General features: G+C 41.6%; 6 protein-coding genes and 1 long non-coding RNA gene across 12 annotated transcripts; 3 read left to right on the top strand and 4 right to left on the bottom strand.

The window, feature by feature from the left end:
• Positions 1-38,385: 38,385 nt before the first annotated feature.
• LOC117526849 (stromal interaction molecule 2-like) lies at positions 38,386-80,446 on the bottom strand. Its single transcript, XM_034188927.1, is given in 13 exon segments — positions 38,386-40,173; positions 40,176-40,843; positions 40,977-41,163; positions 41,584-41,828; positions 41,919-42,019; positions 44,486-44,647; positions 44,721-44,898; positions 44,974-45,151; positions 47,928-48,043; positions 49,763-49,874; positions 49,962-50,073; positions 61,891-62,021; positions 80,032-80,446. Coding segments are annotated over 13 exon segments (3,159 nt in total). The 5' UTR covers positions 80,156-80,446; the 3' UTR covers positions 38,386-39,328.
• A 1,799-nt stretch (positions 80,447-82,245) lies between these two features.
• LOC117525609 (recombining binding protein suppressor of hairless-like) lies at positions 82,246-111,996 on the bottom strand. 3 transcript variants are annotated; one of them, XR_004565100.1, is made up of 11 exons: positions 107,200-107,261; positions 106,966-107,061; positions 106,703-106,868; positions 99,494-99,668; positions 99,201-99,338; positions 95,832-95,944; positions 95,597-95,737; positions 93,721-93,876; positions 92,132-92,235; positions 91,511-92,042; positions 82,246-82,256 (listed from the first exon to the last, which is right to left on the bottom strand). XR_004565100.1 is itself a non-coding variant. In XM_034187508.1 (11 exons), exons 1-11 carry the CDS (start codon positions 111,860-111,862, stop codon positions 91,706-91,708), a joined length of 1,485 nt encoding a protein of 494 aa, XP_034043399.1. In that variant the 5' UTR covers positions 111,863-111,996. The 3 variants fall into 3 exon arrangements, 2 of the variants coding, with proteins under 2 accessions (XP_034043398.1, XP_034043399.1); XM_034187508.1 differs by lacking the exon at positions 82,246-82,256 and adding an exon at positions 111,843-111,996 and having other exon boundaries at positions 91,706-92,042; positions 107,200-107,238; XM_034187507.1 differs by lacking the exon at positions 82,246-82,256 and having other exon boundaries at positions 88,903-92,042.
• Positions 111,997-112,612: 616 nt separating this feature from the next.
• Positions 112,613-129,572, bottom strand: hgsnat (heparan-alpha-glucosaminide N-acetyltransferase). 2 transcript variants are annotated; one of them, XM_034187505.1, is made up of 18 exons: positions 129,169-129,572; positions 125,269-125,384; positions 125,041-125,177; positions 124,686-124,804; positions 124,461-124,530; positions 124,206-124,278; positions 121,097-121,200; positions 120,909-120,985; positions 120,697-120,727; positions 120,016-120,176; positions 119,064-119,169; positions 118,771-118,902; positions 118,526-118,652; positions 118,130-118,216; positions 117,901-117,978; positions 117,689-117,759; positions 116,690-116,802; positions 112,613-114,653 (listed from the first exon to the last, which is right to left on the bottom strand). In XM_034187505.1, the coding sequence occupies exons 1-18, from the start codon at positions 129,341-129,343 to the stop codon at positions 114,472-114,474; spliced, it is 1,959 nt and encodes a 652-aa protein (XP_034043396.1). In that variant the 5' UTR covers positions 129,344-129,572; the 3' UTR covers positions 112,613-114,471. The 2 variants fall into 2 exon arrangements, with proteins under 2 accessions (XP_034043396.1, XP_034043397.1); XM_034187506.1 differs by having other exon boundaries at positions 118,771-118,892; positions 119,063-119,169; positions 129,169-129,569.
• Positions 128,885-137,903, top strand: LOC117525610. 2 transcript variants are annotated; one of them, XR_004565101.1, is made up of 3 exons: positions 128,885-128,941; positions 134,805-135,056; positions 135,781-137,903. It is a non-coding gene; the product is annotated as an uncharacterized LOC117525610 (long non-coding RNA). The 2 variants fall into 2 exon arrangements; XR_004565102.1 differs by lacking the exon at positions 128,885-128,941 and adding an exon at positions 128,948-129,152.
• Positions 137,904-139,249: 1,346 nt separating this feature from the next.
• Positions 139,250-141,550, top strand: dctn6 (dynactin subunit 6). Its single transcript, XM_034187862.1, has 7 exons — positions 139,250-139,360; positions 139,534-139,598; positions 139,678-139,783; positions 139,909-139,997; positions 140,576-140,623; positions 140,869-141,011; positions 141,287-141,550. The coding sequence occupies exons 1-7, from the start codon at positions 139,332-139,334 to the stop codon at positions 141,392-141,394; spliced, it is 588 nt and encodes a 195-aa protein (XP_034043753.1). The 5' UTR covers positions 139,250-139,331; the 3' UTR covers positions 141,395-141,550.
• Positions 141,551-144,616: 3,066 nt separating this feature from the next.
• Positions 144,617-169,518, bottom strand: gtf2e2 (general transcription factor IIE, polypeptide 2, beta). Of its 2 annotated transcripts, none has more exons than XM_034187860.1 (8): positions 169,266-169,518; positions 163,399-163,556; positions 154,419-154,501; positions 153,557-153,664; positions 152,270-152,452; positions 149,544-149,637; positions 144,926-145,041; positions 144,617-144,798 (listed from the first exon to the last, which is right to left on the bottom strand). In XM_034187860.1, the coding sequence occupies exons 2-8, from the start codon at positions 163,553-163,555 to the stop codon at positions 144,679-144,681; spliced, it is 861 nt and encodes a 286-aa protein (XP_034043751.1). In that variant the 5' UTR covers position 163,556; positions 169,266-169,518; the 3' UTR covers positions 144,617-144,678. The 2 variants fall into 2 exon arrangements, with proteins under 2 accessions (XP_034043751.1, XP_034043750.1); XM_034187859.1 differs by having other exon boundaries at positions 169,277-169,516.
• Positions 156,099-162,535, top strand: smim18 (small integral membrane protein 18). Its single transcript, XM_034187863.1, has 2 exons — positions 156,099-156,211; positions 161,932-162,535. Exon 2 carries the CDS (start codon positions 161,941-161,943, stop codon positions 162,262-162,264), a length of 324 nt encoding a protein of 107 aa, XP_034043754.1. The 5' UTR covers positions 156,099-156,211; positions 161,932-161,940; the 3' UTR covers positions 162,265-162,535.
• Positions 169,519-279,855: the final 110,337 nt, after the last annotated feature.

Raw genomic sequence — 279,855 nt, 5'->3', positions numbered from 1 at the left:
AATAATTGTACAAAAAAAAAACACCTGAAGCATTTCCTGCATTTATGTAAATAGTTGTATTTAGCTCTGTTTTTTTTGCTACATTTGTACATATGCTTTTGAAATTTACAATTTATATTTACATTTTAAGTTATGAAAAATGGTTCGTTAATGTCATGATGGGCAGCTGCCCGCCAACCGTAGCGGCTGGACCCGCAATGCAAACTCCCAGACAAGGCTTAGGTGTAAGAGAAAACATGGTCTTTATTCTAGGCTCAGGTTCAGTACACAAGTGGTCAATCAGTGGAGCAGAGGTACAAGCAGGATCAGGCAAAAACGCAGTCATGGTTGAGCAGGGGTCAGAGGCACGAGCAAACACAGACATCCGGGATGAGGCAAGAGGCATGGTCGAGGAGAACAGAGCAAAAATGTGGTACACGGCAAAGCGGAAATCAGGACTGTAAACGAGAGCTGGAATGTGTGCAAAGACAATAAATTGGCGGAAGTGAGGAGATTAAATAAGCAGGAGTTAACAAGGTGCACTTAAGGTGAATGATCTATAAAGGGGGCATGGCTAGTGAACAAAGAATGCATGGTGCAAGAAGGTGAGGAAGGACAACACAAGGTGGAGTGAGGTAAGACACAAAGATGAAAGAACAGGTGCCAAGAGTGTGAGTAAACAGAAACACTAAATAGGCTGAATCAAAGTGAGGGACAAAGACATAATGGCTGAAGAATACAATAAAGATAACCAGAAGACAAAATCAACAAGCAAAGAGTAAATAATAAACCAAAAGCAAAAGCAATATCCGATATCAAAGTTGGATGGGAAGCGTCGGTGCACAGCCACTTTCAAATCTCTCCAGAGATTCAATTGGATTCAGGTCTGGACTCTGGCTGGGCCATTCAAGGACATTCAGAGTTGACCTGAAGCCACTCCTTTGATATTTTGTCTGTGTGGTTAGGGTCATTGTCCTGCTGAAGGATGAACCTTCCCCCAGTCTGAGTTCAAGAGCACTCTGGAGCAGGTTTTCATCCAGGATGTGTCTGTACATTCCTGCATTCATCTTTCCCTCAATCCTGACGAGTCTCCCAGTTCCAGTTCATCCCCACAACATAATACTGCCACCATCATGCATCACTGTAGGGATGGTGCCTGGTGTCCTCCAAACAACACGGCTGGCATTCAGACAAGAAGTTTAACTTTGTCTCATCAGACCAGAGAATTTTGCTTCTCATGGTCTGACAGTCCTTTAGGTGCCTTTTGACCATGTGACTTTTAGTCAGGAGTGCACTCTTGATGACTTTACAGTCTTGTACAGCACTGGTGTATCAGATCTGTGAAATGTGTCGGTCTCAGACACAGAGAACACTGCAGTGTGCATTTATGTTTCTGTGTATCCAGTGCCCAAGAACACACAGTTCAGCTTACAAATACACAGTGGCTGTTATCGTACAGCTCCAGTCAGTCTGTGGTGTAAGTGGAACATTTCAGCTGAGGTTTGGGGACAAGTTATGTTCCATATGTTTATCTCTAAAATTTTAGCTCAAAATCATCACTTACAAGGGGAGGGGGAAAAAAACCCACAGACAAAAATTTGTCACTAGACAGGAAAATTGCAACTTGCATTTCCTTTAATAGAAAGGTCTGCACAGGATATGTCATCTAGCCAACGTGTGTGTTGCTGTTTCTTCATTTCTGCATCACCACGTCATCATCACACATGGATGGACTGCACATTCTCATCTCTCTCTTGGGTAAAAGATTTGATGATATAAGTAATATTGCTGTTCAGTGGTGTATTACCTTAATGTACATTTGTTTTATTTATGTTAATACTTTGTTGAGAATTTCACCTGCTTGGATTCCAGGAGCTGCTTCCTGCAGTCAGAAATGGTTCTCTGGATCCGTGTTTGAGCTGACAGTGAATCCAGGAGACAACTTCACTCTTTACTGTGACTGCAAATCATCAATTGGAGTATACATAGTGTGGTACATCAACTCTTCTCATAAGAACCAGCCTACTCTTGTTCTAAGGACTCAGAAAAACTTTTATGATGACTTTCTAAAGCTTTTCCAAAATTTTCATTTTACAAAGTAACTTATTTGGATCCTACGACCTTCTCATCAAGAATGCCACTACGTCTGACGAGGGTCTCTACTACTGTGGAACTCAAGAGACGAAGGTGGAATTACTGAGAAATTATTTTACACATATGGCAATGCAACAAGAGTCCTCTTGAGTAAGTACTTTGTTCTGAGTTCTCTTTGTATTTAAATTTTATGCAGTAAATGTAAACCACACTGCAGAAAGAGATGACACAAGTGACCCAACAAGACTTCAAGTCCATCACCCAAAGCAATATATGAGAAAATAATCACATGGACATGAATTTGAATCCTGAAATCAGCAAAGTTTACCATGACATCATTACTTGTACAAAGCGCTAAGTTTTAGTTGCAACAGTTTGTGAAGTATGAGAGTTTGTTTTTTTTTAACTCGTCTTTTATAAGGAAACTATTCCTATACACTTAAAAATATTCAGGCCTAAAAGACAGGGTTGGCGTTAATGCATTCAGGCTACAAAAAAAATGCACTAAATATATATATGAGGTCTGTGAGAAAAGTATCGACCTTTTTATTTTTTTCAAAAACCATATGGATTTGAATCATGTGTGACTGTATCAGCCAAGCTTGAACCTTCGTGCGCATGCGTGAGTTTTCTCACGCCTGTCGGTTGCGTCATTCGCCTGTGGGCAGGCTTTGTGTGAGCACTGGTCCACCCCTCTCGTCGTTTTTTCATTGTCAGAAGAATGTCTGAAGGACTGCCATTTTGTAAATTTTTTTCAGAAACTGCCAGACAACCAGCTGGAAACCATTTCGAAGATTCGGTTGGCTTTCGGTGAAAATTTTATGGGCTTCAGAGAGATTAAGGATTGTTACTGCCGCTTTAAGGATGGCCCGCAACGCGCCCTGAGCGGCCATCGACAGGCTGAAAGGAGCTGATCACTTCCAAATTTAAGGCTCTGTTGATGCAAGATGTCGTGTAACTAGCAGAGAAGTTTCATAAGAGGTCGGGATCAGCACTTTATCGGCACATTCCACTATTAAAGGAGATTTTGTAATGAAAGACGTGCGGACGGATTCGCACATCAGGACGCAGCCGCTCATGGCGCAGCGGGACAAAAACCACCTCTGTGTTGGAAACCATTCGTAAGATTCAGGCGGCTTTCGATCGCTTTTCAGTCGAGTGAGTATCAGAGAAATTGTTTAACAGCTGGGCATGTTCCAACTTGTCCTGTAAGGCTTCCAACACGGACTAGCGTGCTTCAAACACTCGTGAGCTGCAGAGTTCAGTGGCTGTAGCTTAGCATGGCGGACGAAGAGCTAATTCAGCCAGCACCGTCTTTGCTGAAGGCAAACGTTTGGGCGCATTTTGGATTTTATTATTTGCTACGTAAGAAGGAGCTCGACATGACTTATGTAGTGTGCAGAATCTGCAAAATGAAAGTCAAGTACTTCGGAAACACTTTAAATCCGCAAGCCCACATGCTACGCTATCACCCAGAGCTAAAAGAAGGGGAGCAGCGGTATCTGCCGACTACTGACCAGGGCCTCGCTAAACTGCCAGCCAACTCCGAACGAGCAAAGCAGATAAGTAGATTTACATCTAGAATCACTTGATTAACCTTGTAAAGCTGCATTTTCTTAAACATAAACATTTTTTAAGTAATACAACTATTTCTCAGAGCTCTTTGAATCGAAAATCGATTCTGAATCGAATCGTCACTCCAAGAATCGGAATCGAATTGAATCATAAGTTGTTGTACGATTCACGTCCCTACATATTACAGTACCATATGTAACTACACAGAAAAACTCTGTACAATTCAATGAAAAGCATGTTTTCTGTCACAAAGATGGATCATGGAGCTAATAAACATGACTGTGTTCAATCCAGAATCCAGTGAGCCTCATCATCACGATGGCTGTCAGCCAACTCCGTTCTTTCTGTACGCAGCCATAGCTGTGCTTTCTTCAGTCCTTTCTTCTGTATTGGTTTTTCACTGTCGTCAGAAAACAGGTAAGTACAGTCGTTTTTAAATGCTAATTCATTTGTCAGTTCTTTATGTTGCTTTGCTGATGTAATAGGATCTCCGATGGCTTTGTGGAGCTGTTGCTGTCTTTAAAATGGAAATATTGCTACAGTATGTAGGATTTAGGGGGTTTTATTAGCAGAAATAGAAAATAATCACACCCTAATCTCATGGCCCCTTCACACATGATATGATTGAGGCAGAATGGCGCACGAAGGAGGAGTCAGATAGCACTCGTGGAAAATCGGAGTTGCACTCGAACACCTCGTCCAGCACCTCATACAGCAGCCCGCACCACAAATTGTCATGACTGGGTGTGGTAGGACACATCATGAAGACTCGCAGGCTGAGGCATGGAGGTAAAAATGGGCTTTATCAACAAACAGGCAATGGTCCGGTACACAAAAAGGCAGTCAGCGGGGTGGCAGTACAGACAACAAGCAGATTCGTAGTTCAGTACACAAGCTGTGGTCAGGTTCACAGCATGGCAGAGATCGAGTCAAACAAGCAAGGTCAAAAAACGAGGCAAACAGACTATGACAAAGAAGGCGAGGATGTGACACACGATCGACAAACTAGCAGGGAAGTGAAGAACTCAGAGCTTAAATACCAGGGGAGTAATCAGGGAGTGATGTAAAACAGGTGTGGGGAAGGTTCTGGAAGGGGAGTGGCCAGACAAGACAGGTGGGTGTGAAAAACAAAACAACTAAGTGCCAGTGACACAACCACAACCAACAGAAATAAAAAGAACTGAAAACCACAAACTGATGTGCTCGTGTGTCAGGACCCAGAAAATAAAAAGCAGAGACTTAACGAAGACAGAACTTACCATGTGGCTAAGGTATAAAGGAAAAAACAACTAATGACTATAGGCAGAGTGCAAGTGAAGAAGAAACTAAAAAGCAAAGTCTAGACTAGAACAGAACTGATACAGGATAAAGTATGAAAGTAAATGCCATGACTGATTATCAGCTGACTAAGAAAAATAAAAGGCACAAGACTAAACCAGTGACAAAAGAATACAAATGAAGAACACAGCATTACTGATAATCAGAGAAAGCAATAAATAACTAAAGGAACATAACCAGAAGAAAACACTTAAGATAAATACAAATCAAAATCAGTGACAAAAGCAAAAAGCTGTAGATATGATAAACAAGAACTAAACTGAGCCTGAAGTAACTAAAGGAACCACGAGTAAAAGAATACAAATTCATAACAATGAGCAATAAAGAAAAACAAACTACAGATTGGACAGGAACAAAGACAAAACTAAATACATGGCAACCAGGTGAAACAAAGAAAATAAATGAAACAAAACTAATCAAACAGAGCATAACAAGATGAGAAAACACACAGGAAACAGAAACCACAGAGAGAATAATCAAAACCAGAAGCAAGAAAAAAGATAAAACCAAATGGGCCAAATCCTGACACAAATGACATGCGAGTGTGCGGTGTGTCCCCCAACACAAATGGCGTGTGAGTGTCGTCGTCTCCCCCCACACTACAAGCTTATCGAGGTGCGGTTGAGGTTGCGGACGGTGGCTGCAGTGCAATGTGATTGGATGGCTGTCATGTCCATAATGGCTGGGGAACACATACTGTGCTATGCAAAATATCACCTAATGAGACACCGCCACGAGGTGCGTGCATCGGTGAGCTCTCCTCACATTGTAATAAATAAAACCACATATCGCCTTTGCAATGCGGTCAGCAGCACTTCAGTGTGTGCTGGACAGAGGAACACGCAGTGCTGGCTCATGTGATCATGATGTGAGCGCATCAGGTCATGCATGTAAAAAATAAAAGGTAGAAAAAGTCATCCATGTCAGTTCATTACTTCCTTGTGTATTTTATTCCCACAAATGGTTTTTTTTTTTTTTGCTCTTTTTCAGTCTGTTTCTCACTCCTTTCACCCAATTTCATGTAATGTGTGAAGGAGGCCCTTAGAATTAGAATGAGAATACAATGAGAATTAATTTGCATTTTATTGCATGAAGTAAGTATTTGATACAATAGGCAAACAGATAATATTATTAATTAATATTTAGTACAGAAACCCTGGTTTGCAATTACAGAGGTCAGACATTCCTGTAGTTCTTGACCAAGTTGCAGCAGGGATTTTGGTCCACTCCTCCATACAGATCTTCTCCAGATCTTTCAGATTTTGGGGCTGCCGCTGGGCAACACTGAGTTTCAGCTCCCTCCAAAAATTTTCTATTGAGGTCAGGTCTGGAGACTGGATAGGCCACTCCAGGACCTTGAAATGCTTCTTATGGAGCCACTCCTTAGTTGTCCTGGCTGTGTGTTTTGGGTCATTGTCATGCTGAAAGACCCAGCCATGACCCATCTTCAATGCTCGTACTGACGGAAGGAGGTTGTTTGCCAAAATCTCATGATACATGACCCCATCCATATGGTGCAGTCATCCTGTCCCCTTCGCAGAAAAGCACCCCATAGTATGATGTTTCCACCCCCATGCTTCATGGATGGGACAGTGTTGTTGGGGTTGTTCTCATCTTCCAAACACGGTGAGTGGAGTTGATACCAAAAAGCTCTATTTTGGTCTCATCTGACCACATGACCTTCTCCCATGCCTCCTCTGGATCATCCAGATGGTCACTGGTGAACTTCAAATGGGCCTGGACATGTGCTGGCGTGACAGGGGGACCATGACGGTGTAGTGTGTTAATAATTGACCAGGACCTTCCGTGTCGTTCTGGACTGATTCCTGACCTTTCTCAGAATAATCCTTACCCCACAAGGTGAGATCTTGCATGGAGCCACAGACTGAGGAAGACTGACAGTCATCTGAAAGACAGCTGACACGAACAGACTCAACAAGCTCATCAGGGAAGTTGGCTCTATTCTTGGGGTTGAGCTGGAGTCGGTGGTCAAGGTGTCAGAGAGGAGAATGTTGAGGAAACTCTGCAGCATCAGGAACAACACCCCCACCCCTGCATGCCACACTGATGTCCTGTCAGAGCATCTTTAGCCATATACTGAGACCACCGAGGTGCACCACAGGCACCACAGAATGCCACAGGAGGTCTTTCCTACCTGTGGCAATCAGACTCTATAATTCCTACCTCTTCTGCGGGATGAATACATAACGAACAGAGTTATTCAGAGTTTTTCAGTTATTCAGTTATGTGCAATATTCTCGAACATCTTGTGAAAATGTCTTCAGTCATTTCACATAAATTTGTTGTTCATATTGTATAAAAAAATAATGTTCACTGTTTACTCTTTGGTAATAATTTCCTTCGGGATAATGAAGTTCATCTTATTCTTATCTTGTGTTTCTTCCATTTTCTTATAATCTCGCCAGCAGTTGTTACCTTCTCACCAAGCTGCTGGCCTATTATCGTGTAGCCCATCCCAGCCTTGCACAGGTCTACAATTTTGTCCCTGGTGTCCTTAAGACAGGTCTTTGATCTTGGCCATGGTGGATAGGTTGGAGTGTGATTGATTGTGTGGACAGGTGTCTTTTATACAGGTAACAAGTTCAAACAGGTGCAATTAATACAGGTAAAGAGTGCAGAATAGGTGGGCTTCTTAAAGAAAAACTAACAGGTCTGTGAGAGCCAGAATTCTTGCTGGTTGGTAGGTAATCAAATACTTATTTCATGCAATACAAGGCAAATTAATTATTTAAAAAAAAAAATCATAGAATGTGATTTAATTTTTTTATTATTATTTTGTCTCCCATAGTTGAAGTGTACCTACAATAAAAATTACAGACCTCTCCATTCTTTGTAGGTGGGAAAACCTGGAGAATACTTATTTTCCCCAGTGTTTAGGTGCTACTCCAGATCAGTCCCTATTAGGCGATGCTGTTGCATCTGGTGTGCTGTCTAAAACATCTAAAGTGCTGGTTCCACCGAATAATGAAGGATGAATAATGAGGCACGTAGCATGTTTTTTTGGTACAAATTCAATTATTCAACAATCGTGGGAGAATAGTGGCTCTGGGAGGCTCTGAGAGGCAGAATATTCAGCTAAATAGGCTCATCTCTGAACGTGATGCTAATTTCAAGAAGTTACAAATTTAGCAACCACAGCGTGGGGCAATTTGTGTATGAGATACTACGAGGACAAACGAGAATTTGAGAGGCAGGTTTGTAGTGAGGACGAGGCTGTTTAAAAGCCCAGTATCTGAGCACCTGGCAGCAACGAGGACAGGACAGGCTATTTTGGACAGGTAATTATGGCTCAGCCTTCTTGCACACTACAATCCCACCTGCTTTGTGCGCCGGATGTTGGATATAAAAAAATTATTTTGTCGCGGATTAATCATTTTCTGTCACAGTTTGGATGTTGAAAACACCTCTAATCGCTTCTGCAGCTTTTTTCCTGTCTTTGTTTCATGTGCTGAGGTTGAGAACATATTTGGAACAGCCTAAAAGGTAATTATTTGTAATGTTTATATTGTAATAACTTGGTAAAACAGTTGCATGTTCATTCCTTGTTTATAAGCAGCTGTAAAAGTATGTTTATGATAGATGTAGCATCTTGTTATAATGGATCAGTGAGGTGTGCTCTGTGCACGCTGACACAATGACTCGCACTCAGGAAGGGCATTTATGCAGAACGTGAGGTTGCAAAAGAGTGATTTTGCAGACAATAGCGGACAAACACAAAGTTAAAAGTTGGATCAAGCTTGGTAAAACAGTTGCATGTTTATTCCTTCTTTATAAGCAGCTGTAAAAGTATGTTTATGATAGATTTAACATCTTGTTATAATGGATGAGATGAGGCGCACTCTCATTTTTGATGATTTTTTTTTTTTTTTTTTACAGTGATTTAAATCATGATTATACCAGCCCCGGGCATGTATATTTATTATTAGTTTTTACGATATTTAAACTATGTGTGCTTATGGTCAAATAGCATTGCAAAATGTAATTTGTTTTTAGTCCATTTTAATCTAAATATTACTATTTATATTGCTGTTTGTGTAGATGTTTGCTTTTATTTTTCTTAACTGTGCCATTTTTAATCTTGTATTTGATACTGTAGAGGACCACATTGGAAATAAGTGTATTTATGCTTTAATGTGTTATCCTGTTTTATTTGTACAGGTATGAATTTTACCAAAATAAATTCACCTATCCATGTTGCACCACCATGTTGATACAGTAGCCCAAAAGGGACATATTTACCTCACAGTTTGCATTTTGCTGCTTGCTCGTGCCACCTAACAAGTTTGAGAACTCTCTTGTTTGAAAATTGAGGTTCACTCATATTGCTTATCACAAGTCGTCATCAAAGAAGGGAAACAATGCAATGGCATACCTCAATCTGCAACCACACCTCTAGATGGCACTAAGTCCTACATAATGTTGTTTCAAGTACTTTAGCTACACAATTTTATTTCTGCAGCTAAAGTATCACGTGTTGAGCAAAATTATGACAGAAGTGAAAGAAGAGGAAATCAGGTAACTGACAAAAGTGTCTTTACTAAAAGTGTCAGAATACAAGCTTTTGAATCAGCATTAAATCAATGTCATTCTAAATAAGAAATGTGAACTTCTAGGGTGAAGATGTGCATTATCGTGCCGTGGAAATTGACGACATATCACAGAGTACAAAGAAGAAATGCCAGAATTCTGACTTGAGCACAACATCTCCTTACTTGACCATCGTTTCCTACATGTATTCAAACCAGTAAAACATGCAGCATGTAAAGGGTTGAAATATTGTTTTTCATCATCATCTTCCCACATCTACACGGGGTTGTCCATATATCTCCAGTCCTGCAGCTCCTCTTGTACTTCTGATTCTATCATTTGATATTCTGTCCCACACTGTAACAACCTCTTCCTCTACACTCCCGTCACTGCCCATGTTCCAACCTCAACCCCTACGGCACTGCACAAACATGTTCAGTTTCTGATTAAATTTGATTTTAGGTTTTTTGCTGTTGTTTAATGTATACATTTTCTTCATTCGTATACCGGGAGAAATTGTTGTTTAGAAGTCATTATTGTAAATAATTTGATGTTCAAAAGCTTTTCTTTAATTTTCCATTAGCTTTTCTTTGTGAAGAATTTTATAAAGCTTTGTTGCATTCCTGGTTTGTTGGCAGCTTAGACCCAAGGCAGCGCAGTCATGTGGCGGAGGCAGCAGTGTCCTGCATCAGCACTTGCTCAAAGAACTGTGTCTATACAGTGGACAAACCCTCACTGACATCACCCATAGGTCTCCTGAATTGCTGGCTTAAAGCTCAAATGGGGCCTTTCCAAATGTCGCCATCTTGGCAATGCTCAACTTCACCCAACCTCCAGCCAACCCATAAATGGGCAAAGAGGTGGTGCATGGGGCAAGACCAACATGATCTAGGAATGAGGAATGAATCCTGACCACGCAACCTTCTTGGACTTCCCAAATAAGCTGAAGCAACCTAATCCTGGCTCAAGTGTTTTATTAACTGGGCAGTGGTTCTCATAACAGGTGGCTTGTTTGTGGGTATTAAAATTTATGCCATCGTATTGTCTCTGTGTTATTTGTAAAGCGAGTAGTGGATGATTTGTTGGCAGTTTGGTGGAAATGTTGACCAGCATAGCAGTCGGAGTGTGTGCAGTTCAAAGACTCACCATTCTCTGACCTCTTAATATATGTGTGCATCCATAATCCCATGAAAAGCATGCTGCACTCTTTAACAGAACACAGTTTTTAGATGTTAACAGATGCACAATATCTTCTTTATGTTGGTGGCATATTGGCGCCAAGACTGCACACAGTGCCTTTGTGAGTACGAGGTGCTGCGTTCAATGCCACTTGGAATCAGCAGTGATTTGTTGTATAATCATGTATGACACACAACTTTAGACTGCTGTTGTAGACAACTGGGCCTGATTACCTCATATTTAGAATGCAGACGTCCAATGGGGCAAAAACATCTGCAATACAAGACCAGCTTTAAAGAGTCTGTTAGTACAAGGAACTGCAGACAGAGCAAGCCATGCTGTCTAAGAATGGTCTCGAATATTTGCAGTATATTGCTCAAAAAGGACCAATACAATCTAGTCTACATCAGATAGCAGCTGCTCATAGCTGCTAACAAGTCCCAACCTGCCGGTGTACTAGCTGCCATTCAAAGTTATTCATTAATTATTCATTACTAATTATTCATAATTTCATTGCTTAAAATAGCTTAAATGACACAATTATTAAAACTATAGAGACACTATACAACAATCTTACTGCCAGAATTAAAATAAATTTATCAAAGAGCTTTACACTAGAAAGAGGCTCCAAACAGGGCTGTGCATGGTTATCTCTACTTTTTGCATTATATTTGGGACCGTTGGCTCAGCACATTAGACAAAACAACGATATTAAGGGAATCTTTAGGGACAATACAAATTGGCCTACTATGCAGACAATATTCTAGTGTACTTAGGGCAACCAGCATATACCTAAATTTTTACCTAAACTGATGAAATCAACAAATTTTTATTTTTGTTTTGTTCCTGGGTACATAGTGTGTTTTCCTAACCTGTTATGCCTTAAATAAATAGAAAATAGCTGTTATTCCACAGAAACTTTGCTTCTGTGATCAGGAAAATGATATTTTGAAATTTGTCTGTTTTCAAGAATATTCTCGATTCGCCTTCACTACTACTGAGTAGTCTTCTAGAATATTCTTTAACTGCTAGAACTGTCCAGAATTTTCTAGAAGTTTCCAGAATTATCTAGAAATTTCAAAATACTTTTAGAACTTTCTAGAACGTTAAAAAAATAAAATCAAAGTTTGTGCTGAATGTAGTCATTTTTCCATAGACTTTAGACATAAGCAGTTGAAATATAACACTTAGAAGCCAGGAACAAAAACTGTGTTACATAGTGTTATTGGGATACAAGGTTAAGATATAGGCAAGATTCAATTACTAGCATATAATTATAACCCACCAGATGAAATTAAGAATAAATACCCATTAATATGGAAAACAAAACCCATCAATTTAGGCATAAACATCCTGCAAGATTTATCAAAATTATTTGAATACAATTACGTTCCTGTATACAAAACAATTAAGGAAGATATAACCAGACTGAACCTAACTTTTTTCCTTATTTTTTCTTCAAGAATTGAATCTATTAAAATGAATATTTTACCTAGATTATTATATATATTTCAGACCCTACCAATAGAGACCATTCAGTGCCATTTTAATGAATGGGGAAAAAAATGTTATCAAGATATACAACCCCTGGCAAAAATTATGGAATCACCAGCCTCGGAGGATGTTCATTCAGTTGTTTAATTTTGTAGAAAAAAAGCAGATCACAGACATGACACAAAACTAAAGTCATTTCAAATGGCAACTTTCTGGTTTTAAGAAACACTATAAGAAATCAGGAAAAAAAATTGTGGCAGTCAGTAACGGTTACTTTTTTAGACCAAGCAGAGGGAAAAAAATATGGAATCACTCAATTCTGAGGAAAAAATTATGGCATCATGAAAAACAAAAGAACGCTCCAACACATCACTAGTATTTTGTTGCACCACCTCTGGCTTTAATGGACTCACTCAATTCTGAGGAATAAATTATGGAATCACCCTGTAAATTTTCATCCCCAAAACTAACACCTGCATCAAATCAGAGCTGCTCGTTAGTCTGCATCTAAAAAGGAGTGATCACACCTTGGACAGCTGTTGCACTAAGTGGACTGACATGAATCATGGCTCCAACACAAGAGATGTCAATTGAAAAAAGGAGAGGATTATCAAACACTTAAAAGAGGGTAAATCATCACGCAATGTTGCAAAACATGTTGGTTGTTCACAGTCAGCTGTGTCTAAACTCTGGACCAAATACAAACAACATGGGAAGGTTGTTAAAGGCAAACATACTGGTAGACCAAGGAAGACATCAAAGCGTTAAGACAGAAAACTTAAAGCAATATGTCTCAAAAATCGAAAATGCACAACAAAACAAATGAACGAATGGGAGGAAACTGGAGTCAACGTATGTGACTGAACTGTAAGAAACTGCCTAAAGGAAATGGGATTTACACACAGAAAAGCTAAACGAAAGCCATCATTAACACCTAAACAGAAAAAAACAAGGTTATGATGGGCTAAGGAAAAGCAATCGTGGACTGTGGATGACTGGATGAAAGTCATATTCAGTGATGAATCTCGAATCTGCATTGGGCAAGGTGATGATGCTGGAACTTTTGTTTGGTGCTGTTCCAATGAGATTTATAAAGATGACTGCCTGAAGAGAACATGTAAATTTCCACAGTCATTGATGATATGGGGCTGCATGTCAGGTAAAGGCACTGGGGAGATGGCTGTCATTACATCATCAATAAATGCACAAGTTCACGTTGATATTTTGGACACTTTTCTTATCCCATCAATTGAAAGGATGTTTGGGGATGATGAAATCATTTTTCAAGATGATAATGCGTCTTGCCATAAAGCAAAAACTGTGAAAACATTCCTTGCAAAAAGACACATAGGGTCAATGTCATGACCTGCAAATAGTCCGGATCTTAATCCAATTGAAAATCTTTGGTGGAAGTTGAAGAAAATGGTCCATGACAAGGCTCCAACCTGCAAAGCTGATCTGGCAACAGCAATCAGAGAAAGTTGGAGCCAGATTGATGAAGAGTACTGTTTGTCACTCATTAAGTCCATGCCTCAGAGACTGCAAGCTGTTATTAAAGCCAGAGGTGGTGCAACAAAATACTAGTGATGTGTTGGAGCGTTCTTTTGTTTTTCATGATGCCATAATTTTTTCCTCAGAATTGAGTGATTCCATATTTTTTTTCCCTCTGCTTGGTCTAAAAAAGTAACCGTTACTGACTGCCACAATTTTTTTTCCTGATTTCTTATAGTGTTTCTTAAAGCCAGAAAGTTGCCATTTGAAATGACTTTAGTTTTGTGTCATGTCTGTGATCTGCTTTTTTTCTACAAAATTAAACAACTGAATGAACATCCTCCGAGGCCGGTGATTCCATAATTTTTCCCAGGGGTTGTATATGATGAGGCCAGAGACCTTGGGTTTGTCTCAAAACTTGATAGCTGACCAAGGAAAAGGGGAATGGGGTCTACCTTCTCTCAGACATTAGTTTCTTGCAAAACAGATAATTATATGCTGGAGCAATCCTACATAAAATTCTCAATGGAAAAATATAAGAGAGAAAACAGGTTCCACTCCCATACAGGCAATAATAGCTGACAATCGACAAAAGTACATTAAAATGTAGAAAACTATCAAAACTATAGTAGAGAAGCTTGAATCTTCGACTGGACTGGGTTGCTTGACGCGAGGACGTTTCACTTCAAATCGCAGAAGCTTCCTCAGCTAAAATTCTTGCTCTGGTGGTCTGACTTCTGTCTTGACTCTTGTAGAGAAGAATAATCAAGAAGTCACAAAAGCTGGAGTTTTAAACCTAACCAGACCCCTTCTACCGAGAGGCAGACTGCTATAGGCTGGTGACTAAACAATAGCTCTAATTAGCACCTATTGTGCTCTAGTTAACACCCTCCTAATGACAGGGCAGCTGTCCCTCTCTTGATGGCTCCCTTGACGACTCTCCTGATGACTCATTACCATGAACAAAAGACTGAAACTGCTTTGACCTGAGTACCCCATTGTAAACGGGATAAAGCGTGTCTCAGACCCCCTCCCCAGTTAAGGCTAGGTTTCAAACGTTTCACAAAGAATGCCTCCTTGACCCCTCTCTCAAACCATTTCTTCTCTCTGGCTAATATTTTAACTTCCTTGTCCTCAAACGTGTGGTTAGTGTCTTTAAGGTGGAGATGAACTGCAGACTGAGGTCCACTGGCGCCCTCTGTGCGGTGCTGGTATAGCCTTTTGTGTAAAGGTTGCTTAGTCTCACCTATGTAGTGTTCGTTACAGTTTTCCTGACATCTGATAGAATACACTACATTGCTCTGTTTGTAACTAGGGATCCTGTCCTTAGGGTGAACTAATTTCTGTCTCAAGGTGTTAACCGGTTTAAAGTAAACTGGGATTTTGTGCTGTCTGAAGATCCTCTGTAGTTTTTCCCCTACTCCTGCTAAATAAGGGAGACACTCCTCTTCTTCTTGTCTCCGTCTCCTGTCTATCTGGTCTCTTTGTTCTCTGGGACTTCTGCACTTTGTCCAGGGACCATCGTGGGTATCCACATACTGTGAGGGCTTTCTGGACAAGTTGTTGTTCTTTGTGACTTCTTGATTATTCTTCTCTACAAGAGTCAAGACAGAAGTCAGACCACCAGAGCAAGAATTTTAGCTGAGGAAGCTTCTGCGATTTGAAGCGAAACGTCCTCGCGTCAAGCAACCCAGTCCAGTCGAAGATCCAAGCTTCTCTACTATGGAAACCACCTGGACAACTGAGAGCCTACACAGAAATATCACAACTATATAAATTAGAAGGGGTATTATAGTACTTAAATGGTGTGCATATAACTCTGATTTCATGCCTAATAGATTGGATACTAGATTTAAGGACGGGACATTTAAAGGTTTCAGAGCTTTATGCAAACTACTGAAAGGGGGAACAATGCCTAGTTCTCATGCAATTAAAGAAAAATACCTTTTAGAAAAACAAGGTTTTTACCGCTATCTGCAGATACAACACTTTATTAATACGAAAGTGAACTGTGTCAGAAGCAAAGGTGAATTTTATAGAAATGTTTAGGAAAGTATATAAATCTGATATTGATGGTAGAATTATATCATGTGCATACAAAGGTTTGTCCAACCTTAAAACACAGTCAACTACATACATTAAAGAAAAATGGGAGTAAGAAGGAGGAGTAAGTATATCTGAGGAGGAATGGACAACAATGTGGAGATATCACTGGAAATATACTAGTTCGCAGATCTGGAAGGAATTCAGATGGAAAAATCTTATAAGACATTTTATTATAACCTCTCAGAAATCCCACTATGATGTGATGGAGTTCATCCATCATCATTTTCTGGGACTGTCCAGCTATCAAGGACTTCTGCAGAGAGAGACACATGACTTTACAAAACATTTTCAAGGATGTAATGCCTCTAGAGATGAAGATTATATACTTTGGAAATTGACTCAATGTTTAAAAACAAATATTTACTGAACATTTTGTTGGTTGCAGCTAAAAAGGCATTAACCAGGAAATGGTTATGGCAGGAAAGGTGGACTTTAAATGAATGGATGGACATTACAATGGACATTTACAATTTGAAAAGATAACAGCATGTGTCAACAACAAATTGGAACAATCTACCTCATACAAGATAAAGTGAATCCACTATGTAATGCCCCATCGGCCTGGTATTGTTTTCTCAGATTACTAGTTAAGTTGTAAAGAAAGTTGACTCCCTAATTGTTTGTTTTGGTTCTGTTTGTGTTATTTTCTGATTCATGACATTTTGTGTCAGGGAAAGTGTGCTTTTGAAAGGGCTGTAAATTGATGTTGATAGTATGAGGACGATGAACACACAGTGGCTACAGGATATGTTGTGTATATATTTGACACCAAATGCTAAAAAAAAAATAAATTACAAAAAAAAAAAAAAAATTGCTTAAACAGGCAAGTTATATAAAAATTCAGCCCCCTGTACAACTGTCTTCAATGAGGAAATTTGATGTGGAAGCTAAAACAGTTTGTGTGTGTGTGTGTGTGTGTGTGTGTGTGTGTGTGTGTGTGTGTGTGTGTGTGTGTGTGTGTGTGTGTGTGTGTGTGTGTGTGTTTGTTTGTTTTTTTGGTTGTGTGTTGGTTTTTGTGCCACACTGTAAACACCCTTATTTCTACTGTAAAGTTGGTGTTGTGTGGGCCACTGAAGAGGAGGTACTGCCTCATAGAGGCGAGACCGCTTCAAGCGTGCTGCTGTCGATAAGACAGGGGTGTCGGAGCGCAGCGAAGTATGCAGTCGACTTCCGCATCGCGGCAGCGCGAGCCGGCTGGAATGCTGTTGCGCTCCGTGCCGCCTTTGTAAACGGACTGTCTCTGGTCCTTAAGGAGCACCTGGTGGCGAAGGACGAGCCGCGGGATTTAGACGGGCTTATCGACCTGGTTATACGGTTAGACAACCGATTAACAGAACACCGACGGGAGCGAGACGAAGGGCGTGGTCAGGCACAAGCCGTCCCTCTTCCTCCAGGGTCCGAAAGGGAGCCATCTTCCCCACGCTCCACAGCCAGGGCACTCCACGTGACGACAGCTCCCCCTGCTGACGTTGCTATGGAAACGAGCAGGGCCAAAAGGCGATCAGATCAGAGACAAAGGAGGCTGATCCGTGGGGAGTGTTTTCTCTGCAGCTCAACCAAGCACACACAGAGAGAATGCCCCAAACGGTCAAAACAGCAGCACTCGTCCTTAGAGACTGGGCTAAGGGTAGGTTACAATACCCACGCGGGGAGACCCAGAAAATCTGCACGTATCCCAGTCACGATCCTGAGTGGGGATCTAACCCTTCACGCCCCAGCACTGGTGGACACGGGGTCGGAGGGGAATCTGCTGGATAGCAGATGGGCAAAGGAGGTTGGGCTCCCTCTAGTGGTCTTACCGTCACCATTGTCGGTGTGGGCACTAGATGGCACCCTTCTTCCACTAATCACACACCAGACACAGCCAGTGACATTGGTTGCATCTGGAAATCACAGGGAGGAGATTGTGGTTTATGTAACACCTTCTACCTCCCGAGTGATTTTGGGTTTCCCATGGGTGTTAAAACACAATCCCTGGATTGATTGGCCGTCTGGGGTTGTGGTTCAGTGGAGCAAAACCTGCCACCGGGAGTGTTTAGGATCCTCGGTTCCACCCGGTGTGACAGCTAAGGAGGAGGTTATAGTTCCCCCAATCTGGCGGCGGTGCCAGCCGAGTACCATGACCTTGCTGATGTCTTCAGCAAAGATCTGGCACTCACACTGCCCCCGCACCGTCCATACGATTGTGCCATTGATTTGATACCGGGCGCTGAGTACCCGTCCAGCAGGCTGTACAACCTGTCACGTCCGGAACGCGAATCAATGGAGACCTACATCCGGGAGTCGTTAGCTGCCGGGTTGATCCGGAACTCCACCTCCCCGATGGGTGCTGGTTTCTTTTTTGTGGGCAAGAAGGACGGCGGACTCCGTCCATGCATTGATTACAGAGGGCTGAACGAGATCACGGTTCGCAACCGATACCCATTACCTCTGTTGGATTCAGTGTTCACGCCCTTGCATGGAGCCCAAATTTTCACAAAATTGGATCTTAGGAATGCTTATCACCTGGTTCGGATCCGGGAGGGAGACGAGTGGAAGACGGCATTTAACACCCGTTAGGTCACGTTGAGTACCTGGTCATGCCGTTCGGCCTCACCAATGCGCCCGCGACGTTCCAAGCGTTGGTTAATGACGTCTTGCAGGACTTCCTGCATTGGTTTGTCTTCGTATATCTAGATGATATACTCATCTTTTCTCCGGATCCTGAGACCCATGTCAAGCATGTACGTCAGGTCCTACAGCGGTTGTTGGAGAACCGGCTCCACCGCACTTCTTTGTCCTTCCTGGGGTTCAGAATCTCCTCCAACTCCGTCGCCCCTGATCCGGCCAAGGTTGCGGCGGTGAGAGATTGGCCCCAACCAACAAGCCGTAGGAAACTGCAACAGTTCCTCGGTTTTGCAAATTTCTACCGGAGGTTCATCAAGGGCTACAGTCAGGTAGTTAGCCCCCTGACAGCCCTGACCTCCACTAAAGTCCCCTTCACCTGGTCGGATCGGTGCGAAGCCGCGTTTAGGGAGTTGAAACGCCGGTTCTCGACTGCACCAGTTCTGGTGCAGCCCGATCCAATCGCCAGTTTGTAGTTGAAGTGGACGCCTCTGACTCGGGGATAGGAGCCGTGCTATCCCAGAGCGGGGAGTCCGACAAGGTTCTCCATCCATGTGCCTACTTTTCCCACAGGTTGACCCCGGCTGAAAGGAACTATGACGTCGGCAATCGGGAACTTCTTGCGGTGAAGGAGGCTCTTGAGGAGTGGAGACACCTGTTGGAGGGAGCATCGGTACCATTTACGGTTTTCACGGACCATCGGAACCTGGAGTACATTCGGACCGCCAGGCGTCTGAACCCCAGGCAAGCCCGCTGGTCACTGTTCTTCGGGCGTTTTGACTTTCGGATCACCTACCGCCCCGGGATGAAGAACCAACGATCTGACGCCCTGTCAAGACCGAGCTGTCAGACCCAATGGAAACCATCATCCCCAAGTCCACTGTCGTGGCCACCCTCACTTGGGATGTGGAGAAGACCGTCTGGGAGGCCCTGACACGGAGCCCGGACCCGGGGACAGGTCTGAAGGACAAATTGTACGTCCCACCAGAGGCCAGGGCTGCTGTCCTAAACTTCTGTCACGGTTCCAAGCTCTCCTGTCATCCAGGGGTGCGAAGGACCGTGGCAGTGGTCCGGCAGCGCTTCTGGTGGGCGTCTATGGAAGCCGACGTCCGGGAGTATGTCCAGGCCTGCACCACCTGTGCCAGGGGCAAAGCCGACCACCACAAGGCCCAAGGCCTCCTCCAGCCTCTGACCGTGCCTCATCGCCCCTGGTCTCACATCGGCCTGGACTTTGTCACGGGCCTCCCGCTGTCCCAGGGCATGACTACCATCCTCACGATAGTGGACCGGTTCTCCAAGGCGGCCCACTTCGTGGCCCTCCCGAAGCTCCCGACGGCCCAGGAGACTGCAGACCTCCTGGTCCACCATGTCGTGCGTCTGCATGGGATTCCATCCGATATTGTCTCAGACTGTGGTCCTCAATTCTCCTCTCAGGTCTGGAGGAGTTTCTGCAGGGAACTGGGAGCCACTGTGAGTCTCTCGTCCGGGTACCATCCTCAGACGAATGGACAGGCAGAGCGGGCGAACCAGGAATTGGAGCAGGCCCTCCGCTGCGTGACCTCCGCGCACCCGACAGCCTGGAGCAACCATCTGGCCTGGATCGAGTACGCTCATAATAGCCAAGTATCGTCTGCTACCGGCCTCTCCCCGTTTGAGGTGTGTTTGGGGTACCAGCCCCCATTGTTCCCGCTAGTGGAGGGAGAGGTCGGGGTGCCCTCGGTCAAGGCCCATCTGAGAAGGTGCCGTCGGGTGTGGCGTACCGCCCGTTCTGCCCTGCTCAAAGCCCGGACGAGGGCCAAGAACCATGCAGACCGCCGGCGTGCCCCGGCCCCTACGTATCAGCCTGGGCAGGAGGTTTGGCTTTCCACAAAAGACATTCCCCTGCAAGTGGAATCCCAGAAATTAAAGGACAGATACATTGGACCATTCACCATACTCAAGATCCTCAGTCCAGCCGCAGTGAAGCTGAAGCTGCCAGCTTTGCTGCGGATCCACCCGGTTTTCCATGTGTCATGCATCAAACCTCACCACATTTCACCCCTCTGTACCCCCGGACCGGCGCCGCCTCCTGCCCGGATCATCGACGGGGAGCCGGCCTGGACCGTGTGCCGGCTCCTGGACGTCCGTCGGAAGGGCCGGGGGTTCCAGTATTTGATGGAGTGGGAGGGGTATGGACCCGAAGAACGCTCCTGGGTGAAGAGGAGCTTCATCCTGGACCCGGCCCTCGTGGCCGACTTCTACTGGCGGCACCCGGACAAGCCTGGTCGGGCGCCAGGAGGCGCCCGTTGAGGGGGGGTCCTGTTGTGTGGGCCGCTGAAGAGGAGGTACTGCTGGCCCACCACCACCAGATGGCGCCCTGCTTGGAGTGCGGGCTTCAAGCACGAAAGGGCGCCGGAGCCACTGGGAGTGACAGCTGTCACTCATCATCAGCACCAGCTGTCACTCATTCAACTCATCACCATCACCATAAAGGCCGGACTGCAACTCCACCTCCTCGCCGAGAAATCAGCTACCTTGGAGGTAATTTTCTCTGCTAAACCGAAAACACTGACTAATAGTCTGAACTTCTTTGCAGCCGTTTTCCTGTGGGTGTTGCCTTATCTGTGGGATTGGCGTTTGGTGTGATCAGCGACGGCTTCGCTTCACACCCCAACCAGATAAGTGGTTAGACAGGAGCTGCACGAGTGTGTGACTGGAGGTGGAGGTGCTCCCTCCCAAAAGAACACAAACTGTGGGATTACTGAGTGTGCATACTCACACTCACCTGTACTGTTTCTGTTCTCTGCCAGCAGTACCAGGTCTGACAGCTGGAGACGGTGACCACCTGGGGACCCAGGACTTGGCGGCTCCAGTGTTCTTCAGGTCCGTTGGCGGTGAGGGCCGTGTGGGATCCGGCTCGGTTCTGGACGGGCATCTCCTATCCTCAAGCCTGCCCACACGTCACCCAACATAATTGACTGTAGTTCCAAACTGGTATGTATTCCGTTGTGCACAATTTACAACATTAAATTGTTACTGTTTGGCTTATCCATTGCCGGTTCTTTTACGCCCCCTGTTGTGGGTCCGTGTTCCTACACTTTCACAACAGTTGGAGACGTTTTAATTCTATGGGGATTGACTCACTTTTGGAGACAGCTTCAAGTGGCCATCAAGGAAATGCCAACTTCCACGGTGGAAGGTTCCAGGAGGTTGGAGCTTGATCTACAACATAAATATGTTTAGAAACAAAATATTAATTAACCAATTTGGATCAAAGGATTTATTACAAGCTTAGTGAACAACAAAGCAAAATGTTTTCACATTGCAAAATTAAAAAAAAAAGACATAAAATGTACCCAGACAATTATTGTCACACTTTGATGAATTTACAATAAATTATAGCCAGTTTTCTTTCAACAGCTCACTGGATGGAAACATCAACTTCTGAGAATACAGGACAACTTTTTTCTTTTTTTTAATATAAAAAAACAGAACAAACCAACACTGGAGTCTCCCATACAACACAATGAAGAGACTCCTTCTCTGCTCTACACCTCCATGAGGTGGTCTAACTGATGACATAAAACACAAAAGTTGCACTATGCAAAGTTTCTTCAATAACATCCACAGAAGCCTATACCTCATTCAGAGCTGTCTCAGGTGTTTTGTGGCTTCCCTCAGTAGTCTCATTCTTGCACGGTCATTTAGTATCATCCAAGTAGTTTGTATGTCTTAATGACTGGTGTACATAATGTCCAAAGCATATTATCTCATTCAGAAATAATGTGGCCATCTCTTTAAAGAATGCTTTGTTGTTCAAAACTTTGAATATTTGATTAAATATTCTGATAAGACTAAATCGCTCAACACTCATCTTCAACCGCTTATCCAGGATCGGGTTGCAGGGACAACAGCTCCAGGAGAGGACCCCAAACTTCCCTTTCCCAGGCCACAATAACCACTTCTAACTGGGGGATCCCGAGGCCTTCCCAGGCCAGAGTGGAGATATAATCTCTTCACCTAGTCAGAGGTCTTCCTTGGGGTCTCCTCCCAGCTGGATGTGCCTGGAACACCTCACTAGGAAGGCGACCAGGAGGCATCCTTACCAGATGCCTGAACCACCTCAGCTGGCTCCTCTTAACGCAAAGGAGCAGCAGCTCTACTCCGAGCTCCCCACGGATGACCAAGCTTCTTACCTTCTCTCTAAGGGAGACACCAGCCACCCTTCTGAGGAAACCTATTTTGGCCGCTGGTACCCACGATCTTGTTCTTTCGGTCATGACCATAGGTGAGAGTAGGAACGAAGATTGGCCAGTAGATCTAGAGCTTCGCATTTTGGCTTAGCTCCCTTTTAGTCACAACAGTATGGCAGAGGGAATGCAACACCGTCCCTGCTGCGCCAGTTCTCCGGCCAATCTCACACTACATTGTCACCTCACTCGTGAACAAGACCCCGAGGTACTTGAACTCCTTCACTTAGGGCAAGACCTCATTCTCTACCCAGAGTAGGCAATCCAACTGTTTCCTGCTGAGAACCGTGGCCTCAGATTTAGAAATGCTGATCCAGACTTGGCTGCGAACTGATCCAGTGAATATTGGAGGTCACAGGCTGATGAAGCCAACAGGACCAATTAGTGTCCTCAGTTCCTAAATGCTTATTGAGTGTTGTTTGAAGGAAAGGTAACACAGTGGTAAACATACCACTGTTCCAGCTTTTTGAAATGTGTTGCAGGCATCCATTTCAAAATGAGCAAATATTTGCACAAAACAATAAAACTGATCAGTTTGAACATTAAATATCTTGTCTATGTGGTGTATTCAAATGAATATAGGTTGAAGAGGATTTCCAAATCATTATGTTCTTTTATTTACATTTTACACAACATCCCAACTTCATTGGAATTGGGGTTGTAAACAGCTGGTCGGTTGTTCCACGACCAAGACAGAACCCCCATTGTTCCTCTTCAATCTAAAGCTCGATTATTGGCCGAACCCTCCTTTCCAGCACCCTGCAGTAGACTTTACCAGGGAGGCTAAGTAGTGTGATGCCCCTGAAGTTGGCACACACTCTCTGGTCCCCTTTTTTATGGGAACCACCACTCCAGTTTGCTTCACCTTCATCACTGTCCTTCAGCACTCCACACATTGTTGAAAAGACATCTCATGCATGACCATGACAGAACCTCCACACCCAGAGCCTTCAGCATCTCTGGAGGGATCTCATTAACCTCTGGGACTTTGGCACAGCAGAGGTGTTTGACAACTTCAGTGACTTCAAGCAGGGAAATTGATGATGATCCCCCATCAGCTTCCAGCTCTGCCTCTACTACAGAAGTAGCTCCAGTCTGATGCAGGAGTTCCTCTTGAGGCACATCGGACCTTCAATCCACAGCCCCCTGCTTTGAACAGACCTGTTCAAAACTTCCATTGCTTTGGAGCAATACTGTATTGGCTCATTTTAATTTATTTTTGAGCATACTGTGTATTCTGTGCTTGATATTTCAGGGTGTCAATAATGTTAACCAGGACTGTGTGTTCCAGCAAGAAGGCAGTGACTTCAGCCCTGTCTGTTTGTTTGCTCGTCTGATCTTAACTGGCTGTGTGCTTGGTTGTCGTGAGACACAACAGCTTTTTTCAGGCAATATCCTGTTTTTATCTCAGTAGGCATCATCGCCTTCCCTTACATGCTTCAAAGTATCAAGTATATTTGAGCTACTTCTGAAACAGAGAATTTAAGTCCAAGTAATACATGTTTTACTCAAAATTATCCAAGCATGATTAAAAAGATCCCCCCCACGCTGCCCCTTCTTGGCCTGTTTTTAAAAATGTATTTACATTTTCAATGTCTGCACTCCCTAAAGTATTTTCCAGTCTTACAGCACAGCACATATTTAGCAAAGATGCGAGCATCGACCACATCATGTAGCTCGTCATTAGAGTTTACAGGAAACCACATGGTGCAAAGACTCTGCAGATGCACATTCAGTCTACTGAAGGCGCTGGTGCATGCCCCGCCCCCTCCATATTTACTGCTTATAAGTACATGCTTATCTATTCTGCTGACAACACAGCTCCCATCATATACACACCAAACCATGCTGTCAGAATGATTGATTTGAGTTTACTGTAAAACCTGCAAAACAAATTAGTATCATGATTGTTTACAGACTCCGTGATGAACGTGATCAACTGCTAAGCTGGGCAATGTGAAGCAGGAAGGAAAAACTACTTTGAATTGATCTGTTTTTTTAACGAGCACATTTTGCAAAGAGATGCAGAGTGTAAATGTTTCCACATTCCAATGTCACTGAGGTCGTACAGATATGCTGTTTATCTGCATCCTTGTAGTTCATCACAGACTGGATGATTCAGTGAAGAGAAAATGCAAGTTTTTATACTTCCGTAGGTCAATGACCTCCTTAACTTTGGATCAGTATCTGAGTGTGGATGAACTTGAAGAGCTTTTCTCAAACAAACAGCAGTATTTTGGAAATGTGGTGATACAAGTTCAACGCCAGCTCCAGGTAAAGCTCTCCTGACCTCTGGTGGATACATATGGTACTGAACAACAAAGGCCTCCAGACAGTGTATGTATATATACGTGGTCTATTAAATAATAAACCGACCCTTTTATTTATTTTTTTTTTAACTATATGGATTTGAATGACGTGCGATTACACCATTCATGCTTGAACCCTCGTGCGCATGCGTAAGTTTTTTCACGCGTGTCGGTGACGTCATTTCCCTGTGGGCAGGCCTTGAGTGAGATGTGGTCCCGCCCTCTGGGCTGAATTCCTTTGTTTCACACGCTGCTTGAGACGGCGCGTGTTGCTTTATCAAAGTTTTTTCTGGACCTGTGAGGAATATCCGAGTGGACACTATTCGAGAAATTAAGCTGGTTTTCGGTGAAAATTTTAACGGCTGATGAGAGATTATGGGGTGTTTCTGTCGGTGTAAGGACTTCCCACAGAGCAGGACGTCGTGCAGCGCTTCCAGGCGCCGTCGTCGGTCTGTTTCGACCTGAAAACATCCTAATTTAAGGCTTAATTCACCCAGGACGTCGTGGGAGAACAGAGAAAATTCAGAAGGCTCACTGGAGCCAAATTCGGGATATTTTGGTGATTAAAAAAAAACAGTTCTCTATTTTAAACAAATAGTTAGGTGATTAATGGAGTTCAGACATTAATAAGTGCCGACTGCAGACACGGAGTTACCCAAGAATTTAAGCATTTCATCCACATGCCGTCTGGCCATTGTTTGCTCATTTACTGCTCTCAGCAGCTGTGTTTTAGCGTTAAATAACACGTTTAGCATTTGCTTACGTCGGCTTTGTTCAACAAAGTGAACGTGCGAACAAATGACATCACCTGTTCACACCGTTTTACAACAAAATGGCATCTCGTGAGAAATAATGAGATGATTGATTCGATTTCCGTTTTGTTTTTCCGTGTTCGTCATTTTCTGGTTTTCTGTGTTGTAATACCCAAAGAATTTATCTATGTTGTGAAAAGTATTCCTAGTGGACTGAAAGAACTGATGAAAGCACATGAGAAAAAGGAAATTCAGTATACCATAGGCTCAATAATGATTGAAGGGATTCCATTCAATAGCCAAAAATGCAGCAAAAAACACATTAGAAATACAATTCAAATTTTTATAGGAATATACCAACCTGTAAATCTTATTGGAGAGCTCAATACAGCGATCTAAATTGGAAACACATGGCTACACCCTTTCCAATACTGTATTTATAATAAAATTAGAGAACTACACTGGAAAATTTTACATTTACACACTAGTAAACGAGCAAAATCTTGGTTCCAAACCAACAAAATTAATGCCTCGCAGATGTGAAGAAAAAAATGAAAAAATGTGGTTATACAACTAAATACTAGTTTAGTGATTCATAGGATTGCTAAAAAAGCAGTTTGAACATAATAGTTTTGAGTTTGTAGCGTCAACAGCAGATGCTACTATTATTGTGAACACCCCCTTTTCTACTTTTTTTTTTTACTAATAGCCCAATTTCATAGCCTTAAGAGTGTGCATATCATGAATGCTTGGTCTTGTTGGATTTGTGAGAATCTCCTGAATCTACTGGTACCTTGTTTCCCATGTAACAATAAGAAATATACTCAAAACCTGGATTAATCTTTTTAGTCACATAGCACTACTATTATTCTGAACACTACTGTATATGTGTGTGTGTGTGTGTGTGTGTGTAAATCTGGAATCCATAATTTCTTCTGAAAGAGAGCGGTCATAGGCCGAATGAAATAAATCTGGCATTGTCGTCCATGTCTGCATAACCTAATACACAGTGATCCCTTATTATTATGAGCAGGATATGTATTTGGTTGCCCTCTTCTGGGCATCCTCGAAAACTTGTAGATTACCCTTTGCTGTAACACTCCTGAGTGGGCTTCCATCCCTCCATTTCTGGTTGATCTACCCGTCTCTGTCTTTGGACAAGACACTTCATCCGCATTGTGTCAGTCCATCAAGCAGTAAATGGGTTCCGGCCTTGGCTGGGGAAGTAACCTGCATTGGACTGCCATTCCATCCAGGGAAAGTCGTCGACTGATCGGAATAATCACATGCACTGATTAACCTCTGAGTCTTTGTTTCTTTTCTTCAATGTGTAAACCATCTTGAGGCCCTCTAGTTGTTAAGGGCATCCTATATAATTACAACAGTCCTGGTTTTAAAGGCTAAACCTGCAAAACAGCACTGACCATTTTCTAAAGCTGGTTCATCCTGAAACCAACAAACAACCTCAAATTTTCATTTCACATATTCACACCATGATTAATATTTCATATATTATCTAATTAATGTTTCAGTAGCACTGTGTTGACTTGGCCCAAATCTCCTTTTTCTGTATTTTTAATACGACCCAGCATTTCATTTTCAATGCCCACTTTTCTTATTCCTTGTTAAGATGGAATCTATCCCAGCATGAATTAGGCAAGGCGTCACGGTACACATTGCACAGGTCACCATATCACATGCACACATGCTGATAGAAAGCTATTTATTTTGATATTTGCATGTACAGGCAGTTTGTAGTTTCCATTTCAGCTGATCTGCATGTCTTCAGAATGTTGGGGGAAGTCAATGCAGAGGCATTTGCATTTTAGTTGTAGCTTCCATCCATTTATTATTTCTAAATAATTGGTACTACATATGAATAGCTACTGGCTTACATGTACCACAGTCACAACAGTGCAGCAGGAACATAATATTAATTATAAGTCAAAAAGGATAATATCTATCATGGTGAAAATTCTCATATTCACAACCTTCTGAGTTATTTTACTTTATAATAAATTTGGTGCTATATTTTTGTCAGTATTCCATACTTTTATTTAATGTTTCCACTATTAATATTTACCTGTAATAGAAGTCAGTTATAATATTTGTACTTGTTAAACTAGAAAGGCACTCAAAGATTCAATACATACCTCTCTCTACCTCATTAGTGGACGTCATGTCATTCATACCTCCATCAACTAACAGAGGAGGGTCAGCTAAATTCTGTTTTCCCCACCAGCTTTGTGATGTCATAAGGAATGGTCAAGAAAAAAAAACATATAACTAACAACATTAAGATCAGAAATTTAAAATAGGCTTAAAGTTTTGTATTGTAATGCCAAATATTCCAATATTAAAACCAAATAGTTATTATTAGTGTCAGCTTTAATTCCAACGTCATCTTGAATATTCCATGTCTTCTTGGTACAGTGGATTGACTCTGCTTCAGAAATTGCTATGTTCCACAAAACAAAGTAATTTGGTACATGGTCTCCCCAATTTGCCAAGGTCAGCATACTGCCTGTTGAGACCAGGGTTGGGCAGTTAAAATATCTTTTACAATGTGGTCCTAGAAGTAGCACCCGAATGTCTTTAAAATATAACTTTTATTGAATGAGGATATTTATAAAAGTGGATCAAGAAATATGACTTTTGTTTTTCCCAGGGTCCAGTCTTTTGTTAATTACACTCACACCAAGGCATTGTTAAATTGATAACCTGGGACAAATTGGTGTTTCAAAAATTTCATCAAGCAGTTTTCATTTAATATATATATTATGAATTTTGTTGGGGGTTTTTTTCCCAACAAGTCTAATCCATATTTTATATATTTTTTTTAACACTTTTCTACATCAGACTGACAAAGAGGGTTGATAACATAGCCTCTACAACATATTTTGGTTGGAAAAGCTAACATTTATAATACAAATGCTTTACTGTGATTTGTAACTATTTGTCAGTGGATTTGCCACATAACACATTTGTTGGATTTTTTTATTTGTATTTATTTATTTGTAGAATATTAAAAATCGATCATCATCAAAGACCTTCAGACTCTGTGTAACATATATTTCACTTTATTTAATTAACAAACTAAATTCTGACTGCAAGTTTGATCTTCCTGTCCATATAGTACAATGAAACACTTTAATGTACAACAATCTTGCATATATCCTGCCTGATTATACACACAGTTTTAACAGATCCTAATCAAAACTGCATGGTGTGTGAAGTTGGAGACAGAAGAAAATCAAGTATGTTACTCTTTACAAAGTAATTGCTTTTGGATTTGGCATATAACCAGTAAAAAACACACACTAGGTGAGTTATATGACCTCATGATTTATACACTCTAAAAAGGAACTGCTGTCTCAATGAGAAAAACTGATGTAACTTTTCAACTTAGTTATTTCAACTGTCAACTGTTAATGCCACAAGACTTCCCTAGTTAAGTCAAAAATAACTTTCATTAAACTGAAATAACAAAGAAATCTATGCAAATTGTTACATCACTTTTTCTCATTGAGACAGTTCATTTTTTAGAGTGAAGGTTCTCATTCTTATTATTTAGTTATTTCTCCTTTTTTTTTTTTAACTCAACACAAATAAATAAAAAAATTGACACTCTGACCATGACACACATTTTTAACTCCGAAAATGCATAACAGCTGATTTTTTTCAGGACTTTTTTTAAAATATGTTTTGTAACAACAATATTGTTATATAATGTCCAATTCCCTTTTGGCAAATCCTCACAATAATATGATAAAATCCCTTCTCAAAGTTTCACTGAACTGCCATTAGTATAGTTATACAAATAAAACAATAAGCCACTTTTCTTTTTCCATTTATTTATTTATGTTGTGTGGGCCGCTGAAGAGGAGGTACTGCTGGCCCACCACCACCAGAGGGCACCCTGCCTGGAGTGCGGGCTCCAGGCACCAGAGGGCGCTGCCGCCTCACAGGAGCAGCCGGGGTGACAGCTGTCACTTATCACCTATGACAGCTGTCACCAATCATCTGATCTGCATCGGTATATCAGCAAGACGTCTCCACCTCTTTGCCGAGATATCGCTCTACCGAGGAGGTAACGTACTCAGCCAATTGTGTTGTCTTCTTGACAATAATACTTTGTTGCTTATGTGTTGGATAGCAGATAGTGAGTAGTACAGCTGGAGACTGTAATGGACTTTTTGGATAAGTACTCACACTCCTGCACTTACCAGTATTTTCCTGACGAGAGGTGGAGGTGGTTTTTCCACCATACGTGTTGCTGGGTGCAAACGCACCCATATCTAACTGTTTTTGTTCCTCGCCAGCAGTACCAGATCCGACAAGCGGAGGCAGTGGCCACCTGGGAGTTCGGGACTTGGCGGCTCCAGTATTCCCGGGGTTCGGTGGCGGAGGAAATCGTGTGGTTCCGGTTCTGCTTTGGACAGACGTCTTCTATCTTCGAGCCTGCCCACATGACACCTTTTGTGATTTGACTTCATTATCTACTATTGTAATTTGTCATGTTTGTTGTGCTTATTTCACAACAGTAAAAGTGCTATTTGACTTCCTCCATTGTCCGTTCATTTGCGCCCCCTGTTGTGGGTCCGTGTACCTACACTTTCACAACAGGATATCTCGGCCAACGTCATGGACCTCGAGGGGCATCCGCAGGAGGAATGATCGGTGAGTTGCAGCGAATCCTCACCGCCTTCACGGCTCGGTTGGATCTAATGACCGAGCAGAACGTCCTCCTTAACCGCAGGGTGGAGGCTCTCGCCGCGCAGGTGGAAGCGCGCCCTCAGGGCGCTGCTGTGGCTCTCCCTCCTGTCGACCCTGTGCGTAACAGTGACGTTCCACAGGTCGTTCAACGACCCCTCCCACCTTCCCCGGAAGCATACATAAGCCCTCCAGAGCCGTACGGGGGTTGTGTGGAGACGTGCGCGGACTTTCTTATGCAGTGTTCGCTCGTCTTCGCACAACGTCCCGTCATGTACGCGACTGATGCTAGCAAAATAGCTTATGTGATAAATCTGCTTCGCGGTGAGGCACGCGCTTGGGCTACAGTGCTCTGGGAGCAAAATTCACGGCTCCTTCAGACATATGATGGGTTTGTGAGGGAGTTCAGAACAGTGTTCGATCACCCAAATTGAAGAGAGACCGCTTCAGCCGTGCTGCTGTCAATGAGACAGGGGCGCCGGAGCGCAGCTGCTTATGCAGTCGACTTCCGCATCGCGGCTGCGATGTCCGGCTGGAATAGCACTGCCCTCCGCGCCGCCTTCGTAAATGGACTGTCGTTGGTCCTGAAGGAGCACCTGGTGGCTAAGGATGAACCGCGGGATTTAGACGGGCTTATTGATCTCGTTATATGATTAGACAATCGGTTAGAAGAACGCCGTCGGGAACGAGACGAAGGGCGTGGCCGGGCACGCGCCGTCCCTCTCCCTTCCAGCTCCGACCGAGCTCCGCCCTCCCCACGCTCCACGGCCTCTACGCTCCGTGTGGTTACAGCTCCCCCTGCTGATGAAGCTATGGACACGAGCAGGGCCACATTTAGACCACCGGATAGACAGAGGAGGCTGGTCCGCGGAGCATGCTTTGTTTGTGGCTCGATAGAGCATCAAGTGAGGGACTGCCCCGAGCGGTTAAAGACCAACGCCCGCCCCTAGAAACTGGGCTAGGGGTGGGCCAAGACATTCACGTGGGACACACCCATATTGCCACACGACTCCCAGTTACAATCCTTTATGAGGATTTAACCCTTCAGGCCCCAGCACTGGTGGACACGGGCTCTGAAGGGAATTTGCTAGACAGCAAATGGGCCAGGGAGGCAGGGCTCCCTCTGGTGGCACTTACTTCACCTGTGCAAGTACGGGCACTAGATGGCTCCCTACTCCCTTTAATCACACATATGACACCTCCAGTAACTCTGGTGGTGTCAGGGAACCACCGGGAGGAGTTCGAGTTTTTTGTGACTCCTGCCACCTCCCGTGTGATTCTCGGGTTCCCCTGGATGTTAAAACACAATCCCCGGATCGATTGGCCATCCGGGGTAGTGGTTCAGTGGCGCGAGACCTGCCATCGGGTATGTTTAGGTTCCTCGGTTCCTCCCGGTTCCCAGGCTAAGGAGGAGGTCAGAGTCCCGCCCAATCTCGGGACGGTGCCGGTGGAGTACCATGACCTTGTGGATGTGTTCAGTAAGGATCTGGTGCTCACCCTGCCCCCGCACCGCCCGTACGATTGTGCCATTGATTTGGTTCCAGGCGTTGAGTTCCCGTCCAGCAGGCTGTACAACCTCTCACGACCGGAGCGCGAATCAATGGAGACCTACATCCGGGACTCTTTAGCTGCCGGGTTGATCCGGAATTCCACCTCCCCGATGGGTGCAGGTTTCTTTTTTGTGTGGAAAAAGGATGGCGGACTACGTCCATGCATTGATTACAGGGGGCTGAACGAAATCACGGTTCGTAACCGATACTCATTGCCCTTGTTGGATTCAGTGTTCACGCCCCTGCATGGAGCCCAAATGTTCACTAAGCTAGATCTTAGAAATGCGTATCACCTGGTTCGGATCCGGAAGGGAGACGAGTGGAAGACGGCATTTAACACCCCCTTAGGTCACTTTGAGTACCTGGTCATGCCGTTCGGTCTTACAAACGCCCCCGCGACGTTCCAAGCACTGGTTAATGATGTCTTGCGGGATTTCCTGCACCGATTCATCTTCGTATATCGGGACGATATACTCATCTTTTCTCCGGATCCTGAGACCCATGTCCGGCATGTACGTCAGGTCCTGCAGCGGTTGTTAGAGAACCGGCTGTTTGTGAAGGGCGAGAAGTGCGAGTTCCACCGCACTTCTTTGTCCTTCCTGGGGTTTATCATCTCCCCTAACTCCGTCGCTCCTGATCCGGCCAAGGTCGCAGCGGTGAGAGACTGGCCCCAACCGACCAGCCGTAGGAAACTGCAACAGTTCCTCGGCTTTGCAAATTTCTACAGGAGGTTCATTAAGGGCTACAGTCAGGTAGTTAGCCCCCTGACAGCCCTGACCTCTCCAAAAGTCCCCTTCACCTGGTCGGATCGTTGCGATGCCGCGTTCAAGGAGTTGAAACGGCGCTTTTCGTCTGCACCCGTTCTGGTGCAGCCCGATCCTAGTCGCCAGTTTGTGGTTGAAGTGGACGCCTCGGACTCAGGGATAGGAGCTGTGCTTTCCCAGAGCGGAGAGACCGATAGGGTCCTTCACCCGTGTGCCTATTTTTCCCGCAGGTTGACCCCGGCCGAACGGAACTATGACGTCGGCAATCGAGAACTCCTTGCGTGAAAGAGGCTCTTGAAGAGTGGAGACATCTGTTGGAGGGAACGTCCGTGCCATTCACGGTTTTCACTGACCACCGGAACCTGGAGTATATCAGGACCGCCAAGCGGCTGAACCCCAGGCAAGCCCGCTGGTCACTGTTCTTCGGCCGTTTTGACTTCCGGATCACCTACCGTCCCGGGACCAAAAACCAGAGATCGGATGCCTTGTCCCGGGTACATGAAGATGAAGTCAAAACGGAGTTGTCGGATCCACCGGAACCCATCATCCCGGAGTCCGCTATCGTGGCCACCCTCACCTGGGACGTAGAGAGAACCGTCCGGGAGGCCCTGGCACGAAGCCTGGACCCCGGAACTGGGCCGAAGAACAGACTTTACATCCCACCAGAGGCCAGGGCTGCAGTCCTGGACTTCTGTCACGGCTCCAAGTTCTCCTGTCATCCAGGGGTGCGAAGAACCGTGGCAGTTGTCTGGCAGCGCTTCTGGTGGGCGTCCCTAGAGGCCGACGTCCGGGATTATATCCAGGCCTGCACCACCTGCGCCAGAGGCAAGGCTGACCACCGCAGGGCATCGGGATTGCTCCAGCCGCTGCCCGTGCCTCATCGCCCCTGGTCCCACATCGGCCTGGATTTTGTCACGGGCCTCCCGCCGTCCCAGGGCAACACCACCATCCTCACGATAGTGGACCGATTCTCCAAGGCGGCCCACTTCGTGGCCCTCCTGAAGCTCCCGACTGCCCAGGAGACAGCGGACCTCCTGGTCCACCACGTCGTCCGGCTGCATGGGATTCCAACAGACATTGTCTCCGATCGCGGTCCCCAGTTCTCCTCGCAAGTCTGGAGGAGCTTCTGCCGGGAACTGGGGGCCACGGTGAGTCTCTCATACGGGTATCATCCCCAGACCAACGGGCAAGCAGAACGGGCTAATCAGGAGGTGGAACAGGCCCTGCGTTGCGTGACGGCCTCGCACCCGGCGGCCTGGAGCACCCATTTGGCCTGGATCGAGTATGCCCATAACAGCCAGGTGTCGTCAGCCACCGGCCTCTCCCCTTTTGAGGTGTGTCTGGGGTACCAGCCCCCTTTGTTTCCGGTGGTTAAGGGAGAGGTCGGTGTGCCCTCGGTCCAGGCCCACCTGCGGAAGTGCCGTCGGGTGTGGCGTGCCGCCCGTTCTGCTTTGCTAAGGGCCCGGATGAGGACGAAAGCCCATGCAGACCGACGGCGGACCCCGGCCCCTGCGTATCGGCCAGGGCAGGAAGTGTGGTTGTCAACAAAGGACATTCCCCTCAAAGTGGACTCACCCAAACTGCAGGATCGGTACATCGGTCCATTCAAGATCCTCAAGGTCATCAGTCCAGCCGCAGTGAGGCTTCAGCTTCCGGCCTCACTGCGGATCCATCCCGTTTTCCATGTGTCCCGGATAAAGCCGCATCACACCTCACCCTCTGTACTCCGGGTCCGGCACCACCTCCTGCCCGGATCATCGATGGCGAGCCGGCTTGGACTGTGCGCCGGCTCTTGGATGTCCATAGGATGGGCCGGGGCTTCCAGTATTTGGTGGACTGCGAGGGGTACGGACCCGAAGAACGCTCCTGGGTGAAGAGGAGCTTCATCCTGGACCCGGCCCTCCTGGACGATTTCTACCGCCGCCACCCGGACAAGCCTGGTCGGGCGCCAGGAGGCGCCCGTTGAGGGGGGGGGTCCTGTTGTGTGGGCCGCTGAAGAGGAGGTACTGCTGGCCCACCACCACCAGAGGGCACCCTGCCTGGAGTGCGGGCTCCAGGCACCAGAGGGCGCTGCCGCCTCACAGGAGCAGCCGGGGTGACAGCTGTCACTTATCACCTGTGACAGCTGTCACCAATCATCTGATCTGCATCGGTATATCAGCAAGACGTCATCTCCACCTCTTTGCCGAGATATCGCTCTACCGAGGAGGTAACGTACTCAGCCAATTGTGTTGTCTTCTTGACAATAATACTTTGTTGCTTATGTGTTGGATAGCAGATAGTGAGTAGTACAGCTGGAGACTGTAATGGACTTTTTGGATAAGTACTCACACTCCTGCACTTACCAGTATTTTCCTGACGAGAGGTGGAGGTGGTTTTTCCACCATACGTGTTGCTGGGTGCAAACGCACCCATATCTAACTGTTTTTGTTCCTCGCCAGCAGTACCAGATCCGACAAGCGGAGGCAGTGGCCACCTGGGAGTTCGGGACTTGGCGGCTCCAGTATTCCCGGGGTTCGGTGGCGGAGGAAATCGTGTGGTTCCGGTTCTGCTTTGGACAGACGTCTTCTATCTTCGAGCCTGCCCACATGACACCTTTTATGATTTGACTTCATTATCTACTATTGTAATTTGTCGTGTTTGTTGTGCTTATTTCACAACAGTAAAAGTGCTATTTGACTTCCTCCATTGTCCGTTCATTTGCGCCCCCTGTTGTGGGTCCGTGTACCTACACTTTCACAACAATTTATTTATTTTCATTTTTGAAGTGGAAATTCAGTTTTAGAAATAATGTTTACAGCCTGCTACCTAATTATTGGAACAGCATCAAATTTTTTGTAATTTCGCCCACAGAAGAGTCGAAATAAAAAAATTAAGATGTGCTTGTTGTGTAGACTTGCAGCTTTAATTCAAGGGTTTTAACAAAATTTGCAATAGCATTTCAGAATTACAACCATTTTCAGAGGCTATAAATAGCTGCACTATCTAAATATAAGAATTGTTACTATAAATTATAATTTTTACAGTCAGTTTTCTTTAGACAACTCAGGATGGATTCATGAACATTTACAAGTCACTGAATATCTTAAGACTTCAATTATATTAATCATTAAGAAATCCAAAGAGCATGGTACGACATGGTAAATCTGTCTACTAGTGAGGGAACCCACCAAGTCACTCATAACATTCATAACATAACAACTCATAACAACTCACTGCACTATGCCCACTCTCTCCAATCAAAGCCACAGAATCTAATAATTTAATAACTCCTTCAAAGTTGTTATGGGTGAGTTGGTGGCTTCCTTCACCATCTTCACGTTTTTGTACAACAGTAATCATTTTTTTGCTTTCTTGGCAAATTTGTCTGTTATGTCACCGGTTACACAGCTTCATACTGAAGTGGGATCAGATACAGATTCCCTTAAAAATAAGACAGGACATATCAACTGGGTTGCCAAAATGCACACAGGAGACTTGAGCCAAAACTTACATACAGTACATTCTCTCCACCCACAGGCAAAGAAGCCATTCCTTTAGAGTTGTGATGGATATCTTGGTTGCTTCCCTCAGTAGTTTCCTTACTGTCCTTACATTTTTGAAGGACTGATGTAAATAAAGCCTGAGACATATTTACTGACTTGGAAATGCGCATGTATCAATCTCCTGATTTGCCTAAAGAAAGCTAGCTGGAAAAGTGATGACTCGTATGAACAATGTTATAGGTATTTTACGTTATTCATTTGTTTATTTTGCCCAGTTACATATGGACTATCTGTAAAAATGGCTGTAATTCCTAAATGATTAATGTGATATTTTTGGTGAACCCACTGAATTAATGTTGAAAGGCTACACTACAAAGACATCTTGATTGTTTCATTTCAACTAGATTGAGGTGGCATCCAGAGGAAAAGGTACAAAAAGGTGTCACTGCCCCAATGATTATGGAGCCAACTATAAATGAAGAAAATAATATTAACAACCATTTATATACTGGCAATATTTTGATTGCAAACAAATTATCCTGAAATTTTACCACTAATCTTAACTCTATTTCTTACAGTGCTAGCAGTAATTTTGTTTTCATATGAGGTATTACAACCCCAATTCCAATGAAGTTGGGACGTTGTGTAAAATGTAAATAAAAACAGAATACAATGATTTGCAAATCCTCTTCAACCTATATTCAATTGAATACAGCACAAAGACAAGATATTTAATGTTCAAACTGATAACTTATTGTTTTTGTGCAAATATTTGCTCATTTTTAAATGGATGCCTGCAACATGTTTCAAAAAAAGCTGGGACAGTGGTATGTTTACCACTGTGTTACTTCACCTTTCCTTCTAACAACACCAATAAGCATTTGGGAACTGAGGACACAAATTGCTGAAGCTTGTAGGTGGAATTCTTTCCCATTCTTGGTGATGTACGACTTCAGTTGTTCAACAGTCCGGGGTCTCTGTTGTCATAGTTTGCGCTTCATAGTGCACCACACATTTTCAATGGGCGACAGGTCTGGACTGCAGGCAGGCCAGTCTCGTACCCACACTCTTTTTCTACGAAGCCACGCTGTCGTAACATATGCAGAATGTGGCTTGGCATTGTCTTGCTGAAATATGCAGGGACGTTGCTCGGATGGCAGCATGTGTTGCTCCAAAACCTGGATGTACCTTTCAGCATTGATGGTGCCATCACAGATGTGTAAGTTGCCCATGCCATGGGCACTAACATACCAGCCATACCATCACAGATGCTGGCTTTTGAACGTCACGTGGTAATAATCTGGATGGTCTTTTTCCTCTTTGTCCGGAGACACGACGTCCATGATTTCCATAAACAATTTGAAATGTGGACTCATCAGACCACAGCATACTTTTCCACTTTGCATCTGTCCATTTCAAATGAGCTTTGGCCCAGAGAAGGCAGCTACGTTTCTGGATGTTGTTGATGTATGGATTTCGCTTTGCATAGTAGAGTTTTAACTTGCACTTGTAAATGCAGCGACGAACTGTGTTAACTGACAATGGTTTTCTGAAGTGTTCCTGAGCCCACGCGGTAAGATTCTTTACACAATGATGTCAGTTTTTAATGCAGTGCCGCCTGAGGGATTGAAGGTCACGGGCATTCAATGTTGGTTTTCGGCCTTGCCGCTTACGTGTAGAAAGTTCTCCAGATTCTCTGAATCTTCTGATTATATTATGGACTGTAGATGATTGAATCCCTAAATTCCTTGCAACTGAATGTTGAGAAACATTATTCTTAAACTGTTGGACTATTTTTTCACACAGTTGTTCACAAAGTGGTGATCCTCACCCCATCTTTGCTTGTGAATGGCTGAGCCTTTTGGGGATGCTCCTTTTACACCCAATCATGACACTCACCTGTTTCCAAACAGGTGTTCTTTGAGCATTCATCAACTTTCCCAGTCTTTTGTTGCCCCGTCCCAACTTTTTTGAAATGTGTTGCAGGCATCCATTTCAAAATTAGCACATATTTGCACAAAAACAATAAAGGTTTATCAGTTTCGAACATTAAATATCTTGTCTTTGTGGTGTATTCAATTGAATATAGGTTTGAAGAGGATTTGCAAATCAATGTATTGTGTTTTTATTTACATTTACACAACGTCCCAACTTCATTGGAATGGGTTGTATATTTAAATGACTGAACTTTTTTAAGACACTTTAGAATTTCATAAGACATGCTGCCTGAGTGTATTTCAATCAGGATTTTAAACACGTATGACTTGATTTTTGACATTACACAATTATTTGTAAACAAAATGATACAGTGAAACAGTTCATCTATTTAAACTATGCATTTATATGCTTTCATTTTGACATACATCCAGTAATATAACAAGATAATTTACTGGATGTGTCACATTTAATCAGAACTCATTTGTCAAGCAAACAATTAAATATCCTTTGGTAAATCAAAAAGATTTCACAAAATGTATGGTATTTTCCTGCTTTAAGTGTCTTAAACAGACATTTCAACTAAGTTGAAGCATTACCTCTGTTTTACAAAAGGCACGCCTCTCATCCCTAAACTTTAGCAAGCACAGAATTCTACACTAAAACATATTAATATACCCTTATGTCATGTAGGTGTTAACAGGGAAAAAAAAAATGCATATTAAGTAAGTGATATTAATGCAGATTATTAAACACCTTTTCAGGTTTGCATTGATTTCCTTGCCCACCAAGTTACCAAAAACAGTCCTGATTTCATCACTGCCTTTAACACCAATTCACTGAGGAAAGCAACAATAGCTTTTCTTTACTTTAATTTTATGTTTAATATTCCAGACATTGCTAGCTATAAAACGTCCAAATGTCATGCTTTATACCCACAAAGCTACACTAAAAGAAAAGAAAAATCTCTTGGATTTACATGCTTGAAATATGTGCATCGGTTACACATGATTACGAGTCCAAATGGCATAATTTTCACCTGTATCTAATCAAGATACAGTTATGTTACACATTTAAATCATGTAAACTCACACTTTTATTTTCCCAGTGTATGCAATAAGGGAACTTCTGACATTTTTAATTCCCTTATTTAAAAAAAAAAAAAAATCATTCTATCTGCTCGTCAGAGTTTCTGAAGCCCACTTTGAAGCTTCTCTGAATCTGACTCATTTTTCTTTTTAAAAAGATTTTTGAGCTTTAAAGACTTTTTTCCTCTTTCTTTTTCCTTATTCCTTTCATGTCCCATCTCGAAAGCTGGTGCAGGAGATGGAAAGGCAACTCTTGGTTGTGGCAATGGTGGATCCATCTCTCCCAATGCTTTGCTCTGGAGTAAGTTGGGTGTTGAAGCAGAGGGATCTGTTGGTAATGCAGGAACAGAACTGCAGGACTTTTCCAGGATTCCATCATATACAAGCTGGCTCAATGGACCAAAGACCTCTGGTGATGACTTCCATGGCATCTGTGATGTTACTGTAAGATCAGGTTGGCCACTGACACCCGGTGATGAGCTTAACTCAGAAACAGCTACCCCCTCCCTCAGAACTCTTTGTTTGGGTATTTCCATAGGCACATCAACACAGTCCCAAGACATTTTATGTAGGGACATGTCTGCAAGACTCTCAATGTTCTCTCTTGGTATTCTCTTTCTGAGAGAACTGACTGGCATCTCAAATTCATCTCTCATCATTCTCCTACATGTTGATGACTCCAAACCACATTCTGGCATTTCAGTAGATACCTTATGAGGAGGAGTATCCATACCTGATTCAATTTTTTCTCTTGAAAGTGTCTTGAAGGAAGTAATGTCTAAAGCACGAACCTCCAGCTCATCTAGAGATATGATTCTTGGTAGAGTTCCAGAGACCTCAGCCATTTTACCTCTTGACATTGCTCTCGCAGTAGATTCAAGCTGGTATTCTTCTTCGTCCAAAGCAAGCTTTCTAGAACCTGTGTCCAAGGACATTCCATTGAATCTCTTTTAATCTTCCTTCCTATTGTGTCAAATGGAGCATCACCACCATCTTGTATCAGCTTTTTTGAGGCACTGTCAACTGAAGTACCCATTATATCGCTCGATATCTTTCTAAATGGCATTTCACTCGATGCTTCAAATTCATTCCAAAGAATCTTTCTAACTGATGTATCAAGTGGTAAATCACTTTTATCTCTGTAAATATTCCTTCCAGCTGTGTCCATTGTATTTCTTTCTGGCTTCCTGGATAAAAGCTCTGTTGAATCTGGCTCATTCGAAAGTCCCTTTCTAACTGATGAATCTGCTGAAAATTCACTTCTGTCTCGAGATATCTTCATTGACATGGTGTCTATCACAGAGTCATCTTTACCTGTTTTTACAGCTGGCACTTCTCGAGACATATCCAGTGCTGTGTCTCTTGACATCTTCCATGAAGTGGCCTCTAAAGGTGCTTGTATCTCTTCTACAGAGATTTTTTGAATTGGAAATTCAGCAAAAGCTTCTTCTTCTTTATAGGAAGGCTGGGCCATGCAACTGTCTGCAAGCAGGTCAGTTTCATCATGGTAGGTCTTTCGAGAAATAGAATCAGTGGTGGGACTATAAAACATCTTAGTGAGAGGAGGTGAAGTTACATAGTCTGGATCTGAGAATGTTTCTTGAGAATCTCTATCAAATGGAGAGACGATACAAAAATGGAAGCAAAAGACAAAGAAGATAAGAAATTAATATTTGTGAGTCAGCTCAATATCAGCAGGGCATCACCTTACAAACCAGACTTATTGTGAGCTATGAGACGTACTGTTTCTTTAGAGTGCTGCAGAAGAGCCCATCGTCTTCATCAATACGCAAGTATGAAGCTTGGATGGGGCTAAGAAGGTCAGGGTCCGAGGAGATCATGGTGGCAGATGGCTGAGTGATGAGACCAGGGCGACGTGAACGACATATGGTGGAACCGAGCATTCGAGGAGAACGCTTCAGCGGTGGAACTAAAGGAAGGTCAAGGATGAACCAATTACTCAGATATGTTTGTAGTTTGTAGACATTCAGATTAGCATCGAAAGCCTTACTAACAAGTCACTGTTACTTTTCAGTGCTACCATGGAGTAAACAGTAATAAATGACCAGTGGAAACAATTCAGATTTACTATCATTTAGATGCAATAAACACTGGTGTAGTGGCAGCTGAAAAGGTAAGTATAGTGCTGGAAATGTTGACACATTCACCACAAAAGGCTGTTTTCCTGATCTCATCTATTCCATTTTTTAAATACTGAAAAGCTTAAAAGTGTTAGATCATTTGGTGAGGGCTGAATCATATTTGTATTAGAAAGAGTCACGTCTGGGATCATGCACTCATCTCAGCTTTCATAGCCAGTGACATTATCCTCCTTACTCATATTACTAACCTGGCATTTGTGTTAAAATTGGAGGAGACTCTTCCAACAGATCCTCTATAGATCCATGGATGGAGCTATGGCATGAACAGGATGGCATGCGAGGAAACCCTAGAGCGATTGGGTCTGAATACAGCTGAGCAGTGAGGTTGGATAGACCAGGATTCCTGATGATGGGAAAGGCACAGAGACGTTCGATCTGCTGCCAGCGGTGAAGACGCTCCCTTAGGCAGGCTGTTACCTCAGATAAAGCATTCCTATGGGAGATACAAAGCTTTTTGTGAGGTACTGGTTACATAATTACTGCATATGACACATTAGTACAAGGCAACAGCATGGTGACTCACTTTGCCTTCAAGATCTTCTGGTCAACCTGGTCTAATGAGGCCCCGTGGGCCACATGGAGAGTCCCCAGAACAGAATTCCTCTTTTTCTTAATCCTCTCTGCCTGGAAACAAAGATGATTATCAATCAGATAAGTACAGGAGTTACAGGAGATTAAGGAAATTAATTATCTCTTTAAATATAAAGGAAGCAGCATAATTCATCCAAGCATTCTATTGAATGAAGTCGTAAAAGCTGGTATAAGCTTACTTCATTTGACAGTGCGCATATTGGGGGGGTGGGACAAAAAAAGCCACCCCCCGCCCCCCATGCAGAGTGGGTGTTTAAAAGAAGGCTACTGGTGAACAGGTTCAGCAGTTTGATTTTTCCCCCACAGTTGTAACACAATTGTTATTGTTGTCACCTTCATCAAGGAGATTACAGTATCTTCATATTGCAGTTTGCTTTTCAACTTAATGCATGAAGGGTATGAACAGATTTCAATTAAATTTGGTGGAAAAGAAGACCTTGGGTAAAAAGGCAGTTGGTTACATTTTGGTCTGGAGCTGAATCAAGAGGGAGATCTTGAACTTTGGTCACTGATCCTAAATCCTTTGACAACAATCCTCTTTTTGATCTTGGATCTTAAATTTTTTGACACCATCATCAGAACTGCTGATTCATTCAACGATCAGGACCCTCATGATCAAAGATGGACAAAAAAGACAAAACATATAAAACTCACAAAACTCAAACATCCACAATCAGGATGAAAGCTGAGTGATTAGTATAAAAAATATATGCGAACATTCATAAATTGGGATGTAAGGTCAGGATCAAAGATGAATCATGCTGATCAAATGTCAGCAATAAAGATCAAAGATCAAAAGATCAGAAACCAATGATCAAGAAGATTTGGATTGTGTTCACGTGTTAGCAATCAGGATCTAAGAATATTTGAGAAGTGATCAAAGGTCAGCAAATGGGATGAAAGAACAGAACAGAAAAGTCTGGATAAAAGCTCAGTGATCAAGATCAAAGATCAAAAATTTAAGATGAGGGATCAGTGATCAAGAAGATCGGTATCACAGGTTAGTAATCAGGACTGAACAATGTTGGAGAAGGAAGAGCCTTCTTACAACAACAAAGGGATAATCAGAATGCCTTTTATTGTCATTATACATTGGTACAACGAGATTAGGGCCATCCAGTTGCAGTACAATAAAATAGAATAAAAATAAAAATAGTGCAAGAGTATGTATCAAAAACAAGATATAAAGAAAAATTCAACAATGTAAGGAAAACTATATATATAATTGACACTAGTGCAAGGTGCGGCTAGGATATAAATATATTGCACAGAAATGAATATTGTCCATGGGTGATTGGGTTATTGCACATGGTTAGGATTGCACGAGGAGGATCAGTGCATGCTAGAGTTCAATGTGGTTATGGCTTTGGGGAAGAAACTGTTTTTCAGTCTGTTTGTTTTTGTCCTTGTGAGCCTGTAGTGCCTCTGAGGGCATCAGGTCAAACAGGGCAGAGCCAGGGTGAAAACAGTCTTTGGAGATCGCTTTGGCTCTGATGAGGCAGTGGGAGGTGTAAATGTCCAACAGGGAGGGGAGAGGGTGGCCGATGATCTTCTGTGCTGCCGTAACAACCCTCTGCATTCTCTCCCTGTCAGCAGCGGTGGAGCTGCCAAACCATACTGTGATGCAGTATGTCAGCAGGCTCTCAATGGATGAGCGGTAGAAGGCCAGCAGCAGGTCGGTGTTAAGGTTGTACTTCTTGAGGATAGAGGAGATGTTGTTGGACCAGGAGATGCAGTCTGAGATGAGAACGCCAAGATACCTGAAGGTGTGGACCCTTTCCACACGCTCGCCATTGATGAGAAGGGGGCAGGGTCGGTGCAGTGTTTCCTGAAGTCAATGATGATCTCTCTGGACTTCCTAGTGTTCAGAGCGAGGTTGTTCTCTGAGCACCAGGCTGCCAGCTGCTGGATCTCCTCTCTGTAGGCAGTCTCATCACCTCCGGAGATGAGATCGACCACTGTGGTATCGTCTGCAAACTTGACGATAAGGTTGTTCTTGTGGGCCGGTCTGCAGTCGTAGGTGTAGAGGCAGTAGAGGAGGGGGCTCAGCATGCAGCCCTGTGGAGAGCCGATGCTCAGCGTGCGGGTGGAGGAGAGGTGGGGGCCGAGTCTCACAGTCTGGGGACGGTTGGAAAGAAAGTCTTTAAAAGGAAAAACTTCAAAAACTCTATAAAAGGAAAATGTCAACAGAGACGTAAAGAGAAACTTGGACCTCGGAAGAGGTATGCACTCTCTGAGTGTTGTTCGAGTTGCTTCATGCTTCCATGGCTGAAATAACATGTATAAAGTAGAATACGGGTCTGTGGGAAAACAACTTGGTGTCCAGGTGCCACTGCACAACAGGTCAACAAATTCACAAGACTGTTGAGACCGTGGAAGTGCCAGCGTCAGAAACTCACTTCTCCCTCTCACCTTCAAAAGTTTGAACTGAGCAAACCAAACAGTCTGTTGGATGAAGTATTCTGCTGCGTTAAGAGGACAAAGCAAAAGAGTCTCTACCTCTTCCTTGGCAGTGGTCAGCTTTAGTTCTGCGCTCTGTTTTTTGACGTTGTAGTACTGGACCTCTACCTCATGAGTCAGCTGCAGCCACTGCTGGAGGGCCTCTGAAGCAGACCAGTTAGCCTGCATATCTTTTTCCGCCTGCTTCAACGCCCCACGGACCTGAAGGGGTAATAACAGTCAAAGGTTGAAGCATGTTTCACATGAAAGGAAAACAGATGCGAGTCGTTTCTACCTGCTCCAGCTCCTCCTCTGCATATCGGAGGCGGCTGAGCTCGCTCACAGCTCCCTGCCTCAGCTGGTGCAGGCGGTGGGCCTCCTCCTGCGCCCCCCTGATCTCAACCCGCATCTTCCACTCCAGGTTCTGTTTCTCCTCCGCTACATTACGCTTCTCTTCCTGGGCTCGCTCCAGTCTGGGAGAGAAGTGGAAATGTTTTCGGTGCGCTCAAACAGTTCACTAATGTGCAGGAGCGCACAGAGATACTCACTGCTCCTGCAGATCTATCAGGCTCTGCTCGGCTCTCTGCAGACTTTCCAAGTCTTTCATCATCTTGGATATGTGGATTTTACTGGCTTTGTTCTGAGCCCGAGCAAACCAGCAACCCCCAACTCCCATCACAACCGAGACAATTAACAGCAGGTCCTTCATGTAATTATGAGGAGGACCTGCGGTAAGTCATGACATTAAAAGTGAAAGTGACATAATAGCCGTGTCAAAGAGATCTCATTTAAGACATTTCATATGCTTTGTGCACGTCCACCCAGCTGTAAATGGGTACACAGGTCACCAGAGTTAAACTAACTCTAGAAAGTGTCTATATGTGTCCACTCTTAACCCTATTCAAGACTTTAGTGAGTACAATATGGAGAAAGCAATTGCCATGGAGTCCAATGGACCCCAAAAGTCCAGAATAGGGTTAAATCAACACTTTTCAAAAGTGTTACTCTTACACTGTTGAATTAACAGGGTCTGTGTTAAACACTAATAATGTTAAAGTTAACAATAAAAAGTGTTCATTTAATACTGAAAAGAGTGGACACATATAGACACTGTCTAGTGTCTAAACTCTTATTCACTTTAAGTTACGGAATCTGGAGATAAAACACCAAAACCAATCAACCTAGAGTCTACGTACGAGGGCTGTCAATAAAGTATAGGTCCTTTTTATTTTTTTCAAAAACTATATGGATTTCATTCATATGTTTTTACGTCAGACATGCTTGAACCCTCGTGCGCATGCGTGAGTTTTTCCACGCCTGTCGGTGATGTCATTCACCTGTGAGCACTCCTTGTGGGAGGAGTCGTCCAGCCCCTCGTCGGAATTCCTTTGTCTGAGAAGTTGTTGAGAGACTGGCGCTTTGTTTGATCAAAATGTTTTCTAAACCTGTGAGGCACATCGAAGTGGACACGGTTCGAAAAATTAAGCTGGTTTTCAGTGAAAATTTTAATGGCTGATGAGAGATTTTGAGGTGATACTGTCGCTTTAAGGACTTCCCACGGAGCGAGACGTCGCGCAGCAGTCCCAGGCGCCGTCGTCAGCCTGTTTCAAGCTGAAAACCTCCACATTTCAGGCTCTATTGATCCAGGACGTCGTGAGAGAACAGAGAAGTTTCAGAAGAAGTCGGTTTCAGCATTTTATCCGGATATTCCACTGTTAAAGGAGATTTTTTTAATGAAAGACGTGCGGACTGGTCTGTGCGTCGGGACGCAGCCGGCGCAGTGCGGCGGCACAGGAAAAACACCTCCGTGTTGATAACCATTTGTAAAATCCAGGCGGCTTTTGATGGCTTTCAGTGGAGTGAGTATATGAGAAATTGTTTAACAGCTGGACATGTTCCAACTTGTCCTTAAGGCTTCCAACGGAGGTGTTTTTCCTGTGGCGGAGCGTCGCGGCGGCTGCGAGCCGACGCTGCAATCCGCCTGCACGTCTTTCATTAAAAAAATCTCCTTTAACAGTGGAAAAACTCACGCATGCGCACGAGGGTTCAAGCATGTCTGACGTAAAAACATGAATGAAATCCATATAGTTTTTGAAAAAAATAAAAAGGACCTATACTTTATTGACAGACCTCGTATGTAGGGCTTATTACTATTATCATTACCTTATCAGTGTGGGAATATCTGAATATCTGCATGAACACTCCCTTCTCCACAATAAAATGATCTCAGCACATTTTATCATTATCTAATCCACTGGTATTTGCATCTCAAGTACAAGTTGACCTCCAGGTTAACATGTAGCTTTTTAGCTTCTTGATTATGTCATTTCTGAAAGCACTTTCAATTTTGAAGTTCTTTTGTGTAATGCAACAGAAGATTACTAGAGGATTTGATTGATAGGGCAAAGGCCCCATCAACATTTGTATCGCTGTCACAACAGGTACTGTTTTATGTGTATAAAATATGTAGCAAATGATGGCTCCCATTGTGTGACAAACAGCTGTCCAGAATGTAAAAAAGCCTTTTTTTTCAATCTTATTATTGGAATAAAGTGAACAGTAAAGTGGTCCGTGTCAAAAATAAGGAATTTGATGTCATTTTTTTAAATGCCAAACTGAAACTTTCAGCACCTGAATTGTTTAAGTCCAAAATCTGCTCTTTAGTGACACAATAATGGCCCAATTTATTGGGGTCAAAGGTATGAACAGGAGCGCGGCGCACTCTCAGCAGCTGTGGGCGGTCTTTAAACCGGCTGGAGCACTCCTTAATCTGTGTAATCCCCATAAAATCGTCCCTCAAAGCCATTTGAATTTTCCGAATGGTTACCACCTGGAGGTCTCTCACAGTTTCTGGAAAAAATTGATGCAGCAAAGCTCCAAATCGTTCAGACATTTTATTCACAATAAAAATCCGACGAGAGGGGTGGACCACTGCTCACACAAAGCCTGCTCACAGGCAAATGACGCAACCGACAGGCGTGAAAAAACTCACGCATGCGCACAAAGATTCAAGCTTGGCTGATGCAATCACATGTGATTCAAATCCATATGGTTTTTGAAAAAAATAAAAAGGTCGGATACTTTTCTAACAGACCTCGTATAGTGCACTACATGTATTTTCATAATTACTATTCATTCAAATCAGGTTGGTTTATTCAAATTGCTGTTGGGTCAGCATGTGAGTTATGGATTTACGGATTTGAACAGGTTGTGAATGACAGCTGAGGGACACTCCCAGTGGTATGTTAAATGTCTCATCAGCATGACATTGAGATTTAATTGATACAAAACAAAATGCACAACTAGTGCTGATTCATTAATGTTAAAAGGTTAAAAGGTCATTTCCGATTTGGCACTATTTTGTTATTGGGCTTTTCCTTAAGAAGCACATGACCGTCAGATATTCTCAACAGCCCAAAACTTCATCAGACATGCAGATGAAGAGAGTCAGCTGGCAAAGAAGAAAGGTGGAAGATGGCAGAGAGTAAAGAAATGTTCTTACGTGTGGGAGGCCCAAACAGCACCACATCCAGTGCTTTAATGTTGAGCTTCTGTTTGTCCCTCTGGTCCTGAACTCTCAACTGGACACTCAGAAACGATGGCTCGTTTGCTGCAATCCTGCATACATGTCACAGAAAACAGTTTCAGCATGATTTTAAACAATGACTGTCGATGATCCATACTTTAAGAACGCTTTAATTTATACAACCACACAGAAGGATGTATTTTTTTCAGCATAGCATGAATTAACTGTATGATTACCTCTACCATTAATGGCACAGGATCACTGTGTTTTGTATTCATCTTTCAGCATTCATTCATTTTTTTGAACCTGTTGTTAAGGATTATGGAGGCTCGAGTGTATCCACCAGTCACTGAGCAATAGCCGCTGGTTTGGATTGGGATCCAGATATTGACTGTAGATCATTTGTATCTAAACCAACATAGCAACTTTTTCAACTTTAATGTAGCTCAGGATATAGAAAAAAGTTCTTGTTGACTTTGTTTCTTATCACCAGAATGATTCAAAAATCTTTGGACCTGACAGGCAGATTAGTCAAGTATGTTTGGACAGAAATGTGAGGCTCACACAAACAGCTCTGGTTGTAGAAAGACTTTAGTGGTGAGGATAGCAGTGGTCAGTACACGAGAAGGGAGTCCAAAAAAAAAACAAAAAAAAAACACAGCAGCAGTACAACAATCATCAGGCTTTGGCGAGGTCAGAAAAACTGGGCAGGAGGTTGAGAACACAACAAGGCAGGCAGGACTATGGAACACAAAATCAAGCGCTGGAGAGAAGGCACAAGGTGCATCAATCTGGCGAGGAACAAACACACCCAGTGAGCTTAAATAACCCCAAGTGACAATCGGCAAATCAGGAACAGGTGTGCATGGAAAGCACCGGGACCAGGGCGTGGCCAGAGAGAGGGAAACACCCATCATCAAGAACCAAGAGATAAACAAGAGAGATCATGACAGACAGACCTAAGCAGAAAACCCCGACAACAAAATGAACATACAGAAAATCAATGAAACAGTAAAAAAAGAAAACAGACCAAAAAAAAAATAAAACAGAAAACCAGACAAAATATCAAACCTTGACAGGACCAAGATTCCTTAAACTTAGTATGAATTCAAATCATGTATTCCCACCCACTCCAACTATCACGGATATTCCATGATCAAGCATTTGTCATGATTTTCATCAGTCTTTCAGAAAATAATGCATGAATCTCAATTGGTGGGGGAAAAAAATTATACCAACAGCTGAAGAGTTGGAGGTATGGGGATATTGTAGTTGAAGGGTCTGTTGCACCTTGGCACCAGTTTACGAGTTGCTTTAGAGTTTACATGGCAAGACGGAGCATTTTTCAGCATTTTCATCAATACAATGATCTCCATAAAATGTATCTTTTGATAGACAATTTCTTGTTAATCTGGGAAAAAGTGCAGATCAAGGTTAAAGTGATTTATACGTTCAGACATGACTTTGCTAATGAAGTTGCTAGGAGATGCAGAACGAGTGCAGGGGTGTAAACTCCAGAGGGGGGGATGTGACTTGCAAGTAGCATCAAATTCAGGCGACTTAAATGTTCAACAGAAGCACATACATTTAAAAATGGACAGTGTTTTTCCTCCTTCCAAAATGAATCATGACAGTAAATTTTAAGAACCATTGCATTATTGTATATGGGTACAAACATGCAACAATATTGCTAATCTCAAAGCAAAATTCCAGGATTGTTGGGCTTTGGAGAAGGTGTACACTTTCGGGTTAAACTTGTAGCTGTTCCAAAATAAGAATCACTCAGAGGACTGATCACTGGCTCCTCTCACCTGGGGAGTGTGTTTCCATCAACCTTGAAGTCTTTAAAGTTCCTCTCATACTGTGGCAATTCTACAAACTCCTTCAGCCATTGAAGCACATCATCTTGAGTCCAATTATGCACTGAGAAAAGAAACAACTAAGCATGACACAAAGTCATACTGTAATTCAGATACACACTATAAATCTCACATATACACAAAAGCACACCTTCAGAAGTCTTCCAGGCCTCCCAGAGTTCTTCTACAGTGATGTGTTGGTCTTCTCTGTGAAGGTTACTGTGTTTGTTGGTCTGCTGCTGCTTCATATCTTCTATGATGAACTGCAAAGACAGATAGATGGTTGGGAAGCTGGAGTGAAATTCATGTATACACGAGCTCAGCATTTGAGGTCCGAGGAAGAGCTTATGGTGTCATGGAGTCATAGCTTCACAACAGCCTAATGTCTACGACTTCAACCTACTATTGCTGTATAGTTATTTGTGCAGCCTGGATGAAATACAATTAGGTAAAGCAATGACTGGTTATCTTTGGTACTACATTGGGGCTCTAAATACACTCAACAAAAATATAAACCCAACACTTTTGGTTTTGTTCCCATTTTGCATGAGATGAACTCAAAGATCTAAAACTTTTTCCACATACACAATATCACGATTTCCCTCAAATATTGTTCACAAACCAGTCTAAATCTGTGATAGTGAGCACTTCTCCTTTGCTGAGATAATCCATCCCACCTCACAGGTGTGCCATATCAAGATGCTGATTAGACACCATGATTAGTGCACAGGTGTGCCTTAGACTGTCCACAATAAAAGGCCACTCTGAAAGGTGCAGTTTTATCACACAGCACAATGCCACAGATGTCGCAAGATTTGAGGGAGCGTGCAATTGGCAAGCTGACAGCAGGAATGTCAACCAGAGCTGTTGCTCGTGTATTGAATGTTCATTTCTCTACCATAAGCCATCTCAAAAGGCGTTTCAGAGAATTTGGCAGTACATCCAACCAGTCTCACAACCGCAGACCACGTGTAACCACACCAGCCCAGGACCTCCACATCCAGCATGTTCACCTCCAAGATCGTCTGAGACCAGCCACTCGGACAGCTGCTGAAACAATCGGTTTGCATAACCAAAGAATGTCTGCACAAACTGTCAGAAACCGTCTCAGGGAAGCTCATCTGCATGCTCGTCGTCCTCATCGGGGTCTCGACCTGACTCCAGTTCATCGTCGTAACCGACTTGAGTGGGCAAATGCTCACATTCGCTGGTGTTTGGCACGTTGGAGAGGTGTTCTCTTCATGGATGAATCCCGGTTCACACTGTTAAGGGCAGATGGCAGACAAGGTGTTGGCGTCGTGTGGGTGAGCGGTTTTCTGATGTCAGTGTTGTGGATCGAGTGGCCCATGGTGGCGGTGGGGTTATGGTATGGGCAGGCGTCTGTTATGGACGAAGAACACAGGTGCATTTTATTGATGGCATTTTGAATGCACAGAGATACCGTGACGAGATCCTGAGGCCCATTGTTGTGCCATACATCCAAGAACATCACCTCATGTTGCAGCAGGATAATGCACGGCCCCATGTTTGCAAGGATCTATACACAATTCTTGGAAGCTGAAAATGTCCCATTCTTGCATGGCCGGCATACTCACCGGACATGTCACCCACTGAGCATGTTTGGGATGCTCTGGACCAGTGTATACGACAGCGTGTACCAGTTCCTGCCAATATCCAGCAACTTCGAACAGCCATTGAAGAGGAGTGGACCAACATTCCACAGGCCACAATTGACAACCTGATCAACTCTATGCGAAGGAGATGTGTTGCACTGCATGAGGAAAATGGTGGTCACACCAGATACTGACCGGTATCCCCCCCAATAAAACAAAACTGCACCTTTCAGAGTGGCCTTTTATTGTGGACAGTCTAAGGCACACCTGTGCACTAATCATGGTGTCTAATCAGCATCTTGATATGGCACACCTGTGAGGTGGGATGGATTATCTCAGCAAATGAGAAGTGTTCACTATCACAGATTTAGACTGGTTTGTGAACAATATTTGAGGGAAATGGTGATATTGTGTATGTGGAAAAAGTTTTAGATCTTTGAGTTCATCTCGTACAAAATGGGAGCAAAACCAAAAATGTTGCGTTTATATTTTTGTTGAGTATAAAATCCTTGGGTACTGTTGGGGTTTATTACAAATGAGCAGTTGCTTAGGGAGACCTGGATGTCTCCCTGGAGGTCTCCCTTACATACACCCAAAATGAAATTCATGTATACATGAGCTCAGCATTTGAGGTCCGAGAAAGAGCTTAAGGTGTCATGGAGTCATAGCTTCACAAAGGCCTGAGGTCTACATCTTCAGTCCACTATTGCTATATAGTATTTGTGCAGCCTGGATGCTAACCAATTAGGTAAAGCAATGACTGGATATCTTTGGTACTACATTAGGTCTCTAAATAAAATCCTTGGGTACTGTTGGGGTTTGTTACAAATGAGCAGTTGCTTAGGGAGACCTGGATGAGGTAAAGATGTCATCATGTGGAGTATCTTCCTGATCCCACCCATGGGTGTCTCATTGCTAAGAACCTCAGTTACTGGACAAGGTCAAGCTGGCACCAACATAATAACTAGCTGTGGAAGATAGATGCCTATTTTTAAAATAAAGATGGATCCAGATCACAGTGGAGGTCGCAGTGGAGACCCAAAGCAGTTTAATGAAGTTTTGATGCACTGGTGCTGCATGTTACGCAACCTGGCCTGACAAGCTGCGTGTTCTCTCCTCCTGTTCCAGTCTAAGGAGCTAAAGAGTGGGTGCTTTCAGCATGTTTTTATTTAGAAGCAAACTTAAGTATGTCCAGCACTGTCTTGTAATGCATCCTCAGTTCTAAATGGAGGCTTCATATGATGACAGAGGAATCTTGGGACTGCCCAAACCCCTCCCTTGTCATCTCTATGGCAACTGCAACCCGACTCCCTGGATATTATATCCATGCACTGCATTCTGGAAGGATAAAGCATTCTGGGTTTACCAATGTCACATATATATAACCAGAGACTTGCAGACTCATTGAACAATGTTGCACATGTGCACAAACACACTTTTATGTGCATTTCTTCATGTGCTTGAATGCATGCACATTCAGACTTGTTGACACAATTGTATTCAGAAGACACATGTTTGTTAATAACATTTAAATCATTAGTTCCCCTCCTGATAAAAACTCTGCTTTGGTAGCGTAAATGTTCAACCCTAAATCAGAAAAAGTTGGGATGGTATTGAAAATAAATAAATAAATAAATAAATAAATAAAAACAGTGATTCTTATATTTACTTTACATTTACCCAAAATATTGCATGTTTTGTTTGATTGACATCATTTAATTTGTTAATACAGTTGTATGCAAAGGTTTGGCCACCACTGATGATTTCCATGATTTTCCTTTATAAATCATTGGTTGTTTGGATCAGCAATTTCAGTTAAAATATAATATAGCAGGCAAACACAGTAATATCTGAAAAGTGAATTGAAGTTTCTAGGATCTACAGAAAGTGTGCAATAATTCTTTAAACAAATTTAGGCAGGTCATTTTGTTTAAAGAATTAAAAAATTAGGCAGGATTCCCCCTCTGGCTGCCACCTTATCGTGGTGGGGGAGTTTGCATACCCGGATGATCCTAGGAGCTATGTTGTCGGGGGCTTTGTGCTCCCTGTAGGGTCTCCCAAGGCAAACAGGTCCTAGGTGACGGGTCAGACTAAGGGCAGCTCAGAACCTCCATGACCAGTGAAAGATCAAGGACCGAGACGTTGCCCGGTATGGCGGAGCCGGGGTCCCACCCTGGAGCCAGGCCTGGGGCTGGGGCTCGCGCGCGAGCGCCTGGTGGTCGGGCCTTAGCCCATGGGGCCCGGCCGGGCTCAACCCGAAGGAGCAATGTGGGCCCACCCTCCTGTGGGTTCACCACCTGCAGAGGGGGCCATGGGGGTCGGGTGCAGAGAGGATTGGGTGGCAGTCGAGGGCGGGTGGCCTGGCGGCCCGGTCCATGCTCACAGCCCCTGGCTGTTGGGACGTGGAATGTCACCTCACTGGGAGGCAAGGAGCCTGAGCTTGTGCGGGAGGTTGAGAGATACCGACTAGAGATAGTTGGGCTCACCTCCACGCACAGCATGGGCTCTGGTACCCAACTCCTGGAGAGGGGCTGGACGCTTCATTTTTCTGGCTTTGCCCACGGGGAGAGGCGGAGAGCTGGGGTTGCATTGCTTATTGCTCCCCAGCTCAGTCGCCATGTGTTGGAGTTCACTCCAGTGAACGAGAGGCTCGCGTCTCTACGCCTTCGGGTCGGGGACAGGTCTCTCACCGTTGTCTCGGCCTACGGGCCGAGCAGCAGTGCAGAGTACCCGACCTTCCTAGAGTCCCTGGGAGGGGTACTAGATAGCGCTCCGATTGGGGACTCCATTGTTCTCCTGGGGGATTTCAACGCCCACATGGGCGGCAACAGTGAGACCTGGAGGGGGGTGATCGGGAAGCACGGCCTCCCCGATCTGAACCCGAGTGGTGTTCAGTTGTTGGACTTCTGTGCTAGTCACAGTTTGTCCATCACGAACACCATGTTTGAGCACAAGGGTGTCCATAAATGCACGTGGCACCAGGACACCCTGAGCCGGAGGTCGATGATCGACTTTGTAGTCGTATCATCTGACCTTCGGCCACGTGTCTCGGACACTCGAGTAAAGAGAGGGGCAGAGCTGTCGACCGATCACCACCTGGTGGTGAGTTGGATCTGCTGGGAGGGGAGGAAGCCGGTCAGACCTGGCAGGCCCAAACATATCATGAGGGTCTGCTGGGAACAACTGGCAGAACCCTCTGTCAGGGAGGTCTTCAACTCCCACCTCCGGGAGAGCTTCTCCCAGATCCCGGGGGAGGTTGGAGACATGGAGTCCGAGTGGACCATGTTCTCCACCTCCACTGCTGATGCGGCCGCTCGTAGCTGTGGTCGCAAGGTCTCTGGTGCCTGTCGTGGCGGCAATCCCCGAACCCAGTGGTGGACACCGGAAGTAAGGGATGCCGTCAAGCTGAAGAAGGAGTCCTACTTATCTTTGTTGGTAGGTGGGACCCCAGAGGCAGCTGACAGGTACCAGCAGGCCAAGCGTGCCGCAGCCCGTGTGGTCGCAGAGGCAAAAACTCGGCTCTGGGAGGAGTTCGGGGAGGCTATGGAGGAGGACTATCGGTCGGCCTCGAAGAGATTCTGGCAAACCATCCAACGCCTCAGGAGGCAGAAGCAGCTCTCCACCAGCACTGTTTATGGTGCGGGTGGGGAGCTGTTGACCCTGACTGGGGATGTTGTCGGGTGGTGGAAGGAGTACTTCGAGGATCTCCTCAATCCCATCGTCACGTCTTCCGAAGAGGAGGCAGAGACTGGGGACCCAGAGGCGGACTCATCCATTACCCAGGCAGAAGTCACCGAGGTGGTTGGAAAGCTCCTTGGTGGCAAGGCTCCTGGGGTGGATGAAATCCATCCTGAGTACCTTAAGTCTCTGGATGTTGTGGGACTGTCTTGGCTGACACACCTCTGCAACATCGCGTGGCAATCGGGGACAGTGCCTCTGGATTGGCAGACCGGGGTGGTGGTCCCTCTGTTTAAGAAGGGGGTCCGGAGGGTGTGTTCCAATTATAGGGGGATCACACTCCTCAGCCTCCCCGGTAAGGTCTATTCCAGAGTACTGGAGAGGAGAATTCGACCGTTGGTCGAACCTCGGATTCAGGAGGAGGAGTGTGGTTTTCGTCCTGGTCGCAGCACACTGGACCAGCTCTACACGCTCCATCGGGTGCCCGAGGGTTCATGGGAGTTCGCCCAACCAGTCCACATGTGTTTTGTGGATCTGGAGAAGGCGTTCGACCGTGTCCCTCGGGGCACCCTATGGGGAGTGCTCCAGGAGTACGGGGTCTGGGGTCCTTTGCTAAGGGCTATCCGGTCCCTGTACGACCGCAGCAGGAGCTTGGTTCGCATTGCCGGTAGTAAGTCAAACCTGTTTCCACTGCACGATGGCCTCTGCCAGGGCTGCCCTTTGTCACCGGTTTCTGTTCATTATTTTATGGACAGAATTTCTAGGCGCAGCCAGGGTGTAGAGGGGGTCTGGTTTGGGAACCACAGAATCTCGTCTCTGCTGTTTGCGGACGATGTGGTTCTATTGGCTTTGTCAAATCAGGACCTTCAGCATGCACTGGGGCGGTTTGCAGCCGAGTGTGAGGCGTCCGGGATGAGAATCAGAACCTCCAAATCCGAGGCCATGGTTCTCGACCGGAAAAAGGTGCTTTGCCCTCTTCAGGTCACTGGAGTGTCCTTGCCTCAGGTGGAGGAGTTTAAGTATCTCGGGGTCTTATTCACGAGTGAGGGACGGATGGAGCGTGAGATCGATAGATGGATCGGTGCAGCGTCTGCAGTGATGCGGTCGCTGTATCGGACCGTCATGGTGAAGAGAGAGCTGAGTAGGGGGGCAGAGCTGTCGATTTACCAATCAATCTAAGTTCCGATCCTCACCTATGGTCATGAGATTTGGCTCATGACCGAAAGAACGAGATCGCGGGTACAAGCGGCCGAGATGAGTTGACAAAAACATCATCCATTAAAGGCTGTCTTTGAGCAGCTAAGATGGGCATATGCTCTCCAGTTTGTCAACAAATGTGTGACAAAATTATTGAAAAGTTTAAAAACAATGTTCTTCAAAGAAAGACTGGAAGGAAATTCAATATTTCTCCCTGTGCTGTGCCTAATATAGTTAAAAGATTCAAGGACTCTGGAGGAATTTCAGTGCGTAAAATTCAAGCACACAATTCGAAGCTGAACACCTGTGATCTCTGATCCTTCAGAAGGGTCATTCATCAGTAGTTGATATAACCACATGGGCAGCGATTACTTTGGGAAACAAGCACTACAATGCAGAATGACCTTAATCCTATGGAGTCGAATGACGCGCTCTCGCGTAAAGTCACGTGACCTAATTAAGTGGACGTAACAATCTGCTGCACTCTGAGGCTCCTTTTAAATGCATGTTGAACGTAGAGACTTTAACCTTTATAGCACATTTTAAATGTTGTTAATAGGCCTAGTATAACCTGATATGAGTATTTTTTACGCCATGCGTTTTCATGAATATTTTTGTTATTTTTCGCTGTGCGTTTATGTACACACACGCAGCCAAAAGGATCATTTCCTTCTCTACCGCAGCAGTGGCAGCAGTGGGAAGAAATATGACTCCTTCTTTTCTTGTGAAATTTCCACCAATCAGAAGTCCCTAACCCCACATGTGTTCACTAACCCCACAAGTGTTTGATCACAGCACACTCACCCAACATGAGTCTGATTGTGTAGTCACTTTCTCTTTATTACTGGTGGAAAGCATGTGTCGTTTGTGTTTTGTTGTTGTTTGTTTTGTTTTGTTGTAAAAATTAGGCGTTTTATGAATGTGGAGCAAGCGCTTCAGTTATTTTTTGAATTGGAGGAAGACGTAGCGCACAGTGCATCGTCAGAGTCTGAAACAGACAGTGAGGATTCGGGTGCTGAAAGAGATGATACTTCTTTTGTTCTGGAGGAGCAACCAAAGCAGGTGGATCCACTAACGTGCACACGGAGATTTGAGCAGAAAGTTGGAGCACGCGCCTCTGTTTCCAGATCCAGATCTCCGCTTAGACGTGCAGCAGACACACACCCCACCCCTGACTGCTGGAACACCGAGGAGGACGCAGACACCGCTCCACCAGTAAGCAGAGTTCAGCCTCGGAGAACACCAGGACTCCAGGTTGATACAGTTTCCACCCAAAATCCAAAATACCTTTTTCTTTTGTTTTTTGCAACTGACACAATTAGAACAATTTGCACCAACACCAATAAAATTGCTGCAAAAAACAAGGCATTAGGTAAAAAATACAAGTGGACAGACATTGAAATGGAAGATCTGTACAAATTTTTTGGACTTCTGATATACATGTTGTTGGTGTCACCGCCAAGTCTCCAGGACTACTGGAAACAAAATATTTTGTCTGTGCCCTTTCCGGTGAAAGTAATGTCCAGAGACAGATTTAGATCATTATTCTGGAACATCCACCTAGGTGATCCAGATGAGGATGTAGAAAATGATAGAAAAAAGGGAACACCAGGTTCCCATGGAACACCATACTGTTTCGAGTCAGGCCTCTTTATGATGACATTCTCAGTACCTGCCAGGCTTATTACCACCCGAGAGAGCTAGCAGTGGATAAAAGGATGGTGGCAATGAAGGCAAAGACTGAAATGACTCAATATTTGAAGGACAAGTCAACAAAGTGGAGCATGAAACTTTTTGTGTTGGCTGTTTCACGTAATGGCTACACACTCAGGTTCACTATTTACACTGGCAAGACTGTGACCACAAGTGAGCATGGGCTGTCATACGATGTGGTCATGAACCTGATCCAGCCATCCTTGCTTGGTACTGGGTACCACATTTACATGGACAATTTTTACACGAGTCCCAAACTGTTCATGGACCTGGCTAACATGAAGTTTGAGGCATGTGGCACATCCAGGGAGAACAGCTGAGGATGCCCCAGAGGGAGGGCAAATGCTCTCACAAAAAAAATCTGAAAGAGGATCTATAAGATGGATAAGAGAGGGGCCTCTGCTGTTTGTAAAGTAGATGGACACGTGGGAGGTGTCTGTGTGCTCCACCATGACCTGTCACACCAACCACCTGCATGTTCTCCCTCAGCACATCCATAACACCTGAAGCATTTTTTTTGCTACATTTGTACATATGTTTTTGAAATTTACAATTTATATTTACATTTTAAGTTATGAAAATGGTTCATTAAACAAGTTTGTGGTTTTCACAGTAAAAAAAAAAAAAAAAAAAAAAAAAAAGTTTTTTTTTCTACTTAGATTTTATGTTTTTGTGTGATTTTAGGTTCACTGTGTTAAAACAGTAGGTCATAATGAATGAGAAACTGTAAAGTCACACAGGTGAGGTTGTGCTGAAAAAATGACACCAAACAAGGCCAGGGAAACACTTTTTAAAGGTAAAACCAATATTAGTCAAAAACAGCCGATTATACCCTGGACTCCAGAGGGTTAACAAATGTGACCTAAAACTTTAGTGTCCAAAAAAAGAAGCCTCATTTTAACCTTGTCCAGAAGCAGCATCGCCTTCTCTGGGCTCAGAGGGATCTTGGTTTACACAGTGGAAACATGCAGGTGGTCAGACAAATCAGTATTCTAAATCTTTCTTGAAGCAAATGGACACTGTGTGCTCTGAACCAAAGACAAAAATGATCGTTCAGAGTGTTACTAGCACCAAGTCTAAAAGCCAGGATCTGTCATGGTATCAGGTTGTGTCAGTACCCTTGTCAAAGGTAATCTGCACTTTTGTGGTGGCAGCATTAATGCAGATAAGTACTTTGAGATTTTAGAGCAGCATGTGCTGCCTTCAAGACAACATATTTTCCAAAGACATCCATGAATTTTTCAGTAAGACAATGCAAAACCACATTGTATAGAGATCACAAATGCATGGCTGCAGAAGCAGAGGGTATGGATACTAGACTGTGAAACAAAAAATGCAACAATGGCCCAGTACTGCTGCAAACCTTAAACATGTTTGGAAGAAAGGGATGTGTTTCATCACTGGTATCCTGTTTGCCAAAAAAAAATCTTTTGAGTGTTGTGAAAAGGAATGGCAGCATTACACAGTGGTAAAGGCTTTGGTGTCCCAACATTTTATGAAATGTGTTGCAAGTCTAAAATGCCGGAATGGATATATATTAACAAATTAAACTTTTCTGATTGAAGTACGAGGTCTGTGAGAAAAGTATCTGACCTTATTATTTTTTTAAAAAACCATATGGATTTGAATCACGTGTGATTACATCAGCCAAGCTTGAACCCTCGTGGGTATGCGAGAGTTTTTTCACGCCTGTCGGTGACGTCATTCGCCTGTGAGCACGCCTTGTGGAAGGAGTGGTCCAGCCCTCTCAACGGAATTCCTTTGTCTGAGAAGTTGCTGAGAGACTGGCGCTGTGCTTGATCAAAATTTTTTCAAAAACTGTGATGCACATCTGAGTGGACACCATTCGAGAAATTCAGCTGGTTTTCGGTGAAAATTTTAACAGCTGATGAGAGATTCTGGACTGTTTCTATCGCTGTAAGGACTTCCCACGGAGCGGGACGTCGTGCAGCGCTCCGAGGCGACGTCGTCATCCTGTTTCAAGCTGAAAACCTCCAAATTTAAGCCTCTGTTGACCCAGGACGTCGTGAGAGAACAGAGAACTTTCAGAAGAGGTCGGAATCAGCAGTTTATCCGGACATTCCACTGTTAAAGGAGATTTTTTTAATGAAAGACATGCAGACGGATTGGCGCGTCGGCTCGCAGCCGGCGCGGCGTGCCCGCCACAGGAAAAACACCTCCGTTGGAAGTCTTAAGGACAAGTTGGAACATGCCCTGCTGTTAAACAATTTCTCAGATACTCACTCAACTGAACGCCACCAAAAGCCGCCTGGATTTTACAAATGGTTATCAACACTGAGGTGTTTTTCCTGTGGCGGGCGCGCCGCGCTGGCTGCGACCCGACGCGCCAATCCGTCCGCACGTCTTCTCATTTTCACCGAAAACCAGCTGAATATCTCAAATGGTGTCCACTCGGATGTGCCTCACAGTTCTTGAAAAAATTTTGATCAAGCACAGCGCCAGTCTCTCAGCAATTTCTCAGACAATGAAAATCCGATGAGGGGGCTGGACCACTCCTTCCACAAGGCGTGCTCACAGGCGAATGACGTCACCGACAGGCGTGAAAAAACTCGCGCATGCGCACGAGGGTTCAAGCTTGGCTGATGTAATCACACGTGATTCAAATCCATATAGTTTTTAAAAAAAATAAAACTGTCGGTTTCTTTTCTAATAGACCACGTAGATTATCCTGATGCACAGAATTTAATTGACATTATTTTACACTAGTTATTCATCCACTAGATTGAGATTGTGTGTTGTGTCCTTATGTTTTATGGTATGCATGTGTTTGCAGGAATGATGTGTGATCGCAATGAATAAAGTGTGACGTGTGTGTGTGTGTGTGGTGGTGGTAGGGGGGTGTTATGGAATGGATGTGTTTACATTGAGGCAGCTTCCTGGAGCAGCTCCCCAATTTCGTTGTATTTAAATGCAATGACAATAAAAGCAATCTATTCTATTCTCTTCTTATAATCAATCAATCAATCAATTTTTTTATATAGCGCCAAATCACAACAAACAGTTGCCCCAAGGCGCTTTATATTGTAAGGCAAGGCCATACAATAATTATGTAAAACCCCAACGGTCAAAACGACCCCCTGTGAGCAAGCACTTGGCTACAGTGGGAAGGAAAGAAAACATTCTTATAATAATAATAGTACTACATTATTTTTCTTTTAAATAACAATGCTGCTTTAGGGGATTCATGAATGAATGAATTATTAATTAATTATCGCTACATTTATTATTTCATGAGAAAAGCATTTATTTATTTATTTATTTTTGCCCATGGTTTGTAAAATAGTAGTAAGTCCCTTCGGCTGCTCCCTTGTTTTGGACTGGGGGTCGCCACAGCAAATCCAAGGTGGATCTGCATGTTGAATTGGCGCAAGTTTTACACCAGATGCCCTTCCTGACGCAACTCCACATTACATGGAGAAATGTGGTAGGGGTGGGATTCGAACCGGGAACCTTCCACCCTGAAACCAGGTGCATTAACCACTTGGCCACCACCCCTACTGGTTTGTTTGTAAAATAGTGGTAAAGGATTAAAAACTCACCTATTTTCTTGTTGCCAAACAATATCATTTCAAATTGTGGTGGTGGTACAACCTGAAATTAAACAAGCTATCTCAAGTCAGAAAAAAATGTTATTTGTACTCTTTGCATAACTGTGACAGTCATCAGTGTTACTATGTTCTATTAACGCAAACCAATTTTGTTACTGAGCCAAAAGAAAACTTACACTGTAGGTATCCTTGAAGAAGCATTTGACTCCGTCAGACTGAGCACCTGTTGTACTCTGGTTTTATGCCGTCTTACTCTTGGGTGTAAGAACAGAGATGTTGAATATATCAAAAGATGTGCATGTTTTCTTACCTCCACACTCTCTTCCACCTCAATCCCTCCATCCTGGTCATCATCCATCATGTGGTGGATGCTCCGCAAGGCCTCCAGGCTGTAGCGATCCGCCTCATTCATACAAGGAGGAGTCACCACCATACAAAGGTCTATAAGTTTACAGTAATAACTGCTTCACTATTCCACAGAGAAAAAACTTTTTTATACTTTCAACAAGGTCAACAGAGACTATAAACTCATCCATGTTAATGTACAGTTTTAATATTTGAAGTAGTCTGTTTGCATGAGGACTGCAGCTTTCAGCCAATCAAGGGACAGCATTAATGGACACATTTCATCTTATGAATAAAGTACAAGAAACATGTGTCAACAATTGCATAACTTACCTATAACTTATGTCCCACATGTGCGGGACATATGAGTCATACGCTGGCATACGTACATTGAAAAATGATTTGAGGTACTTGGCATATTACGACGTATATCAGTGCGCTTCAACATGCTTCAAGGTGCTCTTAACTTATAAAAAACTTACCTATAACTTATTAGATGTACACCCGCATATGCCAGTGTTTTTAATACGATCGGCATACACAGGGGTGTTACACACCCATAAACAGAGATGGTGGCGGAAGACATCAAACGCACTACACTTGCTACTCATGCTAACGGCAACATGACACTTAACTAAACTGACTAAACCAACTGAACTTCAAAAACACAATAAATCAATAACACTAACAACACTGTTAAACTAATATGAACCACAATAACAACATTTAAAATCCCCAATTCCCATGGTGCATTGCAGCACAACGTCCATTGTTCACTGATTTTAGCTAATATCCCTTATTACTCCAAAAATCCATCAACTTCCATTTTTGCAGCATTCATCCTTGACACAAAATATATAAGCATGCCACATGGCAAATGTCAGCGCTCCCCAGATTCTCCGATTGAAGCCACACACACACACACACGCACGCACACACACACACACACACACACACACATACAGTACATACAGGCACACAGAGACCACTTGGCTATTATAATATAAAAGTACCAAAGATTTATTTCAGTTTTTCTTCATGTCAAACATTCAGTGGGTTGGCAGTTTGCACACACCAAGATTAATGCTTCTTTAAACTCTATGGAAGGTTCCAGAGAAAGGGAAGCCTATCTGGGAAAATTATGTTCTTCAGAAAAAAAGGTGACCTGTCGGGTGGATAGCATTATTAATCAGAGGGAGGCATGGGCTCCAAGTCCTCACCTACCATAGAATGGCATTACGTACACTAGAACATAAAATAATAATGGACTCTCCAGTATCATGTTCAGACTTTGTCTTTATGTCCAAGATGACTTTTCAGTTACTGACTTGCATGACACTCCACATTTGAAGCAACCAACATGGTTTCTACAATCACATACTGGAAGGTTTCAAGATTGTTTGTTATTTGACCTTAATTCATGAAGATGATTCAGATGTGAATAACCTGCACTGGACTGGCATCTCATCTGGGGGAAATGGGGATCACAGACTCTCATCCACTTCATGGTACAGCATTGGGGTCTAAGTGCTGGAATAGGCCACAGGGGACATCGTGCATCTGGATTCACTGCACTTTACTTTTTCCACATTTTATGTGCCTTATTCCAAAATGGAGTAAATACATTTTCCCCCTCAACATTCTACTCACAACACCCCATAATGAGAACATGAAAAAAAGTTTTTTTTTGACATTTTGGCAAATTTATATACAGTAGTGTTCAGAATAATAGTAGTGCTATGTGACTAAAAAGATTAATCCAGGTTTTGAGTATATTTCTTATTGTTACATGGGAAACAAGGTACCAGTAGATTCTCACAAATCCAACAAGACAAAGCATTCATGATATGCACACTCTTAAGGCTATGAAATTGGGCTATTAGTAAAAAAGTAGAAAAGGGGGTGTTCACAATAATAGTAGTGTGGCATTCAGTCAGTGAGTTTGTCAATTTTGTGGAACAAACAGGTGTGAATCAGGTGTCCCCTATTTAAGGATGAAGCCAGCACCTGTTGAACATGATTTTCTCTTTGAAAGCCTGAGGAAAATGGGACGTTCAAGACATTGTTCAGAAGAACAGCGTAGTTTGATTAAAAAGTTGATTGGAGAGGTGAAAACTTATACGCAGGTGCAAAAAATTATAGGCTGTTCATCTACAATGATCTCCAATGCTTTAAAATGGACAAAAAAAAAAAAAAAAAAAAAAACAGAGACGTGTGGAAGAAAATGGAAAACAACCATCAAAATGGATAGAAGAATAACCAGAATGGCAAAGGCTCACCCACTGATCAGCTCCAGGATGATCAAAGACAGTCTGGAGTTACCTGTAAGTGCTGTGACAATTAGAAGACGCCTGTGTGAAGCTAATTTATTTGCAAGAATCCCCCGCAAAGTCCCTTTGTTAAATAAAAGACGTGCAGAAGAGGTTACAATTTGCCAAAGAACACATCAACTGGCCTAAAGAGAAATGGAGGAATATTTTGTGGACTGATGAGAGTAAAATTGTTCTTTTTGGGTCCAAGGGCCGCAGACAGTTTGTGAGACAACCCCCAAACTCTGAATTCAAGCCACAGTTCACAGTGAAGACAGTGAAGCATGGTGGTGCAAGCATCATGATATGAGCATGTTTCTCCTACTATATATCTATATACTATATATCGCATACCAGATATCATGGATCAGTTTGGATATGTCAAAATACTTGAAGAGGTCATGTTGCCTTATGCTGAAGAGGACATGCCCTTGAAATGGGTGTTTCAACAAGACAATGACCCCAAGCACACTAGTACACGAGCAATATCTTGGTTCCAAACCAACAAAATTAATGCCTCGCAGATGTGAAGAAGTCATGAAAAACTGTGGTTATACAACTAAATACTAGTTTAGTGATTCACAGGATTGCTAACAAAGCAGTTTGAACATAATAGTTTCGAGTTTGTAGCGTCAACAGCAGATGCTACTATTATTATGAACACCCCCTTTTCTACTTTTTTTTTACTAATACCCCAATTTCATAGCCTTAAGAGTGTGCATATCATGAATGCTTGGTCTTGTTGGATTTGTGAAAATCTACTGAATCTACTGGTACCTTGTTTCCCATGTAACAATAAGAAATATACTCAAAACCTGGATTAATCTTTTTAATTCACATAGCACTACTATTATTCTGAACACTACTGTATATTTGCACTCTGACAGTGTTCACATTTTTTTTCCTTTTCCTTTTTTTTTTTTTTTTTTTTTTGGCCCATGTGAGACACAGTTGAGATGCAATTCTGCTGATTTGTCCGGAGTGTGAATGTTAATTCTGGGTTTAGGGTCACATCCATACTGAAAATGTCCAGATGTTAGAGGATGAACATACTGATGAATTCTGTCAGGTCTGCAGCAACCTAGCAGGCTTTTATTCTGAAAGACAGGCTGTGGAAATGCATATTGGTCCGACCACTTTGCTGTTTTCACGACTTGCATCCTCATGAAAAAATACATCAGTATGCCAAAGACGGAAGGTCAGCTCTTTCTGGATTTCAGTTGATGCTCCAGATACACAAACACACAGAGGCCACTTTCCTTTTATTATATGTATAATTCTGTGGAAGATTGAGCCGATAAAAATGGAAGACTACCTTCGCTAATTATTCTTGCAAATCATAAATACCTGTTGTCAGACAAAAAATATTCAAAATGGGATTTTTTTGGGGGGGTGGGAGGAGGATGCACGAGCAGATTATCTAATCCTTAGATCCCACCCAGACTGTCTTTGTGATTGGCCTTTTCAGATTTGTGCTGATATCTGAAGGGCTGTCAGGCACCTTCATGTGGGGTAAAACCAAAGCTCCTCTTTCACTTTCCCCATCCAGCGTAACCCTGTCAGCAACTTTTCACTTCTGTCAGAATTGAACAAAATGATTTTCTCATCTTGGCATTTAGAACATCTTTGCTGAACCAATTTAAAATTGTCTGTGCTCTGTGGTAAGTGAGTGCAGTGTTGCCAGGTCAGCTTTGACCACCAGACCTTTGACCCCCTAATGCAATTAAACTCCACAGTCACTGTGACAAAAACAGGCTGTGACTCAACACAACTAGAATATTTTTATCTATGCATCATCTGTCTCTATTCCTAATTCCCACATATTCCCAGTTCCCACAGATGAGCCTACTGCATTATGGTTAAACTCGTCTTCTGACTAATCCTGAAATCCATTACATTTTCCAAATAAATGAGCCACTTAATGAAAAAAATCCAACACAGTTTAATTTGCTGCCATTTAATTTTTTTAAAAGACTGTAAAAACAAATGACTTAATATTTTTTAAAGTGTGTTCCAACTTTAGGGAATGAGGTTCTGTACAGAAGAATTAGTAACTCTGATACCGTACACATGGAAAGTATTAACAGCACTTCACTTTTTCCACATTTTATTTATGTTACAGCCTTATTCCAAAATGGATGAAATTTTAAAAATTCTCCACACAATGCCCCATAATAATACCCCTCACAACAGCTTCAGATGAACTTTGTGATCTTCAGCTCGGTGCGCAGACGGCAGGGCCACGGCGCTGGAATATCGCACAAAACACTGGAAATATACTTTTTTGCTGCTTTTTTCTGATGGGAATGTACTTTGGAGACACTATGATGAAATAAGATCGAAAGCAGTGAGGCTTTTCTGGAAAGATCAGCAGCAGGAGGAAAGATCACTGAAGCCGCAGGTCACGAGCGCAGCTTCCCCGAGGCCTCGAGCAGCAACTGCGGACCTATCAGCGCGGATACACCAAGGCTGCGCGCCACCAGTGCAGCACAGATTCATCCCGGCTCACGGTGACCAACAACACAGGCAGATAACATCGGCGATTGCCAACAAGCAACGACCATGGGGCCTAAGAAGGTTCTGACGGCAGAGGAGGGTGATGACATTAAAAAGTCTCTGGACTTTTTATCGGAGGAGATTTCTGTTGTGAAACTGCAGCAGAAATCAATCATGGATCTGGTGGAGGAGGTAAAGGCGTTATGGCTCCAGAACGCCGAGAAAGACCAGCATCTGGTTCATTTGGAAAATCGAGTGGCTGAATTGGAACAATACACCAGAATTAATGATGTCATCATCACAGGTCTTTACATCAAACCACGGTCCTATGCACGGGCGGTGATAGATGAGAGCGGAGGGGAGCCCAGTGAGCAGGAGGTAAGCTCTGTGGAGCAACAGGTGGCTGACTTCCTTCAATCCAAAGGTATAGAAATGGATTTGAGCAATATTGAAGCGTGCCACCCTCTGCCCCGGAGAGATGACGGTGACAAACGAGCCGTCATCATGAGATTTATTAACAGAAAACACAAAACCGCACAGTTAAAACAAAGAAGAAAATTGAAAGGGTCAAACGTTTTCATCAATGAACATCTGACCAAGCGAAACGCCGACATTGCGAGAAAAGCACACTTCTTAAAGAAACAGGGAAAAATACAACACACATGGACTTCAAACTGTAAAATATTCATTAAATTGAACGGAATGCCTGAACAAGCAAAAGTCATAGTAATTAGAAACATCGAGGAGCTGGACAAATATGAACAATAAGGTATGAGGACTCAAACACAACACAGCACCATGAGACAGACTGGAGCAACCTATTCATCCACATCATCTACACCCGGAGACAAGGGGGATATAATGACCAAAAAAACGATCTGTTTATTTCTGCCCAGGAGCTCTGCCTAGAAACATTTAATTATAATAATTCTGCTAACCGCCCCTACGAATCTGATAATGATCCAGATTCCTTTTATTGTGAGAATATCGTGCGACAGTGCAAATATTTCAAAGAAGAACAATTCAAAGATTATAAAATCAACGATGAAGATTTTTCAATTATACATTTCAACAGTAGAAGTCTTTCTCATAATACATCCAGTATTAATGATTGCTTGAAAACATCCAAAAAAAGTTTTTCAGTTATTGTAATTTCAGAAACATGGTTAACTGAGGATAATAAAGATCTAGTATATCTTGATGGTTACGAACTGTTCCTGCTTAATAGGCAGACGAGAAGGGGCGGAGGCGTTGCATTGTATGTACGATCAGATTACAATTGTAAATTAGTTAACAACTTGTCATTTTCAGTGGACAACATCATGGAATGTGTTACCGTAGAAATTACATTTATAACCTCCAAAAGCATGGCATTTACAGAGCTCCTGGGGCAAATATTGACACCTTTGAGCACTTCTCCTTTGCTGAGATAATCCATACCACCTCACAGGTGTGCCATATCAAGATGCTGATTAGACACCATGATTAGTGCACAGGTGTGCCTTAGACTGCCCACAATAAAAAGCCACTCTGAAAGGTGCAGTTTTATCACACAGCACAATGCCACAGATGTCGCAAGATTTGAGGGAGTGTGCAATTGGCATGCTGACAGCAGGAATGTCAACCAGAGCTGTTGCTCGTGTATTGAATGTTCATTTCTCTACCATAAGCCGTCTCCAAAGGCATTTCAGAGAATTTGGCAGTACATCCAACCAGCCTCACAACCGAAGACCACGTGTAACCACACCAGCCCAGGACCTCCACATCCAGCATGTTCACCTCCAAGATCGTCTGAGACCAGCCACTCGGACAGCTGTTGAAACAATCGGTTTGCATAACCAAAGAATTTCTGCACAAACTGTCAGAAACCGTCTCAGGGAAGCTCATCTGCATGCTCGTCGTCCTCATCGGGCTCTCGACCTGACTCCAGTTCATCGTCATAACCGACTTGAGTGGGAAAATGCTCACATTTGCTGGTGTTTGGCACGTTGGAGAGGTGTTCTCTTCACGGATGAATCCCGGTTCACACTGTCCAGGGCAGATGGCAGACAGCGTGTGTGGTGTCGTGTGGGTAAGCGGTTTTCTGATGTCAATGTTGTGGATCGAGTGGCCCATGGTGGCGGTGGGGTTATGGTATGGGCAGGCGTCTGTTATGGACGAAGAACACAGGTGCATTTTATTGATGGCATTTTGAATGCACAGAGATACCATGACGAGATCCTGAGGCCCATTGTTGTGCCATACATCCAAGAACATCACCTCATGTTGCAGCAGGATAATGCACGGCCCCATGTTGCAAGGATCTGTACACAATTCTTGGAAGCTGAAAATGTCCCAGTTCTTGCATGGCCGGCATACTCACCAGACATGTCACCCATTGAGCATGTTTGGGATGCTCTGGACCGGCGTATACGACAGCGTGTACCAGTTCCTGCCAATATCCAGCAACTTCGAACAGCCATTGAAGAGGACTGGACCAACATTCCACAGGCCACAATTGACAACCTGATCAACTCTATGCGAAGGAGATGTGTTGCACTGCATGAGGAAAATGGTGGTCACACCAGATACTGACTGGTATCCCCCCCCCCCCCCCCAATAAAACAAAACTGCACCTTTCAGAGTGGCCTTTTATTGTGGACAGTCTAAGGCACACCTGTGCACTAATCATGGTGTCTAATCAGCATCTTGATATGGCACACCTGTGAGGTGGGATGGATTATCTCAGCAAAGGAGAAGTGCTCACTATCACAGATTTAGACTGGTTTGTGAACAATATTTGAGGGAAATGGTGATATTGTGTATGTGGAAAACGTTTTAGATCTTTGAGTTCATCTCATACAAAATGGGAGCAAAACCAAAAGTGTTGCGTTTATATTTTTGTTGAGTATAATAAATAAGAGAGAGATTATCCTTCATTTTTTCATATTAATAACAACATCACAATTGATAACAACAAGTCCATTGCTGACCACTTTAACGAATACTTCGTTAATGTGGGTAAAAATCTTGCAAGTAAAATTGATTCATCGACTAATAACTTCTGGGTAAATAATTCAACATTTAACAAGTCTGTTTCAATGTTTATTGGTGGTACTGATCAAAGGGAAACACTTGATCTGGTTCATGGTTCAAAAAGTAAGAAATCGACTGATTTCAATATTTTGGATATGGCTTTATTAAAAAAATTATTGATTGTATAGTAAAACCGTTCAGTTACATTTGCAATATGTCTCTTAGTACGTGTAAATTTCCCTCTCAAATGAAAATAACCAAAGTAATACCTCTGTTTAAAACTGGTAACAAACACACCTTTTCTAATTATAGACCTATATCACTCCTGCCACAATTTTCTAAAATTTTGGAAAAAATATTTGCTAAAAGATTGAATGATTATTTATTGAAGCAGGACATAATAAGTGAAGAACAATATGGATTCAGAAAGTTTCGAACTACATCACAGGCTTTGATGGAGTTTGTGGAAAGTATAGCAACTGCAACTGACAATAAACAATACACAGTAGGTGTTTTTTTTTTTTGTTTTTTTTGCAGAAAGCATTTGACACGATTAACCATGGAATATTATTAACTAAACTGCAGAAATACGGAATCAGAGGTCTGGCATATGAATGGATAACTAGTTATTTACAGGGCAGATTTCAGTATGTTCAATTTAATAATACAAACTGAGCTCAGGGAAGTCACATGTGGGGTGCCGCAGGGTTCAGTGTTGGGTCCTTTGTTGTTTATATTGTATATAAATGATATAAGTTGGGTGTCGAGATCACTGAGATGTGTCCTTTTTGCGGATGATACCACTGTGTTTTGCAGTGGTGATAATCTTGAACAGCTTCTGGACATGGTGGAGAAAGAACTGGAAAAGTTTAAGGCTTGGTTTGACGCTAATAAGTTGTCACTCCACCTTGGGAAAACCAAATGTATTATATTTGGAAATATTTGGAAATAAAAATGTAAAAATTTAACCATAAACAAGGAAATTGAGCTAGTAAAAGAGAACAAATTTTTAGGTGTTGTAATCAGGGCTTAATTTGAGGGGGAGCAAGCCGGAGCGCACTCCGGAACCTCGGACGTGCGCTCCGGAACCTCTGACGTTGGCTCTGCCAGCTATTTATACTGGATCCGTGATCCGCCACCTCTCTTGACTAACAAAATATTTTAAAAAATCACCGCGATTGCTCTCACTGCCAATCACACTGCCACCCTCTTGTCTGCTGTGTAGAATTGCGCCAAATCTGGCAACAGGTCCAGAGGCTACGCTCACTGTTTTGATCCGGATGTTGACCGTAGCCGCAGAGCTCCGTGGCCACCGAGAGAGGACTTGGATTCTTTGCGGGTCCCGCATCCGTACCCCTGGAGGCAGTGAGTGAAGGGAGAGCCGCGCATTGTGTTCTGCGTGTGTCTGTTTATAATCTTCTCGCACAGAAGAAAAAAGACAGTGTTTACACAAGAGAGAAAAGTGAGAAAATGTTAATGCCTGTTTGAGAAAAGTGTGTAGTGAGGGGTTTTACAGCCTTAAAACATCTATAATAAGTGTAAAAAATAGCGCTACTTTGCGGATTTCGTTTATTATGCCGAGATCAGACGCTACAAATTCGTGGGGGTCACGTGGCGACGGATGCACCTCCTTCGCCCAGTGTGTCGCTCTGCTTTTGCTGCGAAAATTCGCCCCGGTGCGTCATCAAATAGGAGGAGCTTCCATTTCGCTCGGCATCAAGTCATCATGACGGACCTTTCACACGGAGCGAGTTGTTGTGAAAAGCTCCCAATACAGAGAGTATCATTATTTGCTGCAGGAGCTGCATCTGGATGACGGCTGCTTTAAGCGATGCTTCCGCCTCTGTGGGACCCAGTTTGAGGACCAACTGTCCCGTTCACGCGCGCACATGTAAACAATAAAAAAAAAAGAAACACCGCTTCTTGCTGCAGCTCGCTCCTCCCCCCAAAAACTCTGTCATAATTGTGTTTAGAAACCAGTCACCATTTGTTTTATTATACATCTGTGTAGTTAATTAATAAAATATTGTCCACACAGACGATTCGCTCACGCGCACGTAAAAAAAAAAAAAAAGAAAGAAAGAACGAAACTCCGCTGTTTGCTGGGGCTGCTCCTCGCTCTTTCCCCCAAAAAAACTCTGTCATAACTGTCTTTAGAAACCAGTCACCATTTGCTTTATTATACATCTGTGTAGTTAATAAGTAAAATAATCTCCATGGGTGATTCCCTCGCGTGCGCACGTAAAAAAAAAACTCCGCTCCCGCTGCTGTGGGGCTGCTGCTCGCTCCAAAAACTCTCTCATAATTGTGAAATAAAGGACAAAAGAGACATAAGTCCTGCTCACAGGCTGCTACCAGAGACAGGACATGTTCACATCCTCAGTCAAACTCCAGACATCTCTACATCACTACATATTCAGTCCCTGATTGATCATCGCGGTCCGACGAGACGAAAATTTCAGATTTTTCAACTTGGGGAGGAGGGCAACACGACGTGACGTGACGCAATATCGTGCCACAAACATGCAAAATGCTCAAAATCGCTTCACTCGCGTTGCGGTTTGGCGCCAAAACGCGTCCTTACATAGGGATTACATGGCAACCTGTGGCTGCAGTCGCTCACGTCGCGCCCGGTGTGAACGCGGCAATACACGCCCAGTTTATTTTCGGTGTGGTGCACAGCGTAATTCGCAACCCCCCCCCCCCCCCCCTTTCGTTTTTCTGCACCGGAGCCACCCATCCTCTGCGCTCCGGGACCTCCCACTTTACAAATTAAGCACTGGTTGTAATTGATAATAAACTTAGCTGGAAATCACATATAAATTATGTCAAATCGAAATTGTCAAAAACTATTGCCATTCTGTATAAACCAAAGATGCACTGCTGCAAGAAGGGTTACTTACCTCATATCATTCTCTGATGGTACCATATATGACATATTGTGTTGAGTATTGTGTACATGAATTGAAGTGTAATTGAATATTGAAGTGTATGTCTGTGTGTTGATATGTATTGTGCTGTGAATTTGTGTTTATGTTATTAAGACTGTTAGAATTGTTGGACTTGTACTAGCAGGGGTGGGCGTTGATAAGCTTTGCTTCTGCCCACACCCTTTCGGACTCACAGGCTTTGTTTATATAATATTCATGTTATTTGTATGTTTCTGTTCTTTCGGATTTGTGTGTGCGTGCCGAATAAATTCATTCATTCATTCATTCATAATGACAATGTGAAAAAAGTTTGTTTTTTTCTTAGATTTTTGGAATCTATTAAAAATAAAAAAAACAACAACTAAGAAATCACATGTAAACACAGTAAGTATTCACAGCTTTTGCCATGAAGCTCAAAATTGAGCTCAATTGGATCCTGTTTCCACTGATCATCCTTGAGATGTTTCTACAGCTTAATTGGAGTTCACCTGGGGTAAATTCAGTTGAGTGGATCTGATTTGGAAAGGCACACACCTGTTAAATGTTATCCATTCTTTGTGCTCAAACGCCAAAGTAGGGGCGAATCCAGATGGAATGGGGGCGTGGGGGAGGGATGTGCCCCCCTCACAACACCCCTAGATTAAAGGTCCAGTTTTGAAGCCTTTTTTTACTACAACTACTAATACTACTTAAAATAATATTAATTTCTACAAGTAAAATATTTAGAGAGAATTTAAATGTTAGAAAAATGCTAGAATGAATTTAATAGTTACATTTATAAACAATGTAGGTTCGAAATTGCAAGTTTTACTGTTACAGTGCTGTCAACAGTTAAATATGAGGTCAAGAAAGAGGTCTTTATTTTACTTTTTATAAAACAAGTATTTATTTTCATTGAAGTCAAGAAAGGGTGACTATAAAGTAACTTTTGGCAAAACAGGTATCATTGTCATGTTGAAGTGGCAGAGTGTTGTTGTCGGCAGCTGGGAAAAGTAACTAAAAAAGTAACTAGTAATCTAACTTAGTTACTTTTACAATTGAGTAATCAGTAAAGTAACTAAGTTACTTTTTCAAGGAGTAATCAGTAATCAGTAATTGGATTACTTTTTCAAAGTAACTGTGGCAACACTGTTAAGGACCTTTCCCAAGGACCCTTTGCGATTTTCTGGTCTAGCCGGGTTTTGAACCAAGGATCCTCTGATCTGATTAGTCACTAGACCATGACCTCCCCGACTGATTTGTCATTGATTTTCTATTGTCATTGATTTTGTTGCTGCTCTTGTTGATTTTGTTACTTCAGTTATTAGAGGTCCAAGCCCACCATGGGTTAGAAAAACCAAACTTAGCAAGTAGATCCAAAATTACCACTGCTACTCAAATTTTAAAAATTACCACCACCACCCTCATGGTGGTGTTATAATAACCACGTTTACCTTTTGGCTAATAACTCTTGAACCATGAGCCGTACAATTAAACTTCTTTTTTTGGATACCTTTGGTCCTTCTCCACCTGGGGGGGCTACAACCACTGCAATAGATGTTTGGCAATAACTACTGAATCCTACATCTTAGAATTGCAGTTCTTGCGCTCAGGCGCATCTATCCATGTTGGCCCCACCTACTTCCATTTTGTTGCTTTGCAGCCATTTTGATGTATTCCTACTCATCACTAATACCTATTTTGCTCAGACATTGTTAGTGTGACAGCAATGAAACTTGTCACATCGCGTCGTCAAGGCACCCACTACTCACAATTTTTTTTTTTAGGATACACAGACAGGGAGATTTGCCACAGCCATTACTTGTACAGTTCGAAATGCGCAAACAGGGCTTGGACCTCGACAATCGCTACTTGCAGCTATATTTGCCATTGTTATTGTTTCTGTTGTCATTATCTTTGATGTTATTACTGTTATTCTTCTTGTCATTGTTATTGGTGTTCTTTTATTGCATGTGTCTTGTTCCTATTTTTACTGACTTTGTTGCTATTGCCATTGACTTTGTTATTATGGTTACTGTCATTATTATTCTCAATGTTGCAACTGCAGTGGCGGGCACAGATAACCAAAAAATTAACTTCGATAACAGATAATCAGATAACTGAAAAGTTATCTTTGATAAAGATAAAACGATAAACCACCCAAAAATGTATCGGAAGTTACAGATAACCAATAAATTCCAGTATTGTCTCTGGTACATTTGCAACTACTAATAAACTGAATTTGAGTTTTAACACCATGATCGCTTCTGGTAGCATCAAAAGCAACAACAGACCCAAACAATGAGCCCACACTTTGTCTTTGAACATCTTGCCCCCTGCTGGAAGCTCTTGTTTACTACATGACTTCCAGCACAGAAGCCAGCTGGGAGCAGCCACAAAGCCCAGCTCTCTACCCAATCACAACGTTCCGGTCAGGCGGAGGTCTTGGAAAATTAAGCAGTGCTGACTTATGGTTTTGATTTATAAATAACATTAATACCAATAGAATAACTCCATTAATGTCAATTCTGTCATTTGTACAAAGTTAAAATATAACATATATCTTTTAATGTTGAATAATGCACTAATTCTAAGGTTTTGTAACAAACACAAACAGATCGCAAAGGATTCTGGGTAAAATGTGCCTCTGCTAAACACTGATTGGTTCAGTCATTCATTTTTTAAACCAACACGTTAATGTGACGTGTGTCGTGTGTTGGTGTTTACAGATAAATGTGCTTTTGTAAAATATTCCATTTTTTTATTTGTAAAAACAGGCATTTTTACGGAGCCCTGGAAGTGTCATCGCAAAATGTTTTGCATGTGGAGAGAATGTGCGCTCATTTTATTATATTGTAAAACGTGCACTTAATATTGTCTTGACACATAAATGTTGGCTATTCACCCTATTGACATTTCAAATCCCGCAAAACCTCGGAGAGTTTGCTGTGCTGCGAGATCTCAGTAACACTGAGAACTGCATTGAGACGCTATGATCACGCTGCACTTTAATCGCTGCACACAGACAACACCATTAACATCACAACATAAAACTATTTTTATATTGTGCCTAAAATGCTCGTGAATATATTCTCTGGGATTATAGATGTTGTTATTGTGTTTATTTTATGTAAACATGCGAGAATCACAGGCTGTCTCTCTGTTATTTTCAATGGGAGCTGCTGTGAGCTACAATTCTCCTTTGCCTGCAGAGGATAGAGCGGTTTCTTCTTAAAGCAGCTCTTCTCTGTTTTGCAGAGGGTAGACCAACACAACAGCTACAAAACATTTAACAGGTAGGTGCTCAAGTGATTTTAAGTTTTATAACTATTTGTAGCTGTTCAGCTTTATTTACCACATTATCGGTCTAGACAAAAATTTATCGCAAGATAATTTGTCCGATAATGGTTTTCAAAGTTATCTAAAAAGACAATCCGATGATGAAAACATTATCTTCGATAATTATTGGTTATCGGATTATCAGAACTGTGCCCACCATTGTGCAACTGAAATTGCCTTTCTTATTGTGTTTGTCATCCACATTATTGATGTCATTGTTATCCTTATCATCCTTGTTATTGTTGTTATATTACTCTATGTGTCTTGTAATTGTTGCTATTATCTTTGATTTTATTACTCTTGCCATTGACTTTGTTACAGCTGTCATTGTTACTATTCTCAAATCTGCAATCATTACTGCTATATTTGTCTTTGTTATCATTGTTGTGATTCTCTCTATCATTATTGTTGCAGCTTTCACTGATGGTTGTGGCAGAGTGGAGCTATTGGTCCCTTGTCTAAGGATGCAGCCTGTCTGAGGAAGAAGCTTGACCAATCTGCATATGAATGTTCTTTGCCATCTGGGAAGATTTTTAGGCGACAACTGCCAATGAACTATAATCTGACTTTTTCTGTTCTTGTTTTGCATGTTTGAAAACTCTGTGTTGTACTTTGTTTATTTTTATCTTTGTTGTTGTTTGAGTGGCCAAAGCAGCGGGTCACCCCTGTGAGTCTGGTCTGCTTGAGTTTTCTTCCTCAAAAAACGTGAGGGAGATTTTGCTGACCACTGTTGGCCATGTGTTTGCTCAGGGAGGTCAGTAAGGACAGCCCTTATGCTTGTAAAGCACCTTGGGGTGACGTATATTGTGATTTGGTGCTATATCAATAAATTTAATTGAATTATTACTATCATTGTTATAATAGTTGTCCTTGTTGTCATCACTGTTATTGTTTCTATTTATCATTGTTTTTATTCTTATCATCATAGTCATCATTGTTGGCCTCATTCTTGTCATTGTCACTTAAGTTTTTTTTTTTTTTACATAACACTACACTTTACATAACAGTAAATGTTATAAAGATGTTATAAATGTAACACTATGAGCATCCAACACCTATTTTCATGATTAAAAACCTGTTGTATGTCTACAATGACATCCTAAACAATGCTACCTTTTACATTTAACCATTTTTCCATGGTGAGCTGTCATTCAAGTTGATGGTTAAAATAAAAAAGTCACCTGAAAAAGTGAGACTTCTGATCAAACTTACAAAAATAAAATGTCTAAAATTTCCAAAGTGCTAGAAATGTTTTTGAGCATAACCATAAAGATTTAAAAATGCTAATTGTTTCTACAATATGTTGTTTTAGCTTCTTATATCTGTAAGGACACAATCAGCAAACCCTTTTCTTCCGCTTGAAAAGTGGAAGACAAGTGTGTTTGTTTCCTCTAAAAAAAAAAAAAAATCTGCATTAAAATTGACTAAATGTGTTTTGATTTTATTATAGTCAGGATGGCAAATCAATCGCTCTAGTATGTCAAAAATAAGACTAAGTTTTCTTGATCTTTTTGAGTAATGAAGTAAGAAATTTTCACTTTTGTCTAGTTCCTGGGTTAAAACCATAATTTCCCATTTCTTCACAACCAATCAAAAGAGAAAAGAGTGGTCTTGACCTCCAAACTTTGGTTTTGTGGTTAGGACAATGAAATTGCAAATTACCCAGTTTTCGCATTCACTGAGTGGTCACTACTAATTTCTGGAAAAGTTAAATCCATTTGTCAGAGTTGTGGTCATCATATTTTCTTTTTGTGATCATGTCAAAAGGGTTCAAACATCATTTCAAACATAATACAATGTTGACAAAGCAATTATATTTATGAAAACCTTCCTTATTTGTACAGCTTGAGCAAGAACGTTCAAGAACAGGAGAGTAATTTACTGAGGTTTGAAGAATCTCCTTTGTTCATGAATATTTCACTCTTTAATCAAAGAAAATTAAACAACCTTGTGGAACATTCCAGAAATGTGTAGAATACCAAAAAATGTTCTAGTATCATTGAGAAAACCCACAAGAATCTCATGGAACTTTCTAGAAAATACCAGAAATCTGTAGAACAGTGAAGAATATTCTTAAGAGATCAAGAAGATTCCAGAATACCATCATGAAAGACTGAGAAAGTTCTGGGGTGTTACATGACAAATATTTAAACAGGGGTTCATAGGCCAGCATTCAGTCAAGCTCGGACTACCTGAGAAGATACACCAGAAGAAGAGAGATGGCATCAAGAGGCGGCAATCATTCTCCAGATATATTCTGCTATATCTGTGGCCAGTTCATCAAGAAAAGAGCAAACAAGTTTTCTGTGACAGCATCCAGCAAAATGTTTGAAGCCTACAAAGCTTATTTTGGAATGCCAGTTGGAGACCAAGATAAGAATTGGGCACCTCACTTAGCTTGTGAATATTGCAAGAAAACACTTGAAGGTGAGAAAGTTATGTTTTGTTGAAATATTGTATATTGTATTATATTATATTGTATAAAATATTGTATGGTAAATATTGAATGGTCAGTCGCAGCTGATCTGCTCTGTGTAAGCCTGATCCCGTCAGATCTCAGAAGCTAAGCAGTGCGGGACCTGGTTAGTACTTGGATGGGAGACCTCTTTGGAACACCAGCAGCTGTGTGTGTTTAGTTGTGTCAGGAAGGGCATCCGGCGTCAAACCTGTGCCATATATCAATGCGGATCTGGTTGTATCCACTGTGGCGACCCCGAACGCAAAACAGGAGTAGCAGAATGGACAACAACAACAAATGTTGAATGGTCAGTCATTAAACAAATATTTTCACTCTTTTTGCAGGATGGTACAGAGGAGAAAAGAGAGCAATGAAGTTTGCTGTTCCAAGAATATGGCGTGAACCCACTAATCATTCAACCAACTGCTACTTCTGCATGGTGGTTCCTTCCAAACGCCGAAGTGGGAAGAATGCACCTGCTATTCCTTATCCTGACATTCCATCTTCCATTGCACCAGTGCCACATAGTGCTGAGCTTCCTGTACCTTCACCTCCAGAAAGAAAACAACCATCAGAAGAAGAAAGCACTGAATCAGAAGATGGGGAGAACAGTGAAGTGGACTGTGACATTACAGATAGTTTGTTTTCATTGGACCACAAGTCAAGAAAATCATAGAGTGCCCTGAATTTCCAAAGAAACTACAGCAAAGGAACAGGAGGCATGGAAAAGTTTTGTTGATGTCCATGGGTTTCTGGGCAACCACAAGGCTGACAATTATGTGGAACTGGTTGAGACTTTGGTGAGAAACTATGGCCAAATGGGCTGTAGGATTCACTGAAGGTCCACATTCTGGATGCTCACCTTGACAACTTCAAGGACAACATGGTTGCATACTCAGAAGAACATGGGGAGCGCTTCCACCAAGACATAATGGACTTTGAACACAGATATCAGGGATCTTACAATGAAAACATGATGGGGGACTACATTTGGGGTCTGATTAGGGAAAGTGATTCCTTGCACATTCGAAAATCAAGGAAAACTTCATTTCTAACTTTGTAAAATTGTTTTCAAATGTTTGAAAATAAACCTTGCTGCAGTTATGTTCCATATTTTAGTTTTATTGTGAAAAAGTCAGAAAATTGTCAAAATAGCTGTTTTGAGGGGATAAAATTGCTGTGCAGCCCAAAAACCAAAGTCTGGAATGAAAAATGGGCTTTTTCTATTGTTTTGCAACAAATGTAGTTGGAAAAAGACACTTATTTGCCAGGAACAAAAATCGTGTTACACAGTGTCTGTCTTTATTTCACTGCACCTCATACTACATGTTTGGCATTAAGGTGGTCACACTGTTGAGAATGAATTCCGTTCAGTACTTTCTGAGTTATCCTGCAAACAAATAAACACCAGTAAAAGCATTACCTCCTTGGCGGAGATAATAACACGTGGTGGCCTGTAGTAACTTTATCAAAGTGTGGAAAATATCAGCCCCTTTAATAATTTGATTCTGATAGCAGAAAAGCTGCTTCTGTTCCACTCTGGCCCTCGCCGGCTCGTTTTACCATCTTTACGCACGTACCTGCCGTGTCGAAGCCTGCGCTCCCGCCGGGAAAAGAGAATCCCTGGAGCTCTCCTGCGCCATGCGCGGCCACCAAGACCGCAGCGGGAAAAACCAGCAGCAACACGACACAAAGAGGCAGCATGTCGGCCGGATCGTTACCTAGAATACGGAAACTTCTCTGGAGCCACAAAATGCGCGGAGCCTCCACAACACCGCGCGCATCCCAGCCGGCGACACTGAGAAAAGAGCTGAGGATCTGTGTGGCTATTAAAGGTGCAGCCACAGGAGAGATGTGATACTCAGGGTTCTTTGAGAAACCAGAAAGACTGAACACCTATATATTAAAAAAAAAAAGTACAGTTCAAACAACTGCAAAAACAAAATAAAAACTTTCGCAGTGATGTGCTGCCGTCCACACACAAGAAGGCCGTGCGTAAAAACACTCAAAAACACGTTATTCCAGCAGGAAAAGACCGAATCAGGTTTTGAAATCCATACTTCGCCTCATTAAAAAAACATCGAAAGAAAAATTACATTCATTAAATCCAATTTATAATAACCTGGAAGGCAAGTGCGCAAGAAAACTGGATGCGTAAATGGAAACGCAAGTAAATTGTTCGTGTGCGTAAAAGACTGAAGACAGAGATGTGACGTTACCTACGACACCGACTGCCTGCGTCTCTTTTAATATGAATATGTAACAGCTGCACTGCAAAACCAGAGGTCCTTCAACTTAAAATATTTGAGGAACCTGGCAAACTCAAGCAACTAACATACCTGATACACCAGTTTATTTGGTTGATATTTGAAATCTTATATTAAAGGATAAGTTGGCCTTTATTAAGGCTGTGGTTATTTTTTTGGGTAAAAAAAAACTTATATATGCATGCACACACACACACACACACACATATACATATACATATATATATATATATATATATATATATATATATATATATATATATATATATATATATATATATATATATATATATATATTAGGAAGGAATGTATGAGCAGTAGGGCATCTGTACCAGAAGTTACAAAAATGCTGAAGCTACCACAAAAAACCAAACAACAAAAAAAAACAAAAAAAAACAAAACAAAACAGAAATAAAAAAAAAACATATATGCATGGTTGGATGTACTGCCAAATTCTCTGAAATGCCTTTGGAGACGGCTTATGGTAGAGAAATGAACATTCAATACACGAGCAACAGCTCTGGTTGACATTCCTGCTGTCAGCTTGCCAATTGCACGCTGCCTCAAATCTTGCGACATCTGTGGCATTGTGCTGTGTGAAAAAACTGCACCTTTCAGAGTGGCCTTTTATTGTGGACAGTCTAAGGCACACCTGTGCACTAATCATGGTGTCTAATCAGCATCTCTTGATATGGCACACCTGTGAGGTGGGATGGATTATCTCAGCAAAGGAGAAGTGCTCACTATCACAGATTTAGACTGGTTTGTGAACAATATTTGAGGGAAATGGTGATATTGTGTATGTGGAAAAAGTTTTAGATCTTTGAGTTCATCTCATACAAAATGGGAGCAAAACCAAAAGTGTTGCGTTTATATTTTTGTTGAGTGTAGATACGTATATACTTTACAAACATAAATATATACATACATATACACAGTCACTTATATACATACGAGGGCTGTCCGTAAAGTATAGGTCCTTTTTATTTTTTTCAAAAACTATATGGATTTCATTCATATGTTTTTACGTCAGACATGCTTGAACCCTCGTGCGCATGCGTGAGTTTTTCCATGCCTGTCGGTGACGTCATTCGCCTGTGAGCACTCCTTGTGGGAGGAGTCGTCCAGCCCCTCGTCGGAATTCCTTTGTCTGAGAAGTTGTTGAGAGACTGGCGCTTTGTTTGATCAAAATTTTTTCTAAACCTGTGAGACACATCGAAGTGGACATGGTTCGAAAAATTAAGCTGGTTTTCAGTGAAAATTTTAACGGCTGATGAGAGATTTTGAGGTGATTCTGTCGCTTTAAGGACTTTTCACGGTGCGAGACGTCGCTCAGCGCTCTCAGGCAGCGTCATCAGCCTGTTTCAAGCTTAAAACCTCCACATTTCAGGCTCTATTGATCCAGGACGTCGTGAGAGAACAGAGAAGTTTCAGAAGAAGTCGGTTTCAGCATTTTATCCGGATATTCCACTGTTAAAGGAGATTTTTTTAATGAAAGGGGACGCAGCCGACGCGGCGCGGCGGCACAGGAAAAACACCTCCGTGTTGATAACCATTTGTAAAATCCAGGCGGCTTTTGATGGCTTTCAGTGGAGTGAGTATATGAGAAATTGTTTATCAGCTGGAGATGTTCCAACTTGTCCTCAAGGCTTCCAACAGAGGTGTTTTTCCTGTGGCGGAGCGTCGCGGCGGCTGCAAGCCGACGCTGCAATCCGCCCGCACGTCTTTCATTAAAAAAATCTCCTTTAACAGTGGAATATCCGGATAAAATGCTGAAACCGACTTCTTCTGAAACTTCTCTGTTCTCTCACGACGTCCTGGATCAATAGAGCCTGAAATGTGGAGGTTTTAAGCTTGAAACAGGCTGATGACGCTGCCTGGGAGTGCTGCGCGACGTCTCGCTCCGTGAAAAGTCCTTAAAGCGACAGAATCACCTCAAAATCTCTCATCAGCTGTTAAAATTTTCACTGACGACCAGCTTAATTTTTAGAACCATGTCCACTTCGATGTGTCTCACAGGTTTAGAAAAAATTTTGATCAAACAAAGCGCCAGTCTCTCAGCAACTTCTCAGACAAAGGAATTCCGACGAGGGGCTGGACGACTCCTCCCACAAGGAGTGCTCACAGGCGAATGACGTCACCGACAGGCGTGGAAAAACTCACGCATGCGCACGAGGGTTAAAGCATGTCTGACGTAAAAACATATGAATGAAATCCATATAGTTTTTGAAAAAAATAAAAAGGACCTATACTTTACGGACAGCCCTCGTATACATCTACCCATATCTATATATCTACATACGCATATACATACCCACACATTCAAATATACAATAAGTCCTACTTATAAATTGAACATTCCATATAAATCAAATTATATTTGCTTCTTTATGATACTTAGACATAATGTTCTTTTTGAGTAGTTTCTTAAATCTCACTAAGGTACTACTCATTCTAACCTGTGTTGAACATTTGTTCCATTTCCTCACCCCAACCACAGACACACAAAAACCCTTTACATTTGTTCTTACTGGTGGTTTCATAAAAATTGCACAACCTCTTAACTATATCTGGATTCCCTCAATCGGAACAGACTCTGGACATGTCTCGGTAAGGCTTGGTTTTTCGCTCGAAATAAAGTTTGAATTGTAATGTAATCGACCAAATCAATGAATTTTAATAAATTTAAAGACCCAAATAGAGAATGAGTTGGTTCACGATATTGTTTATTGCAGATTATTCGTATGGCTCGTTTTTGCAAAAGGAATATTGGATTGGTATTTGATTTGTAAGTGTTTCCCCATGACTCAACACAATATGTCATATATGGTACCATCAGAGAATGATATAAAGTAAGTAACCCTTCTTGCGGCAGTAGGTCTTTGGCTTTATACAAAATGGCTATAGTTTTTGACAATTTTGATTTCACATAATTTATATGTGGTTTCCAGCTAAGTTTATTATCAATTATAACACCTAAAAATTTATTCTGTTACTAACTCAATTTCCTTATTGTTTATAGTTACATTTTTACATTTGGGTGCCTGTTTATTTCCAAATATAATACATTTAGTTTTATTATAAATGTAAAATTAAGAATTGTTTCATGGTTAGTGATGGATGGACTGTGTGCGGCAACTTTTACTAAGTTTTAATCCTTATGATGGGACTATTCTTAATATGTTACGGTTTTAGTTAATGTCTCATTTTTCTCTTGTCTGTGTATTTTGTATTTGATGTATGTGAATATGTTATAATCTTATAATTTACATGGTTTTTAATTCTTCTACTGGAGGCTCAATAAAATCAATCAATCAATTAAAGCACACATAAAGTAACCAGCACTAAGTCCATTCAGTAATAATTTTAAGTATTTTAGACAGACATTCATAATACTCTTTGATTTAATGTGATCAGAATAAAATTACACTAATTTGGATGCAATTTCTTTTCCCTATGGGCTTGAAATGCTTGTATCATTCCAGTGAAGGTATTTACAATTTTTTTTGGAAAACATTTTAACTTAATAGGAAGAATATAAATACAACTAATGAAACCTAAAAGTGGAATGAAAGTAACTAAATACAAGAGAAGTGAGTCAGGCATAGCAGTACTCACAAACTAACAGTTTGAAGAATATTCAGTCCCTGACTACCCCATATGTAAAAGTGTCCCTCAGCAAGGCATTAAATCTCAAAGTGCTCCTGGTCCCAGGCTGATAATAATTGTAGATGGTGGGTGTGAAGAAAAGCACCTGGCTGTAAAAGCTTCTGCCAAGACCGTAAAGATAGGAACTGCAGAGTGAACACATTACCTCTCAGGACACGGCAAATAGATGCAGCTCATGAAGCAATTTTTAATTTTAAAAATCCTTCCAGTGACCACAAATGAGGGTAAAAAAAAAAGTCAATTTCCACTATTATTAAAAGAAAACTAGTTAATACTATTTAATACAAAATAAATAAAAGCCTGTATTGATTTAACTGCATAGCAAAGCCCATTAAATAATGATAACAGTCCCCCCCCAAAGTGTCTCATGATGAACCCTTCTAAAAAAAAAAAAAGACCCAAACTATCTGGTGTTGGGTTGTGATTAATTACGTGAATAACAAGTCAACAATGTCACAAAATGTCTAGTGTCAGGTCGGGATTAATTATGTGAATAATAAGTCAACAATGTCAAAATGGCCCAAACTGCTTGATGGCCAGGGGAGGAGGGGAAAAAAAAGAAGAGGAGGAAAAAAAGAAATGGAGGAGGAGTGGCTGGGCCACTCAAGGACATTCACAGAGTTGTCCTGAAGCCACTCCTTCGATATCTTGGCTGTGTGCTTAGGGTCATTGTACTACTGAAAGATGAACAGTCGCCCTAGTCTGAGGTCAAGAGCGCTCTGGAGCAGGTTTTCATCCAGGATGTCTCTGTACATTGCTGCATTCATCTTTCCTTCAACCCTGACTCGTCTCTCAGTTCCTGCCGCTGAAAAAAATCCCCACAGCATGATGCTGCCACCACCATGCTTCACTGTAGGGATGGTGCCTGGATTCCTCCAAACATGACGCCTGGCATTCACGCCAAAGAGTTCAGTCGTCTCATCAGACCAGAGAATTTTGTTTCTCATGGTCTGAGAGTCCTTCAGGTGCCTTTTGGCAAACTCCAGGTGGGTTGCCATGTGCCTTTTACTAAGGAGTGGCTTCCATCTGGCCACTGTACCATACAGGTCTGACTGGTGGATTGCTGCAGAGATAGTTGTCCTTCTGGACAATTCTTGTTTACCTCCCTAACTAAACTTCTCCCCTGATCGCTCAGTTTAGATGGACGGTCAGCTCTAGGAAAAGTCCTGGTGGATCAGAACTTCTTCATTTTACAGATGATGTGTGTCTTTCCAAATCATGTCCAATCAACTGAATCTATCCCAGCTGGACTCCAATTAAGCTGTAGAAACATCTTAAGGATGATCAGTGGAAAAAAGATGCACCTGAGCTCAATTTAGAGCGTCATGGCAAAGGCTGTGAATACTTACGTATATGTGATTTCTTAATTTTTTTATTTTTAATAAATTTGCAAAAATCTCAAAAAATAACTTTTCACATTGCCATTATGGGGGTATTGTGTGAAGACGTTTGAGGAGGAAAAAAAACAAAAAACAATTTCATCCATTTTGGAATAAAGCTGTAATAAAATGTGGAAAAAGTGAAGCACTGTGAATACTTTCCAGATGCAGCGTACAAATTATTATGGAATATATAATCATATTTAATCAAATTTAATCCATTACAAACTTTGAGAGTTCTTCAGCAATAGCTGCCTCAATGAGATATCCAAAAGTAGAGCCTTATTACTCCTGAAAATGTGATGAAATATGATAGTCATTTACTTTCTAACAACTGTCAGAAACCTTTGAAAACTTCAAACAACAACTTATCAAAAGTAGATACTTTATTGTTAATAATGATAAAACCACCAAAATAAATTATGATAATGATGGAAGTATTCCAGCAAGTGCAGGGTTTTACATTTTTCAGAATGGTGAGTTCAGGAACAAGAGTCAGCTCTATAAATGAATAGTTGTGATGTTATTAAACTTGTAAACTATAATTTCAGTAAGATTTGGACTTTTATCCCCACCCCTCCAAAAAAGGGAAAAAAATGGCTTAATTATCCCAGTTTTTGGATAAAATGAATTTTGTTTCTATTTTGTGGCATTTTTTACAGTTTCATACAGTTTTTCATAAAGTGGGGTGGAGCTTTTCTTGTTTCATGAAAGGACCCGTTGATGCATACATGACACATGGGAAACTGCATCGGTTGTCAGTCACATCCTTTACTTGAAACTGTCAAATTACAGAAAAGGACTTTACAACTTAAAGCACTTCAGGAAGTTAACAACAAAATATACAGAGGCTTTTAGGTATTAGTATTATGTTGAGATTTTGTTGGCTTTTCTTTTGGATTGTGATGTCATGAAACACTGTGCCCAAACATTTTTTTTTTTTTTTGGAAGAAGGAATGTTTTGTATTGACATACATGTCGTTTTGTTGAGAAATTGCATTTACAAACTAAAAATGCAACTTTCAGGTCTCTGGCCCCACCCATTGATAAGTAATCAATCTGTGATTTATTACTAATTAAAACAATTTTTGATGATGAAATTATTTCTAACTGGAGTCTTTAAACTGTGTGAGTTGATTTAACTCAGCTTTTACAGTGCGCATAATATACTTACAAAACAGTTCTATAAAAAAACAAAAAAAAAAAACAAAAACCAAAAAACTCCTTTTTGACAACATTTCTGATTGCTTTGATTGGAGGATTATATGAAGGTCCAGCATGAACATCTGTAGAATTCAAGAGAACTACTATCTCCTGATAAGCGTTAATTTTAACAAATTTTCTGGAGATGTGGAGCTGGACTTCATAGTGATTGTCTCACAGTCTATTTTCACGATCCTAAATTATTAGTGGAAAATCAGAGCAGCAAACAGACCTCAAAACCACTCGCACACACAGGAACAGCAACAAAGCATCAGGTTTCATTCCAGCAATTCTGCTCCCAGTTTAAAAATAGTGGGACAGCTTTAACCTTTACGCTGCAGAGCCTAATAAATGTCCAACATGGCCTCAGTAAGGTCTCTGGAAAGCTACAGAGAGTGCATTTTACATCTCAATCTCTGACTGCAGCCATGCAGGGGTTGAAGACAAAATTATCGGTATATCAGTTGGCAGATATCGGCTGGTAAAATCCTTTCACCAATATATTGACATCAGGTTTACGTTTGCCAAAACGAAAACTTTTATTTTATGGAATCAACAATGTAGAAAAACACTGAATGTTGGAAGTGGTGTCATTACATAGTTTGTCCAGCAGAGGGTGCTCCAACAGCTGTGATTACAATGCAGTCAAACATGCCGAGACCCCCATCACCCCTTGCTCACATTAACTATAAGAGATAGAGGAAAAACTACTAGCTGCCATTCATTTTCAATCAGAGTGGGCATTTTACCCTGTGTCATTACACTGCCTTCACTCAGAGTGGTCAGTCACACTGTGTCACTTATATAAAACAGACTTTTTGTTTATTTTGTCCCTGCCTAGCTAGCGGCATAGCAACCACTTGTCTCTCGTGACGTACGTTGGTTGGATGATGGCCATTCATTAGTTTTCTATACCCACTCACGCCAGTTGACGGGTCACGGGGGGCTGGTGCCTGATAGACTGGTGTCCTATAACTGCAGGGTTGTCAGTTATATCATGTTTAAACTGTAAAACATCAAACCTCACATACATTTCTTCGTCATAAGGGTTTGATAATAAAATTTCATGTGCAGGTATTTCGGTATTCCAATTTTTTGTACCCTCAAATATCTATCGTATCGGCTCCCAAAAACAAATCTGTATCAGGCTCTAATATTTAATAAATGTACCAAAGAAGGGCAACTAAAATTGTACCTGATTTACAATACTTGTGTTATCAGGATAGACTGAAGGCTCTTGGTCTGACTACATTAGAAGATAGAAGAATTAGGGGTGACCTATTGAAATGTATAAAATTATCAATGGAATGGTCAGTTGAACTACTGGAAGGTACCAGGGCCATAGAGGTCATGAATGTAGTCTTGAACATAATAGAAGTAGACTTAATATTAGGAAGCACAGTTTTTCCAGACAGGTCAATACATATAGGAAGTATTTTACCAAATTACGACTTTCTCACTAGATGGTGTTTCATTTAAAATGTAATTAGGGCAATTTGTATATTTCTTGATCTTTTTTTTATTATTATTATTATTTGACAATTTTTATATTTCTGGACAACTTTTAAAATTTCTATTTATGCATGATGTGAGTTTTTATGTACTACTGTACACTTAAAAAAAAATCATCACTAATAAATGAATTATGAATTAAACATGGGAGTGGTTAAACTCTCCCGTGCCCATGGGTAAGATCTGATTCCTGTATGGTTTTAAAACACTAATCAACTGAATTAATTATAATCATTTCAAACTTTCACAAACAAGATTATTTGGAATAAGAAGTTGCAGTCCAATTATTGCTTCATCAAAACATCATTCAACAAGACTGAACTCAGAAATGACTGCTGCAGTAAAAATGTGAGGCAAAACAAAACACTGAGTTAACCACATTTGCACAAGACTGAGCTGATGCAATAAAGCTCAGAAGACTAAGATTAGCGAGATTTATTTCACAGAAAAACATCTTCTAAAATACAATATGGAGAGCTTTTTGACAGCAGACAGTTTACAGGTTCTACCACTAGATGCCGCACGTAACGTCAGATTTCATGATGTAAACAAAGCTTCCCTGTTCAACCCACATTCTACATATGTGGGTCAGAGGCATTTTTAGCCTCTTAGGGCCTGATTTACTGGTAACCAAGATAACAAGACCTAAATTGCATACTGCAGTGAAGACAGCTTTGTGGTAAATTTACTAAGAGTAACGGCACAATTTATACAGAGTAATATCGTGACATAGACAGCAGTGCATAAATGAGGACTTTGTGAGTGTTAACGGCTGTAAATTATTGTTTCAGCCACAATATTTAAGAAAATTCTCCTGACCACATGTAGGAAAAAAATGACCCAGAATGCATTGCTTTGTCAACATCCATCCCCCCCTCACCAGTCCCATTTTTTTGCCATGCTTGACGATCACGTTTTTTTTTTTGTTTATTTGTTTATTATCCAGTGTGACCATGAAGGCTTAGCGAGGAAGTGACGTCACATTTGAGATCTCAACAGGACAACTGTAACTGCGACTTTGAAGAAGTTAAAACTGTTAGCTTTAAGCAATGTCTATCTTTACTGGATTCTTGATTGTGGCTGGACAAATGAAAGAATCAACTGACACAAAGGTGATGATGGCAATGGGATGTTTAATGACCATCACATGGAACTTGTAGAATTTTGAATTATGGACGATATTCTCAGTGACTGCTATGGGCCGTTTTATAAGTAAAATCAACGGGATGCAATTGTGTTACAAGGTATGTATTTATTATTTGTTACTTAGATTGTCCAATCTGATTTGCACTTATTGGATCTATTTTTAACGCTGGCTGCACCAGTTACAGCACATCAGGAAAAATGGCTGACTGTAAATCTCTTCAAAATAATGCAAATAATAATTCTGGCCCCCCCATGGTGGCCTGGATGTGACTATATGTGGTATAAGGAATTGGTTAACAATCAAGCATGTATTCTGCTGGTGGAATGCACACAGACAACTGTGCATACAGAGTGTGCACAGATGTACATCGCCCCACACAGACTCAGAGATGCGTGTGTGTTTGAGTGACACAGCAATCATGAGTCATGAAAATGTACGATGTCACTCTGTGCAGCATGGAAACATTTATTCTTCAAGAAACAAGCACAAAGTAAATGTGACCTCTTAATGACTTCATTTTTTTTTTTTTTTTTGCGTGTACGACGATGCAGCGGCCTCTGTGCTGTTGGAACAGTATTCAGTGAAGTGCAACATGTTAACGCCAAGGTTTCAAAGATGGAAAACACAGACTGTTTCAGTATCCGCTACATTTACTGTTGACATTAATAAATCTGAGCTACTTGCATGTTCCCTCCCATAATTTTGTGCACTTTAGTATACAAATCCCAAATTGGATATTCAAGAAGGCAAACATGCTGAATGGACAATACCTGCTAATTTGCCCATCTGAAAGACACAAACCACAGTGTGCACCGTTAGTAAATCAGAATGCAGGGTGTTTTTTTTTTGTTTGTTTTTTTTGCAAGTGCCATGGTGTTTGCACACATTTTCACACATGCAAACATTTATTTTTTTATTTTTATTTATTTATTTTTTTTTATACGTTTCAGAGAAGTCTCATCTTGTCCGCCATCTTGGAAAAAACTTTCAACAGCTCTATGTTGATTAAGGAGTACTGCTGCCTCTTCATAAACGGGTGAAAACTCCTATGTACTGAACACGTGCACACAGACACCTCACCCACTAAACGTGCACGTGGCCAAACCTGGAATGTAAATGACAGAATCAAAAATATCTTTACACAGATAACTGGTTTGCTGCTACATTAATGTATAATATGCCATTTATGACATCTTTAAAACCCAAATTGGACAAACCTTATTCTGCTATTGGAAGATTTTTAACTTTTATGTGACCTTCTGGCCAAATTATAACCTGCATGTGTTAGCTGTCCAACTGCAATCTGTGTTAAAGTGAAAGGAAGCATCCAGGCATGTGTTTCGTATTGTTAAAAAGGAGCGGTTGAAATAATAATAATGTCCTATTTTGTTAATAGTTAATTTTACCCAAAAGAGGGGGCGGGTTCTCTCCGTTTGTGTCAACCAAACAAACTTGGCATAGCCCTGGTATTGTAGATCTAAGTGAATACAGACATCTCATTTTATAAGCCCAGTTTACTTAAAATTCTATGAACATGCCTGTGTAGCTCCAAAACACACAAATGGAACAGAAAAAAAAAAAATTGTTAAAACACACTCTGAAAGAACAACTGCAAGCATACACAATGAATTCTATTTGGTAACAAACATAAGCTTACTACTTCATACAAACTTGAAAATGTACCTCAGAAAACGCTTAGAAAATATAATACGTGTAAAATTATATAAAAATATTCCTTGGTCCATAAAAACTGTGGCACTGGGGGAAAAATGTCTCTTGTGCTCTTGTGTGTCCTCTGGTAGAAAATATGAAAATGGGTTCCAAACCCACAGTCTGGTTGATTTCCACGTCAGGTTTCTGTCAGTTGAGCGCCAGAAGAAACTCATCTTCAACATTAAGATCACATTTCAGAAAATCCATAACAATCCACAAGAGGGGGCTAACGAGAGGAATTCCTTATCCACAGAGTTGTCTTTTGCATTGCTGATGAACCGAATCGCTCCCTCATGGAGTGTATGTCAGTCCAGGAGTCTCTTTGGGAAGTATGTGCACACACATGCACTGAAATGAGTATTTACTATGTCAGCACTGACATGGCAGACATGTCAATGCTTGAGTCATTCGTGCTGTACGCCCCCTGACCATCGCCAAGCCCACCCAGCAAGGATGACGGCGATGATGAAGATACCGGCGATGACGACGAGGTGCTACGTGACCGCAGAATGGCTCCGGCTACATTACAGTGGGGCCGGGGCCCCGGTTCAGGTGTGTAGGTGAAGGTGAGTGCGGTGGAGTAGATGATTCCATCATTGCGTACCAGGGTGACGGGGACTTGCACGGGCTGTCTCACCCAGCGCCAGCCCTCTCTGAAGGCAGAAATATCCGGCACCACGCACAGGACGCTCTCGCCACATCTCAGGAGAATAAACAGGCGAGGCAAAAGTTCGTTATTCGTGCTGGTACACACAATTTGCCATATATGGTCCTGACTTGTGTTCATTACCTGTACATGGTGTCAGCCTCCACATCTCCGAACCACACTCGAAGGTTAGGGGTGAAGTTCTGTCCTGTCAACTCCAACATGGCAACATCTCCTCCACCATTCAGCTTCACAGACACATAGAAAGATTTTTTTGTCTATATAGGCTTGCTGCATTTTTACTGTGGTTAAAAAACCTCAGTCCAATATTTTGTCTTTTTTTCATTAAGATTTTTTTTTCCCAGTAAACTGAGTTTCTCTTCTTCTTCTTCGATGGAAATGCAGACCTGCCAACATGACAAAAGTATTTTCATGTAGATAACAGAAGTACACTCCGATCATACCTCCACCAAGCCGCCCCCAGATGAGAGTCTACGGCTCCCCGTGGATGGGACACTGGGCCGACCAGTTGAGGCCGGTACTCATTTACAGCTTGGTGGACTGAGATAATGCAGATTAAGCATCTTACAGATTAGTAGGCCAGTTCCTTATCCACTCAGCTACCTGTTCTACTATGGTGGTGATCATTGACCACGAATAGTGATAACACATCTTTGATCCTACTCACCAAGCTCTGACTGTGATAGTTGATTCTGATAACATGTCTTTGATACTATACACTGAGCTTTGATTGTGATCACTGACCATTAATACTGATAAATCATCTTTGCTCTTACTCAATGAGGTTCGATTGCAATCAGTGTTCACTGACACAGACAGCTTGTCTTTGATCCTACTCACCAAGGTTCGATTGTGATCACTGTGCATTGAAAAATGTTAAATTTTTTTAGTTGATATAAGATAACATGTTGCAGCAATAATGAACCAGTGAAAGTCACTTATTTTTCTCTTATTTTTACATACTTCAAAAAAGTTCTATGTTTCACCAGGAAACAAAAGTATCTGGAGGCTCAAGCTCAAGCTTTGCTATGTCTTTGCCAACCAAATGCATTGAAAGTAAGGGAGACTATGTTGAAAAACAACACAAGAACATTCTGTCTCCTGTGACATTTTGTGGGTGGGGCCAAGGAACATTTTGAAGTACCTTTGAATGTCACTGTTATGCAGGTGCAGTTCATCCTGCACACAGAACAGTTGACAAAAATTTACACCAACAAAATGTTCAACTTATTTACAGCGAGACAGATTTGTGTTTGTGCTTTGCATTCTGATAGCTAAAGGCCTATTTGTACAACAGACAAGTGAACCCAGCATCTATTTTGCCCTCTAACGTGGAAAAGGCAGACTGAGGGTCACATGAATGAAGCATTGATAAAAGTTCTTAAGTATGCCAAATTAAACACGCCTTGAGCCCTGCCCACTGACCCAGAATACAACATACTGCATTGTGAGTGGGTTGTTTGAACTTGTGACTCTGCAAGTTCAGTTCTTCTGTGCTTGTGAGAAAATCAGATTTCAGCAAAGTGCAGTTTGCCCCGCCTACTTCATGACTTCATAAATAAAATAAAACTGTGATAAACTGCTAGTGTGCGAGGAAAATGAAATGTGTTGCAATGTAACCATGAGAAAACCACATTTTTAAGGGGAGATGATCTTTAATAAAAAGCTAAAGTGTTTCTTATGTCTGAGTGTGTGCAGACGTTTGCGTGTACCTGCAGACTCTCCACCACGGGGACAGGTGTGACCGGTGTGGGGACGGGACCCATACCCTCGAAGAAAGTGTACTCTGCTTTGTCTGTGCTGATGATGGTCCACGAAGCCCCGTCATTAACGTTCTCCTTGTTGGTTTCTTTGGAGCATGTCGTGGCCTGTGGGGTTGGATATATTCACAACAGTTTAGAGTCTCCGTGTGTGAAAAAGCCAGTATTAACCGGCATATCCTTGGACTGTGGGAGGACGGTGGTATGTCCACACAAACCAAAACACTGCACAAAGTATGGCACGTGTGAATGTTTTATCTGCAGTATGGAGTCAGGTCATTTCCTCTGCTAAGAAGGTCATGTGATTATCGCAGCACATTTCAAAAAGGCACACCATACCTCTAGTTGCATTTGTCCAAAAATACATCATGAAGAGGAAAAAATATATTCAAATATATACATTTATTTATTTACAAGGCCAACACCATGTTAGCAAACCAAACCTCACAAGTTAAACAATGTTATTACATGGGTAAACTGCTTCTTGTGGCCACTGAACAGAAATTACAGCTGAGGTAAACATGAGATGTAATTAAACATTTGAAAATTCGGCACATTGTTTATTAACAACACAAAAAAGTAAAATAGACTTTGCTTATCTTAGGTGATCTACCACTGCTGTTTTTGTTCTCTCACACAGTCGAAATGAGTGTTTTGCCAAGCAGTATAAACATTCTATTCCCTTTTTTTTTACTCCATTGCGGTCTTTCAGTTTGATAGCACGATTTCTTGAATTTGTTCATTCTCTAAGATAAAGAATGTTTTTCTCACTCAAAACTGCTTCTTCTGCTGCAGAGCGTGAATCACAGTACCTAATCCAGTACACAAGAGCAACTTGTCACATGCATAGACAGTGCCATATTGTGGCCATAGATGATAATGCAGTATTTTCCATAAACAGAATATGGAATAAAGTCCTGGGACCTCCCTAACTAGTAAGAATAATAAATAAATAAAAACCTTTAACCTATACTCCACAAAAAAAATGGTAAATAGATTTCAAAAGAGGTCACGCTCAAGTCAAACAGAATGATTCAGAATGTATTTTTGTTTAAATTAGCTAGCTGACTCCGCAGCATTTTGCTTTAAATTATGAGAAGAAAAAAAAACTAGTCAGTGTTATCTTATCTTAGTGTTATCTTATCAACTGCCTCATTAAATTGCCGAGTATATTAACTTAACAAATGTAGCTAATCCAACTTCTTTAGTTTGTACTGAAGCCGATTTCAAAATGTAATGCTGAAGTTGATGGACAGCAGTGGGTGGTGTTACTGTCAGTGGGCAGAAATTTGATATTTGTCTTCTCTTTGAAAACACATTTTAGATGTTAGTTGGTCTTCCTCCTCAGGACCATGTCATCTTTTTTTTTAATAACTGAAATATTCTCAGCACGGTGGCTTAGTGGTTACCACTGTTGCCTCAGCAAGAAGGTCATGGGTTCGAGTCCCACCTGTGGCCTGTGTAGAGTTTGCGTGTTCGCCCCGTGTTCGTGTTGGTTCTCTCCGGGTGCTCTGGCTTCCTCCCACATCCAAAGACACGCAGGTTAGGCGGATTGTCTGTCTGTGCGTGGAGGCATGAAACTCTTTGTTTGTCTATATGTGGCCCAGCGACAGACTGTCCTAGGTGTATCCCGCCTCGTGCTCTATGACTGCTGGGATAGGCTCCAGCCCCCCGCGACCCTTGACTGGACTAAGCGGCTGAAGATGAGTGCAAGTGTGTGAAATATTCCCACACATCTTTGACCATGATGTCCTACTTTTAGCCTTTCCACTGACTGCATTTTGTCAAATGTGCATAAATGGTGAATTCAGTATGAGTCGTTACACACCTGGAACTGGATGATCCTCTCCTGTGACAGACAGAGGTACATTTTGTCCGTGTCTTTCAGGTAAAAGGCACATTTATGGAGTTGGGACACTGGGTCGTCTGCATCCAACAACGCCATCTGCTTGTCCACTTTGCGAATGACCTGAAGAAATGGGCAAACAGATACAAAAATAATGCACACTAGTACATACTGCACACTTTCTGACAAACAATGTGATACTGCAACACATACTGACCAGTCTGGGCAGAGCCATGCCTGTAACAGAACACACCAATTTGACAGTCTGGCCATAGTGAATGTAACCATCTCTAACTGCAAACTCTTCTCCTTCAGACTCATCATCATCCACTGAACAAAAATACAAAAAAACACAAACTGATAGTAAGGGGCAGATCCACCTTTAACCACATCTTTAGTGCAAGTTCCTCTGTGTGGGCTTACACTGCAGATAGTAAAAGGCCATGTGAATGACAAGAGACATGCTGTTCATATGCAGCCAACTTCTATTACGTCTATTTTTGCTGTCACATCATATAGGAGTTCAGACCAAATGATAAATATGACCTCCTACGACCATTTACATGTAAATCAGATGAACCTTCTATGAATTACAGCACTTTTGGAATGTGGTCCTCCATTTCCAAGGGCCTAAATAAATGGAAGACAGGATAATTATATGCATAAACTAGTGTGTTGCCCGTAGGGATCCACAGGCTCTAGATTGGGTAGCATTTATAAAATAGGTAGCTGACATTTTTCACAGGTGGCAATAAATTTCTATGAGTTGGAATGAGTCCAGAATGTTTTTAGAATCTTAGACCTCAACAATTTTTTAGAAGAACTCAAACCTTTTATTTCCTGTTAATTAATTGTTTAGGTTCTTGTTATATACACACTATTACTATCATTATTACCGGTACTTCTATTATGTCATTTGATTTTTAAATGGACTGCAATGGAAATAAGTGTTTTCACTTTCTTGCATCATCTATATATTTTTAACATATTTACAATTATATCATGTACTTATAATGAACTTACTAAATAAAATCACGCATGCACACTATTTATATATGGATGATTTACCATCCTCTGTTGGAATTATGTGAGTCCAGAATGTAATTATCAATGTCCATTGTTCAGTGTTGTTAGCTAATATCTATAGTTTCTCCAAAAATATTTATCCCATCAACAGTTCATTTTGACGGCATTCATCCTTGATACCATACCAAACGGCAAATGTCAGCTCTCCCCAGTTTGTCCGTGATTGAAGTTCTACATGCACGCACGCACACAGAGCTTTTTGTCTTTTCTGCATTCCGCCACAAGCAGGTGCTTTTATTTTTACACACCCACAAATAGAGACAGTGGCAAAGACATCAAATCCACTACAGCTCTCACTCATGATAGCGGCAACATGAACTTAACTCACTCATGGTAACAACACACTTAACTAAATTAACTAAACCAACTGAACTACAAAACACAATAAATCAATAACACTAACAACACTATTAAACTAACATGAACCACAATAACAACATTTAAAACCCTCAACTCCCATGGAGCACTGCAGCATAGCCTCCACTGATCACCACTATTAGCTAATATCACTAATCTCTCCAAAAATATTAGCACTATCGACTTTCCGTTTTTGCAGCGTTCATCCTTGAACCAAAATACACAAGTACACCAAACGGCAAATGTCAGCTCTCCCCAGTTTCCCCGTGATCAAAGCCAAACACACACACGCCCACACAGAGATGTCACTTGGCTATTATAATATAGTCTTTTTTTTTTAATTCATGGTGTCAATATGCTAGTGCAGTGCGCTGCCGCATCCACCACAGGCAGCATGGTAAACGCAAAGTTAGACAAATGGTCCAATCCCACCTCTCAAATTTATCTGCCACAGCCAGCTGAAAGGTGGGTGTCTCCTTGGCCTTCTCCAGCTGTTGGGGTCCTCATTACTCAGGCATCTTCGTACTGGATCATGCCCAGAGAAAACACTGCAGATGGCCAAAATGCCATAGGTTACATTCCCTCACAGTGAAAGTGATAATCCTTGTCTTAGTCTCCTGAAGTAAGCACTCGTTTGACAGTGTCAAAGTTCAGCTATGCCAAAGATTATGCAGAAGACATCACCCTCGATCACTAGTGTCCACTGGTCTCTCAACTATACAGCAAAACAGAAAGCACCAATACTCTAAAGACTTGGGCCTTCGGTCTCCTGCAAAGATATCGGCATCACCACAGTCCTCTGTCCAGGGATTTCATGACTCCAAAAACTGTTTCAAAACATCTTTCAATTTCAAAGCTTATTTCCCTGTTTTGCAAATGCTTCTGCAGTAGCTGTCTTCACTTCCTGCTTTTTCTTGGGGCATTTTGTCTTCAGGTTTGCTTTCTGCAAGTGAAATGTTGCTCCACTGGACTCAAATCAGGTGACTGACAAAAGCACACTGGAAAAGCCTATTTCTTTGCCACTGAATCCCTTTGGCTTCTTTTGCTCCGAGGAACTGTCCAGGTGTACTGTGAGTGAGTTTTGGATGAATATGAGCACGTTAGTCTGAAACAGATAGCAGTAGTCACATTTAAAAATAAATAGGTGGAAACCGATCCTGTTGTTAATCTTACGTAATTCTGCCTCCACCATGCTTTAGATTAGAAGCAGTTTCATCTCATCGTCACAGTTTTATCTTCACTTCTTTCTGATATAATCTGACCTTTGTCTCTGACCATTGAATGTTGTTCCAAACCTGTGCTTGTTTTATTTATTTATTTTTCCTTCCCCAAACTCTAATCTTGACTTCCTGTTCCTGAGGTTTATTACTTGTGATAAATCCTCTGCGGATGTTTTCTCCCAATTGTTGACTTTAACATTGATACACATACCTCCTGCAGGGTGTCGTTAGATAATATTATGGAAGGCAAATGTTAGTTTCACTAAAATAACATTATTTTGATAACCTCCAAGGCCTGGACTTGAACAGTAATTAGATTTTGGGAAAAAAATTACGATCTTAGGATTTTCTTGCTGTGAGGCAACAGCTGGAATCACTAAGTCACCATGTCATCCAGAAAGTAGATTGCCACTTTCATTGCTAGACTACGTTTTGGCATGTCCCATGCACTGGACTGCGGACTTAAAAGAGCCATTGTAATGATGGGAGTGAGACAGGCAGACGAGATGCTCATTAAGAAATTAAATGGGCCACTTCAGTGGATTTGAAATAAGTGTTTCAACACCCCACTCCCCCAGTGTTTGATTTTGGGGGGGGGGTCCACCATTAAACTCCATAATTCATACATGACTACACCCCTAGTAATTACTACAGTGTTGCATCAACTTGGATGCAAATACCCTCAAATCAGAGGTGACATTCAGCCTTTTGAGCTCAGTCACAATTTGCTTTCGCATTCATTATGTTGTGACAGACAGCTAAAACAACAAAAAGTTCAGCTTTGTTCGTTTATGAACCCAACTGCCTGTGTACTTGTTTTCACGGAATAAAACTACAATCTTTTAATACATCAACTGTTGCATATAGGTGCAGAACAGAAAGAAAAAATAAGGCATAATTTAAACACATCTGATGTAACTCACAAAGGTGGATGTAGAAAGCGCCCCACTGTTGGGAGCTGGCACGAAAGTTTCCGCCCTCCACATGAAGATACCTGGTACTGACTGTCTGCGAGCGCAAGCGGTTAAACAGCGCCACCTTGGTCCCTGAAGCTATACACACTAAAGAAAGACAAAAATAAAGGGCAGAGATGCAGAAAATCAAATATCTCTAAAGCAAACAACAACTAAAATATTAAATTGATGTACTATGTAGTAAAATGTCACTTCTAGTACTCGTGAACATGTGCGAGTGTGTACTGGACCCCCCCACTCACGATCAGCATTTTTCAGGGACTGTTTCTTCTTTGAGGGCTTGGAGATGACCTTGATCCTCTTGCTGAGGAACATGCCTATGTTGGCGCTGTTGCCATACAGCATTTTCACCGACAGCATGAAGTGCTTCCTTTTGTCAGAGTCACTGATGTACAGCGTCTTAGCTGTGCAGAAGTGCTAGAGCAGGAAGAAGATACAGGAAACTTGATTATAACAAGAAAACATGATGAACATTATATATATATATATATATATATATATATATATATATATATATATATACACACACACACACACATATATATACATACATATGTGTGTGTGTGTGTGTATTTGCTTTCTAGAAATTGTTTTGTTTTTAGAGATTTTACACCAGGGGTGGCTCATGGCATAGGCAACGTAGATGATTGCTGAGGGGACCAAATGCCATGGGGCATCGGTGGCAATTTTTTAATTTTTCTTAAATAGCCTTTATAACACTGTAGGTACACTCTCTTGTGGCGGTACATAGTATCACTTCTTTTCCTTTCTGCAACTGAATATGTCAAAACATTTACATACACTTTGACACTTCAGATGTCAATGCAATCAAATATTACACGTAAGTAAATAAAAGAATTACTGTACTCGAACAAGTCTGACATATACGAGGTCTATTAGAAAAGTATCCGACCTTATTATTTTTTTCAAAAACCATATGGATTTGAATCACGTGTGATTACATCAGACATGCTTGAACCCTCGTGGGCATGTGAGAGTTTTTTCACGCCTGTCGGTTACGTCATTCACCTGTGGGCAGTCTTTGAGTGAGGAGTGGTCCACCCTCTCGTCGATTTTTTCATTGTTTAGGAATGGCTCAGACTGCTGCTTTGTTTGATCAAAATTTTTTCAAAACTGTAAGGCACAACTGAGTGGACACCATTCGATAAATTCAGCTGGTTTTTGGTAAAAATTTTAACGGCTGATGAGAGATTTTGGTCTGGTAGTGTGGCCGTAAGGACGGCCCACGGCGCCTGACGGCGATCTGCGCTTCGAGGCGGCAGCATCTCGCCTTTTCAAGTTGAAAACTTCCACATTTCAGGCTCTGTTGACCCAGTAAGTCGTCAGAGAACAGAGAACTTTCAGAAGTCGGCATGAGGAGTTTATTCGGACATTCCATTGTTAACGGACATTTTGTAATGAAAGAACGTGCGGGCAGAGTCGCATGTCGGGCCGGACCCGACCGCGGGGGGTCGCGACAGGAAGAACACCTCAGTTGGAAACCTTAACGGGCAACTTGGAACATGCCCAAGCTGTTAAACAATTTCTCAGTTACTCACTTGTTGAAAGCCATCAAAAGCCGCCTGAATTTTACAAATGGTTTTCAACACGGAGGTGTTTTTAATGTCGCGGCGCACACAGATTCACCGAGTCATCACGGAAACGATTCGGCGAATTTGCGCGCACGTCTTTCATTAAAAAATGTCCTTAAACAGTGGAATGTCCGCATAAAGTCCTCATGCCGGCCTCTTCTGAATCTTCTCTGTTCTCTCACGACATCCTGGGTCAACAGAGCCTTAAATTAGGATGTTTTTAGGTCGAAACAGGCCGACGACGGCACCTGGAAGCGCTGCATGACGTCCCGCTCCGTGGGAAGTCCTTACAGCGACAGAAACACCCCATAATCTCTCATCAGCCGTTAAACTTTTCACCGAAAACCAGCTAAATTTCTCAAATAGTGTCCACTCGGATATTCCTCACAGGTCCAGAAAAAAGTTTGATAAAGCAACGCGCGCTGTCTCGAGCAGTGTGTGAAACAAAGGAATTCAGCCGAGAGGGCGGGACCACATCTCACTCAAGGCCTGCACACAGGGAAATGATGTCACCGACACGCATGAAAAAACTCACGCATGCGCACGAGGGTTCAAGCATGATTGGTGTAATCGCATGTCATTCAAATCCATATAGTTTTTTTTTTTTATAAAACTGCCGGTTAGTTTTATAAGATACCTCATAGATTTACTGGAAACTGATAGATTGCCTAATACAGGTAGGGAATACGGTCTTGCCCCAAGTGAATGAATTCAAGTACCTCGGTGTCTTGTTCACGAGTGAGGGGAGAATGGAGTGTGAGATTGGCCGGAAAATCTGCACAGCAGGGGCGGTATTGCATTTGCTCTACCGTACTGTTGTGATGAAAAGGACGCCGAGCCAAAAGGCAAAGCTCGACCTACTGGTCAATCTTTGTTCCTACTCTCACGTATGGTCACGAGGGTTGGGTCATGACCAAAAGAACTTGGTCGCGGGTCTAAGTGCCTGAAATGGGCTTCCTCAGGAGGGTGGCTGGCGTCTCCCTTAGAGATAGGGTGAGAAGTTCAGTCATCCGTGGGGAGCTCGGAGTAGAGCTGCTACTCCTTCACGTTGAAAGGGGCAAGCTGAGGTGGTTCGAACATCTGGTAAGGATGCCTTCTGGACGCCTCCCTAGGGAGGTGTTCCAGGCACATCCATCTGGGAGGAGACCCCGTGGAAGACCCAGGACTAGGTAGAGAGATTATATCTCCACACTGGCAAGGGAACGCCTCGGGATCCCCCATTCAGAGGTGGTCACTACCAACATTCAAAGTCCCCACTCTCATTTCCACCCTTCTAGTTTTCTTCTTCTCCCGCTGTTTGTGGCAACGTTTTCCTCCTCTTCTTCGTCGTCTTCGCCCAGCAGTAGCCCAATTTCCACCGGCACCCTGTTGGGCAATAGCACCGGTGGCGGACGTTGTTAACCAGGGAAGCGACAGATCCGGTATGGGAATTCGATTCTGAGTCTGCATAGTTGGGTTGGCTTGTTTTATGCCGGATGCCCTTCCTGACGCAACCCTCCTCATTTATCCGGGCTTGGGACCGGCACTCAGAATGTGCTGGCTGCACACCCCATGTGGCTGTGTTCGATATTTAACCAGGTTAGTCGATCTCAATGGGACTAACCTGGTTAAATAAGGGTTTAAATTAAAAATTTTAATCAGTTCAGCTAATCTGTGTTCGCCTGTAGATGGAGATGTTTTTAGGAGAGTACAGCAACATTGCCAGCAAAAACAGGATCTTCAAGCTTGTAAAAGGAGTCTGCTGAATGCCTCTGGCTGGGTCGCATGTGTTCTTTTTCATGGCCCAGTTGATGGCAAATAGGGAGAGGGTAGGAGAGGCAGCACAGCTCTGTCGTATATGTAGCCCAAAAGGGAAGCATTCTATTAGATAACCATCAAAGATGACACTGCATTCAGTCCCTTCAAGATGGCGAGTTTTGTTGAGATTCTGTTAAAATTTTAGAATCTTCCATAGAGTGTTGCAAAACCAACTGTCAAAACCTTTTTGTAAGTTAATTAAATTTGTGAACAAACAGCTGATCCCCTCCAGGTACTGCTCAGTGACGTTTCTCAAGGAGAAGATTAGGCCCATGCACCCGTTTCTGTTCTGAAATCCTGCTTGTTCCTTTGTCACTTTGAAGCTGGTTGAATCAATTCTCTATGGACAAACTTGACAAAAGATTTTGGATGATACTGAGTAAAGTGAAATTCCTCCTTAGCGATTACAAACTTGAAAGTTACCTTTCTTAGGAAGCTTCATAATCAGACTTTTCAGCAAGTCTTCAGGAATACTGTCCTCCTCCCAAATGTGATGAAACTAGTTTGCTAATGCTGCGTTTACACATAACGATGACAAGTCACGAATGCCGTTAAGTATACATTCTTGGCCGCTGATCATGAATGTGATGATTTGAGGCAGAGGCATCAGGTGTCCTCAGGAACTGCTGCAACATGTTACCACGCGTTACGAATAGTGTCACGTGTTGCTGGTGAATTATCAGGAACCATTACGCACGGTCAATAATGTTCAGTGCTATTACACATAATGCATCGTTACGTTGTGAATGAGGCGAACTGTCTCCACACACACCCATATTCATCCATCAGCTGCTGAACAATTCAGATTGCTCCAGTTTGCTCCTCAAAATCCACAGCAGAACTTTGTGACTGCATGCTTAGATGGGCTCTGTGCCATGAAGTAGCGCATGGCGCAGAGAGGAGGAGGAGACAGAGAGAGCCAGATGTGTGGCTCCATGCGGCTCTCATCTCGTGGGTTTTCCCAAACATTACGCACAGCAGCAGAAGGTGGAACACCTACAGGAGCACGCTGATGAGCATTGGAACAAAACTTTTAGCCGACTTGGCCTCACTGTGCTTCAGCACACTGCAGCAATGAAACTGAATGTGGTGCAGCAGGGTTTAATTGTGCGCATGTCAGAGAAGAACGCTGTCACGCTCTATTAAGGATCACCACTAATCAAGATGGCTCAACACACTCAGTTGCGACCTCCACGGCATGAGGTGAAATGGGGGTGGTGCGTGACATTTGTGGAAGATTTTTTGACAGCCAAAAACATGCTCCACGAAAATCACGAATACCACGCACCAACACGCATTATTAAGAAACCTATTCAGATGCGTTAAGTCACGTTAAGAATGTCAGGAATGTGCCAAGAATGACACAAATATGACATTCGTAACGTGTCCTGCCTATATGTAAATGCAGCATAAGAAGCTTGGCTGAGTTTTAGAAATAACATTTCAGCAAAAACTGCATCAATGCCATACATATGCTTTCCCCTTTTTAAGACTTTGATGGCACACCTATCTTCAACTGGGAGGTATGGTGTCTATGTTCAGGACTACTTCACAATGTGGTGAGTTGACCGGATCACCTTGTCCTGGTCAGTTGAGTCCATCAGTAAAGTGTTGCACCCGGTACCCCTTGTACTGCTCACTCATACACTGATGTGACCTTTTTGCCCTTTTTTAAAATCTTTTACAGGAGGCAGACTGGCTGGTGTTCTTGCTACAGAAGAATTCTGATGTGATACACAGTATTTGTTTCTCCCCACAGTTACAAACTATCATGGAGTGAAATGCTCACAGGAGCATTTTGGTTTCTGTTTTGCAGCATCTGTGAATAAAGGACATCTTATATCGGGCAAAAAGATTGCATTTTCGCTCATGCCTACTGGTTGGTTGGTGTTGTTTTTCACCTGCTGTTTTTTTTTTGTGAAACACCTTACAGTAGTGGGTGTAGGCGCAGGAAAACCAATTAAATTTAGTATTAAGATTTAAACATTGTGAAATTAAGCATTTTTTAACAGGACGGCCATTTTTTCATTAAGTAACGCTGATGTACAAATTCTTAGAAGTTGCCTCCTTCAGAAATAAATTGCACTATTATGGATTTTGGCACACTGAACTCATATATAACAATAAAAATAGTTGATTTGCTACTGTTTCCAAGATATTTAAGTTCATACATTTTACGTCGACATAATTATATTGTGTTGATAGTAGTTTTCATGATAAATCTCAAACACTGGTCTTTTCATGTTTCTCTCATTTTTTATATAATATTTAGCCAATTCTCTTTTTGTAACAATTTAAAAAAAACAGCCAAAGGGTTACATATTAACCCTTAGGAGCACAGTAGTAACATATCTTAAAAACTAGAGCTAATCAACAATTTCAAACATTTTTATTCTCACTGGGCCAAAATTTTAAAAATTTTAATTATATTTGTGCAGTGCCCGCAGGACATTTGTATTCCTATAGAAATCTGGGAGGTAAAAAAAAAAGAAAAAAAAAAAAAAACACCATCAGCAGATCAATACTCCATAATAACGCCAAATACCACCACCAGACCTATTGAATTCCAAATTAAGTGTTGTGAAATACTATTGCCAGAATACAGCACTTTCAAGTACCACCAGTTGTAATATAAATAATAAAATTCATAACCAATGAATATACCTGTACAGTATTTAGCACAGTGCTTTAATTTTCCACAAAATATTTTATTTTACAATCTATATCTCGTCATTTTTGAATGATTTATCTATTAAAAAGAATAAAAACTGAAGGAAATCAATTGTAAGGCCTGAAAGAAGTTGCTGTAGGAAGTATTTTAGCCATAAGGTCAAGTGAGAAGGGGAAGTGTTAACTTTTTAAATACCTGAAAGACACTGGACCCATCGAGAGGATTTAGTCCTGCTATAACGGACTGACGCAGAAGGTGACAGCAATGCAAAAATAACAATGCCGGCTGCCATCAAATGCCATAGAAGAAGAAAGGGTGCGCTTGATTTTATCCACAGAGTCATGTTTTGAGAGGAGCATGTTTCGTGTCAAAATAAAGTCATTATATATATATTTAGGGAGCTGTGCCAAAAAGCGAAGCTCTCGATCTACTGGTCAATCTTTCCTACTCTCACCTATGGCCATGAGGGTTGGGTCATGGCTGAAGGAACTAGATCGCAGGTACAAGCAGCCGGAATCGGCTTCCTTAGGAGGGTGGCTGGTGTCTCCCTTAGAGATAGGGTGAGAAGTTCAGTCATCCGTGGGGAGCTCTGAGTAGAGCCACTGCTCCTTCGCATTGAAAGGAGGCAGCTGAGGTGGTTTGGGCATCTGGTAAGAATGCCTCCTGGGCGCCTCCCTAGGGAGGTGTTCCAGGCACATCCACCTGGGAGGAGACCCCAGGGAAGACCCAGGACTAGGTGGAGAGATTATATTTCCACACTAGCCTGGGAACACCTCGGGATCTCCCAGTCAGAGGTGGTCAATGTGGCACAGGAAAGGGAAGTCTGGGGTCCCCTGCGAGAGCTGTTGCCCCTGTGACCCAATCTCAGATAAGCGGTTGAAGATGAGTGAGTGAGTGATATATATATGTATATTTAAGTTAGTGGTTTTATATGACGAAACAAACGGAACATGGAAACAAATTGACGGAAATCTGTATACAAACGGAGGGCACCATCGTGGAATTACTAATGTTACAATGTCAAAATAAAGGTTTATCGTCAAAATAAAGGTTTTGAAAATTAATCCCCAAAACTTTCATAATAAAGGATGCACATCATGTCATGCGCAAGCCATATCCAAACGCTGAGGTCGATATGACAAACATTCACAGAGGTATGCGAGCCACATACTCACACGAAGACATTTCTTAATTTATAGATTGATTTATTTTGGGCGCTATATTTATTTCAGGCTGTAGATGAGTGTAATGCACTGAGCTCAGTAAACTAACAAGATATCAGGTCAAACGCTCTGAATATGGTGGGCTTTTGAGTAACGGCAGTGGAATGACCCCTCCTGAGTGCCCCTCCTGTTTGTTTTGTTTTTGTTTCGTCTACGGTGCCAACTCACCTTGCCCTCCAGGTTTAGTTGCTGCATCTCTTGCTCACTGTTGCCTATACCAATGAAAGCACATGGCTGAGCCTCCTGCTCTGTGCAGCCCTCTTGTTCCATCTTCTCTAACTTTTTCTGCCAGCCCGTGCCCATCAGATACACACAAGGTGGAGGGCAGAAAAACCTAATTGACAAAGAGGTCTAAACTGTTAGTTTTGACCAGTTGCAAGTACACATTATCGCAAAAGTCAGAGAGTGGAGGTTATAACAGTCACACAAACCTTTTTTCATTGCCGTATGACTTCTGTGCAACTTTTGCATGAAGTATAAGCACTGTTTGATCATCTTTATCTTTCAAGTAATTCCTCATAGCTTCCCTAAAATGCATGGAAACAAGCGTTAACATTCAACACATGACAGGACAGACTGATTGAGCAAGTACTTTAATAATTCTGTTTTCCTTCAGCTGTCCGTTTGTGTATGAAGGCTGAAGATTTGATTCGGCCTATGTTTACCGTGTCAAACGTTGAGTCTGAGGCCGCTCACCAAACTTCCTGTAAGATAAAACCATCAGCATGAGAAGAGCCTGCACAAGCTGATGTGGTGTCAGTGTGGCTAAAGTATAAAAACAAACAAAATAAAAAGAATGCCTGAAAAGTATTCTTGAATTATAGAGCACAAAGTGTGTGACATTTACAAAGGATGCACCTTCTCAAACCACTGTCACAGATCAAAAATTGTTAAATTTACACTATATGTAAGCACTTGAGAAACTGAGTGAGGAAAGGGAGTGTCTGGATTTGCAACTGTCCTGGATCAAGACCAAGATCCAGGTATTTAACTTTTGACTTCTTGGACACAGCTATCAGAGATGTATCTGGTTTTCAGCAAAAGTGTTGAACCTGCAGAAACATTCACTCATCTCAGCAATGAGGTTCATATGTCTGCGTTCTCAGCGTCTGACAGCAAGGAACGTTTGGGAAGAGTTTACAGTGTCATCATGATGTCACTAAACATAGGTATTTGGTGATGTTGATATTTTTATAGGAGAAAAAGGGTCAAAGGCTTTAAGGTTCTGGTACATCCTGTCTTACTGCATGCTTTTGAGACCTACACACCAGCCAGTGAAATAAGGCAATGACTAACCGACTTTAGTACCAGGTCATTTTGAAGGATTCTTGGGTACTGCTGGAATGGACTTTGTATCAAATGAGCACTTAGTTATAGAGACTCAGATGAGACGTATCACTTGCACTGTGAGGGAGCGTCAGTGTCAACATTTTGGCCACATGGTACATTTTTCTTTGCAAAATTAAGCATATAGGTGCCTGAATGTTGAGGACCCCAGTGGCTGGAGAAGGCCACCTGGATGCATCAGACAGGATGGCTACTTTTGAGAGGTGGAAATGGACCAGTTGTCTGCTTGAGTGGTTGCCATCCAGGACCCAAAGCAGTTCTGGGGTGTCAGGTGTGCTGCAAAGCACATCACCACAAGCACCCAGACTTGGGACGAGACTATACGAGGTCTATTAGAAAAGTATCTGACCTTATTATTTTTTTCAAAAACCATATGGATTTGAATCACGTGTGATTGCGTCAGACAAGCTTGAACCCTCGTGCGCATGGGTGAGTTTTTCCACGCCTGTCGGTTGCGTCATTCGCCTGTGAGCAGGCATTGAGTGAGGAGTGGTCCACCCCCTCGGCGGATTTTCATTGTCAGGAAATGGTGGAATGATTTGGGCTTTTTTTCCCATCAGAATTTTTTCAGAAACTGTTAAGAGACTGGCAGCTGGAAACCATTCAAAAAATTTATCTGGCTTTCGGTGAAAATTTTACGGGCTTCACAGAGAATAAGGACTGTTACTACAGCTTTAAGGACGGCTTTAAGGACGGCTTTAAGGACGCTCGGCGCGCCGCACTCCATGCCGCCATCGAGAGCCACAAACCACCGGATCATGTCTAAACGGATGGCTCTGTGGAGCCGGACCGTCGTGTGCACTTTCTCTGGTTATCACAAGAGCTGGACATCAACCATTTTCCGGCAGATTTCACTTTTAACGAGAGATTTTGTCACGGAAAGCCAAGCGGAGGCTCCACGCATCACAACCGATTTGCTGATGGAGCAAGACAAAGGAACACCTCCGTTTTGGTCTCACAGGATGGCTTTGAGATGGCGTTCACACAGCTGTCGGTGGTTTTTCCATTGAGTGATTATCCGAGAAATTGTGGATGTGCCTGGACATGCCAGAACATGTCCCGTGAGGCTTCATCACGGCGTTGCTGTGCGCCATGCGGCACCGCCGCGACGCGTAAAGCCTCCGCTCCTCTTTCCATGACAAAAACTCCTGTAACAGTGGAAAGTGCTGTTCATTTCCAAACTGGACGCTGTGTTTTATCCGGGACGTCGTCTGACTAGCACAGGAATTGTGAAAAGATGTGGACATCAGCACTTTTTCGGCACATTAAGACAGACGTGCGGAGAAATTCCGCGCATCTTGTGCCGGAAGTGCACACGACGGTCTCGGATCCATACAGCCATCCGTTTAGAAATGATCCGGTGGTTTGTGGCTCTCGATGGTGGCACGGAGCGCGGCGTGCCGAGCGTCCTTAAAGCTGTAGTAACAGTCCTTATTCTCTGTGAAGCCCGTAAAATTTTCACCGAAAGCCAGATAAATTTTTCGAATGGTTTCCAGCTGCCAGTCTCTAACAGTTTCTGAAAAAATTCTGATGGAAAAAAAGCCCAAATCATTCCGCCATTTCCTGACAAAGAAAATCTGCCGAGGGGGCTGGACCACTCCTCACTCAAAGCCTGCTCACAGGCGAATGACGCAACTGACAGGCGTGGAAAAACTCATGCATGCGCACGAGGGTTCAAGCTTGTCTGATGCAATCACACGTGATTCAAATCCATATGGTTTTTGAAAAAAATAATAAGGTCGGATACTTTTCTAATAGACCTCGTATGTATGAAATGCTTACCTTCTAGTACAGTTATGGTATAAAACATGATCACGCTGAAGACTGAAAGTTAACAGCATGACGGATTGCACAGCTTTAGCCAAAATAAACTGGACATTTTGGTTAGTCTACAAAACGTTTCGACAAGTGGCTTTTGCTCATCTTCAATTATCAGGTGTGAAGATGTCTTCATAGAAAGCAAAACTGTCAGTGAGGTCACAATGCCACCAGCTGGATTCAATGGACTGTTTAAAGTTCCATTTTAGCCTATTAAGTAAAATCACCTTGCCCCCCAAGTGGATCCACTCAAGACGCTGCAGATCCACTTTGGTTGTCAAACACAAAGTAACACAATCAATCCTACTTCAGGGCAAGGTAATCGCAATGACCCAAACAAACCCACTTGAAACAATATCTGCGTGACAGTCCAAGTGTACTCGGGTCATTGTTGTCACTTTGCAACCTAGTGTTTCCACTTGTGTCACAAAAGAGTCTATTTGGGATGCAATGAGCATCCTTATCCCAAAGTAGGCCAAGTTGTGTTGCTTAGGGGCTATCTGAGTTGTGATGTTACCTTGCCCTAAATTGGTTCTCTTGAGTTATTGTGGTCATCATGCTTGAAAGTAGGTCCACTTGGATGAGGATGGACACCTTGACCAATAGTTTGTCCACTTGTGCTGGGTGCCTTGTGCCCAAGTATGTCCTTTTTCAACATCCAATTTGGACTTTGGTGGGCCCACTTGGGTCATGTTGGTCATCTTCTCCCACACCATTTTTTTTTTTTTACTTAAAGTCCAACTTGGAGCTTGATGGTTCCATTTGGGTCATGTTGATGATGATGTCCCACACTACTCTTGTTTCATAAAGACTCAAATTGGGTTGGGATGATATGGAGAGCAGAATGTCTCAGGGCCACTTCATATCTCTTCTGGAACACCATGATGCATACTGATCTTTTGCTTACCACGCTACACAGTCAAAACAGTTTGACTTTTACACATATTTATATACAACACGAGCAGTCACCGCACATAAATACCAAATGCAACATGTTTCAATCAATCACATAACTTTACTGATCTACGCTGAGGTCAACGGCTGCCCATCTGCGTGCGGAGCTGGAGAGCAGGCGGAAGAGGCAGGCAGAGCGCTGTGTAATCAGTTTGCAAGCTGAAGTAGCAACTTTCTGTTTAATGGAGGCATCTTTCAATACATCTCAAATTGAAGTCCATTTCCTGTCAGTTTTTGAGTCTTCTGAGTTTGCTCCCCACAACCTGCACATTAACCTTACAAATACCTTACCCCTAAGTGGGTCCACTTAAGTTGTTCAGGTCATTCTGCACCAAAGTGGGTCATCTTGGCCGAGAGTTCGCCCACTTGTGTTGGGTTCCTTGTGTCCAAGTGAGTCTTTTTATTCTTAATTTCAAATGTGGAGCTTCACAGGTCCACCTGGGTCATGTTTGTCATCTTCTCCCACACTATTGTATTGTAAAGACTCCAATTGGGTTGTGATGGGGGTCACACACATCAGACCAGGGCATTTTCAAGGATCCTTGGATACTGCTGGAATGACTTTGTATCAAAGGAGCAGTTAGATGAGACGTATCACTTGCGTAAGGTTCATCTTTACATCATAAAGATAAGGCTCAGCTTTACATCATAAGGACTAAAAAAAGGAGTCCAGTTAATGACTAAATTTCAAGTCATCTTCCTACCACCTGCATGACCGTGTGGACCGGTCAGACAGTAGCATACAATTTTCAAAAATATATAAAAAATGACTTTTAAAACACAGAATGAAAATTCTTTCTTGCTTTTGCATATTAACTTGTTTTTAATGAAAGGAAAACTTATCAGGAAAGTGCAGAAGACGGAAGCCTTCTGCTGTTCCTGTTTGCAGTCATTATTATAAATTATGAACTTTAATTTTTATTAGTAAATAGTTGGTGAAATCAAATAAATTTATTCAGAAGACAGTGGGCTGACAAAACTTTTCGCTACTCGACACTTCAACAACTTGATGCTACAAAGTAGTTTTGCACAACTGACTCCACATTGTGCCAGCATCGTGTGCAAGCAGCTTACGGAACACAGAACCTTAATAACTCCAAAAAACTCCATCAGTTACAGCCGCCACGGACTGCCAACAGATGCACAAAGAAAAATTACTTTTTAAAATCATTTTAATTCCACCACTTACCCCGTAACAACGGGCGCCATCTTCCAAATAACTAGCCCTTCTAGAAATCCAAGAATCGCGAGATCCTCGTTCTTCTAGTGGTTTTCCTCCGCAAGCGAAGGAAAGGATCGACAGGAGCAGCAGGAGTGGAAGAACAAAAAAAAAAAAAAAGGGGAAAGAACCGAAGGGAGGTGTGACTGTCAGTGGGGGGGGGTGAAGGAGTGGAGACGAGGGCAGACGCCAAAACAACAGCCGTGGGAAAGTTACAAAGCCGCGCGAGAGCGGCAAAACTCTCACAATAGACATGAGTGGAAAAGGAGCAATCATATCGCGAGATTAGGAATCACTTTCACAATTCTTCCCACAAGGTATCCACATTGTAACCCGATTCCCACGACTCATTGAGCAACACAGATCTGTACGTTACAGGGATGTGTTCGAGCCTGTTAAACACACACTTACACTCAAAACAGAAAATCAATAGATCTAAATAAGTATCATCATAAGTATCATCCTTTAAATTATATTTTTTTTTCAGCTGCTCTTCTACAATTTATAAATAATTCAAGCTGTATTTATTCTGGCTTTTACAATGTTTTTGCAGTAATAAATTGCAATTTATTATTATTTGTCTGTATTAAATTAAGTTTTTATCTTGAAAACTGTCCTGTTAATGAAACAGAACAAAAGACACATTTAACAAAAGAATGATTGGAAATTTCAAAGTAGGTTTTCTGGTGACAGATAAAATAACTATAAATTGTAACATTCCAGCACAGTATTATGATACAACCACAGAACATTTTTTTTAACAAATTTTATTACATAACCATTTTAAGTGTATACAATTTCAACAAAGCATTTATCAATTAAGACAATACGCCAAATTGACAGTCTTAAAAAAAATGCAGTATTCAAATATTCAATAGGCTAACATGTGCTATACTATTAGAGGTGCATATCATGTCAGGAGTAAGTGCAAAATGTGGCACATCAAGTACAAATACTATTGTCAAAAAGGTCCCAATTACACAATGGTTGAAACACACGGTATCCTAAGATAAACAGTGTTCAGCAGAAAACATTAAACGCACTCCCAGAAAGCAAACATCTGTGGTGAGAAAATTAATCAAGTGTTGACAGAAATATTATGGCATATGAGTCATTGTAGGAAACATATCTAAAGCAGAATATATTCAAATGTGTCCTTTCACTGTCATATGACATGCATTCCTTCATGTCCTCTGGACACTTGGTGCAGCAATTTGCATACAAGTTCATTTAAAAGTGAATTAACACAGATTTTTGGACCTGCTTTGCAGTGTGTCAGTTTTAAGTAATTCTGGTACACTATCAAAATATGAGACCAAATGTGATCAGAGAGCACAGTGAAGCCACACCCATATTTCAAAGTATCAGGCATGTATTATGTATAATGTATATAATATTACCATACATGGGGTTTTAACAGTCAGGTTCAGCAACGGTAAAATATTGGAAATAATTTCTGTAGAAAAAAAATATAATTTTCTGATATATTATCAGGACGGCACGGTTGATTGGTGGTTAGCACTGTTGCCTCAGAGCAAGAAGGTTGCTGATTTGAGTCCCACCTGGGGCCTCTCTGTGTAGAGTTTTTATGTTCTCCCTTTGTTTGTGTCGGTTCCTTCTAGGTGCTCTGGCTTCCTCCCACATCCAAAAACATGCACGTTAGGTGAATTGCAAACTTTTGTGAATGTGGTTGTCTATATCTGGCCCTACAATACACTGGCATCCTGTCCAGGGTGTACCCCGCCTCACACCCTGACTGCTGGGATAGCACCCCCTTCTTGTGACCCTCAACTGGGGTAATCAGCTATAGAAAGTGGATGGATGATATATTATCATGGGGAGGAAAATTTGACCATGACCTCTGACCAATCATTATTTCATCTTACAGGCCCAAAGTACCAACCAAGTTTGAACAAAATCAGATTAGACATTCTTAAAAGAAGCAATGCACATGCCAATGAACATCTAAACCTTTTGTTGAGTGCAGCATTTAAATATTAAATTCTTAACTTGATATGGATGCACATTTCTTAGTAGACCAGCAGGTGGCAGCACAGCATGCAATATTCTCTTTAGTGTGCCCTCATTATCTGGCCTTTTCTGTTGGTAGCTGTACAAGCAATATCTTGCCAACACTGGTTTGTGTATATACAGAACCAGTCAAAGGTTTGGACACACTTTTCCATTCAACTAAATGATTGTTCTGGTTGTTTTTATTTTCACAATCTAGATATAACTAAGACAACAATGAGGGTTTTCCCAACATTGGTCTAACAAGCACTTGCTAATGAATATAAGGAACGACACTCACTGTTTATAGTCATACAGCAGATGAGGAACATCAATCTTTGTGGATTTCAACTTCCTCAGCAAATTTAGGGCCAGTTTGTACTGGTTCATTTCAACATGTTTCAGCAGCCACATGCTTGTCTTTGGAAAAAGTCCTGTAACATTTTAAAGTACAGTATGACGTGAAGAAACCACATACAGTTTTGAAAGATATCCAGCATATTTTTGATAAAGTATTGCAGTAAGTTTTGCGAATGTATTGTGACTGAATGTATTGTTCTGAAGTTTGTGCCTCTTTTCTGAAGTACTTCTAAATTTTCCAAAATATCTTTTTCCTGTAGAGCAGGAATGAGATGAGGACCCAACACGAAGTAGCCACGAGGTTCTGGGTGAGGTGTTCAGCGTGTGATTGGCTGTTGGACATGTGCCACCGGAAGGGGAAGTAGTCCTCAAAGATTTCATGGCCCACATACACAAGGATGGAGTTCATACCTGGAGAAAGCACGCAGACAGACGGATGAAGTGAGGGACGACCGACTAGGAATTATACTTTAAAATACCAAATACGTGGAAAATTTGGTGAAAAGCCTGATTTGTAAGGTCAGATCAGATCTAGGAGCATGCCCTCCTGCCATATGTGCAGTCCTCAACACTGTGGTACCTGAGTGCTGGATCATGCCCAGAGAAGGGTGCTACATGGACAAAATTTCACAGCTGATGTTCTTTCACTGTGCAAGTGATACTCCTCATCTGAAGCTCCCTAAGTAACTGCATAGCTGACACAAAGTAATTCCAGCAGTACCCAATGATTCTATGAAGGGACATGGCACCAAGGACATCCAGTCAATGCCTTCGGTCACTGGTTGGTATCAAAGTCTCACAACCATACAAAAACACAGGAAGAACCAAGACCTCAAAGACTTCGACCATCATTCTCCTGCAAAGGTATCAGCATTGTCAGACACCTTTGCTGAGTGATGGCACGTGTCCATAAACTCTCCCCTGGTGTCTCTGGACCTCCAAAACTAAGGACCAAGACACATGAACCTCACCTCCAAGATAAGTGAAGGTCTCTACAAGTTCTACACTTTCATTGCACACAGATACACTTTTTATGGGTGAAGTCCAAGACATCACTGAAGGCCTGGATCTTAGGCTTCATCCAGTACAATCAAAACCTAGATGCTCCAATTCCTCACTCAGCTTCTCAAGTGCTGTAATCAGGGTATCCATTGAGTCTGCAAACATCACAGCATCATCTGCAAAGTCAATGTCAGTAAACCGTTTCTTGCCAACAAAGGTACCCAAGCAGCTGGTTTCCACAACCCTACCCAACGCTCAGTCCATGCAAGCACTGCACAGAGTAGGAGCCAGAACACACCCTTGAAAAATGCCAGAATTCACTGGGGAGAAGTCAGCAAGTCTGCCCCAGCTCTGCATAGCAATCACAGTACCTGTGTATAGGCAAGCCATAATGTTCAACAAATTATTGGAGATCTTGTGAATTTTTCCACAATAATTTTCAGCATCTTATGAATTTTCAGGATCTTCCAGAGATCATTCGCCTTTGGGAAGATCAACATAGGCAGCAAAGAAGCATTGCAAAAAATTCATACTTGTGCTTTATGAGTACTTGCGGAGCTATGATCAGGTCAGTGGCTGATTTTTAGATGTGAAGTCAGGCTGTTCCGGTCACTAAGTGACATGCAACTGGGACTCAAGAGGGTAAATGAACAGCATTTATACAGTGCGTTCATGCCCAAAGCACTTTACAGTGATGCCTCACATTCTCTGACACTCACAGGTATCAGGCTGCTGCCATGCAAGACGCTCAACTGCACACTGGCAGAAATGGGGGGATTAAGGACCAAGGGCTATTATTTTTCAGGCTCACAAGGATTTGAGCAGAAGACCCTAGGGTCACAAGACCATCACTTAACTGCCTTCTAACCACCTCCAGTTTGACCGTCACACAGAGCAACTTATTACTGCTGTAGTTGTTGCAATAGCCACCTTCCAGTTTGATTAAAAACATTATCTACAAAGCCAGAACAGCTTCTCAATCTGCTTGGAGGACTTCAGCTACAATACTTCAGATTCCTGCAGCTTCGTTTGTAATATGGCTATACTGTATTCGCCCGTGGTATTTCATCACAAAATAATAATAATAATAATAAAAAACACAAATAACACCTGCTGGTGCCCATTTTTGTCCTTTTCTTATTCACTGAATGTGTTCCTTTTAATTTAATTTCAGTTGGGTGCTTAACCAACTTTCTTCAAAAAAAGGCGGTTGACTGATAATCAGCCCTGGGTGGTCTCATGGGCGAATACGGTAATTGTGGACAAACATACCACATTTGCATGGTCCACATGTAAAACTTGAAAGGCTCTATCAGCTATTGTAGTCACAAACTGAAATGTTGAATTGCGTATCATGGGAAGGTCAGTGAATCAATCTGCCTGCAGAAAACAGACATTCCTCGAAACAGCCATTAACTGAGATGGTGACATACAACAACGCTCACCAGGGTAGTAGAACGGTGCTCCAGTCCACCACTTCTTCACATCTACTGTGTAGTAGACCAGCACAAGCAGCACAAAGGCAAAGCAAGCCAGTGTTGTCACGTAGGACAAAGACCTGCAAATCAAGTGGGCAGAATACGTAGCATCATTACAGATAGTCTTCTGGAAATACAGGCTGCGTTTCTCAGGGTGAAACCAGCACAGTTACATGGGTTTGCTGTAGGTTTTGGGAATTTGCTGGCAAAGACTGTAACACCGATGGAAGAAAAAGGAATAAAAGATGGTACAAGAATTATGTGAATTATTAATAATTATATTAAGAATAGCATCTCAGCAAAGTTGGCACATAAAGTGCTTCTAACCATCACAGAATAATCAGCATTCCCTCATCACAGCATCTAATCGGAAAAAAATATACAACATATATCAAAGCAAACAACACCACAAAGAAACTGTTGATTACTAAAATGAAAATAAGCTCACATGCAATAGCACATTAGCTAAAATGTTAGAAATATGATAAATTAAGAAGCATTATCATTTCTGAATGCATCATCAATTTTATGAAGTCATCAGTCAACAGCTGACAAAGCCTCAACAATTAATTGAACGATCAATCATTTATCAATTATTACATTAATTGTTGTCTATTTTGATAATCAACTAATCACTGAGGTTTTTTCTGTCTTAATTCTCAGATTTCAGTGACTTAAATATGAATATTTTCTTGTTTGTTTCCTAATTTATTTACTCTTCTGTAATTATCTTTATGATGTAAATATATTTAAGGACATCATCTTGGGCTTTAGGAAATGATGATCAATGATTTTCACCATGTTCTGACATTTTATGGCCCAATTAACTAATCAATTAATCAAGGATGTAATGTGTACATTAAGTGATTATGAAAATAATCTTCCTTGCAAGCCTACTAGGTTCGCTGTACAAAGTAGCAATTGTTATTCAGCCTTACTTTTAAGATGCATAAAAACAAGTTTTACCATAGGTTCTTGTTGACAGGAATGAATCCCTGGTCTCTGGAACACTTGGTGAGTAAAGCTGACAGGATGCCCTTTGTTTTAGAACAGAAACACCATGTGCCAAAATATTTGTATTGAAATATTAAATTAAACTGCATACAAATATATTCATTCACTGGTAACAAAAAACAAAAACAGAGCAACACATTAAGTAAATTAATAAGTCTGCTTACCAACATGAGGCCCCACATGAGAAACCTTGATATAATACTAGAGTGGTGATCTCTGTAGTGTAGTATTATCTTTCCTGCCTGGAAAATGTTCAAATGCAACAAATTACACAGTTATCTGCACTAGCATTTATAGAGAGCTTTATGATTAAACTTCTGGTAATAAGAACAGTAACTCCATCCAAAAGTGATGAAAGAGATACAGAAAGGCAAATGAGTACACATTACAAACCTGTAATCCAAGAAAAGCCATGAGAATTGAGTTGATGCTGCCAAGAACACCTTCTGGGTCATACGGCATGTGCGTCGCATAAATCACCTTAATTAAAAACATTGACAGCAACAAGATGCACAAAATATTGTTTTAAGGCAACCGACAATGGAATCCACATTTTAAATATTATTTACAACCTTAATTTATTCAAGACATTTGTACTAATTGTACAACTCTGTAAATAAAACGCATCTATGTGATGTACGCTCATCACACGGTTGTGATTGGCAGGTAAAAATCTACTGAAGGTGGGCTTGTTCGTGACAAACAATATTTAAGATGAAGACAAATAACTCATGACCTAAAATATAAATGTGTCAACAATATCTTTGGTATTCCTAGCTGGACACAAACCCTTGAGGATGGATTTTGGTAGATGTGGTTTTCTCCCAGCAGCCAGCGATCAATTAAACCAGCTGCTCCACCGGTGCAGTTTGTGTACAGGCCGTTGTCCCCAATCCCACCAGGACCCAGATAGCCGCTGGTGGTGGAAAATCATTGTTATTAGTGTAAGATTAGAAGGCTCAACAGCAAGGTTAAGGGTGAAACATGAGGTGAGGAATGGGAAATGTAACTACAGACTACCTATTGTGACTCACACTGGGCAGCCCGGCACAGGAAGCAGGAATGTCAAGTACAGCCAAAAGACCTCAAATAGAAGCACACACAGCCAGGCAGGCCAGTACATCAAGACATCACGAAAAGAGGACCACCAAGCATCCTGGGAAATAATAATGGGGGCGTGTAACAGGGGGTAGCAATACAAATTGGGTTTACAGTCAGAGCACTGGAATTAATTGGTCTTTTTTTGTGATGCTTCTTGTAACAAAATGCTTCACCAATTAAAGTGAAAATTTAAAGAAAACCTGTAAAACTGAACTGTTCACCGACCGTGTCAAGGTGGGTTCTTGCAACCAAGAGTTCTAGAGAAGCTACAACCAGGTATGACCAGGCCAGGCGCTGCAATACACCCGGGATACGCAGGCTGTCCCAGGATACTGGGGGGAGGAGAAGGAAGGAGAGCAAGAACACATGTAGGGCAGAACACACAATGTCATTCTCGAAGAACATGCTGCAATAATTAATGATGCGTTGCGTATGGGGTCATTACTGTAGCATAAGTATTTGCAAATGTGTATTTCGATCTGTGTGTTGTATAACCAGAACAAGAAATGTGTAATTTCTGTTTTTGAAAGTAATTTTACAGGCGCTAATCAGCTTGTTTTGTTTTTTTTCCCCCTCCCTTTTTCTTTTGGAGGATTTTTTTTTTTTTAACCAATGGGTTTACTGCTGCTCATCTGATAGCCCCTTCCTGAAAGCATATGTCAAGTTGAACATATTACAATATATAAACTTAAAAATATAAATATATGAATATAAATGGATTTGACATGTGAACCAACAACTGAGTCAACTTCTTCTGGTTCTTCTTTTTCTTTTAAGATTATCTTTACAGGACAGGTCCTGTGGGTCATTTTTGAGAGTTTTGTTCAGGAGCGTTCAGAAAAGTGAAGACCAGACAGCTGACCTGTTGGAACCAGATCATAGTCACATGACTTTTTTTTTTTTTAATTCCAATTGGTGACATGGTTAAAAATATATACATTTTTAATATCTGTGCCCTCTACCGTAGACATTGAAGTTACAATGAAAGTTGTTAGTTATTTATTGTCGCTAGTATGATGCCACTATGATTACAGACAGATCATTTCCCAATTTTTCCAAAATAAGTGTGAAAAACAGGTGTCATGCTGAATCTCTACAGGTGCTGAAATCAAAATCAAGATGCTCTGCAGCCACAAATCTTACTCTACAAATCTGGTGTGAAGCTTCTGTACACTTACATGGTCCATGGCAGTAGTTTGGGTTGATGACAAAGACGCCGATGATGAAGAGCTGCACGCTCCTCCAAATGGCTTTCCTCAGCAGTGAGCAGCGGGTTGAGCCTGAACACAGCAGGGAGTTGAACGACAGGGCAATGGATGTCCCCATAATAAACACAAACCTGTGAAAAGAGCGAAAAATTGGACAACTCGAGCAGCAGGCAGTGGAAAACCACCAAAAGCTGACTTATACTGAACTAAATAAAGTGGGGGGCTGCTGGGGTCATTTGAAAATAACACACATAAGATGAAAATAACACACATAAGCAACACAACCTCACAGATACAGACCACATTCCATTTATAGGCAATCAGTAATATAACTCACATGACTTATCATTTTTACATTTTTTTTAAAATAAAGTAGTTTTTGTGTTACTGACAAAAGGTCAATGAGGACCTTATAGCGTGACAGAAAAGACACCTCACAAAAAAATCTCAGATTAATTATTTTGCATAACAAAGGCGTAATTCTTCAGATATTTTGTTTAAAAAAACAACGATGAAAGCATGTAAAAGCAATGGATAGAGAACGCAAATGAATTTAAAACATTATTTCAAGTGTAAATTCCACTTCGATGAAAGGTTACATTTTGTGCAGTACCAAGATTGAAAAGGGTTTGTTTTTTTTTTTTTACTTACCAGGGGAACACCAGATCTGCAACAGTAAGTCCTGTAAAAGACACAAATAAGACAGACAGACTTAAACATGAATCCTCAAAGTCAGGACATCTAAAAGGAATCAACACTGAAGACGCCAAGCAAGAGCACATAGCCAATGGTGCAAGCGTACGAGGACACATAAAAATGATTCATGGTTAAAAAAGAGATTTATTAAACTTGGAAAAGCTCACCGTTCCAGCTCTCGTGCCTGAAGAACCAGTACCGGCCTCCTCCATAGTTCACAAACACCATAATAATTAAGGAGAAGCTGAAAGGAAACAGATAATGCAGCATTCAGAGATTATAGATCACATGAAGTAACAGCCGTTGCCTGCCTCTGACAAAACAGAAACAGAGCTTTAGGGATGCAGGAGCTGACCCTCTGAATGTGTCCAAGGATCGCAGCCTCTTGCTGAGTCTGGATGGAGGAGGGAGGATGTTAGCAGTGACTGGCTCAGCAGATCTGCCAGGGGAGCCGAGATCCTGGAGGATGGCAAGTAAGATAGATATCAAAACTAAAACACTTTCAGATTAATTTAAAGGGCCAAGTACAGTCCACATCAAAATGAAATAGAGTACAGGTCAACATAAGTTTGTAATTATGCTAATTAAATGTGATTCAACATAAGCATCAAAGATTCATGATGTGCAATACTGTTAAATGTCTAAAATTAAGTTCTGAATGTTGTTTCTGGACGTAACTATTATCCAAGTTGATTTATGTTTCTTTTTAATAACATGTTCAAAAAACAAAATAAAAAGTGAATAAAAATATGTTCCTGTCCGAGAAAGCTTATTACATCCACCAAGGATGTAATAAAATCATCGGCATTTAGTATTTGTCTGACTGTTAGCAGGACTGCATCAAAACTACTGCACAGATTTTGATGAAATTTTCACCACAGATAAATATTAGGCCATAGAAGGCCCCATTATATTTTGGAGGTGATCTGGATCTGAATTCTGGATCAAGATTTCACTTTATACATGCTTTGAAGGACTACGTCAAAACTACTTAACAGATTCTCACCAAATTTGCACCACAGATAGATATTAGGCCATGGAAGACTCCACTGAATTTTAGAGGTGATCTGGATCCTGGATCAAGATTTATTTATTTTTTATTATTTTTCTCCACTGAATTTTGGAGGTGATCTGGATCCTGGATCAAGATTTATTTATTTTTTATTATTTTTAGATCACTTTATATGGGCTTTGAAGGATTACTTCAAAACTACTGCTCAGATTTTGACATAATTTTCACCACAGATGGATATTAGGCTATGGAAGACTCCATTAAATTTTGCAGGTGATCCGGATCCGGATTTTGGATCAAAATTTCACTTTGTACAGGCTTTGAAGGACTATGTCAAAAGTACTTCACAGATTCTCACCAGGAGCCATGGAAGACCCCACTGTTTTATGAGATGATCTGGATATGGATTCTCTATCAGGATTTGAAATTGTATGCTTCATTTTGTCGGATTTTGAGGATTACTTCAAAACTTAACAGATTTTCACCAACTGTTCACCACACATTGGTGTTAGGCCTTGGAAGACTCCATTAAATTTTGGAGGGGAACTGTATCTGGATTGTGGATCAGGGTTTCACTTTGTATGTCAAAACTACTTCACAGATATGACATCATGATGTAAAACCAAGAAAATCAGGAAGACACTATTTTGTTTCAGCTTGTGAATTAAATATCAGATTGCAACATCTTGATCAGTCGGACCATTCTGGATCAGTATACAATTATTGCATTGTGTTGTGGAATCCGGATCCAGGTAAAGTCCGGGTCACGATGTGAATCACATATCTTTTATTTTGAGTCCTCGTCAATCCTTGGCAGACATCAGAAATCTTGTTCAACTTGCATGTTTTATTTTGTGAACACTCACAAACATCAAGCCTGGGGCTGTGTTGCCCTGTGCAGAATGGGGATGTAAACAAACCAGGAAAATTTTGCATGGCCAAAACTGACCACCACTTCCAGAAGGGCGCTTCATGTTTCTGGATTTAGAAAGAGGCTCTAAACTGATGTCTCAGCTCATTCGGGTAAGTGTTAAGAGATTTATTTGTCTGAAATGCATGAAAAGTCTGGAAATATAGAGAATACTTCCAGATCTGCGCAAATGTTTTGCACAGTTCTTAAAGATTTTCACAGTAGCAGAAGTTTGGTATGGTGCAGGTCTTATTACAGAAATGTCTGCATTCTGAAACTGCCACACATGCATAGTATTTGCTGCCACATATTTCAAGTCTGTCAGTGATTAGAATTCAATTCTCAATGGAACCTAAATTTGTATTCTGAAAGTGTTTCACTTACCAACCTTTTTCGCCATGTAGGCTTTATTTACACACACACACACACACACACACACACACACACACACACACACACACACACACACACACACACACACACACACACACACACACACACACACACACACACACACACTATCACCAAATTGTTGCACTGTATAAAAAAGTTCTTAGTCCAGTTTTGCAATAAATGCACAACAAACTACAAGTAAATTATATTTTAATATTTGGTGGTACTCAGTGAAGTTAAGGGATGTATATGACGACAATAAGCCAAATGTGCAGCCTGACTCTACATGCTCAAAATCTGAGTGGCGAGCTCATCTGGTTATCAAACATGACCAAACCCAGATAGCGTGATTACAGCCCCTTCACACATAACACAACTGATGCTGACTAGCGCACAAAGGAGGAATTGCATGCCATTCATGAAAAATCTGAGCTGCCTCCAAAGCTTGGTACACCTGCTGCTACAATTATCTGTGCACATCAGTGGCTGAAAGACAGAGTGTGCCCTGTGACAGCCCATTCGATCCCTTTCGCGAAAGGTGTTGACCAAATTCCAGGTGACACACATGAATATCCAACACCGCCTGCTTGACACTTAGAAAATATGTGGCCATTTGCGCTGTCAGCACGAAAACACTGAGCAGACAATCACTTTTGAGCTGGATGTGAAATTTGTACGTATAAGTGTCCCCACGAGTGTGGCACTGCAAAAAGCAACGCACATGTGGCCTGCATGTGTATCGCACGTGTGCGCGTGTCGCCCCCCAACACGTGGTGTGCCAGGGGGAGGGGAGCACAAATCAAACTGTTTATCTATACAAAATTAAACATTAAACAAGCGTTACAAATGATTAGCAGACCATGCAAATTGTTCAAAATAACAAATAAATTATGTTTTTTTTTTACTGTTGATTATGGTCAAATATGAGCAGCAACTTTGGCACTGTAAACAAATGACATTTATTGGCAGAAGTTTCTTTGACATGCTGAATATATCAACAGACTGATATGTTGGTCTGACTCTCATCAATAGGCTATGTGGCTTATTGTTCATTTCAGTTTAATGAATATACCATCATTAAATATGGTTCCACATTTTGAAGTCAGACAAGCCTTTTAATGCAAATTAACATCTCACAAAAATACTCACAGAGTTGATGAGCATCTCCGTCTCCATGATGGAGCCACTGATTCGGAAGAGGAATCCCTTCACTACATGGAAGCTGCAGAAAAGATACACAATCAGTTAGTTATTAAGGAATCCTTTAATGAAAGATTCTGTTTTGCAATTGTGTTTCTATTAGTTATTATTAATTCTACTTGCAAAGTGTGCTCATCTTTGACTGCAATATTCTGCTCATCCACAACAGTTTTACTGCACAGAGGAAAATAAAATGAAGTTTACCATAATAATGCTCTTCCGATGGCACACACGATGGCTAGCCCAGCGAACACAAGAAATGCTGCCAACAGTGCTGTGTGCAGAGAGTGGCATGTTAACGAAGAACAGGGTTTGCAAAAATTGATGTTGAATGTATAACATCCGAGCATGTAGAGATTCAACAAGTTCATACGAGGTATTCAGTAATTTGGGCTGCAGAACTAAAACTGAACTGTATACAACACTGACGTATGTAGCTGTTGACGGGGACACCATCAGTTATTACGGTGCAGTTGACAAATGAGTGGTTGTTCAGATTTTTCACCCACAAAGAGTAGTTCCCATGTTCTCCAAAGTGGAATAGAACCCTGGAAAAGAAAACAGATATACTGAGAAAACAACAAGCAGCACATTTTACAATGTTTCACAGAACTAACACATAAACAAGTAACAACTGATATTCCCATTCCTATTAGGGATGGTTTAAGAGTAGAAAGTCCCATGGAAAAAGTATGTTTAATATATAAGATAACTAATCTCTCGATATATAAACCAGCTGTGACTCAGTGCTGGTGTATGTAAAGATGTGAGTGCGGCTAATTACTTGCAAAGCTCCAAGTTGTTCTGAGAGGTGTTGACCTGCAGTGTTAATTGATGCTGCGTGTTCACAGTTAACTCTCGTGAACTTGGCTGGCCAGGACTGGGTGCAGCAGGCACCAAACCTAGCTGCTGGTACAAACACTGACACACAACAAAACAAATGTGAATCAGTTCATCATCATCATCACACCTACAGAACCAAAAATCAAATGATTTATGTGAGTGAGCTTACCTGGTAGCAGTGTTCTGAAACCCAGGACACCACCAAGTCGGTGTCCAGCTCATTTCTAACAGTTAGAAAGGCCTCATCCATCTTTAGGACTGCGGACTTATGACGAGAGAGGCCAGCTGGAATTTTTTTAAATAAAAAATAAACAAAAACAAAAAAACAGTACATTGGTTCAGCATCACTGCAAGAGGTCTTCAAATTGTCTGAAATACGAGGTCTATTAGAAAAGTATCTGACCTTATTATTTTTTTCAAAAACCATATGGATTTGAATCATGTGTGATTGCGTCAGACAAGCGTGAATCCTCATGCACATGCGTGAGTTTTTCCACGCTTGTCGGTTGCATCATTCGCCTGTGACCAGGCTTTGAGTGAGGAGTGGTCCACCCCCTCTGTGGATTTTCATTGTCAGGAAATGGCGGAATGATTTGGGCTGCTAGAGCTTTAACCTTGATGAGAAAATGGTATTGTATATCTTGTATAGACCTTGTGGTACTACATCTTTTTAAAAGGGGTTTTTCTTATCGTGCTGTTTCTGTGCAACAATTTGCTTGTTCAATAAGCTATTTGTAACTAATGGATTTGAAAGACTCAGTGGCATTTACCTGTGTACCTTACACCATCTCCAGTTGTTCTCAGCTGTGTACTGGATCACTCCCACAGAAAGGTGCCAAAATATCATAGTGGACATAACCTCACAATGGAAGCAGTATGCCTCAATTGAGTCTCCTTAAGTAACTCGTAAGTCCCTTTAGCTGCTCCCTTGTTTGCACTCGGGGTCGCCACAGCAAATCTGAGGTGGAGCTGCATGTTGAATTGGCATAGTTTTACATGGGATGCCCTTCCTGATGCAATTTCGCCATGTGGCAGGTGTGAGGTTTGAACCGGGAACCTTCCGCACTGAAACCAAGTGCACTAATCACTTGGCCACCACACCTACTAAGTCTCCTAAGTAACTAACAAAGTTATTCCAACTGTCCCCAAGAATCCTTATTTTGTAGCAAAGATATTATCTTAGGTCAGTGATTACCACCCAAGTCTCTTAACGATATGTAAGACAGGAAGCCAAGGGACCCCAAAAGACCTTAACCTTCATTCTTCTGCAAAGGTACCTACGGGCCAGTTAGTATCACCAAACACCTCTGTCCAGAGGGACTTTATGGCTCAATCCCTTCCCAAGTATCTCTTATTTTCAAAGGCCGGGGAACCACAGGCAGTAGTGTCACTGCTGAGATAAGTGACTGCCTCACCAAGTTTAATGTTTTCACCACATATAGATACACATTTGGTGGTGAGTCATGGAATATCCATGATGAGCACAAACACAGAGACTCAGACTCTTCGCTCAGCTTCTGAAGTCACCCCACTGCGAACTCACCACAGGTGAAGTCACCCCAATCCAACTATCAATGCTTATTTTTTTTTAATAATTAAGAATGACCAGTTTAAAGTTAGGGATCTGCCAGTGTGATATACAGAACTAGGCAGTGCTCCCTGCTTCTCCCATCTCTGGGCTTTTTACCTGACAATTACATTCCCCGAACTTAAAACATCATCTCACTAGCAAACCTTGAGTAAGAACAGTGTATTATGCCACTGGTGTGTATAATTTATTACATGAAAATATCATCATTTAAATACCGTGTTACTAGAGTGGGGTGACTTCAGCTGGAGTGGGGTGACTTCACCTGGACTAGTGTGACTTCACCTGGGGCGACTTCACAGTGGGGTGACTTCACTATGAACCTTTCTGAAGTGCTGCAATCGGTAGTGAGTGAAGTCACCCCCCTGCAAACTCACCCCAGGTGAAGTCACCGCACTCCAGCTATCCATGTTTTTTTAAAATAATTATGACTAGTTTAACCCTCTGGGGTCCGAGGGCATTTTTTTGGACAGTTCACTCGCCTGGCATAAATGTTTTATTACTGCTGTTAACAGCTCTCCCTGCATCCCACAATCAAGTTTTACGTCTCTTTTTTTCAGGACAATCTGTGCTTTCAGAATATATATGTTTTTGTTGTCTTTTATAAGTATAATAAAGGTTTACAATCAAAAATAGGCAAGGAAAAATAAAGTGAAAAAATTTTTCCACACATTTATTCAAAACACAGCAAACTATAATAAACAACTGTTTTGACACTTTATAAAGGTAATTTGAGGTCTTGTGTGAAAGACTGTACAACAAAAAGCTTCAAACAATAAACACAAATGCACATTTTGAACAATATATACAAAATGGTCTATGCTTTTTGTTATTTTGATATGGTAAACAGTGCTTTACGCAGAGAAAGCAACAGAGTTATCCAGCTCTCTGTCTGCTCCGTGTGCTCTCACTTTCACTGTGCGTAATGGCGCAGGGCGCACTGAGTATGTACTAATAGTATGTATTCATTGGAGTACATACATAGCACCCAGGGGGCTATTCAAATGGGCCAACTAGTAACACATCACTCCTGAAAACGATCTTTGGCTTTTCACGTGAGGTAAATCTGCCTTACGATTGGATTTTGGAAAAGCATGGAAAACCAATTCCGATTGGACACTCACATTGCGCACGTCATCACACAGCTTCTATGAGATGGCCGATGGCTGGCTCAAAGGTCTGCGGAGTTACCTTTTCAGCAAAAAATAAAGTACATTTCTATCTCATATCATTAAAAAGTTATTTATAATTTAGTAAAGCTTGGTCTTAGCCATTGTATATGACGGCGTCGGCCCCAGAGGGTTAAACTTAGGGACCTGCCAGTGTGATGCATAGAACTGGGTGGGCAGTGCTCCCTGCTTCTCCCATCAATGGGCTTTTTACCTGCAAACTTGAGTAAGAACAGTGTATTATGCCACTGGTGTGCATAAATAATTTATTACATGAACATATCAGAATTGAAATAGACTGGGGTGACTTCATCTGGAGTGGGGTGACTTTACGTGGGGCGAGATCGCAGTGGGATGACCTCACTATGAACTGCTGCATTCAAGGCATCCATAGATTTAGCAAAGATCACAACATATGCATGGTATGGATAATCAAGGCTGTTGAACCTTTCCTCGCTTATAATCAGATGGTTTGCAAAAAATCTATCGAGCACCCAGTCCATGCAAGCACTGAGACCCAGGGGACATAGATAAAATAATCGCAGCTGCCTTGATGACACAAACATCAAGCAAATAAAGACAACATTTGCTTTGGTTCCAGCATACCTCAGATATCGCAATGCAGCGTTATTCCATAGTAATAATAAATGTGTAAGATGGATAACCAGCCAGCTTTGTTTAGCTGCAGCGAGCTAACGGGAAGAGGAGAGCATGTGAGAGCTGCAGAGCCCCCTGGTCAGATCACATGCTAAATTAATCCGCAAAATGACCTCCTTGGAGGGAAGTTCAAACGTTTGCGGCTTCTGCGTTCACTTCTGCGCTAACCCGACGAGCTAACTAACATACGTGTTAGCAAATATTTAGCGAAACACTGCGGCGGCGAGTCTGAGCTCGGTTGACGCGTTCTTCCTTTGGTTATAACGCTGTTCGCGTGAAAGAACAACAAACAAAAAGCTTCCTGGCGATGCGTTACCGTCGAGGGGAACTCCACAGCGCAACTGCGCATGCGTACTTCTCTTTCACCTTCCCAAATCGAGTTTAGCTTCCGCTCTACCGCACAACTGCGCATCTCACAATTCTGAAAAGTAAAGATTTGCATATACACACACTGTTATTGCCCATGCGCTTTAACGCCTCACACGTCGAGTTTAGCTACAAAATGTATCGTTTTAACAAAATGCCGTTTGTAACGCGATTGGGAGCTCAAGTCGACGGGGAACTCATCTCATCTCGACCTAAGCTAGTTTAGCTTGGCAGCTAACTAGCTTAGCTGGTGTTCTACTGTTTTCTGTTGCCGTAAGCAAATACTTACATGTTTCAGCCGTCAGTGGTGCCACGCAGATGGCTACAGTTAAAACAGTGACTGCAAAAGAAAACATTTCATGTTCCGTCGGTTGTAACTTTATATCCTGACTTGTCTGTTTTTGTTTTTCACCGGTAACCGAAAGTGAATCTTTTCGAGTTTTCACTCGTTTCCTTCTTGTCATTTTTTTAAAAAATCGTACAGGGAGCGAGAAGGGTCAAAATACTTTGACGGTACCTGTGTCCACGTGATTCAGGCTGTAAAATACACGTGGACACACCGATGACTTTACAACATTACTGTAATGTATGAGTTCATCAGTTATTTTACGTGATAATTAGTTTTCATACAACAGACAGACGTGTCAGTCTGAGCGATCCCATGTACGAGTGCGCATGCGTGTGTCGGTATAGAGGGTTTTCATGTGACGTATCGGTCACGTGTCCGGCGGCCATTCTGGATTATGACGCGGTGGCCGCTGTGATACGCTACGTGCATTTGGCGAACAATTGCAGAAGCTTTAAGTCGGTGTGAAGAAGCCTCACGGCACCGTGGCGCTAAGAGAGATCCACCACTACCAGAAATCCACTGGTACCAGAATTTTATTTTATTCGGCAATAAAATTATATAAGAATACATAAAAATACTGCCGAGGATAACTCAAGAACACTTCCAATACGGATGCTTATTTACATTGTGGTCCTCGAGCACTGAGCTGCTGATCCGCAAGCTGCCCTTCCAGCGCCTGGTGAGAGAAATCGCTCAGGACTTCAAGACGACCTCCACTTTCAGAGCTCCACTGTGATGCTCTGGAGGAAGCCGGTGAGGCTGACCTGGTCAGCAACTTCCTAGTTCACAATATTGCAGTGTGACTTTGTCGGACAGTTTGTACATCACCACTAAATTCACTATCTGGTACAAGATACGGATCCACTAAACCAACTGCTACACATCTATCACGATAAATAGCTTCATCTCGAGGATTTAAAGCATCGTAATAACCGGACATTCTCTCCATTTTTCTATCACGCGCCAGCCTCCTTGTAATCCAGAATGGAGACGGCACCTGTCCTGCAGCAAATCGGTCACGTGATTGAAAACCCTCTATATAAACATCCGGACGGTGTCTCAGTCTGAGCGCTCCGAGGCTGTTCTGGCTGCTCCCCTTTTTATGATCAGCTGTTACTCACTGTATTTCTCATTGATATCAGTTTGTTTGGATTTGAGATCTAAGCGTATACCTTCTGTGTTTTGACACTGGTATAATTTCAGTGCAATCTTATAGATTGTTCAAGAATGGAAAATCTAACTCCAGCCAACCAGAGTGTCAAGCTGATATGGCTGATAAATCTACTTCGACACAAGCTTCGACCATGGAAATATAGACTGGAATGGATGTGCGTGCCTCAATCTATTAGCGTCGCTCAGGACAGGAAGACGCCATCACTAAGGGTGGAGATGTGCAGACCATCAATAATAAACTGACCGCTTTTTTTGCACTAGCGTCGCTATTTCTTAACAGATTTTAATAAATGTAGGCTTGTTTTAAAGCCATTTGAAAGCTCTTTCCAATGAACCTATGCATGTGTGGGTGAAAAAAAAACTTCTATGTAAAATGCAGAAATTTGGGGAAATTATGACAAACTGTGCTGCTTTTCTCTTTCTATTGTTGCTATTTGTTAACAGATATTAATAAAAGTAGGCTTGTTTAAAACCCTTTAATTGCTCTTTCTAATGAACCCATACATGTCAGGGTAGAAAAAAAAATGTTTTATGTAAAGTGTGGAAATTTGGGGAAAAATATGCCATTCTGTTCATTTACTGTGATTTTTTTTTCCTGTCGTCATAATTCTTGATGGATTTTTATAAATGAGGCCTTGTAAGTTGTATTCAAGCTGATTAAAAGCTCTAACGAACCCACACATGCCTGGATAAAAAAAAAATCCTTATGTATTAAAATATAAATCTGAAGCATGCCTTGCCATTGTGCTAATTTACCTTGCTGCTTTTTCCACTGTAATATTATTGCTAGTCTTTTAATGACAACATATATATGATTTTTACTAACATTTTATTACAAGTCAATATAAAGCCATTCAGAATTTATGACTTTTGACCCTCAGTCAGGGTAAAAAAGTACCTCCTCCATCCCCTCCAACCTCACTGTTAAAAATTAAATTCCGCCTGTGACTACCATGTACATATATTAAACAACAACTGCAAGTATATATAGACATAAATATATTTAATTTTTGTTTCCATATCTGTATGCATGTGAACGCAGCTTAATGAAAAGAACTTAGGCGTTGAGTTATAGTCTTAGTATATTGATATTAAAATGCAACATAACGACTTTAAAATAGACATTTGTTTCACATAATTACATTAAGGCTCTTGTACAGTTCATTTTAGTATTGGAGAATTTGTTTTTGTAGTTGGTGCAGTTGATGGTGAAGCACTGGCTGCCTTTTCCCCCTCATTTCGCTTCTGTTTAACTGGCTCAAGGTCTCTCTCCATGTGACGTCCATTCCAGTCTCTATTTCCATGACTTCGACACATCACGTCTGGGATGATTCAAATAAGTCAAAATGATTTGTTCTGAAAAATCAAGTTACCCCCCCCCCCAAAAAAAAAAAACAAAACAAAAACACTAGAGTGTGTAAAGCCAAGTGTAAAATTAATTAAATATTTCCAGTCCTGATTTCACTTTGTTCTGAAGGGTGGGTTTTTTTGGGGGGGGGGTTTTTTCTGTTAATTTGATTGTTTCTTCATTTGTGACACAGAGGAGGGAGGTTTATTTTAAGTAGCCTTCATGCTTGAATGGTACTATTGATGGCAAAAGTTCAAAGTAAAATGATTTAAAAGTAAATGGTAAAAATGGACTGCATTTATATAGCGCTTTGCCATCTGCATCAGATGTTCAAAGCACTTTACAATAATGCCTCACATTCACCCCAATGCTGCCATACAAGGTGCTCACTACACACCGGGAGCAACTAGGGGATTAAGGAAATTGCCTAAGGGCACTTAGTGATTTTCCAGTCAGGCTGGGATTTGAACCGAGGATCCTCTGGTCTCAAGCCCAACACTTAACCACTAGACATCACTGTTTTACCAAGCCATTACAATATAAACATTACAAATAATTACCTTTTAGACTGTTCCAAATGCATTCTCCACCTCATGAAGCACAGGAAGGAGAGAGAGAGAAAAAAAGCTCCTGCTGAAACGGTCCTTTGTGATTCTGGAAGCGATTAGAGGTGTTTTCAACAGCCAAACTGAGAAAAATGATTAATCTGCTATAATGGAGCAGATAAGTGCGGCAATCGTTCATTTCTGGAAACAAGCACCAAAAGTGGTACACATAGTCCTCAGACATTACTCTTTTGTAAAAGCACGTTAGCCCCCTAAATTTTCGATAGGCAGCCAGGTAGGGGTCAAAACAACTTTTGGTCAGAATGCGTTTGCAGTTAAAGGTCCACAGATCTGGAACACCATACCTGCCGAACTGAAATTTCTTATAGACCTGAATGATTTTAAGCATAAAATAAGACAATGGCTTAACTTAAATCAAATCTGTAGACATTAGCCATATTTTATAGTGTTTTATTGTATTGTGATATTGCTACTATCATGTGTTGTTTATGATTGTGTAAGTGTCCTTTTTATGTTCTAGGGACCAGGTCTGCGAATTAGCTATTAGCTATATGACCTATGAACATGGCATTGGTTATTGTAGCAATACTTTTTGTTCTGTCCCTATCAAATAAACAGAATAAAAAAAAAATTGAAGAATTACACAGGGGTCAAAATTTTAAAAAGCTCCAATCATATTGAAAACTATACCACATTATTTGTCTGATCACAAAGATTCCAAAAAGGTATAGTTTGGTCTATCTGTGACTGAATGTTATAGAGTTATATGGGGTAGAAACAGCAAGACTGGTGACAATGGTGAATTTCAGTTTGTACAGGGGTCAAAAGTCAAAGTTGCTATCATTTTGGTAAAAAGTGCTACAAATTATTAGTTGAGTTAATAGGGTTTTAAAAAGGAATAGTTTGCACCATGTGTCATGCTTAGTTGTCATGTTACAGGGTAACATATGTCACATGACATCGAATCCAATGGATGTTGATCTTGTTTGACCTTTAGTTTGGAAACCAAGCCTTCAACACAGTCAAAACTATTCCATGCATTGTTTTATGTTATTTTGTTGCTACATTAACATGCCATATTGACCGACTTTTTTTTTTTATCAATGTTTTAGTAGTTTTGGATCGAGAGTGGAAAAACAAGAAATTACATATAGTACTTCAGTTCCCATTTACTCATATTTTATTCATACTGTAGTGTAGCAAATGCATTTTTTTTTTAAAAAGATAAAAACTTGTTTTGATATTCAAGTGTTTTTTTTAGCCGTCATTATATTAATATGCCTAATATTCCCTCCCCCACCCCTTCCCTAAACATCCAAATTAGTCACAATCAGGTAATTCCACAAAACATCTCAGTCTAGTAGTTGAATACCAAACCAGTCTCACTGCAGTTTGTGGCAGCATTCCAAAAAGTACATGAATTGGTTGCTATTGGTTTGTAACAGGGCCATGAAAATGGGGCGCTTTTTGTGACAGGGGCACGAAATGTGGTGATGGGGGTTATGGCTAAGGTTAGGGACACTTACTCTATGGTTATAGTTAGAGTTATGAAAAGGGGAGGATTATAAATAGCAAAATTTTAAAACTCGTGTCACGAAAATTGGGCGCTTTTCTTGACGAGGGCACTGAAATAAACGTGAGGCTGGACTGTGAATACTCATATCCTAGACTTATCAACTTCCCCATGAATGGTGATGATAGTTGTTTTAGGTTGTGTCATGTCATGTCTGATGGCCTAAATGATTGCAGCAAGGACCTACTGTTTGTTGAATGTTCATTAAGAAAATCTCATTCGTAACTTCTTAAACTGGCAACTTCGTCAAGATAAGCTAAAAAGGAATTGATATAAATTGGACTTGAACAAATGGATTTGACCCCATGTCTGCATCAGACTGATGTCAGTTCTGATGTCGGTCGTATGCTGACCAAATGTCAACATGCTATCTGGGGTCTATATGTCGACATTCATACATCAATTTCACCACATCTGTATATGCCAAGGTACCATCATTTGCATTTGCTGTGCTCAGGTAGAGGACGACTCTGCTATACTAATAATGCCACACCCACAGTGCCTTATTAATGATTTGATATTATTCACAAGGTTGGGTAGGATTACTTTGAAATGTAATCCAAAAGTAATCAGATTACAAGTAATCCAAATGTATGTACATACATACAGGTAATCCACATGTATTCTTTCAAAGTAATCCTACCCAACCTACCCATATCTTAAATCTGCATTCCTCAATGCAGGATGCATTAAGTGGACTTCCACTACATTCATGCACATATGTATATATGTACATGTATGTCATGACAAGCACAGTATGTCAGTTAAAATTTTATGAGGCTTTTTAATTATTATAAGTTCACTGTCATTTTGGCAGATTTGAATTTAGCAAAATGTGTACTGTAAATCACAGATGATATCTGATAGTGCAGTATAATTTACAAATATTCTAACTTAACATTTAATTATACTTCAGGTCAACAATGCTGTCTGTGAGCAGTATTCACCGGTAGCAGTAGTCACCGATGCCTACTATCCACAGACCAATGGACTGAACGAAAGAACCAGTCAGACCCTGAAATTGCGCTTGGCCAAACTTGTGAATGACAGACAGGATGACTGGGACCAGTTCCTTCATGAAGTTGCCTACTCCATCCAGAAACAGGCTACAACAAAGTACACCCCGTTTTTCCTGATGTTTGGACAGCACCCCAGGGCTGCAACAGAGGTATGTTATGACTATGCACAGTACTAAATAAAGTCATGCTATCATAAGACACACAATCTGATATTTGAAATTTTATTTATGCCATATGCTGTCACAACTCATGACTCATGAGATTACACGGGAAATTTATGGTTGACAGAAACTCACTTTAAGCAGTCTGGATCGTTCAAGAGAACTGCACGTACATATTAGCCATCTTGGATGTTCTTATGAAAAGCAGCCAAAGGCATGCATGGGTAGAACTATAGCCAACACTTTTAAAATACTTTCTGTAGATCTTTTCCTTTAAACATTGATCACTATATAGCTTGTCCATGAGACAGCATTTTCATTTTGTCATTTACCAGATGCAGATCACCGACAACCAATCGGATGTTGCTGATATCATTGAAGAAGATTACAATTGTTCCAGATTGACCAGATTGTTGACAACAGAGCCACAGCAACAGCTACATTTTGTGGCAGTATATTTACACTGAAGAACATCTCACAATTCTATGACAGTGTTGTACAGTGCCATAGGCCTGATTGGAACTTTTTTTTTTTGGGGGGGGGGGGGGGGTAGTGGCCTCAATGACAAGTGAAGCTGCTGGTCATGTGTTCATCAGTTTCTGGTACTGAGCAGTAATTTGTAAGCTGTGCTGTATGTGACAGCTGGTGTAGCACTTTGTGCTGACGTGTTCAGAAGGAATTGATAAAACTGAATTACATGTAATTATTTCAGGTCCTTGCAAACATCAACAACACAAGAGAAACAGAAAGCAAAAAAAAATAAATAAAAGAAGATGGGCACGAAGTCGAAGAAATCAAAGAGCCAGGAGGGTCTGGGACCAAGTGGAGAACCAGACACAGACAGTCTGGAGCCCTTCATGAGCCAAAGCGGGACTGAGGCCGTCAGAAAGTGGAAGAGCACAGCATGGTACTTTTTCACCAAGGAACAGGAAGAAGACATTGGTAAGTGGTACAAAAAGAATGACTGTTTGTACAACTGCCGCCTCAACTGCTACAAGAATGTGGAAAAGAAGCAGCCCTCTGAGGAGAAGAACACAAGAGTGGACACAGTCATTGGCTCATCCAGCCACTCACACCGCCATCTCGTTAAAGGTGTTGGATGAGATGACAAGTCTTGCTCAAACAAAGGCACCCAGCCCCACCCCTTCCAGCTAAATATCAGGTGTTACGTACTGAGATTACCCCTGTACCAGATTTGTATATTCAGTATCGCAAAAACTAGGGCATTTGTCTGTACTGAGTTTACCCTTTCTGTGTGTGGAAACAAAGTCAAGTTTAATGTGAATGAATTATGGTCCTATCTCTTAATGATATTGCTTCCCTGGATGCAGTGCTTTGTCTGAACAGGGTTCAAATCAAATGAACAGGGGAGTTATTTTTGAAACCTGCTCTCCACCTCTTCACCTGAAGCTATTCACCCCTGATTACTTGTTTTGTTCAACCAGCAACCCAGACACTCAGCTGAGTTTTGACAGCCATTCAAAATCATCACAAAGTTAACCAGTTATATTAAACCAGTTTAAAGTATTTGAATGCCTTTCAGATTACTAGTAGTAGAAAGCATACTTCAATACTCCTGTGTTTATAAGCCCTGAACTCGGTTGATGTGCAGGTGGAGGCAACATTCCACTTGTATGGACCATGCCATATGCACACTGGTAAAAATTTGGATTATTATTCTAATTATTATTATTTTATTTTTATTTATTTATTTATTTTTTCCACATACAAAATTGACCACATTTCTAAAAACACCATGTGTTTTTGGTGTTGGAGCAAGGCTCCAAGCCTCATGTCTGAGCTGCTGTTCACCAACTTCGCATGTTACTGTATATTAAAGTGTTTAGGGTTAGGATTAGGATAAAGTAGTTCAGGGTTTAATTAGTCTGAAATGCATAAAGCTACTAAATTTGAGCAATAGTTCCAGTTCTGGAATATGGCTTTGTGCATTTCTGGAAGTGTTGGGCTGCAGCAATATTCCAATATGATCCAGAACCAATTTCTGAATTTTTAAAATTTACAGACTACATGGAACACAATCATGTAACTCAATGGGAGGCCAAGAGAGAGGACGTTTGAGGTACCTACATGCATGAGGTGCCTCGGGTTTGTACCTGGATGCTGCCGTACAGTGGATGACCTATCAAGGATCTAAGCATTTGAACAGTTGGCAGCGTGGGTGGCTGCCATCCAGCACCCACGGCAGTTCCATATTGTGCTGGACAATCCTTATTACTCATCTTTTTTGCTGGTCTTTGACCCTAATCACCAATGTTTGAACCTTGCTAATGAAGTTATGTTCTCATTACTGTTTATCTGACTTTGATCCTGAAACCAAAATCAAAGGAATGGAGAGGAAAGGTCAAGGATCAAAGTCAAGATTTGTCCCTTGTTCAGGATCAAAGGAGTGTTTTGAGGCTCATCGCCACATTTTATGTTTTCTTGAATGAAAATCCTTCAGTGCCCCACTCCACCATTAAGCTCTGACCACTGATGCAACAGACAGAAGTTACACTGTCCACAGTTTGTCTAATCATAGCCACAAAAGCCTAGAACTCCATCATAATTATCATGTTGTCTTCCCTCACTTGCCTCTTTGTCAGTCACTCAGTGTTTGTTTATATAAATGTAACACATAGTCAGTGAGTTGGAAATGTTCATGTATCCATCTCAATTTCTCAGAAGAAATATGGTTGTAAAAGTGATTTGTAATGAAAATAACACTTTGTTCAATCACTTATTTCTGAAAATGGAGGGACTGCATAAAAGTTTGAACAATTTCTAAGTTGTTAATGGGATATTTTTAACCCTTTGAATTAAAGCTGAAGCTCTGCACTTCAAGCAATCTTGACTGTTTCATGTATATTATTTCAGGACTATTTTGGTGGGGTGGTGCACACAGGCAAATGAATAAATAAAGACTTGGACATGCCCGATTCTTTATTTCTCTCAGAGCGAGTCCGAGTGCTTTTCTGCTGCATTCATGTCAATATTTCCACATTTCAATCAAAAAGAAGATGGGAAGGAATTCAAAGAAATCAAAGAGCCAGGAGTGTCTGGGACCAAGTGGGGAACAGGTGTTCTGACGAAATGTCATTCCTGTAGGCGAATCTGCGAAACGTTTCGCAAATTCGCTACTAGTACTAGTTAACACAGTTTTAAAAAGGCATAGTTTGGACCATGTATCATCCTTATCACGTTACGGGGTAACATGCCACATGTCATAGAATCCACTAGATGTAGACATTGTTTGACCTTTATTTTGGAGACCAAGCATTCAACACTGTCAACACTATTCCATTTATTAATCCTATTAGCTCAACCAATAATTTGCATCACTTTTTACCAAAATTGGAGCAACTTTAACTCTTGATCCCTGTACAAAATGAAACTGACCTTTGTCACCATTCTTGCTATTTTTATCCCGTAACTCCATAGAATTTAGTCACAGATAGTCCAAACTATACCTTTTTGGAATCTTTATGATCAGGCAAATAATGTGGAATATTTTTCAATATGATTGGAGCATCTTTTAATTTTGACATCTGTGTAATTCTTCAATTGACCCCTACCTGACCACAGATTGAAAAGTCAAGTGGCCAATCGGTTTTTTCAAAAGAGGAGTTTCTGAGGAGTATTTCTGCCGAATCTGATGCTTTTATCACCATTTGCACGATTGTTTAACTTATCTGCTGCACTAATACCAGTCTTGCATCCTCATAGAACGGTGGAGACACACAATATTGTTTCTCCTGTTTGGGATGGTTTTAATTTAGGTGTAAGATTCACAGCTATGAATGTCAATTGTTTCTTGTTCAGACCTAAACATTGTACCTATATAGTGTTAAAAATTTCCCCCCAAAATTTGAAATGTTTTTCAAAGTATATAAAGAAACAAGTGTTTGTATATTTATGATAAAACACAAGTTTATTAATTTTTTCTTTCCCAGTGTTTTATGTTGAGTGCTCAGGCGCACAAAGCCCACTGAGTGGACGTTTCTGCAGCTTTATGTAAAAAAAAAAAATCCTATTTAAAAAAAAAGTTGAACACGTTTTTTTATGTCCCGTGAAGAATAAAAACACTTACGAAAAAGATCTTGACCAAGGCTTTCATAATTCATGCATCACACTGTCAATTATTTAGTTACATTTTTTTTTTTGGCTTTTGACCTTTGACGGATTCTGAATCTGACGCATGCGCCGTGATTTAGGATGACAAATCGATCATCGAGTGAATGTGTATAATCCGATCATTGCAACACAATGACTGACAAACAAAATGTTCAGAAAAGGTAATTTAAATGTTAATGACTCTTTGTGTTTAGTCGTCGTGGGAATGGCTAAGCTAAAATAACCCGTTATTAGATGTAATAATTTAACCATGTGGGTCGTTTAGTTATCGCTCTATGCTAACTTTTTGTTGGCTAGCTAACGTTTCCAGATGCTAATTTGTTTTGCTTTTCAGCGTGAAAATAGCTGCTGGAGCCGTAGTTTGTGTTGAAAGTGAAATCAGAGGAGATGTCACCATCGGTAAGGTTGACCTTGTTTTGTATGTGGTCGTTTGAAAGCCGATCTTCTGTGGTGATGGATTTGAGTGATTGTGTGTCAGGTCCCAGAACGGTGGTCCACCCCAAAGCTCGGATCATTGCGGAGGCAGGACCCATCATAATCGGAGAAGGCAATTTAATAGAAGAGCAAGCGCTCATTATTAACAGGTGAGTCAGTACGACCACCACCGACGTGCTCTTGAACCAGGATCTTAATCTCCAGCTGCGCAGTTTTTTTTTTTTTGTTTTTTTTTTTTGGCTACCCATCCTGATAATAACTACTTGTTCTCAAGTTACCCAGAGAACATCACACCAGATTCTGAGGGTGTAGAACCAAAGACAATGACTATCGGTGTCAACAATGTGTTTGAGGTTGGATGTGGTATCCTTTCACTTGGCCAATCAAAGGCATTGGAAGAGTGATGCACACATGGAACACTGTGAAATGTAATATTTTGGGATACTTGTGATTTCTTTATTAATGTAAGTGACACATTCTCTACAGCTGGAGATGTACTGGAAAGTGTTTTACAGACTATATTTTTGTCTACCTTGACCTATGAATGATCTTGACCATAAGTTAATTATCTGGAGACACTTAAGCACAGAATGTCCTGACCAAGTTTGGTTAAAATCTATTTGTTTATTGTGTTAAGACACACATACAATAACACCCTGCCTTACAGCTGATATGTAACCTAACTAATATGACTGAAGTGATTTATACTATTTCTGGATCAACAGTTGGCTCACATGCCTCTGTCAGATAAGTCAACCAGATCTGGACCATGTAACTGTGTGGCACACATTTGCTTGAGTTTTTAATCAATGTTAGTTCTTGACAGTATTTATCTAATGTGCTTCAGTGATGTTTCATCAAAATTTTTTTCCAGTAAAGTGAGGCAGTACTGTACATTAAAATTTGTCTTAAAGCACAACTTTTCCTCAACTAACTAACAGTATCACAAGCCCTGAAAATTGGAGACAACAACGTCATAGAATCTAAAGGTAAGCTGTTCACATTGGGTGTCATTTCTATTATGGATTAGTTTGTCCAAAACAGTATCTTACAGTGGGAGTAGCAAAAATGTGCAATCATCACATTGTAGTAGCTGGAGTTGTTTTTATCAGTTTGCTTGTCATTAAGTTTCCCTCTACTTTTAAAGCTGTACTTAAGGTTTGTGATGTCGTGGAACCCATATTATTAAAACATTGATGTGCGTGACTGCAACATGTTCTCTTGTGTTCTGTAGCTGATGTTGGCAGGAATGTGATCCTCACCAGCGGCTGTATTGTTGGAGCCTTCTGTCAGGTCAACACGTGTGAGGTCATACCTGAGAACACGGTCATCTATGGGTCTGGATGCATGAGGCGGGTTCAGACAGAGAGACCACAGGTACACTAACTGCAGGCAGTGAGGCAGTGCCCGCAGCTGTGTGTGTGTTGGATTACTTCCCTACTTGTACTCTGCATTCAAATTTTGCTGAAGCTCACATTAAAAATGATTGTTTTTAACAAAGCTGTTAGTTTGGATCCCACACCGTACTGTTCTTTGAGGCCTGTTTTGTGTTCTTCAAAATAATCAGCTTCTTTTTGTGTACATTCAAGGTTGAACAAAAAATGACAAGCAGTCGCCTCATTCCTAAATGCACGTCTGTCTTGTCGTTACAGCCTCAGACTCTTCAGCTTGACTTTCTGATGAAGATTTTGCCGAACTACCACCATTTAAAAAAGACTGTTAAAGCCGGCCACAGTGCCACCGAAAACATGAAGCTATAAAAGGCTGGTAAAGTCATTTGTGTCTGTATATAATGCAAAACATGCAGCACTTTCTTTAAAACTTTCATTCTAATATTTTCTATTTCATGCATTTATTTATCTTGCTGTGCTGCTGTTTCACCAATTCAATAAACATTGGTGTGTTATGACCGTATTTTTTTTTTTTTTAAAAGAAGGAATGGACAGCTTTCACATCTACATTTTGAAAGTGATAAAATAGAAGTAACATTATGTGGATATATAAATACATAATGCTTCAGAGAAGAAAGTAACTTTGCCCTTTGAATGTGAGGAATGTTACTGCTGAAATCGGAATGTGTCCCTGTGACCCATGAAGCTCAAACATTAAGATTGTCTCATCCTACAGTAGACCTTTACACTGAATCACAGAAATCTGTTGCTGTGCCACTGGTGGTGCAAAATGTAAGAATCCAGAAAAAGTACAGTTGCTGCTTTGTCAGTTTCCACAGATGAACTCCACAGCATGTCAGACATATAGAAAACAATTTATTTACACAAAGACATTTATTTACATTTAACATTTATTGGAACTCATAGTACTCCAGCATGTCTGCCACATGGACACTGTGTCTTTTAAATGTCCTCTTCCTCTGCATAGTCAGCCTCTTCCACTTTTTAACTGGTACCTGAAGTAAATGAGAGAGGTTATTTTAATGACTGAATGGTGTGAACAGAGTGGGTGCACATTATTAATTTTGGGGAGTGGGGGGACCACATACCGTATTTACTCCATTAAACGCTCAGGGTGCATGCAATTTTCGAAAAGATGGGCGTTTATTGACAATCATTTGTGTGCGTATGCCTGCTGTACACAGTATGGCCTTACAGTACATACGGACGTGTACTGCATGCAAGAGAAGCAGCAGACTGGCACTGCACAAACGTTACTCAGCAGTGTTCAAGCTAAAAGTCATGAAAGAAGCAGAAGAGAAGGGGAAGCACCATGCTGCTCGGACTTTATAGTTGATAGGAAACATGGCTGGGAGTGGTGTAGGCACAAGGATGAGCTTGCAACCCTGGGGAGGAAATGTGTGTTATGACAGCACTGAAGAGGAGCTGATAAAATGACTCCAGGAAAGGAGAACGACAGGCATCCGTGTGACAGGGAAGAGTCTGAAATATGATGCACTGCAGCTGTATAAGCAACATGGAAACCAGAACTTCAGAGCCTCAAATGGCTGGTATTTTAAGTTTGTGGATTGACATAACGTAAAAGCAGACGATACACTCGTGTTGCTCAGCCCTTAAAAAAAAAAACAAAAAAAAACTGATGGATATCAAGGTGCACAAATTTCTGAAGTATGTCTTGAGAAGGAGCTGGATATGCAAATATGACACCAGTATGATTGGGAATATGAATGAAACACCAGTTTGGTTCCAACTGCCAGGGAAGAGAACCCTTTCACAAGCTGGGGGGTGTGAAATAACGGTATCATCAACAGGGTATGGAGGAAAAAAAAAAAAGAGGATCACTCACTCTGGCTGCCTACGCATGTGGTACCATGTTGGCACCATTGGTACTGATGTCAGGGATCAGGCCTATGAACAAGGATGAAATCCCAAGCAGCATACAGGTGTACTACTGTGGATCTGAGAGAAAATCATGGGCAGATGAAGACTATCAAGCATTGGCTAGGGGTCATCTGGGGACAAAATAGTTAGACACGCTGTCTACTTGTGGGATTCATTTCAAGGCCATTTGACCGCCAATGTCAAGAAGGTGGTAAAGGAAACCTACAGCACCAGCATAGCAGTGATACCCGGAGGCTGCACATCACACCTGCAACCTGCTGATATGAGTTGGAACTGTCTATTCAAAGCCTGTATGCAAGAGTTGTATGATATGATGAATGGCTGTTCAGTGGACCGACTGAGAAAACGTTCTATGGGAAAAGGAAGTGCCCAACAAAGAAGGATTTACTCAAATGGATCAAGAAATAGTGAGCAATAACACCTGAGGCGATGCATAAATCCTTCAAGAACTATGGCATCTCCAGTGCTATGGATGGCTCAGGTGACAATTTGTTTGGGGCTCAGTCTCTTTCTGATGGTGACCAGTTTGAGGGATTTGATGCAGTTGAGATTGCAGTGGAAGAGGAAATCATGGCAAACCGACAAGAAGATCCGAGTATTGCACTACCTGAGTCAGACATCATCCTCCCGAGTCAAATGTGGGGGGAAGTGAAGATGACGTTTAGACTTTGGCTGAGGAGGACTATGTCAGTCATGGATTTTGTCGTGGCAATGAGGTAGGACTGTTTCATTTTCATGTTCTCTCAGGAATTCATAATTTCACTACATGCAATGTGATGAAAAAAATTGGGAGTAAATACGGTAGATTAATTTTAGCCCTCACCATGTCCTCTTTATTAATTAGTAAAGGTCATCTGCTGAGTAGTTTTTCACCTCTCTCATTCTAATAAAACTCATTTGTTGTCAAGTGCATGCCACAGCCATGCGTTATGTACTACAGTGACACACACAGAGTCAGCGCTCTTATCTGGACGTGGCGACTAATATAAAAGAGATGAGTGAAGCCAACCAGTGAAAATCCCTGTGGAAGGGAAAATCTAAACGTGTCAACTTTCAGTTACAGCAGTATGAATGTGTGTGCTGCCTGTCAGCACCTCTGGGCTTCACTCTTTGATGAAATGGCCTCTGAATCAAAAGCACCACATGCATACACGAGGAAACCCAGACACAAGTGGTGATGTTGCATCACCATTCATAGCTGAGGAGCAGAGAATTTTCTTTCAATAAAACTGATCAAATCTAGGCTTGTATCTGTTATTTAATAAACACTGGTGTCTTATGACCATTATGTGTCTTATGACGTACGCGCCTACATTTTGCAACTGGTAAAACAAGCAATATTTTGTGAATATATAAACACACAAAGCATGAACCTTCTGTGAAGTATGTAACTTTGTTTGAATATCAGGAACACGACTGATGAAATGTGTCCCTGCAGCCAGTGAAGCTCAAACATTAAGTCCATCTCATCCTACAGTAGTACATCTCACACTGATCACAGACATCCACTGTTGTGCCACTGGTGGTGCAAAATGTAAGAATCCAGTATATCAACTGGACAACACAATCAAATCTCCTCAAAATCTGAGTGAAAACATTGTAGAGTTGCTGCTCTGTCAAAGTTCCCACAAGTGAATTTCACAGCATGTCTAACATACAACATTTGATTGAAAACAATTTATTTACACTCTGTATGTCCAGATGCTCCCGCATCGTCTTGGAAGTAACATTCACTTCTTTGGAGGTACATCGTCTGAATAGTCCTCCAGAACACCAGCCATATGGTCATTATGCCTTTTGAATGTCCTCTTTCTCTGCATAGTCGGCCTCTTCCTCTTTTGAACTGGTATCTGAAGGAGCAAGGCATGCGAAAAATGTTATTTTATTGACTGAATTACGTGAACAGACTGGATGTGCATTATTAATTTTGGTAGTTGAAAAGAAAACCATACAGATGGAAGAAGGGAACACACTGACCACTTTCTTTGGTCCGGTTTCCTGCATGGAAGAGATCCCTTGTCTCTTCAAGTAGTCTTCAATTTTCTCTTCCTCTATGGAATCTACAGTAACGGTCCTCCACAGCTTCTGGAATTCTACAAATGAAGAGTCAAGTTGTAACAAGCACTGATTAAATGGTGAGAAATGTGACAGATAATAAGGTTCTAAAATACATTCTGAGTTACAGTAAAGTGTCTTCCGGTTACTTTTGGCATTCATTAAGGAAGACTGGCAGCTGAGGTCCCTTTGTTGGCAAGGAAAGGTTTCTGACCTTGACTCTAACAATGCTGTGATCTTAGAAGAATGCATGTGTACCTTAATTGGAGCACTTCAGAAGCTGAGTCAGGAGTCTGTGTCTGGTTTGCAATACTGGTGAATCAAGACTTAAGAGCCACACTTTGAATGACTTGCTGGACTCACGAAGCAGAAGTGTAATTGTGCAAAGTGTCAAACTTGTACAATGCATCTGGAAAGTATTCAAAGCACTTCACTTTTTCCACATTTTGTTATGTTACAGCCTTATTCCAAAATTGATGAAATTATTTTTTTCCTAAAAATTCTACACACAATACCCCATGACAATGTGAAACAATTTTTTTTTTTTAGATTTTTGCAAATTTATTAAAAGTAATAAATTAAGAAATCATATTTTGCAGTGAAGCTTAAAATTGAGCTCAGGTGCATCCTGTTTCCACTGAACAACCTTGAGATGTTTCTACAGCTTAACTGGAGTCCACCTAGGGTAAATTCAGTTGATTGGACATGATTTGGAAAGATACACACCTGTCTACATATAAGGCCCCATAGTTGACAGTGCATGTCAGAGCACAAACCAAACATGAAGTCAAAGGAATTGTCTCTAGACCTCTGAGACAGGATTGTCTCCAGGCACAAATCTGGCAAAGGGTACAGAAACATTTCTGCTACTTTGAAGGTCCCAATGAGCACAGTGGCCTCCATGATCTGTAAATGGATCTACCAGGACTCTTCCTAGAGCTGGCCGCTATCTAAACTAAGCAATTAGGGGAGAAGGACCTTAATCGTGGTGGTGACCAAGAACCTGATGGTCACTCTGTCAGAGCTCCAGCATTCCTCTGTGGAGAGAGGAGAACCTTCCAGAAGGACAACCTTCTGTGCAGCAATTCACCAATCAGGTCTGTATGGTAGAGTGGCCAGACGGAAGCCACTCCTTAGTAAAAGGTACATGGCAGCCCACCTGGACTTTACCAAAAGGCACCTGAAGGACTCTCAGACCATGAGAAACAAAATTCTCTGGTCTGATGAGACAAAGATTGAACTCTTTGGATGAATGTCAGGCGACATGTTTGGAGGAATCCAGGCACCATCCCTACAGTGAAGCATGGTGGTGGCAGCATCATGCTGTGGGGATGTTTTTCAGCGGCATGAACTAGGAGACAAGTCAGGATTGAGGGACAGACGAATGCAGCAATGTACAGAGACATCCTGGATGAAAACCTGCTCCAGAGCGTTCTTGACCTCAGACTGGGGTGACGGTTCATCTTTTAGCAGGACAATGACCCTAAGCACACAGCCAAGATATGAAAGAATAAAAAAGGAGTGGCTTCAGGACAACTCCGTGAATGTCCTTGAACTGCCCAGCCAGAGCCCAGACCTGAATCAGATTGAACATTTCTAGAGAGATCTGAAAATGGCTGTGCAGAGATGCTCCCCATCCAACCTGATGGAGCTGAGAGGTGCTGCAAAGAGGAATGGGCAAAACTGCCCAAAGATAGGTGCACCAAGTTGCATCAACAAAGTACTAAGCAAAGGGTGTGAATACGTATGTGCACTTATGTGCTTATGGATTCCTTTGTTTTTTGTTTTTTAATAAATTTGCAAAAATTAAAAAAATAAACTTTTTTCGTGTCATTATTGGATGAATTTAAATGGAAAACATGAATTTACTCCACTGTGGAATAAGGCTGTAACATAAAATGTGGAAAAAGTGAAGCGCTGTGAATAATTTCCAGGTACGCTATAGAGCAATTCATTCATCTCGGGGACATTCATGCCTCTAAGAGTTTTATCTGTGGGCTGTGACAGTATGCGAATGGCAATTGCTAGGGAAATCCCTTAATTTTGCGCGCCGTTCACTGGGTGGTGCTCTTCCCTCGCTTCACTCACAGGGCGTTGCAAGCACCATGCCTGGATTTTGAACTGTTTTCCCCTTTCAAGCACATTTTTGGACCAACATCTACGTTACAACTTCGTAAGTTGAAATATTCAACCAGGACTGCAAAATACAGGAATTTTCACAAACAACTTGAACAACTATATTTTGAAAGAATGACTCATTCTATTATTAGGGTGAATTCTGTTTTATTGGTTTTTTGGGGGGGGGGGGGGGGAGCATCTGTACAGAATATCAGACATAAATTTAAAAAGTTTAATAATCATCATCCTTTCTGTATGTGAACTGATTGCATACAACTTGCACTGATCTTTTTTTTGTTTTGCAGCCAGTTCCAGTTATTTTCAGCAGAGTTCTGACCCAATAAAATAGGGCTAATGTCTCTCACTCTGCCAGGGAGCTTCTTTCACTTTCTACAAAAAAAAACAAACAAACATGTGGCGCAGTCGTTCTGACATTTAACAATAAAAGTCCTGACTGCAGATGCTACTGAACTGAGGGAACTTGCAGTAACTCTGAGCATTTTTTGCTGAGACAGAATGCAATAAAAACCGTTCATATTACACTTTTGAGCTGGCTGGCACACAGGGTCAGTGACACCAAAGTTCAGACAGAGGCAGTTCCTGAGATGACAATGTCCACAAAAGCACACATGGACGCAGAGTTGGAATAAAGTGTGTTACATCAAGTTTTTCTCTTTATGCTGGTACAAACAGTTGTGCAATAAACATAAGGGGGAGGTGATGATCTAGTGGTTAAGCATTGGGCTTGAGACCAGAGAATCCTCGGTTCAAATCCCAGCCTGACCGGAAAATCACTAAGGGCTTAATCCCCTAGTTGCTCCTGGTGTGCAGTGGGTGCCTTGCATGGCAGCAGCCTGATATCAGGGTAAATGTGAGGCATTATTGTAAAGCACTTTGAGCATCTGATGCAGATGGAAAAGCGCTATATAAATGCAGTCCATTTACCATTTACATAAGAGCATGTATCATTTACTGTTGATGCCAAAGCTCTTCCTCGGGCTATAATGACTAGGCTTCATGCATCAGGAACCAGTGTTGTATAGTAACGAAGTAAAAATACTTCACTACTGTACTTAAGTACGTTTTGGGAGACTGAGTTTTTTTTAATTCAGCTTACTTTCACTTTTACTTCACTACATTTCCGACCTTAATTGCATACTTCTACTCCGATACATTTTCTATGCGCCATGCCGTTACTCGTTACAAAAAAAGAAAAAACAAAACACACACAAACACACACATGAAAAAAGTTGTGTTTTCACCCAGAGACACCACTGATTGCTAGTGACTGCAACGAAGTCAGGCCGATTTGTCATGAGGCATGTCCGGTAGGCTTTTCTGCAATTGCGCACTTGTCAGGAAAATGATCATTTCTCTACATTGATTACAGACCTGCAGCGGGTCTGTAATCAACTTTTCTGCAGCGCTGCTTTGCTTTGAACCTTGAATCAATCGAAGCAGTGATTATAACTTAAAAATGGGACCGATGCTAACGCGTTAGCATGTCTATGGCGTTTCAATGTTAAAGTTAGCATTAAGCTGTTCACATCAGCACGTTTGTGTCGTTTTCTGTATAATTAATGGCTCAGCGTTCGTTGTCATAAAAGAGTCAAATTGTAATTTTTTGTATTTATTTTTATTCATATATTAATAATAGCAAAACAATAATAGTCTACATAACAGACAATAATAGTCAATAATAATAGACTAATAATGTTACAATACAATTTTAGAGAAAGAGACAAAAATAACCTAATGAAACAAAACACAACAGAAAAGATAAAACCATGTAACAATGAAAATAAATAAATACATATAGAAATAAATAACTGTTTCCTGTGAACACCTAGTGAGTAGACTACTCTCATTTAGGTTTTGAAACCTTGTTTCTGAAGTGTTTTTGTGTGATGTGCACAATTTTCAGTATTTTGACTAATACTACCAGTCATTTACAAGCCTAGATAAACGTTTATAAAAAAGAAAAAAAAAAAAAAATCAGTCCATTTTTGATTATTAACATTTACTTGTACTTTTACTTTCAATACTTGAGTACATTTAGTTGTACATTACTTGTCAAACTTAAGTACAATAAATACTAGATACTTTAAGACTTGTACTTGAGTAGCTTTTCAGTCAGTGACTTGAACTTCTACCAAAGTCATTTTTTTAATGGGTATCTGTACTTTTACTTAAGTGTGATTTTCCGGTACTTTATACAACACTGTCAGGAATTGAGCACATTATTAATCAACAAATTAAAAAAGGTAAATATGTCACAGGTGTAGCCAGGATATATTTAACAGAGACTCACAGACACAACAATAAATAAGCTATATTTAAAGATAAAATGTCTGTTAAACTGTAAACTTCCATCCTTTCAGGTTTAAAAAAGAGTGAGAACAAGACCAGTCAAGAGTCTCACCTTCATCAATCACAAACTGAGAGTTCTTGTCATTGTAAAAGAGGACCTTCTTTTTGTCTGGTCTTGTCACAAACACGATCTGATCCCCCAAAGCCTGTGGAGAGTCACATGAACATTAATTTCTTGTAAGTAATTCATTAAGTAAGCAAAGTTTATTTATATTGCACCTTTCAAGATAAAATCCCAAACTGTGCAGTGACATAAAACAAATTAAATGCAAGCCTGTACAAATGGGTCTAGAGCTTCTCTTCACAAGTTTCAGCAGTGTCCACAGATCTCAGATGTAGTGGTAGTACATTCTATAGTTTGGGAGCCACAACCTCAAAAGTACAGTCTCCTCTGGTCTTCAGCCTTGACTGGGGGACCACTAACAGGTTTTGGTCCAAAGACTTCAGAGACCTGTTCGGTGGATAAGGGGGCAGCAGTTGACTGATGTGAGAGGCATTTAACCATACAGAGGTCTAAAAGTGATCACCAAATGGGAGCCAATGCAAAGATGACAGAATGGATATCACATGAGACCTCTTAGAGGACGTTGCAAGAAGCCTTGCAGCTGCATTGTGGCCCATTTGTAAGAGATCCAGAGAAGATTTACTGGAGCTAAAAAACAGCGCATTACAATAAATCAAACATGACAAAATAAAAGAATGAATAATAATTTCCAGCTCAGCTTGAGACACAACGTATCTGAGGTGGGCAATGTTCCTTAAGCAGAAGAAACAAGTTTGCACAAGACAGCAAACTTGAATCAAAGTTGAGAACCTGTTCAAATGTAACACCCAGATTTCTGACTGTTGAATGAACTGATGATGACGGAGAGCCAAGGTTCTTAATCACTGTGGGAACAAAGATGTCTGGGGCACAAATAAGAACTTCAGTTTTTGCTGTATTAAGTGACATAATTAGCAGCCATCCAGCTCTTTATGACATCGATACAGTTTTGAAGGACGGATACATTAACAACATTCTGGGGTGTAAATGAGATGTACAGCTGGATATCACCTGCGTAACAATGATATAAGACATTTGCAAATATACTCAAGATGTGTCCAAGTGGCAGAAAATTATGAAAAGTGATCAAAATTAATTGAAATATTGAATGTGGTAAATATGAATGCAGTAAAACATAGATTGTGGTAAAAATGAAAGCAGTAAAACTTTGAATGTGGTGAAAATGAAAGCAGTAAAACAATGTGGTTAAAAGTGAAAGCAGTAAATATTGAATGTGGTAAAAAAAAATCAAAAGGGTAAAACTGGACTTGATAAAAATGGAAGGTGTGAAGTACTGAACATGAAAATGAGTGATGTAAAAACAACATCTGATTAATATTGCCCCTTTGAAAATTAGAATAGTTAAATTTGGATGCCATTAAAATCACATTATGGTAAATATTAATCTTATAAATATTATGTCTTAAAAATATAACTGGCTAATTTAATTCACTGCCTCGATTTTAGCACCTCCACTTTACCCACTTCAATTGTATCATTCACCACGTAAACTGTGCAATTTTGCTCACTTCCAGTAGATCAGAATACAGCAGCAGCCACTGTGCGACAGTGGATATTTGTAGTCCAGAGCCACTGCGCATGTCGGAAAACAGTCCAGTGGCCTGGGATGTATTAACCATGAATTTATTAATACCAATTCTACTATATTCGTTTTATACACAAAATAAGTCACTTTGTAATGACAAAATAATTATAGTGTAATTTAGAAAAAATGACAGGCCTACAAATCACAACTTAGCATTAGCTTAGCACAGCTCCAAAGCTACAGACCTTCCTTTTTATTGCTTTGCTTTAGTAGCTTGTAGGTGTCATGTGGGTGATATTGGCAAACAGGTTACAGACTGTAAATACTTGAAAATTTTGTTGATGAAGTGTCAATAGTGAGAATGGTATGCTGTGAGTGTGGCGTGAAAACCATCTGCGGGTGATGAACAAGAGTATCTACATCTTGTAGCCCCTGGCAACAGCACAAAGTGTTTCTTCATATAACAGTTACACAGATTATGCCTGTTGTTTATCTGTTGCTCGGGATCTGGGACGAGACCTCTCTCAAAGTTGAACGGTTCAAATGCAATGCAATTTGCAAATGCTGCAAGGTAGTCATTATCACATATACCACTGATCAGCAGCAACAACTTTGACTTTCGTGGTAGTACACAATCCTCCCATTTTGGGCGCAGAGCTGTGGCAATACGCGCACGCAGAGGTCTCAAACTACTGCTGGAGTGACCTAAGTAAATCGCCCGAAGTTGACCCATGATTCCTCAAACGGAAGCGAAGATGTTTCCCAACAACTCATTTCCTGAGAAGCCTCAGCTTCACCTGGAAACCAGCTATTCTACCCCCCTCCATCTACGTCCATGGGACCTCCTGTAGAGCCGTTCGGTGCTAGCATCTTTGGCTAATGGCACAAATGGAAGCAACCAAAAGGGCACTTCACCAAAAAATGACAAAGGAGCATCATGATTCTTCAGAGAACCCTGAATATTTAACAGAACCTGACGGCTATATATCTAGCAAACAGCAAAACCATCATGCACCAGCAGGAACAGCAACATCAAAACAAACACAACAGGTAAACGGGCAGCAAATACGGTTTTTGTGTTGTGGAGATATCATGGCAATCCATTAGAAACGTCAGATTCAGACTAGCCCTGTTTAGAAAGGGCGTGATGGAGTCATTGGATGATGTGTTTAACGTACACCTTTGTTACCTTAATAGCCTTGGCTGCGTTGGGCAGCCCCTCCTCAACGTCGTCCAGGTGCACTCCACCCAGTCCATCCAGATTGTGTTTATCCAGCAGCCTCAGGAGAGCTTTCTTGTCCTTTAGGTTGTATTTTGGCTTAAAGCCATACTTCCCATCACGCACCTCGATTTTTGGGTTGCTGACCAAAGCCTAAGATTACCAGAGGATGAGTAAAAGTTTGGAGGAAACCACAAGATTTAAATGTTGAAATGCATCAAAAACAATTCTGCAGTTTGTGAAATAAACCAAAGTATTCACAGTATCATCTTAAACCTGTACAGGCTTTCAAATTTCACAAAACAGACTAGATTTAGTTTCTGCCAAACCCAAGCATTATACTATCAGTGTATTTTTGAAACATGTTGCAAAGTTACACCTCATTTTAATAAGGGAACATATTTACCTGGGGGGGGGGGGGGGGGGGGGGGTGGTTCCCATAACAAATATTTCATTTTCCTTTTAACGCCATGTGCAGTGTATGCAGTTTTGAAATGACCAAAGATTACCTCTGAAAGCTAACATCCAGAAGATATCTTGTAAATCACTTAGAGGTCTTATCTGGTTATAAAAAAAAACAGCGTTTTTAGATTTCTGTTTATTTCTCACTAGTGTTTTACATTTCATTTTATACAGAAATAAGCTGTTTCAGCACATTTTCTGTCATCTTGGTTTATTCTGTTTATTCTGTAAACAGCCAGCTGACGTCACCGTGTTTTTCTCTACTCTGACTGGCTGGTGCCATGTGCTTCCAAGCATTCCTCGCGCAAATTGGTAAAAGCCCCCATATGATCTATGAGATGAGATGAGATATACTTTATTGATCTCACAGTGGAGAAATTATGTTTACACTATGACCTTGCAATCACAGACTGTATGGGCTGCTACCAAACATAGTTCAAGGCCATCTGCTCATTTGAAATTTTGCCCTTCAGGGGAACTACAGTATTTATTAATTTTTTTCCAGACAGCATGAATTTTGATCATACTGGCAATGTCATATTATGAACCCCTTATTTAAAGGCTAAGGGATAAAATTACAGTGGTGCCAAAGAAAACCTGCTAAATAAGAATGCAAATACAGCTGCTCTGCACCAGAATTGTGCTACATAAGTGTGTGTTGACAGATAAGTGTCACAGATGATTTACTATAATGTAAATATGAGGATTTTAGGCATGTGAGAGTTTATCACAATGCTGCTGGAAAAAGTGCATTCCTGAAACAAAATGTTAAGAGCACTGAAGAAACAAACACACCTCTGTCATGAGCCAGTGTTTCTGCGTTGGGCTGATGTCTAGAAGTGTGGTCTCATCGAGAATCTCTTCTAGGGTGAGAAAGTGTGTGTCACCCTTCTGATGCCTCGTCTGTGAAAAGCACATCAATTTAATAATAAAACAACAAAAACATGGCAATTCATAGAACCAAACATCGACAGCTATTTTGCACTTTAACCCAACTGTCAGTGTTTTACACCATTTAAAGCTCTGCGAATTTAACAGATGGTGCAAAAAAAAAAAAAAAAAAAAAAAAACAGCAGGGGAAGGAGTCAGTGAGCTTGTGTGACAGCAGACGCACAGAATAATAAACAAGCTGTTTGCTAGGACTGGGTGATATGACTTAAAATCCCTATCAAGGTATAAATTGAATCCCTTCGCAGTAACGTGATAACTTGCGTTTAAAAATTATAATGAAAGTGTTTCTGAATGGGTTATATAGTCCCTTAGCAAACCTAAATTGATAAACAAATAAATAAAAAATAACAACCAAAAAACAGAAACAGATATAATGTAATTTTGAGAACATTTATTGTACAAATCTCAAAATTAAAACTCAGCACTTGATGGTGCAAAATAGTGCAAACGAACACAAACACCATTTTTATAACTTAGAATGCAAATATAAATTGTAAATTTCCAAAACATGAACAAATGTAGCAAAAAAATTATATACAACTATTTACAAATACATTATTTGTACATTATTTGTACTGTATAATAATGATCACAAGCCAGCAGATAATCCTTGGAGTGGTTTGTACTTTATTATACACAAGAATTTCCTAAATCAGTAAACCGACCAGAAAATTTGGTGAAACGTTCTAGAAGAGAAGAGACTTACCTTCATGTAATTTACTATTTTCGCCAGACAACCAAACTTGTATCCAGAGCTACCTTTAATTTTCAAGGTTCCACTACTGGATTCTGTGTGGAGAGACAGAGATTGATTAGATAACCCTTGTCATCGAGATCACAATATTACTTTTACTCATCTGTGGGCTGATGGGTGTGTTAGTCTAAAAATGAGGCGTGGTCAGGTGCAAAGGGGAGCACATTCCTATTGTCAGTCATAAGAAAGCCTCTGTACGTTCCATCACAAAAAACATCTCTAAAGTTGAGTGCTGTATTTAAAGAAGTGCAAAACTGAGACGTGACAATTAAGTGCGTTCATAACACACATGAACTCTGCCTGCACGTATCACTGTCAGCAGTGAGTTATCGGTGTGATGGCGTGTGTGTTCTGGTAATCTGGTGATAAACGAAGGAATTAAAATGCAGCCGTGTTCAAAGCTGTCAGACCTCACTGACACGCACATTTGGTATCTGTGATGTGACGTTACACACACACACACACACACACACACACACACACACACACACACACACACACACACACACACACACACACACACACACACACACACACACACACACACACACAACCATTAAAAGGAAATAATATAAAACTCCACGCTGCTGTTTAACTGCTTCACCTCAGGGAGCTATGGTGACCACTATCTACTTCCAAGTTTGTGATAGTTCATATTAATTTGTTAACTCATTGGAAATACATCCTCCCCTAATGTCATTCTCATGTCCCAATGGATCTCCTTCAGAGACATTCCCATTTTTGTGAGATACTGAATCAGAGCACATCCACCAGCTTTGTCCATTTTGCCAATCAAAATTTTATCCATTCTTAAGAGAAATGTTGGTTTCTCAGAATGCAAAAGATGGGGACCACATCCTACTTTCTCTGGGCCAGGTTCAACATTTTTCAGCCACCCCTCGTACCAAAGTTTTGGTGGATTTGAGCCCCAGCTGTGCGAGTTTCAGTGTGTCCTTCAACAAAACACTAAACCCCAAGAACTGCTCAAGGTTTGGGCAAATGTCCTCCTCATAAACATGGTAAAAAGTTAGACACCCCTGCAAGTCTGGTGTGCTTGAGGTTTCTTCATCAAAAAAGGCCTGAGGGAGGTGTTCCTTACCACTGTTGCCTATGTGCTTGCTCAAGGCCTTACCCTTGTAAAGCGCCTTGGGGCTACATAAATAAACTGAAATGAATTGAAACAGATAAACATAAACCTGAGTGTTAAACTGAACACAATCCTCATAAAATACTGGAGGAAATTAAGATGACCAGATTACTATCATATGCGCCGTATGACAGTAATCTGATAATCAGAATTTGAGGCTGGGCCAATGGGTGAGATTCTCGAGTCCAGTCACGCTGTTCCCATGCATGAACAGTGAGGTCTGGACAACATCAGCCAATCAAAACCGTAAACAGATGCACATTCATTAATGATTCATTGTGCAGGCCGGCACTCCTGTATGGGCAGGACAGTGAAAGACCAACAGGCTGCGCTGACAAATGGTGCGGTGGCAGGATGAAACGCAAACAGCCAATGACGCGGACAAGAGCGTGCCGTTCAGACGAGATGTGAAGAGCTGCAAGGAGTGGCGGAGGGAACCAGGGAGCATGCGAGTGAAGGCTGGAAGTGCATGAGAGTGCTAAGCAGGAAAACGGGTCGTGGAGAGAACGCGGGGGGAGGGAGACTGAGGAGGACGGCAATCGGAGAGGGGAGAGTGCATCTCTGGACTTGCATCTTCTGAAGACTGAGCCAGACACAGGTGAGACGGCACGTTTCTTCAAATATGCAACAATTCACAACGCTAACTGAAGCTACAGAATGCCAGCTGGCTGAGACTGTGGTGAGCGTTTTTATTTTGAGAGACTAATGTGTTATTTTTAGGGCAAATCAGAGGCTAGAATTCAAAAAATCCATTTGCATCAACAAAACAGATTCAAAATCACAAGGCACTGCAACATATAGAAACTGCATGAGAAATATGTCATTTATAGTACACCAGTAAGCGCTTCATGACACTGAGGCCAAGATTCAGGATGCACACTGTGGATTAAATATATACGAATGCGTGTCTGTCCTTTTCACATGCGTCGCATTATGCACAGAGACGTGACTGTGTAAAGTGCAGCTCTGAAGACAAATCAATGAGAGAGGAGCCACTCAGATATTAGAGTCTGTCAGAGCGGCGTCCATTCTTATAACACCTTTAAAAGCCGGGGTGGGTGGGGCTTCATTTAGTTTGCCATAAAGTGGTGTAGAGAGCCGATCTGTTTTATAATACACGGTGAGAGGAATCCGTATAAGAGCTTGTTGTTTCCACGGCAACGAACTGACGTGAAATTGTGTCAGCTGGGCTTGAAATGAGAGGATACTGAGAAAGAAGCCAAAGCTAATCTGCTTCATGAGACCACAAATGTAAAGAAAAAAAAATGAAAACGTAGTTAAAGTGGACAGCTTTTACCAGCTGCAGTTTACATCTCATGATTTCCGACTCTTGCCGAGTGGCCTGAGGTTATGTAATCACAGACGTCTGCATATCTGTTGGTCAACAAGACACCTCAGCATTTTTGGAGGGAGACTGCCCTCGAGTCACGAATGCTGGATAAAATGTTTTGAGGTAGATCCATGTATTTATACAGCACAGAATCAAAACATAAGCCATCTGAAGGTGCTATACATGAGCTAGGTCAAGACCCTGCACCCACGTGAGCAAGCATGGTGTGTTTATACATTTAACGAAAGAGATCCGCACAGCCAGTTAGCTCCCAAGCAAGGATCTCTTTTTCGTTTTTTGTGCTATTCCTTTACTTGATCCTGCACGCCAATACAGACTCGGATGTGCGTGTCATTTCATTATTTTGTGTTTATACATTTAGACATTTCAAACTGAATTTCTGCAGAACCACTGATCGAGGGAATGAGGTGGATGGGGCTACATTTTGAATCGTCGCTAAAATTTTGACACAATATCTGCCGACATCATTTTATTTTAAACCTGAAACATTTAAATTATTTATTGTCCTTCAGATGCATCACCTCAGTGTATCAGGGGTATTTTTTGACTAGAAACTACAGTATAATATCAATTTTGAATAGAGGTTCTTTTTTTTTGGCTGATCCCATGAGGCGGTGCCACAGCAGATCATTCATCTCCATTTCACCCTGTCCTCTCTATCACACCAACCACATCCATAAACCTCCTCATTGACCTCCCAGTTATCCCCCTACTTGCTGACTCCAACCTCAGCATCGTTCTCGCTATATACGCTGGGTCCCTCCTCCGCACACATTCAAACCAACTCAATCTCGTCTTTCTGACTGTCCTCCAAACTATCCCTCCTGTGCTGTCCCTCTGATATGTTCATTCCTAATTCTGTCCATTTTCATAACTTCCAAAGAAAATCGCAGTATCTTCAGCTCTGCCACCTCCACCTCCTGTCTTTTTGACCTGTTTTGAATAGAGCTGCTGACCTATTTAACATGAACTCTTTAATACTGTGCCAGGTTTCAACTATGGTTATCTGGGTCAGAAAGTGACAGATGCGTGTATGCTTGTGCATATGTGCATACACGTGTGTTCACAATGTGTGTGTGTGTGTGTGTGTGTGTGTGTGTGTGTCCACGTGAAGTCAGAGAGTCTGCTTTCATGAGGTATTTTCTGACACACTGAAATTTGAGGAAACAATAATTATCTGAAGATGTGGATAGAACATCTTGTAACAATTATTGACTTTTTAATATTTCACATTTGTTTCCTTTACATTTGAAACATCTGGCCATTTCTTGGCTGTTACCGGCCACAATAACCAACACAGGAAAAGAGATTTTCTTTCATTCCGTTTGGAATGAAATTTAAGACTAACGTTACAATAATCAAACAATCAAAAATATGAATGGTTGAGGGTTAGGGACAAATTTACCCAAATACTCACAGTACTGTAATATAAATATGGTTACTGGTTTAACTGCAAAATCTTTCCTGAAATCTCAATTTTCATTAAATGTACACTTCCCTGTGTCATCAGGTACATTACATTTAGCTAGTTGAAAGTGTCTCTGCTCTGAGACTTCCGGTGTCGCAGATGGAACGGTCCCCACAAAAAAACTGGTCCACCCTGCCTCCACTGCACAGGCGTCATTTCGGACCACAGCACCATGTCTGAGATGGAGTCTCTTCACCCAAAACAATCAAATTGATGAATGGGGTTATCAACCATCAGATGACAAGTTAAAAGCACTTAAATCATTCTAAAGTCAGTTTTAAGCAGAAACAAGGCCATTTTAAGATAAAACAAGGTGATATTCCGTGACGCTTTGAAATAACGGATGCCCATGGAATGCAACAGTTATCAGCCAATGTAGCTGCATCGCTCTGATCGCTTCCTCTGTCTTTTATGATGAAATTAGAGCCCGACCGATATGGATTTTTTGAGGCCGATGCCGATAACGATATTTGGATGAAAAAAATGCAGATAATCGATTAATCGGCTGACTTGCCGATGGCCGATAAATCAGCCGATATTATTATTATTTTTTTTTTAATGAATTAAATGTTCTTTTTTGGACCCTTAACAAAAAAGGTATTAGCTAAAAGCTGAAGCTTTGTCCTCATACTGATTAACTTTATAACAGAGAAGAATTTTCAAGTTCAAAAAATGCAATCAAGCATTAAACCTTTGTGAAATTAGCAAATACATATCCTCAAAAAGAGTTGTGAAATACATCTGATCTTGTACCTCTTGTTGCTGCAACTTAGATATAGGTTCAGGATAAGGATATAGATCCTTATAAACTTACTTGTATGCTTTTGTCAGCAGATCAGTGCAGTGTGACGGCAAACTACGGGGGCCGGTGATGAACACATTTAAGCAGGGGTGTAAGCAGCTCTCAGATGAATGGAGTCAGAGCTCCATCTACTGGACAAACGGTGCAAGGACATTTTACATTGCTGACACAAACATTATTTCAGTAACTGTTCTGTTTATGAGAAATTATCGGCGTTCTATCTGCAAAATTTCGGCCGATAGTGAGTACTTTGAAAAGGGCTTATATCGGCCGGCCAATATATCAGTCGGGCTCTAGATGAAATAATGCTGAATTTATGTGGAAACGATTGTTGTACAAAAGCTTCAGATATCTGTCATTGAGATGTAATGTATATGAAAAAAGACACTGCCATTTATTTTGCTACAACCCCTGGCAATAATTATGGAATCACCGGCCTCGGAGGATGTTCATTCAGTTGTTTAATTTTGTAGAAAAAAAGCAGATCACAGACATGACACAAAACTAAAGTCATTTCAAATGGCAACTTTCTGGCTTTAAGAAACACTATAAGAAATCAGGAAAAATAATTGTGGCAGTCAGTAACGGTTACTTTTTTAGACTAAGCAGAGGGAAAAAAATATGGACTCATTCAATTCTAAGGAATAAATTATGGAATCACCCTGTAAATTTTCATCCCCAAAACTAACACCTGCATCAAATCAGATCTGCTCATTAGTCTGCATCTAAAAAGGAGTGATCACACCTTGGAGAGCTGTTGCACCAAGTAGACTAACATGAATCATGGCTCCAACACGAGAGATGTCAACTGAAACAAAGGAGAGGATTATCAAACTCTTAAAAGAGGGTAAATCATCACGCAATGTTGCAAAAGATGTTGGTTGTTCAAAGTCAGCTGTGTCTAAACCAACTAAACTCTGGACCATATACAAACAACATGGGAAGGTTGTTAAAGGCAAACATACTGGTAGACCAAGGAAGACATCAAAGCGTCAAGACAGAAAACTTAAAGCAATATGTCTCAAAAATCGAAAATGCACAACAAAACAGATGAGGAACGAATGGGAGGAAACTGGAGTCAACGTCTGTGACCGAACTGTAAGAAACCACTTAAAGGAAATGGGATTTACATCCAGAAAAGCTAAACAAAAGCCATCATTAACACCTAAACAGAAAAAAACAAGGTTACAATGGGCTAAGGAAAAGCAATCGTGAACTGTGGATGACTGGATGAAAGTCATATTCAGTGATGAATCTCGAATCTGCATTGGGCAAGGTGATGATGCTGGAACTTTTGTTTGGTGCTGTTCCAATGAGATTTATAAAGATGACTGCCTGAAGAGAACATGTAAATTTCCACAGTCATTGATGATATGGGGCTGCATGTCAGGTAAAGGCACTGGGGAGATGGCTGTCATTACATCATCAATAAATGCACAAGTTTACGTTGATATTTTGGACACTTATCCCATCAATTGAAAGGATGTTTGGGGATGATGAAATCATTTTTCAAGATAATAATGCATCTTGCCATAGAGCAAAAACTGTGAAAACATTCCTTGCAAAAAGACACATAGGGTCAATGTCATGGCCTGCAAATAGTCCGGATATTAATCCAATTGAAAATCTTTGGTGGAAGTTGAAGAAAATGGTCCATGACAAGGCTCCAACCTGCAAAGCTGATCTGGCAACAGCAATCAGAGAAAGTTGGAGCCAGATTGATGAAGAGTACTGTTTGTCACTCATTAAGTCCATGCCTCAGAGTCTGCAAGCTGTTATAAAAGCCAGAGGTGGTGCAACAAAATACTAGTGATGTGTTGAAGCGTTCTTTTGTTTTTCATGATTCCATAATTTTTTCCTCAGAATTGAGTGATTCCATATTTTTTCCCTCTGCTTGGTCTAAAAAGTAACCGTTACTGACTGCCACAATTTTTTTCCCTGATTTTTTATAGTGTTTCTTAAAGCCAGAAAGTTGCCATTTGAAATGACCTTAGGTTTGTGTCATGTCTGTGATCTGCTTTTTTTCTACAAAATTAAACAACTGAATGAACATCCTCCGAGGCCGGTGATTCCATAATTTTTGCCAGGGGTTGTATTTTGAACTGTAACATTAGAAGAAAAACAAGAATAAAATCCTACTTTCCAAATCTTGGTATATTTAAGACTTTTGAAAAACTGATTTGAGACATTTGATTCAGGACTTATTTTTAAATTAACAAACTGATTTGAGACATTTGATTCAGGACTCATTTTTAAATTAACAAATTCAAAGCCATTTAAGACTTTCTAAGGACCGGGAGGAGTGCTGTGTATTATTTATCTATGGTAGCAAATCTTCTGTGATGAAATACCTGAATTAACCAACTGACCAACCTGTGTATTGAAGAGCCAAGAGATATGTTTATACATGTAACAGACATGTGATCTGCGTGCATATACCGTAATAAGCCCAATTATCCTGCCTTAAATATGTCAGATTTGATCCATTATATAAAAGTTGTATCCTAAAAATTTTCCTCTCAACACTTGGTCTTCTCCTACCCTTATTCAAAAATATTTCATCACTACAGAAACAAGTATTTTCCAACCTTGTCTTTCCACCGTGTTCTCCCTCAAGCCGGCACCACTACCTTGCACTAATGGCCACAACCTGTCACAGGCATTAATAAACTTTCTCCTTGTTTCTGCTTCTTTCAGACAGAAATCATGGCCAATCTCACAACCATCATGCACCCAAGTGACCTCCCCTGGCACCTGGAGGCCGCCCCCCTGGCACATGTGGCTAAGCAGGTTCAGGAAGTCTACCCATTTCATGATGGCTGGAATGTGGCCTGTTTCATCGTCCTCCTCCTCTTCATCCTCACCGTGTTGTCACTAGCTGCTTTAGCCGTGCTCTACGAGTTACTGGACTGTGGATGCTGTGCCAAAGGGAAGACGCATTGTCAGCTACAGGAGGAGGAAACTGGAGGCTTCAGCAGGATAATAAGCGGCCTTTGTAAGACCCAGGAATCCCACACTGAGGTGGTATAGGGAGAGTAGGGAAAAAGAGGAGAACTAGGGGTTTCGACAGAGCTGGGCAACAGCACGGCTCTGAACCTGATCCCTTAACAACTGAACTTAAAACTGCATAACAGTGGTGCAGTTGGTTACAGTTTAAATGATGTAGAGGGGCAGAGACTATATGTTTCTTTACAGATTTCAAAGTCATTCTAAAACAACAGAGCTGAATTCCACGCGTCATCATTGAACACCACTGGACACTGCGGACACTTTAAGCCATCTTTTACACAACAATTCTTATGAAAAATAAAACACTAGAACAATCATCAAAATACATCATTACAGTTCTTCAATGAATTGTAACAGTGATGAAATTTGTAAACTTTTGCTGGACCTTTTATTATATCCAATGCAACATTGGATGGCTATACTTTGTGAACAACAACAAAACATATGCTCAATATTTGGGGGGGGGGGATCAATTAGAAAAAAAAATTACACAGTTCCTGCTGGAAGGACCCTTCCTTCTTTAACATGTCTAAAATTTCTTACAGGTGAGAAATGATGTTCAATCTGACCAGTGGTTTGTTCATTTTCTATTCTTTGGATTAAATCAATTTTCATCGCTCTGTACGCGCTATAAAGCGTTCCACATGTTCAGTGTTGTGGGTTATCTGACAAGGAGTGACACTTGAATGCACCACAGTGATGCAATTTATTTCATAACCACACTGTACGATTTCACATGCTTAACCACAAAATGCCTAATAAAGTGTCACAAAATTCTGGAGTTTCTTTTATTTATTTATTTTTCCAACTAACACAATGCACAAAATGAGCAGCAACTCACAGGAAGCTTTCCAGAAGATGACACTAAACTGCAAAACTGACCTCACTTTGTAAAATCTCAAACAGATATAAATTTATAGCCACAACCAAGTATGCGTGCCTACACAACTGTTGTAGTAATGGACAATATTTGACCTAATGCAAAGTATTCGTATACCATGAATTTATTGTTTGAGGTAGAAATGGGTGCACAAAGTGCAACCCTCCACTGCACTTATTGATATTTCAACAAACAGCAGTAGTCAAGAATCAAACTTTCGAATTTTTGGCTTATGCAGGCCACACAGTATTACATAAAGTGGTGTGCACACTTACCACGATTGTGTTTGGACCCAGAGGAGCTCTCCTTATCAGCTTTGACCTTCTTCTTGTGGGAGCCATGCTCAGACGCAGATGTTTTCTTCTCTACAGTGGGTGTGGACAGAGCTCTCTTCTTGAACAATTCCCTCTCCTTAAACAGAGCAGGATCCATCCTGGGTGACAGCATAAACACATTAAAATCACCTACAACTTCACTGAGACAAAAGGCCAAGAAGATCAAGAAATGACAAGCATGCTCTGCTAAACTAGTTGACCGCATATAGTGCTGACAATCCATTGCATATTGCAAGTTTCACTCAATTCTCCATATCACCTCTCGGGAAAAATGGACCTTGAATACATTGCATCATGGATTTTCTGCAGTTAGCTGAACTTCTCGTCATAAAACAGTAAAAACAGTTTCACTTCGCAGCGCCTGTATGTCTACATTTGATCTGATTTTAATTTGAGTTTATTTGGCAATAAAATTCCATACAAATACGTAAAAAGTACTGTCGAGGATAACACAAGAAAGCTTCCGATATAGATGCCTATTTACATTGTGGTCTTCAAATGTGGCAACATAAGTCATAAGGCAACATGTTGCCTTATGACTGCGATACGGTTATTCTAATGTGCACAGTGTTATCTCCAAATGAAACTATTCACCTGTTCCCAATTCAATTTGTTATGTATTTGATGACGATTCATCCTCACAATGCAATACGATTCAACATGATGCAAAGAAATTATACCAAAAATTAAAATAGAAAATAAGAAGCTCCAATTCAGTATTCGCATTCTTCAATTCTACTAGATGCATAGGGTTTGTTTTACTCCTTATAAGCAGCAAATTTACCACCTTCAACATTAAGGAACAGGAATCAGTTCCCTCAAATTTGGAACCAGTTTCATCACACTCTCAGAACTTAAACAGTAAATAGTAAGACAACATCACTCTCAATGAGTGACTCATTGACAGAGTACCACCTTGACAAAAGTAACTTGAGATACTTTACCAGTTTTGCCGGAGCTCGGTTTACAATCTGCAGCCTTGTCGATACCATTTAGCAGCACGACATTCTTTACAAACGACCTGCATCTTGTCAAGTTTCTAAACTTTTTTTTTTTTTTTTTTTTTTAAAAGCCAACGTATCTCCAAACGCCCGATTGAAATGTTTTAGATGCGTCAAAAAAATCTCTTTCAACTGCCTGCAGCTGTTCTTGTTGTGGTAGAAATGTGCTTTCTGGCTTCCGTCCATGTTCAAAACAAAACGCGGAGCAGTGATGGTGCATTAAATGCGCTTTGGAAAAACCTGATGCAAGCACGCAGCGAGTGATGCATCTCAATTTCACCCATCAACTGAATCGATGCACACTGAATGAATTGATACACTCGCATCGCATACGTTTGTATCTAGATACCGATTCATATCGATTAATCTCCACGTCTAGTGTACATGTGTTAACAGTTGCTTTCTGACTACAACAGAGGTTATAACGCAACCAGATAGTGACCTCCTACATTGGTTCTTAGGTCACTATATGCGATATGGAGAATTCCATAAACACATTTAGCAGGAGTTGCACTTATGAAATTATCAATGTCTTGATTATATGATGCATCAATCTGGGAGGAAAATTAAGTTCAGTTATGTCCCCTTGAAGATGATGGACCAGAATTACTTTCCTTCATGCACATAGTGATTTGATGTGCTGCCACCGTGTAATGTATCATTTAAAGCCACCAACCTCTGGACTTACAAGGAATTCACCGCTTTAAGAGTTCCACTTTCAAGAATCATGGACAGGTGGACAAGGTGATTGTTATATGCCCCAAACCTTTGCTTGGAGGGGCAATAATAAAGCTTTTGATTTCATGTTTGCTCAACGTGCAAGTGTGTCATTAGAGCTAATAAGGCACAACATTCTGATGCTGTATATGAGGAGCCTCTGAGTGGAACTCGAGCGATGTTGTTCAGCATGACACTAGTAAAATTCCTGGGCCTGACGCTCTACAACAGTTTTGTCTACTCCACATATGGGGCTCCAAATGACTTTCCACCCATCCCCTTCACAGTGGGTGTTTTCCTTCCAGGCCAGGGGAAACCTCCTGTACCACCTGGCCATGCTTACTTTTTGGGCGTTAAAGACTATGTAACTACAGATCAGTGGTGTAGTTGTCAGCGAGAAACTGAAGCCATTCCACTGTATGTTGCTTTTTAAACCTAATCTATTTCAAAAGATCTACCAAACACTTTGGTCTCTTGTGCATCCGGCACAAAGTGGTACACAACACAACATTCAAATCAATGCCTGTTTCTACCTAACACGGGTATTTGATGCCCAGCACTCTCTGACTACATGACATATCCTCATCTCTGCTCCCATCTCCTACGGAATCCCTCAGGGGTCCATTTTGGGTCCAGTGCTCTTCTGTCTGTATACACTCCCATTACAGGACATCATCAGAAAGTATAACTTCTCATTTTTATGCAATAACTCACAGTTGTACCGCTCCCTAAAATCTAGGTTTACATACATTCGCTTCTCAACTATCTTGAAGACATTGAAGACTGGATGACAAGTAACTTCCTCTGGTTAAACAGTGATTAAATTGAAGTTGTTATTTTTGGTCCTCCCAAATCCAAAAGCAGTTACTGATAAATTAGCTCATCTCATATGTCAAACCTTATGGAAAAATATTGGGTGGCATTCTTGACTTAGAGCTCTGCCTTGACAGACAGGTAAGCTTTGTTATTAAGAATAGCTTTTATCAATTAAGAATTTTGTCTCTTCTGAAATCTTTCCTATACTATAATGATCGATAAAAAGTAATCCATGCCTTTATTACATCATGACTGGATTAATGCAATTCCCGCTACTTTGGCCTTCGTCAGTCCCTATTAACACATCTGCAAATCCTCCAACATGCTGCTGCGAGACTGCTGATCGGTAGTAGGAAGCATGAACATATCATCCCCATCTTGGCCTCCTTACACTGGCTCCCTGTTATTTTTAGAATTCAGTTTAAGGTTTTATTAATTGTTTTAAAAGGCTTTTCATGGGCTGGCCCCTGATTATATTTCTGACCTTGTCCAGCCACACTTCGTCCCAGATTCCCTCAGATCCTCAGGCAAAGGTCTCTTCTCCATGTGCCGCGGTCATGGTTCAAACAGAGAGGCGACAGAGCCTTTGCGGTGGCCACCCCATGACTGTGGAACCAGCTGCGTACAGATATCAGATGTGCCCCCCGGCATTTATGCCTTTAAAACCAGGCTAAAAACACACATTTATTCTCTGGCTTTTCCAGCCCCCTAATTTTCCCATGCCTTGTTATTCTGTGTTTGTCCTTTGCTGTTCTTTTTATCCTTCAGTTTTATTATGTCTACGATAATCCTTTTTATGTTTATACTTGTTTTACTATTTATCTTTCTTTGTACAGCACTTTGGTCAGTGGAAGCTGTGTTTAAATGTGCTTTATAAATTAAATTTAATAACTTGCTAATAAAGGGACACACACAGCAACTGCAGAATTTTTGAGTTTTGTAGCTACAATTAAATAAATATAAATAAATAAATAAATATAACAGAATGCTAAAATACCCTCAGCTGTATGAGCACTGCCTTCTTTATAATTTGCAGTTGTTTAATTGGTATCCCAGTGCAAAGTGTGTATCTATCCATATACACATATAATTATACACTTATTATTTACATTAATTATTAAGATCCTATTGTCTTATGTACAATTTGTACATGTTCAATCTCTATTTTGTAACGTGATAATTTCACAAGGACCACAATGAAAGTAAGCATTTATGCTTTACTGTGTTGTCCTTGTATCATTGATGCATTCACCTCTGTATGTTTATACTGATGTTGAAGCCTTGAAGGATAAATTCAGTCAATCACAAATATTTTATTTACGTTTTAATGGGGTCTGCACATACTTGACCTTTTGACAAGAGCGGAATTTAGCTTTGAGTTAGCAGAAGTTAGCTTGCATGCTGATGTCCACAAGATGTCTTGCAATTCACTCCAGAGGTGTTCCAAAAACAGCGTTTTCATTTTTAAAAGTGCTTATTTCTCACTCGCTTTTACATAATTTATGAGAAACATGTTATATTTACACACAAATGAAGTGCACTTAGCAGCTAGCTAGACCAGCCAGTGATGTCACCATGCTAATGCCCGAGAAATGTCTTGTCAATCACTGCAGAGGTGTTATCAGGTTACAAAAACAGTGTTTTCAGTTTTAGAAGTGTTTATTTCTCCCTAGCTTTTACAGAATATATGAGAAACATGTTATATTTACACATAAAGCCGTTTTGGCGTGCCAGAGAGAACAGCCAGTGATGTCATGTTGCCGCTCTACTCTGATTAGCTGTCACGTCTCCCCTCAAAAAAATAAATAAATAAAAATAAATAAATAAATAAACAAATAAATAAAATTGCATGATTCATAGCATAAAAATATGAAACAATGTGACCTTTTGACCCCCAAAACAGGTCATGATTAGCCATCTTTGAACATGTCCAAGGTCTGTGTCCCAAGAATGTTTCCTGCGAATTTGAAAACTCTGGTAGTAATTGGACTGGACTTGTGCTGAGCACAGACAGACGGACAGATGCAAAATTTTCACAATACCCAATGGCCATATTTGATGGCCTCAGGTAAAAACTGTGCATCTTGTGCCTGTTGCATTATCATTTATGCAGTCTTACAGTGGAGTGGCACAGAGACGAAATTTCTCAAAAAGAAGAGGGAAAATTTTTAGCTACACTTCTTTCAAAGGCATGTGAGAAACTCAAGCCAATACTGAATCTGCTTTCTTGTGTGAAAATTCTGTTCTATTCCATCATGAAGTTGTGACCGGCAGCACAACAAACAAAAACTGCACTATGCAGTATCTTCCATCATCACCACAAAGTAATTACAGCAGTATACATGGTTTCTCCAATCACACCCACAGAAGCCTGTAACGCCGTCTGAGTTTCAAAAGGTGTTGTTGTGGTGGCTTCCCTCATGACTCTCCTTCTTTCATGATCAACCTGATTTCACAACTGCTGCTCAGAAAACCTGCAAATTACTTTATCCTGAATGCTTTAGGGTCAGGATTAGGTTCATTTATCCTGGAAGTCTTGGACAGCAGAATTCCAATATGGTCCAGGTCCAACTCCGGAATATTTCCCACGTACGGCTGTAATTTCCAAACAGGTAAAACACTCTTCTTCTAATCTTTAGCTGCTTATCCAGGATTGGGTCATGGGGGACTGGAGCCTATCCCAGCAGTCATAGGGTGTGAGGCGGGGTACACCTTGGACAGGAGGCCACTCTGTTGCAGGGCCACATCTCGACAAATAAACATATTCACATCTGCACACATACCTACGGACAATTTAAAGTTTCCAATTCACCTAACCTGCATGTCTTCAGATGTGGGAGGAAGCCAGAGCACCTGGAGAGAACCCACGCAAACACTGGGAGAACATGCAAACTCCACCCAGAAACGCCACAGGTGGGAATCGATCCCATGACCTTCTTGCTGTGAGGCAACAGCACTAAGCCTACGCTCTTCTTCTTAAAATAAATGAAATTACATATGGAACTCTACAATGAGCTTCACAGCTAAATTTAATCTCCATTGTCGTGGTGGATATACTGGTCAACAGAGTCTATCTGGCGGAGCTTTAGCTATCTGGTTCTTCTCTAAACGTACATTCAGTCAGACCTTAAACTAGTTAAGAGTTTGTTAATTAGTCAGTTCTTCTGACAACCACAATAGAAATAAGTTTAATGCTTTACTGTGGTATCCTCGGCAATTACATACACATGTATTTCATTGCCAAATAAATAAAGCAAAAACTCAGCAGACTACCTGCTACCTACTTCGTTTTCGTTTCCAAAGAATGTGGCGGGTTAGTCCAGGAGAAGCATCGAATTTTTAGTGAAACTCGACCAAAAAGAAAACACCTCCTTCAAAGAACGAGTGTTTTATCTTATGGTTTCAACGGAATGGTTTAGCGTTAGCTGATGAATGTTGAACCGAAATTACTGATATAAAACAAACGTTTCATTTTGGTCGAACAGCACTTCCGCTGCTAACTTCTTCGCCCTTTACTCTAGCAAACGTGCTATTGGGTGCAGTACTGCCACCAACTGATCTGGAGCGGGATAGGCTCAATCCTTGTCAAGCTGATGAATGTCGAAAGTGCGTTTTTAAATGAATTTTTAACAAGAGATGACTGCTATAGGGAACATATTCTATTACATTCATTTAGTACATTTCAAACACATGATTTATAGAAGTAACAAAATAAAACATGAATAAAGAACAAATAATACACACACACAGAGAGAGAGAGAGGAGAGAGAGAGAGAGAGAGAGAGAGAGAGAGAGAGAGAGAGAGAGAGAGAGAGAGAGAGAGAGAGAGAAATATGAAAATATAAAAGAAAGAAAGAAAGCTCATAAAAAACAGAAAACACCTTGAGAGGTCACTAGCAGCCCCAACTGGCCAACAAGAATAAAACACTAAGACCATATTTCTATTTAAAAGATAAAAAAAAAACTACAATATAAATATCATACATATCAAAGTGTATGATATGTAAATTTCCATGCACTGAAGTAATCCAACACATTGGAATCAACAACACAACATTAACGTTGCTTTAAACCCATCTTTAGAGCATTCCAGTTCTCCAACAACAGGAAAACTTTCTATATGGATGACCTTGGTCTGGTTGATAGGAGAATCGAAAATACATTAACAAAGGAATGCACATTTTTTTTCTCCTGTATATCAGTCTCTTTCTAGAATAGACTTGTTCCTCATTCATAATTCTATAACTCCCAAAATTAATTCTAACATTCATTCCATCATTATCAGTGATCATGCTCCTGTGCCACTTTCCATACAAATAGAATCCATTCTTAAACCGTCTCACTCATGGTGTTTTAACACCTCACTTTTAAAGGACTGTGAATTTGATAAAATCATAAGAAGAGAGTGGACAGACTTTGTCGAAAGAAATTATCAGTCATGGCACAAACCGGGTGGACACAAATACAAAGAATCTCACAAGCAGACTGGGGTAAGAAAATAGGTTTAATATAATAAATCAAGCAGGGATTCAGTACACTGAAGCATTCCTGAAGCATTTTTGGCAAATACTGGCTCCACTATTCTTTAGGTCTGTATCAGAAATTTGGATTAAAAGTCCGATTCCCCCTTATATGAATACTGCACCAATAAAACTTCTAATGAAACCAGAAAAAGACGCTCCTATAACCTCTAATTACTGCCTGCTTTCATTAATGAATACTGATATAAAAATCAACAAGACATTGGAATCCCGCTCAGAAAAAATATTCCCATCAATAATATATAATGACCAAACTGGGTTTATTAATGGTCAACATTCTACCAATAACGTCAGAAGACTTCTCAAACTCATTAACAAATCACAGTGTAGCAATTAAAAGGCAATAGGGGTGTCGGCAATAGGGGTGTCATTGGATGCAAAAAAAAGCCTTTGACAGAGTCAGCTGGAATTTTCTTATTAGAGTCCTTCATAAATTTGGTTTTGGAGAATCATTTATTCACTGAATTACAACTCTGTATAACTCATCAAAGGCCACAGTCACAACTAACGAGATTACATCTCAAAATTTCCCGTTGCAATGGGGGACTAGACAAGGATGCCCAGTTTCACCACTATTATTCACAATATTTATTGAACCTCTCGCCATTGCAATAGGTCAGAACATTAACATCAAGGGTATCAACTCCTCAATATCTGACCACAAAATCAATTTATATGCTGACGATATCATACTATATCTCCAAGAACCCTCACAATCACTACAGGAAATATTTAAACTGATCACTATTTTTTCACAATTATCACATTACACTATAAATTGGTCAAAATCAGACAGGCTCGTGCTCCCTCTCCATGCTTGGGGGGCTGCTGAGCGGCGGGTTGGCCTGCCTGGGGGGCTCCAGTGCCGCTGGGCTGCTGTTGTTGGGGGGTGGTGGTGGTGGTGGTGGTGGGGGTTATTGGGCAGTTGTCATTCCTTTTCGTGTGGGGGTTTTGCTCACTCTGCCATGGCAGGGCGGGGGGTGGGTGCCTCTCCCCAGACCCAGAGCCTGGCTCATGTGTGGCCTGCCATGCCTCTCCCTCGGGGGTTTGTGGGGAACGCCTGTCTCCGTTTGGCTCCTCGGTTGCCCCTGCTGCTCTTGGGCCTCATCTCATCTCACCTTCCCTGGTCGGGGACTGGTGTCCTAGAATAGGGTATGATGCTCACTAACTAGACAACAGACTGTTGCTGTCACTGCTTGTTCATGTGTGATTGTTTGTCCTGGTATGTGGTATTGTTGGGGTCCCACCTCTTTGGTGTCTCACTTTTCATCACTTCACAGTTATTACTGTCACCACTTGTCTTTCATTCTTGTCTGTCTTCATGTTGTTTTGCTGGTCAGCCCTTCCTGATAGAAGTTATCTGTTAGCTTTAAATAAAATGTTATAGGCTGATCAGGAAGGACAGATGAAGGTCATGCACTCACACCACGTTCACTCATGCACTACATGCTTTCTATCTTGCAAGAACAAATTGCATATACAGTATGTGTGTATGTCATGTATAAAAATGGTTCTGCCAGTTTGGCATTTACCATCACTATATATGCAGACGGGGTGTGGAATCAACACTTTCAACAAATGAAATGCATTTAACAGTCTGGTTTTAAAGATGTACACATTCTTTCTCATCAGTTCACCAATGATGGCACTGATAAATTAACAAACATTTCACTTTTAGGAACTGATAGCAATCTGCACAGTGAATTATAGTAAGCAACTCGGACCTTATTCATAACAGCAACAGAAGTCTTGAACCAAAGAGGAGAGCAATATATCCAGGTACAGTGTGTCCTGAACAGCCAATCACAGGAGCCCATGTAAAATTTCCTGAGTAATAAAGCTGATTGAGCACAAATTCTCCTTAACTGCCTCATACAATTATTATTTGTAAATCCATCAGCTTCTTGTCGTACACCAAAATATTTAGCTTTTGTTACAAATTGTAGTTGGTTGCTCGATAACAAAAGAGTAAGATCCAATCATTGTTTTGGCCCCTTTTTGGCTTCAGAGATAGACACATAGATTTAGGGTAATTAAAGACAGCATCATGTTGTAGACTCAGTTCTTCACATACCAATAACAATTGTTGACTAGCAGAACATGATAAACTTTCCAAATAAAGATCATCTGCATAAAAAAAAAAAAGATTTATTCTTCTACTACATAACGAGCCACCAAGTTCAGTCATATTTAATAATGTGTTCAAATAATAATGCTCAATATACTTCGGCTGCTGCCTTGTTTTCACTTGGGGTTGCTACAGTAGACCTAGTGAGGTTCTGCATGTTGATTTGGCACAGGTTTTTCGCCGGGTGCCCTTCCTGATGAAACTCCACATTACATGGAGAAATGTGGCAGGGGATCAGGAACCTTGTGCACGAAAAACCAAATGTACTAACCTTGTGCACTAACAAGATGCTCAAATCCCACTTTGTTTGGCCCCGTTGGTAACACTAAATTTACTAGACAGAGTTTTCCCATGAAACAGTCATAGTAGGATAACTACTATACGAGGTCTGTCATGCCAATCTCGGCTTTCAGTGCTTACCAGTCGAGTGAGTATAAGAGAAATTGTGGAGAGCTGGGCATGTCCCAACTTGTCCTCTAACACTCCGAAACGGAGGTGTTCCTTTGTCTCGCTTCATCAGCAAATCGGTCGTGACGCGCAAAGCCTCCGCGCGGCTTTCCATGACAAAATCTCTTGTTAAAAGTGAAATCTGCCAGAAAATGGCTGATGTCCAGCTCTTGTGATAACCAGAGAAATTGCACACGACGGTCCCGACTCCACACAGCGATCCGTTTAGAAATGATGTGGTGGTTTCTGCCTCTCGATGGTGGCTCGGAGCGCGGCGCGCCGTGCGCCATTGTGGGCCGTCCTTAAAGCTGTAGTAACACTCCTTATTCTCTGTGAAGCCCGTAAAATTTTCACCGAAAGCCAGATAAATTTTTCGAATGGTTTCCAGCTGCTTGTCTCTAACAGTTTCTGAAAAAATTCTGATGGAAAAAAAGTCCAAATCCGCCATTTCCTCGCAATGAAACAACGACGAGAGGGGTGGAGCAGTGCTCACTCAAAGCCTACCCACAGGCAAATGACGCAACCGACAGGCGTGGAAAAACTCACGCATGCGCACGAAGGTTCAAGCTTGGCTGACGTAAAAACATATGAATCAAATCCATATAGTTTTTGAAAAAAAAAAAAGGTACGATACTTTTCTAACAGACCTCGTATATATATATATAAATTGGAGATCTAGAGCAGGGGTGCCCAAGTTCGGTCCTCGAGATCTACTTTCCTGAAACTCTTAGTTGTCTCCCTGTTCCAACTCACCTGAATCCAATGAAAGACTCGTTATCAGGCTTTTAATGAGCCTTTCATTGGATTCAGAGAGAGTAGGAGTAGGAGAGAATAGTGTTAAGGAAGCGGATGATATTCAAATGTCTTCAGTGACAGATGCATCTACTGAGCTGAGGATGAAGACTGTGGCCAGACTAAAGCAGCTCACTGACAAAGTCCTGACAGGAAAGGTGCTTGCAGACATTAACACAGCTCTACTCAACATTCCAAACTACCGTCCCCACTACCAACATTACAGAAATCAGTGAAGTCATATGGCGAAGAAGACTGGATGAAGGATGTCAGTCAACTAACAGAGGTACAGAAGGGCATCATGAGACACAGGTCTTGGATGGATAAGAAGTGCAACAAGATGTCCATAACTGAGGTCCTGGAAACTGCCAAACAAAGGCTAACAAGACATGAAAACTCCTCACAATGCACAGAGGTTTCCACCCAAAGTGGAGTACCCTGAGGCTCTATGAGCAATGCAAAGAGGGAGTGTGAGGATAAATGAGTGTCAGAGCCACAATCCAGGATGAGATGAGGAGCATACATGAATACATCAGAAAGATAGCCCCCCAAGATCAGTTGCCATAAGAATGCCTCAGGCAGCTGAAGACAGACAGTGATAAGAAACAGAAGGAAGAGATATCATGGAAGACCAAGCCCCTCCATGGGATGTACCATCGATAACTGGAGGAAGTGGCTGACATCAAGAAGACCTACCCGTGGCTAGAAAAGACCAGCCTAAAGGACAGCACAAAGGCTCTGATCATGGCAGCACAAGAACAAGCCCTAAGCACCAGGGCCCATATCCACGAAGCATCATAAGGGTAAAAGTAGGTCTTAGTGACGTCATTCTAAGACAGATCTTCGAATTCTTTGAATTCTTAGACATTCTCCATATGTTGAATGACAGTGATTCAGTAACACTCTACCGGCTTGATTGTTCAGGGATAATCTTTGTGGTTGACCTCGTCAGGAATGAGCTTACTTTTCCACAATATATTATGCAGTATAGTACAGCATAGTAACATAATAATGCCTGAGATGAAGGTCATCACAGCAGTACTTGGCTATGGGAAAAATGTCAATTGCATGTACATTCTATAACATTCATACAATTATTATATCAAAGTAAGTGATGTCAGCAGCCATAGCCTCACTCTAACCTGTTTGAGGAGAACTTCTGTTGTGTGCTGCAATCTTACGTATCAGTGTTTCTCACAGTCGTCACTTGCGCGCACAAGGAGGGGGAATGACATATTGATTTGTTGGGCAATGCGCTCCCAAGTCTGCCTCTTCCCTTGTTGCATAATTGCGGGATGCAATTCAGATTCATAATAGCCTTTATTTGCCAAGTTGTTGTTGTCCATTTGGTTACTCCCATTTTGTTCGGGATCACCACAGCGGATACAGGCAGATCCGCATTGGTATTTGGCACAAGTTTTACGCCGAATGCCCTTCCAGGCACAACTCCAGTCTAACCTGGAGAAACACACACAGCCGCTGGTGTTCCAAAAAGGTCTCCCATCCAAGTATTAACCAGGTCCCGCACTGCTTAACCTCTGAGATCTGACGGGATCAGGCTGACACAGAGCAGATCAGCCGGCAGCCTTTATTCAGCAAGTATCTACATAGGAATTTGACTCCAGTTTGAACTGTACTTTCTCTGTAAACACTCAAAAATGTACAAATAAAAATTTCTCTCAAAATTTTATTCTCCTCCATGAGCTGTCCCAACACCAGGCACTCCTGTTCTGTCCAGTTGGGCTTTCTGGTTCTATTTTTATCCATTTCATTTGTTGTTTTTCTGCCAAAATCAAACCTATAACATTCAGTCACAGACAGTCCAAACTATACATTTTTGGAATCTTTATGCTCAGACAAATAATGTAGTGTAGTTTTCAATATGATTGGTGCATCTTTTTATTTTGACCCAATTCTTCAATTGACCCCTACCTGGCTGCCGACTGAAAATTCAAATGGACAATCGTTTTTTTTTTTTTAAAGAGTAATGTCTAAGGAGTATTTAGCAGGAGTCTACCACAGCTGACAGTTCCAGGCTGTGCAAATGTGTCCCAGAGACAGTCCAGCACATACACACCGGAAAAAGAAAATACTTGAACCAGCTTAATTGTGTCAACTGGTAACACCTGAATGAATTAAGTTCTTTGAAATTAAGTTAATACGTTAGATTAACACGTGTTAATCTAATTTAAGTTCTTAAATGCTTTGAAATTAAGTTAATAAATTGCTGGTCAACCAACCAGACATAGTGGTGGTTGACAAGGGAAAGAAAACCACACCTATTGTGACTGATGTGGCAATCCCAGTTGACAGTAACATCAGAAAGAAGGAGCACAAGAAAATCAAGAAGTACCAAGGGCTGAAGGAGCAACTTCAGCAGATGTGGAAGGTAAAGTCCAAAGTGGTCCCAGTGGTAATAGGAGCACTAGGAGCTGTAACCCCCAAACTGGCTCCAGCAAATTCCAGCCACAACATCAGAGATCTCTGTCCAGAAGAGTGTAGTTCTAGGAACAGCTAGGATACTGTGCAAAACCCTCAAACTCCCAGGCCTCTGGTAGAGGTCCCAAGCTTTAGGGTGGTTGAAACCAAGCGGATTATGATTTGACCTTAAATAATCTTTGATCATGTTCAACAGTATACCTTCAAATAATTTTAAGATTACATTTCCGACAGCCACTGGTCGGTAATTATTCATATAAGACAAATCAGCACATTTGTTCTTAACAAGTGGCAAATTAACAGATTCCATCAATGAATAAGACATAAAACCATGAGCGAACACTGCATTAAAACAAATGTACCTTTAGTAATCAAACATTCATTCATTCATTTTCCATACCTCCTTAGTCCAATTAAGGGTCACGATGGGTTGGAGCCTATCCCAGCAGTCACATGGCGTGAGGCAGGGGACACCCTGGACAGGATGGCAGTTTATTGCAGGGCCACATATGGACAAACAACCATATTCACACCTGCATGCACACCTATGGACAATTTAAAGTTTAATAATCAAACATCAGTCAGGAATTATCGCAGCAGAAATTTATAACTCGACATGAGTGCACAAAGCCTCCTTTTCTGTGGATTCAAAGTTCCTCAGTTGTTCAAAAGATCACTTTTGCCACCAGCTCAGTATGATCTATCTTTAAACAGCTCTCACGTTTAAAAATAGGAAGCATTTCAACTTTACAGTAGCTGCGTCTTCACGTGTTGTGTGATTGTCTCACTGACTGCCCACTTTTAAAATAAAACAAAATCAAATAAAAAAATAAAATAAATTTTTCCAAATTTCTGAGATGAAGAATTGGAAATTCTGCCCTTTTATACTCACATTGTGAGCTTTTCCGCTTGCTGGTGTGTTGTTTTTTCAATCAGTATTTTTATTAGTTGTTGTCTGTGAGAGACAATAAAAATGTGGACACTCAAAAATATATGGAAGAGACATGATTTCAATTTCAAAATTCTGATATGAAAGAGTATATTGGAATTTTTAGATTAAAGGCTTTTAGAATTCAATGATTTCGTTCATGTGACTCCAGTCTTCCGTCCTCATTATGCGGGTGTTTATGGATGAGATTTTGTGGCATAAAGTTTCTCTTAGATCCTCCATCTGTTCCTGAAATATCAAAATTTTGAGGGGCTGATGAATCTTCACATCTTCATGTGGTCTCCTTTGTCTGTGGTTGGGTGGACACATGTCCTTGGTCTGTGCAGCACTTGGACATGATGGAATATTCTTTACATGCATGCAAAAGACATTGTTGTGTGTTGGGGGGGCGTGGCTGGCTGTTTTGGTGTTCTTTTCATTTCTTTGCTCTCCAGGTGGCATGAGGGCTGATTTGTCTGTGGAGAAAGTGCTGGCTGAAGAGTCCTCACCCTTATTAGCGTCATGTGGAACACCTGTGGCAGGGGCTCACGTGCGGCCTTGAAGACTTGCAGCTGAAGCGGATAATTGGATGGCGTTCTGCATATAAGTCATGTGTGATTTGAGCAGAGCTGCCGGGAACTCAACCTTGTGACGTTTGTTTGTGAGACGCTGAGGACCGCGCCTGGGTTTGACATATCGAGCCCGTGAAGCAGGGAAGGGTGAGGACACATGCTGTCAGCACACGCTAAAGGTAATTAAGTGATTAAGTAATTGTTGACAGTATCTTGGTGCTTGGTTACACAGTAAATTGAGATTGTGAGGAGAATTGTGCAGCTTGCTTCTCACTGCGGTGGCGTGCAGGATAAGTGATCCTCCACTTGTTGTGAGGGGCTGCTCATTTGCATAAAGTTAAAAAAGAAACATTGACCTGAGTGTGTTGCTGATAGCGTGTGTTATGTGAAAGATAGAGTTGTACCTGCTGACTCACCTCACCTTTTCTTTGCTCCACAGAGAATCGGTTCGTCGTGTCCACCTGGGGGGTGTTTGTCGGTGGTAGTGGGTCCAGGAGCGCCGGGCTTTAATCCTTGCGGGCGCTGGAGAACGTGCCACTTATTACTCCACCAGAGGGACGCTTTTTATGTTTTACATTTGTAAGCACAGGTGAAAAAATAAATTGTTTCTGTTGGGAACCGCCTTCTGGTTATTTTTACCGCTGGGTTCTGTCAGACGCAGGTCCGCTCCTCAACCCGCGTCGACACATAACAGACATCAGTTCATCCAAATTTTAGATCATAGACCAAATTTGCATCTCCAAAACTCCTAATCAATGATTCAAGAGGCCAGTCAATGAAGTGAGCCAGCATGAATGATTAAACATGTGGTAACCTAATTTTGGGCCTAATCCATAATAAACGAGTTGCTGTGTTTAGTCATAGCAGTGAGACAGAATGTAAGGATGCAAGATTCAGACATGAGAGGATCCTGACTCAAATGACAAACACAGATCATTTCATGTGATCAGGATGCAGTTATTACCGCTGCCAAGGAGGGAAAGTTTGGTTGCTTGTCAGCAGGATTAGTTGGAAATATAATGACGGGTTTTCATGAAACCTGACAGAGGGGCGGGGCACAAATTCAGAAAGACCACAGGGGCGGATCCAGAAAAAAATGTGTTTTACTTTATCAAAAGGTTTGAGGCACATAAGTGTGTTTAAAACTTTTTAAAATAATTAAAAGCAGATCAACATGTAATATCCTTCAATGAATGTTTACCAATGTTTGGCATTTATATGCAAATAAGGAAAAATGCGTATGCTTCATCTTTAAAACCGCTTAACCTCTTATTGCCAACGTGCAAATTATTAGAAAATTCTATCATATTTAAGCCATGTTTTTATAATCATTAGTAACCATCTTTGTGTTAGGTTATTCTTTAAAAAAGATTAAAACAAATGTGTTATGTGTCGGACGCAGGACGGAGAACCGACCAGCGTTTGAAGGACCCAGTATGAAATAAGCAGAGCACGGTACAAAGGATAACTGAATTTAATAACATAACAGTGATGTGCAAATTACAAACAAATGAGTGGGCGGTCTGCGAGGTGGAGATACGGTGCGCTCCTAGCAGCACAAACGGTCCGGAGCCAGAAACAGTTCGGACCCAAGGACCCCGCCGACACCCCCCAGGTGGCCGCGACAAACCGAGTCTGTGAAAGAAGAAACCATCATGTGAGTCCACCACTCCACACACAGAGAGACCACTCAAAGGTGTACATAAACAGCAAACACTTCCTGGCTTAATCACTAATCAGCTTCCCACCCTGCAGGCATGGAACACCCAGTTCACATTCTCAACTGCAGTGGAAGCTGATTAAACGACTAACATAACAGCTCAATATGATAAGGTGTGAGGGACACCACATTTACTGACTGTACTAATGTTAGTCACAAAACCTACTGTACCTCAGGAAGTGTGCTGACGAGCGTGAGACCTCACCCCCTCCTCTTTCACAGACCATGGCATCAAAACCTGGTACGGTCTCTGCATCCATCATGATGAGATTGCTCTCGAGACGACGATCTCACCCGTCTGGTCACAAGGTCGAGTCTCTGGCAAATACACACTGTGTACTCCAGACTTAAATGCAACAATGCCCCAATCCATGTAGATGCACCACAGCTGTGAGTCCTGACGAGCTGCACATGACCAGCCTCAGGTGATCAGGGTGAGGTCCTGATAGCTCAGCCACACAGCCACTCAGTCCTGAACACAAGCCACCTGGAAGGAAAAACAAAAGACAGAACAGAAGACAGAAACAAAAGGCAGCCAGGCACCCCCAGCCATACAACTGCACCCCACCCTCACGGGAAGCCTCCCGGCAACCACACAAACCTGGCCCAGGAGAAACACCCCCTCCAGGGACCATGGCTGGAAACCGTATCTGCATTCATCTTCCAACAGAATCTTCATCTAACAGAACGGTTGACGTCTTCTCCTCTGACTGCATCTTTGCCTTTGTTTCTGTCAGTCAATTTGCACAGGTGTGGCCAGGAGTTCTTGAACCTGTGCGGTCAGCCTTTGTCCAACCATGTTTAAAGTCTGATTAGTCATAAAACAAAAAAGACAAACACAAACAACCAAACCACCCACCCCCCTCCCCAGAGGACCGTCCCATCAAACCCCGGGAAGAGGAGAAAAGAAAAACAACCCAAACTTAAGCTTGCAAATAAAAACGCTAACACCCCCCCCCCGACGACATGTAGGGACCAACACCCCCCAGAGGACATCCCGCCAGCTCCAGGAGTAATAACCGCAGCCGAGGTCCCTCTGGGATCTAAAGTCACCCACGGGGACTCCCAGCGCCTCCCAGAGGACCGTTCCATCAAACCCCAGGAGACGCCCCCCCTCATGACCAACGGACCCAGCCCCGGCCGTCCATGGCTAGATGGACCCACAGCCCTTTCCCCCCCAGCGGACACCACAGTCACACCCTGAGGGCGGAAACTGGGGGGAAAAACAAAAGGAAAAAAAAACATACAAACAAAACAACCCCAATCCCACCCCCTCGGCGCAGTGGAAACTGGAAGCATGCCCAGCATCACCAACCATGACTATACCCCAGAAGTCAACCGGGAGGAGTGGAACAGCGGTAATGGCAGACGGCACAAAACGGCGCCACCCCTCCGACTTCCAAACCAGCCACCAGCTGCGGGTATATTCCACTGCCCCAAACCTCAGCTACGCCGATGGCAGACGGCTCAACGGCGCGCTGAAGCCGGAGGTGGAACAGGGAATCAACAAAAAAAAAAACAACACTTAAATGCAACCATGCCCCAATCCATGTAGATGCACCACAGCTGTGAGTCCTGACGAGCTGCACATGACCAGCCTCAGGTGATCAGGGTGAGGTCCTGATAGCTCAGCCACACAGCCACTCAGTCCTGAACGCAAGCCACCTGGAAGGAAAAACAAAAGACAGAACAGAAGACAGAAACAAAAGGCAGCCAGGCACCCCCAGCCATACAACAAAATGTCTTGTAACTTAATAAGTGATTATTTTCCTCAGTGAAACAGACAAATATAAATTTAATTCAAATAAAATTTTTGTTCAAATAGGAATGTTTGAAGATTTCTAATTTGATTCTCTGTTGAGACATTGATAAAAGAGCTCCCCCTTTCCCTGCCTACCTTGGAACAAACAAAACCTCAATGACAAATGTTTCGAGTGTATCAACATTTTTCACAGTACTATACTCGTATTTTGACTTTTTTGTAAATTTTTCATCAGAGGCAAGTGGGGTAGTTAGAGGATATACCTTCTCCAGGGTACAAAATACCTTTTAGCTCCACAATAAATATAATAATAATAATAATAATAATAATAATACATTTATCCATAGATGGCTTTTAGAAATGAACAAAATGTCTTATCTTGCAATGCTGATGAAAGCTGTAAAAGAACCTTTCTGAATCTGCATCTACGTCCACATCTATACCCAAAATTTAATGAGTTCTTCTTTTACCAGTGCCCCACCCCTGCACCATGTCTCATGAAAGTGGGTACGTTGCTGGAGAAAGTAATGTATCTGTAATATATGTGATAGTAATACATATGTAATGTATGTGATAGCAATGTGTATGTAATGTGTGTGATAGTAATGTATCTGTCATGTATCTGTAATGTATGTCCATCCATCCATCCATCCATCCATCCATCCATCCATCCATCCATCCATCCATCCATCCATCCATCCATCCATCCATCCATCCATCCATCCATCCATCCATCCATCCATCCATTTTCTTCCACTTTATCCAGAGTCGGGTCGCGACTAATGTAAAGTATGTGATAGTAATATATCTGTAATGTATGTGATACTAATATATCTGTAATGTATCTGAGAGTAATGTATATGTAATGTATGTGTTAGCGATATATCTGTAATGTATTTGATAGTAATATATGTAATGTATGTGATAGTAATTTATATGACAGGGTTTCCCTCAGAACCTGGTTTTAACTCTGTTGTACCAGTGTCATGTGTTAGTTTCTCCACTAGATGGCACCCTCAGTTTTGTTTCACACCTGGATCAGATGAGTGACTGATTATTGATAGACTATTTAAACCCTGACCTTCTGTTCATGTATTGCCAGATACTTGTGTGCTGTGTTTGTCTGTTGCCTTGCTTGCCTCGTTTTGCCTCGCCAGCTTCCATAGCCACCTTCGACTATCCAGGCAGTTTCCAAGATGATCAAACCTGAATGCTGCCCTGTGACCTTGACTGTGTCTTCCAGCTGTGCGCTGAAGACGCTGAAGCGTCCCGCAGCAAAAGCTCAGATAACCTGGCCTCCCCTCTAATTCACGTATTAGAGCGAACTGTCTTTTCCTGATGTTCCAGATGATTTCGGTACGGCTCCCAAGTGGACCTGGATCCTGGCTCTGACTACCTGCACAGCAACATCACTTTGGAACTCCTCAGCTCTTGGTGCAGAGTGTGTCTCGACTACACGCCAGTTAAGTTCCTGTTTGTGACTGTGCTATGATAAAGAACTCTTCCTAAGAACCACATGAATTTTGATATCAAACAATTGAAAACCCAGCTATGTCAAGGCCTGCTTAATTGGAACTGCGTCACAACATGCAGCACTTGACCTCTGACCTTTGGATACAACTTTTGAACCTGACCTCCGAAACAACCTGTGTTAAACCTTTTATGAACTGTGACTGCTTTGAGGCTCCAGCATTACGAGTGCATTCACTCACCCTGTGTGTCTTTATTCCCCATAGTTCCTGGTCTTGGAGGCAAGCATTCCACCTGATCCTGAATCCTGAAACCTTAGTTGATATTATCCTTCAAGAATGGCTCGGGATCCTGCAGCTCCCTCATTTCACCACCAGGAGGCGGGCCATCTGTCCACACTGCAGGCACCCCAGTGCAGCACCTTGACTTTATTTAATATAAATAAATATATTTTCCTTTGTACTCTTCTCCGTGTCCAGCTCCCTGCGTTTGGGTTCATTGCCTGCAACAGTTCGGTTCCACCCGAACTTCTAACCATAACAGTATATGTAATGTATCTGACTGTTATGTATTGTTCATAATATATATGTAAAATCTGGAGTTAATGTGGTCGTTGGTCATGGTTGTCCATTGCTGACTGTATGCACCATGGTGAGTGCCCCTTTACTTCCATCTACAGTCACCTTCAGGCTACAGTGAACACAATGATGTGGCTGAATAAAGATTTAACTGTGCACAGTTGGACTTATGCTGTTATTGTGGACTGACAGGCAGCAGAGATAAAAAAAAAACAACATAATTTTAGCCATTGCTGTGTCTTCTTTATTAATTAGCAAAGGTCATCTGCTGAGTAGTTTTCCACCTGTCATTCTAATAAAAGACTCATTTGTTATCAAGTGCATGTCACAGCCATGCATTATGTACTACACTGACACACACACACACACACACACACACACACACACACACACACACACACACACACACACACACACACACACACACACACACACACACACACACACACACACACACACACACACACAGAGAGAGAGAGAGAGAGTCAGCGTTCTTATCTGGAGGTGACGACTAATATTAAAGAGCAGAGATGAGTGAAGCCAACCAGTGAAAATCCCTGTGGAAGGGAAAATGTAAACGTGTCAGCTTTCAGTTACAGCAGTATGGATGTGTGTGCTGCCTGTCAGCACCTCTGGGCTTCACTCAGTTTGATGAAACAGCCTCTGAATCAAAAGCACCACATACACACACATGTGGAAACACACACATGAATTATCCACTGGTTTCCTCTCCTGTCCTATTCACGCCATTAATCCCATTAATCAGTCTGTTTTTTTCCTACTTAATCAACAGAATACACACAAGATTCACATTATGTTACTACTCCAGTGACCTGAATGAAACTTTTTAAACCAGTGTTTAAAAAATACAGGATTCACACGTAAAACAATTGAACCTAAGAGTTAAAGCTGCAGTGTGTAGGTTGTAGTGACATCTAGTGGTGAGGATGGAGACTGCGTTATGCAGTCACTAGTCATGACATTATTTCCCTTTGCATGATAAGCAATATGTTTGATCCTTTAAACAAGGGATTCTTCTTCTTTTCCTTCAGTCTTTTTACTGTATCAACATGGTGCTGCAACATGGTGCCCTCCGTGAGAGTGCCCACTCCCAGGTAGATATGAAGGCCTCATTCTACTCTCATGAAAACACACTGATCCACTGTTGGCGGTAATGAAACACTATACTGATATATATTAGATATATACACTAATGAACAGATGATTAGGAATGTTGTATTACATTTCTGTGAATAAACATCCATAAATCCTGCACACTGTAGCTTTAAGAGCATTTCTTGATACATATTTATTTTGATATAATGTTTAAATAGATCTGTGTCATTTGATTGGTGATTTGTATGTCACGTGATATTTATCATTCATCCCATTTGCCATTTTGTTCCATTTACAGTGCAATTTTGGCTCCATACATTTTGCACCACTGAACGCTGTGACCACCGAGTGCTCATACTAGCGGCAATAGCCCTTAGCTGAAAAACAAATATGGCGGGGCTTGTTTTGGTGGCAGACAATGATTTGAACAAGCTTGTTGATGGTGCTCATTCTTCTAATACAAAACACAAATCCAGTACACCGTAAGCCTTCTGGAGCCATTTGCAGTATTCACTGGGACATCTCTACCTGAAGTAGAAGCATCGGATGAAGAGCTTTACAAATTTCTGTCGTGATTTTACGCTGGACTGAGGAAAGCAGACAGCAGTCTGTACACAAAAATTTTGGATTGGATTGTTTTTGAACTATCTGACTGTTTTTACAAGTTCACTGAGAGCAATTTGGGATTGGATTGCTATTGAAAGTTCATGTTGGACTGTTTGAAACCTCTTGACCTCAAAGGACCAGTGATGCACACCAAAATGTAAATCCCTTTTCTCGTGTTTCTAAATTAATAAAATATCAAATGACAAGGGTCTATTTTAGGTGTTATATAAACAAATAATGAATGATTTTTTCATTCGTGCAGTGGTAAGAATATTTTGTGCAATGGTAAGAATATTTTAAGATTTCATGTTCCATTCCATCTTTCACCTCAAAAAATACTCTTACCATTGCATGAATGAAAAACATAATTATTTGTATATTATTACATGCTTTACCCAAAGGGGTTTGCATCAGCAAATGTACAGGTGCTATTAGGAGTAGCTGTCTATGGTGCTGAACAGATGCAAACCATATATAGAACAAGCTTCCACAATGAATCGATAGCACATTTCCATCTGATGCAGACACCCAAAGTGCTTTACGATGACATCTCACATTTGACCGTTCACACAGAACTTTTCCTGTTTGATCTGGCAAATTGAACATGTGGCCCTCTGATCTTAAATCTGCTTTTCCAACCTTTAGGCCACCACATCCCAATGATAAATACACAAGCTTCTATGGGTGGGTAACATGCTCTTGCTACCATCATAAAATACAAATTTCTGGTAAATGTTAAGCCACTAAAAGTTATGGTAATTATGGTGAATGAATCGTAAGGTTTGTAAGTATGGTTCGACAATTTTAAATTCCAACTTCGTTGATCTACAACTGTTAAGCAACTATAAACATTACGTTATTATTTTGCTTTTGGTGAAACATTCTTTTGTTTGAGAAGGTTTGCAAGAGCGATCATATAATTTTAAATTATGACAATTGACTAAACTAGATATCTTACATTGCTTTCATATCTTAAACATTTGATGAGTGATTCTACAAAATTAGATGTTTGCAACGAAACTTAAATATGTTAAACGAGAAAAAATGTTTACTTTAAGAAGGTTACTGAGGGTGATTCTACAATTTCAAACTACAACTTTTAACTAAACTTCTAGATATCTGTAATGACAGTGTTTTTGGGAAACCTTATTTACAACCCCAATTCCAATGAAGTTGGGACGTTGTGTAAAATGTAAATAAAAACAGAATACAATCATTTGCAAATTCCCTTCAACTATATTCAATTGAATACACCACAAAGATAAGATATTTAATGTTCAAACTGGTAGACTTTTTTTGTTTTTGTGCAAATATTTGCTCATTTTGAAATTGATGCCTGCAACACATTTCAAAAAAGTTGGGACAAAAAAAACAAAAAACAAAAACAAAAGACTGGGAAAGTTGATGAATGTTCAAAGAACACCTGTTTGGAAACAGGTGAGTGTCATGATTGAGTATAAAAGGAGCATCCCCAAAAGGCTCAGCCATTCACAAGCAAAGATGGGGCAAGGATCACCACTTTGTGAACAACTGCATGAAAAAATAGTCCAACAGTTTAAGAACGTTTCTCAATGTTCAATTGCAAAGAATTTAGGGATTCTATCATCTGCAGTCCATAATATAATCAGAAGATTCAGAGAATCTGGAGAACGTTCTACACGTAAGCGGCAAGGCTGAAAACCAACATTGAATGCCCGTGACCTTCGATCCCTCAGACAGCACTGCATTAAAAACCGACATCATTGTGTAAAGGATCTTACCGCTTGGGCTCAGGAATACTTCAGAAAACCATTGTCAGTTAACACAGTTCGTCGCTACATCTACATGTGCAAGTTAAAACTCTACTATGCAAAGTGAAAGCCATACATCAACAACATCCAGAAATGCCGCCACCTTCTCTGGCCTCGAGCTCATTTGAAATGGACAGATGCAAAGTGGAAAAGTGTGCTGTGGTCTGATGAGTCCACATTTCAAATTGTTTTTGGAAATCATGGACGTTGTGTCCTCCGGATAAAAGAGATGAAAGACCATCCAGATTGTTACCAGCGCAAAAGTTCAAAAGCCAGCATCTGTGATGGTATGGGGGTGTGTTAGTGTCCATGGCATGGGCAACTTACACATCTGTGATGGCACCATCAATGCTGAAAGGTACATCCAGGTTTTGGAGTAACACATGCTGCCATCCAAGCAACGTCTTTTTCAGGGATGTCCCTGCTTATATCAGCAAGACAATGCCAAGCCACATTCTGCACGTGTTACAACAGCGTGGCTTCGTAGTAAAAGAGTGCGGGTACTAGACTGGCCTGCCTGCAGTCCAGACCTGTTGCCCACTGAAAACATTATGAAGCGCAAAATATGACAATGGAGACCCCGGACTGTTGAACAACTGAAGTCGTACATCAAGCAAGAATGGGAAAGAATTCCACCTACAAAGCTTCAACAATTAGTGTCCTCAGTTCCCAATCGCTTATTGAGTGTTGTTAGAAGGAAAGGTGATGTAACACAGTGGTAAACATACCACTGTCCCAGCTTTATTGAAACGTGTTGCAGGCATCCATTTCAAACTGAGCAAATATTTGGACAAAAACAATAACGTTTATCAGTTTGAACATTAAATATCTTGTCTTTGTGGTGTATTCAATTGAATATAGGTTGAAGAGGATTTGCAAATCATTGTATTCTGTTTTTATTTACATTTTACACAACATCCCAACTTCATTGGAATTGGGGTTGTAGTTTAAGAATACTCATAATTCTACAGTCTTTAAAGAAATGCAACTTTTGACTCAACTTTTAGGTAGCTTAGATTTTGGTGCTTTTGGCTTTTCTTACATGTGTAAGAACAATTCTATGATCTTAAATGATGACTTACAACAAAACGTTTAGATATATTAAAATTAATTAAAAATTAAAAAAAAAAATCTATTTTACCTTTACGATGTTTTGTGAGATGAGGCCCAGAGTGTTTTTATTGCTGTTTATATTACTGTTTATGTAATAAGAACTTGATGATTATTCCAGTAATCTGATCTTTTCTAAATAGTTTTACTTTCCAAATCAGAAGTCCTTGGTCTGAAGACAAAACATACATTTAACATAAAATGAAAGGTGTTATGCGCTGAAATTATTTTATGAACAAGTTATCATTGGATAGTGATTTTACAAAATGTTTAAAGTAATCCAGCTGTAAAGTCTCATTTGACGTGACATAGTTTTTCAGAATATTATTACAGTATTATTACATCTCATTTACATTATTACTATTTTATTACCATGTTAATATTGTATAATTACTGAACTATTACATAGGTGCATCTTAAATTTACAATGCCAGCAGTATACACATGGTGGCAGTAGTGCAGCATTCATCCTGCTGCAGCCATGTGAGTGAGTCAGAGAACCAGAGGAGCCACAGACAGACAAGATTAAAAAAAAGAGCCAAACACACTGTACTGACCCCAGTCTGAGGGTCGAGGCTCATCTACGAGCCTTACGAAATGAAACACACACAATGTCTGCAGACGCATCCAGATTTGCTTCTTAGGTCTAAATGGGGAAGATCACGAGGCACAGTATCTGTAATAAAGGAGAAGCAGGGGTCTGACATGTTGCTGCAATGGAGGGCAGGCCGGTCGTCTGGTGCTTTGCTCTGACATATTTTAGGATGCCCTCTGCTCAAACCTCACTTTAAAAAGAAGAAAAACTGTAATTTAATTTTGATTGGTGCATTGGTCAAATGAAACGATTCTCGCTTGTTATCATAATTTCAAAAGTGGATACAGTTGCCAAGGAGGAGAGGCTGCTGAGGAATCATGACGTCAGATGTCACAGACAGTCAAACATGATGCACATTGTGATGCACATTTGTGTCTCATTTCTTTATTATGTTTTCACCCCATTTTGTTTGTTTGTCTGTTTGTGAACAGCCTGTAACCCACAATTTTTCATATATCGTTATGAAATGTTTACAGAGGATTCATATCCTGCTAGGCAAGAATGGATTCAGTTTTCAAGGTCACAGGAAAAACGTGAAAGTCAGAAAAAATCTTGGAAAAATCCCTATCCTTTAACACTGTATGAGTTTTCAAAAACTCATAGCTATGTCAAAAAAGATCATATTCCTTTCATATGTTAGAGCATTATGTAGGATGGTATCCTTTATCAGCTGACAAAGTTTGATCCAGATCTGATCCGGATTACAGATTTTGTAGCCATTCAAATTTAGCATTAAAAACCCCATTTAATGTATATTTTACATTATATCTTAAACAAACGTGCCCCAATCACTCTCATATTTGAAAGTGAGGTGCAGACCGATACTCCCTATCGCCTGTCAAAGTTTGATCCGAATCTGATCTTGATTGTGGATTTGGTGGACATTTGAATTTAATATTGAAAAGCCCATTTGGTGTACATTTTGCATTATATCTCAATCAAAAGTGCCTCAATCACTCTCATTTGTGACAATGAGTTGCAAACTGGCACTCTCAGTGAATAGACTAAGTCTGATCCACATCTGATCCGTATTGCAAATTTAGTGGATATTTGATCTTACCATGAAAAGCCCTTTTGATCTAGATTTTGTACAGTATTATATTATAGCTTATGAAAAGTCACTTTAAGCAAGACTTTGACCTTGAAAATGTTTCCCAAAGTAAAAAGTTGTAGAATTGGAAACTGTTGGCTGTATGAGCATGGTGCTGTAGTTTTTTTTCCTCTTGAAAGTGTTCCTCAATGAATTTCATAGACCCATCAGTGCAATGAATCTCAGTATTGAGGTAGAATCTTGTGTATTTGTGAAGCAGCTGGTAAGAGTCAAGGGTCATGACACCACAGCAAAAGTTAAAGGGATCATATTGTATTTAAGTGTTTTTACTTCCCTTCAGTGGTTGAGTATGGTTGAGATCTCATGTTAAAAAACTCAAACTCACACAATTCTGTGACTCGGCTGTGATGTGCAAAATTATTACCTAAAATGCCCCGTTTTAGAAATGTTCAAACTAGATATAATATAATGAATGGAATTAAGTTTACACAATCATGTTTATTTTATGTCATTAAAATAATTCTCAATACTTGAAGTATTTGTGTTCAGTACACTTCAAGAGTCAACTAGTTTACTGAAATTGTTTGAATTGAACCAACTCATTAGAATTAAGTGTACATTTGTGAAAAAATATATTATATATCGCTGCTCTTTTTTCCTCATCCATATTAACTATACTTGTGAGGACCCTAATGTCTGTGCAGCTCGCAACACCAACTCAGAAGCACGCCAACCACTGTATGTACATACTTTTGAGTACTGTGTACCGTGCAAAAGATTGAAGTAAACGCATGTGCAAGTGGTGCACATATGTTTGCAGTTTGTGTGTGCATGGTTCAAAGTGCTGCAGCACAGCTGGGTGAAACTACTGTGTTGTGTCCAAACTCTGCAGGTTTGAGCTAATCCTGGTTCCTGATGTTAATCAGACTGTTGGGCTTTGACATCGGGGGGTCGGTGCTGACACCTGATGGTGTGGAGGTCAAAGCTGTACATACGCGAGTGAAGCTCCTGTTGCCCTTTTCAAATGTCACAGAAGGTTCACGTCCTGAGGAGGGGAGCTCACAGATAGTATATCCTCATAATCCCCAACACTGAGCACTTCAAATCGTTTCAACTCATGTTTTGGTGTGCGTGCATGTACATTTTTGTGCACACGTGTGTGCTCGCATGTACCTCCTCCTCCTGCAGCGTGTTATCCTGTTGCATATTTAATTACTGTTCTCTGCTGTTAAAACACTTTTATCACAAAAGTCTTTTCAAGAATTTAAATGACAAAGCCACAGGTTCTGTGTTCAATGCTTCCATGGACTGGTGGTTGGAAGGGTAGAGGAAACTTGCGGCTCAGGTACTTTTGTTGGTGAGGAAAGCTGACAATGCTGTTATCTTTGCACAATCAATAGACACCTTGATTGTGGCATTTGAGAAGCTGCATGATGAATCAACACATTCTCACACCAACACCTCACATTTTGATGCAAAACCCTTGTGTCTGACCGTCAATATGTGACGAGTTGGGTAACGCCTTCTGTTAAGCCTAATCTTAACCATAACCCAAACCTGGATAAATGTTCCGTGTTGTGTGGACAGATGAAGTAGGAGTCAAGCAGATAGTGTTGGGAGCAAGAATGTGTACACTGAAAAAAGTGAAACACAGTGCACTTCATTCAAAGTACTTATTTACATTGGTCTAATGGAAAATTGTGGTTTCTAGTTAAAATCTGCTGGAATCACTTTACAAAATCATAAATATACATTGTGAGAAACTAAAAAAATTAGCTGTAACAAATTACATCGATTTTTTTTAAAGTTGATCCAAAGTAGCATTTTTTTTCAGTGTAGGAGGAATCATAGTGTCTGGGATTGCAGTTGTCCTGGATCAAGATTACCATCTACGCTTTCAATGACTTCCTGGATTTGGCCATCAGATGTGTATCTGTATGTGGTGAAACTGTTGAACTTGTATAGATCGTCACTTAGCTTGGCAGTGACATTCATGAGAGACACTTTGACAGACTTTACAGAGATATGAGGTTGCTGGACAGATGTTTGTGCCGATACCAATACCTTTGCAGGAGATCAAAGGTCCAACTCTTTACGGTATTGTTGCTTCTTGTCTTACTGTAGGGTTGTAAGACTTGGACAAAAAGTAGTGACCAAAAGGAGCAACTACACAGTAAATTTTGCAGCGTAAAATTTACTTTGCTGGGATAACATTTGGTCCCAGTCCAAATAGAGTTAAATAAACTCTTATTGGAGCAGAAACACTTGATTTGACAAGACGGTAGAGCTGATTTCACTCTATAATAGAGTGTATTTTACTCTATTTAGACTGGGACCAAATGCTATGCAATCAGAGTATATTTTACTCTGCAAAATTTACTGTAGATGCCTTTGGTACCAGGTCTCTTTGGAGGATCCTTTGGTACAGCTGGAATGCCACTGTGTGAATTAAATAGTAACATAGGGACACTCAGATGAGAAATATCACTTGCAATGTCAGCTATGACATTTTGGACATGCAACAAATCTTCCTGGGTATTAACCAGCGCATGGGTGCCTCAATGATAAGAACCTCACCAGTTGAAGAAGGTCTAAAAGATGCCTATGCTTCACCTGGTTGTGGAGAAACGGGGATGGAGTGCTTGTCTGCCTGGGTGGTTACCATCTAGGACCCAAGGTTTTTCTACAGTTTGGTGGATGCAGCACTTTGTGGCACTAGGACATGCAGCCAGATCTAACCTGACCTGAAATATAGTTGCAGAACCATTTTTTCCCCAAATGAATTTCCTCAGAAAGTAACAAAAAAGGTGAAAACCTCCAGTCTCCCATCAGCAGCCCTGTTATGTTTCTCGGGGTGACAGTAAAGAAACAGGACAGTGTTCATTACAGTGGATTTGAGAAAAATTTTTTGAGAAAAAAGAGATTTGAGAAAAAAAAATTCCTTTAGGATGGTTATTGAGGGTGATTCTACAATTTCAAATTACAACTTTTAACTAAACTTCTAGATACCTGTAATGACAGTGCTTTTGGGAAACAATACCTTATTTAGTTTAAGAATACTCATAATTCTACAGTCTTTAAAGAAATGCAACTTAGGACTCAACTTTTAGGTATCTTAGATTTTGGTGCTTTTGGCTTCATTTTAATAATACATGTAAGAACAATTCTATAATCTTAAATGATGACTTACAACAAAGCTTTTAGATATATTAAAATTAATTAAAAATTTAAATAAAAAAATTACTTTTAAGATGATTTTGTGAGATGAGTCCCAGAGTGTTTTGCTATAGAGTGTTTTTATTGCTGTTTATATTACTGTTTATGTAATAAGAACTTGATGATTATTCCAGTATTCTGATCTTTTCTAAATAGTTTTACTTTCCAAATCAGAAGTCCTTGGTGTGAATATGAAGACAAAACATACATTTAACATAAAATGTAAGGTGTTATGCACTAAAAGTATTTCATGAACATTGGATAGTGATTTTACAAAATGTTTCAAGTAATCCAGCTGTAAAGTCTCATTTGACGTGACGTAGTTTTTCAGAATATTATTACAGTATTATTACCATCTCATGTGCATTATTACTATTTTATTACCATGTTAATATTGTATAATTACTGAGCTATTACTGTAACCTTACCCCACCACTTAGGTACAAATCATTGCAAGATATAGTTGCAGAACCATTTTTCCCCTCAGAAAGTAACAAAAAAGGCAAAACCCTCCAGTCTCCCATCAGCAGCCCTGTTATGTTCCTCGGGGTGTCAATAAAGAATCAGGACAGTGTTTGACCATCACAGCCAGCACAGAACACAAAACACATGTCAAGCGTTGCGTCATAATGCTAGTGTTTATTTTTCGGCAACACATTGTTTTTGTCAGCTGGGAGTCCGCAAAGCAGACGGTAGGGCACAGCTGTAAACATGCAGTGTTTGATGTGTTTCTTCACTGTTCCTTTTATTGCTCATGTCTATTTTTCTGAGTAGGACGACTGCCATTCTCGCAGAATGTCCGTAAATATTCGTGTAATGGAGGGTTTCCAAAACTCTTCTTGAGTTCTTTACCCCACAAAAACCCATCAGGTTGACATGAAGATATCATGAGAGCAACTGTTTAGCAACTTTGAACAGAGAAACTAGACTGAAAAAAGAGAATAGTTGAACCAGCTTAAATGAATGGTTTCAGTTGGTAACATCTAAATGAATTAAGTTGTTTGAACTTAGGTTTTTAAGTTAGAGTTGATCTAATTTATTAAGTCGTAAGTAACTTATTAAGTTCAAACTATTCATTTAGATGTTACCAACTGAATTTTTTTTTTTTTTAAGTAGGTTCTTTTTTCAGTGTAGAGGGAGTTTATTGAGCCTATTGAGCACTCTCTGACTTTATGACCATAGAGTCTAAATACGCTGGACACTTCATGAAGTCACCCATATGGTTTGGTTTGAAGCTCAAGTGGGTTGGTTTTGGATGTCGTCATCTTGGCAGTGCCGACACCACCTGTCTCCTGGCCAAGCCATGAATTTTTAAAGAGGTAGCGCGTGGGCAATAATGACATGACATGGGTGGGCCAAAAGTGGCTTCAACATGCCCAGTTAATCTCAGTTGCCAAGCTAGAGAAGGCTAACGGGATAGATAACCTGTGTTGTTTGTTTTACAAGAACATGATGCTCAACTGTTTGACTTCAATCCAAAAAGCAACTTTATTTTACTGATGTCATATCACACAGCTGTGTGTGTCACCAGCTGGATGGACAGTGGATGCTGGTTTGATGGTGGATTAGGAGCAGGTGTGGATGTTAGTGAGAAAGAGACTGTTTCCACACACAAACGTAATAAATGAGAGGAGTAAACTGTTGTTTTAATTGTTTTACAAGTTACATGTCCTGCACTCTGCACTTTGAGAATGCACATAAGGTTTTACCGTCTCTGCTATGTAGGAGTGCGCTAAGCCATTTAAAATTTTACAAGTCAGCAATAAAACCTTAAAATTGGATCCTACAAGAACAGGGAGCCAGTGAAGTGAGACGATTCAGTTTCAATTTATTAAGTTTATATAGTGCCAAATCACAACAAAGCTGCCTCAAGGCGCTTCACACAATTAAGGTGTAATCTTACCAACCCCTAGAGCAAGCACACAGGCGACAATGGTGAGAAAAACTCCCTCTGATGATATTGAGAAAGAAACATCAAGCAGAACAGACTCAAAGGGGTGACCCACTGCTCAGGTCATTCTATCAAAAAAGTTTACAATACAGAACACAACACAACAACAATTGATGAGAGTCCATGCAGGTGTCCAGTCAGGAGGGGTGGAGGTTGGGGGGAGGGGGGTGGAGTTATCAAGCCACCCTTTGGATCTGTTCCTACAGTGGAGTCCGTCCCGCGTACATCACAGAAATCATCCAATCCATCCGCATCTTGGACAGAGAGAAAAAGAAAACAGAATCAGTTGGCTAGAAAAACCACACAAGTTATAATTTGTCACCATTAAGCAACAGGAAAGCAGAAGACATACTAAGGCGATTGCTGGCCAGTAATCCTAAACTTCACTAACAGACTCGGACTTTAGATAAAGTTGAGGCTGAGTCCCGCTCTGGCCAAAACTGGGGTAATACACTAAAATGTTCTGATCCCGGTTAGAACTCCAGCAGCAACAATATGAGAGTACAGCAAACCAGAAAAAAAAATTACAGTATTCAATTCTAGATGAAACAAAAACATGTGTGTGTGCGTCAGCCATGGGCAGCACAGGAAGAACCTTTGCTGTAGTTCGCAAATGAAAGAAAGCATTCATTGTAATCGCTCTAAAATATGGACTTAAAGACGGCACTGGCTCGATGATCATGAAAAGATTGAACAAGACTTCATCAGTGTGAAGAATAACACATGTATAAGATGATAATGTCAACTGATCATACACATCTACAGTATGTTTCTTGCAGGACCAGTCACCATCATCCATGATGCTCCCGAATTCGGAAGTAGGACATTATGATATTCACCTCTTAACTGAAACTAAACACTCCTCCAAGATCTGGGATGTGTTTTTAAAGATACCCAATGGGATCTGTTTGATTGGAGAAAAGCTGTATAAAAGGATGCATTTAAAAAAAGACAAACCAGATTAAAATGATGCAAAATGGGAAAGTTTTCCTATTTCTGTATCTGATGTGAGTTCAATGATTTACAGTTTTTGCGCTGATGGTAGGGGGTCGCTCAAACAAACCCAAAGGGCAGTATATCACCAGGTTTCCATGACAATGATGATGCATCGGCTTTATCACAAACCAAAACACTCTCTGAAATCTCACAAACTGCACAGTAGGTTTTTTCCATTATTAGACCACCGCAGTGCAAAATTATGAAGACAAAACTTTGAGGTTTTTCCCCAAACCCTTTGTTGTAAGGTGCGACTCAGCTTGAGTGAAATATAGTATTATAATATAATTTGTTGTATTTTTCAAGAATGAGGATGATTAAATCTCTCCTTGGATAACCAGGATTACAGTTAAATCCATGTACTTCCAACATTTAGCTGTGTTACAACATATTTGAGTTAAAAGCAAATAAGGAATATTAATTTGGAATGCAAGATTTCACCATAAAATGGAAGGTAATTACATCTCTGTTGGATTAACAGTGTCAGAATCCCCCATAGTTAAAGAGCCCTATCTTGAGTATCTACAGCAGAGGTCTCAAACTGGTTCCAGAAAGGGCCGAGAGGGTGCAAGTTTTCTGTGCAACCTCCCACTCCAGCAGATGATTTCACTGATTAACATCACTTTGAGCAGGTGGAATCAGTTAATCAGTGAAATCACCTGCTGGAGTGGGTGGTTGCACAGAAAACCTGCACCCTCTCAGCCCTTTCTGGAACCAGTTTGAGACCTCTGATCTACAGCGTATGGCTGAAAGAACATTCACTCTAAAAAGGAACTGCTGTCTCAAGAAGAAAAAAAAAAATGATGTAACAATTTGCATAGATTTTTAAGTTATTTCAACTTAGTTATTTCAAGTTTCAACTGAGTTAATGCTACAAGACTTCTCTAGTTAAGTTGAAATAGCTTTTGTTAAGTTGAAATAAATTTTAAAAAAAATCTATGCAAATCATTACAGTCTAGTGGTTAAGTGTTGGGCTTGAGTCCAGAGGATCCTCGGTTCAAGCCCCAGCCAGGCTGGAAAATCACAAAGGCTCTTAGGCAAGGTTCTTAATCTCCATGGTAACACCCTGACATCAGTGTGTGAGTGGGTGATTGTGAGGCATTATTGTAAAGCACTTTGAGTTTCTGGTTCAGATGGAAAAGCACTATACAGATGCAGTCAATTTGGGTGAAGGTCAAGGTCACTGGGGTCAAATGTCAGATCGCTGTAGCCCTTACTGCCTTCCTGACACAGAAGGAGGTAGGACACACAATGCAGACTCGCAGGCAGAGGAGTAAGGGTAATTAAAGGCTTTATCAAGAAAACAGGCAATGGTACGGTACGCAGTGAGGCAGTCAGCGGGGAGGCGGTACAGATAGACGAGAGGCAAATTCGTACTTCAGCAAACAAGCAGGGGTCAGGTTCATGGCGTGGCGGAGTTCAGAGAAAACAAGCAAGGTCAAACATATGAGGCAAACAAGACTGAAACAAGGATGCTAGGATGGGGGACAAGCTCAATAAACTGGCAGGGAAGTGAGGGACTGTGAGCGGTTAAATACTGGCAGGCTAATTTGGGGAACAAGGTGCATGTGTGGAAGAATGTTCAAGAAGGGAGGCGTGGTCAGGTGAATCCAAGAGGAGGGAGTGATCAAAGATGTAATGGGCAGGTGCAAGAGTGGGAGTGGGAGAAAAACCCAATGGAGAAAAATGTGCCCAGGGACTCACAGTGTAAAAGTGAACAGAACAAGGGAGCAAACTAAGCAATAAAGTGACAAACAAAAACAAGAATATAAAAGGCTATGGGTGAAGGATACCCAGAATACAATAAACAATAATAACACAGTAAAACAACCGACAGAAAATAAATGATGACACGCAAACAAAATCAGAGATTATAGATAATGCAGAAAACGTAATAAATGACTAAACACAGAATAAATAACAAAAAATAAAACCAGGGAATGCAATAAATGACTGAACACAAAATAAATAACAGAAAATAAAACCCATGACTAACAGAACACAAACAGAACAAGAGACACTGAAGATAAATAAGAAACAAAATCAGAGAATAACATAACATAAATCAATCAAAACGAATGGGTAAAAAGGGGAGACAGATGCTGAAAGGGGACAATTAAAAAGACATGACCTGGGCCGGGGCAAATCCTGACAAATACTAATAAAGGGAAAAATAAATCAATAAAAATGTATTTGACATGCATTTTTAGAATAAAGTTACCCCCAAATAGTTTGGTTTATTAAAAAAAATTGTAATCAGAAATCGTAATTTATCTGACTTGGTTTAACATCATACATATATGGAAACATACAAGGTCTATTAGAAAAGTATCCTACCTTTTTATTTAAAAAAAAAAACTATATGGATTTGATTCATATGTTTTTACGTCAACCAAGCTTGAACCTTCGTGCGCATGCGTGAGTTTTTTCACGCCTGTCGGTGACGTCATTCGCCTGTGAGCACGCCTTGTGGAAGGAGTGGTCCAGCCCCCTCGGTGGATTTTCATTGTCTGAGAAGTTGCTGAGAGACTGGCGCTGTGCTTCATCAAAATTTTTTCCAAAACTGTGAGGCACATCCGAGTGGACACCATTCGACAAATTAAGCTGGTTTTCGGTGAAAATTTTAACGGCTGATGAGAGATTTTGGATTGTTTCTATCGCTGTAAGGACTTCCCATGGAGCGGGACGTCGCGCAGCACTCCGAGGTGACGTCGTCATCCTGTTTCAAGCTGAAAACCTCCAAATTTAAGCTTCTGTTGACCCAGGACGTCGTGAGAGAACAGAGAACTTTCAGAAGAGGTCGGAATCAGCAGTTTATCCGGACATTCCACTGTTAAAGGAGATTTTTTTAATGAAAGACGTGCAGACGGATTGGCACGTCGGCTCGCAGCCAGCGCGGTGCGCCCGCCACAGGAAAAACACCTCAGTGTTGATAACCATTTGTAAAATCCAGGCGGCTTTTGGTGGCTTTCAGTTGAGTGAGTATCTGAGAAACTGTTTAACAGCAGGGCATGTTCCAACTTGTCCTTAAGGCTTCCAACGGAGGTGTTTTTCCTGTGGCGGGCGCGCTGCGCTGGCTGCAAGCCGTGGCGCCAATCCGTCTGCACGTCTTTCATTAAAAAAAATCTCCTTTAACAGTGGAATGTCCGGATAAACTGCTGATCCCGACCTCTTCTGAAAGTTCTCTGTTCTCTCACGACGTCCTGGGTCAACAGAGGCTTAAATTTGGAGGTTTTCAGCTTGAAACAGGATGACGACGTCGCCTTGGAGCGCTGCACGACGTCCCGCTCCGTGGGAAGTCCTTACAGCGATAGAAACAATCCAAAATCTCTCATCAGCCGTTAAAATTTTCACCGAAAACCATCTTAATTTGTCGAATGGTGTCCACTCGGATGTGCCTCACAGTTTTGGAAAAAATTTTGATGAAGCACAGCGCCAGTCTCTCAGCAACTTCTCAGACAAAGGAATTCCGACGAGGGGGCTGGACCACTCCCCCCACAAGGCATGCTCACAGGCGAATGACGTCACCGACAGGCGTGAAAAAACTCTCGCATGCCCACGAGGGTTCAAGCTTGGCTGATATAATCACACGTGATTCAAATCCATATGGTTTTTTAAAAAAATAATAAGGTCGGATACTTTTCTAATAGACCTTGTATGTGTGTTGTGTGTTGTTCCTGTTGTGGCTTGCCTCTACTGGTGGTTGGCTCTCACTGCGGTATTGTATCACTTCCTGTTCCGGAGCACAGCGGTGTTTTTCTGTATCTGTTAGCTGTTTAATCTGCACAGTTAGATTGATCTAGTTATCTAGATTACGATTTGTTTCCCAGTGTAATCTTTACGTGCCTTAACTAAAGCACTCCTTCTGCTGAATCACCTCTAAATTATTTACACATTATTCACTTTGCGTGTTTTTAGGAATCCGCTAGCTTAGCGTAGCTACTAGCTCTTAGCCGATTTAGCATGGCGGCTTCTCCTGTCTCTCCCGCACTTTTCTGCTCTGGGTGTGAAATGTTTAGTTATTCCTCGGCCTCCTTTAGCAGTAACGGTACTTGTAATAAGTGTAGCTTATTCGTAGCTTTGGAGGCCAGGCTGGGCGAATTGGAGACTCGGCTCCGCACCGTGGAAAATTCAACAGTTAGCCAGGCCCCTGTAGTCGGTGCGGACCAAGGTAGCTTAGCCGCCGTTAGTTCCCCCCTGGCAGATCCCGAGCAGCCGGGAAAGCAGGCTGACTGGGTGACTGTGAGGAGGAAGCGTAGCCCTAAACAGAAGCCCCGTGTACACCGCCAACCCGTTCACATCTCTAACCGTTTTTCCCCACTCGACGACACACCCGCCGAGGATCAAACTCTGGTTATTGGCGACTCTGTTTTGAGAAATGTGAAGTTAGCGACACCAGCAACCATAGTCAATTGTCTTCCGGGGGCCAGAGCAGGCGACATTGAAGGAAATTTGAAACTGCTGGCTAAGGCTAAGCGTAAATTTGGTAAGATTGTAATTCACGTCGGCAGTAATGACACCCGGTTACGCCAATCGGAGGTCACTAAAATTAACATTAAATCGGTGTGTAACTTTGCAAAAACAATGTCGGACTCTGTAGTTTTCTCTGGGCCCCTCCCCAATCGGACCGGGAGTGACATGTTTAGCCGCATGTTCTCCTTGAATTGCTGGCTGTCTGAGTGGTGTCCAAAAAATGAGGTGGGCTTCATAGATAATTGGCAAAGCTTCTGGGGAAAACCTGGTCTTGTTAGGAGAGACGGCATCCATCCCACTTTGGATGGAGCAGCTCTCATTTCTAGAAATCTGGCCAATTTTCTTAAATCCTCCAAACCGTGACTATCCAGGGTTGGGACCAGGAAGCAGAGTTGTAGTCTTACACACCTCTCTGCAGCTTCTCTCCCCCTGCCATCCCCTCATTACCCCATCCCCGTAGAGACGGTGCCTGCTCCCAGACTACCAATAACCAGCAAAAATCTATTTAAGCATAAAAATTCAAAAAGAAAAAATAATATAGCACCTTCAACTGCACCACAGACTAAAACAGTTAAATGTGGTCTATTAAACATTAGGTCTCTCTCTTCTAAGTCCCTGTTGGTAAATGATATAATAATTGATCAACATATTGATTTATTCTGCCTAACAGAAACCTGGTTACAGCAGGATGAATATGTTAGTTTAAATGAGTCAACACCCCCGAGTCACACTAACTGTCAGAATGCTCGTAGCACGGGCCGGGGCGGAGGATTAGCAGCAATCTTCCATTCCAGCTTATTAATTAATCAAAAACCCAGACAGAGCTTTAATTCATTTGAAAGCTTGTCTCTTAGTCTTGTCCATCCAAATTGGAAGTCCCAAAAACCAGTTTTATTTGTTATTATCTATCGTCCACCTGGTCGTTACTGTGAGTTTCTCTGTGAATTTTCAGACCTTTTGTCTGACTTAGTGCTTAGCTCAGATAAGATAATTATAGTGGGCGATTTTAACATCCACACAGATGCTGAGAATGACAGCCTCAACACTGCATTTAATCTATTATTAGACTCTATTGGCTTTGCTCAAAAAGTAAATGAGTCCACCCACCACTTTAATCATATCTTAGATCTTGTTCTGACTTATGGCATGGAAATAGAAGACTTAACAGTATTCCCTGAAAACTCCCTTCTGTCTGATCATTTCTTAATAACATTTACATTTACTCTGATGGACTACCCAGCAGTAGGGAATAAGTTTCATTACACTAGAAGTCTTTCAGAAAGCGCTGTAACTAGGTTTAAGGATATGATTCCTTCTTGATGTTCTCTAATGCCATATAACAACACAGTCCAGAGTAGCTACCTAAACTCTGTAAGGGAGATAGAGTATCTCGTCAATAGTTTTACATCCTCATTGAAGACAACTTTGGATGCTGTAGCTCCTCTGAAAAAGAGAGCTTTAAATCAGAAGTGTCTGACTCCGTGGTATAACTCACAAACTCGTAGCTTAAAGCAGATAACCTGTAAGTTGGAGAGGAAATGGCGTCTCACTAATTTAGAAGATCTTCACTTAGCCTGGAAAAAGAGTCTGTTGCTCTATAAAAAAGCCCTCCGTAAAGCTAGGACATCTTTCTACTCATCACTAATTGAAGAAAATAAGAACAACCCCAGGTTTCTTTTCAGCACTGTAGCCAGGCTGACAAAGAGTCAGAGCTCTATTGAGCTGAGTATTCCATTAACTTTAACTAGTAATGACTTCATGACTTTCTTTGCTAACAAAATTTTAACTATTAGAGAAAAAAATACTCATAACCATCCCAAAGACGTATCGTTATCTTTGGCTGCTTTCAGTGATGCCGGTATTTGGTTAGACTCTTTCTCTCCGATTGTTCTGTCTGAGTTATTTTCATTAGTTACTTCATCCAAACCATCAACATGTTTATTAGACCCCATTCCTACCAGGCTGCTCAAGGAAGCCCTACCATTATTTAATGCTTCGATCTTAAATATGATCAATCTATCTGTGTTAGTTGGCTATGTACTACAGGCTTTTAAGGTGGCAGTAATTAAACCATTACTTAAAAAGCCATCACTTGACCCAGCTATCTTAGCTAATTATAGGCCAATCTCCAACCTTCCTTTTCTCTCAAAAATTCTTGAAAGGGTAGTTGTAAAACAGCTAACTGATCATCTGCAGAGGAATGGTCTATTTGAAGAGTTTCAGTCAGGTTTTAGAATTCATCATAGTACAGAAACAGCATTAGTGAAGGTTACAAATGATCTTCTTATGGCCTCGGACAGTGGACTCATCTCTGTGCTTGTTCTGTTAGACCTCAGTGCTGCTTTTGATACTGTTGACCATAAAATTTTATTACAGAGATTAGAGCATGCCATAGGTATTAAAGGCACTGCGCTGCGGTGGTTTGAATCATATTTGTCTAATAGATTACAATTTGTTCATGTAAATGGGGAATCTTCTTCACAGACTAAAGTTAATTATGGAGTTCCACAAGGTTCTGTGCTAGGACCAATTTTTATTCACTTTATATATGCTTCCCTTAGGCAGTATTATTAGACGGTATTGCTTAAATTTTCATTGTTACGCAGATGATACCCAGCTTTATCTATCCATGAAGCCAGAGGACACACACCAATTAGCTAAACTGCAGGATTGTCTTACAGACATAAAGACATGGATGACCTCTAATTTCCTGCTTTTAAACTCAGATAAAACTGAAGTTATTGTACTTGGCCCCACAAATCTTAGAAACATGGTGTCTAACCAGATCCTTACTCTGGATGGCATTACCCTGACCTCTAGTAATACTGTGAGAAATCTTGGAGTCATTTTTGATCAGGATATGTCATTCAAAGCGCATATTAAACAAATATGTAGGACTGCTTTTTTGCATTTACGCAATATCTCTAAAATCAGAAAGGTCTTGTCTCAGAGTGATGCTGAAAAACTAATTCATGCATTTATTTCCTCTAGGCTGGACTATTGTAATTCATTATTATCAGGTTGTCCTAAAAGTTCCCTAAAAAGCCTTCAGTTAATTCAAAATGCTGCAGCTAGAGTACTGACGGGGACTAGAAGGAGAGAGCATATCTAACCCATATTGGCCTCTCTTCATTGGCTTCCTGTTAATTCTAGAATAGAATTTAAAATTCTTCTTCTTACTTATAAGGTTTTGAATAATCAGGTCCCATCTTATCTTAGGGACCTCGTAGTACCATATCACCCCAATAGAGCGCTTCGCTCTCAGACTGCAGGCTTACTTGTAGTTCCTAGGGTTTGTAAGAGTAGAATGGGAGGCAGAGCCTTCAGCTTTCAGGCTCCTCTCCTGTGGAACCAGCTCCCAATTCAGATCAGGGAGACAGACACCCTCTCTACTTTTAAGATTAGGCTTAAAACTTTCCTTTTTGCTAAAGCTTATAGTTAGGGCTGGATCAGGTGACCCTGAACCATCCCTTAGTTATGCTGCTATAGACGTAGACTGCTGGGGGGTTCCCATGATGCACTGTTTCTTTCTCTTTTTGCTCTGTATGCACCACTCTGCATTTAATCATTAGTGATCGATCTCTGCTGCCCTCCACAGCATGTGTTTTTCCTGGTTCTCTCCCTCAGCCCCAACCAGTCCCAGCAGAAGACTGCCCCTCCCTGAGCCTGGTTCTGCTGGAGGTTTCTTCCTGTTAAAAGGGAGTTTTTCCTTCCCACTGTAGCCAAGTGCTTGCTCACAGGGGGTCGTTTTGACCATTGGGGTTTTACATAATTATTGTATGGCCTTGCCTTACAATATAAAGCGCCTTGGGGCAACTGTTTGTTGTGATTTGGCGCTATATAAAAAAATTGATTGATTGATTGATTGATTGATCCAATTTGTGATTAAAGCTTTGGGCTGGCCACACAAACTTTTTACATTTCAAAGTGTGTTCTTAATTTGTGGAATGGTGGTCCTCTGCCATTCCAAATGTCAACTCAAATGTATGTTTCCAGCTTGGAAAAATGTCGTCACAGCTGCATTGTTCTAATTACACTATTCATCTGATTTAATGAAACAAATAAAGTCTCAACTGTCTTCCAACTTTGTGGTCTGGGCCAGCTCTGTTTTTGTGTGTGTGAGAATTTTTCTTCCGTTTTGGATCAACGGTTGAAGCTTTCCTGTGCGACCAACTGGACTCTGTGGTAACAGATGTCGTGGGAACACCGAGGTTATTCATTTGTGCATGTGTTTGTGTGCTCAATTTATTCAGGAATTCCCCTGATATCAGCTGGCATGCACTTCTTTCCCAGCCCCCTCACCATCCTCTTCCTGCTCACAAGTGCTTCCCAGAAGAAAAAGGAAAACAACTGAATTATAAAGTTAAATCTGACGCAGTACGTCACATATTGTCCAGTCAGTTTCACTCATGATTCAAACCACACAGCTGAATAAAGTTAAATGAAAGACATCCCTTCTGTAATGACCAGTCCAGTGGGCAACAGTCTTACAATGGGAGGCAGCACAGGGTTATCCCAAAAATAGGTAATAGCTCAGTTCTCACACCAAGTGAACAAAACCAAGGCATCAGGAAAAATTCTGGAACACGGAATGATGGCAAAAGTCTGTAACAAAGATGCAAAAACACTGGAAAAAGCACTGGGAAATATAATGCGAGAGAGCAGGATGAACCTATACAATCTGGCAATGAGGGAATGCTCACAAATGAGCAACTAAGCAATGAAATGTGGAAATTCAGAGATGCATGAAACACGAAGGCCAGAAACAGGAAGCTAAGCTATACAATGTGGAAGAAACAGGGGAGAATTAGCTAGATAACACAGACAATAATCGCAACACACGGAGAATAGTAGTAACACATGCAGAATAATAATGTGTGTGGGCATTTGCCCCTGTCCACTGCCAGAAAAGCAGTGCACCAGACCCTCTACAGATTCCCTGCAGGTGGTGAGGCCACATTGGCCTGCATCTCGGCATTACATCTGACCTATTTCAGTTTAAGTTTAGGTATCTCAGGGTCTTGTTTGTGAGTGGGGGCAAGTTGGAGCGTGAAATCAATTGATGGATTGGGGCGACTTCTGAAATCTTACAGATGCTGTTCTGGACCATTGTGGTGAAGAAGGAGCTGAACCAGAAGGTGAGGCTCTCAATTCACCAGTGGTTTTACACTCCTATCCTCACCAGTGGTCATGAGCTTTGGGTAATGAATGAAAGAATAAGATCGTGGATACAAGCAGCAGAAATGAGATTCCGCTGTTGGGTATCTGGGCTTACACTCCAGGACAGGGTGAGAAGCTCAACTGTCTGGGAGAGACTTGGAGTACAGCCGCTGCTTCTTTGCTTCGAAAGGAGCAAGTTGCCGTGGTTTGGACACCTGGGGCCTCATGTAAAAAGACTTGTGTGGATTTCCTACTGAAACATGTTGTACGCTAAAACCCAGAAAATATCCAGATGTATCAAAGTGTGCGTACCCATGGATCCAAGCACGTTCTGTTTGTACATCCCACTGAACATGGAATTGAGTGCACATGCAGACATACCAAGGTCGTCCCTTTCCACACCCCTATTTAAATATGTAAATAGGCCTTTGGAGCAGAGATTCCCTCTCTGTAAGATCAGTCAACATGAACACAGAAATTATATTGTGTGAGCTACACATGACTGGAAATGACATGGACACACACAGGGATAGTTTATTTGGTCCCCTGTCAAATGGAATAAATATCAAACAGGAAAAATGTTAGTGGGAGTGTTTGTCTGTGTGTGTGTGTGTGTGTGTATGTGAGGCCATAAATGCTGTGAGTTCAGAGCAGCACACACACTGAAGATAAAAAGTGAGATGCGCTGCGGCTGACAATGTGTGACATTCACAACATTACATGAGTTTATTGACAAATACTGAATACGAGGAGACAATCGGGGCCTGTTAAGAAGCGCTGCAGTTTAGGGCCCTATCCCACTGGCGTTTAGAAGGATTTGCGTATGGATTGCACACAAAATTAGCCCATATTCGCCAAACATCTGCAATATCCGTGTAACATGCCTGTATGTGTCGGCCGTCATCTGAACACACCCGTGATCATCTGCAGAGGCACGCATGTCTGCAGCCAGGATTTTTGAGCTGTTCAAAAATCTGAATGCGGATGACATCCGCCTTACATACTCCATATATACTCAATTCATACACAATACATACTCACTCTATGCGCTGTATATCTGCCGTTAACTGCTGATATCCGCAACTGATGGGGATTTGCAGCTTGACAGCGGACCGGGACAGTGTGTAAAACAGATATATTGCGTGCCCATCATGTCCACATCACAAACTAAAATATATTGTAGCGAATGCATACAAATTGCCCATTAATAAAGCGTTTTTATTACATCTGCTTTGCAGCTGATTTGCGGACAATCTGTGAATGCATAACAAACATGTCATGTAAACCCAAAGTACTATATGTGACAGAAAGCGACATACCTGCCAGTCAGTGCCGGTCTGGCTGTGTAAATCCACAAAGACGTAGCTGCTGCAATCCAGGACTTTTATTTAACACCAACAAAAGGAAGAGTTGCTGTTTAGCCACAACTCATTCAAAAAAAAAAAAACACTGTCTCACACCCCGAGCAGCTTCCCCCCTCCCGCTCCCCAAACTCATGAACAGTTAACCCTCGCACGACAACACTCTGTTATCAACTTGTCCAAGTCCAGCAAATGCTCCAGAGGCTGTATTGTTGGTGTGAATAGTGATGCCGAAAGGAGCGAGTGCGCTTCTTTTATGACTGCAATGCAGATGCCGTGCACGTGCAACACGTGCGCTATGCATTCATAGTACACCCGTAATACTGCCGTGATAATCTCAATGTGTCGGATCAGTTTCCTCACTACATGCGCTATATAACAGTGATTGTTCATCATATATTCACTATATATTATTAATATATCCTTAATTCATACTGGGACATTTGTCATTTTTGGCCATTTTTGTTGCGGATGACAATGAACGCCCGCAATTTGTGTACTCAATTCATGCACAATTAATCCTCTCCCCAGTGGGACCGGGCCCTTAGTTTCACCATCAAGAAAAAGAAAACACATTAATAATAATAACAAAAAACATATTTAAATGCATACATGCACAAATGGGCCCGTGCTGGATTTTGTTTGGAACAATTACATGAATAAAACTATTTAACCACCAAGCAGCTGCCCATCATGCACAGTGCCAGCCTACCTGTTCCCACTCCAGCTGAATGCATTTGCGCATCACATATGATTTGAACATTGATGGAATGTAAATTTTTCCCGTTAACAAAAACAAATTCATCATGTGATTGCGTCTTCATAGCAATATGTGTGCAGTCAATAGCTCTGATCACATTACAGAAACTGGCTCTCGCTGCAAATTGATTAATGCTGGAATGTGATGGACCTGGATGACATTCAGATGATTGCATTCCACACAGCTGGCATGGCTCAGCTCAAGGTTGACAGGCACACTCCTGACTGATCAGCCAGCTCCTGCTGGAATGCCCCTGTTGCCAGGACACCCAGTGTGATCATCACCTGTGTGGGCACAGACAACCCTGGCTCCTAGCCATATTGTGCTCTGGGCTGAACACAGTCCTGTGTGCAACTCCAGCAACAGTGGCCTTGGTAATCAAAATCAGCTTCTGAGCCAGTTATCATCATGTGCAAACAAATCCTCCCTGAATACACGCTCACATTGGATTGCACCATAAATGTCTTCTAACAACTCTAATGCAGCCATTGTTAGTGCCATTTTACGCATCACTTTGCACATACTTTTATATCCACCCACATAATTGCAAACACATGGGTGTGCTAATTGTTCAAAAGTGCACATCATTCTGATAATTTCTTGTTTTCACACTATAAATGGTTCCCAGCATCAACTCTCTGTGTCTGCAGTGGAACAATAGCTGTAGAAATGTGCATACGCCAGTCAGGATTTTTGCATGGTGCACCGCACTTTTCCACAGTCATTTCACTTTTGATACATCTAAACGTTAACGTGGAGAAGGATGCACGCCATGTTTTTGTGTGTACACAGCCTTTGGAGGATGCTCCCTGGTTGTTCCCATAGGGAGGTCTTCCAGGCATAGCCAGGCCCCAGGGAAGACCTAGGATACGGTGGAGAGATTATATTTCCCAGCTGGCTTGGAAACACCTTGGGATCTCCTGAAAAGAGTTACAGGACTTGGCCATGGATAGGGAAGTGTGGGATGAGCTGCTTCCTTTGCTGCCACTGTGACCCAGACCCAGATAAGTGGAAATAAATGAATGAATGGAGAATAATATGTACCAGAGAGAGGATAATGTGGAGATCAAACACAAAAACGTGACCCATGATACCTTGGAAACCACCACCAACAGCATTATAAAACTGGACAAAAACTTGACCCATGAATTTTGTTAAAAATGTATGTGTGTGTCCATCTACACCCATGTTTGGTTCAGTATAAATCAACATGTCCACACCTGTTGAATTTTGCATGCTGGGTGGTGGATGCACTTTCTGGATTAAGCCTCTGGATGGATGGTGGTCTTAATGACATGGGGTTTGGAGCACTGTTTGTGTGCAGGTCTGAAGTACACACACACACACACACACACACACACACACACACACACACACACACACACACACACACACACACACACACACACACACAGTGATGCACTCTGGCACATCACATTACAATGGAACCAAACAGGAAAAAGAAAGCAAACACTAACAGAAAAATACAAACTTCACCTGAATGCTTCACCTCAGGGACCTTTGGCAGCTGCTCCCATAAGTATGTACTCAAGCTGTTTCCTCCAAAAAGGAGGACCCCACCCTCACATCATCAACAACAACAACAACAACAACAACCCTTCTCACTTGATCCCACCACTGAATTGCAATACACCAGGTTCCAGGACATGAAACTATGTGCTTTAGACAATCAAGATAGGGCCCAATATGTTCCCACCGGCTGCACACAATGTCCTGCGATTGGACAGTATCATGAATCCATTCCCCACCCAGAGAGGGTGTGGCTCCACTCTACTTTCTACTTTGCAGACTGTTTTCAAATGACACTTGGTTTTTGAATTCATTCTGACTTTTCTAACTTTTGTTTTGTACAAGTGGTGGGAAATGGAGGCACAGCATCCATCTGTACGGTGACATGCATGACTCATTGTTTTTTTATGCTGTTTATTTCAAATAAAATGTGTGCATCACTGATTTTATGCAATCCCCAGTATTTAAGTCAGCAGGGCAGTCATGGTGTGTGCTCTGACACCATCAAAGTGTCTGAAGTGGGTGTTCTGGCCTAGAATGACATATGTGGAGGTTGGGGGACCTTTTTCCATTTTGGCAGAGCTTTAGTCATCATGAGGCAGTTATTGCTTCTGTCCAGTTTTTCTTCTGCCTTCCACATTGTCCTTCATTTCTCATTTCTCATTTCTGCAGCTTCTGTAGCTGCGAACCTTCTCAATAAGCAGCAGGAACAACTCCGTTATAGACGTTTCTATATGTTTCCTCTGTGTGTCTGTGGTTGTGTGTGTGTGTGTGTGTGTGAATGAAGCTGCAGTGACACACAAATACAAACACATTTCACGTGAAAATCACAGAAGAACATGCAATATGTGCATCAACACTATCATATTCTGCTTACAATCTTACACTTTTGTTGCCTTTGTTAAAATGCTCGTCTTTTTGGCCCTTTGTCTTTTTTTGTCCATTAACTAAATTACCCAATAACTATTCAGCCATTTTGTTGAAGATCCCAATTAAATGTTGGTGATGTTGGCGATGATGCAGATCCGGATGCATGTTGAGGAGCTAATTATCGCTTCCTTTAACACTGTAAATTGGAGCACAGTGGGTTTTTTTCCCCTCCTCTTCAAACTGAACCAATAATGCACATTTCACATACCTGATTGCTCACTGCAAATGCAATTTGGTCGACATCTAGATCTGGCATGCTGCTTGTGTTTGTGAAATGTGCTGTATGGACTTCAAATGCAGTTCCATTACATTGATCTACACAATGGAAAATTGCACAAGCTGTTATGATATGTGTTTGATCAAAAGGCGAGAAATCTGACATGCCTAAATTTATAGCATGTATTATTTTATATTGCAACTTGCTGTCAAACCGTGTGGTTGGGCCTGGGTTGGGGGGTTGCCGGGGGGTCGGGGGGTATATTGGCTCCAGGAAGCCATTGGCCTCAGTTTTCTGAGAAGCACAGGGCTTCGTGTTTGTACACTATTTTCTAAAATCCAGAATAATAACCCTATAATGCCATTTTATCCCTGCACCTACACAATGCTGTCAACACCAAATCCCCCATATTTGCCAATCAAGCTAAGGCTAACAGGCTAACTTTGTAGCAGGTGTTTGATAAACACACATTTTTGTGGACTGGGTGGTAGTTTTCATCACAGGTGGAAGCGATGGTGATGTTAATGTTAATGGCAAAACAAATAAACAAGCCAAGAATTAAGTTTATTGTAGTTCTAAATATTATTAAGGTGTTTTTACTCACTTTGTTTTTGTCTCTCCCACAACTTTTTTCCAAAACTTTATTTCAACAAATACATTACCAGTAAACAATCAAAGGGCAAGACCAAAATAACATTCACAGTATTATCATTATAAATAGAAACAGATAGAAAAAAAAGTACAATAACAGAAGTCAAAGCATTCTTCAACATTAACTAAAAAAACCCTTATAGATCGTGACAGTTTTATGACATTTGGGAGAGTCTACAAGCTTAATACTGCTTATATACTCAACAAAAATATAAACGCAACACTTTTGGTTTTGCTCCCATTTTGTATGAGATGAACTCAAAGATCTAAAACTTTTTCCACATACACAATATCACCATTTCCCTCAAATATTGTTCACAAACCAGTCTAAATCTGCGATAGTGAGCACTTCTCCTTTGCTGAAATAATCCATCCCACCTCACAGGTGTGCCATACCAAGATGCTGATTAGACACCATGATTAGTGCACAGGTGTGCCTTAGACTGCCCACAATAAAAGGCCACTCTGAAAGGTGCAGTTTTGTTTTATTGGGGGGGATACCAGTCAGTATCTGGTGTGACCACCATTTGCCTCATGCAGTGCAACACATCTCCTTCGCATCATCCGTGAAGAGAACACCTCTCCAATGTGCCAAACGCCAGCGAATGTGAGCATTTGCCCACTCAAGTCGGTTACGACGACGAACTGGAGTCAGGTCGAGACACCGATGAGGACGCCGAGCATGCAGATGAGCTTCCCTGAGACGGTTTCTGACAGTTTGTGCAGAAATTCTTTGGTTATGCAAACCGATTGTTTCAGCAGCTGTCCGAGTGGCTGGTCTCAGACGATCTTGGAGGTGAACATGCTGGATGTGGAGGTCCTGGGCTGGTGTGGTTACACGTGGTCTGCGGTTGTGAGGCTGGTTGGATGTACTGCCAAATTCTCTGAAACGACTTTGGAGATGGCTTATGGTAGAGAAATGAACATTCAATACACGAGCAACAGCTCTGGTTGACATTCCTGCTGTCAGCATGCCAATTGCACGCTCCCTCAAATCTTGCAACATCTGTGGCATTGTGCTGTGTGATAAAACTGCACCTTTCAGAGTGGCCTTTTATTGTGGGCAGTCTAAGGCACACCTGTGCACTAATCATGGTGTCTAATCAGCATCTTGGTATGGCACACCTGTGAGGTGGGATGGATTATCTCAGCAAAGGAGAAGTGCTCACTATGACAGATTTCGACTGGTTTGTGAACAATATTTGAGGGAAATGGTGATATTGTGTATGTGGAAAAAGTTTTAGATCTTTGAGTTCATCTCATACAAAATGGGAGCAAAACCAAAAGTGTTGCGTTTATATTTTTGTTGAGTGTATATTGTTCAAATTCAGCCAGAAATCCATTAATTAATTTTCAATACTCTGTATTTATGAATATGGAATTTACCAAACAATATTAAAAGGTTGATAATGTAAATGGTCTCTCCCACATTTTTCCCCTACAACATCTGTTACATCATACTATGCAAATAATATGCAAATTAGATGATGTCATTATTTCATAATTTCTAGCGACTTTTAGGACAGCCAATACCTACTTTTCTTAACCCTCTGCGATCTGAGGGCATTTTTTGGACAGTTCACTCGCCTGGCATAAATGTTTTATTATTGCTGTTAACAGCTCTCCCTGCATCCCACAATCAAGTTTTATGTCTCTTTTTTGTCAAGACAACCTGTTCTTTCATAATATATATGCTTTTGTTGTGTTTTATAAGTGTAATAAAGGTTTACAATCAAAAATAAAGTAAAAAGTAAAGCGGAAAATAATTTTCGACACACATTTGTTCAAAACACACAGCAAACTATAATAAACAACTGTTTTGACACTTTATAAAGGTAATTTGAGGTCTTGTGTGAAAGACTGTACAACAAAAAAGTTCAAACAATAAACACAAATGCACATTTTAAACAATATATACAAAATGGTCTATGCGTTTATGCTCCAGTCTGAGGAGCGCCACCTCTCCCTCACCTCATTGATATGGTAAACAGTGCTTTATGCCAGAGGGAGAGAGCCACAGAGTTATCCAGTAACATTCAAATGCAAACTAGTGAAGCAATCCTGATAGTTACACACTCTTTGTTTGAGCATGTGAGATTGTCATGCAAGGCTCTCCGTCTGCTTTCACTTTCGCTGTATGTAATGGCACAGGGCGCATTGGAGGAGTTAGAGGGCTATTCAAATGGACCAACTAGTAAGATATCACTCCTGAAAATGATCTTTGGCTTTTCACGTGAGGAAAATCTGCCCTATGATTGGATTTTGGAAAACCATGTGACAGTAAACCAATTCCAATTGGACGCTCACATTGTGCACGTCATCACACAGCTTCTATGAGGAGTACAAGATGGCCGATGGTGGATTGAAAGTCCACAGAGTTAACTTTTCAGCAAAAAAATGGTAAGTTTCTATCTATATCATTAAAAAGTTATTTAGAATTTAGTAAAGCTTGGTCCCAGCCATCGTATACGACGGCGTCGGCCCCAGAGGGTTAATGAGGAGTTGGCAACACTGGACATGTCGAATTTAGTGTTAACAGTGCAAACAATTAAATAACCTTTCAGTCAATGTAAATAGTTGAGCTCAGACTTCTTAGACGGTCTGTTCGTACAATTATCCACACAGGAAGCCATATTACCTCAGATATTTGTAGTAAACTGCTCAGACAGGACAAATACAGTTGAACTAGTAGCTGTGGATGAGACCATGTTTGTTAGCAATGAGTGGGTGGCCGCTCTGATCCAGCAAACTGGCTGAATGTCAAAAATATTCGCTCACGCAACTGAGCCTCTAATTATTCATAACTTACAGTTATGAGGGAAACAAGCTGTTGACACCTGCCTGTAAACATGTTTATGTCTGCTGTCAAGTTAGATATTTTAACATGAGGTTCTATGGGGACTGACTCGCCTCAGAAGCCACCCCCAAGAAGCCAGTTGAGGAACTGCAAGATTTGGCACTTCAGTGTTGGCTTCATTTTTCAGCACCGGAGGTTGCTGCTTGGTTTCTACCTTTCTATAAAGGGGAGATAAATATGACTGTTCATGAATTCCTATTATTTCAATGTTGCAGTTTTATTTTATTTATTGGCTATGTCATCTTACCTGCTGTCACCTGTGAGATGTTTATTAAAGCTAATGATACTAAAATCTAATTCCTTCATGTCTCTCTTCACAGGTTGCTGCATATTTTTCCTCTCCTACAAACAGCACCTCCAAATGTTGCCTTCATCACTCTGCTTTTTTTTTTTCTCGTTCTTTCTCTCATCTCCAGCTCAGTCTCCCTGGCTTGGGCTCGGCGTGTGGTGCAGGCAGCAACAATATCACAGCTGTGGGGATTATTAGTCTCTCTGGAGGGCCATGCTGGTAAACAAGTCATGCCACTGTCTGAGAAAGGCGTAAAAGCAACTGTGAGACACGGTGCAGAAAAAGGGTGCAGCAGCAGGAACCCATTAATTAGAAAGCTACACAGATAAATATTAAAGCATCGCCTCACACCCAAATTGGCATTAAAAAAACTCATGCAAGACAACTTTGATGAAAGTATTTGTGTGTTGCAATTGTCATAAAGAACTCAGCAGCCCCCCAAAAGAGGAAATAGTGCAGTTGGTATATTTTCTCACTCACTGGCTATCCTGGTGATAACTGTATTTATGACTGAGCTGGACATAAGAGGATTTTGCCGAAGTGGTTTATTTAGCAATATTTTTATGATGTGCTGCATTGAGATTACACAGCTGAGTTGACACCTGGAGCTGAAAGGAACTGTGTCCTTTTAAGCTACATAGGATTTTCTTCAGAAGAAGATGTGAAATTTCAGCTCCAGTTTGCCCAGAAGGCACACTGGGAGACTCGAGCCTAGAACTCATCTGTTTCCTTTTGACAAAAAAAAAAAAAAAATCCTTCTCTGTTCCGCTCCATGAAGAAGCTGCGTCACAGGTGGTGCAACAGAAAAAAGTTGCACTCTGCACAGTTTCTTAAATCATATCCAAAAAAACCTAAAATTCCTTTTAGAGTTGTTATTAATCCCTTGGTGGCTTCCCTCACCAGTCTCCTTCTTGCAAGTCCACTCAGTTTCTGAGAAATGCAGTGTAGTGTATGTTCTCCCAGAAGACTCAGATCTTGAAGCAGTCACTCAGAACTGCTGAACTAATAAATGGAGTAGGCGTTTCCCATCAGTCATCAGCTCTCAACAAATAGGAACCGCTCACATTCCTGAAAACATCAATGATCTCACTCATCTGTCGCTGTTTACAGATCACCGACAAGACTTCCCCTCCTCCACCCCACCACCACCAGTTAGTCCCTGTCCTCTGTGGGTAGGCTGCTCCCCCGCCATTTCCTTCAGCAGGACATGAGATCATCTCAACTCTACTCTCTGCCTTGATGGGGACAGCACCAAATCTACTCCACCTTAGACTATAGCTTTCTGTACATCATCTTGTTGCATTAAAACTACAAACTTTACCTCCTGAGGCTTTCTGGTAGAACTGTCTAATCCAGACAGATTTACCACAATGTAACACACACTGACTGCATTTTTAATCATTGATATAAATTCAGTCATTGCATCATGTATCATCTCTTAAGTTGTCTAAGGAAACTGGGTGTGAACGTGATTATTTAAATTCATCAAAAGGTCTCAGTGATGTCACATGTACACATTATGTCTGTATTTTTAAATTTAAATATATGATGGCATTTATTTTTTGTTTTTATTGTTGCTGTTCAGTAATTTTAAACATTTGATTTAATATTTACCCTAGGATGCATGGCACTAGAAGTGGGTGGACTCAACATGCAGACTCCCAGACCAGGAGCTGGGGTGAAAGAATTTGTAATCTTTAATTCAGGCCAAAGTACAGCACACAGGTAATCAGTCAGCGGCACAACGGTACAAGGCATAGACACAGTCAAAAACAAGCAGGGTCCAAAGGCACGAGCAAACACAGTTATCAGGGCTGAGGCAAAAAGGGCACGGTCAAAAATAGAGGTGGATAGAGAAACAACGCAAGACTAAACAGGATTGAATCAAGTGCTGGTCATTGTACAGAGACAACAAACTGGGAAAGGAGTGGTGGCTGGGAACGGTTTAAATAAGCAGCTGGTGATCAGGAAACAAGAAACACTTGTGGGAGAAAATTCTAGAAAAGGGTTGTGACCAGAGGATAAAGACAGTGCAAGGTGCAAGATAGTGAGGAAGGGAGTACACAAAGTGGAGTGATGAAAGACACAAAGACACGTGAGCAAGTGCAAGAGTGTGAGTGGATGAAAACACTAAGCAGACTGAATCAAAGTGAGAGACAAAGACACGAGAGAGAAGCGTGGGGAGAAAACACAATCAGATTGGATAAAGAAAAATAAGACTAAAGATAAATCACAAACTGAAGGCAGAACAAAATACTAATATGAAAAGGAACAAACTAAGGATAAACATACGAACGGAAAAGTGAGTCATCAGAAAATAAATGCTAAAACGGATCTAGGATGGAACTGACTGTGACTAAAATATACAATTAAAGATAACCAGGTGGCAAAACAAGCTGTAAGCAAACAGAGACTAAAGGTTAACAGAAAACAAAACCAGAGACTTCAGTATAACAGATAATTTCACATATAAAAAAGAACAAAATAAATAAGTGATTAAACTAATGATAACACAATGAAAACACAGACTGGCTACAGAATAAAAAGTAATAAAGATACAAAGTGGCAACGCAAAACAAGACAGAGAATAAATGAAGAACCAAGAACAAAACTAGGCACAAAAGTAAGATGCACAGAAAGAGAATGAACACCTGACAAAAATAAAACACTATAAAATCAATACTGGGGCAGACGATAGGTAATAGAAAGAGGAAAAATAATATCCTGACCCAGAACAGGGCCGAAACCTGACAGAGAACTTGATAAGTCAGTGACACTCAGTTGTAAAAGCGCAACACCAACTACTTACCAATATTTTCTGAACTACAATGTGCGTCAGAGTATTAAATACAGAAAAAATGAAATGAAAATAAAATACAAGTAGTAGTAGTAGTAGCAGGTTAAAAATAAATCATAGAGAAGTAAAAACATATGTAAGTTACACCGTAAGTCTACAAGTCACACTTATTTTTGAAATGTGGTGCTACCACTTCATGCAGCAAGAACCAAAATTAATTTAACTGGCACATTATTTATAACACAAACAGTTTATTAGTAAGCACAAGCTAATGGGCTGGCTAATTAATGTTAATGTAGGAGGCACAAATAACTTAAAGTAAACTGTTTCTTGCTGCCACTGAACAGATAATCATAGTTGTGGTAAATGTGCAATGTAATTGCAAACACTGCATTAGTGAGTAAAAGCAAACTGACTCATTAATTTGTATTATAGGAGACACAAAGAAATCAGAGTGAAATGTTCATGTTTGAAGACTCTTTTGTAAAACATTTGTAGACGATAATAGCCTTACCTTAGCATAGCCTAGCTCACATGCAATTGCAACCCAGTCCCATGGCAAGTTGTGATTCAGCAGCACAAAATATACATTAATCTATTGGTTTGTGATATTGTGACAAAAAGCGCCTCATTTTTGTCACGGCAGCACAAATTCATTCTAATTCATTCCGTGATGGCTGCACGAAATTAAAAGTGAAGCGGGGGGGTGTCAGGGTGGTTATGGTTAAGGTTAGGGTTGAGGGCAGGAGTAGGGTTAGTAATAGTGAGTTAAAAAAAAACACCACAAAAATTTGACTCATTTCATGACGGGAGGACAAAAACAAAACAAAACAAAACAACAACAAAAAAAAACGTGACACTGCTGGCCGTTGTGTTCTTGTTGTCTCACAGTACAGATGTGTTGTGCTAAATAGTATGTAGATCATATTACCTGTTTTAATTCAAGAGCTTTGTCTTTCAGTTTGAGGTCTTGGTTCATTAAATTCACTCATTCTTAGGCAGATCAACTCTCTCATTTAGTTCTTCTTGTTTCACAGTAGTTGGCATCCAGTTTAATGGTGCATTACTGCCATCTTGTGTTCCAGAGTGTGAATTACACAACTTCATTAATAGGAACACCTTGTTATGCATATAAATGGTGCCATCCTGTGGCCATAGATAATAATAAAATATTTTTAATATATAAATTGGTTATGAATATAAGTTGCAGGAACCCCCCAACCACAGTCATGGTGGGAAGGGTGTGCACCAGGCCTGTCTTCTGGGGGTATGGGTTGCCTCTTGTGTGGTTGGAGCTGGTGTACGGGCATGCAGCTTGAAGGAGCCACCCAACTGGTACTTCAATCCTGCTGTGCTGCTTGCTGCTGGTGGGAAGTCCTGTGTGAATGGTCCTGTGTAAGGCACTTGTCCAATCACTTGGAAATTTGAACTTGGACATTTGAAAGATATAAAATCAACCTGCTGGAAGATTAATTCCAATCATTTTGTTGACCAATGAAATGGATGCACTTAATCTCTAGGAATTCGTAAGTGCCGCAGCTTCAAAATTCTGTTGTTATCAAATTCATAAATAAACTTTCTTTGATTGTATGCATTACTCAAGCAATTTGTGAACAAGGCTGAGCCGACCAGCATCCAATATGTTACATTCACAACATCTATTTCTTCTCTTAACTCCTGCTTTTTAATATCACTTTCACTTTTCTCCATCTTCACGTCTCTTAACTCTACCATCACGATCTGTCACTGCCTCATTTCCTCACACACCCAACAATCTTTTCAAAATCACTTCCTTGATTCACATCTTTGCCCTCCCCGTTTATGAGCACTTTATTGAGAAGCAGAGAGGTGGCAGAAAAACAGACATAATTGCCTCAGGTGGCAAGTTATTGGAAAATGGATGAATTACTTTCGTCTGGGAAGAGCGTTAGGAATAAAGGAAAAGGTGCCTTAATAACACTGAAGGTCAGGTGCTTTGATGTTGGGAGGTGGGGTTATTTCTTTATTCTCCAGCAGTTTTGCGATGATTAACCACACATTGCATTTTTCTCTCTTTCTGCATATGCAATTCATCAGTGTGTTTTTGAAGGTGCGCTGGGGTCAAGGTGCGCGGCCGCTGACATTGTTAGTTTTTTGCCAGCTGGGGCATTGAAGGTTCTTTTTGATGGGGTCGTTCAAGGTTATCACCATGGTTACCCACAAGGTGGTCCCATTCTGTTAAGTGAAGATGGACAGGAACCAAATGAATAACGCAATGAGAGGCAGACGTCGGAGGAGGGGTGGTGGTGGTCATGTGATCATCCTCGTCTGTCCACGGACACAACGTAGAATGTCCAGGACAGATTCTGATTAGATTTTCTGGAGAGACGGCTCAATTTTGAACAATTCCAACTCTTTTCTTTTATCTCCTTTTTTTTTTTGTAAGTGAGAGATGAAGGTTTCTCAGGAATTTCTGGAATTTTAGATATGAAGTGTCCCGTTCTTGACACGCGACAAAGTTAAATGGCTGTTAACTGTTAACATAGCCACATATGTAAATTTTAAGACAGATCGGGAACACAGTCAAAATCTTCTCTCTTTTTTTTTTTAATCTCAGTTCCCTTTGATCGGAGATGACAGTTTTGTAGGATTGTGACATCCACAGTTGTGACATCCATAGTTAGCATGAACACATTTGTAAATTTTGAAACAGATCTGGATTCTTCTTTTTATTTTGGTTTCCTTTACTCAGAGATGAAGGCTTTCCAGGAATTAATGTATTTTCAGATGAAGAGTGCAGTAACATTTATATGAGATGTCAACAACATTTGGCTTTTATTTTTTAAGTATGTCCCGTCCATTGTCAAATGAGTTACATTGCATCCGGAACGTATTCACAGCAGTTCACTTCTTTCACATTTTGTTATGTTACCCCTTACTCCAAAATGGATTAAATTCTATTTCTCTTTAGAATTCTACACACATTAGCCCATAATGACAATATGAAAAATCACAAGTACATAAGTATCCACAGCCTTTGCCATGAACCTCGAAATTGAGCTCAGGGGCATCCTGTTTCCACTGATCATCTCTGAGATGTTTCTACAGCTTAATTGTAGTCCACCTGGCATAAATTCAGTTGATTGGACATGATTTGGAAAGGCACACACCTGTGTACATATAAAGTCCCACAGTTGACAGTGCATGTCAGAGCACAAACCAAGAATGAAGTCAAAGGAATTGTCTGTAGACCTCCAAGACAGGATTGTCTCGAGGCAGAAATCTGGGGAAGCGTACATAAATATTTCTGGGTTTAATGGTCCCAATGAGTACAGTGGCCTCCATCATCCATAAATTGAAGAAGTTCGGATCCACCAGAACTCTTTCTAGACATGGCTGCCCATCTAAACTGAGCAATAGGGGGAGAAGATTAGTTAGGGAGGTGAACGGGAACCCGATGGTCACTCTGTCAGAGCTCCAGCATTCCTCTGTGGAGAGAGGAGAACCATCTAGAAAGACAACCATCTCTGCAGCAATCCACCAATCAGGCCTGTATGGTTGAGTGGCCAGACGGAAGCCACTCCTTAATAAAAGGCACATGGCAACCCACCTGAAGTTTGCCAAAAGGCACCTGAAGGACTCTCAGACCATGACAAACAAAATTCTCTGGTCTGATGATACAAAGATTGAACTCTTTGGCGTGAATGTCAGGCGACATGTTTGGAGGAATCCAGGCACCATCCCTACAGTGAAGCATGGTGGTGGCAGCATCATGCTGTGGGGATGTTTTACAGTGTCAGGAACTGAGAGACTAGTGAGGATTGAGGGAAACATGAATGCAGCAATGTACAGAGACGTCCTGGATGAAAACCTGCTTCAGAGCGTTCTTTACCTCAAACTGGGGTGACGGTTCATCTTTTAGCAGGACAGTGACCCTAAGCACACAGCCAAGATATCAAAGAAGATCTGAAAATGGCTGTGCACCGACGCTCCCCATCCAACCTGTTGGAGCTTGAGAGGTGCTGCAAAGAGGAATGGACAAAACTGCCCAAAGATAGGTGTGCCAAGCTTGTGGCATCATATTCAAGAAGACTTGAGGCCAGTGGCGGTCCTAGAGTGATTTACTCCCCGGGTGAAACCCCCTGTGTGCCCCCCGCGCACACTAATGTGGCCACCACCTCCGCCCCACCACCCATGAAAACACTAACTTCATCCAGAACACCCACAATGCCACAAATTAACTCACAACAGCTATTTTCAAGAACATATTTCCGGTTTTAATGTCTACTGCAATAACAAACACAAAGATAAACAATAATTACTTAAAGTTTTTGAACATAAAAAAAAAAACAAAAGACTCAGTGACTTCACATTACAGCTATGTACAGTACAAGTATTTAAGAAAGCACAACTGCACTACAGCACCACCCGATGGTCATAATATTGCACGTCATTCAGTTTTACCAACAGAGTGCACTTTGCATTATCATAGAGTACCATTCACCATAATGAACAAGAGTTAAACCTCCATTAAAGTTGCACCATATAAATAACAAAAGAAGTTAATCTGTATATTACAGAATACCATGAAGTGACAAAAAATGTACAAAAAAACCCTATACATTAAAGTGGCAAAAATGGTAAAGCACAATCATGTATCATAAATAAATGAACTAACGACAGAGGTAAATTCTATACCCATTACTATACACATAAGAAGAAATAACAAACACTATTGTGTATCATAAGTAACAGGAAGCAACAAGTGAAGAAGTTAACACTCTTTAAAGGCAAAAACGGCAAACCACAATAATTTGTCATAAATAACAAGAAGTGCAAAAGAAGTAAGAGGAAAACAGTCTATATACAAAAGTTTGCAGGAGGGCATCATAATTGTTTGCCACAGTGTTCACTATCCGTGATGAGAAATTCCATCGAGTAGGAGCATTTCTGGGCAACCTTGAGCAGCCTGCAGACTCAAGAAAAGACATCCTCTTTGTGGATTTTGAGAAAAATGTGGCAAACCCAGAGAGTGATGCAAAAAATATTCTGCACTCAGATAAGCATTTAGCCCCCTGAGACAGAACCAGATTCAGTCTGTGTGCATAGCAATGCACAAACATTGCACTGGGTGCTATTGCTTTAACTTTGGCCTGCAAACCATTGAGAGCTGAAGCCATGACAGCAGCCATGGCTTCTTCGTAAGGAAGACTATCAAATGGCTTCGCCAAAATCCGGCCCACAACATTCAAATTGTCTGCCATTATGTGCAGCTTGCTACCTAGCTAGCTCGCTAGCTGGGACTAGCGCGAGGCTAGTGTGAAGTTTGTCCGCCTGTGAGTGCTTTGTGACGGTGGAGGAGCTCAGCAGCACCCGCTGCTCGGTAGGGACAGAAACTGCGATAGAAGTCAGAAAGTGTGATAGAAGTCAGTCTCCAAACACAAGCAGCTACAAAAAAAACAAAAAAAAACACCAGAAATAGAAGCTCGATTTGTCGCTAGTCTTTTTTAACAAAGAAAATGCCGCTAAGAGGATTAGGAAAGTCTCCGGTTCAACTCAGAACAGAATGAAAATTAAAAAATGCTCCCACGGATGTTTATACCAAAAGATCGCTGATTCGCTCATTTCGCTGTCAATCAAAAAGGGATTCAGCCTCAGACAGATCATCCAATCATCATGCAGAAGCTGAGCGTCCGGGCCAGCCGAGGCCAGCCCACTACCCCATAGACCCCCAGACACGCTGAGCGTCCGATGGGCGGGACAAAGCCCAGCATTTATCCAATGACTCGTCTCGTTTCACGGCAGTTTTTGCTTCACTATTGAACTGAGTTTAAAGCACTGTGAAGCTGCGGGAATACGTAAATCAATACATACCTTTTTCCTTTGCTTGTTTCTCCTTTTCTTTTTTCATTTTCTTTCTAAATTGTGCACCTGATGGCTTTGATCCATGATTATGTCTTACTCTGTTTCAACCACCTCCTCGTCCAAACATTGAATGATTCTCCCCTCCCCCTGCACAAACTCTGCACTGTGCAGCGTTGCTCACCTAACGCGAGAGGTGAGATGGAGGGAGGGGCGCTCTGCCGTAACGTAACCACGAACTCTCCCGTCAGGACAACCCCCCCCACCCCAGTTTTATTTATTTATATTTTTGGACATTTTTTTTTTTTTGACCGTTTTTTTTTTTTTTTCCGCACGCTCGGGCAATCCCCCCCCCCCCCCCCCCGCGATGCCGCCCCGGGCAGCTGCCCGGTCGGCCCGCCTCTAGGACCGCCCCTGCATGAGGATGTAATTGCTGCCAAATGTACATCAATAAAGTATTGAGCAAAGTCTGTGAATATTTAGGTACATGTGATTTATTTATTTTTTATTTGTAATAAATTTGCAAAAAAAAAAAAAAAAAACCTTTTTCATGATGTCATTATAGGGTAAAAAAAATGAATTTACGACATTTTAGAAGAAGTAACAAAACAAAATGTGGAACAAGTGAAGTGCTGTGAGTACTTTCCGGATGCACTGTAGATTTTAATGTAGGCCTACAATGTCCAGGAGAAACAGTGGTAGTTGCTGCTTGTGGAATTTCACAGAAAACGTTTTGTATTTCATCGTTTTCCATAAAATGCCATTATAGCATCACAAAGCTCTGAGGTCACATTTACACCAAAATGTTTGTTTGTTTGTTTATTCTCCACCAGGGACATGTTACAATGACAGTGGTGATGCTAATGCTACAAGGAATTAGCATTAGCATACCATATCAATGTAACAGTGTCTGTTATAAACAGATGCCACAAAACCTTCATTTTGTGTATTTCCAGCAGCTTTATGATGTCACAAAGTGCTGTAGATACAAATCAAAACCTCATACCTTGTTCATAGCGATATATGCAGTCTGAGTGCACCCATTTTTACACTTTTGTAAAGTACACTAAACTACAGGAAACTATTTTAGAGTTGTTTAACAGGTTTGGTGTTAAGATGATTTTAATGATGTGTCTGCCTCTACAGTTGCTGTCACTTTTATTTGTTGGTGACATCAGGTGCAAGTAAAAGCAGCATTATTTTCCTTTCTTTAGGAATTTTGTCTTGGTGTTATATGACTAATTGGTGACAGAAATCAGTACTTGACAGAAGAAGCCAGAGAAAAGGGCAAAAACTTATAGGAGCCTATTTTATAACAAGGTTTACTTTGAAGCACAGTAACACCATGAAGCACAGTATTTACACTGAAAATATGTTGAACAAATTGTAAAAATAGCTACAAGCCTTCTACAAGTTTTAAAAATTTGAAGTGGAAATATGGTGAAGGTCTCTGAAAAACAGAATTACCTTTAATAAGACATTTGTGGAAAGAATTATTACTTATTTCAACCAGTAGAGGAGAACAGCCATACATTTTTCAGTGTTACCCCAACTTAAGACAAAACAGATTTAAGACTTAAAAAAAAAAATGCCAGACAGAATGACATTTAAGACCAGCGTTATAATAATTAAATATAACACAATGCTAAAATACTCTCGGCTGTATGATCATTGTGCTCTTTGCAGTTGGTTTATTAATTATTAAGATCCTATTGTCTTATGTACAGTTTGTACATGTTCAATAAAGCCCCTCTATCAAACATTCAATCAAAAACAATATTTACATTTTAATGGCATCTGCAGGAGACTTTGCATGTGCGTTTACATGAGCTTTTGACAAGAGCGGAAGTTGTGCAGGTCAAGAAATATTTGTAGCTCACCCTGTGTGCATTTGCAGGTATTAATGAGACAAATTTAACTCCATAGGAAGTTAGCTAACATCCACAAAATGTCTTATAAATCACTTCAGAGATGTTAGGCTCCAAATAAACAGCCTTAGAAGTGTCTATTTCTCACCAGCTTTTACAGAATATATGACAAAGCGGTTATATTTCTACACACAAAAGAAAACGTTTGCAGTTTGCTACCAGCCTGTGACGTCACAATGCTAATGTCCACTAAATATTTTCTAAATAAATTTTTGACAGTGCTTTAGGAAGGACACTTCTCTCCCAGTGTTTGTGACATCACATTTCTCCTGTTTTAGATTCACTGCACTGGTTGCCTGTTGCTTTTAGAATTGATTTTAATATTTTGTTGCTTGTTTTTAAATCAATTCACGGTCAAGCCCCATTCTATTTATCTGATATGCTGTCATTGCACACTCCAGGAAGAGCTCTGCGCTCTGCAGACCAGAGTTTACTGGTCTGTCCCAGATCTAAGCTAAGGACCAGGGGAGACAGAGCCTTTGCTGTTGTGGGGCCCAAGCTCTGGAACTCTCTGCCATTGAATGTCCGACTGGCTCCTTCAGTTGATTCTTTTAAGACTCTTTTAAAGACATATCTTTTTGCACTGGCTTTTAATACAAGATGAGCTGAACACTGCCACATCTTTTACTGTCTTGTTGATTTATTTTGTTCTTGTATTTAACGATATAATTTTAAATCCTTTTATTGTACAGCACTTTGGGGCAGTGTTGACTGTTTGTAAATGTGCTTTATAAATAAACCTGACCTTGACCTTGACATCTCAGTGTGAATGTCGTTTGCTGACTTTCACTGGAGAAACAAAAACTTCATGATGGCCCGTAACTCCAACAACGTGAAACTAGCTTGTTAGTTTCATGCTCCAACTTACAACAGCGCACCAATCTGAGTTCTTCTTGCATTCAGAAAAAACCCATATTAAATACGTCTAAATAAGATTGAAAAGCAAAAAGCATGAAACCTACATACATAAATACTGTGAGAGATGTCTCTAGCTGAGTTGTCCTCCTGTGTTTGCACACAGCAGCCATGCAGAATTGCATCTGCTCTGGGTCTAAAGTCAAGTGCTTTCAAAAAATCTAAATTATAGGTCAGTCAAGATGCGATTGTTGTGTTTGTGCTGCTTCCATCTGTCATTTGTCCATTCACAGTCATTTATCGAGTAAGCAGGTAACGGCGTTCAACCTTCTTGTCTTTAATTGGCATATATATACAACCCCTGGCAAAAATTATGGAATCACCGGCCTCGGAGGATGTTCATTCAGTTGTTTAATTTTGTAGAAAAAAAGCAGATCACAGACATGAAACAAAACTAAAGTCATTTCAAATGGCAACTTTCTGGCTTTAAGAAACACTATAAGAAATCAAGAAAATAAGATTGTGGCAGTCAGTAACGGTTACTTTTTTAGACCAAGCAGAGGAAAAAAATATGGAATCACTCAATTCTGAGGAATAAATTATGGAATCACCCTGTAAATTTTCATCCCCAAAACTAACACCTGCATCATATCAGATCTGCTCGTTAGTCTGCATCTAAAAAGGAGTGATCACACCTTGGAGAGCTGTTGCACCAAGTGGACTGACATGAATCATGGCTCCAACACGAGAGATGTCAATTGAAACAAAGGAGAGGATTATCAAACTCTTAAAAGAGAGTAAATCATCACACAATGTTGCAAAAGATGTTGGTTGTTCACAGTCAGCTGTGTCTAAACTCTGGACCAAATACAAACAACATGGGAAGGTTGTTAAAGGCAAACATACTGGTAGACCAAGGAAGACATCAAAGCGTCAAGACAGAAAACCTAAAGCAATATGTCTCAAAAATCGAAAAATGTACAACAAAACAAATGAGGAACGAATGGGAGGAAACTGGAGTCAACGTCTGTGACCGAACTGTAAGAAACCGCCTAAAGGAAATGGGATTTACATCCAGAAAAGCTAAACGAAAGGCATCATTAACACCTAAACAGAAAAAAAACAAGGTTACAGTGGGCTAAGGAAAAGCAATTGTGGACTGTGGATGACTGGATGAAAGTCATATTCAGTGATGAATCTCGAATCTGCAATTTGCAAGGTGATGATGCTGGAACTTTTGTTTGGTGCCTTTCCAATGAGATTTATAAAGATGACTGCCTGAAGGGAACATGTAAATTTCCACAGTCATTGATGATATGGGGCTGCATGTCAGGTAAAGGCACTGGGGAGATGGCTGTCATTACATCATCAATAAATGCACAAGTTTATGTTGATATTTTGGACAATTGAAAGGATGTTTGGGGATGATGAAATCATTTTTCAAGATGATAATGCATCTTGCCATAGAGCAAAAACTGCAAAAACATTCCTTGCAAAAAGACACATAGGGTCAATGTCATGGCATAGGGTCAATGTCAATGAGCAGATCTGATTTGATGCAGGTGTTAATTTGGGGGATGAAAATTTACAGGGTGATTCCATAATTTTTTCCTCAGAATTGAGTGATTCCATATTTTTTTCCTCTGCTTGGTCTAAAAAAGTAACCGTTACTGACTGCCACAATCTTTTTTTCTTGATTTCTTATAGTGTTTCTTAAAGCCAGAAAGTTGCCATTTGAAATGACTTTAGTTTTGTGTCATGTCTGTGATCTGCTTTTTTTCTACAAAATTAAACAACTGAATGAACATCCTCTGAGGCCGGTGATTCCATAATTTTTGCCAGGGGTTGTATATATATATATATATATATATATATATATAAACAGCATCTCGACATAACAGAACAGCACCATTAGTTTAACTTTATTTACATTCTCATGACTTCTTATCTGTGCACATTTGTGTGTTCCAAAAGTCAGGACAGCATGCCAAAGCAAAAACCTTTTTTATTTTTCTTTCTTCCTCTGTGGATATTGACACAGGCTTTTATTTCAGATTTATCAACAGCAGTGCCGCCGTTACATAACCACGTCTGAACCAGACCCTTGATGAGTTAAAACGAGGATGTTGTTGATTCTTGGGAATACAACAACACGATAATGAGGTGTTATCAAAGTGTACACAGGCATGTGCACGTCCGTGTTTGGAGATATGATATGGAGTCAGAAGTTGGGATCCGTATGTAGTGAAGCCACAGTTATAGTTACAAGTTTGCAGACAGCAAACACAAATACTTAAAGGTACAGTGTGTAGGATTTAGTAGTGTTTATTAGTAGAACGGAAATATAGCATTCATATTCATTTAAGGAATAACCCTGTTGTGTCTGCTGATTTGCAGACGTTAATTGTTATGTGTCGACGCGGGTTGAGGAACGGACCTGCGTCAGATGAAACCCAGCGCTAAAAATAACCAGAAAGCGGTTCCAATAACAAAAACAATTTATTTATTTCACCCGCTGGTGCATAATAAAGTGTAAAAACTGAAATAGCGTCCTTCTGGTGGAGTGAAGGCTGGCACGCTTTCCAGCGCCCAAAAGGATCGAGGCCCGGCGCTCCTGGAGCCACTATTACCGCCAACCACCCCCCAGGTGGACACGACAAACCGACTCTCTGCGAAGGATAGAAGAGGTGAGGTAAGTCAGCAGTTACAACTAATATCCTTCAAAAGACACACACTATCAGCAACACATTCAGGTCTGTATTTTGAGCTTTATGCAAATGAGCAGCTTCTCACAACAGATGGAGGATCACTTGTCCACACGTCTCAGCAGTGAGAAGCAAGCTGCACAATTCTCATCACAATTCAAATATACTGCGTAACAAAATACCAAGTTACTATCAACAATTAGTCAAACACTTAATCACCTCTGATGTGTGCTGACAGCATGTGTCCCTCACCCTTCCTCCTTCACGGGCTCGATGTGTCAAACCCAGGCGCGGTCCTCAGCGTCTCACAAACGAACATCACAAGGTCGAGTTCCCGGCAGTTCTGCTTGAATCACACATGACTTAAATGCAGAACGCCATCCAATTATCTGCTTCAGCTGAAAGTCTTTAAGGCTGCACGTGAGCACCATTCACAGGTGCTGCACATGATGTTGATGAGGGTGAAGGACTCTTCAGCCAGCACCTTCTCCACAGACAAATCAGTTCTCATGCCACCTGGAGAGCAAAGAAAAGAAAAGAACACCAAAAAGTCCAGCCACACCCCCAACACACAACAGTACCCCCCCTTTAACGGGAAGCCTCCCGGCGACCGAACAGACCAGGCCCGAGAACAGCATCTCCCTCCGGGGTCGTCGTCAGGAAGCAGACAGCACAACGCTCCCAAGGTCCACCACAGACAGCAGGACAGGGCACCGCAGCTGGAAGGCCGGCTGGCATCAACAAAAACCCCAAAACAGTCCCTAGTATAATCCAACACACAAGAAAAAACATAAAACCCACCCAAAACCTCCCCAGGGGACCGTCCCATCTAACCCCGGGAAGAAAAGAAAAACTCCCAAACGCAAAAACCCAACACAGCCCCACAAACACAATACAAACATAAATGCATAAAAGAAAAATAACAAACAACCCCCCCAGAACGACCTACAGAGCCCAACCCCCCCAGAAGGCCTTTATCGCCAGTTCCAGGAGGAACAGCCAGAACCAGAATCCCACAAAGGTCCCCAGGTGTACATGGAGCAAACGGCGCCCCCCAGAGGACCGTATCATCAACCCCAGGAGGTACCCTCCCCACAACCCCGGAACCCCAGACCCGGCCACACTTGGCTAGTCGGCCCCAAGCCAATTCCCCCCCAGAGGACCGTCCCATCAACCCTGGAGGTGGAACCCGGAAGGAAACAAAACAAAATCAAAATCCAACCCCCGGAGGACTACCAAAAACAACCCCGGGGGGATATAAAACGACCGTAAACCCTGTTACCTTCCCCGGCACCCCGAAAGACCCCAGGTCCCTCCCAGAGCCCCTCGGCGGCTCAATTTTGGCGAACGGCTCAAAACATTAAGCCGGGGAAGGGAACAGGAAAAACTAACCCAGCCCCAACCCCAAGGCGCAGCGGAAAACCGGAAATACGTCCGGTGCCCCAACTCGACCATACCCCAGCCTCTCGGGAGGGGTGGAACTACCGAAATGGCGAACAGCAACAGATTGGCCCACCCCTCCGACTGAGGTATGTCTCCGCTGCACCACACCCCGGCAACACCAATGACAAACAGTACAAAGGCTCACCGAGGCTGGAGTGGAACCGGGCCCTAACCAAACCAAGAAAAACGCCCCTAACACCCCCCCCCCTAGGTGCAGAGGTCTTCTGAGAATGCTCAGCGTGACCAACCTGCACCACCCCACAACCCACAAGACGAACGGTCTTGGGGCAAGTGAGGTTGGGGTTAGGGATGTAGGGAAATAAAAAACAACAAAATAAAACGACCCAACAACCCAAACAGAAAATACCTAAAAACACATAAAAAATAACAATCAAGTGAGCCCAGACGGACTTCTAACCGCCTAACATTCACTCCACCAGACACGCCTCTGACTCCCCAAACAAATTATAACCCCTTTTTAAGGAAAACAAAACATTAACCCATACTAGATTTTTTTTTTTTTTTTTTTTTTTGTGTGTTATTTTGCCTGTCCCAGAACACCTGGAGATACGTCACCATTATTTTTCTTGACGCTTATATGTCGGGGTAATACAGTGATCTCCGCTCGTCTGAGCTGCATGGGCTCATCAGCAAGAGGAGCCAGAGGTCCCGTCGGAGGAGCCTCAGTGGGGCGAAGAAGAGGCGGCCCAGATCTGTGTCGGGGAAAGCCCCGAGACGAAAAAACCCGCTCTGATGGCCGCCCTCTCTCGCGTCCACGCTCCTTCATCCGATCATCTAGACAAATCACCAACGATATTAGCTCATCTAAATCGTTTGGCTCGTCACGGACTGCCAGCTCGTCTTTTAATGACTCATTTAACCCATCTACAAACACTCCTCATAAAGCTGCGGCGTTCCAACCTGACTGAGCAGAAAACATCCGGAAGTCCACGGAATACTCCGCCGCACTCCACCTCCCCTGCCTGAGATTCAGCAACCGTTGAGCAACGGTATTCATTTTCACCGGATGGTCAAAAACCAGTCGGAACTCCCGGGAGAAATCCTTAAAGGATCCTAACAATGGCGAGTTGTTACTCCACAACGCTGTGACCCAAGCTAAGGCGTCACCTCGGAACAAATTTGTCACATATGAAACACGGCTCCCATCAGAAGAGATGGAAGCCGGTCGCTGAGCAAAAACCAGAGAACATTGCATCAAAAATGAAGCACAGGCTTCGACATCTCCCGCATAAGGCTCCGGATGACAAATAATCGGTTCGGACGCCGAATCTCTGGGTGACGGAGTTATCTGCACCGGTATCGATGGTGCCGCAGCTGGAGCAGCAGGAAGCGGAACGGCTTGCGCTGCAAGATCCGTAACACGGGCGTCTGTTTGTTTAATTTGGTTTGCGAGATGCTGTAATTGCTCCCATATTTTCTCCAAGTGTTCTTGAACTTTTTCGGCAAAAGGAACCGCCTCTGCCGCTGGGTCCATTATGGAATGGCCTGGAACTACTGTTATGTGTTGACGCGGGTTGAGGAGCGGACCTGCGTCAGACGAAACCCAGCGCTAAAAATAACCAGAAAGCAGTTCCAATAACAAAAACAATTTATTTATTTCACCCGCTGGTGCATAATAAAGTGTAAAAACTGAAATAGCGTCCTTCTGGTGGAGTGAAGGCTGGCACGCTCTCCAGCGCCCAAAAGGATCGAGGCCCGGCGCTCCTGGACCCACTATTACCGCCAACCACCCCCCAGGTGGACATGACAAACCGACTCTCTGCGAAGGATAGAAGAGGTGAGGTAAGTCAGCAGTTACAACTAATATCCTTCAAAAGACACACACTATCAGCAACACATTCAGGTCTGTATTTTGAGCTTTATGCAAATGAGCAGCTTCTCACAACAGGTGGAGGATCACTTGTCCGCACGTCTCAGCAGTGAGAAGCAAGCTGCACAATTCTCATCACAATTCAAATATACTGCGTAACAAAATACCAAGTTACTATCAACAATTAGTCAAACACTTAATCACCTCTGATGTGTGCTGACAGCATGTGTCCCTCACCCTTCCTCCTTCACGGGCTCGATGTGTCAAACCCAGGCGCGGTCCTCAGCGTCTCACAAACGAACATCACAAGGTCGAGTTCCCGGCAGTTCTGCTTGAATCACACATGACTTAAATGCAGAACGCCATCCAATTATCTGCTTCAGCTGAAAGTCTTTAAGGCTGCACGTGAGCACCATTCACAGGTGCTGCACATGATGTTGATGAGGGTGAAGGACTCTTCAGCCAGCACCTTCTCCACAGACAAATCAGTTCTCATGCCACCTGGAGAGCAAAGAAAAGAAAAGAACACCAAAAAGTCCAGCCACACCCCCCAACACACAACAGTTAATGCTGGATTTTACGGTTGCAAGTTCAGTTTTGGATGGATATTCACGACCGTAATCCAGCATTAATGTCTGCAAATCATCAGACACAAGGGGGTTATTCCCATTCTAATCCAATTCTATCATTTACACGGTTTATTTTTCTGTAAATAATTTGGTCGGCGAAGCTTACCGAAGCAACAGCGTCTTCATGCCAAACTGGATATTTTGTGAGCAGACCCACACATTTCTCCATCCTGTCAACGGCAATGAATAATTCTGTATCAGAATCCACATCAATACTTTCGTATGATATGTTAAATTCAGCCATTTCGGTATCATTGTCGCTGCACTAGTTTCTCTTGCTCTCAGCTGACAGCGACATTATTGATATCTGCGTAGCAATGCGGTCAGGGCGTGGAGTAATACATCAAATGTGAAACAGTTGAATATTTTGCACATTTTGACCAATATATACAAAATGGTCTATGTGTTTTTTGTCTTCATGGTAAAAGCAACAGAGTTATCCAGTAACATTCACATACAAACTAGTGGAGCAATCCTGATAGTTACACACTCTTTGTTTGAGCACATGAGATTGTCATCAGAGGCTCTCTGTCTGCTCCGTCTTCTTTCACTGATCGCTGTGCGTAATGGTGCAGGGCGCCTTTGGAGCCCAATAGCATGTACTCATTGGAGCACCCAGGGGGATATTCAAATGGGCCAACTAGTAACACATCACTCCTGAAAACGATCTTTGGCTTTTCATGTGAGGCGAATCTGCCCTACGATTGGATTTTGGAAAACCATGTGACAGTGAACCAATTCCGAATGGACACTCACATTGCGCACGTCATCACACAGCTTCTATGAGGAGTACCAAGATGGCCGATGGCTGGCTCGAAAGTCCGCGGAGTTAACTTTTCAGCAGAAAAAAAAAGTAAGTTTCTATCTCACATCATTAAAAAGTTATTTATAATTTAGCAAAGCTTGGTCTTAGTTGTTGTATATGACGGCGTCGGCCCCAGAGGGTTAACCAATCAGATTTGCAGAACAAATGTCATTGGATTAGAATTATTATTTATGTTACTGTGACAACAAATCAAAGTGTTGATTAGAATGAGGTTTTCAAATCTGCACAGGAACAGGTCCTCTCATGAAGGCGGCCATGTTACACCGCCATATTGACATAGATGTCCAAAAGGAACATACTTACTCTGCCTTTCTCATTTTGTAGTGTGCCAGAAAGAAGAAAAAAACAAGAATAATCAGTTGTTGCTCCCCTACACACCATCTACTGGCTGTGAGTGCAGGCTAACAAGTTGCGATGACAGCAGACCCAATGAGAGAGGTTATTTGTAATGCATGTGGGAACTATGGATGAACAGAAGACCACCCTCCACACTGAACAAAAAACATCTGATAGCTCAGTGTTCTAAGGAAGCTACCATTGAAACTGGAGATTCAGAGGCTACAGCAGCATAGTACTGAGCAGTGTGAATGCATGGAGCAGAGCCTGGTAGGAGAGAGTGGTGTTAAGGAAGCAGATGATACCCAAATACCTCCTATGACAGATGTATCTACTCAGCTGAGGATGAAGATTGTGGTCAGACTAAAGCAGATGGCAACATTACCAAGAGTACAGCACCCTCGGCTCACTGACAAAGTCCCTTCAGAAGAGATGCTTGCAGACATTAACACAGCTCTATTTGACATCCCCACTAGCAGCATTACAGAATGCTGGTACAGTAATCACACTGCCACAGTAATCTTTGACACACTTATAAGCTCAGGAATACCCCCCAAAGGGAGAGTCCACCATGGAGAAGAATATTGGAGGTCCAAATACAGAAAGCCCAGAAGGATGTTAGGCACTAACAGAGGTACAGCATCATGAGACACAGGTCCTGGATTGATAAAAAGTACAACAAGCTGTCAATAACTGAGGCCCTGGAAACTGCCAAACAATGGCTCACAGCTTTGGCTACTCAGCTGAAGAGATACATCAGAGAAGCAGAAGCTAAGAAAATAAATGCCTTCTTCTGCAATGACCCATCCAGAACATACTCCCAGCTGAAAGGAGAAAACAGTAATACAAGAACAGACCCACACAGAGCTGAGACTGAGCAATAGTGGAAGAACATCTGGGAGAAAGAGGCATCACACAACACCAATGCCAAGTGGCTGGTGGACCTAAGAGCACATCACAGCCACCTCCCAGAACAAGAGCCATTCAACATCACAAAGGCAGACATCCAATAAGAAGTATCAAGGATGAAGAGCTGGACAGCACCAGGGCCTGATATGATCCACACCTACTGGTCGAAGAAGCTAACAGTGCTCCATATGCACCTGGCAGTACAAATAGGTGGGCTACTAACAGCAGGGACTCACAAAGACTGGCTAACACAGGACAGGACAATCCTGATCATGAAGGACCCCCACAAGGGTATCGCACCCTCAAACTACCGGCCAATTACCTGCCTCTCCACAACATGGATGCTCCTGTCAGGCATCATAGCAACCAAGTTGAGTAGGCACATGAGTCAACACACGAGCACAGCTGAGAAGGGCATCAGAAACAATACCAGAGGGTTGAAGCACCTGCTACTGGTTGACTGAGCAGTACACCAGGACTCTAAGACCAGGCAGACCAACCTGAGCACAGCCTGGAATGATGACAGGAAGGCCTATGACTCAATGCCTCACACATGAATACTGGAGTGCTTCGCACTATGCAAGGCTAACAGTGCAGGAACTCAGTGGGACCGTGGATGACGTCACTGGAGGCCAACTCTAAGGCAATTGGACAAGTCACTATCAAGTGCAGAATATACCAAGGTAATGCACTGTCCACACTGCTGTTCTGCACAGGCCTCATACCCCTCAGCCAATTCATCATAAGGAGCAGCTATGAATATTGATTCAGGAATGGTGTAACCATCAGCCACCTTCTGTACATAGATTACATCAAGCTGTATGCCAAGAGTGAGTGAGACATTGACTCACTGATCCAACTCACCAGGATCTACAGTGAGGATTTCGGGATGTCATTCAGATTGGATAAGTGTGACCGAATGGTGGCAAAGCGAGGGAAGATGATCCAGACTGAGGGGGTGGAGTTGCCAGAAGAGAGGATAGGGGACATATAGGACAACTACAAGTACCTGATGCAAGAAGGTCAGCAACAGCCAAATACCTCCAGAAGGTAAGACAGGTGCTGAGAAGCCAGCTACCTTGTAGGAATAAGATCCGGGGCATCATTGCATATGCCCTAGATGGCCCCCGAAATCAGATACTACAAGAATGCCTCAGGCAGCTGAAGACAGACAGTGATAAGGAACAGGAGGAGGAGATACCATGGGAGACCACGCCCCTCCATGGGATGTACCATTGACAGATAGAGGAAGCTGCTGACATCAAGAAGACCTACCAGTGGCTAAAAAAGGCTGGCCTAAAGGACAGCACATAGGCTCTGATCATGGCAGCATAAGAACAAGCCTTAAGCACCAGATCCACAGAGGCAGGAGTCTACCACAGCTGACAGGAACCAAGTTGCAGGCTGTGCAATTGTGCATCAGAGACAGTCCAGCACATAGTAGCAGGATACAAAATGCAAGCTGGGACAGCACTGAGAGGCACAACCAAGTGTGTGGAATCACGTACAGGAACATCTGTGCCGCATATGGATTAGAAGTCCCCAAGTCCTGATGGGAGACACCACCAAAGGTGGTTGAGAATGACAGGGATAAGGTCCTTGGACGTCAAATTCCAGACAGACAAACAGCTGACACAGGGCACAGGGCCTTGTCAACCAACCAAACATAGTGGTGGTTGACAAGGGAAAAAAGACTGTAGTTGTGATCAATTAACAGCAACATCAGAAAGAAGGAGCATGAGAAAATAGCAAAGTACCAAGGGCTGATGGAGAGATGTGGAAGATAAAGTCCAATTGGTCCCAGTGGTCATAGGAGCACTAGGAGCTGTAACCCCAAATTGGAAGAGTGGCTCCAGCAGACTCTAGCTACATCAGACGTCTCTGTCCAGAAGAGTGCAGTCCTAGGAACAGCTAAGATACTGCACCAAACCATCAAACTCCCAAGCCTCTGGTAGAGATCTCAAGCTTGAGAAACATATAAAACCACATATACCACCCTCCCCGGGGAGGGGAGAGGGGTGAGAGGGAGATTTTTTTTTGAATATATATTCTCCTTTTACCTATAAGGCAAGTGATGCATCATTTTGATATAGTCCGGTCCCCTGGAGACACATGAACCTGACATCATCCAGAGAGAGAGAAACATAGCGACACGTCAGAGCACATCCATTCGATGATGCCCACACATGAGCGCGTAAAGTCTGTGGAGGATTCGCTGTGGGAAACTGGGACAATGGGTTCTGGCAGGGGAAGACATCTGCACTCAGAGAGAAAATCTAACAGTCTGGCAGCACACGACGCAAATGGGCAACAGTGTGAGCACACACACACACACACACACACACACAGAAGTAGCGGGCTGCAGTGGCAAATGGAAAATGGTTGACATCAACTGAAAGGAGGTTCTGTCTCCGTGCTCATGTTCATCCTGAGAAATGGAGGGAGAATTGCCTAAATTTGACTTGAATCCACAAAAATCCTGCAGAAGACGAAGCCTCTATCTAGGAAGATATAAAAATACCAGTTGAAGACAAATAGCATGACAAGTAAGGAAAGACAGAGGTGAAAAGGCAATGATGTTCAGGAGGAAACAAGACAGGATATGAGAGAAGAATGAAAGAAAGGGGGGATGAGAGGAAACAGGAAGAGAAAGTGAGGCAGTGCTTTTGTTCTGTAAATTTTTTTCTCACTTTCATTTAGTCTGTATTTCTATTTATCTCCCCTCCCCCCACTGCCGCTGCTCTCTTGGGAACTAAATTTTGAGTTGCTCAAGATGTGAGGTGCAGGGAGTGTTTGTCAACCTGTGTGTGTGTGTGTGTGTATGTGTGTGTGTGTGCGATGAGTGGGTGAATTGAGCAGATGTATCAGGAACAAAGAGCAGGGAGGATCAGCGAGTCAACCGTCACCGCGCGGCGTGTGTGTGTGCACCTGCTGTTTCGTGGGGGGAGAAGTGAGTGGGTGTAATAAAATTGTCGACCTGGGGGATTTGTCAACGCACGGTGAGTCCCACTTAATCTGCAAGTGAACACATACGCACTCATGCACAGAAATCCAAACATGCAAACACACACAACACTGGATTATGCAGATTTCTTCTTCTTCTTTTAATTTCAAGTAGACACTCAGTGATGCAAATGTGCTCCTGATTGTCTCTTGGTTTGAGGTGAAGAAGTGGCTCTTGACAAACACAAAATCTCCCAAAGCTCAGACTTCAAAGCCAGCTTCGAGAAACCGTTAAAGTGCCTCTTCTGTGCAAACATCCACAAATACAGATTGTTCATTTATTGTGCAGAATATAACACGTTATAACATGCAAATGTTATTAAAATATAATGAACACCAATAGAACAACAATATTCAGTTTTACTGTCATGTCAAGACTTAAACACAAAGTAAAGAACTCAGTGGACTTGCCAAAACAATGCATCATCTTGCCCTTTTAAAATGTAGTCACAGACCTACACACACACACACACACACACACACACACACACACACACACACACACACACACACACACACACACACACACACACACACACACACACACACACACACACACACACACACACACACACACACACACACACACACACACACGTACTATCAGTTTACTATCCTGGAGGTGTTGGATTACCCGTGCAACCTGTGTAGGGTCCAGGTCCTGTGCCATGCTACCAGTAGTGACACAGGTAGCATGGCACAGTGACCCTGACCAAAACTAATGAAAAATCAATCAGAAAAGAAGATGAAGATGGGAAAAATGTCAGTGGCAAAACCATTCCTGTTTTGGGGGTTATCTCATTGTTGTCCCTCTAGTGCACCCCCTCTGCTACTTAACTGACCAGATCAATATCCCAGAAGTTGAACTGACTTCCTCTCCAGGAACCATCATCTTGTTGTGGTGGAGAGGTTTGTGTGCCCCTATGAACCTGAGAGCTGTGTTGTCTGGAGCCTTCGTGTTCCTCGTAGGGTCTCCCATGGCAGATTGGTCTCAGGTGAGCGGCCAGAGAAGGAATGGTTCACAATAACCCCATGAATAAACAAGGAAGAGGAAATGTAACCCGGCCTGGAGGAAGCCTGGGCCCCCCGTCTGGAGCCAGGCCTGGACAGAGGGCTCGTCAGCAGGTGCCTGGTGGCCGGCCTTGCCAATGAGACCGATCAGGTACAGCCCAAAAAAGGCAATATGGACCTTCCATCTCCACCCTGTAGGATCACCATCCACAGAGGAATCCGCTGGGGTCAGGTGCGCTGTCACTTGGATGGCAGTGAAAGTTGAGGGCCTTGATGGGCCAAACCTGGGCAGTAGAGGCTAGTTCTGGGGGCGTGGATTGTCACTTCACTGTGGGGAAAGGAACCTGAGCTTGTGTGGTGGAGCACTACCCGTTAGATCTGGTGGTCCTTGCTTCAGTGCACAGCCTCGGCTCTGGAACCACTCTCTTTGATATGGGTTGGACCTTATTCTTCTCTGGAGATGCCCAGGGTGTGAGGTGCAGGGCAAAGATGGATTCTCACCAGTCCCTGGCTGAGCACCACTGCATTAGAGTTTACCACAGTAGATGAGAGGGTCGCCTCCCTGCGCCTTCAGTTGAGACTCTGACTGTTGTTTGAGGGTGGGGGAGGACTTTGGACAGACCTAGTTAGTCCAAACGGATATTGCAGCTAAACTGGGAATGTCTGGAGGAGCCCACTGTCCGACAGATTTTCAACTCACACCTCTGGTAGAACCTTTCTGGCTTCCCTGTTATGGTTGGGGGCATTGAACCAGAATGGGCAATGTTCAAAGCTTTCAATGCCGAAGCTGCAGTGGGGAGCTGTGGCCTGAAGGTCTTAGGTGCCTCGAGGACTGGTAATGCTTGAACACCGTGGTGGACACCGGTGGTGAGGTGAGCTGTCTGACTGAAGAAGGAGTCCTTCTGGGATATGTTACCTCAGAGGACTCCGGAGGCAGTTGCGAGGTACCGACAGGCCTGAAAGGCAGCAGCCTCTGCTGTGATGTAGGTAAAGAGGTGGGTGTGGGAGGAGTTCGGAGTAACCGTGGAGAAGGACTTTTGATAGACACCAAGGTGCTTCTGGTGGACCATGAGGCACCTCAGGAGGGGAAAACAGGGAACCATTCAAGCTGTCTACAATAAGGATAGGACTCTGTTGACCTCAAATGAGATGAGGTAATCAGGTACTGGAAGGAAGACTTTGAGCAACTCCTGCATCAGACTGGAGCGCCCTCTATAGCAGGGGCAGAGGTGGCTCATCCTCATTTTCCCTGGTGTAAGTCACTGTGGTAGTCAAACAACTCCTCATTGGCAAAGGCCCGGGGGGGTTGATGAAATCCGTCCAGAAATGCTAAAAGCTGTGGGTGTGGAGAGATGGTCTTAGATGAGACATCTCTTCAACACTGCATTGAGATCATGGACAGTGCCTAAGGAGTGACAAACTGGGGTAGTGGTCCCCATATTTAAAAAGGGGGACCAGAGAGTGTGTGCCAATTATAGGGGTGTCACACTACTCAGCCTCCCTGGTAAAGTCTACTCCAGAGTGCTGGAAAAGTGGGTTCAGCCGAAAGTCGAACCTCTGATTGAAGAGGAACAATGTGGGTTCTGTTCTTGCTGTGGAATAACTGGCCAGCTCTTCACTCTCACAAGGATCCTGGAGGGTGCCTGGGAGTATGCCCATCCAGTCTTCATGTGTTTTGTGGACTTGGAGAAGGCGTATGATTGGGTATCCCGGGAAATACTGTGGGAGGTACTGCTGGAGTATGGAGTGAGGGGGCCCCTTCTCACGGCCATTGGATTTCTGTACTCACAAAGTGAGAACTGTGTTCGGGTGCTCGGCAGTAAATCTAACTTGTTTCCGGTGGGGGTTGGCCTCCAACAGGGCTATGCCTTGTCACCAATCCTGCTTGTGATATTCATGGACAGGATATCAAGGCATAGTCGGGAGGAGGAGGGTCTTTAGTTTGGTGGGCTCAGGGTCTCATTGCTGCTTTTTGCAGATGATGTGGTCCTGTTGGCTTCATCGGCCTGTGACCTCCAACACTCACTGGATCAGTTCGAAGCCGAGTGTGAAATGGCTGGGGTGGGGATCAGCACCTGTAAATCTGAGGCTAAGGTTCTCAGCAGGAAACCGATGGATTGCCATTTGAATGAGGTCTTGCCCCAAGTGAAGGAGTTCAAGTACCTCGGGGTCTTGTTCACGAGTGAGGGGACAATGGAGAGTGAAATTGGCCGGAGCAGCAGGAATGGTGTTGTATTCGTTCTACCGTACTGTTGTGATGAAAAGGGAGCCAAGCCAAAAGGTGAAGCTCTTGATCTACTGGTCAATCTTCGTTCCTACTCTCACCTATGGAGGGTTGGATCATCACCGAAAGAACTAGATAGCCAGTACAAGCGGCCGAAATGGGCTTACTCAGGAGGGTGGCTGGTGTCTCCCTTAGAGATAGGGTGAGAAGCTCGGCCATCTGTGCGTTGCTTGGAGTAGAGTCACTGCTCCTTCGCGTTGAGAAGAGTCAGCTGAGGTGGTTCAGGCATTTGGTAAGGATGCCTCCTGGGTGCCTTCCTAGTGAGGTGTTCCAGGCATGTCCAGCTGGAAGGAGACCCTGGGGAAGATCCATGACTAGGTGGAAAGATTATATCTCCACACTGGCCTGGGAACACCTCGAGATCCCCAGTCAGAGGTGATTAATGTGGCCTGAGAAAAGGAAGTTTGGGGTCCCCTGCTGGAGCTGTTGCCTCCACAACCCAATGCCAGATAGGTGGTTGAAGATGAGTGATGACTGAACTGACTTGATGCTTTCCTCTGATTAAAAAGTATTGTTAATTCTTCCCCCAGTTGTTTCTGTAATACTGCCCCTTACAAAGTACAAACTCGAACTATTCCGCATTTTTAAATTTAATCAAAGTCACAGCAAAAATAATCAGGCCTGGGCCCTGCAAGAACTTCTCTTACAGACAAGATCTGCTCTTACAGAACCCAGAACAATGGATACAAGCAGTTTTTATACTGGATTACATATGCGTAACAGAGGCGGACCTTATTTTGCAAAATCCTTCTCTTATTGGCCCCCGTGGGCATTCAAGGGATATCCATCCCCCTGCCTGAGGCCCGCGCAATAACAGGAGACATATACGTAATTGTAACCTAACTCTCTTTATCCTAAGTGGTACAAACTGGTTAAATCCAGTTCTATGTGCACATACCAAGAGAGAACAAAGGAAAGTGAGAATAAGAATGAAACTAAAAGTATAACCCTAAATGAAATAACTACCTGAATACCGAAACAATTACAGAAAACAAATAAAGAAAACCATAATTGAACACAAATATATCTAACAGTATTCTTTCAATTTTTTATTTTTTTGAGCAGTACAAACACACATTTACACACATTTACACACATTTACACACACACACACACACACACACACACACACACACACACACACACACACACACACACACACACACACACACACACACACACACACACACACACACACACACACACACATGACAGGCACAGTATAAGGAGCACATAAATAATTACTAATTAAAAATTGAAGGAAAATATGGTTTACAGTTACTCCTGTCACAGCAGTTGTCATCTTCAAAACATATTTTACTGCAGTAAAGAAATATGAAAGATATTGTTTCTCTCTGGCATTTACCTGGGTGATAGGCAACAACCACAGCAGCAATCACAAGTTTGGTTTCGGCCCCAGTTGTGAACTTTAAGAACTTCCTCAGACTGACTTGCTGACCTGCTGTTGTTGGAAAATTCATCCACCAATGTGAGGCCCACTGGTCAAATCCTGAAACAGCCCACACAGTAAGTTACCTGTACAGTGTGCCTCCAAGTGCAAAATAACTACCAAAGCAGAGTCCTCCAGCAAAATGGATGGCCGGGTGCTTGACATTAATAATAAAAGTGGAATGTATTGTGTACTAATTTAACTAGTTTGGGAATTTTGAAGCAGCAGCTGCAACACAAGACCCACCATAAGCGCTTCAATTTTCCAGAATAAGTGAAAACATTAAAGTGTGTATTTAGTTCTTGTAGAGCTGTAGCAAAAATCCACGAGACTATGGAGCGGCTATAGCATTAACAAGGACAATACTGATCCTATCCTACATCATTAAGTCTAACCTTGAACTTGCAAAAGATCTTAGCAAGGTATAATCTATAGCAGCAAATGTGATTATGATCCATCAAGACCTTGTGGAGTCTCGCACATAATATACTGGCCAAAGCAGAGGGTCACTCCTTTGGGTCTGGTCTGCTTGAGGTTTCTTCCTCAAATCAACATAGGGAGGTTTTCCTTACCACTGTCGTCTGTGTGCTTGCTCTAGGGGTTGGTAAGGTTAGACCTTACTTGTGTGAAGCACTTTGAGGCAGCTTTGTTGTGATTTGGCATTATATAAATGAAATAAATGAAATTAATTGATAAATTAAATTATACTAGGTAGACTCTGTCCAAATTGAACTGTGGCCAATGTTGAACTCCTCCAAAGTTTTAGTGAGGTGACATTGTGTATCATATTTCACCCTCATATGCAAAGGTTTTTTGGAAAATATGATATATACAGCATCCAATCCAGCTTTATTCATAAAGCGCTTTAAAATCACCCACAGGATCCAAAGTGCTGCACAATAAGACAATAAATTACATAAAAATAACTCAATAAATACATTATTCCCAAGACTCTGTCTCCTGGTGGCCACAACAAGAATTGAAATACATCCAGTGTCAAACTTGTCGAAGGTTTTAGTGAGGCTCTATTTTGCATCAAGTTGCATGAAGATACACAGAGTCTTTGTCACGATATCGTGTAGACCAGTGTTTTTCAACCTTTTTTGAGCCGCGGCACCCTTTTTATATTTACAAAATCCTGCGGCACACCACCAACTAAAATAATATTATAATGCTATTACCTCTGGTTTTGCGCAAAACCCAATTATCGCAATAGAAAATCAATACAGAAAACATCGCATTTCGAAAATCCTCAAGCATTTTGCGCTCTGATCTCAAGTAGGGCTGTCACGATTAGGAATTTCTGGAGACGATTAATTGTCAGACAAATAATTGCGATTGACGAATATATTGTCTATTTTTTTTTCTTTTTTTCCCCCTTCTTTATATTCTACTATTGTAGTATAATTACATAACTCTGGAAGAACGTTTGGCTTCTGTGAGTGGAGAAACTGGGAATGGTGCAACATTTTTATTTTTATCTTCATTTTACATACAGTCCCAACTTTTTCTGATTTGTGGTTGTTTCTGTTGCATTTCTGAAATTGTTTCTCCTCATCAGTCACGTTTTGTGCTTAAACACTACATTAAGCTTAAGATTGAACAAATAAATACCTTTGGAAAATAACAGCTGTTAAAGTTCAGCGTTCTCACCTGCTTTTTGTGATCTCTGCGTCTGAACATTTTTTTTTTGTGGCTCTCAGTTCATTCATATATTCTCATGTTTTAAATATGTTTTTAAATATATTTGACCATTTATTTCATCTCATGATCTCATAAATTCAGCATACGACGCGCACATGGTGTGAACAGGACGGTAACGGCAGAATCACACCTTTAGAGAAAGTTCAGAGAGAAGTAAAGGCAGCTTCACGTTTCCGTTTTGTTAACGTTCACTCGGGTTAAAATCCTCTCTCTGCTCCGCGCTCGCTGCGCACTGAACGTGTCGCGCCTGCATTCAGGAATCTCCCTCACCCACCCCCTCCCTCACTCACCCCCTCCCTCACAGTCTGCAGCCTGTTAACTCCGCGCGCGTGCACACACAGGCACAGACACACACACCAACAGCTCCACATTTTAGACGGCTTTTGAAGGAGACGGTACTGTTTTAATCGCCCGTCAGCCTCCTTGTTATTGTCCCGCCTTAAGACGAGAGCGAGGCTGCAGCACAATGACGTCAGATTCTGAGTCGTTTTATGCTTTGTGGATAAAATAAATAATTCACGGTAATCGCGAATATGAAAAATAATCGCGAATATGAAAAATACCCACGGCACCCCTGACGATCAATCACGGCACCCTAGGGTGCCGCGGCACCCCGGTTGAGAATCACTGGTGTAGACATCGACCTCTTGGGCACACAAATACAGTCAGACACAAGCAGTTTCTAGACCTGCTCTGCTTTTTGCAATGCAAGTAAAAAAAAAGCATTATCAAGGCCAGGTTTTACAACATTCAGCACAAGAAATGCTATAGCGTGCACACAAGATACAACCCCTGGCAAAAATTATGGAATCACCGGCCTCGGAGGATGTTCATTCAGTTGTTTAATTTTGTAGAAAAAAAGCAGATCACAGACATGACACAAAACTAAAGTCATTTCAAATGGTAACTTTCTGGCTTTAAGAAACACTATAAGAAATCAAGAAAAAAAGATTGTGGCAGTTAGTAACGGTTACTTTTTTAGACCAAGCAGAGGAAAAAAATATGGAATCACTCAATTCTGAGGAAAAAATTATGGAATCACCCTGTAAATTTTCATCCCCAAAACTAACACCTGCATCATATCAGATCTGCTCGTTAGTCTGCATCTAAAAAGGAGTGAACACACCTTGGAGAGCTGTTGCACCAAGTGGACTGACATGAATCATGGCTCCAACACGAGAGATGTCAATTGAAACAAAGGAGAGGATTATCAAACTCTTAAAAGAGAGTAAATCATCACGCAATGTTGCAAAAGATGTTGGTTGTTCACAGTCAGCTGTGTCTAAACTCTGGACCAAATACAAACAACATGGGAAGGTTGTTAAAGGCAAACATACTGGTAGACCAAGGAAGACAAAGCGCCAAGACAGAAAACTTAAAGCAATATGTCTCAAAAATTGAAAAATGTACAACAAAACAAATGAGGAACGAATGGGAGGAAACTGGAGTCAACGTCTGTGACCGAACTGTAAGAAACCGCCTAAAGGAAATGGGATTTACATACAGAAAAGCTAAACGAAAGGCATCATTAACACCTAAACAGAAAAAAAACAAGGTTACAATGGGCTAAGGAAAAGCAGTTGTGGACTGTGGATGACTGGATGAAAGTCATATTCAGTGATGAATCTCGAATCTGCATTGGGCAAGGTGATGATGCTGGAACTTTTGTTTGGTGCCTTTCCAATGAGATTTATAAAGATGACTGCCTGAAGAGAACATGTAAATTTCCACAGTCATTGATGATATGGGGCTGCATGTCAGGTAAAGGCACTGGGGAGATGGCTGTCATTACATCATCAATAAATGCACAAGTTTATGTTGATATTTTGGACAATTGAAAGGATGTTTGGGGATGATGAAATCATTTTTCAAGATGATAATGCATCTTGCCATAGAGCAAAAACTGCAAAAACATTCCTTGCAAAAAGACACATAGGGTCAATGTCAATGAGCAGATCTGATTTGATGCATATATATATATATATATATATATATATACATATATATATATATATATATATATATATACATATATATTAGGGCTGGGCAAGTTAACGCGTTATTATCGCGTTAATGCATTAATTAACACCAACATTTTTTTGTATCGCACATTAATGCTGTTGTTTTTTTATTGTAAGAGTCTGTTGCGCACAGGCTTTTGTTTTGAAAGCCTGTCGCTGACTGCTGCCGCACTCACAGGAACTGGTGTGATGAGTCCCCGACACCGGAAAAGAATTGGTCTATAAACCAACAAACATGGAGAAGGGCACACAACGTTTACATTTACAAAGTATTTCCAGAAGGTGTAGTCAACAGAACCAGGTATTTGCAGCCACTGCAAGCTGAATTTTCTTATCAGCAGAGTACTTAAAGTCTTAAATGTCACCTAAATGCAGCACACAAAGCTGATACCAGCAAATTATTCAACGAAACACCCTGTGGCATGAGGCTTTGACAGACTACGTTAGATGCAACGTGTGGGAGAACTATAGATAAACAAAGGATAAATAGATAAATAAAGGCAAGAGAAGCTCGACAGTGAAATGGATTGCCACAGACTGCAGGCCGATAAGTGGCGTGGAGGACGTCGGTCTGAGAGACATTCTGAGAATCACAACAAATGACAGCACGTATGAGATTCCCTCATGATGCACCATAAAGGAGAGGACTGCAAAAGCCACAACTTTACAACATGCACCCACTGTTGTTCTCACTGGGGGCTACTGGACATCACTGGATAACCATAATTTATTTTTATATAACTGCAACTGCATAAACAAAATGCTGCTGTTAAATGTTTGCAGAACAAACATTTTGGCACTTTCGTTCAATATGGCAGAACATTTAAAATAAAATTGCGCTATACACTACTTTTGAATTCATTTTTGGATTTTGCATAACAATGGATCTGGTTCTTGCATGTGGTATTGCTGTCACAAATATTGTGGTATTGCTGTCACAAATATTGCCTCTTACATCAGTGGTGTCTGATCACTCACTTATTAAGTTGACAGTTTCGCTGCCGTGTTTAGTGGAACAACAACCTTATATATCATTACGGCGATGCATCAACTCCTCAACTAAGACTGAACTTGAAGCTAGACTGCCTGATGTCTTAGCTTCACATTTGACAAATACCCAGTCAGTAAGACTTGTGGATAGTTTAAACTCAGTGCTCAAAACTACACTCGACATGATTGCACCACCTGTGTTAAAACCGCGCTCCCCCAAATCACAGTCACCTTGGTTCAATGATTCTCTGCGTGACCTCAAGCATAAAGCAAGAGGTCTAGAACAGAAATGACGTCGTTCAAAATTAGAAGTATTTCACCTTGTGTGGCGTGATGCTATCTTAGACTATAAGCATGCATTATTGGCTACAAAGCAGACTTACTACTCTGATTTGATCAACAAAAACAAGCATAACTCAAAGTTCTTGTTCGACACGGTGGCAACACTTATGCATGGACAACCACCTGTAGTTCGCTCTCCTTTTACAGCACAAGATTTCCTGGATTACTTTGGGAAGAAAATAGAAGACATCAGGTTAAACATGCTTATATCTTATATTATATTTTTCTGTCAGTGTGATGTATGACACACGAGCTGAGGCTGAGCGTTAACTGGTCAAATTACAAGATACAAGATACAAGATAATTTATTGATCATATGCAGGTTAACACAGAGTCAAGAGTCAGAGTCAACAGTGCAATGAAATGCTTAGGATGAGAAGGACTGTTCCAACTCGCAGGAAGTACCAGTAGCATGCAATATAAAAAAAAAAAAAAAAAAAAAAAAAAAAAAAAATATATATATATATATATATATATATATATACACACACACACACACACACACACACACACACACACACACACACACACACACACACACACACACACACACTGGATGGAGGGCCCATCAGCACCCGCCTGGTGGCCGGGCTTGCCATGGAGCCTGGATGAGGACAGCCAAAAAAGGCTATGTGGACCTTTTGTTTCCACCCTGTGGGCTCACCACCCACAGCTGGAACTGCTGGAGTCATGTGTGCTGTCCCATGGGTGGCAGTGAAAGTTGAGGGCCTCGACAGACCAGACCCAAGTGGCAGATGTTAGCTCTGGGAACAACACTGCACAGAACAACAGTTTGGAGTATTCAGCCTTCTTGGAGTCCCTGACTGGAGTCCTGTGTGGGGCTCCAGTGAGAGATTCTGTTGTTCTGCTGGGGGACTTCAACCCACATGTGGGCAATGGCAGAAACACCTGGAGAGGCGTGATTGGGAGGAATGGCCTCCCTGATTTAAACCCGAGTGGTTGTTTGTTATTGGACTTCTGTGTTAGTCATGGATTGTCCATAACAAACACCTGGAAGTGACATAAGACCAGCTGATGGAACATTTAGTTATTTTTTGGTGTTCTGCTTTAATTTTGTGTATCAGGAGAAAAAACAACTAATACTTGAGCAAAAAAGTATTTCTGAATAGAATTTTACACAGCAAATATGCATAAAAATCAGCACAATAACAAAGAAGGAGACGGGATCCAGCCCGTCTTACTTCAGTGTGAGCCAATGAGACGAACTCAGGTAGTGAGCAAAGTGAATACTTTAAGGATGCACTGTACCTAGTATTTTGAGTTTGCTTTAAAACTTCACTCACATTGCATTCAACACTGTCAAAATGGCCCAACACTATAAATGTTCAAAAACAACGTACCTGCAATGAAATATCTTCATGCTTTTTCTGAGTTATTTGAGAACAGGAGTTCACTCACCTTTAATAATGATGCAAAAGAATGTTAAATTGATGCCAACTCCCAGACCTCCCAGAAAGAATGCATTATTAAGAATCATATCCTTTTATTATTGTTAAAAAAAACTTTTTGCCAGTATATATATTTACATTTAATGAGGAAATATTGGAAAAAAACACCAAACCATTATTAGACAACTGCTAAAACCTGCATGAAGAAGTAGACAAGGTGACATTCTTTAGAAAGAAATGAGATAAACAATTCCATTTAAAGGCATCATTTTTATTGTTAAAACATCTTGTGTGTTTTGATGTGTTTGTGCCTGGTTGTGTGTTTCATTGGTGAATCAAAACCTTCCCCGGAAAGTGTCACGTGAAAAGTGTCATAAATGGTGTCAGATTTCCGTGTGACAGATGGGTCGTGGGCGTCGGTAGCTCTGCTTGTGCCACCGCCTTTATGTATGCATGTACTGTAGGTGTTCAGCCCTTCTTACCTGCAGCCTCTCTCTCTCTCTCTCTCTCTGCATGTTCTGTCCTCCTCTCTTCAGCTATGCGGTAAATTTTGGTGGTGTAACAGTAATAAGTAGAGGAGATGGACTAACAGAAATGGAGTGAGGAGATATAGAGTGAAAAACAGACGATAGGACTCAGAGATGGACATAAAAAAAAAAACAGTTTGTGTGTGTGGCCAAAGACACTAAATTTCTTCCTAAAAGAGCCAAACAGTTGGGTAATGCCAGCTCCAGTTCAGCTGGAACAAGAATAGAAATTTTATGGTGCAGAAATTATTGTTTGTAATATTAAGCATCATGAATATATGCCTCCAGAAATATACGTCCTGGAGAATGACATAGACTTGACAAATCATATATGTAATGTTGGATTTTTAACACCCATCGTACCATCACAACATCGATTTTTACAGACATTCACACATCTGAAGTTAGATAGTGTCACAAACCACAAGGTCAGGTGCTGAAAAATTAAGCCAACAAGGATGAATGGCCACTTGAGGCTGCCTCCAAAAGTGAGGCAAACTTCATAGAAGCCCATGTTAAAATCCCAAGTCACACAGCAGAAATAAACATGCAGCCGGTCTGCTCTGTGTGCAGCCGGTCTGCTCTGTGTGCAGCCGGTCTGCTCTGTGTCAGCCTGATCCCGTCAGATCTCAGAAGCTAAGCAGAGCAGGATCTGGTTAGTACTTGGATGTGAGACCTCTTTGGAACACCAGCAGCTGTGAGTGTTTCTCCAGGTGAAGCTGGAGTTGCGTCAGGAAGGGCATCCAGCGTAAAACTTGTGCCAATTACCAATGCGGATCTGGCTGCATCCGCTGTGGCGACCCCGAACAAAAAAACAAGAGCAGCTGAATGGACAACAACAACAGCCTAGCACAAAAACAAAACAACAAACAAACAAACAAACAAACAAACAACCAACCAAACAAACAAACAAACAAACAAACAAACAAACAAACAAACAAACACTTTTGGTCTCTCCAGTTAGTTTCCCCCTTCATGACAACTGTACTGGTTATGCATTTTTTTAAAAAATTAGATCATCAGTTTGAGCTATTTAACACCATAATGTTATGAACAATTAGGGGCGTGGACACTTTGAGTGACAGCTGTGCGCCAACAAGCTACATCAGGGCCCTGATAGCAGTGACCACTACCTGCTGTGGTCTAGAATGTTTGTTCTTTCTGAGAATTTTATTACAAATATCCCGTTCTACACATGGGTAATACAGAAGAATTTTATCCATGTCATTTTATATTTCATGTCACTTTAGTTAAGGTATAGTAAGTTGCATTGCATTGTGTTTGTTGTCATCATTAATTTTCATAGAGCAATTTGTGACATTCATCAGACTAGTCGGTAGCTTGCACAGCAGGAAGACCAGCTCACTACGCTTAGCACCGGGTTTAGCGAGCTAGATAAACGCCAGGACTCTTTCACGTTGTGAGTAAGCACACAGTTAAGCCAACTACTATCTGGACTGAAACTTCAGGTTACGTCGGACACGACTTCTGGTAATTCCAGTGTACCACCACCAGCTCTGTCAGCAGCCTCACCAGCTTCCATACCTGCACCTGTGGTCTGAAACCAATTGTTGTGACCAGAACGCTTCTCCGGTGAGACTGGTGACATCAGACCACTTATCACACAGTGTGAGTTGCTCTTCGAGCTTATGTCATCTATGTTTCCGTCCGACCGGACAAAGACAGCATACATGATAACTCACCTGATCAGTCATGCTGCAGCGTGGGCTACGGCAGAATGGGGTCGACAATCCTCCACCTGTGCTTCACTTCATGCCTTCACAACAGCACTCCAACAGGTGTTTCAACAGACTGCTCCGGGATGCGAAGCTGCACGCTCCCTCCTGAGGCTCAAGCAGGACAGCCACCAACTGACCGATTATGCTATAAACGTCCGTATCCTGGCGGCCAAGAGTGAATGGAACCCAGCCGCGCTCCTTAATGCTTTCTTCCAGGGGGTGTCGGACAATGTCCAGAACCAGCTGGATCTCCCAGAAGACCTCGATGAGCTCATCGCGCTGGCCATCCATACCGACCGACACCTGCAGGACTAACTTCGCAGAGGAATTTGACAACCAGAATGCTGGTTGGACATGCCTCCAAGCGGCTCTTCTTCCTCCACTCACATCCGCATTTGTGGATTCTGGTTCTGATGCCAATCTGATTTTGTCCTCTCTTGCCAGATCCCTATGCCTTAAGGTGTATAAGCTCTTGCGCCCTCTGGTGGTGCCTAAATATGAATGCGCTCCACTGGGTTCGAACCTGGGCCTTGTAGGGGTACCTGCATGTTACCATGACCTTGCAGCCATTTTTGGAGTAAATGGAGTAATTTTGGAGTATTCACCCCATTGTGAATACGACTGCGCTATTGAGCTTCTCCCTGGTGCGAGTCCGCCATGGGGAAAACTCTTTTCTCTATCAGCTCTTAAATGCATCGCTAAGAAGGATTATGTATAAGTCTCTTGCAGCCGGTTTGATTAGACCATTGTCGTTGCCAGCAGGGGCATGGTTCTTTTTTGTCGAAAAGAAGGACAAGCACCTTCACCTCTTACTGCGGCTTAAATAACATCATGGTTAAGAGCCATTATCCGCTGCCTCTCATCTTCTCTGCATTTGAGTTGTTAGAAGGAGCCAAGATATTTACAAAGCTAGACCTGCACACTGCTTTTCATTTGGTCCATATTAAGCAGGGTGATGAATGGAAAATTGCCTTTAATATGCCCACAGGACATTACGAATACCTGTTCATGCCATTTGGACTCGCAAACGCACCTGTCATATTCCAGAATCTAGTCAATGATGTGTTGGGGGGGAGTACCTGAATAAGTTTGCATTCATTTACTTACTTGAGATCTTAATCTATTCCTCCGATCTGGAGACTCACACCTGACATGTGGGCACAGTACTGCAAACCTTACTGCAAAATGATCTCTTTGTAAAGGCTGACAAGGGCGAATTCCGTCGACCCACGGTGTCCTTCTTGGGCTTTGTTATTCCTGAAGGGGAAATTAAGATGGATCCGGAGAAGGTAGCAGCGGTGCGGGACTGGGCCATTCCCACTTCTTGTAAAGAAGTAAAAGATTCCTGGGTTTTGCTAACTTTAATCGAAAATTCATACGCACCTTTAGTATGGTTGCAGCGCCTCTGCATGAGGTCACCTCATCCCTCCATCCTTTCATCTGGACGCCGGAGTGCGACGAGGTGTTAAGAGTCCTAAAACATCTCTTTACCGTGGCCCCTGTGCTGCTCCTTCCTGACCCTGCTCATCAGTTCGTGGTTGATTTTGAGGTTGATGGCTCTAATGTGGGTGTAGGAGTGTTCCTAATCCTTCAGACAACAGGCTGTATACGTGTGCCTTCTTGTCGAAAAAACTGACCGCTGGGGAGCGTAATTATTGCATCGACGACCGCAAGCTGTTGGCAGTTAAAGTGGCAGCACTGGTTGGAGGGGGCACAAATTCCATTCCTTATGTATACTGACCATAAGAACCTAGGGAATTTATGCACCGCTAAACATTTAAATTCACGCCAGGCCTGATGGGCCATATTCTTTAGCTGAATCAATTTCACTCTGTGTTACCGACCTGACGCTAAATACTACTCTACTACTACTACTAAATACTCAAGTATTAAAATTACATGAGCTACCGCAAGAATTGTATCGGACCGTGGGTCTCACTTTATGTCTAATTTCTGGAGGGAATTCTGCCGTCTCCTTGGGGTCTCGTCAAGGTTGACGTCTGGCAAACATCCACAGGCCAATGGACAAACCAAGCATTTTGATCAGGAATTAGAGAAGGGACTCCTGGTACTCGCCTCGCAACATCTTGCATCATGGTCAGCACAACTCCCCTGGATAGAACTTGCCTATAACAGTTTACCCTCAGCGTCCACCAGTTACTCTCCTTTTCATGCAGTTTTTGGTCATCAGCTTCCTTATCCTCCCCCCGTTAATCTCACCTCCTCAGTTCCCCCAGCACTTAGACTGATTTTCCATGACCAACGAACCTGGGAGCGGGCTCGGAAAGCTCTTTTATGCTCCACAGTAGCCTACAAGTCTGCTGCTGATCGTAAGAGGTCCACTGCACCATCATACACTCCCAATCAAAATGTCTGGCTCTCAATGCACCACTTTAGCCTTAGGGGCATACTCAAGAAAATTGGCTCCCAGGTTCGTTGGTCTCTTCCTGGTCTCCAAAATTATTAACCCTGTCTCCGTCCGTCTCCGTCTCCCCTGGTCCATGTGGATCCACCCCACATTTCATGTCAGTCATATTAAACCAGTCCGTTCCAATGTTTTCTCTCTCTGGCCACACCTTTGTTGTGGTGCTTTCCACGCACACCTGTTCCTAATAAGCGAAGTGCGCATCTCAGGCTGCACGGTGCATTAGGGGTAGGCTAAATTCTTCTACTACCAACCCACAAGCTATGGCGGCAGAAAGCAGTGAGGAGTGCTGTGATTTGGATCATTTCAACCGGTGGAAAGTTGATGATTTAAAGCGTTTTTGTAAGCGCCGCGGATTGCCTGTTACAACCAGGACTATGTACGGCAGTGGACAGAAATGGAAAGAAGAGCTGGTTGTGCTTGCGTGTGCTGCATCTGTACAGAAACTACCGTTAGTGCCGACAAAGTAGGAAGAGCGCGCTGTTGTCAAAAATGACCAGTCCTTGCTGATAGTTGGAGACAAACAAATTTCTGACCCCTTGAAGACAACTGACAGAAGTCCAGAGACTGAAACTGTGGATATTGCAGAATATTTAATAAGCAGGGATGAGAAATCGCTACTCCGCCGGCTTCATAATGACGACAATGACGGTGAGTCTCACATATAACCTCTTTTGTGTCACGTTTGTTTTGATAAGTTGACAGACATACAATGATATGTGCATGCATGCAGTTTGTTTATAGAACATGTCAATTTTACAATATTACGCGCCACGTCATTCATGGCGCGACATTACAGTCATAAGCCAATGTACGAAAACGGCGGTGCAGTTTCAGGATATTGACAAAATAAATGTGTGCAAGAAACTTACAATTTTAGTCCGTCTTTTACATCCGTCGGGATCTTTATTTTCTGTGGCAAAATTGTGTAGAATGAACGGAGGTTTACGACCACATTTCTTCTTCTTTCTGTCTTTGTGTGGACTCGGTGGAGCTTTGCAATCGTGTGTTTTCAGCCAACTTTCAAGCCTATAAATTCCGTTCGAGCATTTGAAAACAGCACAATGCGCACCTGTCATTATTGTATGCGTCGCTTAAGGCTTAAAGCCTTTGAAACATTCCCTCTAAAAGCCTTAACTTTTACAGTCCGCTAATGCTAATGTATACAAAATTCAGTGGGAGCGGTGTAAGTTTGGGAGCTGGAATTTTTGCCCCTGATTGACCCACGCATGCGCCGATGTGTTGCGCACTTCGCTTATTTGCAGCTCATCACCTGCAACATCATAGTCCTGCCTGCCTCAATTTGTTTTTCAACATCCAGCCCGTTTTTCTGACCTCGTCAAAGCCTGATGATTTTTGTACTTCTGCTGTATATTTTGGACTGCCTTTTTGTGTATCGACCTCTGCTGTCCTCCTCACTAAAGCCTTTTACCAACTAGAGCTGTTTGAGTCTTGCATTTGTGTCCAAATGTCTTGACCAACCCCCCTGTCACCAAGGCGATGGCTTATTGTTTTACTGAACTAACGTGAAATAAACCCCCCCCATTCATCTAAATATTGCAGTGTTTTTCTAATCATGTCTAAACTTGAAACCATGAATTTTTCAAAGGTATCAGTTGATGTAAACTAAATAACTTATTTTTTTCTTATATTAAGGATTAAGAAGTCTTCAGGTTTGGGTGTGTAATGTTGGTGGAAATTGCTCCTATGTCATAAAGGGTTGACATGTCTGACCTGAGATCAGTGGAGAAAGTTGCAATGACATGAAATACAATACAATGAAAGTAACATAAAAGAGATAAAAATGAAATGTTGTATGAAAAATACCTGTGCAATGAGCCTGAAGGGTCCTGAACTGATCTTACTCATTGGATTAAAAAACAAACAAACAAACAAACAAACAAACAAACAAACAAACAAACAAACAAACAAACAAACAAACAAACAAACAAACAAACAAACAAACAAACAAACAAACTAATTAAACTAATTAAACTGTAAAGTGTATGAGGTGTGACTTGTAAACTACACACACTCTGACATTTGCTGTAACAACTATACCTGAATTGTTCCTGAGGCACCAGTTATTCCAGAAGCAGTGTTTCATATGAGGTTTACAAAGAGGGGCTCAAGTGTCTAAGAAGTCATGCTATAAACTGAGCAGTGTTTGTCTATTTATTTACACCTCCTCCTTCAAGGTCCTTTGGCATTTTTGGACCAAACCTATTATTATTGGTGGGGGGGGGCAAGGAATTATATTTTTAACCCAAGTCTGCCAATGTTTGGATGAAGTTTGCCGTTAGGTCACTGTGGTCAAAGGTCAGATTTTCACAAGGAAATTAATTGTAATGTTCAATAGGGAATTCTATCCAAACACAGTGACAACATCTTCATTGATGCTTGACTTACCCAAACTATCTACCATGGCTATTGTCTTCACATTCATAGGTACAATTACTACAAGCCCAATTCCAATGAAGTTGGGATGTTGTGTAAAATGTAAATAAAAACAGAATACAATGATTTGCAAATCCTCTTCAATCTGTATTCAATTGAATACACCATAAAGACAAGATACTTAATGTTCAAACAGATAAACTTTATTGTTTTTGTGCAAATATTTGCTCACTTTGAAATGGATGCCTGCAACACGTTTCAAAATGCTGGGAATGTGGTATGGTTACCACGGTGTTACATCAACTTTCCTTCCAACAACACTCAATAAGCATTTGGGAACTGAGGACACTAATTGTTGAAGCTTTGTAGGTGGAATTCTTTCCCATTGTTGCATGATGTACGACTTCAGTTGTTCAACAGACAGGGTCTCTGTTGTCGTATTTTGAGCTTCATAATGCACCACACATTTTCAATGGGCGACAAGTCTGGACTGCAGGCAGGCCAGTCTAGTAGCCGCACTCTTTTACTATGAAGCCACGCTGTTGTAACACGTGCAGAATGTAGCTTGGCATTGTCTTGCTGAAATAAGCAGGGACGTCCCTGAAAAAGACGTTGCTTGGATGGCAGCATGTGTTGCTCCAAAACCTGGATGTACCTTTCATTTTTTGTATGACTATGTTTGTATTTTAGTGTTGTCTTTTTTGTGCTGGTGAGCCGAAGACAATTTTCCACATCGGTGGACAATAAAGAATTATTCTATTCTGTTCTATTCTATCACAGATGGTGCCATCACAGTTGTGTAAGTTGCCCATGCCATGGGCACTAACACACCACCGTACCATCACAAATGTTGGCTTTTGAACTTTGCGCTGGTAACAATCTGGATGGACTTTTTCTGTTTTGTCTGGAAGACATGGCATCCATGATTTGAACAATTTGAAATGTGGACTCCTCAGACCATAGCACATTTCTCCACTTTGCGTCTGTCCATTTGATATGAGCTCAGGCCCAGAGAAGGCGGCAGCGTTTCTGGATGTTGTTCATGTATGGCTTTCGCTTTGCATGGTAGAGTTTTAACTTACACTTGTAGATGTAGCAATGAACTGTGTTAATCCCTTAAGCCCTAGAGCCTATTTCTCCAAAATCACATACCCATACATTATGATTTATTTCTCAGCTTGTACAAGGTCAAAAATGCAAAAGTTTGGATCAGCTAAAAGACAGGTCCTAGGGGATGCTATGGATGTAAAAAAAAAATTGAAAGTAAATAATACTTGGTAGGAGTAAATGAGGTTTTTTTTCCCCTCAAAAAATGAATTCCGATTCATGTCTTTATTTGCTTGGTGTTTCAGCTGTGGTTAGTTGATATGTGACTGAAGTGGATACTTTTGTAGAGGAGACTTCGCTTGACATTTTGATGTATAATAAGTGTATGTTGGTGTCAACACTGGTTAGTTATGAGTGTACAAATGTTCCAAAACAGGGCAAGTTCCCAAATTTGGGGACTCTAGGGTTTAAGAGGTTAAGTGACAAATGGTTTTCTGAAGTCTTCCTGAGCCCATGTGGTAAGATCGTTTACACAATGATGTTGGTTTTTAATGCAGTGCCGCCTGAGGAGCCAAAGGTCACGGGCATTCAATGTTGTTTTTCGGCCTTGCCACTTACATGTAGAAAGTTCTCCAGATTCTCTGAATCTTCTGATTATATTATGGACTGTAGATGATGGAATCCCTAAATTCCTTGCAATTGAATGTTAAGAAACATTGTTCTTAAACTGTTGGACTATTGTTTTACACAGTTGTTCACAAAGTGGTGATCCTCGCCACATCTTTGTTTGTGAACGGCTGAGACTTTTGGGGATGCTCCTTTTATACCCGATCATGACGCTCACTGTTTACAGTTAGGTGATCTTTGAGCATTCATCAACTTTTTTGAAACATGTTGCAGGCATCCATTTCTAAATGAGCAAATATTTTCACAAAAACAATAAAGTTGATTAGTTTGAACATTAACTATCTTGTCTTTATGGTGTATTCAATTGAATATAGGTTGAAGAGAATTTGCAAATCATTGTATTCTGTTTTTATTTAGATTTCACACAATGTCCCAACTTCATTGGAATTGGGGTTGTAAGTTACTAAGTGAAAGCAAACCATGTAAGCAAATAATAATAATAATAATAATAATAATAATAATAATAATAATAATAATAATAATAATAAACCTGAGCAATTGTCAGAACAAATATTCCTTTAAGGCTTTATTATTTATGAAGTTGTGACATGACACATACCACCAGTATTTGTTCCCTCACCAAAACTTTAAGATTGAGGTGTTCTACATGTTGTTACTGAGTGCATGTAATGGTGGCGTGACATGCATAACAAGCAAACACTGGCATCAACTTTCTCACTTGGCGAACCTGTGACTCCCACAGGACAGGAATGTACTATCTTGTAAACCTGGTGTTGTTCACATGACAGGCAGAGAGCAGAGGGATCAACCTTTCCTGCTTGTACTCTGGTGCTGAGGGCAAATGAGGGAACTCCTGCTTTTGGTGTTTCCTTGTGTCAGGAAATGACATGTGCTGGATTGGTCTGTTTTACTCAATGATGAGCCAGTAAAGCTCAGCCAGCACAGCTTTGACATTTCCTTTGGCTCAGAACTTCATGGTGAAAGCTGCAGTCAAAACAACATTAGTGCCATGCAGAAAGATCATTAAGATCAGTTACATGATTTGAATTTTTCCTGTGATTGATGTCTCAATATCAAGTGTGTATAGCAATGAGAGACACGAGCTGTTGACATGAATTATAAGTTATAACTGCATGGTATAGTAGAAAATATCTAAGAATATATGTACAACCTCAAAGCAGAAAAAGTTGGTATGACATAGAAAATGCAAAATAAAACAACACAAAACAAACTATACAGTGATCCTTACATTTATATTTCACTGCAGACAGTATGAACCCAAGATATTTCATATTTTATGTGGTCAACTACATTTAATTTGTTCTTGCATTTAAGGTCTGTAACATTTCAAATTAAAACAAATTGTGACAGGGCAATAACGGATTAAATCATCATAGTTACAGTAAATTTTCTTGAGACACGTCAGGGGATGGCTACATGAACATTTCCAACTTACTGAATATACCCTAGACTTCATTTACATCCATCATTAAGAAATACAAACAGTATGGATTGAGTGACCATGCTGGAAGGAGACTAGTGAGGGAAGCCACCAAGATACCCATACAACCCTGAAGGAGTTACATACTTCTGTGGACGCACAGTAGATCAAGAACCTGCATAGTAAAGCTTCTGTCTTTTGTATCACCAGTTATACAGCTTCATGTCGGAGTGGAGTAGAGAAGAATTGTAAAATAGGATAACAGGCAAAAATCTAGACTTTGGTTTCATGTGCCTTCTGGCAAGCTGCAGCAGAAATTTCATTAAAAAAATTCCTCCTCTGTACTACTTCAACATGAAGCTGTATAACTGGTGATGCAACAGACAAACTTGCACTATAACTCAGCTTGGGACTCCGACGAGGGCAGTCGCATCTCCTCCACTCTCCCTTATCTCTGTTCCCTGCCTTTAACCTTCAAGTCCCTACTTCACCAGACTGTGAAGTCCTCAAATTATATTGGATTCTGGATCTATTGGACTACTATTGGATTAACCATGGAATTGATCAGCTGGTCTCTGAACGCTATTGACACCATTCTTTCTACAAGAAGGTCAGGACCGGGGGATCCTACCTGCCCAGATGGAACGTGTCCTGCGGGCTATGTTCTCGACTCCTGGAGTTCCTGGCGTGTTGCATGCTTGGCGCCTTTCTCCGTTGAGGACGTCAAGGATTTATTTATTTTTGGTCTCATGGTAGCAGGGGTGGTACTTTCTGGCTTATGTGCTGCCCTGATCTACCGGAAAATTGGCAAGACGGCGGTATCAAGAACCATGGCCCCTCATTTGTCTGTCATGATTAACGAGGTTGACAAGGCGGTGCATTCTCAGACTGCGATGACTCTTGAACTCAGATGTAAATTGGATGACATCCAGTTACGGTTACGCCATCCGGTTACGCCAATCGGAGGTCACTAAAATTAACATTGAATCGGTGTGTAACTTTGCAAAAACAATGTCCCCTCCCCAATTGGACCGGGAGTGACATGTTTAGCTGCATGTTCTCCTTGAATTGCTGGCTGTCTGAGTGGTGTCCAAAAAATGAGGTGGGCTTCATAGATAATTGGCAAAGCTTCTGGGGAAAACCTGGTCTTGTTAGGAGAGACGGCATCCATCCCACTTTGGATGGAGCAGCTCTCATTTCTAGAAATCTGGCCAATTTTCTTAAATCCTCCAAACCTGTTGTGTGTTGGGGGGTTTGGCTGGACGTTTTTGTGTTGTTTTCTTTTCTTTGCTCTCCAGGTGGTATGCAAACTGGTTTTTGTCTGTGGAGACGGTGCTGGCAGAAGAGTCCTTCACCCTCATCAGCATTATTAGCTGCACCTGTGGATGATGCTCACGTGTAAACTTAAAGACTTTCAGCTGAAGCAGATAATGAGAAGTCGTTCTGCATTTAAGCCATGAGTGGTTCAAGCAGAATTGCCGGGAACTCGACCTTGTGACGTTCGTTTGTGAGATGCTGAGGACCGCGCCTGGGTTTGACACATCGTGCCTGTGAAGGAGGACGGGTGAGGGACACATGCTGTCAGCACACATCAGAGGTGATGATTGTCTGAATAAGTGTTAACAGTAATTTGGTATTTTGTTACGCAGTATATTTGAACATTGATGAGAATTGTGCAGCTCGCTTCTCACTGCCGTGGCGTACGGAATGATGATCCTCCACCTGTTGTGAGAAGCTGCTCATTTACATAAAGCTTAAATTCAGACCTGAATGTGTGTGCCTTTGAAGGATATTTGTTGTAGCTGTTGACTTACCTCACCTTTTCCATCCTTCACAGAGTCAGTTTGTCGTGTCCACCTGGGGGGTGTTCGGCGGTGAGTCTGGGTCCAGAAGCGTCGGGCTTCGATCCATTTGGGCGTTGGAGAGCGCGCCGTCCTTCACCTCGCCAGACAACCGCATATTTATGTTGTACACAGTTATTGCACTGAAGGGAAATAAATTTGTTTTGTTTTTGGAACCGCTTTCTGGTTATTTAGCGCTGGGTTCAGTCAGATGCTGGTCCGCTCCTCAACTCGCGTCTGCACATAACAGTAATTTCCGGCCATTCCAAAACGGACCCAGCGGCAGAAGCGGTTCCGTTTGCCGAAAGAGTTCAAGAACACTTGGAGAAAATATGGGAGCAATTACAGCATCTTGCAAACCAAATTAAACAAACAGATGCATGCGTTACGGAGCTTGCAGCGCAAGCCGTTCCGCTTCCTGCTGCTCCAGCTGCGGCACCATCGATACCGGTGCAGATAACTCCGTCACCCTGAGATTCGGCTTCCGAACCAATCATTTGTCATCCAGAGCCTTATGCGGGAAACGTTGAAGCCTGTGCTCCGTTTTTGATGCAATGTTCTCTGGTTTTTGCTCAGCGACCGGCTTCCTTCTCTCCTGATGGTAGTCGTGTCTCATATGTGACAAATTTGCTCCGAGGTGACGCTTTAGCTTGGGTCATTGCGTTGTGGAGTAATAACTCTCCATTGTTAGGATCCTTTAAGGATTTCTCCCGGGAGTTCCGCTTGGTTTTTGACCATCCCGTGAAAACAAATACCGGATGAGCCCATGCAGCTCGGACGAGCTGAAGCTGCCATATTGCCCCGGTCACATAAGCGTCAAGAAAGATAGTGATGACGTATCTCCAGGTGTTCTGGAACAGGCATAAAAATGGACAAAAAAAAAAACCCCCAAAAAACCCTTTGGTTGTTTAGTTATTTGGGCTATTTTTTTTTTGTAAGGGGTTATAAATTGTTTGGGGATTTAGAGGAGGTTCCGGAGGAGTGAACGACTGGCAGTTCGGAGCTCGTCTGGACTCAGGTAATCATTTGTTTCATTATTTGGACTTAGGTCATTTTTGTTTGAGGATTGGGTCATTTTGTTTTGTTGTTTTAATTTCCCTGTTTCCCTAACCCCAACCTCACATGCTCTAAGACCGTTTGTCTTTTGGGTTGTGGGGTGGTGCAGGTTGGTTACGCTGAGCGTTTCTCAGAAAACCTCTGCACCTGGGGGGGGGGGGGGGGGGTTGTCAGGGGCGTTTTTTTTGGGTTTGGTTAGGGCCCGGTTCCTCTCCAGCCTCGGTGGGCCTTTGACCGTTCGTCATTGGTGTTACCGGGATGTGGTGCAGCGGGAACATACCTCAGTCGGAGTGGTTGGCCGATCAGTTGCCGTTCGCCATTTCGGTAGTTCCACCCCTCCCATAGGCTGGTGGTATGGTCGGGTTGGGGCACCGGACGTCTTTCCGGTTTTCCGCTGCGTTTTGGGGATGGGACCGGGTTAGTTTTTCCTGTTTCCTTCCCCAGCTTAGTAGTTTTGTGCCGTTCGCCAAAATTGTGCTAACGATAGGCTCTGGGAGTGATCTGGGGTCTTTCAGGGTGCTGGGGGGGGGGGGGTAACAGGGTTTGCCAGTTGTTTTATTTGCCCCCGGGGTGGTTTTTTGAAGTCCGCCGGGGGTTGCCTTTTTGTGTTTTTTATGTTTCCTTCCAGGTTCCACCTCCAGGATTGATGGGACGGTCCTCTGGGGGGGAACTGGCTTGTGGGGCCGACTAGCCAAGTGTGGCCGGGTCTGGGGTCCTGGGTTGTGGGGGAGGTTGCCTCCTGGGTTGATGGTACTGTCTCTGGGGGGCGCTGTTGCTCCATGAATACCTGGGGACCTCTGGGGACCTCTGTGGGATTCCGGCTTTGGCTGTTACTCCTGGAACTGGCGGTAAGGTCTTCTGGGGGTGTTGGGCTCTGCAAGTCGTTCTGGGGGAGTTGTTTGTTATTTTCTTTGTGAATTTATGTTGGTATTGTGTTGTTGGGGCTATGTTGGGTTTTTGGATTTGGGTGTTTTTCTTTTCTTCCCGGGGTTGGATGGGACGGTCCCCTGGGGAGGGTTTGGGTGGGTTTTGTGTTTTTTCTTGTATGTTGGGTTGTATATGGACTTTTTGGGGTTTTTTTTTATGCCAGCCGGCCTTTCAGCCGCGGTGCCCTGTCCTGCCGTCTGCTTTCTGTCATGGACCCCGGAGGGAGGTGTTGTTCTCGGGCCTGGTCTGTTCGGTCGCCGGGGGGCTTCCCGTTGATGGGGGGGGTACTGTTGTGTGTTGGGATGTTTGGCTGGATGTTTTTGTGTTGTTTTCTTTTCTTTGCTCTCCAGGTGGTATGCAAACTGGTTTTTGTCTGTGGAGACGGTGCTGGCACATCGTGCCTGTGAAGGAGGACGGGTGAGGGACACATGCTGTCAGCACACATCAGAGGTGATGATTGTCTGAATAAGTGTTAACAGTAATTTGGTATTTTGTTACGCAGTATATTTGAACATTGATGAGAATTGTGCAGCTCGCTTCTCACTGCCGTGACATACGGAATGATGATCCTCCACCTGTTGTGAGAAGCTGCTCATTTACATAAAGCTTAAATTCAGACCTGAATGTGTTGCTGATAGTGTGTGCCTTTGAAGGATATTTGTTGTAGCTGTTGACTTACCTCACCTTTTCCATCCTTCACAGAGTCAGTTTGTCGTGTCCACCTGGGGGGTGTTCGGCGGTGAGTCTGGGTCCAGAAGCGTCGGGCTTCGATCCATTTGGGCGCTGGAGAGTGCGCCGTCCTTCACCTCGCCAGACAACCGCATATTTATGTTGTACACAATTATTGCACTGAAGGGAAATAAATTTGTTTTGTTTTTGGAACCGCTTTCTGGTTATTTAGTGCTGGGTTCAGTCAGACGCTGGTCCGCTCCTCAACTCGCGTCTGCACATAACAAAACCGTGACTATCCAGGGTTGGGACCAGGAAGCAGAGTTGTAGTCTTACACACCTCTCTGCAGCTTCTCTCCCCCTGCCATCCCCTCATTACCCCATCCCCGTAGAGACGGTGCCTGCTCCCAGACCACCAATAACCAGCAAAAATCTATTTAAGCATAAAAATTCAAAAAGAAAAAATAATATAGCACCTTCAACTGCACCACAGACTAAAACAGTTAAATGTGGTCTATTAAACATTAGGTCTCTCTCTTCTAAGTCCCTGTTAGTAAATGATATAATAATTGATCAACATATTGATTTATTCTGCCTTACAGAAACCTGGTTACAGCAGGATGAGTATGTTAGTTTAAATGAGTCAACACCCCCAAGTCACACTAACTGCCAGAATGCTCGTAGCACGGGCCGAGGCGGAGAATTAGCAGCAATCTTCCATTCCAGCTTATTAATTAATCAAAAACCCAGACAGAGCTTTAATTCATTTGAAAGCTTGACTCTTAGTCTTGTCCATCCAAATTGGAAGTCCCAAAACCAGTTTTATTTGTTATTATCTATCGTCCACCTGGTCGTTACTATGAGTTTCTCTGTGAATTTTCAGACCTTTTGTCTGACTTAGTGCTTAGCACAGATAAGATAATTATAGTGGGCGATTTTAACATCCACACAGATGCTGAGAATGACAGCCTCAACACTGCATTTAATCTGTTATTAGACTCAATTGGCTTTGCTCAAAAGGTAAATGAGTCCACCCACCACTTCAATCATATCTTAGATCTTGTTCTGACTTATGGTATGGAAATTGAAGACTTAACAGTATTCCCTGAAAACTCCCTTCTGTCTGATCATTTCTTAATAACATTTACATTTACTCTGATGGACTACCCAGCAGTGGGGAATAAGTTTCATTACACTAGAAGTCTTTCAGAAAGCGCTGTAACTAGGTTTAAGGATATGATTCCTTCTTTATGTTCTCTAATGCCATATACCAACACAGTGCAGAGTAGCTACCTAAACTCTGTAAGTGAGATAGAGTATCTCGTCAATAGTTTTACATCCTCATTGAAGACAACTTTGGATGCTGTAGCTCCTCTGAAAAAGAGAGCTTTAAATCAGAAGTGCCTGACTCCGTAAGTTGGAGAGGAAATGGTGTCTCACTAATTTAGAAGATCTTCCCTTAGCCTGGAAAAAGAGTCTGTTGCTCTATAAAAAAGCCCTCCGTAAAGCTAGGACATCTTACTACTCATCACTAATTGAAGAAAATAAGAACAACCCCAGGTTTCTTTTCAGCACTGTAGCCAGGCTGACAAAGAGTCAGAGCTCTATTGAGCCGAGTATTCCTTAACTTTAACTAGTAATGACTTCATGACTTTCTTGCTAATAAATTTTAACTATTAGAGAAAAATTACTAATAACCATCCCAAAGACGTATTGTTATCTTTGGCTGCTTTCAGTGATGCCGGTATTTGGTTAGACTCTTTCTCTCCCGATTGTTCTGTCTGAGTTATTTTCATTAGTTACTTCATCCAAACCATCAACATGTCCTTTTAGACCCCATTCCTACCAGGCTGCTCAAGGAAGCCCTACCATTATTTAATGCTTCGATCTTAAATATGATCAATCTATCTTTATTAGTTGGCTATGTACCACAGGCTTTTAAGGTGGCAGTAATTAAACATTACTTAAAAAGCCATCACTTGACCCAGCTATCTTAGCTAATTACAGGCCATCTCCAACCTTCCTTTTCTCTCAAAAATTCTTGAAAGGGTAGTTGTAAAACAGCTAACTGATCATCTGCAGAGGAATGGTCTATTTGAAGCGTTTCAGTCAGGTTTTAGAATTCATCATAGTACAGAAACAGCATTAGTGAAGGTTACAAATGATCTTCTTATGGCCTCAGACAGTGGACTCATCTCTGTGCTTGTTCTGTTAGACCTCAGTGCTGCTTTTGATACTGTTGACCACAAAATTTTATTACAGAGATTAGAGCATGCCATAGGTATTAAAGGCACTGTGCTGTGGTGGTTTGAATCATATTTATCTAATAGATTACAATTTGTTCATGTAAATGGGGAATCTTCTTCACAGACTAAGGTTAATTATGGAGTTCCACAAGGTTCTGTGCTAGGACCAATTTTATTCACTTTATACATGCTTCCCTTAGGCAGTATTATTAGACGGCATTGCTTAAATTTTCATTGTTACGCAGATGATACCCAGCTTATCTATCCATGAAGCCAGAGGACACACACCAATTAGCTAAACTGCAGGATTGTCTTACAGACATAAAGACATGGATGACCTCTAATTTCCTGCTTTTAAACCTCAAGATAAAACTGAAGTATTCTACGTGGCCCCACAAATCTTAGAAACATGGTGTCTAACCAGATCCTTACTCTGGATGGCATTACCCTGACCTCTAGTAATACTGTGAGAAATCTTGGAGTCATTTTGATCAGGATATGTCATTCAATGCGCATATTAACAAATATGTAGGACTGCTTTTTTGCATTTACGCAATATCTCTAAAACTAGAAAGGTCTTGTCTCAGAGTGATGCTGAAAAAACTAATTCATGCATTTATTTCCTCTAGGCTGGACTATTGTAATTCATTATATCAGGTTGTCCTAAAAGTTCCCTGAAAAGCCTTCAGTTAATTCAAAATGCTGCAGCTAGAGTACTGACAGGGACTAGAAGGAGAGAGCATATCTCACCCATATTGGCCTCTCTTCATTGGCTTCCTGTTAATTCTAGAATAGAATTTAAAATTCTTCTTCTTACTTATAAGGTTTTGAATAATCAGGTCCCATCTTATCTTAGGGACCTCATAGTACCATATCACCCCAATAGAGCGCTTCGCTCTCAGACTGCAGGCTTACTTGTAGTCCTAGGGTTTGTAAGAGTAGAATGGGAGGCAGAGCCTTCAGCTTTCAGGCTCCTCTCCTGTGGAACCAGCTCCCAATTCAGATAGCGAGACAGGCACCCTCTCTACTTTTAAGATTAGGCTTAAACTTTCCTTTTTGCTAAAGCTTATAGTTAGGGCTGGATCAGGTGACCCTGAACCATCCCTTAGTTATGCTGCTATAGACTTAGACTGCTGGGGGGTTCCCATTATGCACTGAGTGTTTCTTTCTCTTTTTGCTCTGTATGCACCACTCTGCATTTAATCATTAGTGATTGATCTCTGCTCCCCTCCACAGCATGTCTTTTTCCTGGTTCTCTCCCTCAGCCCAACCAGTCCCAGCAGAAGACTGCCCCTCCCTGAGCCTGGTTCTGCTGGAGGTTTCTTCCTGTTAAAAGGGAGTTTTTCCTTCCCACTGTCGCCAAGTGCTTGCTCACAGGGGGTCATTTTGACCATTGGGGTTTTTACGTAATTATTGTATGGCCTTGCCTTACAATATAAAGTGCCTTGGGGCAACTGTTTGTTGTGATTTAGTGCTATATAAATAAAATTGGTTGAAATTGATTGATTGACATCTTGGAGCAGATGCGTGCCCTGCAGTTGAAGCTGAAGATTTCAGAGGCCAGTGAATATTCTTAATTCATAATTGGGATTTGGTTGTGCAAGTGGAACTGTTAAAAGTGTTTTTCACTGCTCAACCATAACATTACAGGCTTATCAAGCCTGAAGGTCAAATTGCCCGACTGTTTTTCCTCCAGAGGGATTTGTTTCGGCCTGGGGAACATTGGCTGTTTCTTATATCATCTCACAAAGACAATAAACTGCTTTTCACAGGACTGAAGCAAGCTCCATTCCCTCTCCCCACCCCCTCCTTCCCCCATCCACCCCCCCCCCCCTTCCGGCGCCTGTTAAATGTCACTCCTTCCCCTTTCGGTGGGGGTGGTGCAGTTTTAGCTGCAGCCCCTACCACTGCCCCCCAAGCTGACGGCGGCGCATCTCAGGGTTGCTGCGTGGCCTTCACCCACTTGTCTCAATTTGGATAACAGACTTTTTCAAACTTAGTGCACATAAACAATGTCAAATGTGTATGTGTTGCCTTTAATTCTGATGTGTGCCATTATTACGGAAAACAAGTAATAATTGTGGACTAATTGCTGTCTGAGGTAACTGGAGTGTAAACGTAATTTCTCCACTGTGAGATCAGTAAAGTATATCTAATCTATCTGATCTAATCTAACTCCTTCAGAGATGTTTGGGTGTCTTGGTGGCTTCCCTCACTTGTCTCCTTCTAACATGGTCCCTCAGTGTTTGACACCGCATTACTTTACAAAGATTTACCATACAGTATCACACCATTTATTTTTCTTAATAATTGATGTAAAGGTCCAAAACATATGACTTGGAAAATCCATGTATTATCCACTGACTTACTCAAGAAATGGATGTAAAAGATTATCCTTGTTTCCAACTTTGTTGGAATGTGTTGCAGGCCTTAAATGCAGGAATGGATATATATTAATAAATGAAAATAAGTTGACCATGCAAAACATGGAATATCTTGAGTTCATATTGTTTGCAATTAAATAAAAGTCAAAATAAATGTAAGGATCAAAGTTTTTTTTTCCATATCATCCTAACTTTTACTGATTTGGAGTTTTACTTTTTGCCAAATAAATGGTAATTTAGCAAGACTCAAATCAGAAGTATCACTTGTATCATGAGGGAACTGTTATGTGTCGGACGCAGCCCGGAGAACCGACCAGCGTTTGAAGGACCCAGTATGAAATAAGCAGAGCACAGTACAAAGGATAACAAAATTTAATGACATAACAGTGATGTGGAAAAGTACAAACAAATAAGTGCGCGGTCTGCGAGGTGATAATACGGTGCGCTCCCAGCTGCACAAACGGTCCAGAGCCAGAAACAGTTCGGACCCAAGGACCCCGCCGACACCCCCCAGGTGGCCGTGACAAACTGTGTCTGTGAAAGAAGAAACCATCATGTGAGTCCACACTCCACACACAGAGAGACCACTCAAAGGTGTACATAAACAGCAAACACTTCCTGGCTTAATTACTAATCAGCTTCCCACCCTGCAGGCATGGAACACCCTGTTCACATACTCAACTGCAGTGGAAGCTGATTAAACGACTAACATAACAGCTCAATATATTAAGGTGAGAGGGACACCACATTTACTGACTGTACAAATGTTAGTCACAAAACCTGATGTACCTCAGGAAGTGTGCTGACGAGCGTGAGACCTCACCCCCTCCTCTTTCACAGACCATGGCATCAAACCTGAACGTTCTCTGCATCCATAATGATGAGATGGCTCTCAAGACGACGATCTCACCCGTCTGGTCACAAGGTCGAGTCTCTGGCAAATACACACTGTGTACTCCAGACTTAAATGCCACCATGCTCCAATCCGTGTAGATGCACCACAGCTGTGAGTCCTGACGAGCTGCACATGATCAGCCTCAGGTGACCAGGGTGAGGTCCTGATAACTCAGCCACACAGCCACTCAGTCCTAAATGCGTGCCACCTGGAAGGAAAAACAAAAGACAGAAAACAGAAGACAAACAAAAGCCAGCCAGGCACGCCAGGCACCCCAGCCACAACAGGAACATCAACTATGATATTTTGTACCTGGAGAAGGCCAAGGGGACACTCACGTTTGACCAGAGATGGTGACTTTCGAGAGGTCAAGATGGTCCGCTTGTCTGCCTGGGTGGCTGCAATTCAAAACCTAAGATGGTTCTGTAGTGTGGTAGACACGGCGACATGCTGCACCAGTGTGTGCTCCTACAGTTGACCCAATAAAATAAACAGATTAAAAATCTCAGTAAATATATCATCCCAGGTCATTTCATTCTTTGAATGTTCAAACTGACCCAATGGCAGACAAGAATCAGGTCTGTAAATCTAGAAGTACCTCTTATAAAGTTTTAATGTTGTGTTTCATGACTTCATCAGAAAAAAAAATACAAAATCTCAAAGCTCAGAAGTCATAAGGGTAGAAGGAATAAGACAACATGAGGGAAAGTGAGGAAAAGTGGCCTTGAAGTGACAAAACAGGCTGAAAGTAGAAAAGAAACAAAACAAAACAACAAAGAAAGGAGAATTAAGAAAACTGGCAAAAAGCAAGAACTACATTGGTAAGACCAGAGAAGTGATCCCGAGCCAGACGTCTCTCACTAAGCAGCAGGCAGATGTTGGATCCACAGGCAGGCAACCAGTGCAGAGACTCTGACGCTGACACTGCAGCAAGCACACATCCACACACATGCTTACTACATGCACACTACAAGTGTGTGTGCACACACACCAGAGAACAAAACCATTTGAATTCAACTGTATTTTAAATGCAGTCTTTGGGGCCTATCATGACGGTCTATAGTGCACGGTCTAAAGTGCATTGTGCATCAACTGCATTTGGTGCATGTCTAGTTCCAGTTTGCTGTTTATGTGGCACATATTCTGTGCAAAAAGGGAAGACACAGGGTGGAAAGTACCACATTTTGGGGTATATAAATCAAGTTTTTTTTTTTTTCCTTTTTGCTAGTTTGGAAGATTTTGCAGTTTATATTCCGGTGCGCCTTGTATACTGAAAAATCAAATTTGTTGTTATTATATATATATAATAATTTGGCACAGGTGTTTACATGCATATTTTATGGCCTGGTTGGGTATTCATATGTGTTAAATGCCACCAAGCTAACTGATTAGTGCTAACCTGGTGCTCACGAATACAACAAATAAATTAAACACTAAAATTTCACTCAATAAAAATACCAGAGCACCAAATTCGTTGATGGGCCGTCCATACAGTGTACTGCACAGAAAACCATATGATCGCAGACATTTGTAAAAAAACAAAAAATAAACAAACAAACAAAAAAAACAATGCTCTGAAAGAACAAACAGTCGGCTTAACCAAGTTAATCAAGTCCACAGCGGCCAGCAGTCACTGCTAGAAGAGGGCCCTTACTAGCACAGAACTGTCATTCAATGTGACTGCATTAATATGAGCGAAGCGTCGCGAACTTGCTCATGGTACAGGGAGTCCCGAACAGGAAGTGCCAAATTTTGAGTCCACAGTGAAACAGAAATCGTCAAATGTTGAACAATTCCTGGATTGACAATACAGGGGATCTTGTGGGATCTTCAGTGGCAAATTGACATTGAAACAGGAAGTTCCAAATTTTGAGTCCACAGTGAAACAGGAAATGTCAACTGTTGAACACTTCCTGGAACGCTAAACTGAGAGGCGGTGTGCACCTTGACAGGTCTTGAGGTGAGTCAGTGACTATTTAGCCTGTAAATTACATGTAAAAATATTTTGAGCTTTGAAAATAAGTAAGCTGAAGGGTTTTAGCCATGCTAAAGTTCCCCTGAATTAATTACTGAAAACAAATTCTGAAGTACCTAAATGGTTAGATGGTGAAGAACCTCCAGGCATGAGTGGCAAATAAAGAAAAATGCTTACAATGGCGGGGTGTCAAGAGGGCAGTTGCTGGGGGGAAGCAGAAGGATTTTAGCCATGCTAATGCTCCCCAGAAGCATTTACTGAATAAAAAGTCCAAAGGACATAAATGACGTGAGATGCTGAAGAGCTTTACTCGTTCATGCCTACGACACACACACACACACATATATATATATATATATATATATATATATATATATATATATATATATATATATATATATATATATATATATATATATATATATATATATATATATACAACCCCTGGCAAAAATTATGGAATCACCGGAGGATTGGAGCCTTGGAGGATGTTCATTCAGTTGTTTAATTTTGTGGAAAAAAAGCAGATCACAGACATGACACAAAACTAAAGTCATTTCAAATGGCAACTTTGTGGCTTTAAGAAACACTATAAGAAATCAGGAAAAATAATTGTGGCGGTCAGTAACGGTTACTTTTTTAGACCAAGCAGAGGGAAAAAATATGGACTCACTCAATTCTGAGGAATAAATTATGGAATTACCCTGTTAAATTTCATCCCCAAAACTAACACCTGCATCAAATCAGATCTGCTCGTTTGTCTGCATGTAAAAAGGAGTGATCACACCTTGGAGAGCTGTTGCACCAAGTGGACTGACATGAATCATGGCTCCAACACGAGAGCTGTCAATTGAAACAAAGGAGAGGATTATCAAACTCTTAAAAGAGGGTAAATCATCACGCAATGTTGCAAAAGATGTTGGTTGTTCACAGTCAGCTGTGTCTAAACTCTGACCAAATACAAACAACATGGGAAGGTTGTTAAAGGCAAACATACTGGTAGACCAAGGAAGACATCAAAGTGTCAAGACAGAAAACTTAAAGCAATATGTCTCAAAAATTGAAAATGTACAACAAAACAAATGAGGAATGAATGGGAGGAAACTGGAGTCAACGTCTGTGACCGAACTGTAAGAAACCGTCTAAAAGAAATGGGATTTACATACAGAAAAGCTAAACGAAAGCCATCATTAACACCTAAATAGAAAAAAACAAGGTTACAATGGGCTAAGGAAAAGCAGTCGTGGACTGTGGATGACTGGATGAAAGTCATATTCAGTGATGAATCTTGAATCTGCATTGGGCAAGGTGATGATGCTGGAACTTTTGTTTGGTGCTATTCCAGTGAGATTTATAAAGATGACTGCCTGAAGAGAACATGTAAATTTCGACAGTCATTGATGATATGGGGCTGCATGTCAGGTAAAGGCACTGGGGAGATGGCTGTCATTACATCATCAATAAATGCACAAGTTTAAGTTGATATTTTGGACACTTTTCTTATCCTATCAATTGAAAGGATGTTTGGGGATGATGAAATCATTTTTCAATATGATAATGCATCTTGTCATAGAGCAAAAACTGTGAAAACATTCCTTGCAAAAAGACACATAGGGTCAATGTCATGGCCTGCAAAAAAAAAAAAAAAAAAAAAATATATATATATATATATATATATATATATATATATACATTTATGGCTTAAAATACGAGGTCTGTCAATAAAGTAACGGTCCTTTTTATTTTTTTCAAAAACTATATGGATTTCATTCATATGTTTTAACGTCAGACATGCTTGAACCCTTGTGCGCATGCGTGAGTTTTTCCACGCCTGTCGGTGACGTCATTCGCCTGTGAGCATGCCTTGGGAAGGAGTGGTCCTGCCCCTTCGTCGGATTTTCATTGTCTGGAAATGACGGAATGAAAAGGACTTTTTTTTTTCCATCAGAATGTTTTCAGAAGCTGTTAGAGACTGGCACCTGGAAACCATGCTAAAAATTTATCTGGCTTTCGGTGAAAATTTCACGGGCTTCACAGAGAATAAGTTCTGTTAGTATAGCTTTAAGGACCCCTTTAAGGACGCTCGGCGCGCCACGCTCCGAGCTGCAACGACGCAACACAAGCCACCGGACCATTTCTAAACGAATAGCTCTGTGGATACGAGACCGTTGTGTGCTCTTTCTCTGGTTATCACAAGAGCTGGACATCAGCCATTTTCCGGCAGATTTCACTTTTAACAAGAGATTTTGTCATGGAAAGCCGCGCAGAGGCTTCGCGCGTCACGACCCATTCCCTTTGGAAGCGAGACAAAGGAACACCTCCGTTTCGGCGTGTCAGATGACAAGTTTGGACATGTCTATCTCGGCTTTCAATGCTTACCAGTCCAGTAAGTATCAGTGAAAGCATCGTCGCAGCTCGGAGCACGACGCGCCGAGCATCCTTAAAGGGGTCCTTAAAGCTGTAGTAACAGACCTTATTCTCTGTGAAGCCCGTAAAAGTTTCACCGAAAGCCAGATAAATTTTTCGAATGGTTTCCAGGTGCCAGTCTCTAACAGCTTCTGAAAAAATTCTGATGGAAAAAAAGTCCTTTTCATTCCGCCATTTCCAGACAATGAAAATCCGACGAGGGGGCGGGACCACTCCTTCCCAAGGCGTGCTCACAGGCGAATGACGTCACCGACAGGCGTGGAAAAACTCACGCATGCGCACAAGGGTTCAAGCTTGTCTGATGTAAAAACATATCAATGAAATCCATATAGTTTTTGAAAAAAATAAAAAGGACCGTTACTTTATTGACAGACCTCGTAGCTTCAATTGATGAGCTATTAAAAAATTCACAGTTGTTATGAAGTGCCAAACTAGCTACCAAGACCAAAACCTTTTATGTAGCAGGATGTAAATATGTTTATTTCTGCTATAAGGTTGGACATTTTAACATAAGGGGCTAAGTGGAATGACCCCTTTTTGGAGCCAGCCTCAAGGAACTGCAAGGTTCGTCACTTCCATGTTGGCTTCATTTCTAAGCACCAGAGGTTGGGACTTGGTTGGAAATTTGCAGTAACTTTTGTGCTACGCTGTGCAATTCTTTGCTCCAAGTGTTAGACAGGACCAGTCATTTCATGTGAATAAGCAGTGAACCGATGAAAGTAGTACATGTCATTCATATACAACCCCTGGCAAAAATTATGGAATCACCGGCCTCGGAGGATGTTCATTCAGTTGTTTAATTTTGTAGAAAAAAAGCAGATCACAGACATGACACAAAACTAAAGTAATTTCAAATGGCAACTTTCTGGCTTTAAGAAACACTATAAGAAATCAAGAAAAAAGATTGTGGCAGTCAGTAACGGTTACTTTTTTAGACCAAGCAGAGGAAAAAAATATGGAATCACTCAATTCTGAGGAAAAAATTATGGAATCACCCTGTAAATTTTCATCCCCCAAATTAACACCTGCATCAAATCAGATCTGCTCATTGACATTGACCCTATGTGTCTTTTTGCAAGGAATGTTTTTGCAGTTTTTGCTCTATGGCAAGATGCATTATCATCTTGAAAAATGATTTCATCATCCCCAAACATCCTTTCAATTGTCCAAAATATCAACATAAACTTGTGCATTTATTGATGATGTAATGACAGCCATCTCCCCAGTGCCTTTACCTGACATGCAGCCCCATATCATCAATGACTGTGGAAATTTACATGTTCTCTTCAGGCAGTCATCTTTATAAATCTCATTGGAAAGGCAGCAAACCAAAGTTCCAGCATCATCACCTTGCCCAATGCAGATTCGAGATTCATCACTGAATATGACTTTCATCCAGTCATCCACAGTCCACAATTGCTTTTCCTTAGCCCAGTGTAACCTTGTTTTTTTCTGTTTAGGTGTTAATGATGCCTTTCGTTTCACTTTTCTGTATGTAAATCCCATTTCCTTTAGGCGGTTTCTTACAGTTCGGTCACAGACGTTGACTCCAGTTTCCTCCCATTCGTTCCTCATTTGTTTTGTTGTACATTTTTCGATTTTTGAGACATATTGCTTTAAGTTTTCTGTCTTGACGCTTTGATGTCTTCCTTGGTCTACCAGTATGTTTGCCTTTAACAACCTTCCCATGTTGTTTGTATTTGTTCCAGAGTTTAGACACAGCTGACTGTGAACAACCAACATCTTTTGCAACATTGCGTGATGATTTACTCTCTTTTAAGAGTTTGATAATCCTCTCCTTTGTTTCAATTGACATCTCTCGTGTTGGAGCCATGATTCATGTCAGTCCACTTGGTGCAACAGCTCTCCAAGGTGTGTTCACTCCTTTGGATGAAAATTTACAGGGTGATTCCATAATTTTTTCCTCAGAATTGAGTGATTCCATATTTTTTTCCTCTGCTTGGTCTAAAAAAGTAACCGTTACTGACTGCCACAATTGCCAGGGGTTGTACACCTGATATATAATATAGTTGGATTTTTTTTTTTTATTATTGCAACTGACATCTTTTTGCTTCAAGCTGAAAATCACAAATTCTGCTCTTCTTTGTCATTAAAGCCTTACTAGCCTGCACCTTTTGGTACCAAACCTAAAACAGCACATTAAAATAATGTGATTGGGAAGATAAAACCGGCATGCTTCATCTGATGTTTTGCATGAATTCCACAAATGTTTCTGCTTTGTGTAATACCAAAATCCAATTCAGGCAGCGACTCGACAAGTCGTTGACCATTTATAAGCAAATGATTGAGTAAAAATGCAATGCGATGCAAAAATGGGGATCTTCTCTTTTAAAAGGCTGTCATATAACATGAGCAGCATTGTCTAAAAGCCAAAAGTATTTGTTTTGCCAAACATCACATACGCAGCATGACAATAAGCTGCCCAGACTCGATTCAGCTCGGGTTGTTTACCTTTCCATGAAAAAATGTGTCCTGATAAGGATAAATGGAAAGATAACACATTGGTTTGTCAGTATGAGATCTCTTTGTCATGACAGTAAAAGTTCTCCAGAATAAACAGACAGTTATAATAGGAGGAGAAATACAAAAATAACAAGGACAAGGCAGAAAAACAGCACTGTTTATATGGAGTCCAATAAAGTGAACAGTTGTAAGTCAGAGCAGCACTCCCTCATGTAACCATGTCCACCGGAATGAAATGGCTTCATCCAAACAAACATCGGTTCAGCTCAACATCAATTTTCTTATTTTTTTTTTTACTTGGTGTCACCATGATCTTTCTTTTCGCTTTTTATGAAATTGCTCCATTAAATGCAACAGCTTCATAGATGGCTAACAGTCCATGTGTGAATTTTCCTTCCATGGCTTTCGATTTTTATTGGACTGCTTGGGACATGGGAATGTCTATCTGATGATATTTTTGGATTGATTTTGTTCTGACTTAAAATGATAGTGATTCAGTGCACTTGTCTGCCTTGTGGAAGGTTCCTGGTTCAAGGCCACCCGTGCCGCATGTCTCCATGTCATGTGGAGTTGCATCAGGAAGGGCATCCAGTGTAAAACTTGTGCCAGATCAATATGCAGTTCCACCTTGGATCTACTGTGGTGACCCTGAGTGAAAACAAAGGGAGCAGCTGAAGGGACTTACTTACTTTAAAAGATCTTTTATATTCACTAAGCCAACCAAGCTGCAACCTCCAGTGCTGAAATATGAAGCAAATATGGAAATGTCAAAACCTACAACATCTAGAGTGGTCACCTGAAGACTGTGCTTGTCCTTTGTGCAAATCTTATTACAAATATCTGAGATGATATGGCTTGCTGTGGAACCAACTGTACTAATGGACCATCTAAGACATCTGAGCTTCAGTACTTCCACTGAACGAATTTCAGGAATATTTAAGTTGTAAGTTAACACCAGTAGCACTAATTAACAGGTATTAAATTCTTGTTGACATTAGCTACAGCTACATTTACAGAAGTGACACGCCTGTCATAGTTTAATACCCACATTCACGTTATGAGAAATGCCATCAAGTCTGCAAAAAATATGTATTCCCAAACTTTCTTCTTTGGAGCCCCCCCCCCCCAAACTTGTGGTTAAGGGCCCGGTCCCACTGGGGAGAGGATTAATTGCGCGTGAATTGAGTATACAAAGTACGGCATTCGTTGTCGTCCGCAACAAAAATGGGCAAAAATGACAAATGTCCCAGTATGAATTACGGATATATTAATAATATTTAGCGAATATATGATGAACAATCATGATTGTATAACGCATGTAGTAAGGAAACTGATCCGACACATTGCGATTATCATGGCATTATTATGGGTGTATTATGAATGCATCGCGCACGTGTTGCACGTGCACGGCATCTGCATTGCGGTCATAAAAGAAGCGCACTCGGGCCATCGGCATCACTATTCACACCAACAATACAGCCTCTGGAGCATTTGCTGGACTTGGACAAGCTGATTGGAGTAAACAAGCAGTGAATAGGGCGAGTGGTGACGTCAGCGGATCACATCAGAGTGCAGCTCATCTGAACAATTATAACAAGAAGGTAAATCTGTTATAAACATAGGAATAAATACTGTAACAGCTGCAGACAAGAAGGAAAAAACAGGCAACTGTTTTATCAAGCCTTGACAATGTAAACAAGTCAAATAATTACCTTTTTAGACTGCTCAAAGTGCTTTCTGCAGCTTGTTATGAAATAATTATTTTATATACGCAGCATCCAGCGCAGAGCGCGTGGCAGCCGGTAGAACAAAGAACAGTGTCCAGCTGTGAACACAGCACATCTGATTTGCATCCGCCGCAAATCAGATGCAAAGCAGACATAATAAAAACGCTTTATTCGTGGCCAATCTGTATGCAGTCGCTACAACTTATTTTAGTTTGTGATGTGGACATGATGGGCACGCAAAATATCCATTTTACACACTGTCCCAGTCTGCTGCCAAGCCGCAAATCCCTGTCAGTTGCGGATATCAGCAGATGACGGCGAATATACATTGCATAGATTGAAAATGCATTGTGTATGTATTGAGTATGTATAGAGTATGTAAGGCGGATATCATCCGCAGCCAAAATTTTGTGCAACTCAAAAATCCTGGTAACAGAAAAATGTGTCTCTGCCAATAATTGCTGACGTGTGCGGGTGGCGGCCGACTCATACAAGCATGTTTCACGCATATTGCGGATTTTAAGTGAATATGAGCCAATTTTGTGTGCAATCCATATGGAAATCCTCCTAAACGCCAATGGGACCAGGCCCTAAGAAAGGCTGAGACTTCCCCCCTCTTTTGCCCACACATAACCTCCTTAAAAAAGATTCATTCCTTTTCATGAAAATCAATCAATCAATCAAACATAGATAGTAGGTTTGCCCCTTTCTCTCTGGTTCATCCAAAGAAATATAATATTTTATATTATATTTCTTTATATTATAAAAGAAAATAATATATTTTTTTTTGTTTTGATTTGTTTTTTAAGTTTTGATTGTCAATTAAGTGTGTTTTTATGACTACATTTAGTAGAGGAACTTTTATTTTTCATAACATCAGAGTTGACAAAATTTCAGGCACCCTGCTAACGGGGGTCAGACCCCAGATTGGGAACCAGTGCATTAATTAATCATTCAATTTCAGGTAACCTAGCCTGTTAGCCTGAGCTAGCTGGGCTACTTTGAGACACCTCTTTGCCTATTTTTGGGTTGGCTGGGAGTCAGGCAGAATCAGGTGCTGTCAAGATGGAGACATCTGGAGCTGCCCCATTTGAGCTTCACATCCGCTCTCCAGGAAATATCACTGAGGGTTCTTTGTTTATATCTCCATCTGCCTAAAAGATGGAATGGAACAATCCAAATATTCTGAATCCACATAGTTAATAGTTGTGAGGTCTTAAACTTAGACTTTTACCTTTGTTTGTGTGCAACAACATTACAGTGTCATAGTTTCATGATACTGATATGACCTAATGAGCAGTGGTATCTTTGTCAGCGTCCTGGAGGACTGGTCATCCTTCCAGCAATCAGATGAGAAGGACAGACTGGAACATTTTGTTCAGTTTTCCAGTTGTCATGTTGGAAGGGCACGGCTTCGTGAAAAGCCCGCTTCCTTCTGACGTCTACGCAGCTCAATCTGGACATAACAGGAAGCGTATTGGTATTCAGCCCAGGAGTTTGACTTCAGGGTATCAGTACTCAGCCCAGGTGTCTGCTGTTTCTGACCTGATAAGCTGAGACGGCTGTCTGTCCAGATGAGAGCTGGAATCTTTTGGGTTGGATTTGTTCTGATGACGGTGCAATCCCCAGATTGTCAACCTGTGCCAGGCCCCATGCTTGGATAAGCAGGCATGGATGAAGGACAATGTTTATGTGTGTGTGTGTGTAGCTGTGCATGTTGTGAGGACAGAATTCTGTTTCCACACTCACTTGTGAGGACAAAAGGTTTGCCACTGCAAAGAAAGGATGCATTTATCAAATTAAGAATAGCTTTTTGATTATAGTCAAGATGAGGTTAGGTTATAGTTTAGACGTGTCTTACTTTTGCAAGAGGTGAAAAAAAGTCTTCAGGTACTCAATGAAAGTCAACAGCTAAAATGACTAGTTGGTTAATTGGTCTCTCAACAGAAAAATATCTGACATGTAGAGCTGTGCATCTGTCCCTTATGAACTTAAAAAAATCTCTCATGGTGGTATGTGTGTTCCTCAAGCTCAGGTCCTCTACCAGAGGTCTCGGCGTTTGAACATCCTGCGCAGTATCTTAGCTGTTCCTAGGACAGCACTCTTCTAGGCAGAAACCTCTGATGTTTTGCCTGGAATCAGATTTGGGGGTTACAGCTCCTAGTGCTCCTACTACCACTGGGACCACTTTGGACTTTACCTTCCACATCTGCTTGAGTTGCTCATTCAGCCGTTGGCACCTCAGTTTTCTCGTACTCCTTCTTTCGGATTTTTCTGTTGGCTGGGTTTGCCAGATGAATCACAACTGTGGGTTTCTTTCCCTTGTCAACCACCACTCTGTCTGGTTTGTTGGCCAGCAGCTGCTTGTCTGTCTGGAATTTGAAATCCCACAGGGCATTGGCCCTGACGTTCTCATCATTCCTGATGGTGTCTCCCATCAGGAGTTGGGGATTATAATCCGTACATGGCACAGATGGTCCTGTACACCATTCCCAACACTTGGTTGTGCCTCTCAGCATACACTGTCCCATCTTCCATCCTGCGACTATCTGCTGAACTGTCTTTGGTGCACATTTGCTATGCTTGCACCTTGGGTCCTGTAGACTGTGGTAGACAATTACAATGCAACGGTGAAGGGCCACATTTCCATGAGCTTGA

Source organism: Thalassophryne amazonica, chromosome 15, assembly GCF_902500255.1.
Source record: "Thalassophryne amazonica chromosome 15, fThaAma1.1, whole genome shotgun sequence".
Lineage (NCBI taxonomy): Eukaryota > Metazoa > Chordata > Actinopteri > Batrachoidiformes > Batrachoididae > Thalassophryne > Thalassophryne amazonica.
This window is presented reverse-complemented; position numbering and strand designations above follow the sequence as displayed.

Bases quoted from the DNA above. Each gene is read 5' to 3' on its own strand.
- LOC117525609 (XM_034187507.1), bottom strand. From the start codon at position 107,261: ATGCTGATGGTTTTATCTTACAGGAAGTTTGGTGAGCGGCCTCAGACT. The intron at 107,062-107,199 runs GTAAACATAGGC...CATGCATTTTAG, and splicing joins CAGACTCAACGTTTGACACG to GGAAGCTATGAGGAATTACT. The intron at 95,738-95,831 runs GTCAGTATGTGT...CCATTTCTTCAG, and splicing joins GCATGGCTCTGCCCAGACTG to GTCATTCGCAAAGTGGACAA.
- hgsnat (XM_034187505.1), bottom strand. From the start codon at position 129,343: ATGACAAGAAGGAAACGAGTGAAAACTCGAAAAGATTCACTTTCGGTT. The intron at 120,986-121,096 runs GTCAGCTCCTGC...GTTTCCTTTCAG, and splicing joins TCCTTGGACACATTCAGAGG to CTTCTCCTTAATTATTATGG. The intron at 118,653-118,770 runs GTGAGTCACAAT...TTCCACCACCAG, and splicing joins CCTGTGCCGGGCTGCCCAGT to CGGCTATCTGGGTCCTGGTG.
- dctn6 (XM_034187862.1), top strand. From the start codon at position 139,332: ATGACTGACAAACAAAATGTTCAGAAAAG. The intron at 139,599-139,677 runs GTAAGGTTGACC...ATTGTGTGTCAG, and splicing joins CAGAGGAGATGTCACCATCG to GTCCCAGAACGGTGGTCCAC. The intron at 141,012-141,286 runs GTACACTAACTG...TTGTCGTTACAG, and splicing joins TTCAGACAGAGAGACCACAG to CCTCAGACTCTTCAGCTTGA.
- smim18 (XM_034187863.1), top strand. From the start codon at position 161,941: ATGGCCAATCTCACAACCATCATGCACCCAAGTGACCTCCCCTGGCAC.
- gtf2e2 (XM_034187860.1), bottom strand. From the start codon at position 163,555: ATGGATCCTGCTCTGTTTAAGGAGAGGGAATTGTTCAAGAAGAGAGCT. The intron at 152,453-153,556 runs GTGTGTTTGTTT...TGGTAATCTTAG, and splicing joins AACACTGGCTCATGACAGAG to GCTTTGGTCAGCAACCCAAA. The intron at 144,799-144,925 runs GTCAGTGTGTTC...TTGCTCCTTCAG, and splicing joins AAACCGGACCAAAGAAAGTG to ATACCAGTTCAAAAGAGGAA.